This window comes from Agelaius phoeniceus, chromosome 3, assembly GCF_051311805.1.
Source record: "Agelaius phoeniceus isolate bAgePho1 chromosome 3, bAgePho1.hap1, whole genome shotgun sequence".
NCBI classification, from domain to species: Eukaryota; Metazoa; Chordata; class Aves; order Passeriformes; family Icteridae; genus Agelaius; species Agelaius phoeniceus.
The window spans coordinates 89,697,235-89,916,349 of NC_135267.1; the positions used below are offsets into that span (position 1 = coordinate 89,697,235).

Here is a 219,115-nt window from a genome sequence, read left to right on the forward strand (position 1 = left end):
AAGCTGCCAAAGCACTGAGGTAGGAAACAGAAGTATGGATTACATTCTGTATGAAACCTGAGTACAGACCATATGACCCTCAGCATGTCACTGCAACATGTCCAAGAACCAGACTGCACTCTCACAGCACAAGTAATCCAGCATCTGCCCCCAATGGCAAGTTTTTGGGAACACTGTGAAGGACTGGATTTTCTCCAGTTCTCAAGGAGGAGAGAGTGAGACCCAGCAGATTGCCCCACTGGTTCATGTCCCCTCCTGACATTTCAGGCACCATCAATTTTCCAAATCCCAGAAAAAAAGAATAAGATGCAGCTATGCTAAGTTTCTTTCCCCAATCACTGTTAGGACCCATAATCCATCACTCTACATTAAAATGACAAGTTTGACTCATTTTATGTTTAACTGTGGCTACTGTGGAAAAGACACAGGTTTCCTCACTGGTGATATAGATATGGGACAACTCAATCTTTTACCTGTCTATCAGATGTAGAAAATTGCACTCAGTAATATGACAATGCTGCTGAGAATGCAATGTGAAGGACTCAGTGGGGAAAGAGACATCAGATTTTTATTCTGCCTCCTTGTGGTTATTTTACTCCACTGGTCTCAGTTTTCTGTGGGATGTCTCCATTAATCAGTAAATATTTGCACAAAGAGCAGTATAAAGATTACACGGGGAGCTCTAAATACGGCTTTTTGCTTAGTTTTGCAGCCTAAATAATACTCTTTAAACACAGCTTAAAAAAAACATATCAGACACATATATTTGTACAATAATATTTACATTAATATATATTGGATGTGAGGTTTTACCATGGCTATACCTCAAGTGTCTTTCAAATGTCTTTTGCAAACAAGTTGATGCTTATTTTGCACAGCTTGCAGAGTGCTAGGAAGCTGAAGAGCTTGAAGCTGCAGCTCTGTTAGCAGGGCCTGTTAGTTTTGAGGTTAAGTACTTCACTAGCTCTGGCTGTACAGCTTTTGCCCAGCACAGAGCACACGTGGATCTTTTTCTTGTAGATGAACCCATACACACACCTCTTGCTGAAGCTTTTAAAGCCAAGCTTGAGAAAACATTTTATTGAGGGCAGGACTGGAATAGGCTGACACTTAAGTCCTTCTGAAACAAGAGAGGTAATCTGGGTTTAAACTTAGTCCTATGCTTTAATCTGCTTTTTGAGTAGTTTGCTATCCTGAACAGAGATAAACATAAGCACGATGCTTTCCTGAGTGGAACTCTGAAAATATTTACATGTAGCAGTTGAGACATTGATTTATTGGTGTCAAGTCTAGCCCTTATCAAAGAACAATAACGCAAAGAACAAGCCTTACCTCTAGGAAATGGGAAGCTACTTTACTTTGCAACTATATTGCATTGCATTAGAAAGTATATCCTATGCATGTGAGAGAGGAAAAGCAGTTGTATGATTCAACTAATTTTACTGAAAACTATCCAGATTAGGGAGTTTCAAATGTTTTATACTTGGACTTACATCTGGTTGGTTCTTTTGTGCTGAACTCAGAAATAATTGGGTAAATGTCTTTTTAAAGGCTTAGAGAAACGTCAGTCTTAATCTTTTGCAGCAGGGGTCACTATAAACAAATCTACAAAAACCTGCCAGCATAGAATACATATGCCAGAACAGACAGAAAAATTACTGATTATAGATAAGGAATGGTGTCACTGTAGACGAGCATGAGAAAGAAACCCAAACATTTATATATAAGTAATTTCTTTTAAATCAGTTGTACAGGCTTAGCCTATCCTTACAAGAATAGTGACCTAATTTCAAACTATTAATAGAAGAGAAGTAAAGTTGCCTGAATGATATGTACTTAGACATAGGAATTTTAATGCAGTGCATCAAAGGAGTCAGATGACACAGGCAGTATTTTTATATTCTGCACAAAGTTGCACTCTAAGTATTACAAAATTTAATCAGAACAAGTCTTTAAATATTACTTTTAAGGTATTTATAGTAGCAATCTTTTGTCCTTAGTTACATAGTGCACTGAGTTCCTATACTTATTTAAAAGTTGTTTTGGCATAAGAGTAGAATCTGATCTGAAGTAAAAAGAATCAGAACCTTTTCTATTATAAATGACAATGTTTCATCTGAAAACCTGATGATCTAATATGATTTCATGCTCCCTAGTATTACACTAAACTACCCTTTGCTCAGCTCTTAGAAGTCCAAAACTCCAGGTCAATCAGCTCTGAGGCTGGAAACACTTGCACAATTGATTACCCTTAAATATGTGAACAGTCCTCTTGAAGGTTGTGAGTCAGATCCTCAACTTGTGTAAATCACAGGCCCTATTTAAATCAACAGAGCTGTGACAGTTTATATCAGCTGAAGATTTGGCACCAAAGGTAAAACCCAACGCATAAAGACAAGTACGTGCATAAGTCTCTCTCCAGGCCTCTGAAAGCTAAGGAGGTCAGGTAAACTCCATACAAAGAGAGCAGTCACACTGCATTGAACATTATTGTGTTTAAAACCATTCCAGACTGTTAAACACACATTTATTATAAAGTCAAGATGAAAAATTATGAATTATTTAAGTTTATAGCACCTTAGTTACATTTAAGATGTTGCTGTTCCAAGGCTGGAGGACAGCTGGCTCGTAGTTATGACCACAAGTTACAAATATTTATGATACAAAGCAGAAGACCTTTTAGGGTAATGGAAGCTTGAAAGGCGGCTTTAATGTAGCAGTGTGCTTGCTCCGTGCTTCTGGTGATGGCTCCAGAAGCCAGCACCCATTAAATTTTTTACACGAAATTCGGACTTCACAGGATCCTTGCTGAACGCTAACTTAGAAGATTATGGATAATAAAGGAATAGGTAGAGACTGCAGGGGAACATAACTTCAGATGGAATTGTAAGGCAGGCACCCAACCCTTGTATACTTTTTCCAGCACTAGTGTGCAAATGCTTTTAAGCAAAAACAATGCAAATTTTAGTGGGCGTGGGTAAAGAACATGAGTATGGTATGTATATTGGGATCTATCTGCATGTTCCTATCTACTCCGGGGGCTGAAAGGGCGTGTATTTATTTCTGCGTCTTCTGCAGTCACCTTTGACACAGTATCTCAGCTTCACACAACGACGACTTCTGCTTCCCAAGACCCTCGTGAAAAACCTTGGCTAACACCTTTCGATCTCCTATTCGCCCAGAACCGAACGGGCTCATTCCTGCATTCCGCCCTTAGTCCTCGGTTTAAGTGAAAGGCAGCTGATGCTCTCGCCATGGGGAACCTCGGGGTCGCTGGCCCTCGACCCCTCACCCCTCGCAGCTCTCGGGGCCGCTCTCGTGAGGAGCGGTACGAGGGGTGGTGCGAGGGGCAGCGGGGGCGGCGTGAGGGGCGGTGTGAGGGGCAGCGGGGACGGTGTGAGGGGCAGTGCGAGGGGCGGCGTGAGGGGCAGCGGGGGCAGCGCGACGATCGGTACGAGGGGCGGTGTGAGGGTCAGCGAGGGCGGTGCCATGGGCGGTGGGGGCGGTGCGAGGGGCGGTGCGGGAGGCGGTGGGGAGGCGGTGCGGGAGGCGGTGGGAGGGGCGGTGGCGGCACCGGCCCCGCTCCGGCCCGGCCGCGCTTCCTGCGGCGCGGCGCGGCGGCCGCTTCCTGCTCCGCCCCGCGGCGCGTCGGGCGGCGAGTCCGCCATTGCCGCGCCGGCGGCCCTTTCAAACGCGGCAGCCGGCGGCAGCAGGGGGTAACGACGGGGGGAGCCGCCCGCCCCTCGCTGGGACCGGGCTGGGGGTGAAGTAGGGCGGGCAGCGGCGCCGTGTTGGCCCCAGCGCCCTGTGTGCTACGCCGCAGCGCCCGGCAAACGAAGGGTTCGCGCCTGTCTCGGTTGTTCAGGACCAAACGAGCCTATTCTTCTCCCTCCATTTCCAGCCCCTCTGCCCGGGGAGAGAACTGCCCGACCCCTGCGAGGGGGTGACCGCGGATGTGTGCGGGCACCCCTGGCTAGGCTGGGACGGGACAGCTGGAAGGGACAGGAAGGCGATTGAGAGGTGGCACATTGCCGTGGTTCTCCCACGGAGCTGATGCCCTTCCCAGGCGGCGAGGGTGGCATGTGGCTCTGTTATCCCTTGCTCTTGAACGCTGGCAGCATATCTGCAGAAATCCGTGTCGCCAGGGAGAGAATAGGGCTTCGGAGTATGTTGTAAAGTGTATTTTCATCTCGGTGGCGTTTCTGGGCCGAGAAGCAGTGATTTGGCGTGGTAGTGAGTCACCGAGCAACAAACAATGCTTTGCTCTCAAATTCCCCTTCTACCTCCAAGCCTCCAAAAGGAGTGTTCTGGTGTGATAAACTCTGCTGGGTTGTAGTCATGCAGAAGAGATGTGTGTTTTCCATATCCTTTTGGGAGTGAAGACATCCCGTTAAATGAACCAGGATGGATGTGTTTCTGTGGGGCTGGTTTGGTGGACTGGAGAAAAGGAATGATTGCACATGATGTAACCACCAGTTGCTGCATCAGAAGCAGTATTCCCTGATTTTGGATAATGCTTTCATAGGTGGTTTGAGAGCAGAGGATTGAGGAAAATGTGTGAATAGGGTTTGTGCCCTCCCTTTCTTGGGCAGACCTCTTCTGATTCATTTACAGGGTGCTGCATTACATGGGTTGTTCCTTTTCCTCAGTGGTACCATTAATTATAGGAACAGGCATGGGGTAGAATGCACCTTCTAGGGGCACAATCTTTGTGCTTGGCCTTTTTGATGGTACTTCTGTAAGTAAAAACAGAAGGTGGTGTTCTTACTGTTTCTTACACCTTTTCCTCTCTGATTAGCTTTGAGGACTGTTTTGGTATATGTGTGTACCCTGTATGTCTCTCTGTTTCTTTGTGGTTGTAATTTTCCAGTCAGTGCTGGAGGATCCTAAATTGTGTCTGCAACTCCTTCCTCAGGCAGGCCTGACTGGCTTTGTACAGGACAAGTCCTTGGAAATCTGCACTAGCTTCTCTGAGCAAAAGTGTCTGGGAGTTCTCCAAGGTTTTAACCTCAAGAGGATTACAGTAAGTTGGATTTATATTTGGAAGTACAACTCAGCTGGCTTATCTCTGCAGGATAAAAACCTGGAGAGACAGAAAGATTTCCATACAAGTCCCTACCATTGGTCTGCATAGCATCTTTTCCCATTGTTGCTGACTGTATGCTCACATTTTGATATTTCTTTTCCGTAGAATGTTATTGCAGTGAAGGTATCTTAAAATGACAAACAAAATCAACCTGTTGAGACTCTCCTTATACTTATTGAAGTGGCCATTGTGCTTAGAATGGTCCAAAATTCCCTTGTCATATGGGACTTGTATAGTGCTCTTTTTGTCCTGCTCCAGGTGCTTCATGTTATAAATGCTGATTTGGCTAGTATTGTTAGACTTAAGAAGAAGTTAAACTGAAAAATTCTATTATGCTTGCTGGTTTATTTGTGACAGAAAAGCAAAGGCTGTAGAGCAAAGTTTGAGGAGCTTTCTGCATAGAGAGATCCCTGTTTTGTAAGGAATGTGTTGCTTTGGATTAACTGGAAAATGGATTCAGAAGTTTCTGTGTGCTTTTCAGCTGGACAAGGCTTGTTGCAGTTACTGAAATGAAATGAATTTCCAAGTGTATTTATGATGGTAATGGTGTTTTGCGTTGTTTATTTGTTTGTTGGGGTTTTGATATTGTGTTTTGTTTTGATTTTTTTTAATCCTGTGCCTTCAGGTAGGAAAATCTATTAGGGCTATTTTTGAATCTGAAAATCATTGCTCCACTGATAGAGTTTTAAGAGGTGTGTGCTAGTGCAGGGATTTTTTGGGGGAGCTGGACAAATGGTGGTGGGAGTGAGAATTTTTTTAACTAATTACTTTTAAACTGTTATTAAACTTCTCTTTTGGCAAACAGTTGCTTATGCCACCTGGATTCACATAAGAAAATTATTTTTAATGGGTTGTGCCTTTGCATGAATAGGGAGATTGAGGATTAAAGACCTTATTATGTTAAGGGGCAATCTAAATCTCATTTAGAGACTGTTCTTCTCTTCAATCTACTTATATTCTGTGTGCAGCCTAGACCTATTTGGGGAGAGAGACCAGAGAAATGATTATTTCCTTGCTGTGTGTTTTGTGCATACTCATATTAAGATTCTGTACAGTAAAGGATAAGAGCTACTTGGCCAGTCTTTATTCTTTGTGTAGCCTGACCCCAAACTACAGTAGCCTTATTTTAATGAGTAGCTGACAAGCAGGGAGAAGTGCTGCAGCCATCCAAATTGTGATGTGGAGCTCTGCATTGGGTGCAAAGGATAGAAGTGGTGGGAGCAAAATAACTGGCAACAAAACTGATGCCAAACTATTTGGAGAGTGAACCTAGCAGATATATTTATCTACAGTAGCAATGATTTAAATAGTTTCAGCTCTTCTTCACTGGATAGGATAATAGCTCTGTGAATTTCTTTAATTTTTACCTGGAAAGTACTTCCAAAGAACATGCTATAACTGCTGAGTTTTGTGGAGAAGCCATGCTTTAGTGATGGAAGAGTGTGTTTCAAGCAATGATGCTTCATGCTGTCATTTGGGACATGGACAAGGAGGTGAGTTTGATTCCCTTGAACAGAGGATCAAAGGTCTAGTGTGAAGGTTCAGCATTAAGGTTTCAGCCTATCCTAAAGAAGCAAAAGATCTACAAATCTGTTCACAGATTTGAAATGAAGCAGCAGTCAGGAACTTACTTAAGTTCCTGACTGCTGCTTCATTTCAAATCTGTGTGCAAGGCCAAAGTTTCCAGGGCCTAGCTCATGTTGCTTGCTCATGGAAGTAAAAAATTGTTGATGAGATAAGAACTGTTTTTCTTAAAGAGCAGCATTGTCAGAAATTAAAAGGTCACTGACAGTGTACATAAAATAAGAAAAGGTGTGTTAGCTGATGGTTACTGGACAGAAGTTTACTAGCCTCAGGTGTGACAAGAGCTGCTAGAGCAGAGCATGTTGAAGTTGAATATGACAATTGCCAAGCTGGGGAAATACTAACCAGAGTGGCTGGATAACTTGTGCACAGTTCTGGATACTGTGTGTTTACTTCCTTCAGCTGATAAGGAAACACCAAGTACTGTGAACATCTGTGATACATCTGTGACAAGGTACAGCAAAACTGAATGCAGACACAGGAAGGGAAAATGACCTGACTGGTATAAATAGGTTACTCTTAATTTTTCAGTTTGGTAATTGGCTCTTCCACAGCTGTGGGATTCTTCTGGACTTGGAAGGGACTATAATTTCTTTACTTGGGGTAGAAACCAGCTCTCACTGGAATATGGAATACTGGAATATGGTTAACTGGAGCTGACAGAGAAGTGTTAAAGGCAGTTTTCTCACTGAGACCAGTCTATCTGGCAAATAGAATAGGAGATAAGTGGCCAACTTCTCGCTGGCTTGGTGCCAGCACGCTGTGGGAGGGTGCATAGAGCTGTTCCCAGTTCCCTGAACACTCGAGGTAGGGGATGTGGGGGACTGTATCCCCACAGAAGTGGAGCATGGAGCTGGCAGTAGCTCACTGTCAGAGCAGCAGTCAGTGTTTGTTGTAGATGCCCCATGTGGACTTAACAGTGTTCGCCTTTGCTGTTTCTTGAGTCTTCCTGCTTCACTTCAGGGACTGTCTCCAGGCTGCTTTCTGTATTCGTTATCTCTCATCATCAGTGGCATTTAAGCTTGTTTCTTTTTCATCCTCTTCCCTGCCTTCCCCTCCGCAGTGAATCACAGAAGGGCTGTTTTTCTTAGTCATTAAATGTAGGTGTCTGCACACCCCAGCACAGGCGTATCAGGAGGAAAATTTAGCAGACAGCTGTCTGGCAATTTGAAATTAAACAAGAAGTACTTTTGTGGCTTCCAATTAATTTTTTTTTTGTAAATAAAAAGTCTATATGTAGTAGCAATAAGATTCTTTTCTACAAATAGAAAGCACAGTTAGTTTGTTGTATTCATTATGAAAAGGGGAGGTGGTTATAATTTAGCCCCACCTTGAAGTGGAAATATGATTTTTTTTTTGTTTTGTTTTCCCTTGTGATACCCCATGCTTGATATTTATCTTACATATGCTTTTTTGGTGTTGGCTTTTATTTTCAGCTGTAGAACTCCATTTTGACTTCTGACCACAGCTTGGCTGATCATAGAGAATTACTGAGGAGCTCATCTCCTATTCTTCTGCAGATAAGGAGAGTTAGATAGGTCACCGGAACTGGATGTCGGGAAATGCAATTAACTTTATAAAATGAGCATTATTCTTGCCATAATCTTACTTAATGTAATGACACAAATGTTGAGATATTTTGAGACCCTCAGCCACTTGAGGTGAGGAGGGAAACACTAGCAGAAAAAAGGACCTTCTAGTTGAGGTTTTCCTTCTACCTGAGCTTCTGGGTAGGCTCCAGAACTTTCATGCTCCATGCTGAGTGTTGCAAATTGATAGAGATATTTAGGGTGGTGTTGCTCATTAGGGTCAATGCTCACCTCAAATAAGAGACCATGTATATTGGTCTTTTCCGTTTTACTTCCAGTGATTTAATGGCTACCCATGAAGAATTTGGTTAAAAACTGATCATTTTCCCAGAATACCCAGCTAGTTGTATTAGCTGAAAAGAAACATGAAGTGTCCCAGCACCTACAAAGGAGTGGATCAGGGATCCATCTGGCTTGCATGTCACAAAAAATATTAAACACCAATATTTCCAAAGTTAGGTATCTCCCATTCACACATTGAAGTATGATATAAAAATGGAAACATTCTTTTCATGCCTCTGAAGTAATGAGAGTAAATAAGTAATTAATTCAGAACTGTGGTTTTGACTGTGCAGGTATTAAGAGCGAAGGAACACAGAGAAAGCAGTGTCTGGATGAATTTGGGGGTGTCTCAGAACTGTCAGTGAAAAGGCACCTGGGAAGCTGATAAGGTGAGTAATATTTGTCATATTCTTTGGAGATTTATGTTTTTCTGTGGTAGATGTGTGTTCCAGCCAGTTACATTATGAAACAGCACAGAAATACTGGCCTGTTGTTGACCAAGATTGTAGCTCAAGAAGGTGCTTTGCAAGTGGGCCAATGGTGCTTTTTGATGTGACCCTCAATACTGCTTCTTTGACTGGAGTGCTGAAAATTGTCATCTAAATTTTTGTGCTGCTTTACAAGAGAAACTTCTGAAAGCCATTAATAACAAGTGTGTTCTAGTGCTTGAACAGAGGCCAGAATAAAGTTGGATTAAAGGGCATTTTGCCCTTGAGTTAAATGGCACTTTGGAAAATGCTTATCTGGTATGTATTGTGCAAACATGGGACTTAAAGGTTCCCATTGCAGTGGTAAGGCTGGATCAAAGGTCAAGGTATAAAAATATGAGTTACTATGAAATTGTACCAGATATAGGTAAAATATGCTTCTGAATTTTGTAGTAATTGAAATAAATTAAAAGATTTTTTTGCTATTTAAGTTTTGTAAATTTTGATTTTCTGGCAGATAAAATTTTGAGGATACTTAACATTTTTTAACTAAGACTGCTAAATATGATTATTGAAATTCATGGGCCCAATCAATTCTGTAACTGTTTAACTGAAATACAGCTATTGTAGGTATGAATCTTGGGTCAGGGGAAAGCATGTGCCTCCCCTTTTTACTTTTGGTGGTTGTTTTATGCACTTTCTATATTCCAAGGTGCAGCTCATTCAAAATGATAGCTCTTATTGTGCATACAAGCAACAGATAATCTTTAAATGTAAAAATCTAGCTGAAAATGGACAATTGCCTTGTTCTGTCCCATCAAAACCACACGTGAGCTCACTTTACTAGATTTTAATTTGAGTTGCTATGCTTTTTAAATGGATGGAGGAAAGACTGGCATACTATATGTGACACCCAATAAAATGAGAGAACAGTAACATTTTTGCTAGAACAGCTTTACATGCAAGCCAAATAATTACCTCCATGTGAAGAGAAAAGTAGTTTGAGAGGTTATGCTGCTGGTTTGTTAGCTTACTTGACAAGATTGTTGAATGTGTGCTGCTGTGGCCTAAATTCTTGGTTACTGAGAAAACCAAACTTGCTCTAGAGGAAACTTTTGTGATTGCTGAAGACATTATTAGGGCACATTTGACAGTGAGACTACAGCTTCAACCAAATGTTGTGTTTCTCTCTTGTTTCCTCTGTTTCAGATGTCATCTCTGCCAAGGAGGGTGAAATGTGTAGCCAAAGCCCCTACATCAGAAGAACTACCTTCGTTTCTTAATTCGTAAGATCATTTCTTTCCTTAGGATTTTTTTAAAGGTTTATGCTAGGCATGAGCAATTGCATAAGAACAATAATCAGTTTCTAAGAAGTTGATCAAAAAGTTTTCATGCACAAAACTTCAGTTATAAAATGCAGATTACTTAGGCTTCTTCATGCTCATAATGAAGGTAGGATGAAAGTGAATTGCCATTTGTCCAAAGAGTCATGTGTATGATGTGTGTATACATCATAAAAGTTGGTAGATTGCAGAGCTAATGGCTTAAACAGCAGTGTGGAGTCTCTTTACCTTTCTGTTAATTTTTCCTGTTCACTTTCTTTCATGCCAAAAACCACTCAAGACTAGCTCACTTTTATTCTTCTCATAAACAATATTGTTGATTCATTTGTTTTTCAGGAGCTCTGAATCGGAGGAGGAAGAGGAGGAATGGGAGCCAAAAAGCAAAGTTGCCAGGAGACCTCGTTTGCCAGTGAAAACTGAGGCAAAAACTAAAAAAGCTGCTGCTCCACGATCAACTGTGGCCAGGAAAATGGTCAAGAAGGTAGCAATAAAAGAGGAAATGGTGAGTATCTATAAGCAAGAGACATTTAATTGCTGCTCTTGGGAAGTAGCATGAGCAGATTTTCTGACTCTGGTTGAGTTGGTTGCCCGAGTCTCATCAGCTGATAAAATTCCACTGTTCCTGTGAATGTTCATTATGTCGGATAAGCATGGCTTTGTTTTGCATTGAAGTGTCCATGTTCGAAAGGTCCTCCTTGAAAACTTTGGCCAATGATAATAGGATATGGTTTTCCCTGGATCTCTTTCAACAATATAAATAAAAAAATGCCTCTGTTCTCTCTGGTTTTGGTATTGCAACTTTGTTGTCTTCTACCTTTTCACTGTTTGGGTATCACAAAAACAAGCAGCCTCTTCTTACATTTCCTTGCATGGCTGTTCAACCCAGTAAGGATTGCAGTTTTATTATTATTAATATAGAACAGAGTTATATTGAAAATTACATGCTTCTGTATCACATCATGACAGAAGCCAGAAGCCAGACAGAAGCCTTCTGACTTCTGAGTATGATCTCTGCAGAAAGTCAGTAAAGAAGGTGTGGCTTGTCCAAGGTTAAACTGTATCTTGGCAGACCAGATCCCAGTTCCCGTGCTGGGAACCTAACACCTCAGAAGTGCTTCCCTGCCCTGCTGTTTCCTGTTTTGTTGACATGAATGGAGGCAAAGATTGTAGGTCAGTGTCTTCTGAAGAAAGGTCCTATTAAATTCTTTGCAGGACAATTTTATTTGAACTTAATCAGAGGGCTGCTATGTTTGTTTTGTTTCCTCCATGCAAGATACATTTTGGGTTACTTGATTTCTGGCTTGGTGTTTTGCTGCCAGAGACATTACTTGGGAAAATGATATCTGGTAGCAAGTCTTTTTAGAGTTGAAATGAAATGTTGAAGCACTTTGTAACAGTCAGTGCTTAATATGGTTCTAATGTCTTTCTGGCAGGATGTATCCTTCCCTATTGCACCTGTAGAAGATAATAAAATGCAACTTCTAAAACCTAAGGAAGAAAATGCAGGCACCAAAGCAAAAAGTTTAAATCGAACACCAGAAGTGCCTAAGAAAATGGAAATGAATTCATTCCAAGGGAGAAACCAGAACAGTTTAGTGAATGATGAAAAACCCTCAACAAGTGTTCCTGTAGTGAAACAAGAGAAATGCGAGGAAGAGTTTGCATTTGATGAACCACCTTCTAAAAAGATTAAATTGAATGCATGTCCTGAAGGAAAGCCAGTTAAAAATCTGGGAGGCAAGAAAATAAAAGAAGAATTTGAAATGAACTGGGATATTGTACAGGTATGAGACTTTTTCCTTTTCTGAGGTACCAATGAAATTATTTCCTGCATAATTAGTACTTACAATCTTAACGTACAATTTCAGTCCTCTGAAATTGTCATTTAACCTCTGCTTAGGTTATCATAAAATGTGTATAAATATAGGTGTTGCTTGGTAACTGTTAAGACATCAAACTTTTACATCATTCTAAGATCTGTGACTTTGGGTGTCCTTAGAACAAAGCTTGCCTGTAACAGTTTGTGTGGTTCTCCTGTATGAGCACATAGGGTTTTTGGTGGATGTACACAACTGAAACTCCCATAGGAAGGGATGCTGATTGATTTGGGATGTTTGTGTGCAGTTTTTTAACTTAGTATTTAGTCAGTGTGGATCATTTAAATGCAGAGACCCATTTGAGAGTGTTTATCAATTTATGGTTCTGTCAAGGAAGGAGATTTGCATTCCTCACACAGCAGTGACAACAAGGGAGACATCATCTTTTTGTAGGGTTTTAACTTTGAAGCCATTGGGCTGGAGGCAGTTTTAGCATAGCTCTTGTGCTGGAAGCCTGGATGTGATCATGGAAGATTTTAATATGAATAGAATGGGGATAGGACGTATTGTATTCATCATCCTTAGTACAGTCTGATTAAGAAAGCTGTAAAATTTTGTGGGTTTTCTCACGTATTCCTGGAAATACATATGGAGAATTTGATCCTTATGTGTGCTCTAAAAGGAGTGAATATGATTGTGCAGGTGTTACATTTTTAGGCTTCAGAAGGAAACTTTTAAAAGGCTTTTGTATCAGCCCTCTACCTACGGTATCTGCTGTAGTGAAGTGCAAACAGATCTTGATGGTTACAATGCTACTGTGATAAGCTTCTTGCATAGGGTGTCAGTGATTCCATATTGATACCCGATAACTTTAGAAAGCTCAATTTGTACAAAATCATGTTTAACTTTGCAAGGCTTAGTTTGTCTTGACACTGGCAGTAGTATTGCTAGTTTCCTGTTACTGGTTGAGTGGGATTTGGATCAGCTCTGGCTTTGTGGGTTTTGTTTGTTTAGCTGAACCATGAGATATGTCAGTGTTGGCTTAAAAAAAAATTCCAAGTTTTCTGAGTTGCTTTGTACAGACACATAACAGCATAAACTGCTGTTTCTGCTTTGTTTTATAATATTGGTTTGATTTTTTTTTTTTGGTTGTTTTTTTTCTTTTTTTTTTCTTCTTCCCAAGACGTACTGCTTCTTGCATTTTTTACTGTGGTTACAAGTTTCTGGAATCATTGGTTGCTGTATTTTTGGTGAAATGCTTGGTGTGGTGGCTGGATGCCTGACATCCTGTCTTGGGGAGGACAGTAGTGTCTGCTGGCCAGTGCAATGTTCTGGGAGTGGTTTTGAATGCTGAATGAGAGGCTGTTTAAAGCAATCTACCATCTCTCTTAAATGAGTTTGGTTGTTGGGTTTGGGTTTTTTTCTCTCCTTTGACAGACCTTGTCAGAAATAACAAACGTTGAACCGTGGGTGTGTGCAAACTTAATTTGGCTCTTTCAAGAGGAAAACACGATTCCTTTCATTGCTCGGTACCGCAAGGAGCTCATCAATAACCTGGAGGCCGACGCCTTGCGGGAGGTGCAGCACACCTTGGAGGAGCTACGGTAAGTGAGGCAACAGCACGGGAAGGGACCTGGGTGGAGGTGAGAACCAACTGCCTGCTGCTCCTGTGTCCCTTGTTCTACCTCCTTGCACACACTTCAACTAATAAAGTAAAGGAACTAATAAAGAAAATAGTTTAAAGCTGAGGTAATTATGCTTGATACCTATCTGGGGTTTTGTTAGGTTTTTTTGGGAGATTGGATATTTGTTTTTTTGTTTTCTCTAAGCAGCAAGAAATCTAGAGTTATTAATTGCCAAAGAAAAACTAACATCTTAAGTTCTTTGCAGTTTATTAAAACCGCACAGAAAAACTTGTGCTTAAAGAGTAGTTAATAGTTGCTGGAAATATGTAGCATGATGAGATGGAAGCTCCACTCTTAGAAAAAAGATCATTAAGAACCCTTGGCACCCTGCTTGGATCAGGGAGGCTTCTAGTGAAGAGCCCTTCTTAGACTGGAGTGTAGCAGGAGATGAGGTTAAACTATCTCAGATCACAGCAGGAAAGAAATGGTCAGCAAAGCTTGTGGCAATGGATGAGACTGCTTTCCATTCCATCTTACTTTTGAGTGACCCTGTGTTCTTGAGATGGCAAGGGAACAGACTGGTCAGCTCTTCTGTCAACTTGGTGTTGTCCTCCTCGTACTCCCTGCTAACCCCTACCAAGAGATCCTTTCCAAGGAGGGAAGGTGGCCTGAGACAGTTCTTGTCTTAACAAGTAATTAAATAATAACAAAATATCTCTGTTGCTGGTGGTTGCTCCCATGTATCTTACTGACGACCTAGGAATTTAAATCTGGTAGCCTGTACTTGATGCTGCAGAACTGTTTTGATATGAATTATATCTGTAAATTGTATCTGTATCTTCTATCATCAGTGTGGTTTTATTCTAGGGCCTTTTTATTTGGCTTCCAGGCCAGTAGTATTACAGAAATGTGTGGAGCAGTAATTATTATGTGTTACTTGATGATTTTTCTTAGAACTACCACAGGATATTTTGATACAGTTTTGAACTACCTGAAAAGAGAGGAGAATGGTTAGAAACTTTTAAATTATCGACTGGGTTTGTTGAAGGTTAACATGAGAAAATTTTCAGGGGTTTCAGCCTTGTAATAGACGAGGTCACTGTGAAATGTAACTGTTAACACTAATCTCTTGCATTTTAGTACTGTTGCAAAGAAGACACATACAATGATACAGAAGTTCAAGAAAGAAGGAAAGTTATCCAGTTGCCTTTTAAAAGGATTGCTAAATTGTAAAACTCTGGAAGAATTAGACCACGTGGTCAGTACTCTAAGTCTTTTTTAGATCAACCTTAGTTTAAATGTAATCTTTATTGCATTACTGAATAGTGCATAGTATCAAGTGCATAGCATGATCGAAATACTTTGCTGTTTTTTAATAACTGGTTTTCTTTTGTTTGTTCTTTTTGTTATTAGTCTGCACCTTATAAAACTGGGAGTAAAGGCACCAAAGCCCAGAGGGCCAAGCAATTGGGATTAGAACCTGCTGCTCTCTCCCTCCTGCAGAATCCTGTGGAACTCAATCTTTTTTCCTATATTAGACCCAATACCAAAGGTAAGTGCTGTGCTTCTTTGACCAGTAATGTTCTAAATGTCTGAAAATATTTTGACAGGAAAATTACTTTAATTGTTCTGATGTTGCTGGAAGTTAGGCAACTACTTGAAATTCAGCAGTGCTTTTAGCAACATGTGATAACATGTTAACACATTTAATGTCTCCTCTTCAACCTTTCTTCTCTCTTTGTATTGCAAATAGTAATAACTGTGGTAAAGAAATGACATAAATCTGGAGACCTTCTATTGACCTTCTATTGACATTACCTTCTATTGTTAAGAGAGAGGGAACCACAGCACACACCTGAGGCCTTTCCATTGTTCTATTTGTATTCCTGAAGATTCAGTGCTGATTGTACAAGAGGTTTACGCTCATAGTCTGAGCAGAAGGAAATGTCACCCAGCAAAACATATCTTAATGGAAACTGGCCTAGGGGATTTGGAGTGAGCAGGAGAGTTTGTGTCTGAATGACAGTAGGGATTGGAGAAGATGTAATTTCTGTAATTTGAGCAAGAACTTTTAACAGCATGATTGTCATGTATAGATTGCAGAATTGTGTGTCTTTGTGAATGCAGTTATGGGTGGATCTGTAGGGGGCAATCTCTGACAATAAAATGTGAAGATTGCTGCAACCTTTTGTATGAGGTTAAAGTAGAGATGTACTACTATTCTTCCTTGCCCCAACATGTACTGTTTGAATTTCAGCAGAAAGATACTGAACCTCCTTAGTAAGGCTGGCTCTTACTTTTCCCACTTCAGTTTATTTAAGTATTACTTAGAAAATTTTGGTAATTTTGCAATGAAAATCAGTTACCAAATATTCTGGTTATTAAATTACTGCATTTCAGCATATGTCATTACTTCATACAGCAGTATTGTATGTAGTAATATTGTAGCCATATATCTGACTATTGTGGTGCAATCTAAAGAGTCAAAAAAATCTTCTGTGAAACTCCAGATAAATTATTTAGAGTATTTTCAAAAGGAAGTGCTGTTTGTTGCACCATAAACATTAGTTTTTTGAAAACAGTACACCTATTTTCAATTCTGTGCTAAAAATAATGCTGCTTAGGTTTATATAATGGTCTGCCTTTGAAAGGCATCAGAAGTTAGATACATCTATGAACTGGGTCACTTTTATCACTTTGGGAGCCAGTTTGACAGCTTATATACAACTTGAGATCAGAGTGGTTTTGTTTTTGTTTTTTTTAAGGAATGAGCCATTTGCAGTACAGAAAAGTTTTCATCAAATCCTAATATTTTGGTTCTTTTAAATTCTCTGTGTTTTTCAACTTATCCTAAAAATAAATTGAAATCAAAACAGGAGTTCATGTTTCAAGGCCTGACATAGGAAAGTTCAAGAAGCAGGCTAACCAGAAAACTTTGTTCTTCTTTTCAGTTGTATGCATGGTCAAAAATGTCTCTAATTACACAAGCATGTGCTGGTGGACATAGTAAAGTGCCTGTGTGAGTGGTGCTTGTTGAATGGGAACTTTCTGATTATTTCTCAAATTCTGACTTGTTTGGGCCTATGCTGTCTCGATCAAATAATCTACTTGAGTGCCTCAGTCTGTGTTCAGTATGATGCATGTCTTCAGATTCCCTTAGCTTTGTATTCTGACATCACTTCTACCATAAGAAATAGTAACTCATAGATGCAAGATCCAAAATTTACAACTTCTGATAAGTTTAGGCATTTAATAATGTGTTCTTATTCTCACTTTTTTTTTTTCTGGCAGGTAAGTTTAGCTTCCTCATCTTAAAAAGGGGCAAGATAAATTTTTTTATAGTGTGTAACTTTATAGCCTAATCAGAAGCAGGGTTCTGGGTTCAGTGAATAGATGAAGCTGTGCAAGCTGCTAAAATGGTGTAAATAAAGCTGTCCATTAGACAGCAGAGTGAACAGCAGCATGTGTTGCAGAGACAGAGACAGTTAATGCTGCATCTGCCTGCTCTAGGCTTCTTGCTGTTTGGTCTGAGGCATGCATTACTGACTCTTGTTAGAAGCAGACCTAGATATATCAAATTAAAATACAAGATGTCTGTTTTATTTCATCATCTCTGCTTCTGGTCCAATTCAATCCCTTTGCTAAGGAGAATGATGTCCTCCTTCTTTTGGTCGTTTGAAGGAAAGAAGGGGTTCTGTGTGTTGGGAATTAACTGAATGATTGTTACTTCTCCAGAGAGATGAAAACATTTATAGCTCCATGTCTTTGAAGACATTTTATAACTTCAGTGTTTCACAGGAAAGGTTGATGGTACCCTGACCTCAAAAGTATTGTTGCGCAAACTCCTGCTACAATACAGTGGAAATATAAAACTATTCCACAGAGAAAAGACAGGATTACCTGCAAAGACTTTTAGGCAGTTTTCATACCAGTAGCAAAATATGTAGACTTCTGCTGCAGTTGCTCATTTTATTAAAAACTACAAAATTATATTTAAATATCCAATTTTACTATTGCACTATTTACATCCCAAATGTCAAGATCTGTTAGCATCCAAGTAAGAAAAAAATTCTCTAATTTTAATATAATTTTGACGTAGAATAATGCATTGGTCACTTCAGGCTCATTAAAAATATAATTTCAGATTTGGAAAGGAAGCTTTAGTTGATAAAAATTTTAATGAATTAGGATTCCTTGAAATCTTTGCAAATCAGTCAGATACCTTTAATCAGTTTCCTTTCAGCTTGCATATATAACATTAGTTAACAATACTTGTGCAGTTGTGTGAAGTAATTTTATTAGTTTTTTCTGTAATTATTAACTGTATATTATAATGACTGCATATTCTATACTTATTTTTCTTCTTAGGGCTTGCAAATATCCAGGAAGTAGAGGCTGGAGTGCAGCATATTTTAGCAGACATATTTGCTAAAGATAAAGATACACTGGATTTCATCAGGAAGTTGTAAGTTTCGTTCTTACTTTCTAAACGTTCTTGCTTACATGGTACAATGCAGTCTCCTAGTGGCAGATACAGAACTTTTTGTTAATGATGTGAAAACAGTGTTCCTGTGAGATGGATTTAGGGCTATTCCTGTGCGTGTTCATTAGCCCTTCTGGCTGTCAGTGCAGTAGAGGTCTGCTGTGAGCATGGTGTGGTGCAAAGAATGAAAAACTCTTGCTCTGCCCTGTGAATACCAGATCTCCCTTACAATTAGTGACCCATGAGGGAGTTTTCCCTCTTTGTGCTTTCTTCAAGCTATAACTTTTTAGAAGTGAATCTGCTGAAGCTCTTGCTCCAACAGCTGACCTGACACCAGTCAGTGTAACTAGTGTGCAGTCATGGTTGATTTTGGCATTGGTAGCCAATAAGGCAAACAAATATGACTGTTTTTAAAGCAGGACTTACTGATCTTTATTTGTGCTAGCTGAATTTAAATTTTCTTACATTACCTGACTTCAGGTGTTGTCATGTCTGGGGAGTTGTTGTGACAGGCAATAGTCACTTCATTTTGTCTGCTGTGTGCAAGAGAGTTATCAGAGAACATGCACCACCTTAGGAACATGCAGAGTTGCTTTGAAACAGCAGTGTGACAATTTCAGTGAGGGGGGTAATTTTGTAAGGGCTGTGCTGTCACTACCTGACTGTCACTTTCATTATTTTGACCACTGGAAATTCCTTAGTTGAATACTCAGTGCTCTACAGATGAATCCTGTTCATCTGAACTGTGTTGTATGTATAATCACGAGGAGCATACAGGATTGACTGCCATTTTTTTTGCAACTTCCCAAAATTTGTTATGTGAAGTTTAACCCATAACTGAAGTGCAGGTGGTGGCTTTTGAGTTTGCATTCCCTTGAGGAGAAGGGCTGTGAGCAGCTTTTTCTGCTTGAATGTCTTCTCTTGGTGTATGATAGTCAGTACACATTATGTCACCTCAGCATGAAGTTATGTCACCCAGTTCTGCAGGTAATTAGAGTTAACATCACTTGTAATTGAGCAGACTCCAAGCTTAATTTTTATTTGATCTATGCAGTAATGACTTGTTAGAAGTTTCATGCGAAAACATAAATATAAATAAATGTATAAATATAAATATTTATATAATAATATATAAATATAAATATTTATATAATAATATATAAATATTTTTATAGATATAGATATAAATATCTGATTTTCTTCTATTCAGATGTCAGCAAAGGTACATTTCCATCCAGTCAACATTGGCAAAAGTGTCATCCAAAAATGGAAATGAAAAAGATATTGATAAATTCCAACTGTACCATGAGTTTTCTTGTAATATAAAGAATATTCAGCATCATCAGGTAAAACTTGAAATTTTAATGGTTTTTTCTTAGCATTTTAACTATAGTAAATGTTGCTTTGTTTTTGAATTGTGTTGCTTAAAACTAATTCTAAAGATACTTTCTTTTTCTTTGCAGCTATCAGAGGTATTAGAGGCTTGAAATGCAAAAATAAGCTCTTGATCTCTGTTTTAAGAAACAGAGCAAAGGACTACCCTTTGGTACCCCAAAAATCAGTTTGTTTTGCAAGGCATCATTTTTTTCTTTTGTGGACCATCATCGGTTTTCCTAAGCCCCAAGTTTAGCCTTATGTAACTAGATAAAGAAAGGAGGGCTGAAGCAAACAGAGAGAAGCTGATGGCTTGACAGCTAGGCTACCCCTGTTACTGAAGTTCAAAGGCAGAAGTGTGATGCACTCAATGCAACTGTCAGGACCTCTGCACTAATTCATAACTAATCACCAAGTGAATTGTCTCTTGTTTTATTTACAATCACCTAGCTTAAAAAAAAACAAAAACAAAACAAACCCAACAAAAACCAATTGAAAAAACCAAATGATAATCCCAAACCCAAATCAAACCATATATCATAGAAGACAGACCACTTAGATCCTTCTAACCAAAAATGTTCTTTTCCTTTAGAAGAAATATGCTCTCATTTTTTCTGTGTTTTCTGTTTTGAACCAGTGCATTTTGAATTAATTAGGGATTAATTTATTACCAAAAAATTTCACAACATGGATAGGTAATTTTTAAGCTGTTTTTCTCCTTTCCAATATGAAAGATATTAGGTGAAAGACTAAATAGCTACTGTTGATTTCAATAGGCTGTTCAAAGAGGTAGCTGTGGTTTTTCTCTTTGTAATAACCATGAACGTTTTCTGTACTTATATTGATAGTTATCTGGTGAAAAGTTCTTTCAAGAATGTTGGGAAAAGTTAATAGAGCAACCTATTGGCTACTGTGGTGACATTGACAAAGATTGGTGGATTCATCATGTTATGATATATGGATTCTCTTGTGTCCTTTTTTGTTGGAGGAATTCTTGAGCTGGGAAGGAGTGTTTGGTTTTACCTGCTCTCACAGTGGTGAATACCATGATGTTCACTCAATAGATGTTGCATAAGTGTTTCCTGGGCTGATGGTATGATTTAGTTCTTGTTCAAGGCATCCTTTTTTACTTAAGGAAAACTATTACTTAGCTATAGTGAGGGCTAAAAACTGTGTTTCCCAAACCTGGTCAGCACTTTGATTATTTGGCTGCACTGTTCTTTATCCAGGATGTGCCCTTAGTTTGTCTCTTTGATGTTACAATTAGCTCAATCTGCTTTGGTTTATTCTTTCCTGTGCCTGCTGCTAATCTGAATACCTCTTTCTTTACCCATTCTGGCTCTTCAGAAAAGAATAAGCACTGATTTTGCAGCTGGCAGTCCTGTAATCACAGGATAGTTTTGCACACTTACATGCTGCCTTTTATCTGTATATTTCTGCTATCAGCTATTGTAATACATTGAATATTTCTGTATTGTGAATTGTAGAAGTCTGAGTTGCTTGTGCTTCAGTGAGGTTTCAAGGTGTGACAGGGCTCTCTGTACTGGTTGAGCAAAAGATGTATTTTATGACAGTTTCTGAAGCAACATGTAAAATCTGCTGTATTGTAAATATACTGTAACTTTTCATGTCTGTTTTAGGTTCCTGAGTTCTTTCTTCTTTTCTCAGTTTCTATCTTTCTCCCTTTTGTATTTTGATAATGAAGTAAGGAGAAGGTTGGGGTTTTTTCCTCTTTATCTGCCTTTTCTTCATTAAGCTCAAACCTTGGTATTGTACTTTTGAAAGTCTTTCTCATCATCTTCATTTTCTTTGTCGCTTGACCTTATTCCCCTACTGATGCAAATTGCCATTTTTTAATGTCATTATTTTCTTGGGTTATGACCATCCTTTTCAATCTATAAGTCTCTATTTTTTCCTTCACCTAAGACTGTGAAGAGATAGTTCCTTTGTGCATTTAAAAACTGGCAAAAATATGTTCTTTAAGAATAGAGTTCAAGATGTCTTCACGAGAAGGAGTTCTCTGGTTTGGCTCAAGATTATTAAAAGAAGCTTATACCTGGAAAAGATATAGGAAAGCCTGAACCCCAGAGTGATTTATATAATTTACTAATCCCCAAGAACTTTAGGTTAAAGAGGTGTGTTTGAGGAACAGTTGTAAAACTTACTGCTTTGGAGACCTTCTCAACTGCTTTCATGGCTGCATACAGACAAGTGTTCTGAATGCCTTTAGGCAGAAGTCAGCTTTAAATCACCTCTTTTTAGAGTTGCAAACACAAGACTCCGTAAAATACTGCACTGAAACTTGTCATCACCTGAGTATGGAAGTGCAAGTGATCCTAAAGACCTGGTACAAGCCTAACTCTGCTCTAGCTTAGATGTGAGTGTAGGGGATGCACAGTAGCCTGGCATGTCACCTGTAGGAAAACAGGCTGTGCCTTTGTGACCAAAGCCCTGGCAGCTGTGAGTGTGCCTTGCAGCATGTGTTGCAGTGAGTTTAAGTGCTGTGCAGTAAGCTGTGCTGCAGCTTGGTCCTGCTGCAGGTCTGGGTGACTTCCTGTGCCACTGTCATTTTCTTTTCTGAGACATGTCATTTTGTCTTGTTTGGGTCCTGAAGTATTCAGGACTGGTGTGCAGTCAGGTTGTTTGAAAAAGTTAAAATACTAAAACTGTAATGAGGAAAGAACTTTGTTTTAGTCAGCTTTAAAAGCTGACTCCAGATTTTGACATGGTCAGATACCCTGTGGGTGTTTCCAGCTGGAACGTTTTGCTAGTGGGAGGTTCAGTCACAGCTTCTTCCTTTGGCAGCAAGGAGAACCTGACTGGACTCTCTCAGGACATGGCTGAGAAGCAATACCAACACAGTCATAACTAAGAAAAAAAAATCTTTCAAGAGTTTATTTGAGTTTTTGACTAATTGTAAACAGTTTAGTGTTTGTGTACGCCTTGGGGTTGCTTTCCTGTATTTGGAGATGACTGAAATAGTGGGAGGAAAAGAATTCATGAATTAAGTGTAACATTTGAGGCCAATGCTCTATTTTCAATCTCATACTTAAAAAGGAATTGGAATTTAAAGTCCTTGGCAAAGTATACAGAACTTATTCTGTGAGTTTAAATCAATATGCAACATATAAGAGAGTTGTGCAAAATGAAGCATGTTGTGTTTTTAGGATAAACAGAATAAGGTTTGATGAATCTTGTGACTGGATCATATTGTTGTTCTTGCATTCTCTGAAAAATGTATGTTGTTTCTTACAACCCTTGCCCTGGATCTGTTCCAATCTCATATAAAAACAGTCTTTTTCCAGAAGTGAAGACTGCTTTGTGACTAGAATAGCCAGATTTTAATCTGTTACTTTAAAAAACTAAAGAAAAATAGCTTTATTATATTAGAGGGCGAAATTAAATAATTCCATTCTTAACTGAGCATTTATTGGATGATTATTCTTCTCTGAATGTATCACTTAGAACAGGATAGGCAGATTGTTTGAGAGTATAAATATAAATAATATTAGTGACTGCATTAACAGCTGGTTTAAGTTCAAGTGACTGACACATTCTGCAGATGTAGTGCCAGGTAACAAAATGTGATGCAAATATTGACCCTGCTGACAGCATGCTGAATGATGACATTATAATTCTATCACATATATTCTCTGTTGTGACCATCACTTTGATTTCATTTTAACTTGACATTTAGCTTTCTCTCTTTTTAAAAAGTAAAGTCAGAATAAACATGAAAGCATTTGATTTGTTAAAATGTGTCTTTCTAATTTCTACGTGAAAACATTTGGTTTGGCAGTCAAGGTACCAGATGCTATAATATTTCACATGCAATCTTTATTATTAGCTTTGTTGTTCAATGATATGTCAGGCCTGGTATGTCACAGGAGCAGTAAGGCTGAGGAATATAAATTGGTACTATGTCCTGGAGTCATTTTAAACCATTGTATTTAACATATGTGACATGTCTGAGTTAGCTAGTGATTGAATTAAAGTTCATGATTGACACAGAATGCTCTGTTGTGACAGTGCTCAGGGCCTGCTACATACAGCAACATGTGAAGTCATACAGGAATGTCAGCTTTGAGTGGGTTTCTTTTTTTTTGGTATTTTTCCACTTTAAAAGACTTCAGAAGGAAAAATGAAATCTAAAGATGTGCATTTTATTTGCTTCTGAATATAATTCTGTTTCTAAAATCTGCTGGTCATTGAGTTTTCATAGTATTAAGGTGAATATTCAGTTTCCCATAGTGAGATTAGACTAGGAGTTATCCACCAAAATCCTCCAGGATCTGCCACTTGTGTTGTGGTTCTGGTTTTAAATGTAGAGTCATAGTCTTCCATTTAAAATTGAACTAACTCTGTGTAGAGGTAGCCTGTATACAACCAAACTTAGCTTTAGATCCTGACTGTGGAGTTAAGTACTCAGAAGTACATGCATATGGTTTGAGGCAGGAGTGTTAATGTAAAGAGAGTGAGTGTTTACATCCTTTTCTGCTATTTGTGAATTAAGCATGAATAACTAAATTCATCCTCTTTCAAATTAAGCTGAGCACCTTTGTGTCACAAGTTGTGATTCATAACTTATTTAAAATTTGGATTAATAATGGGCAGAAAAATGGAATCTGAAGCACAGAAACTTCTGAGGTCTAGTTCTGATTGAAATCACTCTTCAATTAATTTCTTGAGTTTTAATTTGGGTTATTAAATAAGATTATTCCACCACCAAAATTCATGCTGTCTTGCATTATAAGTGTGTTTAATCTTAAACTGGATCCTAAGATTGCAGACTCCAAGAAAAATGTATTTGTTATGCCATGGCATGATTTAATTGGTGTTTAAATTGTGGATGTTATCTGTACATTCTAGTACTTTGTGAACTGATTTACTGTACCACCATCCTGATTTGCTACAGAATGTCAAGCAAGTGCGTACACAAATGTTGATAAGTTTATCTTTTGGATATTTTGTGTGTCATCTGTCTCTGCCATTTATGTTTGCACTCAGATTCTGGCCATTAACCGAGGGGAAAATCTGAAGATCCTGACAGTGAAGGTCAACATTCCTGACGGGGTGAAGAATGAATTCTGTTGGTGGTGTGTCAATGAAAGGTCTGCATGGATACATATTCTTAGAGAAATCTCTTTTTTCTATAGACAGCTGCATACTCAAGTGTATCTCATATGTCTTGTTACATTAAGAGAACAAATTAAACAAATATTTATTAGATTGGATGAAATTAGCAAGTGGATAATTCTTACTCTGTATTTCCAACTGCTGTAGCATTATGCTGAAAAGATCATGCCTTGGGCTATATTTGCAAGTTCTGGCACCATTCTTCAAGCAGTTGAATTTTTTTAAACATATGCAAAGGCCGATGAAATGTGAATATATTTTCAAATTGTAATATGCATCACATCCAGTAGCCTTTACTGAAAGGACTTTGTAGAACCCGATAGAGTATACTCCAAACTTCAGAAAATACCTTCTTATGCCCAATTGCAATGATTAAATAGGGCTATGTAAGATTTTTAGGTCTGTGAAGTACATAACTTCAAGTTTCACAAATGTAAGGAATTACATGTTTAAAAAGAACTTAATGGATTTAACAGACAAACATAAATGTAACTGTTTTCAGTGCATAGCTCTCACATATTGTGTGAACCATCTCTTGCATTTTATACTCTTTTTAAGTTAGAAAACTGGACTGTAAAATCCAGATTCTTTTCTTTCTTACTGATTTGTTCATACAAGTTGTCTAGGATTTTTAAGCCTGTACTGAGATGTTTAGTGCTGCATAATTTTCAAGGCCTTTTGCAAAAGTTTAGGTTAACTTTGTGTATTTTGTGCAATATCTGTCAGTTTTTTTCTTGGGAACTGTACCTTGATGTCCTCTGCTGGAGAATATTATGATCCAAACGGTGCATCTTCCTTGTGTGTATAAAAAATGACTTTCTCTTTCTTACTAGTTTAAAGTATTGGGCATTGTTCTGGTGACGTCTTAGAAACTCCTTCCTTTGCATCCTAGGAATGGGTAACCAAAAGGAGGGAAGAAAAATAGGAAGAATTGCACGTTTAATGTATAAAACTGAATACAGTGATACTGCTTTAGCATGTATTTAGTTTTTACAACAGATCCAAGAAATGGATGTGGTAAAAATGTTCCTTTTCACTGTAGAAATTTAATAGGGCTGTTTCCCTCTGAAAGGGAAGAATAGTGCTCTGAAAGTATTAAAGTATTTTTTGGCCAGATACCATTGCTCTTAGATCATATTGTTCTAAGTAACCTTCTTTGTTTCCAGGAAAGTATCAGGAGTCACAAACACACCTGTTTCTTTCTACTTTTAGTACCTGTAACAGAATTTCTGTCCTCCCTTCAAGCTGTATATTCTGTAAGCAGAACATAGCTGTCAGTCTTGCTTTTACTGCATCTATGACAGAATTTGGAAGCACTGTGGACCACAGATAATGGAACAGCTTGTCACTGTTACACAAATAAAAGTGGGATGTAAATTGAGATATTTTTGGTTGGTTATCCTTTTGTGAGTCATCCTGGAATAAGAAGAATATTGACCTTGGAAGTGAATACTTATTAATATTTAGCACTCATAAGGCTATATATGCTTATGGCTTTTTACCATTTAAGGACACTTTTCCACCATTATAAAACTTCTAAAGGAATGGTTTTAATCTTTGTGCATTAACATCGAGGACAGATTCTGATCTTCCTCCTGAGATTGGCAACTGTGTTATCAAACTAACAAATAGTAAATGTGTAATCTGCCCTGCAAGCTTTGAAATGATTGTCCAGGGGTGGAATTTGCAAAATTTTCATTGCATTGATTTGCTGGTTGGACCAGAAGGTTAATAACTTATTTTTGAGTCAATGGTTTCAAAACTTTGCAAAGGTATTAACCAATTTGCTAGAAATCACACACACAATCAGTTGCAGAACCAGAAATGCCAGCTTGCTACAGAATTTGGCCAGTATTTTAGCCAGAAAACAGCATCACCTACTGCCTAGTGGATTAGTAGCAAATTTTTTAAACTGTTTGTATTCTTCTGAGACAAATTTTTTAGCATTAAGTGCTCCTGCAGTAGAAAGTGAGTTTGGAAGACTTGAGTTCCTTATTGCATTGAGCTCTGTGTAGATGCTGTCTAAGAATATTGTACATTTTTTGCAAGTTCAGAATGTTTATTAGCCTATATAAGCATCTGTTTCCTTGCAGATTGGGTTTGTGTAGAAAATTCAAGAATATCCTTATGCCTGGCCCTGTGGATTGTATTTTTCTCCAAAAAATGGCATTCATTTGACAGTGAACCTACTTCCATTAACACTAGAATTCTACTGGTCCCAAAGACTTTGTTGTGAAATTGAACAGAGAAAAATGATCAGAGAGGCAGAGAGGGGCTGGCTGGCTTTGAATGTAGAAACAAAATGGAGTTGTTCCCTAGTGAGATGGGATGAGAGTTTGTTCCCAAGTGGAATTGCAGCCTTGAAAATGAAATTTGATGTTTGATGATGTTTTTTCAGTTTCCAGTCAAATATCTCAGATCCTGTGTAAAGTCCATGGTACAGGCCTTAAAGGCTTGCTTTGTCTGCTGTTACTAACTTGGTACATGTTTTATTTAATGTCTTAGAGGAGCACAAAGATCTGCTGTTTGTCCTTCAGTTCTAAAAGCCTAGCTGGGCTCTTCCTGGAACAGTTATTAATCAGTACTGGTGGTTCTTAACATGGGCTCTGTTAATTCTGTTTATGTGTAGTTCCACCCTCTGGTGTCTCAGTAGTCTAAGCCATTTATGTTTGTTGTGGTCCCTGTTGTGAGCACTGGGACATGGAGAGCTGGTGATCAGAGTAAGATGATACTATTTGTATGGAGCTTTTTTATAATTTGGCTTCAAAAGCTAGATCTTGATTAAATAATCAAGAAAAAATCTGTTCTTAGAGGGAGGCTTAGCTAGGCTGTGATGATCTTTAAAAATATACACACATGATTTTGCTTTGCTTTTTGCAGCAAAGTGAATTTTTCTCTTCTTTCAAGAAGTATTGAAATCATTAAACTACAGTATTTGCTGCAATTGAACTTGCTGTTTGAATGTTTTCTCATTTGCAACGACTTCTAGCAGAATGTTGCCTAAATTTTTATTTATGTATAGGCAGGTAATAAAAATATCTATAGTGATAACCTATTTACAGGGTTTAACTGGCTTTAATGGATGGAAGAGAGGGGGAAACAGCTGAGAGGTTTCCAAATTCATTCTAATTTGTGCTGAGGATGTTAGTCATACTTGCACCTGCAAAACCTTCATGTTTATAGAATATGATGGCAATAAGAGGATTTAAAGCCTTTCTCAGTTTTATATAGGTGTGGAAAGAGTCTCAAATTACAAATAAGTATGATAGAGCTATTTGCAAAAACTGTTGGTGAACTGAGGTCATGTGGCTAAGCACTGATTACAACCCTGAATGTTATAAAACTGAATGGTGAGCTTAATTCTGTTCCTGTGTGTCTCTGCTCAATGCAGGGTTGACTCCATCACACATTTCTCAGCTATTATATGCACAGACACATAGAAAAGCTGTTTCAAGAAGCTGCAGATCCCCTTAAACAACTGAAAAGCTGTCTGGGTAGGAGCAATTTTGAATTCTCAGTATTTATGAGTGGCTGCCAACAAACAAGATCAAAAGTAAAATTCAGTTCTGTTTTTGCTGCAGCTGGGCACGTTATGACCATAATTCCAGCATGTTTCATTTAAGCCACCCAAACAATAAACTTAGAAAACTTGCACGGGTTTTTAAAAATATGTGTGGGTATCTCCCATCACAGTTTGGGACCCAGGCACATTAAATAATACAATAAGTGAAGAAAACTCTTGAGTGTTATCAATACTTTTAAAAGTAATAAAAAACAGGTGGACTTTAATAGAAAATGTCAGTAGTATGTTTCTGTTTGAGTACAATATATCTGGTTGCTTCTCCTTCACCTCAATCTCTTCTCACAGGGTGGACAGTCTCAATGAGTCCGTTCTGCTTGTTCAAGGACTCACACACACACCCCAACCCACACCTCCCCACACCCTCCTTCATGGAAATTTGCCCTCAACAAAAAGATCAATGGATTAAATATCTAGGAAGCTTTGAGAGTGAGGTGTATTTTACAGCAAAATTTGAAATACTTGTTGTTACAATTATATGGTTACCATGCAGTCTACCTAGAAAAGAGTTCAAGGCTTCAAAGAGTTTGGCTTAGAAGAAGCTGGAAAACAGTCTTGTTTTTGTTTGGTATTGTTTATTCATTTTTCCCTTTTCCTATATTATAATTTACACATCAAATGTATTAGTAGCAGGTAAAATAGAAAATAATTTTTAAAGATTTTTGGTTTCTGTGGTTTAAGAACTGCTGCAAAATTAGTAGGAATTCATTTAGAAGTTGAATAGAGATACTCAGTGCATTCCAAATGAAATTTGAATTGGGTTTTATTTATTGGCATTAGTTTAGCTCCTTAATCTCCATCTGTCCATAGTTGCCTTTTTTCAGTTATTCTGCAGTGACAATCACAGAGGATGTTTAGTCATTTTTTTTCTGATGTAATGAGGAATAGCAAATAATGCAACCCTAAAGGTAATATGGAACCAAGTTCTTTGTTCAGTTATAAGAAGCTTTGACTTCTCAAAGTGGAGAATGGTTTTTTTTTATGTTTTCTTTAAAACATAAACCATTATTGTGTTCTAAAACCTAAAAAAGATAAGCCTGTCCTTTGTGTGGTATTAGAACTATGAGCAACTTCTCATTCCTTTCATATTTGACTCATGATTTAGTTACCTAATTATTGTAGTAATTCTGCAGTTTATAGGATTTAACAATGTAGAAGCCTTTCTGGAAAGTTCCTTTTTTATCTAGTTGTTTGCATGTGTTCTTAAAATATTTTTTATTTTTCTTCCAATCTTTTGCAGATGGAGACCAAAGCAATTTTTAAAACCAGACTTTATGAGGATACTACGGAGTTCTGTAGAGGATGCATATAAACGCCTTATATATCCTCTTCTCTGTAGGGAATTCAGGTAAGCCTGGAATAAATCTATATTTTCATATTACTGAAATTTTTTTTAGCAATTCCCTCCCCAGTGTTTTATTAGGCTATTATTTCTCTATTTGAAAATATCAGCATGTTTCTAATCCTCTGTGTTTACAGAGGAAATGAGCTATATAGTCTTGGTTCTATAGATTTAATTTCTGACTATCAAAAATTAAATCTATAGAACCAGTTTAGGCTACAGTAGAGAAATGATCTTTCTGTGAAGACATTTTACATGTAGTAATGTAGTAACATTAAATGTAAAATGTAGTAACATTTTACATGTTTACATGCTTAGATACTTGTACATTTTTCTAATTAAGTACAATTTAGAACCATATTATCATGATAATTTTATCTTTATTCTTGTAATAGCATAAACCATGATGTCACTGAATTTTTCAAACATCTTTTCATATCACAGCAATATTACTTTCAGTGACTCTGTTCTGACTCACTCTCTTTTACCTGTCTAATAGAATTCAGCAAAGTATTGTTAAGGTTGGAAGCACTCCTCGTGTTTGCCAGCTGTATTTGTGGCCAATGAATTAGTTATAGTCTTGGTCTGATAGTATTTTGTGAGTGCTGTGATGTCTCTAGAGAAGTCAGTAAACTTATTACTGGTGATACTATAGTAATGATGTCATTGGATATCATGTCCCTTGTTAAGATCTGTAATATTATTCCACATTTAAAGGAAATTGAAAACTTAGTATCAAATTAGCATCAAATTAGCAAATAGGGTATATTATGGTGTAGTATAAGAGTTTACCATATAGTGGAAATAACTGAATATGTCCATTAACAGTATTATCTTCTAATGGCTAACAGTACTTATGGTGTGATTCTTCAGTACCGGAGAAGCTCCTCAAAACATAGCATGCTTCATTCTGGCAAGGCCATCTGATACGTGACCTAAATGTTAATGCTTTTTTTGAGCTAGTTCAAAATGAAATTTATCCAAGAGACCCTGTCTCTTGGACCAGAGATGTTGAAATGACTTGTATCAAAATGACATGCTATCTAGTACCTAAAATCAGCAACCACATTATGAAATGTTTTTTTCTGTACTTTCCTGAGTGTGCTTTTGTTTTTGAATTGGAGCTGTTTTCTTGACACCTTTTCATGAACATCATTGCAAGAATGATCTGTGTTCTACCTCCCTGAAAAGAACCATCAGCTCACGATTTTAACAGCATGTCTTTTCGGTGGTTTTTGAGCATCTTCACTACAGTATGTTATGTTTGCTTATTGCTTTGCAAGCAAGATTGCTTCTCTTCTTTTGATTAGTGAGCCTGGTCTTTTGTTACTTAGAATTTCACAGATTCTAAAAATACTGAGTTCACTCATTATTTTGTGACCACAATACATGTAGCTACTCTAGGGGAGGCACTGTGTCTATTGTGGTCAAAATGGTGAACATCTCATGGTGAAGAGTTCAGTTGTTCGCTTCTGTCACTGCAGTCTCTACATCTCTACAATCAAACTCTTTCAAAATAAACAAAAATACTTACTTTTTAGTGGGGTTTGGTTTTAAGAAATATAGGGGTGCTTCAAGGCTCTTTTCTTGTATTTTTATTCAGTGGTTTGTACCACAGGACTGTTGTGGCCTGTGTTGTGTGTAACACTTTGAGGACTGCTGGAGCAGTAGGTTGCTGAAGGTTTTCTGTTCTATTAATCAAAAGGGGAAAAAAAAGCTTCCTTCCCTTCCCTACTACTTATTAGATGTAGCTCACAAGCAATCAATGAGAAGCATACGAAGTTTGCTGCCGGTTCCTGAGGGTACGTCTGCTTAGGTTTTACTCTTTATGATAATGTTGCATGATTGGTGGAGTTTGGATAGGAAAATCTGAAACCTCTCCTATAGAGAGGAACTCAAAGCACCTGACAATATTCTGGTCCCTGATCACTTAACCCTTATCCTCCTCCTATTTTCTTTCCGGACACACCAGAGCTGTTTTTTCCAACTCTTGCAAAGGGCTGCTAAAGTATTCAGTACCTCCTTTTAGCATTATTTCCAACCCACCTCCTGCTGTTCTTTTTTCTTTTTATTATCATTAAATGTTGGAACAGAAAGTTTCCAAGAATGTCTTGAAATTGCTGGTGCTTCTAGTGATCAGAAGAAGAATGAAACTTGCCAGCAAGACGATTACCTTATTTATTGTTTAATTTCCTTTCTTCCATTCTGTCAGATGTAATTTCTTGTATCTGGTATAATAATGTCCACTGTTGCTTTTGGCTCTTTCAAATACATTTTATCTTGTTGCAGTACTGCATGGAATGATTCCGTCAGGGTTTCATGCAGGTGATGTGGCATGGGCATGTTTCTTAATGGATAATCCTTTCATAGTTTTCCATGCTTTCTTGCAGAAGTGCTTTTTCTCCCCTGTCTTCAGGGACACAAACATTTCTCCGTATATCTTGTTTCACACCTGAAGCTAGTTTGCAGATCTTTTTCCACAGAAGTGTAATTGGGAGTATGGAATTTTAAATCTCAGTTTAAAAACTGAATCTTATAACACTGAATATGAAAATTAATAGACCATTATTAGGTTATTTGCTTTTATTATGATACACCTGTTAGTGATATACAGTCTGAGTGCTTTGTAGACTTCAAGGGAGGGGCTTGGAGTCCTGACTTAATTGATATTTTTTTCATAAAGTAGGAACTGAAGAGTTTTGAGGTTTGTTTGGGGTTTTTTCCCCAAAATAGCCATTTTGCTTGTGTTTAGAGAGGACTACTCTCTGCCTTTTATCTCTGCCACATTAATGAGAACTGTTGTAAATTGGAAAAGCATGAAGCTGGACATCTTGCCATTTGGATGAAGCCAATAACACACTGAAAAAGAGAAAGGTATTATATTGTTTTGAGTAGCTTAATGGGGTTTTTTTTCCAAAAGATCAAATGATTATACCAGGCTTGAAATTAAGGGCCACTGCTTCAGACAGTAGATCATGTAATTGATACAAGTGTTGAGTAAGAGGCAGAGAAAAAAGAGATGTCTATACTTGAAATTTAAAAACACAGGATATTACATAATAGAGAGGACATTCCCCCTACACACCTGGCAATTTCAGTAACATTTCCTGTTGCTGTAAAAGTTGCTGCATATCCATGCCAATTTTAAACATGATTTCCATAAGGCTGACATAACTAATAGCATGTGTTTAGGGGCAATTTTAATTTCTACACAAGTCTCCCTTGTACTGACAGGAATTTGCAGTGTGGGAGGACTTGGCCTCGTGGCACCTGTATCCTTGGGATAAGTGGAAGGATGGAATGGCCTGTCTTTGTACAAAACCTTTGGTTCAAGGGCATTCCATTCTCTTGTCTACAAGCCACTTTTAACCTTCATTTGCATGCATGGGTGACTGGTTGATTCTCTGTTATGTGTGTATTTAGAAGATCCATACTTCTGTGAGGCTGAGGTATTTGCTTTTGTTTTCTCTGGTCTCTCATAAGTAGCATCTAATTGTTCTGTCTCTGGACTCACCCTAGAAGCAGCTTGTTCTGTGGCTTAGTTTTTTGTTTGTTTGTTTTTGGTTTTTTTAATTAGAGAAGGGGAAAATGGGAGAAGGATGCTGTAAGACTGAATGATCAAGAAATGGAATGGCAACTGAAATTCAGTGGGAAATGAATGTAAAATTATACTTTCAAGGGGAAGTAGTTATCTTTTGATAAGTAAAACTATTAGCTCTGAGCTGTCCTGCCACAGGAGAGGGGCTTTGGCACCATGGAAGGTAGCTCCACATGAATGTTAAGTGCTCAGAAGGTGAGATATTTATGTAAGGAATAAAGACAAAGAATCATTGACTTATTTGGCCTGTATTTGGAATACTGTTGTCCATTTTGGTCCACTCACATGGGGAGGGGGGTAGGAAGTAGGAAAACAATTCACTGGAACTCGAAAAGGCCCAGTGAAGGGGAATGAGGAATGAAATGATTTCTCTGGAAAGAAAAAAAATGGCTACACTATGACTTCAACTTGGAAAAGGGAGGACTTAGAGATAAATGATGTGTCAAGAGTGGAACAAGGTTTGTAGGGATAAATTTTTACTCCCCTCCAGTATAAGGCTTAGAGGGGCATAACAAAAATAATCAGTTTCCAACCAAAAGGTGGCAGCTATTTACAGTTTGTGATGGACCTGCAAAACTCACTGCCAGCAGACTCTGTGGATGAAAGAAGTTTATCTGTCTTCAGGAAGAGGTTGGATAGTTGAGCAAGAGCTCTGTTACGAGCTAGTAAAGAGACAAGTCATGTGCAGCCCAGGAAATACTCTGGAAGCAGTTGTAGGACAAGATTATGGGACAGATGCTGGAGCTGCTCTGTCAGCTGCTTAGGCAACTGCTTGGAGACAGACTTGGAGACAGAATCCTGGAATAGAGGGACAATTTAGCTGAACTGGTGCAGCCATTCACACATTTGGTGGTGATATAGAGTGTTTGGTCTTTGCTGAGGGCACATTTGAACTGCTAAGGAGCCTTGTAATGCATGTATGCCCTTCACCATCTCTCTTTGAATTGTGTCTGTGATAATCTCATCTACCTGATACCGAAACAAGGAGCACATGGAAAAAAAGGGAGCCTTTTGCTGTTGCACAATTCTCTAGGAAATGCTCCCCAGGAAATGCTCCACGTGTGAAAGAGGATCTAGACCTCTCTGTGGACTACTTTACAAATCAGAGGTGATGAGGATTTATTAGTTCTTTCTGTACCACTGTGGGATGAGACAGGGCTGAGCTGGTTGACTGGTTGGATCCTGGGCAAATTCAAGTCAAGCTGTTGAGTTCTTCCACAACCAAAAACTGCTCAGAACAGCTTCATATTCCATCATGTCAAATAGCCCTTATGAGGGTTCTCTTTGAATTATTTGTAGTTGGCACTATGTGTGCCATGCATTGATTGACCTAAACAACTTGAGCAATTTTCCCTGTCCCATTCTGATAGGGTGTGTTAACTGTAATGCAGTTTTTTTCACATTCTGTAGAAATAAACCAAGACAGCAGGTTTTTTTTCAGTGACAGGTAAAAAGAAAAGCAGAATAAGGGCCCTGGCTACCCTTAAATGAAGGCTTTACTGGATTGCTTTTGACTCCCCAATTATTGGAGTTACTGACAACATAATGCATAGGCAAGTGATAATGAGTACCTGCAGAAGTAAAAGAAATCGGAGAGGTGATGAATATTTTTGTACACATTACTCTTTCCGCTTTATTGTTTTTTTAAGTGCCATACCATGATGAAAATACTTGTCCTTGTCAGTCATGGTCTTGCTGGCCACATCTAATGAGTAAGACATTGTGAATCTTTTACATCTTCACTCAACAAGACTAATTTGTTTCTTGTGACACTCTGCAGTGTTTGTGCTTCAAGTCATCTAACTCAATCCTTACTGCACTACCTCACTTCTTTCTGTTGAAGAACATAACTTGGAAAAGAAAGGGAACACTGTGGCCCCAGCAGCTTTGCAGTTTGTTCTGAGGAATCAGAATACCCTCCTAGAAAAAGCTCAAGTCTTCACACTTCTTTGATGTCAGTTAAATGAAGCAATCCAAAGACAAAATTAAATGCCTCAGGAGTTAGCAACTAGTTGGAGGGACCCTTCCAGTTTCTTCTCTGGTTCCAGTTTCTCTCAGTGTAAACCACCATCCATTTTTTTGCTGGATTGTGATTTTTCTCTAGAACTGTGAAATTGTGATGAATTTGATCCGTGCCTCCTTCAAATCCTCTTTTCTTTACAATTAGTACAATCTTTGAAAGGAAGCTGTTCTTTGCTCAAAATTATGAGTTGATGTTTGAATGGTAGTTGGTGGGTGTATGTTCTTACAAGTGTTTCTCTTGTACTTTTTATATTGACTGGTTTTCTTAGAACAAGAATGAGATGACATATAGCTGATCTTTTGAAAAAGGTGTCAACAACTTGATTTGAATTGTAACATTTAATTGAAGATGATGGAAACATGATTGGAAAAGGCCTTACGACTTTGGAACAACTAATACGTGTATTTGAAAGTTAATTGAAAGAAAAATATTTGGGTTTTTTTTTTTCTTTTATTTCTATCCTTCTAAGATCCAAGTTGACATCTGATGCAGAGAAAGAGTCTGTGATGATGTTTGGGAGAAATCTCCGTCAGCTGCTTCTGACCAGCCCTGTGAGGGGCCGTGCTTTGATGGGAGTAGATCCTGGCTACAAACATGGCTGCAAGTTGGCAATTATTTCACCAACCAGTAAGTTTCAATTCCAAACATTTTTGGAAGGACTGATAAAAATTCATTCATTTAGAGTAAAGATAGTTTCAAAACCTACTTTTTTATCAAATTGTGGTTTTTTTTGGTAAAGCTTTTAGTGCTTTCCACACATCCTGTTGTATAATTCCTTTCTTCAGCTAGCTTAAGTTTCTGGCACCTGGATTCCAGTGACTTCTTTGACATTATTACTTCTCTCTTAAATAGAATTTAAGATGCCTTCTGCCTTCCTGAATACAGGTTGAAATGATTGTGCTCCTCAGTAGTCAGCGAAGAGAACACCTGGCATTTTTATTGTTTGACAAAGAATTTGTATTTAAATACTTTCTGTAATATTGCTTTTTTCATGGCTAGTGTCTTGGACATCTGGACACTTTTTCAACCCTTTTTGTTTAGCAGTGTGTGTTTAATGTAAGAGGTCAGAAACACTGTTTTTGCAAAACTTCTTAGTTCACATATAGAACAGAGCCTTTCCACTTCGTCCTAGTCTATTGAGGGGATGCACACCTCTTTAGGCTTATGCAAAAACTATTTGTTTTCCTTTTATTTTGTTGTTGCTTTTTGTTTGAGACTATATCCACCCCAGAAGAAGGTAAAGAAAGGTATGTTCTTTAGAAGGCAATAAAGGTGCAGTAAATGATTGAGCTTTCATTGCACCATTAGCTATCAGTAGTGGTTAATACAGTTCTTTCCAAATGTGATAGATGGGATGATGACAAGAGCTAGCGTTGGAATTCTAGAACTTATGTACTGCAAGTCCTTAGACTGTCTAATTTTCATCACTCTTTTCTGGATCTCTAAGTTGTACTACACAAGAACAATAAATATTTTATAGTAAATTGCTCTCTTTCTCTGTGATATAATGCGTTATATTTGCTGATAGTTTTAGGTGTTCATTACTTGATATGTGACTATGTCTGCAGGGAGCTACAAAATGTATTAACTTGTTTTTCTTTTGCCAAAGCATTCTTGTCTTATGCCAACCATACATTTCTTCTAAATGGATATAGAGATCAAAGGGAAAGATGGCTGATAAAGAAGCTTCCTTTGTCAACCATCAAATTAAGTTCAGTAGTTCTGCAGGATGTGGCCTTTGGACCTTTGTGGATTTAATCAAATGGCTTTGCCTTTCATTCTAGGTCAGATACTCCACACTGATGTAGTTTACTTGCATTCTGGTCAAGGATTTCGTGAAGCTGAGAAGATAAAGAGGCTTCTGCTACAGTACAAGTATGCTAAAGAAACTTTCATTTATTGCTCTTTTCTTACCAAACAAAATGAAAATCTTCACTATAGAAATACTTGATTTTGATTGCAATAAGAATTTTACTGATTTAACTGGAGGTTTATTTTCTTTAGTCTAGTTCAGAGCTTGCTTTTTCGTTTGTGTTCATGCTTTTGCAGTACATATATGTTAGAAGCACATCAAATCAAGGCTGCATGCTATGAATGTATCCCCATAAAACTGTTAATCCATTTATTTTTGGGAATAGAAATTAGCATTCAGCTAAGAAATAACTTTAGCCTTCCTCTTCCTAGCCCCTGCAACCCCCAAATCACTCATCAGTCTTTCTCTGTTCCAAAAGCCACATTAGGTTTTGGTAGAGTTTTGTCAAGCAAAGGAAATCCTGCAAAGGTAGCTCTCCAGATGGAATTACAAACAGGGACAGCATGATTAAAAGTTTGTGTCCAACTATGTCTGTGGACAGACATCTGGTCTACTGAGTCAGCTGCTGAATTACCACAGCATACAGTCCAGTTTGTCTATAAGAATTAGATTGGCTTTAAACAAGGTGATTTGGTGGCTGGCTGGCTGTGGTGTGGGCAGTCAGAGGGAATGACCTTGCAAGCTGTTGGAAACTATGATATTCCCATTAAGGAATTAAGATGCTGATTGCTTTGGCTTCTGCTCTTTTTCATGACTCATACCAGATGAGAGAAAAACGAGGTGAAAGTGTTTGAGGACTATAAATAACATTCCATTTATTAATATGAAGTATCATTTTTGGATTTTCTGCTTATATTACCACTGTACAATCCGATTACAAATAAGTGAAAATTTTTTACTCATCTCATGAACTATCACATTGAAAACCTGTTAAACACAACGTGATGCTTCTAGGAATGTTTTCTCATTACATCTGAGCCTTGTGTTATCTAAAATTAGATGCATTGATCACAGTGCTGGATTGAATACTATGTATGAAAAAGTATAAAAGAATATTTGAGAGTAATTGTTTGGTTTTTTTAACCCACACAAAGCTGCAGCACTATTGTGATTGGCAATGGCACGGCCTGCAGAGAAACAGAAGCTTACTTTGCTGACTTAATTATGAAGAAGTATTTTGCACCGCTGGATGTTGTTTACTGGTAAGATCCCTTTGCTGGGATATTATTCATTTGTTCAGCATATCTTAACAGGTAATTTAGATGTAATTTTTGAAGTATTTCTTTTGCTGCCTTGTCTGTATTTGAGTCAAGCTTGACCCAAGGTTCTAGCCAAAGAAAACTAGCTGTAGCTCTTTGAAGCATGACAGTAGTTATCCTGAGTCAGTAATAGAGATTCACTGAAGCATTTTATTTTTTCTTCCTGAGGTTCACTCTCTTGCTATTATTATTGTAACAAAGTATGAGAGAATAGCAACACTAACAGCTAAGGACCCGTTTGGCATTGTGTATTTATTTCTTGATGAATGAGGTTTTACTGCACGTGATAAAGCTTCTGGTGTCTGACTGCAGTATGGAATGCTTGGTAATCCTATGGGAATTAAATGATCTGGAAATAAATACTGTGTTAATACCAAGTGGAGAGTAGTAAATATATTTATCCTTTTCAGACTTCAGATTTTATCCATTAGTTTGTTGAATTTGAGCTAAAGTATTCTTCTGTTGGTTTGGATGGAAACTGTATTATACCACCTTCTTTTCTACCATGCAGTACTCCTCTCTTTTTTCTAATTCCCACCTTTTTTTTTTCTAAAGCATTTTTTGTGATTTACCTTGGATTATCCTTTGTGCCAGCATTTAACAGCAGTATTTAGTTTTCACTGTCTTAGCATGCTGAAATAAGTTTTCCATATTTTTAAAGAAGGTTATGGCCTTTTGCTGTTTAAACTATTCTATACATTTAAAAGTGCCTTTTTTCATAAATTAGAAAGTGGCCTTACAGAAATGTTTAACAAATATGTTATTTCTGTTGTCTTATGGTGTGTTGCACTTGTTCGTCATTTCTATGATTCCCAAGTAAATTTGTACAAGATTCCATTCTTAAATCACTCTTTTATTCCAGGAGATGTAGTAAAGGTTTTCTAATGGTAATTGTTTGCAAATTAGAGGAGGTTATTCAAGCTTCTGAAAAATTAGGCATCCTATTTACTGAGTCCAGCGCAAAAACAGTGAATGTTTTACGACTGTAGAGGGTGCAAAACACTTCATACTTTGTGGGTTTTGGCAAATGCTTCATTTCACTATTGTTCACTTCGTATAGCTTAAAAATCCATTATTATAGCAATAATAATATTATTTTGAAATAGTGGTTTTGTTTATTTATTGATCATATACTACTTTACACAGAAAAACAATGTTTATATAGTACTGTGATTGTTGTTTTTATCACTGTTTACCTCTTCTGATTTAATATTTTCTCCCTGTTTATGATTCAATGTGACAAAATTTTCAAAGTAGTACTTAAGTTACCAAGTTCTTAGAACCAAAAAAAGCTCTTGTGTAATAGGAATTAGTATAAATACTGTGTGGCAGAAGTCAGGTTAACAAGTTTGTTGCTTTCTCTAGTAGTGACTGATAATTTTTTAACCTTTCACTTTGTCCAAAACTGCTATTTGTAGCAAAGATCTATAACTGCAGTTCTTTAACTTGACATGCAATATCCTGAAAATTGACATAATTAGAAATATATTTTAATTTATACATTTATGTTGTTAATGGTTTTCTTATGTTGGGTTCATATGGCAGAGCTAGTCCATACTTCAGAATTTGTGTGCAGAGCCATGAGGTGCTTCACGTTAAAGCCAAGTGGGGTTTTTTTGGACTTCATGCTATAGTTGATATCTGGGACTCTTGAACTTTGTATATTGCTGTCTGCATGTGAACTTATATATGTGACTTTACAGACAGGCTGCATTTGCAGTGCTTGTCTCTTCACATTTTGTCAGTCTGCACTGAGTTTTTTAATAAGGATCAGGGTTCCCATATATCCCTTTCTGATCAACTAGTTTCATGTACATCTCATTACTTTATCCAGTGTTCCAAGCCATGCTGCTGAACCCTGCAAGGCAGCTACTTTTTCCTTTCCAGCTCCAGAAAGCATTAATCTCCTTGGTATTTCTTAGTAACAGAAAGGAGTGATGAGTCCAGCCATCCAACCTCCACTTGTGATAATTCAGTGAAATGCCCGGAATTTATGTCAGTCTGAGTTAAAAATGTGATACTTGCTAAGTGAGGGGCAATTACTACAGTCTTACTGTTTGAGCAATAGGTGACAGTAGGTGTACATTGGGATAACTGCTATACCTTTTGAGGGGAACTGTGGAAGGTGGCTTGGAAGAATATGCTCTGCTGATTCTCTTCGTTTTAAATAGTTAAGTCCTCTAGAGTATGTGCTTTCAGATCACAAGCAACTTTTCTGCTTCCATGTTCAAAATCTTCCTTAGATTAGGTTGTTTTATCATGATAGGCTTTTTTAAAAGTATGAGGACTTTGTTTATACATAGGCTGAATACATATCTCTCATCAGTTCTGTGGATGCTTTTGGATGAAGTGATGTTTATTCACTTAAAATCTATAAGAAATAATTTCAGCCATTGTTGGAACAGTTAATTCTTAAGGCCTGCTTCAGCAGGTTGTAGTTGTAAATAAAGAATGGATTTGCTAATCAATATAGTTTTTAAACTGTGAGGAAAACAAAGCAACAAAGAACCCCAAACAAAACAAAACAACCTAAACCCCCTAGAACAAAAAAGCCCAGTTCAAGTACTGTAACAGAATGAGTCAGTTGCATCTAACATGATACCATTTCCCAAGCTTTCAGCTTCTCACAGGATTGCACTGAGCTGCATCAAGGTGGAAATCCTTGCCCAGAAAAACAGAGCTCAGCTCATTGCTGTATGCAAGTTTTAGAGAATTACAAATTGTATGTTCTCTTGAAACTTTTTTTCCTTAAAGGAGTCCAAATGTAAAGGGGCTTGGCAGATGAGATTGGACACTCACCATAAGCTGTTGTTCAGAAATGTGAATGATGGGGAGGTACTACAGACTTCAACTTCCTCAGGAAATATTAGGAGTGAAGAATAGGATCAGGAATGATTATAAAAAAAATAAAATCTGTTCATACTTTTCTGTCCAGTTCATCATATAGAGCTTGGAATCATGCATTTCCAGGGAAGTGAGACAAGAATAGAAGGTGTAATTTCAGAAGGGTGTGTGCAGTTGGTGCATGCACAAATAATGAAGGCTAAATATGATATATGAAAAGCAAGTGATTAAAATAAAAGTATTTAGCAATGGCAAATGTAAACTGCATAGAGTTTTACTGAAGTTTCCCAAAGAGAAGATGAATCAGTGAAGACAGTAGTAGGAAATGAGGCATATGACATGATTTTTCATGTGGCTTTAAAACCTGTCTGGACTCAGTTTGACAGTTTTTGATTTAAAGCAAATATTTTTCACTATTTTTGTAACTAACGTGCCTTCAGATAGCCACATCCAACCTAAATAACTACAGGACTTTCATTTCCTTTTTTTAAAAATGTAGTTTCCCTTTTAGAGCTGTGTTTATTGACTTAGATTAGGATTGGACTAGAGCCAGGGACAATCATATCTAGTCTTTGGGTTTTTTGTTACAAATCAGTTTTTGTTACAAGGTTCAATAAATATTTTTGATTATTTATGTTAGTTCTATTGTGAATTCTTGCCAAAGATACATTGTATTATAACCAAAGCAGATGTTCTAGTTTAGACAAGTGTATTTGTTTTAACAGGACCAGAAATGTAAATGAAACAACATTGTGTTCAGCATTAACATGGCAGATGATGAACTTTCAGGATTTCATTGGCCTTTTTGGATTAAATGAAAATCTTGAAAAAATATTTCAGGAATCTGGTTTTCTTTGATTGCTGTCAGTTTGAGGCATCTTGGAAATGAAAGCTATCTGAATGACAGGTGAACTATGCTAAAGCAGGACAAAACAAACAGCTCAATCTTTGTATTTGGCAAAATCAAATAACAATTTCTCTTTCAGCCTCAATGGTTTTGTTGTCACAATACAAGCATTCTTACTGATCTGACTCTTATGTGCTTGCTGCATTAAAGCACACTCAGAGTAAAGTATTTCAGTTTGTATTTAAAAGGAAGTTTGATAAGTGTCAGGAATTGTTAATTGTTTTCAACATGCAGCGTAGAATGCAGCCAAGCAAGTGTATTTTTTGTTGCTGTTTAAATGGGTGGATGTTTAATTTCTGTCTGCTTGGTTTTAAACTTGATGCAAAATCCTTTTCTGCCACTTACAGCAAAATCTTTTCTTACCCTCAAGACTTTATAAGCAATGTAATGAATAATTTACTGCTGTTTAAGTTCAAACACTTCTGTACTGTGACGAATAGGGGAAAGTCTGTAATGTCTTGTAAAGTTCTCATTGGGTTTTCTTTAATGTTTAAATTATCTGCTTTAGAATACTAAGAAATGTTCTGCTAAGGTAGAATAGGGCTGTAATACCTTTTGAAGTTGGACCTTGGTGGCAAGAAATTGATTTAGAAATGTTTGTTCTACGGGATTTTAGGTCCTCTTGTATTTTATAGGTGTCTGCACATGCTTTAAATATCCTTTTCAATTTAAATGTGTGTTTTATGTTGTTGAATATCTACATTATGCTCTCTCAGCTTTAACAAATGCCACTTTCAAGTTCCATGCCTCTACATTTCTAATGTTACACTAGCTTAATTCCCATTACTTTTCTGCTTCATAGCACTCGCAGTTTGAAAGGGACCTAACATTTGGGTTCACATTATGATAATTAGGTTTCAAAGCAGTGTGGGGGGATTAAGATGTCTGAAGTCTAGTTGCTGAATAAAGTTCAGAACTACTTGTAAAACTTGTTTGAGTGGTTAACAGAAGTGGTTTTATTTATTCAGTGCTCATGCAGCATTAATCCGTATTTCATCAGGTACCCACAGCGCTGTAACTCTAGATATGACCTTGGGACTTAATTTACCCCATCTCAGTTTTCCTTATTAATGTGCCATGAAAGAGGTACATGAAAGATAGCCAACTTCAAAGCACCTTTTCAAATAAAGTGGTTGATATGAATCCTCTGGTATTTAACACTGTCTGTCAAACGTTTCAGCTGGTTTGCATCCTTTTACAAGCTATTGCTTGCTGCATTAGTGCAGTTGTTTCAAGTCTGTTGAGAGTATGAAGGGGGTAGGGATATGGGAAACTTTATTCCTATTTCTTTTTGATTGTGTTTCCTTTAAGCTGTTATTTTTGTCTGTTAAGCTATATAACTCTCTTGATGACACATTTATGTACACACACCTACACACCTTAGGTCATTAGTTGTCTGATCCAGAAGGTGGAAAGTAGTTTGGAAAGTTTTGGCTATAGGAATACATATTCAGCGGAAACAATGCGCACGTCTGAAGTGTGCACTGAAGAACCTTTGTTCTGCTTTCGTCTCTTTCAAGCTCTAGCGGAGTCATGAGAAGTCCTAAACAGTGAAGAACTACTTCAAGGAACAAAGAGGTTTAAAATGTGTGTGAAGAAGACATAGTCAATGAAACCATTCTAAATTATGCAGTGATTTCTAGCCAAGCTGTCCTTCCTCCCTTATTTATAAGTTATGTTCTGTTGTGATTATTTACCAGAGCTGAATGATCATGCATACTTCAACCGAACAATCATTTTGCATGTACTTATGTTTAGAGGAGACAGTCCTGTAAGCTGGAACCTCACTGTGCATAGAGATGACTTCCTCCTCCTACTCTTGGTTGTTCATAACTTGTGTAGTAATTTATATATTGTTCAGTACAACATGGACTGGAATGAGTGACTGCATTTAAAATAGGATCCAGTGCTTGTTCCTTGTGTCCATAGACTGCTATATATGTTGAGCTGGACCCATATTATATTCAAAATGGGAAATTCAGAGGTGATCTTTGCCTTTGAAGCAAGGATTCACCTCTGCCCTGACTGTAGCCACCTGTACCATCTCTAGCTGTGTTTTTTTGAGGGGAGGGAAGGAAGTGAGTAAGCAGTGAAGTTGTGGTGGGCAGGTGAAACAAGAGATGGTAATAACTTCTGGCTTGTATGCCATGAATTTAAAACTTTATGAAGCAAACTGTATAAATTATACACTTAATAATTATGGAGCAGTCCTTGATATTTCAGAGGAATAATTCATAGTTTTCAGGATGAGAACAAGGACTAATTGGAAGTATTTCGATGTAGTTAAAGAGATTCTTAATTCCTTTAAGTTCAGAAAAAGAGTAAGTTGCAGATGGTGTCTAGATTTCAGCCATGTGAAAGCAGGGGGTCAGGAAGCAAATGTTACTAGTGAAAGAGATCTAAATCTTAAGGAAAAAGTCCATTTTTCCAGAGCACTGGGACATGTCATTTGACTTGCGTCCAAGGGAATCTGTGGTAAAACAGTCTGCGGGGAGAGAGGAAAGTTTTGTGCAACTTCCCTTCTGTGTTTTCTTTCTAAGAGTTTATAAAAGTTATGCATTCTCAATATGTAAATCTCTTCAAGTCTTTAAGGGGTACTAAATAGATAGAAGAAAGGGAAGATTTTAGGATGAAAAGCCATTAAATGTGTGACAACATCACTAAGGGCAGTAATGCATTCTCTTCAGTTAGAAATGTACTGATCTCAAATATACTTTTGGAAATCAGACAATTACAGTGAGAAATTGAACATGATAATTCTTTCCCTTCTTTGTTTTCTCACAGAGAAGCCATTTATATTTAGGATTTCAAAATGAATTCTCTGTTTTCAATTTTTATGTGCCCCACTGAGCAGTAATTTGAACACAGGCTGTTTTCTTATAGATCTTTGTTATTTTCAGATTAATGAAACAACTTTTTTTTAAGATAATCAGCTTGACTTCATCTGGTATTGCAGTACAACAGAAGTTAGGTGAAAAGGGAAAACCTTCCAAAAATATTTGCAAACACAAAACAAGAAGTTGTTGGAAAGGTAAAAGGTTATTGAGAAACACCAGAGAAAGAAGGTGCAATGAGCAAGAGCTACCATTTCTGCATGGAGTGTGCCCATCAGGTCCCTGGGGGCAGTTTTGGCATGTGTGTATTGCATGATGTATGTTTGTAGAGCAGAACTAGGAGTTTTCCTAAAACTCAGTTAAGACAAGATCAGATTTAGTCTTAATTTAAATGTACAGGACAAGACTAGTAAAACTATACTGTGAGTAGGGGATTTTCTTTTGGGTGTGTTTGACTTCATTAGTAGAAGTCTTTAAAATTATTATCACTTCATGTTTTGTGGTGGTCAGTGTTTGCAATGCCATCTACTTTCTTAAGGGCTTTCTGTGTTAACAAATTCCTCTGGCCTAAATTCTCTTGTTCAAGGCTATTTCCAGAGCCCAGAAATAAAAAAAGGTTTTAATAAATTTAAGGAAAATGACTACATTTGAAGTTTCCTAGCTTGCTCCAGTCAAATGAAGGAGAGCAACAAGGATGGTGAAGGGCATTGAGGGGAAACCATACGAGAACACCTGAGATCACTTGGTCTGTTCAGCCTGGAAGAGACTGATGGGAGACCTCATTGCAGTTACAGCTTCCTCATGAGGGGAAGACGAGGGACAGGCACTGATGTCTTCACTCTCATGATCCATGACAGGACTTGAAGAAATGGCCTGAAGCTCGGCTGGGAGGTTTGGGTTGGATATGAGGAAACAGTTCTTCTCCCAGAGAGTGTGTGGGCACTGGAACAGCTCCCCAGGGAAGTGCTCACAGCACCAAGCCTGACAAGAGTTCGAGATGTCATACTCAAATACATGGTGTGACTCTTGGGGATGGTGCTGTGTAGAGCTGGGAGTAGGGCTTGATTATCCTTTCAGGTTCCTATCAACTCAGCTTATTCTGTGAAAGAAAAAGTTAATTTCTGTGTTTGGTATTTCTGAGGAGGCAAGTTACATAACAGGACAAAATTAAGCTTTTTTTTCAGACTAAAGTGATTTAAATTATTATTTAATGTACTTAGAACTTTTTAATTTTTTCTGTGCTCTTTGGTCAACACTGCAAGGTTCTTACTAGTTTAATATCATAGAAAGAAAGCTCTTATTTAGCAGAACAAACATAACATGAGATGATAATATAAAATGCCCACTTCTACCATAATTCCTGTATTTATTTGGTTCAACATCCTTTTTTCTCTCAAGAGTTACCAAACCTTACTTTATTGCTGTTGACATGCTCTTACCATGTTTGCAGTATCAGTAGAGATACCAAAGGATGGAACTTTAAAATCAACCTGAAAGGCCGTGTGCAGGTCTCAGCACTGTGTGCCATCTTGTATTTCTTGGCAGGAGAAGCTAAGGAGCCTTTTCTTAGGAGGTATCTGAGTGGTTGCCAAGGTCAAGGGATGGCTCAAGGAATGCAAGAAGCTTGAGGAAGTAGTGCAGAAAGAATGAGTGCAGTCAGGGAATAAGGGGCATGGCACCTTGAAGGTGCTTCCTCTAGACAGACATGCTGAAGTACAGCCTGTGGGAACTTTGTGCAGCTGTGTCCTCATTTGAGCTGTGTGTTCCTTGCCTGTTCAGTGCAGCAGGTTATGTCAAGAGAAATTTCCCACTCCTGTTCCCTGATCATTTGTGAGCATGAATGGGTGGTGTTCAATCCAAACTTAAAATTAAAATTTGGACTTGAGCTGAAATGCTTCTCAGACGAGCATTGGAGAAGACTCCTCTAACAGCTGCACAATGGAGTTTTTTCCCAATACTTTGTTTATTAATTCCTTTTTAAGCTGGAGTAAGCTAAATACCCTTTTTTGATGTATTTCCAGAGTGTGTTTGAAAATGCTGTCTATTCATCAGAAGGCATGGAAGGTTAGAATTTGAATCATTAGTGTGAGGTTCCACGTGAAGAAAATTAGTGAAGCTTTAATAATCCAAGACTTAATTGTTCCACACTTGGTATTGATACTGATACCAAACAGAAAAGCTTAGGCTTTCAGGTAAGCTGCTGCTGCTGCAGCTTTTTAAGAGCTTCTAAAATGAGCATGCATGGTTCTGTAGTTTCAGGTGGCTTTTTTTGCTTTGAAGTAACATGTGTGGTCAACCATAGTTTCTGTCGTAGTGGAAATGGAATGTAGTCAAATTTGGATGTTACCTGATAGAACGCATTGAGAGAAAGTGACTGAGCTGAATAATGATCATTCTTTGATGTATGGTTGATTTGCAGATCATTGAAATTTACTGATGACAGTGTAAAAACAATCACTCCAGAGACTGTAAGCCTACTTGCAGTGGGCTGTGCTCTTTCATGTCCTATTTTAAACATCTTGGAAGTAGCCTCTGAACCACAGGTTGAAAACCATTGGGTTTGCACCTGAAAATAATGGAAAGTACAAACTTTTTTAAATAGATGAAATCCTCCTTCTCATTTGTATTTGCAGAGCTTTAATTATGGGAATTTAATTATGGGAAATTGGAGTGTGGTTCTTGTTACCCATGTGTGCATTTTAAGCTGCTGGTCTTCACCCATTGCCTAGATGAAACAGATTTGCTCCACACTAGTATGGAATTGTCATGCTAACAACAAAATCTTAATTTACATTCACTTCCAGTATCAAAAATCATTAAAATGTTAATTTATGCTTTGTGTCAATATGGCCTTTCTAAAATAAATGATGCTTGTGGCATTTGGGATATTTCTCTATTGTCCTTCTTATACATAAGAGACATCAGAAACACATATGTGTCTTTTAAGTGACTGTGTCATGAAATAGCTATTGGTAATTGTCAGTTGATAAATTCTCACCAGTAAAGATTGAGAAACTTCATTTAGGCTCCATACTATGTAAAGAAGCTCCAACAGCAGTTATTTGTGAAATCCTGTCAGGAGTTAATTTAAATGGAAGCATGCAAATATAGTGTGATTAATAGTGAGAGCATCCAGATGAAAATTATATAAATACAAGATGATTTGTAATGTACTAAGACTGAGTGTTTTTGCACAGTCAGAGCTGGTTGTATATTTGGGTAGTGTTTTGTCTTCAAGTAGACATTCTGTAAGAACATAATGGAGAAGTAAGCATTTTTCCATTTGTGTGAGTTTGCCAGTAATATGTTTTTACTTAAGCTGAGATTCTGCCAAACTTCATACCTATTAATTTGTAAAACCACATTTGCTGTTCTGCATTTTAGCTCTTACTGGGCATCCTTTATTGTTGTGAGATGTGATATATGGATTTACTTATTTATTTAAACTTACTGTGCTATTAGCTTTGATGCTGACAGCAGAAGCTTAGAATAGGCACTTGGATTACATTCAGCTGCCAAACATTAGATATCTTCATTTTAGTGTCTTCTAGCTGTCAGAGGGATGAAATTTTTCATCCTAAGGCATAAATGCTCTTATTAGTGGGGAGAAGTTTCTTTACTGTTTGAAGTATCAATATTGTTGAGATCTGCTAAAACTGAAAGTTTGTGGGCAGATCCTAACTTTAGGTAAAAATCTCCCCCAAAAAATATTTTCAAGGTTTTTTTTTGTAGTAAACCTCAGGAAATCACCTCCTGTACTACTGCTAACAAGTTCCCCCAGTACTAAGAGAGCAACTGGTGCAACCTTTGCTTTAAACCCAAAAAAAGACAAAATGCATTGGATTTTAGGAAGATTTGAATATTGAACGTTTATGACATCTAAGTGTCTGATAGCCCAGAATATTCCAGGACTGAGAAACAAATGCAACCTCTCTGTCAGTAAAGCAAGAGCTCTTTCCCTCTGCATTTACCTGAAATTGCAATTTCTCATCCTGATTTCAGGCTATTGGCTCTTAGGGGCTGTTGGCAGTGCAGGAGTGAGTGCTGCCCATGTTGCACTTTCCCTAGGAGTAATTTTATGTGATGCTGAAACTGGGGGGGTTATGCTTGCTCATTAAACTTATCTACAATACATGAATACAGAATACATTTTGACTCATTAAACTTATCTACAAAGTGCATGGCAGTCTTAAGAGCTCCATGAATGACATTGAAAGATGCCACAGCAACAGGAGATACTCAGCATACTTCTGCTTTTTTCAGGGCATGAGAGGCAGAGAATATAGACATGCTGTGTGTCTCAAAGGGACTTTGAGGAGGTTATTTCAGCTTGAAAAGGGATTAGACTTAGATGACTGCGGTGTCATGTGGTTGTAACTGAAGGTGCCTATTGAGGATAATTCCTTTCTATAACTGAGTCCCAGCAGTTTTGTCAATGATGAGTAAGTGGAGAGAGGGACAAATGATCCGTTTGTCATGGTGAGTGATACGGAGGAGAGAAACTGCTCCTGAATGGAGACATCAAAATGCACAAGCTGCATGAAGCATCTTCTGCAGTACACACCCCTCCTGCAGCAACAATGAGCAAGTGCAGGGGAGAGGGCAGAGAGGAGAGAGTGACGCTGGCTTTCTTCTTCCTTTTCAGTTTTGGGGGCAGATTGGTGTTGCTTGGGTGACTCCATGCATGGTTGTAAATGTAATCACATCCACCTAGCAGTTCTGCGTGTTTAGATATTTTCCTTTCCTTATAATACCTAATGCTCCTGAAAGTGAATTTGTTGCTCACATAGAAATAACATTTTTGCTTTAATCATATTTGCAATTGCAATTAATATCAGTTTCTAATTAAATCAGATTTTTTTATGTAGCAGCAAATATTATTCAAACAGCTCAGCTGTCTGTGGATGTTTCTAAATCAAAAGCGTGGAGGTGGGAGTGATGATGTCTGTCTATAAGCAGCTATAGTTATTCCTTATAATAAATTGGATTTTTACATAAAACTTCTCTCTCAAACCTAATTAAATTTATATTTTCTAAAACTCCTTTGGCAGCTGAGGCAACATGCCTACTGCCTGTTCAGTTCTTTTATTAGGTTGAACTGGAACTAACATTTAGATAAAATACATTTTGACATTTGAATTTGATGTAAATGTTTCAGGGAAACATGCATCCTCCATGGGTGATTCTCTTGTCACCATTATGATTTTGTACTGTAAATATACTTTGTAAGTGAGCTTTCAGTAAAACCAGTGATGCATTTATTGCTTGTTCTTGGTCTATTTTTCCTCATAGTATAAAATTACAGCTCCAAGTTACTTTTTTTCTTTTTAATTAAAGTTATTTTCTAGAACTTTGTCATGTTTAAGTAAATCAAACTGGATATTCCTGTGTTACTTCTCAGTGATTGTCTCTGCAAAAGGAAATGTTAACTCTAATTTTCTGCTGTAAGACTGAATAGAAAGAGACATTGTCAATTTGAATGTTTTAAAAGGAAATAATTTTGATATCATGATATGGTATCTTTTTAATACATCCCGTTTTTCTAGCTAACAAGAACAGTAAAAAGACTTTTAAAGGAATGTTTTAACTCCTTTTAAAGGAATGCTTAAGGCTCTCCTATTGACTATTCCTCTCGTTAACCCCTGCTCCTGTAGGGAAATGGCTCTGCCATCATCTTGCCTTTTGTACCTGAGTGTCCACAGGCACTTGGTGCTGCCTTGGTTGTAGCTTTCTCCTTGGGGGAGCTGGTTGATGATCTCATGGCCTTTCTGGAGAAGACCACTCACTCACTGGAAAATCTGAGCTCATTATTAGCAGATTGAACTAGAGGAAATGATTTTTCCTCTTACTGGCTTCTCTTTGGTAAAGCAGTTATGGTAGATTGTAGGTTACTGGACTTCTTACACTAAGAGGAATAATATTTTCTGATTGAGACAAGATTTTAAGCCCTGGGTTGTTTTGGTGCTACGTGAGAAGAAAAAAGTGGTGGCACCTAATTCAAAGCAGATTCTATTCAGTTTTATGGTTTGGAGGAAATTTCTTCCAGGTTTTTATAAAGTAAAGATACAGATGAAATGTTGTTGATTTGTGTCAATATCATTTATTTAGTATGTGATGTGTAAAATGCAAAATTAATTATTTTTGATTAACTGTAAATATTAGCATTATGAAGCAAAGCTAGTCTGTGGTTCATATTAAGTTGTGATAAAATTTATAATTAGTACAGTGGACTTTGAACGAGATGCTTTCTTTATGTAAATTGAATTTGGGTCATACCAGTTCTAGCACTCAGTACAGGTTGAAATCTTAGTGATTGCAACACGTCAGAATTTTAATGGAGTATGTATGATTTGAGTTCATGTCCATTCCTTATTTATCAAATTTTTGTAGGTTAGTTTCCATTGGATTTAATAACAGAATACAAGTTTGGGGGTTCTTTAGTATGTTACATCTAATATAGTTAGATTGCATAAATCACATCTTGCATGTGGTGATGGTGATGTTGTGAGCTTTTATGAACTTCAGAGGAAGTCAAGACTTGGAGCTTGTGAAATGTTTGTTCTAGTTCTCTGTATGATTAAACTCAAATCCAGGACATACCAGTTTGTTGTATTAGTAATCTTAAAGCATTATTTATATATATTTTTAAGAAAGTATTTCAACATCTTGACAGAATTCTGAACATACCTCTCTGTGGCTAATTTTATAAAATAATTTCAAATATATAGTTTACAAATAATTACATGGCATTTCAGGATTAAATTCTCCTTTATGCAAATTTATAGTAAAGAAAAAGGATAGTGGAAATTTGATCCTTCATATTAAAATCTCCACCAGCAGTTCTTTAATGTAATGTGGATCTGAATTTAGCTGATGTTTTGTTTGTGCTTCGACTGGGAAGCCTATCCTTCCTTGTGGGGGCAGAGGGGAGTATTTCATGTTTGTGCCCTGTTCTCCTTCTCCTCTGGAGGAGGAGCCTGTTACCCCATGTGTGCAGTGGGTGCAGGAGATGCTGTCAGCCTGATCCCAGCTGCCCAGTGCAGGCCCCGGGCTGGTCCGGCGCACCCCATGTGTGCAGTGGGTGCAGGAGATGCTGTCAGCCTGATCCCAGCTGCCCAGTCCAGGCCCCGGGCTGGTCCGGCGCACCCCATGTGTGCAGTGGGTGCAGGAGATGCTGTCAGCCTGATCCCAGCTGCCCAGTGCAGGCCCCGGGCAGGTCCGGCGCACCCCATGTGTGCAGTGGGTGCAGGAGATGCTGTCAGCCTGATCCCAGCTGCCCAGTCCAGGCCCCGGGCTGGTCCGGCGCACCCCATGTGTGCAGTGGGTGCAGGAGATGCTGTCAGCCTGATCCCAGCTGCCCAGTGCAGGCCCCGGGCTGGTCCGGTGCACCCCACGTGTGCAGTGGGTGTGGAGATGCTGTCAGCCTGATCCCAGCTGCCCAGTCCAGGCCCCGGGCTGGTCCAGCGCACCCCATGTGTGCAGTGGGTGTGGAGATGCTGTCAGCCTGATCCCAGCTGCCCAGTGCAGGCCCCGGGCTGGTCCGGCGCAGCTCTGGCTGCGGTGCTGCACGTGGCGCTGCTGGTGTGTGGACACGAGCCTGGCTCAGGGCTCTGGGCACGCTGACAGCCCAGCACTGCTGGCCTGGCTTCCAGGGGCAGGCTGAGGACAAGGCTTGGCTCTGCCACTTCCTGCAGTAGCCAGCAGAGCTGAGCAGGAGCCCGGGGGCAGGAGATGCTCTGCCCTATTAAAGGGTGCTGTGTATCCCACCCTGGCATATGTTCTCCATAACCCCCTGCAGGAGCTGTCTGCATCAGCCAGAGCCCTCCAGGCCCTGCACTGCTGTGCTGCCATCGAGTCTCTCTCAGATAACCTCTGTTTCTCATCTGGACAATTATTGTTTTAATATTGTGCTGTCTCTTCCATTGCTCTGATCTCCAAATTGTTGTTTTGTTGTTAATTTTCTTTAAAGTAACAGCTGTTAATTATCAGCTGCAAGAATAGTCTTAACAGTTTAACATCAGACAGTGGAAATTAAGTGGGCCTGCTCTGTTCCTGCTGGAATCAGCAGGGCACATATTTCCATTAATTTAATTTTCAAACAATTTCATGTTTTCTTTTTGCTTACAGCATTTGAGAAAGCTGCAATTGTTTAGTGAGTTCTCAGTGCAGCACTGTTTGTGAAAGCCGAGTTTTGAATCTTAAAATCTCCATTTATTTATGCCCCACTGTTCCACAGCAAGTATGTGCTTTTCTTAAGTGCATATTTGGTGCTAAATTTTTAACCTGCCATTAAAAACAACTTGGAACCTCAGCTTAATACTATCAAAACATCACACCTTAGCTACAGAGGATCCAAATGTTCTTGTTAATATGTAGTAGGTTTTAGAGTTCCTACTCATGGAAATATTTGAAACCTGACTGGAGACAGCCCTGAGCAAGTTGCTTTGATTCTCCCTGCTTTGAGTGAGAGTGTTGGACCAGTCAGTCTCCACAGGTGATTGTGACTGTGATTCAACCATTGTGATTCTGAGTCATTCAGCAATTTCCAAAAGGTGAAAGAATCATTCCAAGACCCTCACACTTCAATGGTGGCTTGTCTTGCAGCATCTAGGCATAAGAATAACGGGCAGTCCAAAGAAGTAGATGTAGGATAGATGCTCATTGCCCACATGGCAGGGTGGAAGAACTGAGCATGAACTTCCTGGTGCAAACTTTGGCGTCTCTGAGAGAAAACAACATAGTTATATTTGAAAAGGATGAGTTGCCCATTTTAGTTTTGCTAGTGTCTTTGTTTAAAAGTCATGTAACTGACCTACAGCTTCTCAAATGTTTCTAAGAGACTTGCCCATTATGAAGTAGGATGGGAATGAAAAAGAGGGTAATAAGGTTAAAAAAAAAGCATGTTCCAAGATGTTCTTCTGCAAAATATGTATTGTTGGGCTCATGAGTAATTAGATGTACAGATGTGTTAATGCACCTTCACACTATTGTAAGGAATTATTGCTAGAATTGTAGTTGATTATTTAAGTGCTATATAGCATATCTATGACTGGAGAATCATTTTGAAAATTGTGGTGTAAAAACTGGGACATAAAATAAGATGCATTTTTGTGACTTAGTTGGTGTAAGGATCTCTTAAAAACTAGAAAGCCGTCTTAGCCTGTGCTTATATATTTGGATAACTAATAAAACAAAAAGACTATAGTTGGGATTTTCTTTTCAAATCTATAAGTAATTGGTTAGAATTGAAGCATGAGAAATTTCTGTCCAGACTTTTTTTTAAGTGTTTGTACCTGAATGAAAAATGTCTTCTAAATGAAGTGGTCTTTCAGCATATGTTTATGCCAGTTCTAGTGATATTACTCATGGAAAGTCTCCTGTGTGGATCTGTCACAACCTAAGGGAACAAATTATTCCCTTTTAAGAGAAGGGGGAAAACAAATATAGCACTACCTAACTGAAGTTTTATTTCACAAATCCCAGATACCTATTTTTATCTTTTTTTCCCCCTTTGGTTTCAATCTTATGAAAGGAGTTTGTTGTCTGTAAAAACATGCAATTCATTAATGTATTTCAAGTTTATGGGGATTTGGTCATTACTTTTATTTGTGGGGTTTTTTTCAGAGGTTGATACATCTGTTTGTAAAACAAAATGAAGGAGAGGGTGTCCACTGTTGTAAATGGTTAAAGGATAAAAATATAGCATACCTAATGTTTAGCTCACTTTCATTTGGAGATATTTTATTCAGATTTCTTACTGTAGATGCCCAGCAGTTATGTATGAGAGAAGTAAAATAATAATATTTAAAACTATGACAATGAGGAGACCAGAGAAATCATGGATGAGCTGTAGAGGCCTAAAAAGAGAAGAATGGGTAATTTAATAACAAGGCACTCAATCTGCTTCTGTTGCTCTACAGACATTTGAGTACATCTTCCTGCCTTTAAATCTGACTAAGAAAAGTAACTGAGCTATCAAAAGTGCTTGTTAAGTTAAAGTAAGCTTCAATTGATTTTTTTCTTGGGTTGTTTTAGCTTCACATGAAAAATGTTACCTTTTTTCTGAAGAATGAGTAACCTACCCTTTTTCTTAACTTTCTTGTTTGATTTTTTTTTTTTTCCTATCTGTTGCTATAATCCTTTTTATACTGTAATGCTGCAGTTCCGTCATAGGGATTAATAGATTTTGCTGGAAACACTAAACTAGTACCTCAGTTTTACAACCTTTTTTTCCAATGAAGAAAAATATTTTCCCTGATGGGCAGAATGGAACACTTCCTGCTAATTGACAGCTTTGAGTAGTTATCAACTAGATCACAGAAAAATATCAAAGGAACTGTATTGTCCTATTAAAAAACAAAAAAAAGAAAACCCCAGCAAATGAATACTTCAGAAATAGTAAGTGTACTGTCATGATTTAATTTGTAGAAGTGATTTTAGAAAAGTAGAAGCATATAATTTTGATTGGGTCTGCCTGAAACACTTTTACTTTATGTAGCATTTGTCTTGAATACGTTGAGCTGGAAAATAAACTCATTGGGTGAATGCATCTTCTGTAAACCAAAACTGTTTATTTTTTTAAATGAATTCCAAATGAAAGTAAACTAAAAAGAAACTACCTGGCTAGAAAGATGTGGAAAGAACATTTTTTCTTATTTAATACCTCAAAGAATTTTTCCTGCCAGCATTTATTCTGATGCCAGAACTCTTAATTTACTTTGAGTTTCTCTATGTGGAAAACCTGGGTACTTCAGAGTTCAGAAAACTGTGCCAAGAAGTGTCTGTAGGTTAAAAATATTTAATATGAAGTCTTTGGATGCAGCCTTTCTGTTAAGAGGGATGGGGAGGGAACAGAGTGGAGCAGCAGCAGAGGATCTGTGGTTCCTTCCCTGTATGCAAAGTCTTTCTACATTGCATTGCTTAACCCTGGTAGAAGGGGAATGATCGATTCCACCTTTCCCTCCTGGACCTGTGCTGAGGAGAGGGTTGGGCTAGCAAGGAGAGATTGTGTACCAAGATCAGTATCAGTGGTATTGTAGAAAAGCACAGAGGGGAAACAGAATAAAGCCTGTCTCTGGCCAAAGCTACAGGTCAGAATTTTGCATGCATCAGGGCTGTGGAGGCAGCACAGCAGCACTGGCCAGGCTGCCTCCCAATTGCCCAGTGAGCATTAAAGAAAATGACAGTTGCTGGAGGTGCTGTTCTCCAAGAGGCATTTTCCTCCATATGCTGTGGTCTTGTCCAGTTATGCTCCACTCTGGGGACAAAGTCTCCCTGAGAGTTCATATGACTCCAAGCTCCAGCCTTTGGTCTGGATTAACTAACTGCATTTTAGGGACACAGCAGTTGCTGCATCTGTGTTGCTTGTTCTAAGAGATAAAAATGAGTCACAAGAGCCATTATAGCATGGGAATGTCTTGTTCTTGTAGCCTTTCTAGGTAATTTTAGACTGACTATTCACATGTGATGCTTCTTAATGCTGTTATTTGATTAAATCTGAATGCTCTGTGAAGTTCACTGACAAATCAATTGGTTGAGAGATCTTTATACTCAAGAACCTGATGGACTCTCCTTGGTGGATCATTTGTTTTCTTGAGTGTCCTGTGTCCCACAGAAGGGTGACGTGGCTATGACAGTGCATGCAATAGGGAAATATTTTAGCTTAAAAATTAAATGGCTTTAGTTAGATATTTTCCCCCTATTTTATAAATTGTCAGTGACAGTGTCAAATGCAGGTGGTACTAGTAAGGTCTAGGTATTTCTTTATAGGCAGGAATCTTGTTTTTTTACAAAGTCTTGTATGTTTCCACAACCTTGATATTTGGTAATGCTTCAACTTGAGTTACTATACATGAACATGAGCTACCTGGTTTCAGGGTTTTACCCTTTGCCTCTGCTGTTTCTAAGAACAGCCAGGGTAGATCTTACCTCTTGTAAGATCTTGCATGGCTGGAAATGGACTGGGTTAAACACCAGCTTTTGCCATGTGCTATCACTGCAGGGGTTTCTGCTTGGCTGAGCTGAGAAGCTGCTGGCAGGACAGTGTTGGTGACAGCCTTCTGCTCTGGAACTTGCAGATTCCTTTGGTCTGCTGTGTTTCATGGTGTTGAGTCAAGCTTGCCATCTTCACCAGGTGCTTGAGAACCGTGAGGAACAGGGGCTAAAAACGGCTGCTTACTGAGCCCTTCAGTAGGGAACAGTTTTCATAGGCTTTTTGGGGAGCATCATCATCTTTTTGGACTGTTCCATGTTTCTAATGTGCTTCTAGGTGATTTCATTTCAAGATTGTCTATAAAGGTATGAAATGTGAGTGTTTAACATCACCTAGTGTTTCTCTTCTTTTTGAAGCCTGACTGCCAAAATTGTTGTGTTTCTTAGTCTCCCTGTGCTTTCCTCCTGGGTAAAAACAGGTTGGGTAAAATCCTGTCAGTGTTGGGCCACATTTTTTCAATGCTGTATGTACAGTTTGTTCCCTTGAATTCACTGGGATAATTTAGTTATGCAAAACTGCTGAGCACTGTCACAATTGGTCTTGAAATTATAAAGTATATTTATAAAGAGTATACCCATTTCTATGCCTATTATATTTTAGAAGTGGTCTCTAGGGTTTTCATTTCCTATGTCAGTCCTAAAGCCTTTTTTACTTTCCTTTCTTCTAATGGTAATTGATGATTGATAGGTAACTTTTGAACATATTTGAGTACAACCATTTTTCATTTATACTGCTTAGAATTGCATGGTAGTCACATAAAATGTGCTTCTTTTGAGTTAAACTTGTCCTCTTACATTAAGGTAATGTTGATTATACATCATCCATATTGTCACAATTTCTTTTCCTTGGCATCGCTGCAGCAAGGTGATGAGCAGTAGCTAAATTTTCTCTGAAGTTCCTACTGTACTGCATTTTTTTTAAGTAAAAAAAAAAAATTACTTGACTGCTTTTTAGTTGGATAGTTAACTTGGAAGTAGATTTTGGACCTGAAGCTCAGATTTTAAAGCTCTGTGCAAGGGCAGAAAGGAGCTTCAGTTCCAGCTGCTTTATGAGCAATGACAGCACTTGTTTTCTGAAACTGTCAATGAAAGTGGTGGGGGCAGTCACAGGTGACTGTCACCTTCAGTCTTGAGACATGCCACCCTAGGTCTTTCACTTTTCACTGCAGACATGGGACATGTATTTCTTCTGGGGATGAATCCACAGCACCAGTTTTGTTCTGATAACAGCATCTGGCACTAGATTGATTTAACAGGCTCTGAGGTTTGCTCTTTTCAGATATGCGCCTGTACGGCAGCTTCTGTGCAGCTCTGACATGGCCACACGCTGCTGTTGTTTTTCTGCCTCCTAGCACCACGTGTGAAGCTAAAGCTCTTTGACACCTGCCATTTGGACCCTTTTCTTACTGAAAAATGTCATCGTTTTCAGACAAGATGAAGACAGATATCTGATCATTCTTCCCTTTGCAGGGATGTGCTGAGGGCATGGTTCATACACAGCTGAATAAAGGATTCCCGACCGGAGCTATACAGTTGGATTTATTAGTTTAGTATGGTAACTAGTTCTTGATTTGGGAGTTCATAGAGTTTTCTTGTGAACAGACAATGAGGAAGTGTCACATTTTATCTGTTATTGAAAGACTATAATCTGGTATTTCAAATTATTAAATTTTGCATGTTGTTCTTCATCTGAAAGACTGTACTTCGATTCTGTAGGGCAGTTTAGTTTTGCATAAGCATACTAGAAAAATTGGGAAACACAGTATAATTGTAAGATTAAGTGTTATTTTAAGATAAGTCATTTTTAATGATCTGAAGCAACAATACCAACACTGATTAGAGTATCTTGCTAAAGATGGGTTGAAACAGGCCTAATTCTTTCCTCTTGAGTAGGTTCTAAAGCTCTATACTGTCTGCCAGGAAAACCATCAGCTTAACTGATGCTAAATATCATTTGTGGCTGAACAAGAGAGAAATAATTCCTAATGAAAGGATGATTACCTTGAACTTCTGTCACTTCAGCAGCTGCTTGATAAGGTGCTTATTTATTGTCCCTGCTGTGGGGTCAGCAAGCTGTTTCAAATGTAGGGCTTGTAACTGGAAGAGGTGATGCTATTCTCTGTTGTAATCTGCTGTAAAACAGAGTCTCTGGTATGAAATAATGTAGTAGTTTTTACTTCACAAAGTGGATTGAGCTGGTCAAAACCAAATTCCTTTCTTTGCATGGCATAGTTTCTAGTAAACTTCGTAAATTAGAGAACAAATTCATATGTGGCTAGGAACACTGACTTTTTTTTGTTGTTCTGACTTCAAAATGCTAGTTGCAAGCAGAATTTCACCTAATATTTTCTATGGAAACTTACAGAATGCATCTGAGCAACTATGTGGGGTCTGTTTCACTGCTCATCATTTGGTGTGCTCTCTGAAGACTCTTTGTGGGGTTAAATTTTTGTATGTGTGTGAGCTCTGAAGCAGGAGCTGTCCTTTAAGGCTTATGGTGTCCCTCCTTCATCTAATTGAATAGCTGCAACTGTGAGTCACTGTGAGCTTTTTTCTAATACTTTTGCTAAAGATGGCTTTAACAGCTTTTGTCTAGTTTGACTGATTTTGAAAGATGGACTGTCATGTAAGCAACACTTTTATGGAGTGTAGTAACTGAAGGTTTTGAGTGAAGCAATGGAAATTTAAGGAACATTCCTTTCTCATCTAACAGTGTTTTTAGTATTAAATATATTTTGCAATGAAAATATCTCCCTATATATTGTTCACATTTAAAACTAATTATTTATATTATTTTAAAAACACAGATTAATTGGATGCTTTTTGCCTTGATTCTATCGAATAATGATGGCTTTTTAGTAGAATGCTTTTTCATCATCCAAACATCTTCCTTTGCTATACCACTACTTTATTGGTGATGAGGAAACACCATATTATGAATCTTATCTCATCTACCAGAATGAACAGGCTTTTTAAAATCTCTTTGACCTTTTTATTCTATGAATGCAATATTCAGTATATACCAAAACCTTTTAATCTTGAACTTCCATGATTTATGTTTCTCATATGAAGAAAAGCAATGGCATAGCTGTGTCAGAGCCAGGGTCTGTCAATCCTGGTGTCCTGTTGTTCCTGTGGCAAAGCGCCTGTGGCTGCACAAATCCCAGCCCAGCCTGTGCTGTGCTGCAGGCTCCAGGTGGCCACAGTCACCACCAGAGGTGGTGGAGCACTCGTGTGCCCAAACGTGAGTTGCAGGGAGGGGCAGGTAGCTCTGCCTTGGGTCATGGTGAGGAGCTGAAGGGGCTGCTCAAGGTGCTTCTGCCATTTGCAATGTCCTGCTTGACAGGAGCAGGAGGAGCAAGACAAGGCAAAATGCAAATGAGGGGTTATTGCTGTTTCCTGTGAAGAGCTTTTTCAACCTGCCCTAGCTGGTTCTCATTAGTCAGCAAATATGGGTGTGTAGGGGAGACATGTAACAGCAGATGCAGGCATCCTATTTCTGTAGTGTAACTCTCAACCCTTTTGGGTGTTAGGCTGTTCAGGAACTATTTGTGACATCTGTGTTTCCAGTAAGGCCCAGTGGATTTCTCATTCATGAAGTAGCCCAATCTTCTTTTGAGTATGTGCTTAATTAAGTCTTCTTTGCCCCCTTCTTAGTTGGTTTTAATCATGACATCTGTCAACATAATTGAAGCTTGATACATTCCAACTGAGTGTCTAAATGCAGTGTTCTTTCCTAGAGAATATTCTGTCATTTTATTTGTCATTATATTATTTTATTTTATTTTTCTGTCCCAGGTGATTCAAACCCCAATTATTTTAGTAAATAGCACTGAATAAACCTTTGACTTTTTTTTGCTGTTGTACTTCGTGGGAACCTCTGGCTTTTGTAGCCACAAGTTTATGAACACATATTTATCAATAAATATGTAAAAAGTTGGATTAGAGGAATTAGCCACAATTACTAAATGATGATTGTGAAGGGAGGTCTTGTGGCAGATCATAATTTTATGGCCAATTACAAAAATCTTGACCCATTCTGAGGTTGACATACCCTTTGCTTTTAGAGTGACCAGGATTTTCGTCCAAGTAATAAGCACCAGACTCTTCTTTGTACTGGTATTTTAATGGATGGAAGTTGCAGATCAGGAGTTGGAAGTGTAGGAGCAGCAAGTTATGTAAGGTTGGATAAAGTTGCCTTTTGCTTCTCTGTAGGTTATTAATCCAGTGTTGCATTTGATTGTAGGGAAATAACCTCAATGTAATATAGAAGTCTGAAATGTTGGTAAGGTTCTTGAAAATGTCAGGAAGATGCATTCGTCTTTAAACCCACAAATGTCTAGCCTGATACATCTTTTCTTTATTATACGTACATTAGATGTTTTATATAGCTTTGAAAATGTTTACAGTGAAAACTTACTACCTAAGAAACCTATGTGTTTTAAAAATTGTAATTTAATTAAACCACTGTTGTTACTTAGCTGCTTACTTGTAATCTTTATGCATTTTGTAGGGATGTAATAGCTTTGTATTTTTAAAAGAGTAAATTGTAAGTGTTCTTATTTTTTTTTTTTTTACCTTTTACGAGAAAGGCTCTTTTTCCTCCAAAAAATGGAAGATGGAAAATCTGAATAATCTTTTCAGATCAAATAGGCGATGCTTATTTAAGCTGAGTAAGAAAACAACGTACTAATGTTCAAAGGCTCCCTAAAGTATTGAGTATAGGTGGCATGGTCTGTAGCATAAAGCTGAGGGCCCACCAGGTGGCGCTGGTGGAATACATTTAATGTTGCCTCGGCTACTTAAAACGTGTCTTTAACAACTGTGAGTGAGATGGGTGCAGTACAGGAAAACTTAGTTCATATGCAACAAGCCAGTTTGTACAATTGAAAAGAATACACTGTGATATTGTGTCCTGGCTTAGTGATTTGGCCACTTTTAATTTTTATAAATTGGATATAAATGCTGAGGAAAAACCCCTTACCTATAGGATGGCTATGTGGGAAGTGCAGTATGGGACTGTAGTTCCAGATCCTTTACCTACTTGTTTATTAATTCAAAGAGAAGTTTATGAAACTTGTTCATTCATGTCCTAGAAGCTCATTGTATCTTATCATAACCATGTGCTTATTTACCTACTACATACTGACTTTAAAAAGCAAATTAATTTTTCACTAAAGCTGTTTCAGATGTTTTGATTTGGTCAGAATCTTTCCTCCTAAGGATTGCACAGTAATGGGGGTCTCATTATGGGGCCAATTCTTTTGATTTTGTCTGCTAAGTGACTTAAAAAGTTAAAATAGAAACAAATTCTGAAGATGCACAAGATCTTAATACAATTTCTCCAGCTCTTATGAAGTTGGGGTTTTTATGACTCTTTTGAGAATTGTATCCATTATAGAAATGGGAAGAGGAGATTGAAGAACAGTGTGGACCACAGTAGTTTGTAGTAAATTTCTGTTTCCTACTCATTTGAGCATGTTTGGTTTTCTCTTAATATGCCCTGACATAAAATATATATACACATTTAAAAGACATGATTTAGAGCATTTAGCAACGTTTAATTAACTTAAATTGTCTATAAAGCCATTCCCTTTTTCAAGAGAATGATGAGAATGTGGAAAACATACGAAATGTCAGTGAACCAAAGTGACTGTCTTCTGTCTAGTCAAAAAGTAAAAGCCAGAACATCTGCTGACAATCCCTAAAGCTCGTAATCTTAGTATGTCGACCAAGCTAAATGTTTTAGCATTCTGTGTGCCATTGTCACATTAGTAGCCACCTCCCTGTAGCCGTATCAAACCATGTGATAGCTGCTAATAGTTCTGTAAAAGTTTGGTTGGCTGTTGTTAAATGAACCAGAGGATGGTTTCTTGGGAGTGTGTGTCCTTAACGTCTTTAATCTGGGTTAAAGATTTATTTAACGTCTGGGTTTTGCTGTCTTGGGCAGAGCAGTGTGAGGTTCTGTGTGAGTGGAAATTCTTGCTCCCCTTTTCCATGTCTGCTCCACCAAAAAGAATAACTGCATAGAATAACTGCATGTGTATGCTAAACCATCTCAGAGTGGATCTCTGGTATCCAGTGTATGCTGCTTCTTAAAGTGCTTTTTATATATCTTTTTTTCTTTCTTGAGATAATTTTTCACTTGGCTTCTCTCTTTCTCCTCACTGAGTGTATAAATGTTTTTGCTCTTGAGGAAAGGAAATACGCTTTTTTCAAATGTTTCTGTCTCCTATCCTGAGTGTTAATTTTATCTACTCATTTTAGCAAGGAGTTTTTGTACTGCCTACCTAAAATTTGGCACAAGTCATATATTACCATAGAATGGCAGTGTTGGTGCAATCCTTCTGCTTCTGCAAATCATCCGTGTAGTATCAATGAGAAACAGTAAAGTATCGAGTGTGTTAAAATTCCCATCAAGTTCACATCAGTTTGTTCACTGTAGAAAATGCCAGGAGAGGATCAAGCAATAGGCTCTGTTCAGTAGTTCAGTTTATAGTACAGCATTGTGAAAATGCCTGCAAAACACTGATTAAAGAAAAATAAATCTAAAATTCTATTGCTTAATATATTACTATATAATATATATAATTAATTATATTATCAATGTATTAAATTTAAAAATTGTATGTGGGCTAAGGTTTGGGATCTGTTGGAATACGAAGATTGAAGAGAGATTAGTGAAAAGCTGTTCAAAGTGTGTGCTTATGTGTGGTTTTTTGGAAGCAATATCCAGAAAGGGAATGCTTGCCAGATGCAGCCTTTATAAGGTGTGAACAGGTTAAGAAATACGTTCTGCTGCATTGTTCTTTAAATTACTTGTTCATCAGAGAAATCAGTTTTATGAGTCTTCTGTCAACATCTTTATGTTCAGCAGTTAGGTTTTTGTGATACGATCTTACTTCTGAGCCCTGTGATGGGAATGTTTTATGAATGTCATTTATAGTGAAGGAGTGCTCATAATACTGAATCTTTTTGAAAGATCATGAAATAGTTTCATTTTCACTTGCCCTATTCACCTGGTCTGAGGATTTTTTTTTCTCCATTTGAATGGGTCTGGAGCTACATTAATCTTAAAGATAGCAGTATTTTATTCTCTGTATTTATTGAAAGATCCAGTCTGTTTGTACTACTGTTCTTTAGAGTTTTGGGTACCTTTAAAATCTGACTTGTGTGTACAGCACTCCACCAAATTCCAGTTTTGACTGGGGAAGAGGGGAATCTGTAAAAAAACCAGTAAGAAATTCTTACCTTTTTTGTTTGCATTTTAGACTATTTACTGTTACTGTGCTTGGAACATTGAATGGGAATATATTTAACCTCTGAGCTGTTCTCCAGCTTTTTCTAAAGGGAGTGGTTTCTAGGTATCAGTTTCTTTATGTAAAAATTTGACCTAATAAATGTTCCTAAAAGGAAAATTTATAGTCCAATTTTAAAACAATATAAAGCAAAGTTATGGATTTTTGCTGAAAGGTCTGTTTCTTAAGGACTGTGGTTTCTCTCCTTATGGCAAAGATTAGGTTATTTTAAAAGTGGAATAGTAAAAGTAAAAATAGTTCTGAAACTGATAGTATTAATCTCCAGAGCAGTAGCTGTATGATGCCATAATTATCAACCTGAAATTCCAGTTCTGTTGAAGTTATTTGAAAAAATATACTGTTGATTCAGTGGTGTCAGAATTTCACAGCTGAAAATAAACTTAGACTGTGAATACTTGATTGCAGTTTTCTCTTGAGTGGAACTAGAGCACTTGAAGGGTTTTTAATTATGTGTTTGATTTGAATTGCTGAGTTTATCATCATTACTGAATGAGTTTGAGGTGTATGGTATATAAATGAAGTTTAAGTTCCTGAAGACAAGCAATCTATTTTTCTTTGGCGATGGCAGAGAGAGCTGGGAGAAGACGGTACGGAATGCTGCTGAGAAGGGAGCCGCAGCTCAGTGGCTCAATCTGTATCAAGCTGGGGCTTTTTGAGTGTTTTAGGGCAGCTGGCTTGAGGCAATGTGTGTGAATGCTCATGGCTTGGATTCAAGTGATACCTTGGACTTTAGAATGTAGGTATTTTAATGAAATTGTCAGGTAGGTTTAATTTTGTTTATGGAAGCTGGTTTGCTTATTTACTTCTGTAACACTTGTTTCTTGTATTCATTTTCTTTCCTCTTGTAAAGATTGAGACAGGGACTGAGATTCGGCACAGTGTGTGTTTATAATAAGGCCAGAATTGATAAAGAATGAATGTTGCAGGTCAGGGAGGGGTGGTTTTGCTTAAATGGGGATATTTTCCTTTGTACCGACTTACTTTTGTAAGCATTTGGTTTATTCAAAACCTGATGCTTTAAAAAAAAAAATCTGTATATTCAGTTAAGTCACTTGCAAGGTCTTTCATGTGTGTTTTTCAGCTGTGTGCTGTTTTACATATTTGCTGTTTTATTTTTCAGCATTGTCAGTGAAGCGGGAGCGTCGATCTACAGTGTCAGTCCAGAGGCGTCCAAGGAAATGCCAGACCTAGACCCTAACCTAAGAAGTGCAGGTATGAAGAGTATTTCATTTTATCACATTTCAACATGGAGCTCAAGTCTCAATTCTCAGCCTGTTTTGTTTATATTCTTAAATCAAATAATAGCCAAAAGTAGAAAAAAGTTTTGGATATTTTGTTTCTAAACCTTTAATTATTCTGTCATTTCACATTTGAAGTTCTAGACGTGCAAGTGAATGACATCACCTTCTCCTAATGCCTGTAATGTAAAGATCCTTGTGGATGTATTCCTTCAACAGGCTGGTGCAGGAGAATTTATAGCAATGAATAGAACCAATGAATTGCATGAACGTTCACAGTTGCACATGTCCTTGCTCACAGGGGCTTGACCTTCCCTCTTCTCTGTGTGTACATAAATATCTCTAGCAATATTTAAACCATTCAAGGGCTGGGAAAACAATATAAAACTAGAGCAGATAATTTAAAGTTGTGCATTTGTTGTGATGACTGGAGTCTTAATGTAGCTGAATAGTTTTCAGGAAATATTGTTTAGGTTTTGTGTTTAAAAAGTTATCAACTTCAGCATAAATGTCACTGAGGTCCAACATAGCAATTGGAAATGTGCAAGTGTTGCCACTTTATAATTTTAAGTTTTTGGTTAAAGAGTAGTCTTTAGAGATCAAATTCCTAGCAGCTCTGTCCGTGACCAGATTCTACTCACGGATTTGTTTTATTCAGATACAGCTGTCTCTGAATTTGTTTTATTCAGAGTCAGGTTTGAAGTTATTTTTCTATTACTTCACTTATGTATTTTTAATTGTGTGTCTTTTTGTATTTTTTTTTCATCTACCTTATGGGTTTTTTTGTTCTTAATTTTTCTCCAGTTTGCTGTCATACTCAATCAAATATAGCGTACGGGAAAATGCAGCAGCACTTGTGTATAAAACTTTTCCAGTCAAAATTATAGTGTTCTTAGATTTAATGTTTTTCTAGCAGGTTACTGGCCTGGAAATCCTTTGGAGGGTATAGATCAGCAGAAAAGAATTCTGACATGGTATACAGGGGTAAAAATTTATAGAATTCCCCATGTTTCCCTTTCCTCTTATTTCCACAAAAGGGAAAGTGTTAACTTGATGTTTGAAGTGAATGTTTTTACAGGAATGTTCTTGGAATGTCTGTATCAGCCCTTTCATTTGCAGGAGAGGTCTCTAGCTTCTTTTTGCTTGACTCCCTTTTCCCTGCCTGTGAACAGACTCCGTTGTGACTATTTCTTCCCTGGGCCACAGAGGTTTTAAATGTGTCATGGTATGGCCAGAGCAAATATTAGGCATGTGACATTTCTGTATTTGTGACAGATAGCACTAGCTTTCCCTTGGGTCACAGTTTTTATGGTGCTGATGTATTAAATATAGTTTTAAAGTTGATGCAAATGAAGAAAAAACACTGAAAAGGAGGAAATCTAATTATTAACATTGTCTTTCCAGGTGTACATGTTTCTCATTTTCTTCAAAATTATTTTTCAACATTCCAGACACTTTTTAGTGTTGTGCATCAAATGCAGTGAAGTGAAATCAAATTTTTAATATATGATCAATTCAAATATTAATTACCTCGAGTTCATAATTGCTCCATTATTACTAGGATTTTCTTCAGCCTTAATTTAAGTGCTCTTGCATCTGGTTTTAAAAGCATCAGCAATTTTACCATGCTGCAGCAGTCCCACAGAGTGGATAGAAATTGAAAAAGGGGAGGATAGAAATTGAAAAATAATTGCATAGTACGATGGCCATTACGAAACTGACAGCTAGAACTATCAAGGTATTCTAGAATTTTCAGGCTTTCTTCCTAACATCTTTTGGTGTCAATTTGTAATTAGCTGTGCTAAAGCTATGGATGTTTTCTTGAAGTTGAGTGTAGAAATGGTACATAACATTAGAGGGAAACATTAACTGATGTTTGAGGCTTTTTCAGACTTTTTTCTTGACTAGCTTACTTGTATAGTTTCAATTTTCCTTTAATTTGCAGCATACAGAAAAGTGACATTGTGTCAAAGCTGACTTGCTTTTTATTTTAATTGTTGTCTTACATCATGTCAGATTCTGTGCTTACATGATAGCATTTAGTACATTAAAGGAAGCTGACAGCTGCATGATGAAGTGTGACATTTATAGTTAAAATAAAAGGTACAGCTGACGCGAGGTATCTGTGATCTTAACACTATTTGCCACTTTAACATTTTTCTCAACAAAACTTTATAGAAGGTTTTTTGAATGACACAGATAGGCCTATGTTTGTCCATTGAGTACATAAAAATAAAATACTAAATAATACATGTTATATGAGGACTTTCTCATATCTGGAATATTTACAGTGGTGTTTAGCAACTGTTTGTAGTCAGTTTTTGCTTTATTCAAAGAAATAGAAGTTATCAATCCTGATGGAAAAATTAACTTAATAGTTTCTCCTTGGCTGAGTGCCCTATATAGGGGGAAAACCAGCAACCTTCATAATTTCTTGGGGGTGCTAATTAAAGATATTAGTTAATCCAAGGTCTCAACTGTTTTTTTTTCCCCCTTTGAGCTGTCTTTGAAGGTCATGGATGACAAGAGTTTGTAATAAATGATTGAGAAAGATCTCTTTTTAAACCAATGCTGTATATACTGTCTGTAGAGGAAAGTCTTTATACAGCACTTTTAGCCAAAATTGCACTTGCTTAAAAAAGAAAAAAAGCTTTTCTTAAAACAATTTTCTGTTAGCTACAGTACAGGGAATTAAATAGGGTCTTTCCAACTTTACAAGTGTTCTGAATATTTTATGAAAGTGCAGAAGCTTCTGTACTGCTACTGCAATTCCTATAAAATCTTGTGGAGTGGGACTCAGCTAAGTAGATAGTAAAGAGCTTGATGAAACCTAGTTACTTGTGTCTGAGTAGAGTGAGAAGGTATATATCCCCGTCCGACTGTCATTGTAGGATTAATGAGCAGAACAGCTATTTCTCAGCCTCACAGAATTAGGAGATAAGAGGCTTACAGGCCAGAGCAATAAAAGGATTTCCTACTTGAAGATTTGGAAAGCTAACAGGGCAAGCATGTGTCATGGTGCATGCACAGGTACGATCTAGTATGGAAACTGTGTTGTTTCTAAGGGATGTTTTCTGAGGATAAGGAAGAATCTGAGAGAGCCAAAGGTCACACAGCACAGCTTGCCTTAGCATTGTCAAATCCCATCTGCTTGTCTCCTCTCCACAGGGCAGAACACATTGCATTATTGTACACTCAAAGTTCAGCACACCACTTGCACTTTTCCTTGCAAAAGAAAGCCTCGTAGGCTTTGAGGGCTTGTTAGGACTTTCAGACTGTTATGCTACAGGGTTTCATTCCCTGGGGTCCTGTTAGAGACACAGAGTTCAGAGCTGTCATACTGGCCAGCAAGTAGAAGGTAAAGATTGGAAAAAATGTAATTTCTTTTGACTTTATCTTAAGGAAAGTAAAACAATTTGATGATTAGATGTGTGGGACATAGTGCCTGGATGTCTACTTGAGCTAATTTCTTCATCTTCTTGAAAGAGCACTGCTCCCCTTTGGCTACTCAGGAGAGAAGGTCATTTTTCAAAAACTTTATTGTTTTATTGAGTCCTATGGTTAAAACATTCACACTGCTGTCGAAGTGGGAGCTTTCTTCTACAGCTAGTTAGAGAGAATTGGTGAAAGTTCTACAAGCTTTCAGAAGGGAAAGTAAGCACTGAATTCTCATGCATCAAAACATTTTGTCAGCCCAATGTTAAATTATGTGGCGTGCAATTAGAGCAGTGTGAAATGAAATCCTATTTCATCTCTCATCTGTTGTGTTCTATAGCATTTAAAATGAGTTTAATTATACTTTTGAAGGGATGGAGAACAGAGAACCACACTGTGGTGATGAACAAGCAGTGGTTAGAAGCAAAAAGGGTGGTGAACAGCAGTAAGATGTTAAAGATAGAACGTGTTAATGATAGTAATATTAATAAACTAAAATAACAGTAATAGCAATAATTAATTCTTAATTTATAATAATAATATAAGTAATTAGTAATAGGAACAAGAGGATCTTGTTACTTGTCTCTCCATAGGACCCAGTTCCTACTATTGAGCAGAAGCTCATCTCAAGGTGTGGGCTAGGCTCTACAATTTAAACAGAAATTATAGGGAATCTGTGGGTTCTATTGAAAATCAAAAACCCGTCCCTAACTGCAGATAGTCTGGAAATTACTAACTCTCTCACAGCTGGGCATGAACATGTGCCTATTGAGAAATAGAAAAATGGGCTTGAATTACCTCAAACCAGTAGCACAATCCTGAATGGGTCTTTACATAGATGTTAGAGATGTTTGTAGTCTCGTAGTTTTCTTGTTGTTCTAGACAAGAATTGAATGTTTTCTAACCTGTGTAAACCTCAGGGTATGTGGGAGAGGTGGTGTATTATCATTAACACCCTGCTTACTGGCACTGTATTTCCTGCTTACTGGCACCTATTTCCTCTGGAGCTGTAGAGCTCAGGAGTGGGCTGGAGTTTGATCTTCTGCTACCTGCAAGTTTTACATGCTCTGGTCAAGATGCTTTCCCTTAGCATAGAAGAGCTATGAGAATCATTCACTTCCCCCCTTCGGGTGTAACTCTGTGCATGTGTTGTCTGTGTATTTCCTTTTGGAGGCTTTGTTGCTTCCTTGAAGTGTGGAGCTAGAGGAACGAGCAGTACTAGGATGCTCTTCAATTCAAGGAGTTTTGGTTTCCTTTTAATACTGGGATTTGATGTGTTATTTGCCAAAGCTGCTTTTCTTACTACAGGCATAGGAAAGAACATTCTGGTCCCTTACAAAAGGTTAATATTTGTTCTTGATACCAATGACTAATTCTTCTAACGTACAGATGACGAGCTCTTGTAAGATTAGAACTTCAAGTAATTTTTTACTTTTAGCAGTAACAGTAACCAATGGCAGTGTAATGCAGTTAGTATCAGCAGTGTGAATATGAAAAGGATATTGATGATACCTACCTTTTAAGCTGAACAGATGGGGAAAAGTTTTTTTGGAGTTTTTATCATCTTCTGAGACTAACTCATTTCTGTGACAGAAAAATCACATGAGGCTTTAGTTAAATGCTTACATGTCCCCTGTCTCATCCTAGATAAAATGGATACTATTCTGTGATACAGAAGTTACTAATGCTTTAGAAAAGTGTTTTGAGTGTGTTTCTAAGAAAAAATATTGACTTTAAAAAGCTGCATTGTAATATTCACTTGTCAAAGTTTTTCTCTTTAAACATATTTCTAACTTTCTTGTATTCAACCCACCTCTTTTAAAGATTTTTTTTCTTGGTAATAAATAGGCAGAATATTGTCATTCATTATTTCATTAATCTTAGGCAAATAACAGATTATCAGTTTTATGGAGTTAAAAGTAAACTAAAATGTAACCTTTTTAAAACAAAAACCTGCTCACTTGCTACAGAAAAGCTTTGGATGAAATGCAGCTGTTGAACAGTTGCTTAAAATAAATTGCATACTTTAAACCCACCAAGAAGATATATGAGGATTCAAAACTGTGTCACAAATCCTGACCTACTGAGAAAGAATGCTTAATGAAAAGACTACTGTACGTTTCACTGTATCCTTTGCAAGGAGGGTGAAATTCAGGTCAACAGGATAGAAGGCTTCCAGGACTCAGGAAACCTGAACAATCGATCACTGAGTAAACATTATTGCAGATACTTATGGAGAGTAATTGATCTTGAACACAATAATAGGCTTTATAAAAGGATTTAAGAAGTTGTAATGTTTCCATATCTACTCTGGTATGATATATTGACAGTAATTACTTATGCATTTGTGAGTCCCTGATTACCTAAAGATATTTTTTTTATTTCATTGACATTGAAGTTTCAACCCAGACTTTTGAGTTGGGAAGGTTATTTAAAATAGGAGGGTGGATGAGTTACTTGGATGTTATAGTAGCATGTCTCAGCAAGAGTGAAATACTGAGGTTTCATAATAAAGATACAGAATGTTCTCATTTATGACAAAATTGAAGTTGAACTCATCATAGCTTAATAGCTTGCGGTTGCCATATATTTATTTGTAAAGCATTTATAAAACTATCTACTGCCTTCACATCTGGAAGCTTCACATCTTTTCAAAGCCCAAAACAAATTCTCCCACTCATGTGGAGTAGCTAAGCTGTCACAGTTATTGACTCAGACATATTTTTATACTTATGTGAAGATGTGCATAAAAGGAGGAATGCCATCATCCTGGACCTTTGGCCAAAAATCTTTTTCTGCTTATGGTGTTAAGCAACATTTGAATGCCACTGTAACTGAAAGAAATTGAAACTTTTTTGTTTTTCTACTCTATAAGCATTCTTCCTTTTCATGCTTTCCTTATCTAAGCCTTAAAGCTTTAGCTTTATGGTGTGGCTCTTACATAAAGCAATGCAAAAAGAGAATATTTCAATATGTAGTTGTCTAAATACAGAATTTGGCAGCCTGCCCCTAAAATGGGCACAATACTTGAAACCATAATAAATTTCATCCAGTCGACAAGATTTCCAGCTGCCCTTGCACCCTAAATAGTCTGCATGTCTGATTTGGGTCTTAATGATTGCTTTAGACCTGTTCTGATACTGAAGGGAGGCAGGTAGCCAAAGAAGTTAGCACTAATTCTAGTTTTTTTAGGGCTGGCAGCTGACATGGCCCTTGTATAGATACCATGCAGAGAAATAGTAAGGCTTCAGTGTTGTTTTGGCCCTTCACTGTTGAGTCTGGCAAGTCTTTTCTGTCTTTAGTCTGAAAACTATTGTCAGTATTCCTGAGTGAAAACTCTCCTGTGATTTGTGTGAAAAATGTAGAAATTGCTTGCTGTAGAAATTACTAGAGAAACAAAGTTATGTGATGTATGTTTGAAGAAGATAGTCTTAATTTTAAATTTGTCCATTTGAAATTAGGGATTTGATCTTTAAGACAGGACTAGCCACATAATTAGCACGTTTGTTAGTTCATGAGGACATATTTGCTTATTAGCCATTAGGAAACAAAACATTTTCGTCTAATTCCTCACTTTCTGTGAAGATCAGACACAGAGATTGGCATGAGCTGTGCAAGCAGCTCTTATGGATGTTTTCTTCCACCACAATGGCATCTTCATCACTGACACACCGCTGTCTGCTGGGTTTGTCTTGTCAAATAACCAAAGTGTGGAGTGAATTGAGACTTCCAAGCAGTTAAACTGCTTTTTTAATGAAATGGCAGAATGTCCTATCTAATGACAGGACAGGATTACAGTTTATATGCTTGCTGTAATCTTCTTTATTTCTCATTGCACTTCAATGTGAAATACATTTACATTGAAGTCAGAGGACCACCTTGACCCTTCTGGCCCTTTAAGTGTTAAAATTTTATATAAATTTATTGAAAGGCAGCACAGTATGTTACTTCCAAGTGTTGCAATAATATTTTCATCCAAATTCACAACTCCAAGCTTTGCATTTATGGGGTGTACAAGTCTTCTGGTTATTTTCTAATAGAGGGTCATGTCATCCTGAGTTTAATACCCTCTTTAATATTGATTAGGGTTTTTTTTTCACATTTTACATAGACTAGCATATTTTAATAAAAGCATCTCTCAAACTTCTCATGGGTGGCCGTGCTGATAACTTTTGAGAAATCTCATTTTCTCCTTTTGCCCTGCATGTCATAATATCATGTAATCTTTTTTTGCTTCAGCAAAAGTGAAGAATACCTTAATATCTACAGAAGTAAAAATGCATTACCTGTTTCTTTGTTAGTCTTCTAAAAACGCATGGTTTCTAAAACCCAGTGTAAGATAGTTGAAAATGAAAAATAAATTTTATAAATTTTAGTCTGGATATAGTTTCTAAGAAGGAAATGTCAGACCATCAGGTTTTACTGTCTCTGCTCCATGGTAGTAGATCTGACACTTCTGCAGAGCCCTCATGATTTCAGTAGTACTGTACCTGTTTTGTGAGAGTCCAGCCACTTGGACCAAATGGCCAGAGTGGAGCCTCATTGCCCCCAGAAAAGATCTATCTATTGCAGTGTGCAACTACTCCAGCAAACAATAAACAGGTTTTTCTGAACAAGAGGCAGTAGATGCTAATCTTGACTGAATTTCTGCCTAGAGAGAATGTGGACAACTCTTTGATTTTGCCTACTGTGCTCTCTTTTATTTATTTATTAGAAAAGTTCTGGAGTGAAATTGTGGTTTTAGTGGGAGTTAGGCAGGTCAGCTCTCCTGCTGGTATTGACCATAGGAGCTGCATCCTTAATTGTGGAAATGGCTGTTAGCTGATCTTCCTGCTTCAATATTGTAACTATGAGGCCTGATCCAGGAAAGCACTTAAATGTCTCTGTAACTTTAGGCGTGTGAATAGTTCTGCTCGTTCCGGTGGGAATTCTGGCATGCATCTGTGCTGAAGTGCTTTGCTGGATCAGGTCCTATGCCTCCACTCCTAGGAAAGTCTCCTAGGAATATGACAGCATTGTCAACCAAGCTAATATGACAAAAAGAGTCTAAATTTTACTTTTTAATTGAAGGTTCCCAAGAGAAAGCTATGCTTGGAAAATTCCTGTATCAACCTATCCGTATAGTTGTCTGTTTTTAAAAGATATAATGGAAGGAGATGTGGACAGTGAGAGGTACTTGCTCTCAGCTTATCTAAAATGTAACTTTTGCCATTAGGTAGAACTATAAAAAAAGTTCTCTAAAACACTGTATAGGTATTAAAGAAGCTGAGTTTAATGATGGTTGCTGAAGGACAAATATAGTCTCTGTGCATAAGCATCAGTGCATTCAGAAGAAATACATCGTTGTAAGTGTTTCCTGGTTTGGATCAATACTACTTTCATTGGTGTTTTGTTTCACTTTTTTCTGTCAGGTGGTGGGTTACTATTATTTCAAAGTAATTAATATGAATTATGGTTATAGGAAAGCATTTTGGCAGTGAGCTGTACTGGTGTAAGTTATAACTAGTGTGCTTACACTGATTAACTTTGTGGGGGTTTTTTTGAAGAAGGCATACGTGATTGTCTTTGAATTCAGAACTTCCCTATCAGAGAAGCAGGCATATCAGATGTCACCAGCACAGTGCTTTCTGAGCCTAGCTAGCAAACTGCCTTTGTCAGCATGTTAAAATGGATATTAAAGGATATGAAAACTCCTGCATGACCGAGCAGTGAACTTCATGTTAACTGTACATTTAGCAGTGCAAATCTTTAAAAGTGAAGTCTCTAGTGCAACATTTAATTGATAAACTTTGCAGTTGTGGTTTGAGGAGCCTGCATATCTCTGGCTACTGTTTTGGCTTCAAGTACAAATGTTTAGTCAAGTCCTTTTCTGAAATGCTGTGAAGCCTTTAACACCCTGCAGTAGTGATGGTTGCTAATTAAATTAAGCTGTAAGGATGTTTAAGGACTGGGGCACCTTTCATACAAGGAAAAACAAAACAAAAAAAACTGGAAATGCTCTGCCTAGAGGAGGCTCAGGGGAATCTTGAAAAGGGTTTTAAGTACCTGATGAGAGGGAAGGAAGGAGAGCAGCAGACCCTTCTCAGTAGAGCCCACTGTTAAGACAAGAGGCAATGGCCACAGATTGGAACACAGCAAATTCAGTCTGGACACAAGAACACATTTGTCTATTGTTAGGGTGGCCCAACACTGGAATGGATTGACCAGACGGGTTGTCAAGTCTCCACCCAGCAGGACATGATCTGGGACAACCTGCTGTAGCAAACCCTGTTTCAGCAGGGCTGTTAGAGAAGGCAGCCTGTGTTCTCCAGAAGTGTGTCCAACCTAAACACCTCTGTGAATGAATACATTACTGCTGTGATGCAGCAAAGGGGCCTATAGGTTATTTTATATATATGATAATTATATAATAATTAAAACCATGTTAATGTTTTCATACACATACGTGTATGTTGAAATCAGCTGGTGAACACCAGATATACTTTAAGTATTCCTTTTATAGCATTATGTGTGTTGTTGACCAAACCACTGTGCATATATATATTTACTCCTGACTCCTGTCTGTTCTTCCTCTAAATCTCTCCTGATTTGCTTAAAAATGTATTTAAATGTAAAACACTCTTGAAATGACAGATGTGCTGTAGGGTTGATTGTGGACATAGCTTTTAAAGGCCCTTAGCTTTCTTTGGTCCCACTTTTGTTATTGCACTTATCTCACAAGTGCATGTGGTAGAAAAAAGAGCCTTGGCAATAAGGTTGGGCATTGTTATGTTTGAGTTTTTTTATTTTTGGAGAGGTTTGTTTTGTTTTGAATTTTTGAGTTGGCATGTTTTTGTTTTGTTGGGTATTTTTTCTTTTGGGTTTTGTTCTTTGTGGGATTCTTGGAGTTTAGTGTTTTACTTGTTTGTTTGGGTTTTTTTAGAATCTTTTGTCCTTATTTGGAATGATTTTTTGAATACCTCTAAACACTTCTGTTTTCCATTAGCGTTTACTTCACTTAGTAGAATGAACATTAAGAGCCAGCTAACCTGTTTCGTCTTAAGTCAGGAGGAAAAAAGTTTATAAATGTAATACTGGTAGATAGAACTCCACTAGTTTTATAACTGTGGGAAGAAGCACAGTTTCAAATACTGAATACAACACAATATCTGCAGAATCAGACCAAGTTTATGAATTGATGTTTGGAAGTATGTTTTTGCTTCTGAGATTTTTGGTAAGCAATTGGTTTCTCAATAAATACTGCCTTCAAAAATGCAGTCTTGATTCAACATTTGGATTTAGAAGACCAAAGGTTCTTCCTATATGCTCTTAATGGCATCAGAAACGTTGGAAATTGCTTTTGTTTTTCTTAATGGGGTTATAAGGGTGACAGATTGCAAATTGATGTGGTTTGGTGTGCAGATTAGATTAGTAAAATCCAAAAACCATTTTTGAAGTGAGCACTGAATTTTATGGTTGAATTAGATAAATATATAAATATCTGATACATACCTGAGGAAATACTTTAAGTATTCAGTAAGTCTGTGAACAGATACTGTTATTTTTTTAAAGTGTTTGTTTCTTCATATCTGTGATTTCAGGTTAAAGGTTCTTACAGAGTTTAATGTTAAATGTTACATGTGCATTTAGTATGGATACAAAGGGAAAAATAGAGTGTAGACAGTTTTATTTATTAACTCTGTGGCTCAGAAAAACTTTTTAAATGTCATGATTGCAGTTTAAAATGTCCCTAAGTCTTTGCTGGAATTACTCAAATAAAAAATTTGATTAATGTACATGTGATGTCCTTGTCTAGCAATGAAAAAGTCAATACTACAGCAGAATCCTATTTCCAGGTTAAAAAAAAATTAAATGCATAGAAGATGTAAAAAGACCCAAAACACCTTAGCAAAAGCAATTACATGATTCAGGTTTTTCAGAGAAAAGTGATAGCTATTTTCTAATTCTGTTTTTCAGTTTCGATAGCTAGACGTGTCCAGGACCCATTAGCTGAGCTAGTGAAAATCGAGCCCAAACACATAGGAGTTGGAATGTATCAGGTAAGATAATACCTGTATCATTTAATCTAAGTCAATCTGTCATGATATAGAGCAACACCAAAATGCTGCTTTAAAATTGTCAACTGGTTATGTCTCCTTTAAAAGATGTTTTCAGTTTTGATGGAATGGTAGTAAATGCTTAGAAGTCATAAACTGCCTTTTTTTTAATCTCTACTTTTAATGATTGTGATTGAGACTCTGAAATGGCTGTAGCCAGATGTATAGTCTATTAAAAACATCAAATCAGACAGGTAACCTGATCTGTAAACCTTTCTCTTTTTCTCTATTGTTACAGCAATGGGGTTTTAGCTCTTTGTGTAAAATACAATGAGATATTGATCCTCCATTTAGAAGCCATTAATTTGTACTATTAGGTGCATTCCTTTTTAGAAGTTTGTAATAAAAGGGTTTGTTTTGAAGCCTTTCATTTAGTAAAGCTGAATTGGAAAATGTTTGACAATTGTGATTTTTATACATTTTTGTAGGTTATTTCTGAGAAGAAACTTTTACTTTCCAAGTTTCTTTACAAAGAGCATGATGTTAGGAAGTGGTACATAAGTTATTGTCATTTTACAGCATATTGGCATAGATTCAGGAAAGTATTTATGCATGTGCTAATGTCCTACCAAATAAAGAAACAAACAAAAAAAACCCCCAGAAAATATGGCAGATGCTTTTCTCTGTATTTTTGAAACTATAGAATGAGAGTAAATTTGTGTGACTACAGCAGAATTCAGGACAGAAAGCATAGAACTGTCTGGACCTGTTCTTTCAGGTCAGCTTGTGAGCATTAATGGGATAGAATGCAATTAGCAGCCTAGAACCCCTTACTGCCACTGCTCAAGGTGGTGTAACAAAGAGAAGATGTTAAGAAAATCTTCCAACAAATGTATGCCCTGTTTTGTTTTTACAGAACTGAGGGTCAGCATTTTAGTTGGTTAAAGTAGAATTCAGAACTGCTTTTTTAAGTCCTTCTTGTTTTACCGCCGATGATAGAACATATTAATGTTGCTTGCTAACTGCAAACTTATTGGTAAACCTAACTTAAATAATCTTTTGGTATCAATTATACCATACTCTTTGAGGGAAATTGTATTGAAGGGCTGAAACATTGTAGATTTCTTTAACATATGTATCCAGATTTCAGTAAAAATGTACTTTAATGGTGGCAGCTATAAATATGGGTGTGGTCATCTGGCAAAAAGATGAGCTTCAGTCTGAAGTGTAGTTGATTCCCCTACTTGTGGAGACCCAGGGCTTTAATTTATAACAGTAGCAGTGATATGTTGAAACAAAAATAATGGGAAGTGATACAGATTTTTATTCATCCTTGCTTTAAGTAACGAAGTATTAAAAAAATAACCTTGAAATGCTGGGTTAGCATTTAGAGAAGTTGATTGATTTTTTTAAACAATAGTTCCAAGATGGAATATTTTACTGTTTGCAGTATACTGTGAATTCTTAAGTATTAGTAGCTTGCATTGGTGTGTCTAGGAGATACTGATTGAAATGCATACCATCTCCTGTGGCCCATGTGGACATTGTACAAGCATCCATCTAAAGCAAAAAGACATGGAATTGGTGGTGGTCATATGGTTTTGGGATCATTATACTATGAGATGAATGTTGCAGCGAACAATATTGTGGCAGCGCACTGCAGTCTCAGGGACTGAAGCGGGTGTCATTTACCTTTCATTCATTGAGAGCAGGGTAAGAGCCATGTTCCTGGCCCTTCCAGAGAAGCTTCTTGATCCACTACAGGTGTGTCGTGAGTAAATGCCCAACTGTGTTATTTTTTATTGTCCAAATTGGTTAGATAAAAAGTTTCAGCAAAATAAATCCGAGAAGCCTAGGATAATAGAGGTAAACCTCAAATACTGGTCGTTCCCAGCTATATGCATTTTCAATTTTTGTCATGGTTTGAATAAACCTCTGAGGTAGATACGCATCCTGTTGGAATTCATAAGAATCACCACAGCAGCTAGAGTGTGCTTGTTCAAAGATACATAAATTTCTCAAGCGCTGGATCTTAGCGGCATTACTGAAAGCAAATTTGCACTCTTGAAAACAAAGTCAGAAGGTTTGCTGCCCTCTGGGCGTGACAGCTCTCTTGTGGCACGGGAAGGGAATGGGAGGAGAAGAGGAATTAAGCTTTTCTGTTTTGTCTTTTAGAGAGACAGCCACTTGCTGGTGTCTCAGAGGACAGGCATGGAAAAAGCTGTTTTGTTGTAGAGGGAATCCCAGAGTAATGGCTGATAGAATCCCTCAGATAAAGAGTATTTCAGGTACAGAATTTTATAATATCCAAGGAAACTTGAAAGGTTTTATTACATTTTAATTTATAATCAAAATGCTGGCTGCAGCTTTTTATTAATTTCTGTGATGAAATGTGCAGTGCACAGTCTAGATCAGAAATACAGCAGTCTTTTCATAGAGGTGGTTGCTTTCTTAGGCTGCTGTAACTTTAAACCTAGCATTTAAATATGACCTTTCCTTTCTTAAACACCCTGAAATTGATATCTAAAATCTGACAAATACAGGTTTTGGCATTCTTGTCCTGAAAGAGGGATAGTGATTAGTGTGTCAGCAATTAGGCAGAAGCAGGCTGAGACTGTGCTGCTGCCCATGACCATGAAAGCGGTATAGCACAAGCAACTGATGGTTTCTCCAGGGATGGTTGCACACTCACTGTGTGTTGATCAAAGAGTAAACTCCCTGAGGGGATGGTCCTGCCTTTTCTGGTACACCTGCCCAAATGCCCAAATTTTTTTGTGGTGTTTGTAATGGCTACATGATGCCCTGACTTGGCATAACAGAGGGGCAGCAGTGCACAGCTTGCAGGGGAGTGGAACTGGGGCAGCTGCCTTCACAGCGGCCTCACTGACTTGGGACAGGGCCTCTGTCAGTTTAGGATAGCCAGAGGTCCCAAACTACTCTGCTTGAAAGGCAGTGGCAGAGACAATAATTTGTCTTTTCTCAGAGGTTGAAGTGAAAGACTGGTGAAGCAGACTGCCTGATGAAGGCTGTAGCTTTTGTAATGGGACTGTGATACAGACTGTGATACAGTGTGTGTTCAGCTGAGTGACCCCTTTGGGCAGGAGGTGCTCTGCTGCTGTCAGCAGCGATAGCAGTGCTACAGGAAAGTGAAGTGCTCATGTGCTAAATCCTCTGCTAACAATGTGAACTTGCCCAAAGTCTGTGGAGTGTGTGCCACACAAAGAGAACTGAGTCAAGGGGCTGCATCTTCTCCAATTGCTACTTCCATGGGATTTTCGATCCCTCCTGGTCTCTTGGTATTTAGTGTGCACATTTGTGAGAGTATTGGTGTTCTCTTGTTTTTCTAATGCAACTTTTCCAAGCAAATCTGCTCATTTGGGTGTGGATACATTGGATATGGAATTGCAAGTTTCCAAGTAGTAGGAGATCTGTGTAAATTGAGTCCCATCAGCTGGGATTTGTTTACTTATTTTAGATGAAAAAAAGAATTGAAACTTGGCCACCTGCTTTTATTCTCATTTTAATTTATGATTCTGAGTTTGCGCACTGCCAAGAAAATCAAGTTTGTCAGAGAAAAATAAACAGGCCCCAGATCTCCTAACAGGTATTTCCTTAAACAAAGAGAAGCACAACCTGATTTATTAGAGCCTCTCTCAGACTAAATTCCAATTGCCTAAAGGTCCTTGTCTTGCTTCATCTTTATCTCATTAGGAAAATTGTTCTTTCCTCCCAGACAGGAACCGAGCCAAAATTAATTTATCACCTTCAGGGCATATTAGTATGATTTCTTCTGTAGTTGAACATGAAGATGATGCCCAGATTCTGCCTGATACAGAATATATTTGCCTTGTCACCTCCCCATGCCAGTTCAAAGCTAAATTTCTATTCTGGGAGAAGCAGTTAGTGGCTCAAGACTTTATTATGCTGTACACTGAATTTTGGCGATGAATTACCATTGCAGTTGCAATGATCTTGGAAGATAGAGAAAAGAGCTGAGAACAAAGCTGCTTCACAAACATTGTGGTTAGGGAATTGAATTTCAGAGCAAAGAAAATGAATAAGACAAAAAAACTTTACTCTCAAATAAAACCCCAACTTTTCAGAGATGAGCAAAGAAGCACTAGGCTAAATTTTCATCATAGTAAAGAGGGGAATTAAATTAATATACTTCTTAAATGTCAAAACCTGAATCTGTGTTAAAAGGCAGAGAAATGATAAATAGAGCTAAGGAATATGTTAAGTTTGGTTGGTCTTTTGATGTTCATTTGATGTACAAAATCCCTGGATCCTAAAAAAACCAGTAACCTCGAGAGAAAGAGATAGATGGAGGTCAAACTCGTCTGTAGTCTATGAACAAAATATGTGATCTGTGTTGTAGAATTCGAATTTTTGACAAGATCTGTGTAATATTAAAAAATGTGCACTATGACTGATCTTGAAAAAGCAGCATCCTATTTGGTCTTTATAATTTTGGGAGTCCAAAAATCTGTTCATAATCTATTTTTGGGTGTGTTAACATCTTTACTCTTGAACATGTTTGGAAAATTAGCATCCTCAAAGGATGTAAGGGATAATATATGTAGTTCTGTGACCTCTGAAGTGGGAGAATACTTGATTACAGATGTACCTGGAACATTTTGCATCAAATAAATGAAATTGTAAACAATATTCTTCAGTAGCATTTCCTCAAGAAAAAAAAAAGTTGAGCTAATTCTTGGTTTGTTTTCTATAAATGCTGGAAGGTCCTGATCAAAGAGCGTTTCATAAAGCCTAATCAGTGTGTCTGATTGTAACTGAATCTGGAAATGTCCTTTTTGTCCCTCCTATCCATCTTCCTTTCCATGGTCTTCTAGTTATTGGAGTGCATTGCTTTTGCATTTGATTATTACCTGCAGGAAGTTTTATTGTTTCAGTTGCAATTTGATTTTAGTTCTAGGCTTGAGTTTTTCCCCCAGAGAAGATGAGTATGTTTTGGTAAATGACACTGCAAATTTAGAGAATGCTTTCAATCAGATACACTTTCTCTTTAGTTAGACCAGATATTAGCCACTTTAAAATCCACAGCTGGAGAAGAAGGAGCTTTTTTCTTTCTCCTAGAATTCTGTGTAGAATGCTGACTAATATTGCAGGCCATCCTTGCCTGGGTCCTTCCTTCCTTATCTCAGGGCCAGTGAGGGGCAACTGATAGACAGTGGTGGAGAGATCTTAGTGGCCTCTCCTGTATGTGGCTGAAATTGCACGTAGCCCTTGTTTGTTGTTTGTTCTTCTTGTTTGTTGCATTCTTTAGTTGTCTTCCTCCCTCAAAAGATGTCTGTGGATGGCATCATCACTGCTGAGATTTTTTTTTTACCTCCAGGTGGTCCCCCTGCAACAGGAGGGCTGTTAACCCTCCTGTTGTGAGGGACATTATTAACCTCCCTTTAAACAGTAGTACTACTTAAAATTTTATTTTTCTGGTGAACACCCATCATGCATATTATTTGCTGGAGACAATCTGACTGCATATTTGATGCAATGGAGATATCTGAGAGCTGAACTATAGCAACATTTTAGAAATACAGGGATCAAAAGGGGGGACCTCAGGGATACTTCTAAGTGCAGGAGTATGACCAGGTGTAGTTGGTTCAGCCTGATTCAGCTGTGGGCTGAAAAACTCTCTGCATTATTTCTGTTGTCTTTATTGCAACAGAATCTGGCTTGTCCCTTGCACTGCAGGTATTTATTTGTTTGCCTCTTCTTACAAAATCCCAGCAAACAGAACTCAGTAGCTTTCTTTGGGTAAAGCATATCTTGTATTGTTTCTCTAGTGATGAAAACTTGAAAATTTGTGTTTAAGTAGAAAGCTTCTAATAAAAAAAAAGCTGTGAGGTAACTACTACTAATGATTGCAAATGAGTTGTCAGAATCCAAACACTGGTTATCACAAAAAATCAGTGTTTGGTTTGACAAAACCTTTATCTTCTTTTTTCCTTAGAATAGATACACAATTTTAAATGGTGAAATATATGAGACTTTGTATCCTTCTTGGTATCTGATTTTGGGTATATCTTCTTCATGTAGTACACTTTTATTTAATAGCGTGAAGCAAAGTACTGGAACTGATTGTTTTTCAGAAGAGTGTGTTTTTCACTGAATATTTAAGGAGTTTATTCCACTTCTTTCTTTATTTTGGGGGATTTTCTTGATTGACCCATAGAGTATATGAGTAGATGTGTTACTGGGATAGCATAGGAGAATCACTCATGTATGATGACATGATGAGCAAGAGTTTCTTTTTTTAAACCTCTGAGGTGGAATTGTCACAACAGCCTCAGACTTGAGCTTGCTGTATTAAGCTTACTAAAACAAGTTTGTGTGGATTCTCAACTTACATTTTTTGATTTAAAAAATGGGACGTCTTATTAGGTGAGCAGTGCTTTATTTTGTGTGATTCACATAGCTCCTGTGGAAACACAGTTCAGCAGGAATGTTGTTTGCTGGTCAGAATTGTAGGTTGCAGGTTTCAACACCCAGCTGAACAGCCTGCCTACAAAAGGCTTCAGCATTCCTTCTGTATTACTACACTGAATATACACATACAGTTCAGCAAAGAACTGAACCTCCTTGGATAACATTGGAATTTCATGAGCTTGTTTATGGTTTTCCATACTTAAATTGAAGTGGTTGCCTACAGAGAATCTTTGCTTAAATAAAGCAAAGTCTAAGGGTGAGAATACCAACATTAAGTTGTGTATCTTTCAGTAATCAAACAACTTAGTAATAAATGTAAATCATTCCTTTTTGGCACTGTATGGCAGCTGGCTGGTTATGGATCTACCTTAAGTTGAAAAACCTAATAAAAGGAGATATGCTAGTGGATTGGAATCTGAAATGAAAGAAATTAGCTATACTTATATAAATTTTAAAAATAGGCTAAAGTATATGTTGCCATTATTGTAAATTAAAAAAAAAAAAAGAAGTAACTGGACAAATTCTGGGCTGCTTCTGTATTGAATCTCATCTCTGAATAAACTCACTGGGGCTTTAAAGACAGGGACATGCAGGATAGTATTTCATTGTGCTCTTAGCTCTGCTCTTCAATAAAGGAAACTTAAACCTCTCCTGTGAACCTGTAGTCTCCTGCAAAGAGATTATTGTCGCTGAATGTTTTTGCTGCATACTGCAAGTGATTGCTTGCCTTGAAATTTGTGGAAGAGGGAGAGAAGTACTCAAGACTTTAAGATTTACAAAAACCTTTTGAGGAATAGGGTGTGGTGGCTGTACCTATAAAATATTTAGAGCAGTCCAAAAATCCAGTGTCTTGTCAGTAAGGAAAAAGGTGTATTTATTTCTTGACTTAAATGGATATATAGGCTGGTGAATAGGTTTGTGCTTAATACAGGATTTTTAGCACTGCATAGGTTATGGAATCCTTAATTTTCCTGTAGTAGTGATGAAATATTAGCTCTGTGAGGAAAGCAAGCAAAAAAATCACATGTGCTCTTTGCCCAACATAATTTTTAGGGTAAGTTATGAGCTTTTCATTTTGTAAAGTAAAGCTCTGTGAACCAAGCCATCTGATATCCAATGGGAGCAAAGTCTTTGCAGACAGCTTTGCCAGGGAGAGGTAATAACCCCATAATGTTTTGGATGTTTCCCCACCCTACTGAAGTAGGTGCACAAAACTTAGGAATGCTTTCCAAGTAAGTTGCACCTCTGGCAAGTTTGTGTAATTTAATCTTCAGCAGCAGTTCTGCTGACTGCCAGGAGTGGTTTATGTATCCTGTAACTTGGCAGTCTCGCTGGTTGCATCTACCTATTCTCTGGCTGGCAAAGAGAAATCAAATGTTCTGCCAGCAAAGCACAATAAACTTTTGCTAGTCTATTACAGCCATTTGCAACAAAACAAAGGGATATAGAAAGAAATTACTGTTGTGTTCTTAGTTATTTTAGCTAGCACACTGTATTTACTGGCATCTCCAGGAAAACATGCCAGCTCAATGAAGTGAGATGCTGCCCCTTTAAGGAAATGAAGCAAAATGTGTGCATGTGTATTTACAAAGAGTGCAAGAGCACAGTGGTATCACTCCATCTGCACATGTCACTCATGGAGCTGCCCATGGACTGCATCTCCTTTTGCTGCTGTCACCAAAAATGCACTGTGGACAGCATTTGAACACTTGTCAGAGATGTGCCTTTATAAGCAACTTGAACTGCAGGTAAATTTTAGACATTACTGCTAATAATCCCCCTCTCACACTGCTGCTGTTCGTTGTTAGAGAGTTTGTACCTGCATATGTGGGCTTTTACAGAGCTGCTGAGTTTGTAGGAAAAGTGGGGAAGCTCCAGAAGTGTTAGTGTACTGAGGTGGGATGATCTAAGGGTGTTGATAGGAAACAGCTGCTGGACAGATTTGCCCTCCCTGTCAGTTTGTTTCTGATTGCTTAATTACCAGTTCTCTTGGCAGAAGTTTGTTAGGAAGTTTTTTGTCACCATATGACAACAGACTTGTGATTCATGCTGTAATAGGGTTAAAGTGAGATGTGTTATTGTTCATGGAAAATAGGTGTAAAGGTTGTTTACTTCCAGACCTCTATAGAAGCAGCACATTGAGAATTGTGAGCAGAATTGCCCAGATGTAGGGTATCCTGGCTGCAAGCCTGCTTAATATTTCAGTTTGATTTTTTTCTCCCAGTTTTGTAAATGTATTTGGGCAGAGCTAATTCAAACATAGGCTGACCACCTGACTGAAGATCCACCAGGCATATTAAACTTTTTGAAAGACTGTTCTGATGGGGGAGCCAAGTGACAAGAGGGGCCAAATGGGAATTGTGAGGCTGGTATCCTGCAGCTCAGCTTGATATGGCTTCTCTGTGCATTGGATTGCAAAAACTTGTTTTGACTTGGTTGACTAAAAGCTGAAACAGAAAAGATGATGATGAAGTAAAAGTATTGTAAAAGTATTTTGATTGAACAGCTTCTGTAATGTATGAGATGCTGTTGGGTTTCCTGTTTACATTTCAAGTGTTTAATAACTTTAAGTCAAAATATACAAGTTTAGCACTGAAGAATTGTTCAGTTCCTTTCATCTGGGTTTCTGTTAAATTTTCATAACTAAAGTTCTTCACATTTTTGAGACAGTGTTTAAAATACTACCATAAAAAACAGAGCTGCAGATTACTTATGGCATTACCTGTACCCATTATGAGCTGTTTGTGTTTGTGAATTTGTGTTTCAGGGTCAGTTATCTTTTATCTGAAGTAAATTAATTTCTAAGGTGTTTTATTACTAATTGTATTCCGATTTTAATATAAATATTATAATGATCAAATTGTTCAAACTATTACAATAATAAAAAAAATCTCTTTAGTGTCTGAAGTCAGGTAGAAGTGTCAGTAGGGATGTGAATCACTTGCTTTGAGTATGTGGGGGGGCCAGTTTAAACAGTGCAAATGTAAATATTATTTGTTGCTGGAATTCCATAGTCACTGCTTGCTGTGCAGTGGTCATCTGTTGTTTTGATTTCATGAATTAACAGTATATTCATTTGACTCATAAGGAAAAATACTAATACTATCCTGTTTTTGAGTGATTCCATGTGAGTTTGTAGCACAGCAGCTGTTGATTTGATACCCAAAAGTCTGAAATGAGCAATAAATTTGTGCTCTCTTTCAGTAGGAGAACAGAAGTGGCAGTTAAAATTCTTATGATATTTTAAAACCATAAATGATTTGCTAATATATATGGTTTCATTGGTTGGTATTAAATAAAGTAAGAACATGATGTTTTGCAACAAAATTAATAAAATAATTATTTTTATGTAGTTTTAACAAATACCAAATTATGGAATGCTGAAAGATTTCTTTCATATGTTTACTTAGGCTATGAATTAATTTTTCTCATTAGCTGTTTACTATAAAATGTTAGTAACTGATAAATACTGATTCATGCAATATGTTAATGTACATATTTGTTTTAATATTGGACCCGTGATAAAACCTTTCTCCCTCTTGAATAGCAAGAAGTAAGATGAACTTAAATTAATGCAGGAGGAATTTAAGTTAGTGTTGCTGTTCCTCATGATAATTTTGTGACATCACTGAAAGCTGTAGTCTTTTTTCACTGAGACAATGTAGCATGCCAGATTTCTCTGATGTTTTGTAATTTGTTGCTTTTTAGATTTTTATCTTGCTAATAACACTTATCCTAACAAACAGTTTTGAAAAAATCATTTTAGAAACTAAAATCGTGTTTCGCTAGACAGTGATTAATATCTGTGACCTTTATTTTTGTATCAGGAACATAAATATACACTTTTTTCTGTGTCAGTCATTGTCTAAGATTTCATCTTTGTTCTGCTTTCCATTACATACCATGAATTATATGAAATTAATTTAATCGCTACTCCAAACAGAAATTAATGTGCCCTAATCCAGAGTTACGTTGTTTGCTTTTACAACTGTAAGTCATAAGTAATTAATTTTCCTTGGAAAATTAATTCACTTACCATTCCCAGTAGCATCATATGTTGACACAGGGTTATAGATAGTTTAATATTTTTGTTCAGCATGTTGGCTTCAACTTTGGAAGACCTTAAAGCAAAACAAATTCTAATTTACTCAACTGTATATAATTCAGGGTTATTTAAAGTGAATGTTGTCTTTATTGCTGTCAACCAGCTGATGGTGATGATTCTAAAATTATATTCAGTCTTCCAGAAAACTGATGTCTGTGGACATATGTGATTTATTTCTCCAAAAGCAAAAAAACCTGTTTCATAGCATACATTAGGATAACAGGGCCACTGGAATCTCATCAGTAGTAGAAAAATTTAGCTCCATGGAGAACATAACTATATATTACAAAGCCTTGGGCTAAGAAGCTCTGTTTTTCCACCTGCCTTGTGTTGCTTGAGATGTTTGTAGGATTCATTACTCGTCTTGCACTCAGAAATTTCCTTAGTTGCCTTACTTTGGAATGTTGTTTTGTTTTCTATATAGTCATGGACAGAAGGGCATCTCTTTACAGTTCCAAAGGGCATAATGAGCACTTGTGTGGGTGGCCCTGTTGCCCACAGCTGACTGCCCTTCATAAATGACTTTGAGTAGAGGGGGCCAGAAGTCTTCCGGAATGAGAGAGGCAGCTTTTCAGTCTAATATTTCAAGTTTGCTAGGAGGACCTCTTTTCTTTTTTCTTTTTTTTTCTTTCTTTCTTTTTTTTTTTTTTTTAATTCTGTGCAGCTCCATAAAACATGGTGTTTATTACTTTGGTTTATTTTTATTTATTTAAGTCTCCCATCTGAAACTCCAGTGATGGCAGTGTTGCAGTTCAAACAAGCAAGGCTTATTTTATAAATGTCCCTTTGTGAGTTGGTGGCTGCATTTTGCCTGAATGCAAGGGGTTGATATCAGTGACATTTAATTTAAAATTTTGGAGGTGGAAAGTAGAAATTGACATTTAATTCCAGTGTAAAGTTACTGTTAGAACAGGCATAAAAATATTATTGCATTAGCAATCACAGGAAGAAAATAAACTATGAGTACATTAACAATATACAGTCATATGACAGACTTGTATAAAATAGAGCAGTAGATAGATTAATTTTTTTCTGATGCTTTTTTTACAACAATATATTTTATTAAGTAGATAGTGTACAGAAAAAGTATTCAGCTTTATATAAACATATATGTACTATTATATATTATATATATATATATATATATATATATATATATATAAACAGTGCCTACTAATAATGCCTAAAGGTAAATTTCTCTGTACACAGTAAAGTTGTGCATAGATAAATTTTATCACACATCTTTTATACATACATGTGTGTAAATGTAGCATTGCTGAATGTCTTGACAGAAATCTCCACTAAATCTCCACTTCTCTATCTGTTGCTTTCAAATTCAATTTTCTTGAGCTTCCCTAGCCTATATGAGATATTTAATGCTGCATTGCGTATCTATTAATGTAACAGGTCTCAGTAACTACTGCTAGCTGTTTCATTATTATGGCTAAACTATTTAAAACATGCTTCACTATGATGCTTAAAAATGCTTAAAAGTGCCCTGCAAAAAAACCATCTGGTGAATTGAGTTTGGCCACATACTTCTTGACAGTCAGGTCTAAAAGTGAAGCTGTGTCCTACCCACCACAGCAAGCTGTTCTTGTGCTCCTTACCTGGGCTGCCAGCTTGAATAAAGTGCAACTCATGCCAAGCCTGCAGTTGCTGTGCATTTCTTCACTTTCACCTACCCTGTGCTTGGGTGTACTTCCCATCTCAGGAAAGTGAGAAGCAAGAACCGGCTCTATCCTTTTCTTGTCCTTCTTGCTGGAGCATTTGCTGATTACAGGTCTGAGAGCAGGAGGCTCAGGACACCCGCCCCTCTGTATCAGCATTCTCTTTAGTTACCCCTCTGTCCTACTCTTATCTCTAGGTACTGCATGCAACAATGTGCTGCCTATGAAAAATCTTGGGCGCCAACCAAAAACTGTTGCTGTTCTTACAAATTTCTTGGCAGCGAGAGTTTGTGTTTTTGTTGGGAATATCCTCATTCATTTTATGATGATAGTGATTGTCTAAATTTGTAAGAAAAATGATGATAAAACAATTATTGTTTAGAAAGAATCTGCAGAAACTATTCCTTCAGGCAAAATTTATACTTTGAACTCAACTGTAGTTTTGGATTAGATAATTCAGAGTTGGCACTAATTCTGAAGAAAACATTGAGCTATGGAGTACAACAGCAAAAATCCCAAGAAGCTTGAACAAACGTGCACAGTGTCTCCTAGCATGAGTGCCTGGCTCTTCAGAGGCCACCAAGAAGCCTGCAGTGATTGACGTGCATTCTGGCAAAGCACTTTTTTCTCTTCCTCACACCCCCCCTCAACAGTGTTGCAGTCAGTCAAAGTGTATAGACAAAGCTGAGTGAATACCAGTTTCCCTAGTACAGGGGCTATTTTTTCAGGAAGTCTAACTCAAACCAGATGTTTTGCTTAGACCTAGAGTTTGTTGCTGCCAAGCATCTCATCAGAGGTCAGAGTTCTGGGCTCAGGGCCCTGCTAGAATTCTTTCACAAATTGCTATTCGGTGAGGTTTTAATCCTAATGGAAAGAATAATGTGCTTGTAAAATCTGCAGTTATTACAAACACAGTATACATATTGTGGACTTCAAATGACTACATATTTCATTCCCATAAACAGGGAATGCAGATGAATGCAGTGTGTAATAGTTTTAGACATTCAAACTTAAACCAAGTATATAGTTTATACTACTGTTAACCATTTGCATTCTTAACACTCCTGTTAAATGAATAGTAATCTTGACTAACAATTGGCAGCTCGAAGCAAAACAAAATGAAAAAATCTCCAGCGTGTTTTGACTTGTAAGCTGTTTCCTGAAGTAAATAGTAAATGCTTTTAAGAATGTTCAAACACACTCTGCTTGCTGAAGCACTAGGTTTGGCACAGTTTGTTTCTTTCATTCTTTTATTTTTTCTGTCTCAATTTTTAAATGGCATGGTAGCAGCATTTTATAATCAAGTTAACCTTGCTTCAGCTATTTTTTCATACTGCAAATTATTCACCCCAAAACCTCAGAGTTGAGCATATATGCTCCAGCTTACTTAAAAACAAATGTTGGTGATACCAAGTGATAAGAGCAAGATTTAGTGATAAAAAAATCTTGCTGTATTTTTTGTCTTCGTGTTGGGAGCAGTATTGATAAATTTCTGTTGTGATTCTACTGAAGTGAACTTTGAGTGTAAGGAAAAGTTCTAAGCTAGTGTCCTGCAGCCTGCAGCTAGAGAAATGCTTATTACTGTGAAATATGTATCTATTCAGGGCAATATGAAGATTAAGATCTGAGATATCAGAAATTAATATATTCTATAGAAAACAGTACTGTAGTGTGAAATTGGATGGTGTAACTGATATTGCAGTACAGTGAGGTTATAAGAGACAAGTTGTTTCAGTTTATATTGTGTAGCATCTTATTTTTCAGTGAATGCTGCTGAGGAATTATATGTTATTTCCAGCTCTTTAAAGTCTTACAGCTTAAGTGTGTTCAATTACATTTAATATAACTATGCTGTTTCATCAGATCCTCATTTTTGATTTTTATGTAAATGTGTTTTCAGTTTGGTGGAAAGCATAACTTAAGATCAAGGTGTAGTCATTCAAAAGAGTTAACATTTTCTCATTTCTGTGATGATCATAGTGATAGTCATGCTGGAAGGAGATAAATGTGTAGGGCACTATGTCTATGTTAATACTTTATGTTCTGAGACATGATGAGATGTTCATCCACTGTGCAAATTACTTTTATTATTCGTTAATAATAAGCAAAATAGATAATGATACTACAGAGCAGGTGTTACCTTTTAGAGGGGGGAATCTTATATACTGGTTTTAACTCTTCACTAAATCTCCCTGTTGACTACATTTGTTTCATGACATTGAATGTGGAAATTTGTCCAACAAAACACTGCTATATCAGTCCAGTTGTTGAATAAGAAATTGATGAAGCTTATATTTGGACAGCAAATTCATTTTCAGTTATGCTATGCATCTTTCAGATGGTAGAGAAAATGGCTTTGTTCATGCCATATTCTTTAGAAAGGAGAATGTGACCAAAGTGATTTTGATAAGCTGCTTTTCCATTATGTAGACTTGTATAAATATTTTTTTTCCCTTGGTTAATTGAATAAATATGACTTATTTATGTTTGTATATCCAGAACTGAATTGGAAAACTTGTGTTCTCTATGGGTAGACCATAAGTTTTACATTCTCTGATAGAATCTGCATTTTTAATACCTGAAAGTAGTTCAATTGTTTAGTAAACACATAGACCCCCAAAAGACTTACGCTGCAAATCGGATGATCTTAGTGCAAGCTGCTGCTTCAAGGTGAGAAAGCCAATACTAAACACGCAATGAAATTAATACAACCTAATCATTCAGATACAATGAGAGAAAGTGGAGACAGACTGCACTCTTATAAGAGAAGCTTTTTCATATTAATGAGTTTCCATTTGCCAATAATTCTGTCATTTGTAACTTTAGTCATTCATCACCCCTGCAAATGGTTCTTTCAAGACATTATTTGCAATTTTGTCTTGTGTTTTTGTCCTTGATGTTGTGAAAATGACCGTCTACTGTTACAGGAATGAAAAGAGATCTCATTCAAACATCTTTTGTGTTTCCACTTTCAGTGAAAAATGTTTTTCAAACCTGCAGCTGGTTATTTCTGCAGGAGTTCCCACTTATATTCAGGTTTGATTGACATTTTGAAATGGCAGCTTTTCATGAAAAGCTGTTAACTTGTAGAATTTGGTTATGGTACTAAGACAGACTGACTTTGTTCTACTGTTGGGGCCTGTCCAACCTAAACACAACCCTGCATCTGAATTTAATAGTGCTACTCAGCACAGGGAGTGTGAGCTTTTTTCTTTTTTCATTTTTCTTTTCTGTTTTTTTAACAGTGTTGCTTCTGATGTGTTTTTGAACCTGACCTGATAAGTACTCATCCTGATAGCTTCTCTGTCAGTAATTGGATTAATTGGCATTCCCCTTTCTCGCTCTCCTGGGCTAGCTAGCAGAAGCTAGGTTGTGTTATAATTTCAGTGATGGAATATATTTTCATTTTACATGATGAAAATAAGTGGAAATGTTTTTTAATGACTGTACAAATACTACAGTGTCTGTCTTAAAATAAAAATTACTAACTGCCGCCTTAATTATTTTGTTTTGAAATTTTGGGTATGACGAAAAGCTTATAGTAGAAAACAATTTTTCTGAGCATTGATTACTGATGTAATTTCTAGTCAAAAACTGAGAAAGCAGTGCATAACACAAATATTCTGCTGTCAACTTTACTGAGTTGATCTTTAATATTATGCCAGGATGTTGAAAGCAGGAAAGAGAGAGACATTATGCAAAATTAGTTTCCCTATGTGTTTCTTGCCAAGCTTCTAAATAAGGATATAAAGTACCCATATACATTAGCTGGGAAGGAAAAGGGGTATTTTTAACTTTGAAAGAGATTACTATTTATGTAAGGGAATTGAAAAAAATTAGAGCTGCAAGCATCCCAGCATCTGTCACTGGATGGATAGCTTTACTTGAGTGTTAGAAGTAAAAGATGGGAAGATATCTGGGGTTTTCAACAGGTTATTGTTACAGTCCTGTAGGAGTAAATTTGTGTGATTTTATTCGGGAGCATTTAAATCTTGTTTTCTAAAGATGTGAGTAAGAGTGCCATTGATTACAAGTAATTGTAAGCTACTGAGCTATATACCACAGTTAGAATTTCTGATCAACTGTTCTTTTAACTGCTTAATTGCTTGTATAAAACTTTCTGTATAGATTTGCACCTGCCCATGGTGATACACAAGTTGATACATTCATCTGACCCTATGCTACTGTAGTTTGTTCAGGGTGCTGAGGTGGTAATGTGAAATATATCCTGCTTATGTCTCTTGGGATGTTTGTGATCTGGCACTGGTACAGCCACATTTTAGTTAATATTAAAAACCATGGGACTTCTTGTGGTGTAATAAAATATGACTTGCTTCATCCTTTTCTGTGAAATTATCTAGACTAAGTGAAAGTGAATGTTTTCTCAGGTGTCTGTTCTGTAGTTTCTAAATTTTAAAATGAATTTTTGATCCCCAACCAGAAGGTAAACTTTGTTGATGAAACAATGTTTACAGTTCTGTTCTGTAACTTTTTGTGAATGCTTGTGAGCTTCATGTGAATGTTCAAAGTAAAAGCATTCTAGTTGCAACCAGCCATTACTGTTAAGAGCTAGTGCATGCCATCACATTTTCCTGCAAGCAAAGGCAGAATACATGGGTACAAGCTTTTTGGTGTACCCTTAAGGTCACTGTAAAATAGTAGACGAATTGAATTAAATGGTGAACTGCCCACTGACTTCAAATGGAGCCAGGATTTTGCCCTTTAACTCAATCAAGCCCTAAAGGCAAGCAGATTTCATTCTTAAACAGCCCTGATATGGCAGTGCTTCAAAGGAAAGTTGAGCTGTTGTGAAGTTGGACCTAAACAATGCAAAATGCAGACGAAAGTACTGGGACCTTGAACTCTGCTTGGAAGTACTGGGGCTACAGGTAAATGGCTACTGTCCAATTGGATGGAGTGGAACATGATTACCCTTTGGGAATGCTGTCTGCCATGTCATTTGCTATAGAAATACATTCTCTTCATGTATTACTGATTGCAAATAGACATTTTGCGTGTAAAAATAATTAGAATACAAAGAACAGGTGAGACTAACCAACATGCTATTGCTTCACACTTATTCCCATGCATAGTAGCACAGGCTGGATTTTTTTAGTAACTCCTCAGCAATAGTACTTAACATTTAAAATTGGTTGGGGTTTTTTTTAAATTAAAAATTTAATGGTAACTTTCTCTGATATTCCTTCTGTAGCAGTCTGTGGTAAAATTTCAGTAATGTGTATGGTCATTTCATGTGGCATCTTGTTTTTTTAGGAAAGATATGTTAAGACAGAGTGTTTATCAAATTAAGGACTGAAAAACTAGTGATTTGCAGTCACAGAAATCTTGGCTTGCAAGTTAAAATTGTAATGAAAAACATTAGTTTCAGCCAGGTAAGTCTGCATTTAGGGTCTTTAAACTCATTTGTTTTACAAGAGCAAGTGTTGTTCTTATTTGTAGTGGTTTAAGTACTGTATGTTATTATTACAGAGCAAAATAAAAATTCTTCAGTGAATCTGGACTTTTTCCAGGGTTGACATGTATGTCTGGACAGAGGAATTAAGTAGCCTTCTTGCTTTTTTGTTGCTTTTCCTCTCATTTGTTGTTTTAAGTGATGGTACTTCATTTCAATTTTACTTCCTCAGCTTGTATAGAAGCATACTGTGAGTGAAAATTTTAATACCTGTTTGCTCCCTTAAGATTAGCATAAATTTAGACATTACAGGACCTCAGAGTAGGTGGGTTGATCATCTGGACAGTCTTTGTAAATATTAAACCACTCCCCCTCTGTTTGAGTATTTTTTTCTCCAGCCTTTATTCCTGCTGTATGTTGTCTATCATTTTGCTTTAATTTGTCTGTTGGATATAATGAGCTGGAGGGTGGAAGTAAAGGAAATGTTATTTTTATGTCCTCTTAAATTTCTGTCTCTTTGGTGAAAGTCAGTGACAAAACCATTTATTCCTAAATTATAGATAAAGGCTACTTTTAATCCTAATTAAGGCTGTTCTAAAGGAATGTTCCTGATCATGCTCTCAGTCTTGTCTTTTTAGAAAGTGTAAATTGTCAGGGGCCTCTTCCTCTGTGTCTGCTTCGCTCTACGGTGTTGTAGTAAAGCTGTGCTGATGTATGTTATGTATATATGTTATGATGAATGAATATCTGAGGGATATCTCAGGTAAATCTGGTCCTGCCATAGCTTTTCCTTGCTTACCTGAGGGCCATTGTAGTTAATTCTTAATTAATTAAGTAATTCTTAATTAAGTACTTCATTCTGAGTAGTGCTGTTACAGAACCCATGCGTTTTGCTGGAAGATCTTACAAGTGTGGATAAGAAGGGTAATGGTGCAGTTATTGGATTGAGCTGTGTGCAAAATGGAATGTCCATGCTCTTTATTTTCATAGCATTCCTTCCCCTCTGTGTGCGTGTCATTAGATGTCTTTGCCTTTTATCACATCCTGAGATCTGACCCAGCATTGCTATTACTAGGTACCATATAATTTCCCAGCTCTATTTAAGAAGGCATTATGCTTCTTCCACAATCTTTTCTAAAAGCTAGTGTCTCAAGTAAATGGTATATCTTAATGTGTTGTTGGGATTAGTTTTTCAGGGCTTTGGGAAAAAGTTTGCTAAGTCTTCTGTTTCTTGGAGTGTCTGCATCCTGAGTGGGATACATTTCACAATGTTTTTTTCCCATGAGTGTGTTTTTTGCTTGTTTTTCTTGTCCCTTAACTAGGACAAATAGAAAATAGATTAATATATAAATTCTTTAAATGCTTTCTGAAACCAATGAACCAGTTGAAAATAAGATTAAATTCTAGGCAAATGCAATAGTCTTCTGAAAGTGGCAGCATGAATTTATATGTCTGGCATCTGAAGAGACTGTAGGCTGGAACTGGACTGTATTGCAACACTTTTGTATGTGACAAGGGAATTTTGTTGCTGAAATTTCAGTTTGCTGTGTAGTAAGTTTTTCATAGCAAACTTTTTTGTGCTTGTTTTGTGTTAGTAGTTATTGAAAATGTTCTAAAGCTGCAGCTCTCCAAGAGAACTCTTTCACTGACTGTGACTTAAAGATAAGATTCCAGATGAAGAAAATGCATATTTTAGCACAATGAGGTGCAGCATGTGCAAATGGAAAAGGAAGAAATTAAACTGTCTTGAAAACCTGGTGAGATATCCATTTCTTTTCTGAAGCTTTAGAATTGAATGATGGAGAAGACTGAGAGTACTTAAAGAACATATCTGTGCATAAGGCATTATAAAGAGCAACAGTTGTAGCTTCTTGTTTGTTCCGAGTATAAATTTCAAAATGGCTGCTGGAGCTAGAAGCATTTGGTCTTCTGTTGAGAAACATTTTCAAGAGGGAGTAATTATTTCTCTCATTTGATCTGCCATCATCTACGTGCAATTCTCTTTCATTTTCCTAACTTACCTGTTTTTCAATATACTTTGACCAGTTTTCCATCCCTCACACTTAGAGGTCTTTGCTATGTGTATAACTTGAACCACTTGGATGTTTGTTTCCAGTTCTCTTTTAGATGTATAAATGAAATAATAAAAATGTGTTCCTCATAAATCCTACCTAACTTAAAAGGGAAGAAAGAAACCAAAAACAAAACAGCAGAAACAGACAAAGAAACCAAAAACCCCACCAACCCCCAAATCAAAGTACAAGCCATTTCTAATCTTTTCACATACCTTGTTTTACAATTACAGTATCTTAGGAATATACTTGACTGAGACAATACTTGACTGAAACAATGTTGGAGGCATTTGTCCTATTTGGTTATACATGTGTGGTGGTCTGGTTGATGTTGCTACAAGTTAAGAGCAACTGGAGAACTTGGGAATGAGTTTTTGAAGACACTTTTGCCACTGTTAGGATTTGACTGAGCATTAAATAGTTTCATTTTCCAACTTCTTGTCTAGACCTTAAATCTGTTAGTCTGAGGGAACAGCCTTGTTGCATCCAAATCTTGATTCCTACTTGAAAAAAACTTATGAAAGACGGCAGACTAATTTTTATCAATGAACTGATGTCATCACTTCCTCTGGAAGAGGATATAATGGGTTCAGTTACAGCACTTTTTTCACTACTGCTGTAATAAGACAATGGTTCAATGAGAAATGGTTATTAGCTCAAAATATCCTTTCCTTTAAAAGCTGTGTTTTAATTATTTTGTACTGATATGTGGACAACCAAAAGCAAAGATACAAAAACATTTGTAAGCTGTCCCTGGTCCAAGCAATCAGCAAACACAGTGATCAATGCATGAATATCATAAAATATTGGAGAAGCAAAAAGTGTCCTGTTTGCTTCTGGGTAATGATGCTTGGATTGTAGTCAGGAAATGAAGAATTGTGATCCTTTCTGGTTCATTTACTTCTTTTTTAGTTAAGGAGAAATCACTAAGTTCTTGTGGGTTTGATTTGTTGTCTGTGAGACTGGGACTGTTTTCAGGTACCTATACTGAAGTAGTGTGAAGTTTAAAGGTTCTGCAATATGTGTGTGACTGTAGCAGGGGAGGTTATTACTATTCTAATTTTAGAATAGCCTAGCAAAACCAAAACTGTTTCTGTAAGCATATATCTCCCAGAAGTTCTGTCACCTACAGGTCAAAGTAGTCTGAGTAAAGTACACCAAAACCAAAAGTCACCACTTTGTATCTCTGCAGTACCAGCTATGCCTTTTCTGCCACTGAAAGTCTGGAAGAAGTTGAGTACTTCTGATGTTTTATTAAGTGACTTCAGAGTTTTTGAGAATGCACTACTCTAACTTACAGATTTTCTAGACTCTTAGGAGCTACATTTTCCTCTTCACCTTCTTGACTGCCTATGTTTTTAAAGAGTGAAAAATAGAGTGGTTTTCTTAAACTTTTCCTCTAATGGACGTTCATATTTTTGTTTACCTCAAACTTTTCTTTGGTTTTGCAATCATATAAAAAGCTAATTACTATTCTAAGTTTACTGGTGTATCTACCATAGAAATGTGTATTTGTGGGATTGCCTTTGAATGCAAGAATTGCCTTTGTACCTTGGGTGGTACACGCCATATCTTTGTGTGGCCAAGATTTGCATCTTCTGTTATATCTTGGTCTTGAGATAAATCTGTGGTTTGGGAACGGCATTAGCTGTCCATGTAACCTCCTTTTGCAGGGGAGGGTGATGTTGCTTGGGCCAGTTAATGATGACAAGTCTCCAGACTAGCTGTCTTTTCATTCACAACAGTATTTGAATTAGCTCCACTCTTTGCATCAGCCTACCCAGCCACGTGCTTTAGAAATCACTACAAGACTTGCACTTGAGCTTCTTTGCCAATCTTTGTGTGTTCCAGAAGAGAAAGATTGACCATAGCTGATCTAAAGTGTCTCAGTTATCTAATTTCCTATCGTAGCCATTGCTAACTTGTGTGAGGATTCATCGAAAGCTTGATGCCCTAGTCTAGGTTATTTAGAACAACTGTCGTTTGCTGTTCTTAAAATACAAATTCTCTACCAAAAAAAGAACATCCAATAACAATTTATTTTTTCATATTTAAAAATTCTGGATTATTTTAGTGTAACTAATAATTTGCTGAAGCTGACACACATTGAACAATCCTGTCTAATATTTGATTGATCTATCTGCTACCTCATCTCTTAACTCCCAGTGCTACAAAGCATAGATAAAGCTGCTACTGGACTTCTGCCCTTAATTAATGCCAAAGGACATCAGCCAGTGATTTCAAGGGAGCCTTGATTCTGGAAGTTGTAAGTCATCTGCAAGTGGTGAGAGGCAGACATAAGTGCTACAAAATCAGAGATGATTTTAGTTCCTCTCTTGCTCAGTGATATACCGGCTTGGAGCTGTAAATGTTTGTACAAATAGAGAACTCTATTCCCCTTACTACTTACAAGTATTATTAAAACTGAACCAGTAGTTGCTTTTTCGACAAAAAGTTTTTATAATTAGAATTCATAGTGATACCTGATTTTAAAATTGTTTTTTGGAGTTTCTAAAGTATTAGGTCTTAATTTTTCAAGTACTTAATTTCTAACTCTATTCTTATGTTTTGCCAAGCTTGCCTAAAAGTTTAAGCTTTAGATTAATTATACAATAAAAGATTTTTCAAGGGAAATAGAGGTCAGTTTTTAAAATGAATGATGCTGTGATCAGATTACAGATTTGCAATGAATATATTCATATATACAATGGTTTAAAGCTCTGACTTGGTAAGTATCTTGTAAACTTTATAAGTTTTTAATAGTACTGCGATTATTATTTACAGATTTTACATTAGGGTAAACCTAAAAAAACTTTATTCCAAACATTGTTTCTAAATTAGTTGCAGCACAGAATTATGTATTATTTTACATATTTGGAAATACTGGGGTTTTTTTTTTTAATGTTTTAAAGAAGGCTGCTGAAGGAATTTCCAGATCCTGAATATAAGTAAGGACTATGTTATAAGGGCACAAATTACAGTTTCTGTTAGGGGTGCTGGTAAAATAAGTGTTCTTTGATTTGCGGTTTTTTTCTCTCTACCTGCTGAGATCTTACTTATTTGAATAAAAATGTGTCTATTGCAAGAGTACTCAATTGCTATTTTTGTGTAGGGGGTAATACATGTAGTGTTCTTGTTTGTGCCATTTTACTGGTTCATTTTGATTCCTCAATTTTTTTATTATGCTAATTGCATTAGCAGTAACAATCATACAGTGTCAATGGTGATGGTGGTTCTGAAATGTTTCTTGGTTTTGAGAACGACAGAAATGTTTGTGTTCTTGTTCACTTGTTAAAATTGTCATTAAGCACATTTTAGTGCTGACACGTTAGCACAACTAATTTAATATTGACACCTGTCAACTTTTCAACCTCCTATGTGCAAACACTTTGTTAGTGCTATATATGTAATACAACAAGTGCTAAATACATGTTTTAATGCAAATACATGTTTTAATGCAAATTTTTCTGCACTAAGCTTAGTGCAGAACACATTTCTGAAAAGTCATAAGCTTACTATATCATAGTGATTTTTTGCCAGTTGCTTACTTATTCTTTTTCTTTAAACATAACTTGCTGTTATATGTAATGAGTGGTGCTGAAATTGCTTTCATTTATCAAAGATGTGAATGACACAATGGATGCTTATGTACTCTGCCTGTCAAATCCATAACTGCTGCTAACTGAGCTAACTTCTGTTTTTCCACATGTTTCCTGGTTTTCTGTCAGCTTTCAGTCTTCCACGGGTCATTCAGTAAACACTACTCTGAGTGACTTTTTTGAGTTGCCATATGTCAATCACACTTATTTTCTCTGCTTTTTAGTAAGCAGAGAAAATAAGCTTGCTTTATTTGGGTTTGGCTGTCTTCTGCAGGGCAGTGTCTTGCATTCTGTTTCATTCCTAGCTCATTTTTTCTTTTAGCTAGGCTGTGGAAGGGCATGAGAATCAAGGGGGAAGGAGTGTCTGATCAAAGTAAAGGAGGAGCCAAACAGAAGATAAAGAGATAGCAGCAGGATTTGCAAGAGTTCTTTAAGCATATTCAATTTGGGCTACTTAAAAAGATGGGGACCTGGGTGAGAGGTTGAAAAAAGTTGAATTACCTTCAAGCTTTTTTCAGCAAGCATTTCCAGAAGGTAGTGTCACCTTAAATAAAACCTTTTTTTTTCCCTTCTTAATTGTATCTTGACTGTTTCTAAACAGTCACTAATTCTGTGGGATGTGGGACTAAAAAAACTATTAAATGTCATTTTTTGGCATCTACATTTTTTCCTAATGAGGGAACGGATGTGTCATTGTATTAAATACATTCTCAGTGCATTGCTGGAATGAGTAACCTGATGTAGCAGTTGCTAAGTATACATACTAAATTAGAGAAAAGCATTTAGAAGTTTCTTATATGAGACATCTATGAGTTTCTTATATGAGACAATAAAATGTGCATCAGCTGTATTAATCTTCCCTTTATAGAAAATACCCTTAAATTAATTTATGGGTTTTTTGTAGTTTTTAATAATATTTCAAGTACCACATTCCTCATTAGAGATGGTGGAGAGGAACCCCAGCATGTCTTCAGCAGAGCTGGAAGAAGAATGTGTATTTGTGTAGCCAAGCTCCTCACATCCTCTGGGCACTTGCTTTGCCCTGAGTAGGGCTGGTGGGAGCTATACCCAGGAGCTGCTGTTCCTCACCCATCTGCTGCAGGACTGAAGTCATGGTCACTGACTTCAGACGAAACAAAGTTCCCACACATGACCACACTCACCTGGGCTTTGTAACTTTTATCATCTTCCTCTGTAATGCAAGCTTTCTTTTTTTCCTTCTCTTATCCTTCAGCAATCTTCAGGAAAATCTTCAACTGAATTCAACCATGTGATCCAAGCTCCACTCCTAATGGTCCTTGCTTTATCTTTCTCTAGTTTTGCAGGATATCCCCTATATTTGTAGACCTTTAAGAGCCCCAAAATACATATTTGGATTTAAAATGAAATGCAAGGATTTGCACCTGTAGTAATTTGGATTTTTGCCTTTGCTATTCATTGGCAAAAATGTCCCTCTGAAATCTCCAGGAATGATGTAGTTGATTATGATTGAAATTTGTATTGCTGCTCTTTAGTCACATAATAATAAGCATTGGAGAAAACTTGTACATGCTCTGGAAAGGGGAAGATGTTTTTGGGTATACATAATTTTCTGCTAACTTGTTCATGTCACAGAAGCTAATTTAGAAATAAGATGTGTCAGCAATGGGACTGAATTTGTCTAACAAGCTTGGCAGTATTACTGCTTCTTTTAGGACACAAGCACAAGTAAATATAAGATTAATTCCAGCAATTTGCAAGTGACTCAAAGCATTTACATGATAAACTGGTGCATTTTTGTTTTCTTACTTTTTTTAAATGTTAGAGCTGAAAGACTTTGGTTTTGTTTTTAATATTTTCTTTGAAAATCTAAATCCATTTCTTTCTCCTGGGATATTTCAGTAATAGCAATATGCTGTTAAAATAAACAGAATTTGGAGTTTTGAAACAAGAAATGAATCAGAGTTAAGTACATAGGATAACAATTTATCCTATAACAATATAACATTTGGAGAAACCACAAATGATCTCCAAAAGAAATTCAAAAGAAGTTAGATCCTTTTATCAAACATCAGATGGATAAGCTTGTTTTCTTAGACTCTAACTGGAAGGGATTTTCCAGAGGATGTAGAGATGAAAACCCCAATTCTGAACTTTCCAACTTTATCACCTGATGTGTAAGGTATATTTTATTTTTTTTTCTGTTTCTGGACATGAAAAGGTGCTTCTCCTTAGACTATTTCAGTTACTTAGTCCTGCTGTACTTAAGGGTTTGTCATGAATGCATTTTACTTTTGTTGCTTAACAAGCATTTGAAATGAAGCTGATTGTAAATAGGTTACAGCACTAGTAATGTTTTTCCATTTTTTAAATTTTGAAACACATTACCATGGATTGAATCTCTGTAAAATAATAAATTTTTGAACTTTGCTTAGTATGTGTTGTCCCACCTAATTTCTCTTTCAGTAAAAGTAATTCAGTTTGCACAGCTATACCACTCTTTAAAGAAAAAAATAGTAGTTTTCAAGAGGCATGTTGACCGGTTGCACATGCCAATATTAAAATTCATGGATACAGAAGTTAATAGTAGGTACCAACAAAATAGTGTTTTATGAAGTGTTAGAAGTCTTTCAGGACTCAATCTGACAGAAAAAAAAAAAAGATTAAATTGTATTTACTTAATTGAAGGCTGACTTTTGGATTCAAAGGACAAGTGAGGTATAACTTGATCAAAACCCAGAATAGTTTGTCTGGCACACAGCTCAGTCTTATTTAAACTGAATATTGATCTTGTTATAGTACTGTAATTCTGAGCCTGGGTCAACAACCTGCAGGTTGCTGCTCAGACTTGAGAACTCATCCCCTCCCCACTGCTTTCTAACCAGCATCATTAGGTCATGTCTGCACTGCATTTGTAGGCTCTGCAGGGTACAAATAATTCCTGCTTGACTGTGTTGGAAGGTGCCTTGCTTGGCTCTTGGGTGTTTTAAAGTAATAATGAGGCACGGGCTGATTGTGTCGATTTCTACTAATGTTTGTAAATGGAAAACAATTATTTCAGAATTGCTGTGTGTTGCAGTAGGATTTTTAGCTCTTGGAATTTGTCTTTCAGATACATATGCAATCATACCATCCTTTGTGAAATTATGATTTTATAAATGCTATCAAATGCATTTTAATTATGTGTATTATTTTTAGTGTTCTGTGGAGGTTTAGTATTGTGGGGTTTTTTGGAGTTGCCAAAGGTAAAGAACTTGGAGTTGTAATTTTCTTGCAAGCAAAAGCTGCCCATTCTAGTCTAGCACTGGTAACCAGTGTTGAGGCAAAGTTAGTGTGCTGACCCACCATCCATGCTCATGCACATTGGCCAAGTACAGCCTCCAGGCTTCGTGTGAGCGCTGGCTCTTTGACGTGATAAATTTGCTGTGCTGATGACAAATGTATTTTTACAGTGTCTGTACTGGTGCACTGCTAGAAATAACTGACTTGAGAGGCTGTTTAAAATACTGCCTTCCTTTTGTGTACATCAACAGGTTTTTGAAACTGCAAAAGGGATTTCAGTTACAGTTGAGGGAGTACCATCTTAAGGAACAGATAGGTTTTTAGTAATGTTAATTTTTTCCAGTGGGTGTTTGTAACTCTTGAAACTGAGTGAAACAAGAATCCTTGCTCTCTGCTGCATACTATATGGCAAGAAAAGATAGCTGAAGTATTGGGACATAATGACAGAACTACTGTCATGTGCATAATGGACAGGTGTTCTTAAACACTATTCTTCAGGAGTAAACATTTTGTGCCATGATTGATGAAATTATATACAATGAAGTTATATTGATTGTTAGGGTTTTTAGTATAGGTTTGCCTAATCGTTGTTTTGAAATGTGTGATTTTTTTTTTTCTGGTAATTTTGACAAGTTTGCCATGGACTAATCTGAGCAGTAATTGTAATCAGAGATCTAAATAGCTGCCCTTGATTTTCTTCCATGTTCATGAATGTAAGTTATCTTTGGGATACTCTTTATAAAAATATTAGAGAAATGTAATGTTTGAATTTCATTTACTGACTGACAGTTCTTTACTGTAGTGGTTTCAATTACGCAAGTAATTTTTTGCATCTTCTTCCATGATTCACTTGGTAACTCCTTAGAAAACAAATACTGAAATATGGTTACAGTTCCTGACACTTCTTAGGACAGATTAATTTCTATAGTCCTCCACACAAAAAGCTCAAACCAAAAAAATGTGTAAGTTCTTCCTAATACTATTTGTGAAGCAAGGTGGCTTTGTTTATCATCACTCTCCAGAAAACAAAAGTTAGCAGTTTTGCATTGGACATCCCACAGATTGTGGCAAGCCCTTTACTTCTGCTGGCCTTAGTTTCCATAAATTGGGAGTATCAGTCCTTTTGGACATCATCATATAAAATCAAGTCTTCTGCTTCAGATCTGCTATTACACTGAATATTTTAGTGGCAACCATTTCTGAGTATCCTTTTAGTAAAACTAAAACTATATTTGGCCAGTAATTTCAAGATGATGTTTGAAAGTCACACCAAAGGAAGTGTTGTTAGACATAGCTGGGATAGCATTTTGTGTGCTTGGCTCTGAGCTTAAAGGCTACACTGAACACTTTTAGCAGGGACACCCTCATTGATTGTATTCAGAGTCAGTGCTATTATGAAAGTGTTTTATTTAGAAGGATTTGCAGGTGATCAACTGATGCAATGATCAGTGGTGTGTGGAGGGGTTGTCAGAGAGTGTGCAACATAAAGTTCTGCATTACCTCACTTTGAAAGCAGCCTGGCATTTTAGACTTATGCTTTACTTGTTCAGGTTTTATTCTGATGCATTTAATGCAACAGTTTAGCATTCCTGTCTTTACAAACCTGCTGTAGGGAGTGAGGAGCGGGGTATGCGTGTGCTTCTAGTGTCTGACTCATTTGATACCACCCCAGTGCATATAAATAGTGCACAGAAGTGTATAGCATCATCTAACCTCTGATATTTGAGAAGATCAGTGAAACTATTGGAAGAGTGGAAAACACACTCTTTACTTACTTTAAACTGTACTTTAAACCTTTCTGAAATGTAACCTTTGGGTAGTAGGAAGTCTTGGCAGTGGTATTGAGATAATAATATTTTTAACTACTTTTAGAAACTAAATGTGTAACACTTCTCTGTGCCTCCTTTTAGTGTAAAGAGGGGTGTAAAAATTCCTTCGTTATAGCCAAAGAAAGCCCTGATGGTCAGGAGCTGCATCTTGGGAGGCAGGTTTGCCATCTGGAAAGTTTTCCTGACTTTTACAACTTAACATCATTCACTTGCTAAATGTACCTTACTTCAGTGAGGTACTGGTAGCTTAGGGATTGTTTTATGCTTATCCTGTTCTGTCATGTCTGCCTGTTCACTTTATCTGTGCCTTCACATATGTGCTGTCATGTCCATTCCAAGACACGTGACTCTTACGTGTTGGAGCAATGAAGAACAACTGGTGAATGTCTTGTTTTGGGTTTTTTAATGATGAGTGTCAAACAGAAATAAAGTTAAGATGCAAGTCATCTTTGAGAGACCTGAGAACGTTTTGTCTTCTTGGCAAGAGAAAGAGACAGTTAAGTACTATAGTTTTTTTCAAGATGTGTGTTTTGTATTTCATGAATTTTACAGAAACTATTGGAATCACAAACTCAGGTCTTTAGATAAATACCAATGGTGCATTTGAAAATGAGGTTGTGTGAGCACTGGCGTTTCTTCCATTAGCAGAGATATTTTAAAATGCTTAGCTTTTGATTGTGACAGATCCTTTCCTTGATTTTCAGGGAATATAGTAGACTGAATTCCTATCAAGGTTCACTTTCTGTAGGCTGGAAATAAAGCTTCTGCTGAATCAAGTCTTTTCCAAAGAGCTCCTTAGAAAGCTTCAACCAGATTAATGGATTTCCTTCTTTACTACATCCTATGCTAGAAGGCATTGTGGAGGCAGTGACTGTTTGAATCCTGTTGTTCCTACTGAAGAATCATCATCATTATCTTAAGGAATGAATCTGAAACTTGAGGAAGCAGCAACTTGACAACATGGCAACTTCCCTTTGCCATGGACTCTATATTCAGAACAGTTGTCTAGAACAAGATGGTTTTTTCCAAGGAGGCCAGGAACTGCTGCAGTTAATAGCATTTGTTAAAGTAACTTGTGAAACTGTATCATAATCAACTTGCAAGTACTTTTGATTCAGTAGCCTTCCCTAAGAGCAGAAGGAAGTTGTCTTCTGCATCTTTATTCTCCTTATGCCTTCCTTCATCATAATGAAAAAAAAATTTAAATTAGAATCTTTATCATCCAGTGAACCTCAAATAAAGTATTTAGTGAAAAACCTAGCCCGTATTTGGCAGCTGTACTTGGCAAAGAGGAGAAGATGCGGGTGTTGTTTCTGGACATTTAATTTTTGTTCTTGTGCTGTGTTATATAAATGCATTTCTTGCATGAGTGTGCATGTGAGCTGGAAGCCTTTAGCTCTAGTATATTATGTGGCTGATGCCAGGAGGAGGGGGGAATATATTCCTCATTAAGAGAAGTTACATCTTCAGTAAGTCAGAAAAATGCAACGTAAGGAAACATAAGACTTCTTTTGATGGTGTGGGATTTTTTGTTTGTCTTTTTATTCAAAAAGAAGCTATTATGTTGCAGTAGCAATGCATTAGTAAGTAGAAACTGATGTTTGATCTGCCGAGTGTACAAGCAAGCTTTGTGGTTATGAGACAGGAAGGATGTGTGCAAATGCCAGTTCTTGTGCATGTATGTGGTGTTTTGCATGCAAAATTAATATAGGAAGAGTCATATTGGCAAAATACGAGCTTTGTGTTTGCAAGTTACTTTATTCTATATCACATCATGAAAATGCATCCCATTACCATCACCTGAAATAGGGAGCTATGAAATGAATTGCCTGAAGTTTTACAACTGCCCCAGTTATTAACCACTGCTTAACGAACTACCAGCGTTAGTAGATTTGGATTGATGCTATTGGCATGTTAAATTTAACCGTGAAATCTTTAAAAGATCTGAATGGCTTAGAACGTAAAACAAAGTAATGGATGAAGTGTTTGGTGCCTTGGCTTGGATCCAGCTTGATGTCCTAAATGAATGCATAGTGAAACCACAACAGATCAACCCAGATTTACATGAGTGATGCAGAAGAGCCCTGAAGCTAAGCCAACATAGTGATTGAATTAGCTCCTGCATTTAGAGAGGCTTCTCCCTCCAGGTCAGACTTCTAAGCACTGATGGGCTTGTGTGGGGAACTCGTAGTTACAGGCTGAAGTATGCCTGCATTTGGGAGGAAAAGAAATCTTAGAGCTTGAGAACTTTTAACTTTGACAAGTGTGACTGATTTTTGTTTTAGGGGGAAAAGGGGGAAACACTGTGAACATTTCCATTAGTGGTGCTTTGGTCAAGGACCTGCCAATCTTCCCAGAAATATCTGTTCAAAATTTGAAACATTTTGTTGCCATGGGGTTGATAAGTACCTTATGTATTGCCCACCTTCATACAGTGCATGGCCTTTTCATTTAGTAAATAATAACTCTGCTGTAGTGTCATGCACATAAATGGGACTATTTTGCAAATATCTGTGTGTACTGATGCAAAAGTACAGCATTTGTGATCTCTTCTCTACTTTATTTTTAATAAACTGATTTTATAGGTATGTCAGATTAAAGACAACACCTGGATGGACCAGAAGCATTACTCCTTTTGAGTTTTAAATAAAGTTTTGTTTTTACAAGATGCAGGGAAATGGTTATTAAAGAGCAATACCGGGATGTGAAGTGTGTCCTTATTATAGAGATTTGTATTACAGCTAAGATGTTTCAAAGAGATTTTGGGGGCATTTAAAAAAATATGTTCTACAATTCATATTTTTAACTGCTACCTTCACAAAAGATATTATTAAGTTCCAGCAGCTATTTTATTGATGTTAGTGCTATATGCAGTTCCTGTTTATGTACACTTCAATACTTCAGTAACCAGATATCTCTATTTTTGTTTCTTAGCATGATGTATCACAGACTTTGCTCAAAGCAACTCTGGACAGTGTGGTTGAAGAGTGTGTCAGCTTTGTAGGAGTTGATATTAACATCTGCTCAGAAATACTATTAAGGTGAGTGAAACATTTTCCTATTCCAGTAATTACATGGCTCTGGATCACAGAGTCTCTGTTTAGTCTGCCATCTGACTCAAGCTCAGCTGGAGCAAATGGCTCTTGTGTTAAACTTCCAATTACATAAAAATGACACAGTAAGACAGTATTTCACTGAATCATTAAGAGTCAGGTTTTAAGGATATGTGTGATTCTCCAGGGTAAAACTATGCTTCAGAGAAAAACAGATATTTAAAAATTTTTAGCCAACACTGCAATTTTAGAAAAATGTGATATATGTAATACGTATTTTTACATGGAGAAAGGTATTTTCAAATGTACTTTGTCTCTTAGAAGGTATTTTTATAGGTACTTCTAAGTGGAACAGGTTGTAAAACTTGGGCAAGGAAAGGAGACAAGGAAAGATTTAAGGGGAAACTTGAAAAATGTATCCCTTTTTGGTGTTTGTTTTTTTATTAAGTAGTTATGCTGTGTTTACTTGAAGAATGTTCTGGACTTTATTTTTCAGGGTTAGAAACTAAAAGCTCATTCTCTCTTGAGTGTGTAGAATTCAGTATTGTTTAGACTCTCAGAAGAGTAAAAGTGCTGCTTTCATCCTCCATAGTAGGAGGGGAAGGAAAAGAATGTTCATAATGTTCTGTCCATATTCTTCTTCCCTAATATTACTATCCATAATCAGTAATGAAAATTAGGTGTGAAAGTTAGGAAAAATGCATTCCTGATATCACTATATTTTAGTTTTTTAGCCCCTTAGAATCTTTCTCAAAAACATATTTCTGTATTTTGTAAGAGACTCTCTTTCTATTCTTTTTGGTTTTCCACTTCCATGTTCTTTCTCTGCATGTCCAGCCCCCCTGCCCAGTGCCTGATTTCTTCTGTCTTACATGCTTTTGGATTTAGATCAGATTTTAGGAAGAAAGCAAGTGGAAAGCAAGGTACCTAAATGACAAATTAAGCTTTCATTCATAGAATCAACAGAATAGAATCATAGGATAAGCTGAGTCTGAAGGAACAGTTGTATTGTCCACTTCAGCAGGAAGCATCAGCCTGAGATGCTACTGTGCCTCCACAAAACTGAATGTAGGGTAACACTGTACAGAAAGGGCTGCAGGTGGTAACCACATTGTGTAAGCATTTTGTGTGGTCTAATTGGCCTGGCTTAGAATTGTTCAAGTCTGCTGTTCTTTGTAGATGCAGTCTTAAGTTTTCCTTTAGACATCCAGTTTATCAGATTGTCACCCTTGCTAGATTGCAGCTGGAACAGAGCTTTCTGTTTGTGGTTTCTGATGCATCAAATACACTTCTTGACACATAGTACACAGGGAGGGGATGACAGTGCTGCAGTATTTGCAATTATCTGCTGAGTATTGTGCTTGAAAGACTTGAGATCGTCAGTGGAAAATTCTGTCAATTCTGTCAATACTGTGTAATGTTCCTTTGTCAGTATAAACAAGCTGGATTTCTCAATGTTTCTAAGAAATTTTAGAAGAAAATTCCATTCCTAATGATTAATATTCTGTCTGTGGGTAAAGGTGTGTCCCTCTAATTTCATTCTTAGCTTTCATCAACTTTGGACTATTTTTTTAACTTTTGCTTAAGCATGAGAATAATGGAAATATTTTTTTTTTTCCCCCTGACATTTTATGACTCTTGCTGCTTTTGCTGGTAGTGTTTTTTTAGAATCAGTTCATGCCATTCCACAAACAGGTCACTGCTGCTGCTGACTTGAAGCAATGGCATCAGATAGATAAAGCCTAGTGGGTGACATTTCCTTCACTAGTGCCATGAGTAACTCCCCACAAGAGCTCTTCTCTCTTTTTACGGTTAACATACTCCACACACAGAAAGTTTTACTCACATGTACATAAAGAAAATGTGCTGCAAACCCACAACTTCCTGAAGGAGCCTGCCTAACCACTGTTGCAGTTCACAGGTAAGCTCTTGGCCAGGTCCAAGTTGCCCTCAGAATAAGTCATGCAGCCTGTTCCCAGCTGCTTTTTATTTTAGGAAGAGCTCAGAGAAAAGAAACAAGCTTTGTGGATCAGTTCATCTGCTTGAGGAAGGCAAGCTGCTCCCAGCCACTCTCCTTCTGGGTAGCAGATCTGAGCCCTTCATGTGCAAGGCAAGGTGTTTCAGTACCATTGGAAGGGCTGAGAGGGGGCTGTTCTTACAGGAACAATTTATCTGTTCTGAACCCTCCTCCCACACTGTTTCCTGAAGAGGGCAGCTGGGGGCAGGCCATAAGACATGACAAATTGAACTGGCATTACGGAAATAGCCAACAGATCATAAATTACACGTCCCTGGCTTACTAGTTAGGCATGTACAGAACTGGATTGCTGTACTGAGTTTTCTTGACTTGAGTGGATTCCTTCCACAGAGTTAAGATCCTTTTCAGACAATGCCTTTGGTCTGGGAGTCTATTTGCTAATTTCTTAGCAGTTTTGAAGTTTTATAAACCAGATTTTCTATAGGAATGTGTATCCTTGTAATGTGTAGCACTTGTAATAGTGACTGTTCAATTGTAATAAAAATATTTTGTAAATTTTCTCTTAGACACATTGCAGGACTGAATACTAACAGGGCTAAAAATATAATTGAATGGCGAGAGAAGAACGGACCATTTATAAACCGAGAACAGCTCAAAGAAGTTAAAGGTTTGGGTCCCAAAACCTTCCAACAATGTGCTGGCTTCATCAGATTCAATCAAGAATATATAAAGACTTTTTGCAGGTAATAGAGATTTTAACTGTTCTGAATAAATTGTCTAAAATAGAATGAGAAGACTTCCCCATTTTCTGCTTTGTATTCATGCTTGAGACTCAAGGAATCCTGCACCACTAGGTGCTCTGTGCTCTGAAAGACAACAAATTAACTTGTTAAAGTCCATGGTTGAAGATAGTTTTTCCCCTGAATAGTCATGGCTTGTTAGCCTAGTCCTCTAAGTCAGGTTTTGATAAATATCTAAGTTGAAATAAAAATTTTGCCTCTGAATTGCTAAAAAAAATTTGTCGTGCAGCAATGTTGTGATGTGAGATATTAAAACTTTAGGCTTGTTTTTCAGACATAATACAGAGATCTGTAAATTAACTAATTTAATATGATAAAGATTATTCTGCAGAACTTAATGGTAGTAAACTAGCGCAGATTTTTGGAGTTTCAATTTCATTACCTGGAGAGAGGAAGTTGAGTATCTGCCTAGATTAAACTGTGTCTATATTATACTCCCGTTCCTAGCAAGTGTGATGTGACTGTCTTCTGTCTGAAATACAGAACCTTTGGAAAGGTTCCTGTGAGGCCTTTTCCCAAGTCCAGTTTGTCAACAGTGCATCATCCTCTTCTGTCATCTCATTCCCTGATTCTGTACCATGTCTTCTACTCTTTCAGCCATTCATAGCGCTCCTCTTGACCTTTCTACAACTGGAAATGCCCTTTCTAGCACAATGTCTCTTCTGCCTTTTCTCATTTCTCCTTCCAAAATAAAGAACTAAGAAAGGGCATGGCAGTAGCTCCATCCCCACACTTTTGCCATTGGCTTTTCTCAAAAAAAAATATTTTCCTGGGAAGCAGACACTATGTTTTAGCCAGGGGCAGTGCTCAGAAGCAATGCTGTATTCCCAGTTGCTGCTGGCTGAACAGCACATGCGTAACTTCCAGGCAGGATGTGGGCACATGGGGACTGGCTTTCTGCCCAGGTGGAAGGTGTACAGATTGCTTGCCCATCTGGCAGGGAGGCATAGGCTGCAGGCCAAATGGTGCTGGCTGTAAGCACCAGAAGACCAAAGAAATTGCTTCCAAAGCTCTCTATGATTGATAGGTCTTACCTTGTACAGATCTGTTCTAGGTTCTCTAGTTTGCAATGCAACCAATGAAAAAAAGGTTGGTGGCTTTTTCCCCCCTCCAAATGTTCATTGGTGAAATGTGAACATTGTTTTGGGGGTCTTTTAACCTTCCTGGAACACAATTCTGATGTTAGTCAGATTCTGTAAAACTTGGGAACAGTGTATAACCTGAGTAATGGGCTTTAAGGCCAAAGTAAAGCTCTAACAGCACTGCCTCTACAACACTTCTTGTGGGTCCAGGTGACATAACCAGAAGCTTTTGAAAATAACTTTGATGTTTCATTTTTATCCTTTCTAATCACTTTGACTTTAGATTGCTATATGAAATAATTTTGGTGCTTTTTATGTGAAATTTAACAAATAGTGGTTATTTTAAAAATTGATATGGAAAGAGGAAAATATGTTTGCATTTCTGCCAGCAGGTGATGAGTGGAGCCCAAAATGCCACTGCTAGTTTCAGGTCCTTCAATGCATTCTCTTTTGTCCTCCAAAAGCAGGAGCCACTTGTGATTTAGGAAAAAAAACAAAGAGGCATGAAAGGAGCATTTACAGTAGGAGTAATTTTGATGCCTTTAATGTGTCCTGATAAATTTTTTTGTTTGAGGACTTCAGGGAAAAAAATATATTGGTTTTGTGTGTGGACACTGGACCAGGATCATCTTCATTGAAAGTGACATGTCCATTTTTGATTTCTGGCAGTAATAAGAAAAATGAAGTTGGAAGTCATGCACTTTTGACTAAAGCAGGTGCACTGAGTAAAAAGAAGAGTAAACTAACATCATGTGCCTCACAGCAGCCCAATCCTTTGGACCAAACTTGCATTCATCCAGAGTCTTACAACATTGCAATGAGGTAAGTGATGGGAAAGCTTTTGAACCATTGGCACCATCAATTTTTAAAATGAAAGTTCTGATTTTTCTGACGACAGCCTGCTCAGTCTTTTGAGACAGGAATATTTATATTGTTTTGAAGCTTTCACCCCTGTCTTCAAGAAGAAGGTATGGTTCAGATATATGTGAGCATGTGTCATTACTTTGGGCCTTTAAAATTAAATGTTGATATTGCAAGATCTAATTAAGATGTATATAAAAGTTCCCAAATACACGAATAGTATGATTGTTTTACTAAGTGGCTAAAAGAAGAGAATGATTTTTGTGTATGTCAGAAAAAAAATAATTAGGAATCCATGTGTGCCTCTGAAATACTGCTGTAAGCTGTGATCTTTTCTATCAGCAGCCCTGGCTGAAATTGGACTCCGCTTTTCAGAAAACATCTCCTACCATAAATAGGCACATATTTATTTTTCAACTGAATTTTACTGAACAGGTTCTTTTCTTAAAAAGTACTGAAGCTAATTTCACTAGTAGCCAGTTGCTTTAAGGTTCTTATGATCTCTGTTGAGAATATTATGCCTGGACAAACAAACTTGTGCTTCCTGTTTTATAACCAAAACCATCTTTAAACCTCAAAGAGAATGCAGAACTTCTGACTTCACAAAGCTTGATTTTCTTACCTAAAAAGTCATACAGGATATTGCATTTTTAGGACACCTTCCCTTCAGGGTGTACTCTGTTTTCTCCTCCTATCCATAGGTCTCCATGTTTTCCTTCTGCTAGGCATGCAGTGAACTTTTGTTTCCATCCTCTCCCTGCCACAGTTGATCCTTCTTTGTGCTTGATTCTAGGACCCACTGTTCAATTTCCTGGTAGAGTCTATTGCAGTTGTGCAGTGTGTAGATAACTTTGGTCTCTCCTTTTCCATGACCATTCCCCTTTTTTCCTTACACATCAACATTTCTTGCAAAGTCCCTTCCCTGTGTAGCTGTGGGAAAAAAAACATCATTCAAGATCCTCCTCTTAAAGATCTCTTGTTTGGTAGGTGGATTTTAGGGTGTACAGCTTGATCACCCTAACTGAAAATGATTCCATGTAAGTCAGTCAATGTGAAAAACAAAAATGAATTGATTATTCAAAAATAATTTTGATTTTCAATATTGAATTTCATTCAATTTAGATTTCAAGTACTCAGATTTTTGTCTTTATCTTTCCAGCCCTGGTACACTAATAACATTGTTAGTAAAGTGTCACAATGCTACCTACCAGCCTTGCTTAAAGCCTGATGTGGACAGATTGCTTTAGAAAGCAGAGAAGTACATACAGTTAATGGTGGAATACTACAGTAATTTCCCTATGTACAATATTTTCACAAGGGCTGGTCAGAAAATAAAGAATTGTAACTTGGTTTCCAAAGCAGCACAGGTGACTTTTATATATGAAGTGGTGAGTGGGATTATTACTACATAGGGTAGAACAGATATTCATGTACAGCTGAAATTGTATCATTTTGGTAGGTAGCACATATCATATAATTGTGGTTTGAAATTCGACTGAGAACCCATCACTAGCACTATTTAACAAAAAACAGAATGAAAAAATTAATGAGCATGATTTTTACATCTCAGCCAAGGCAGTGGTTTGAGTCCTAGGCTTGTGCATGTTTCAGTGAGGGGGTTGGCACCTATTGCACAGCCAGCACTGCTTAGAAGGTGCCTTGCTGAGTCTTAAAATGTGCACAGCTTCAGACTCAGACTTAGATTGCTTCTAAGCCAGTGCAGGAGTGTTACATGGCTGAAGACCAGTATTAATCTATCTCATCATCTCTCTTTATCATGCAAGTATTTTACAGCAGATTTCCTGCAGTGCCATTTTCTATTCTCTGTTTCTCACCAAACACTTTGTCGCCCTAGATAGAATTTTCAGATGAGGTATTTAGTTTGACATCCATCTATGACATCCAATTGCATGTCATAGATGTTGCACCAAACAGGATTTTGTTGTGGGGCTTTGGTTTTTTTTTAATGCAAAAGAATATAAGTTGATTACAAAGCAATTATAAAACAACAATTACAATATCTGCTAATGAAACACCAGAACTAATAAGTATAGTATCTCTCTCTGTACTAATTCTATCAGTCTTTTCTTCATCCTTTTGGCTTTCTCTGTTTTACTTTTTACATTTACTGTACCTCTACACATAGTATGATGGGGATAAAAAAATCTCCAAGTGCTTTCTGTGAATGTACTTTATGGACAACAGTATCTGTATTTTTCTCTTGTTTCCTTGAAAGCGTATTAAATATGTAGGTGATAACTTTCATGGTATAGATTGTATGACTGTGCAGCAACTTGATATCACAAAATGGTGTGGGAAAGAGGGCAAATATCTTTGTTTTTTCATTATGGCAAATAGCTGTTTTGAGAAAAGAAAATACAGCTCTGCAGCAAACTGACAAAAGCCAAGATGTGTAGTAATAAAAATTGACACTGGTGACATTAAGGGCTAAATATAAACCAGACATCCTCCCCTCAAGCAACTAATGCTATAATTTAGCAATGATTATATATTTAAAATGACTTTTCAAAAAAAGCATATGAGCTGCTAAGTTTCTCAGAACTTATGAAAACAGCTTTCCAAACCTTTTTTCCCCTCTGAGTATGAATTAGGAAAAAATTTACTAGGAATTTGGACTGCCTGGAGGATTCAGTCCAAAGTTTATCAGGGCTGTTGGTGAGTTTTGCTGATAGGCAGTGGATGGGATTGGGCTTGTAATTCTTTTTTTGCTGAGCCTACGTTCATGAGAAAGCTTTTGAGAGCCTGAAGAAAGCTTTTGAGAGCATCATGTTCGTGGTGTTGGTTGGAGGTGTCTTATGGAAATTGGTCAATATCTGAAAGTCTTTCTAGAATGCTAGAATTAAACTAGTTTCAAACCTAATTGATAATTCTTATAACTTAAAATGCATGAGAAAATTTAAAACTGTTAGATGTAGGTTAGAATTGATATTTCATAATAAAGTTTTTAAAATAATACATCTTAAAGAGTTCTGTGGCTCTAGTGCTATCAGAGTATTTATTCTTTTTCTGTGCTTACACTGACCTGTTAGGGAGTGTGTCAAGTTCACAGGTGGATCTGTCTTGCCAAAGGGCAGAATTGTCCTGAATATGAACAGATTTGATCAAAAATCCAGTATTACATACCCCTTACCATGAAAATTAAAATGTATGGAATAGCTGCTACGTAATTTAATCCTAAAGGCTTCCTCATGCAATGCCTACCACATCTTGCTATAGAAAGTAGTTTCTGAAAGTTTTACTGGACTAAAAGTTTTCATGGAAAATTGCATTTATTTTTAAATTAAATAAGATGGTGATTTTTATCCACTGCTTATAGCCAAATTACCCAAAGGCAGCAGTCTACATTGCAGATTTATGACATGCAAAATTATCAGGTTTTAAAACAGTGTTTTTGAGGGATAGAAATTTACCAAAATTTGAAACCACTAATTTTCTTTTTCAGGACTATTTTGTAGCTTGAAAAGCCAATCCATTAAAGAAAAATATGGTTAAAAGAATTAGTCCCAAGTGGTGACTTCGGTTGCCAAACTTCAGGCTGGAGCCAATTTTTAGGGCTGATTTAGAAAAATAGGGTTTTTATAATGGAAACACTGATGTAATCTTTACTACAGTGGCACAAATGGTGCTGGTATGATTGATTTATGACATTTAAGCATCTTAACTTAAAATCTGTACAATTTCTGTAAAATAATTGGAAAATATCCTACTAGTGATTTAACACGCTCTGCAGAAGACCCCAAAGCATTTTTCTTCATGGTTTCCACACTGACAAAGCTTGGCTTTGTTGTGTGCAGTGATCAAGCTTACAAACACCTCTAAATATTATGATTTGGAATTTCCAAAAAGCTAAATAAAAACCTGAAAACTTTATAGACAGCCCATTTTCCTGCAAAGCAGAGCCATGTTTTATGTTTTTGAAAAGTCTGTATGTGAAAACCAGTTAATAGTGGCAGAATCTTCTACATACAATTAATACAATATGTAGAGCATATCCAATTTCTTGGTATGTGTTGTTAAAGGATTGGTAGGAAAACCAAGGAAATATTTAGGAAGTCCCCAGAAGTTATGCTTATAGACCAAAACAGCCAGGTTATGCTTATAAACCAAAATGTTGGAAAGAAAATGCAGTGTTTTTTCTTTGTTCTATCAGTCTGCTGGGTGCAGTTGGTTTCATGTGACTGAATTTTAACATTTGCTGACTTTTTTATTTAAATCTCATTAAAATGCTTTTTGCAAAAGGTTGGCACTCAGAATGTGTATTTGCTGCTCACAGATTGCAGCATCTGGCTGACAGGTTGTATTTTAGCCTGACCTAGAAATAAAAATTTTTGCCAATATAAAAGATCTAAAGCTGTGGCTTTGAATAGCAGAGGTAAGGATCTTCCTTGGCTAATTCCCCAGGTTTTGGATCTTGCCTGGTAGAGGCCAGTCCTGCTTACTGTGGTTGGTTGTCCCTTAAGATAAGTTTTTGACATGCTAGGCAGCATCACTTGGAGTGAAGATTCACATCTTGCCATTCTCTGTGTATTGATAATGGTGCTTGATATCTTCAGCAGGAATTCAAAGTCCCAAGGGAATTCAGCAAGCACTCATTCATGGGCTTTTTCTTCACTGAAACAAAACACTTCAGTTTGGTGCTGATTTCAGCAAGGTGTTTGTGTCAATAACAGTTTATATTCCATTGCAGGCCAATCAGTCATATTTCAAATATCGCTGGTGTTTCTTGTACTCTGCATGGGTGGATGTAACAGCTGACCCAAAGTATCTCATTTGCTTTGCTGGTAAGCTGCATTTGCTGGCTTTGGAGGCAAGTACTGGCACATAAGAAAATGCAGAAGAAAAACTGTCGATGGCGCCACCAAAAGAAAGAGATTTTCCTCTTCTGCCCTTTATGCAACTGGAATTTTGTCCTTTGATAGCATTTCCAGCTCGCTGGCAGGCTGGCTTGCCTCTGTCCAGATCCCCTAGTTGTCCTGGAACAACTGAGGCAATGCTTAAGGGGAGTAGAAATCAGGGAGGGAATTATTACTTAGTATGGTATTTGAGCATTGAAAACTAGTTATTGTGTTCTATTTAATAATGCAGTCTACATGTGACTATTTTTACAGAGGATAGGAATTGTTACTGTGGTAGGAGGCCTTTCTTTACAAAGACATCAGAAATATCTTTTGTCCACTTGAATGAGACTGTACTGACATGTACACACACATGTGTGGGTATTTATTTAATGTGCAGACTAATACTTTAAGAAGTATTACATTTGGGGGCTTTTTAGAAGAAACTTTAAAGAGTTAAACTCAGTCAATTAATGAAACTTTATGACTATTTCCAATAGCCAATGTACAGCCCTAATTACAGAGAACACTCACAGAATCGTGGCCATTAAGTACTATAAATAACTGTTCATATTAATCACTTTAAAAGGCCGATTCATTCACAGGTTTTACTACTAACTTAGCTGGGTTTTTAGAGGCCATATTTTTGTAAGCTATCTTGTCAGTAAACAGAAGACCAGAAAAAGCTTTCACTGCCAATTGCCATCCAATAAAGACATTTTAAAACTTTAATGTGTTATAAAATACAGTTAACAAGAATGATTAGAAGAACTTGGAAATAATGGAGAAATATGCTCCATTTACACTGTAAATACTAGACCCATAAATCAAATGTATTTTTAATTTGTTGGAATTTTTGGGACTTACATAACTTCCCACTAGTTGCATTTAGAAAAAAATATTGGGCAAAACCCTCACAAGACCTTTTTAATGGAATTTTCTCCTTTAAGTGTAGTATACTAGTTCTTTGTGGATAACTAATCATGTTTCACTATTTTGTATCTCGGGTTGCACTCCAGTTACGTGATATATCAGTAGTCATGAGAGCAGCCAACAGCAGCGTGACTAATGGTATGGGGGTAAAGTGGCTATGCTGCAGTGGAACTGTGTCTGAATTTATTTTCTCATTTAGAAACTCTTTGTTTCTTAAAATTTGTAAGTTGAAAATGTCATAGACTGAGTGCTTTCTGCATGCTGTCAAATAATCTACATTATTAATAATTTATGCATTTGAAGAAAAACATACTGGTTCAACAGCTTTGTCTAGCTGAACCACATAAGTAGTTTTAGATATATTTGAATCTTTAGCTCTCTGTGTCCAGCAATGAATTACAGAAAATAATGCAGTAATACTGTTTGATACCTAGTCTTCATCAGTAATCAAAAATTGAGGATCCGTATCACTGGTGGGAACAAGAGCAGTCAACATCTGCGTTAGACAAATACTGCTTTTGCACTTCCAAACATTACTAAAACATAAATGTCTGCATAAGTTAAGTTTGTTACTGTCATAAATGTACGTTTTACCTAACAAAGTGCATGCTAATGCAGAGTTGTTTTGTTTTCAGAGCGATTATGCTGCTTTGCCATTAATTCATGTGTGTACTGTGACAAGATGTAATGGCGTATCATGTTGCTTTAATGTAATGAATCCAGTACTCCCAGCTCTTAAGTCGTGTTGCTGGAAATGATTACATAAAACAGAAATGACTGTGACTAAAGCCCTTGCAAAGCTTTAGAACTCCTGCATGTTATAAGAAGCTTTTCAGGGGATGGTTAGAGTAACTTCTTAAAAATTTACTGTAAGCTTCCCTTGGTAAAATTTTTACTCTTTTCTGACTATTTTTTGCTTTCCAGTGAAATTTACATTATCTTTTAAGCATTGCAAAGGTTGTGCTATAATTTTGTGCAGATGTGTATGTTAAGTGAACATGATGTGCTTATTTGTTACATTTATGCTACTTTTCTTTCTTTCTTTATCTGAATAAGATGGATGAAATTATGTATTAAATAAAAACATCAGTCATTTATCCATGACCATTCTCTGCAGGTCCTGTAAGACTGCGAAGAGATTACTTTTAAAATAAAGGTGATTGCAAAGGTTTCTGAGTATTCTCTAAATCTCAAAACCATAAAACTCAAAATTCTAAACTATTTAAATTTCACCCTGTTCTTCCTAAGACTCTGGCAACTCTTGATCTGAGTTGATGTACCTTGAGCAGGAAGTTCACCATTCATTCACATACTCAGCATTTGAAGAAGCAAGGATAATATGTCTTAGAAGAATGAACTCACTTCAGAAAAAAAATCTCATCTTCCCCATTTCTGTTAACTTGTCTTTAGGTTTTGTCTTTCTAGTAGACAAACATAGCACTTGAGCTACTGCTATGTATTATTTATGTCACATATGTAGCCAGGCAAATACTTTAAGGACTTTCATTTCTGCACAGATCATTCATGTTCTTATGTTCTGCAGCTGGAGCTGTTGTTTACAAATTGTGTGAGTGAGATATTTCAAGGATTGTAGTGAGATTGTTTAACATTAAGATCAAAATATTTAAATTAAGGGAAACCTCTTCTTCCCCCTCATAGTTATATCTGAGTGTTACAACCAACTGCATTTTTTTTTCCTGATTTAGAAATACCTTGTGGAGGAAGTTGTTGTGTTGCGTTTTTAATAAGGAGAAAATTAAATTTTTTCTTAGCGATGACATTTTAAAATAGAAATTATCAATATAATGTACCACTGTCAGTCAGAGTTGTGCTCTTTTTTTTTTATTGTTGTTTGTTTTTTTTTTTTAGTCCAAGCTCCCTCAGGCTATATTCATTTGAATAAAAATGGTACATTGAATATGTAATAAGATTGAACAGTATTTCTAAAACTAACTGCATCTGCAATCACTAAGAAGTTATTTTAATTTGGAAATACTTTAATACATGGATTTTACCAAAGCCTATTCTAAAATGGTGAGAATTTCCAAAATACAAATAGTACTGTTTCTTATCGAGAGTATTTCTTCTCTGCACATGTGCATGCTGGGCTTTGTTACGGTGCTCTGTTTTGCCTGTGATATATAACCATAATTCTGAAATATTCTTAACAAAATTCCTGATTTTTAGAGCATTAAAATTCTGTAGAAGTTGGTGGGACTTCTCATGTACTTAGACTTGGGCACATGTATAAGCATCATGTTCAGGTGGAGCCAAAATTTTCCTGCGAGCAGTAACCACAATAATAAGTTATTTACGCAATTGTAATTGATAACATAGGACCCAAACCTACCACCCTTGCCTAGACAAGGAATCCTTTTTCATTTCAGATAAATGCTTTGGGATGTCCAGAGGGAGGTGAGGAAGGAGCAGAGGGCAAAACACTTTTAGTGAATTGTGCTTGAGGGCTCAGGCACTTGGATTGTGCCCTGTTTGGTTTTCTTTCCAGCCATGTGCATATAACACTGTTCATTCTGATTGCATTATTCACACATGTGACATCTTTGTATGTAACAGGGCTTTTTTTAATATGCACTGGTGGCTGTTTTGTGTGGTTGCACTTCTGAGTGGTGAAACCCACCCCGTGATCAATTTACGAAGTCAATGTCATTTTGTGAAATCCTAATGGTGAGAAAATGCTACTTAGACATACTCAAGCTGAGTTTCCATTTGAAGTGAAATAAAGCCAAGTACGTGAATGTCAGCAAACTTGTTTATAGGGGTGGGTGGTAAAGCATACATTATTTAGAAAGTTGAGTCATGAGTCTGGTCGGGTTTGTCATGTTACATCTGGCACGTCAGTCAAAGCTGGGACAGCTGCCGCCTGTCACTAGTGCTCTGGTGGGGCATTGTCCAGTGTTAGCAGCCAGCAGCCCCCAGCAGTCTGGGGAGGAACACTTCACCTGGGCCTATTTTCAGCATTATCATGGCAACCACTTTTGGGGCTCCTTTGCAAAAGAGGGTGGTTTCGTTTCACAGAACATCTGATATTTTTCATATCTGTTATTAGACAAAATATTCGAATAGTAGTGGTAAGATTTGTTAGTTTACAGGAAAAAAAATTGCACTTGATATTAGAGAACATTTTGCATCTGTTTTGCTGTATACTTTGCTTCCAAACCACCTTAAACTACTTTAAAAAGTGATGTCAAAAGTTGATATGCAGTCAAAGCAAAAGTCTGTAAATATGGAGAACACCAACATCCACGGTGTTGTTACTAATTTTTATCATACTTTGCTACATGAAAGATGTGTATGCACTAAAAGAATTAGTGAACATTATATTTATCACTACCAAGTCCAAATCTCTTTGTTTGAGCTACCTGTACACTTAAGTCACTATGCTTGTACTTGAATTCAGTAAAGTGGAAGTTGTAACAGATGTCCTCCTTTAGCAAAATTAATGGACATTTTTAAGTGAAGTTTTGCCTTTATGCTCAAAGGTGAATTTTGTGATTAACTGAAAGTCAGATATGCCTTTCATTATGTCTCTTCCATTTATATTTTGTCAAAAATAAATGCAGTTTTTTGTTTCAATCCATATAACTTCCTATTGCTCACCACCTGAAATAATCTCAGTTGGTTCCATGGGTTAAAAAGAGGAAAAACAATAAAACAAAAAATACTCCGGGTCTCCTGACAAAAGAAATACTAGCCTCAGATTTTTGATAAAAATGCCTCCCCTGCATGTATTTTGGCAGGGGAAAGGAGGTTGAGTACCAGGGGCTTTTGATTTCCTATAGAGCTGGAATGTCTTCCAACAAGTTCAGGGCATGAACCTGCTGGTCAGCTCTTCTTTTGAGACTTGTAGTTTGCACTTGTTGCGAAGCAGGAAAAAAGAATCTCTTTCAGGAATTTGGAAGGAATGTTTCATCAGACTCTGGAGGACAGGACCAATAATTCTACCTGCCTGCTGTGGTGGTGAACATGCAAAAGAATATTGTTCTTCCTGCCAATGATAAGGGCCCTGATAAAGCAGAGTAGATGAGGCTCATTCATGATGAGATGCAGGTCGTGGCTGAGATCACATGTCAGGAAAAATTAATTGTTCTTAATCATGAAGTTCACAGACAAGATAAGTGTTTCATGTAAAGTTTTTTTTTAAGTTGGGTTTAAAGATTCTTAAATTAATATTTTGAGTATTCAGTGTTGCTTTACTAAATTGCCATTCATTCTAATTTGAACACAAGTGACAATTACAACAACATTGTTCTAGAACTCTTACTGATTTCTAGGAACTTTCAGGGTAAAAGACATCTTTTGGTAATAGGTTTTTATTGTGAGATGAAGTAATAGGTCTGAGAAGAGATTTTAATTGCATTTTATTATTTTGCATCTTGTTTTGCAATCTGTTCCAGAAGATACATATATACAGATAGACTCTAAATTTCCACTTATGTGTCAGATCAGTGATGAGTTGAGAGGACATGCACTTGAGAAACTGTTCATATAGTTTATCAGAAGTTTTGTTCATGCATCAATGAAAAAATAATAGAGCAAAGGTTCAGTTCTCACTAAAGGATGTTACAAATGTTTCTGTCTTTGTTTGAACTTCCTAGGTTTTTATCTCTCATTGGAGGAAATGCAGCTGACATAGGAAAATCAGATATGCAGCAAAAAGTAAATGTAGTAATTCAAAAGGAAGGACTGGAAGGCACAGCCAAAAGGCTCAATACCACTGTGCACACACTGCAGCTGATCATTGATGGACTCACTCAGCCTGAAGGCTATGACATCCGAACAGGTAAACCTTGGTTTGGAAGGTTGTAATCTCAGTTTGTTTGTTCTACATAACAGTTTTAAAACAGAACATTTTCTTCTTCTAAAATCAGTAGCAGATTTTCACGGACATGTAACTCCATTTTGTTTCTCAGTCAAGGTAAAGGCTATATCATAGTCAGATGTTTCTTTTCAGTTTTGTAGGTAAGTGTGAATCCTGTCTTAAATCATGGCATTTTCAGCCATAGGAAGGGGAGTTGTATGGCTGTTAACAAATGAAATAATTTCAACATGTTGACTTTCTACTGATTGAATCTGTGTTGGCTCTCCATCACAAAGGGGAATGCTGAGACCAAGGTGAAACAGTAGCAATAAAGTTCTGTGGAGCAGTAGTGTGTAGTTCCGCACTTTTATTGCCCTGGTTTCTGGGGGACCAGTGTAAATGAAGCACGTGGCTCATGACCTACCCTGGTTAAAACCTGCAGTGGTACTGAACAGTTTGAGGTAGAGGAAAAGAAAGATGAAGTTAAACATCTGGGGACGCTGTTGTGTAATGAAAATTACAGCTGGATTCTCTTACAACAGCGGGAGATAAAGGTAGACAGCAAAGATGAAGGTTTGTAATAACAAATAATAAACCCATGCTTAAAAACCAGCCAAGCTAACATTTCTGTCCCCCTTTTTTAGTTCATGAATGGTTTCCATGCTTATTTTTTAAATATTCCTCACTAGTGATCTTGAAAATATGTATTTTCTATGTCTCAATTTCTTCTGGTGATCTCACATCTAAATTACAGTAGGATAGACTAATAACGTAGGAAGACATAAAAGCAGAAAAGAGAATCTTCAATGGAAATATTCATATTATGCTGATCTAGAACATTCAATATTACTTTAGACAGACTGTGGTTGGAGAACAGCCTAGTAGACTTATATAGCTGTATGGATTTCTCCATCATGAGTTCTTCCCATGAGTCCCTTGCAGTTCTTCATGAACTGCTCTGGCATAGGTCCCTTCCATGGAATGAAGTCCTTTAGAAACAGGCTTTCATTGTTCCCTAATGAGGTCACAATTCCTGACAGAAAACCTGCTCTAGTGTGGGCTTCCCACAGGATCACAGCCTTCTTTCAGGCACCCATCTGTTCTGGTGTAGGGCCCTCCATGAGCTGTAGGGGAATCTCAGGTCTGGCATCTGGAGCTCTTCCTCCTCCTTCCCTTGTCTGCAGAGCTGTTTCTGTCACATATGCTCACTTCTCCCTCCTGGGCTGCAATTGCTGTTGCACGGGGAATTTTTTTTTATTTTTACAGTATTTTATCCCAGAGGCACTTACCACAATTATTAATGGGCTTGACCTTGGACAGGAGTGGATCTATTGGATACAGGCAAAGCCACCACTCACAGTAGCCCACACACACACACACCCCTACTGAAAAATTGCCATGCAAAGCCAATGCAGATCCAGAGACTGATTAAATTCCATTGCATTTTAGCTGTAAACTTGTTCAGGCTGAATTTTATTTCTCAAAAGCAAGCAGAGAAAAATTATTGCAATTCTGTTTTGCTGATGTTCCTTGTGGAAAATCTCAATCCTTACTATATCTTGAAAAGGTCAAACTATGGTAGGAAAAGATTGAAAGAGGAGCTATTGAGATGACTCAGAAGGATTTTCTACAGAAGCAGAAAATGGTAGGGAAATAAAAGAGTTTAAAAAATCTATCTGTGCTCTTAAATACAGAACTTGAACATTAATATCCCCATATAATCCCTGCTTCTGATCATGCCTGTGTGATTTTTCAAGTTGTTGGTGCAAGGCAGCACTGTGATGAAGCTCATGTGATGTCATAGTACAGATGAGCAGCAAGCCTAAGAACAATGCCTTGCTGACTTTTCTTTTAGTATGTGATGAATCTGAATATTCATCTTCCTGTGAATTTGTAGCAATTTCTATAGGAATAGAATTTCATGTATAGTTGATGTAGCTCAAGTCACCTCAAGTGTTTTCTCCCTAGATCTGAGAAAATTCAAAGAATCTTTCAGTCACTGCTTACTATACAACATGCTTCTGATCCCCTTATGATAGTTTACACAAATTACACAAAATTCAGTATACTTACTCAATAATCTAAGTCTTTTCAAGTGATTCACAAAATAAAAGAAACAAGTTATCACAGATGGGTCTTTATTTTAAAATGTACAGAAAGCAGTATTTGGGACCTAAGATCTACCTTGGGATGACTTATTAATTAGAAATCATCTGGAAACAACTCTTAGAAACCCTTTTTCTCCAGAGTCTTATTCGTGTTTCTTGTTTCCTGTAACAGATTTTGATAAACCTGACTTCAAGAGAAGCATAGTCTGCTTTGAAGACTTAAGTGTTGGTGCTGTTTTGACTGGAAAAGTTGAAAATGCAACGCCATTTGGAGTTTTTGTTGATATTGGTGTGGGAAAAGCAGGTTTGATTCCAGTGCGAAACATAACAGAAGCAAAACTCTCTAAAGTGAAGAAGAGAAGAAGCCTGGGCCTAGGTCCTGGAGAAAGAGTGGAAGTTAAAGTGCTTAATGTTGATATTCCTCGCCTGAGGATAACATTGGATCTTATTCGTGTTTTATGAGAGGGGTTTCAGTAACTGAGCCTTGACTTTAAAGGATAAGTAATGTCAGCAAGGTTATGGAGAGTCGGGCATTTAATGAATGTTGAACACATTTTGAAACCTTCAGCGCCTTGCTTTTTTTTTTTTTTAATTTTAGTTTAACAGTTTTACCACATTTCTTGTATCCTTTCTGTTAATAATTGTTGGAACAGTTTTTTGGATTACCTCCAAGCAACCTTGTTATTTTGTCTGCAGAGCAAATGAAGCTCCAGTGGGCTGTCAGACAGATCTCTTATCTGTTGTCTGTGCAAGATTTGCTGTCTTAATCTTCAGTTAGTACTGCACGAACAGATACATCTGTAGCTCCCCTCCCAAAAAACAGTCATTCAGTTTGCTTGTTTTCTGGTTGACAGTCTAAAGGAGGGCTCCTAGTGGCAGGAAAAAATGATCTTTTGAAGTTAAGTGGTAATGATGTTGCATCAAAAGTAGACTGAGGAAAAAGCATCTACTAAAACTATTGATGGTTTAGAAATAGTTATCTTTAATTTATTTGACGTCTGTTTACCTGCATTATTTTTGTTTGTTCAGTTATCATGGATTAACACATTTGGATGTACCTTGCAGTTTAAGGAACTTTACTCAAAGGTGTCAAAAGACATTTGTGTTGTTCTCTACTTCTGCAAAATAAAAACATTTCTGTCCATCTTTTCTCGGTGTACTGGTTCTACAAGTAGTTTAACAGTCCTAGTTGTCTTTCATTCCAACATGTGCTTGATCACCAAGACTTTGATTGCTCACTGTTTCCTGCTAGGAGTGCCTAGCACAGGAGGTTTGCTTCTTCTAATTAGAGACTTCTTGGTTTTGTGGTATTTTGGTGGTGTTTCAAATGGAAGACAACAGCAGATAGATAGATAGATAGATATACACACACATATGTATGTAGAGGGAGTTTACAAGTGTATATTACAGGGAGTTTTGGTGTGTTGGACATTTATTCCTTTGCAGTCATCCTGTTTGCCTGTAAGTTGGCAGAAGCTCTGGTCTGCAACAGATGAGCCCAAATACACTATAGCAAGTGTCAAAGATCTTCAATGATAAGGTTTCTAACTACAAATGTCCAAGTAGCTGCTGGCACAGGGTCTATGCATGAGTTAGGAAAAGATTGGCATGGTTTGAGCTCCCAGCTCTGTGCTTTAGTTTTCAAAATGATGAGCCAGCTGTAGACAGTGTATTTTGGAGATTAAATAATCATTTAACAGATGAAAAAAAGATCTTACTAGGTTCAATGGATTTGTCCACTGAAGAAAAGACAACCATTTTCTCTTATGTTAAAGTCAGCACAGCTTGGAAATATGTTTTGCGGGCCTTTTGAAATTTTCCTGTAATAATTCTGCAAGGTAGATTTTGTTGTTATGAAATTAGAAACTGTAATACCATGTTACTGTCTTGGAAAACAGAGATGGAAAACAAAGAAGTTGAAATTATTTTTTTTCCTGCAGGTGATACATTCACTTACAGCAGTATGTCCATCAGTAGAATGATCTAAGCACTTAGCAAATTAACTAGATTTTCTTGGCCTTCTCTAAGGAGAAGATAAACTTGATATCCTGAAGCTCAATTTAGTGAATAATATAAAGAGTGTTTTCTCTTTCTCTGGTATTTTATTTGTTACTGAAATTAATTTTCTTAATCCATAATATTGTGAAGACCGTAGCATCTTTTGCATTTTTGTGTATGTCTCTTGGATTGTCATGAAATTCTCTAAATGCAAGACATCTTGAGACTGTTTCTCTCCTGTTAATTCACAGGAGGCATTTTACCTATTCAGAAGACTGACCCACAATTCATTGTACGTACTTATAAACAGTTTGCTTTCTCCATAGAGTAACTCAGCAGCTTATCCTGTGTCATCACAGGGACTGTAGGGGAGCATCATGTCTATCTCTTCAAATGCTACCACACCAAAATGGGAAGTTTATGACTTCATGTAATATGTCTTACATGTCTGCAGCTTTGCAAATATAATCCCATTATTTGTCAACTAGTGCTGTGCCTTAACTACCTCCCACAAAAGTATTTTTCCTTTGCAATTTCTTTTTTTCTTTGCCAGAACACAGCAGCTAAAACAGCCCAGTGAGAGTCTGACAAGGATGAATATGCACAATGTGAACTTCTCAGGTTTTGTCAGATCTTTGGAGATTAAAAAATTATTTCTTCTTAATGTAATTCTCAGTTTTCATCTTGAATTCTTGTGATGTTCAGATTTTTGACATCAAAGCATCAAAACTTTTTTCTGTAATTCATCTTCGCCTTTAGTTTCTGAACCAAGACATGATTTTTTTTTTTCCTGAATGGATGCTTTTTCCCATTTGAAATGTTGTCCAATCTTTGGACAAGTTCAATACTGCTTACTGGTGCAGCCTTCAAAATTTTCAACAAACGCCTGCTTCCTCCTGGTCTTAGTTAATTGCTTTAAAGTACAGTTTCTCTCAAGAATTAAATACAAGTCTTTAAGTCTCACTAAAATTTCTGCTTTTGCCTTAAGCTGTAGATTCCAAGGCATCTACACACCTTGTAGTGTAGTTCCACCTCTCCCCAGAGAGAAAATCCAGCTCATTGATCTTGGATGACAGTCTGCCTTTTTAGTCCCACCCTCACTCACATAGTCTGGTATTTTGCAATCACCTTCCCCTGATATGCAGACACATAAGAAGAGCTTCTAAAGATTTCCTGTGCTTCAGATATTACACAAAGGAGAAGAATTTTTCTACTAAGCAAGATGGCACTTGTATGCCTGGCTGTAGTAATGCAAAACAAGAGTTTTAAAGAAGCCATTTGTTTTGGTTTTATTCTTGCCTCAGGCAGTTTTAGACAGCATATATCAATTTTCCAGAAACTTGTCAACCTCAGGAATGATTTAGTATGCTGTTAAACATAATAAAATCAATAGGAAAACAAATAGAATTTCCATGAGGAGCAGACGTTTGGAGAAGCTGGTCCATATGGCATATAGACATGCTGGAATTTGGGCTTTGTGGGGTACTTGTGTTAGAAAAACTGCATACCACGGGAAAGTAATGCATAATTCAGGAGAACAAATAATCTAACAGCTTTGTGGTAGTGTGTCTTGAACTTGGTGTCTGTATTTATTTAACAACAAATACACTTGGAAACTCTATGCCTGGAAGCTAGAAACCAAACATGAATCATATTTGTCTAATTTCAGAGCTTTCTATAAGGAGCCTTACCCACTGTGAAGTGAGTGCTGAGTGAGTTCTTGAATAGCACCTTTTTTTTCTAGACTTCCTGAGGGTCATTCATGTACCTACTTAGCTCTGCTTAAGGACATCCAGCTTCAAGACTATCAATCCTGTGAGACAGTGGAAGGAACAAGCTGGTAATGCCAGTCCATGTTACTCTCTGTCTCCCTTTTTTTCAAGGTTTCAGAAAGAGCTGAGAGGGAGTTCATGTGTCTCCAGGGCTATGTAAAGGTTGGGCCAGTCAGTAATTCCATATTCCTTCCTGTTAGAGACCACCTAAAGGTTTGAGAGCACCTCTGTTTACTGGTCCCAAAGTTTCCTCACCTGCCTCATGGGCATGTAGAAACTGTAACTGTTTAGAAGTGTTTCATTTTGAGAAATCCCTTTGAATCCATACTCTATAAAGCTTCACAAGCAAATGATGTGTCTGTGTTTCTCACAGCAAACCTCAGTGACTAGTTTATAGAGAACTTCAATTGCCTGTTTCCACTTGAGCCTCTAAACGGTCCCTCTGGTGGATGTTGTAACTCTGTGCTGGCTGCAGGTACCTGCTGCCAGGAAGCTGTTGGAGATCACTGCTTATTGACAGGTATTTCTAGGAGCTGACCATCTAGAATTATGGTTGGGTATTTTATCAGATATAAGTCACTCATAACAGCAAGTGATGACAATTTGTAGACCCCTGGAGATGAACAGCAAATCATCAGAAGTGTATGTATTGCACCACAGGCTTTACTACAGCTTCTGCAAGTGGGAAATAACAAATTCTGTAACTTGGAATAACAAAATTCTTCAATCTGGGAGGGACCTGTGCAAGAGTATTGCTTCTGTGTTAGCTTCCACAATGGGGACTGCTGCTTTTATTCAAGTCTGTTGGGCTTCATGCTGTTTCTATAACTGTTAGGTCTCCTGTGAGCATGTTCTAGCTGCATCAAGAATCCTAAGAGATTCTCCATGTTTGAAAGTGAGAGAGACCTGATGGCCACGTCCAGATCAAGGTGAGTCATCCCACTGAGCATTTTAAATCTGAACAAAAGTTCGGGGTAAAGCACTGAAATATCATCTTTCATACTTTCTGTCCCTGACTAGGAGCTGACACATGTTTGAAATTGATCACCTTGCCCCTTGTTTCACTAAATAGAGCTTTTACCTTATTTGACTTCTAGAATTGAAAAACACTAAGGCATGTTCAACACAGCAGCCCAATTGTTATTATGAGAAATTTTTGGTTTGTCTCCCTCTCTTTTTCTCCAGAAGAAACAACAAAGAAAGGAGCATTTAGTAAACTGAATGACTTTTTTAGCTTTATTAAATCTGGTTGAGTTCAGGCTTTTAATTTTTGAGACATTGTGTTTAAGCAACAATCAGGAGACCAGCACCTCAGAAAAGTTAATCAGAGTGTTGGTTTTTTTTCTTATCTTACAGATCTATTTATCCTGCTACTCTTGTATGTTACTAAATAAAAAGTGTTTTCAGTATACAATCAGCTAAGCTGGAGTTTTGAATTATCATATCTCAATGATAGTCATATTTCTAGGAAAGACTGCCTTTATTTGTGGTCAAGCAGAGAATTTTTTGCATCTGAGTCACAATGAGGTATGTGGAAATAATGTCATGAGAGGAACTGTTATGCTTGAGGGTCATTTACAAAGACCAAATAGAAGTGAAATCTTAGGAAAGTACTTTCACCTCAGAATTAAATGTGTGGAATATCTTGGCAGAGAGTGGAAACTGCTACATACCAGAGGCTATATGGCACCATGATTGCTTTTTTGTGTGATGAGAAGAGGGAGGGGCAGGAAATGGAGGGATGTGGGGAAGAACGTCCTGCAAGATGTAAATGGTCTTATGGGAATGAAGTTAAAATGATGAAATGCAAATGGCAGTAATGTAGTGATAATGCAGTAGTTGTGGAATCTGAACCTGGTTGTCTCTTGCTTCCTGTACCTCCCATGAAGGTGAAAAATAAGCATAACTATTTGTTATAGCTAATGGAAATTGCGTATCTCATATCAGTGCATATTGTAACTAAAGAGTAGTGTGGAACTAACTGGCTTCAAGAGGGAAAAACACAAAATATGTGCTCTTAATGGATTTGCTTCTCATTTGCCAGTGTTGCTGTTTCTAGCTAGTTTATTAGTAGATCAGTCCTTGCTCATCAGCACTTCTGGGTGAGAGAGTGCAGCTGTCATGTGTGACGTATGCATTGTCCGTCATCATATAACAGGCAACCAACAGAATTTTTATCATTTTTACCCAGCAGGAAGAGTCCTTGAAAGACTGTTTTGTCATACCTTTTTTCAATCCCTTGAAATTACTGTGTGGCTATATTTAGTGCATGGTGTGGGTAGATGCAGAGCCAGTTAAAAGCTGAAAATAGCAGAAAATCCTGCTATTTGTATACTGGCTAGAATTTTTTTCCAAGAACACACAGCCTCAGTGATTTCAGATCTATATTGATGATTAACTTCTTATGTAAGCATATGCTTGTTAGCTAGCCTCTTTGCTTGCCTGAAATACAATCTTTCCTGGAGTGCTCTATGTGTGAGATAGTTACTCAGTTTTAAATTTAAGCCTGTTCTCAAGGTGTTGTCTCTTATGGACTGTCCAGTTTAGAATTGGTCCAAAGTAGCCCAGACATGTTAATCTTCAGTGTGTTTTATGAGGCCTTGTGTTTTCTGAGACACAGAATAAGTCATAATGTAAGAGCTGAAAGAAAAGAAACATTGTCCAATGTTTGCTGTTGATGAAGTTTTAGTTTTTTGTGTCTGATGATACATGGTCACTCTTCATGGAAAAGAAGGAGAGTTGGCAAAGCTTATGAAGTGAATTTCAAATTTTGTCATTCATTAAACTTATAAGAAGATTTTGTGTCATTCAAAATGACAGGAAAGGAAAATGTCTGCTTTGGTGGTTTGAAGTCCTTGACAGTCTTTGGCACAGTTGTTTCCAATATTTCAGAGTATTAAGCTTCTCACTTGGATCAATTTGCAGTAGTGTGTTTTTTTGGGAACCAGTGTCACTTGTGTGACAATCTGGCCCTTTTTAGAGACCAGCAAAACAACAGTAAGAGAATTCCCACCTATGGGAGTGGAGGTTCAGGTCTTGTCCAAAACCAACCATATGGGTTGCCCATATGGGCAGTTTTTCAGTTAAAGCCTTCTGAAGCAGTTTTTCAGTTGAGAGAGGAGTGGCTTCCTCAAGTCTTCCCTCTTGTCTTTGTTGAACCAGAATATCACTGGTTTATTGAAATTTGTCTTTGCCAGTCTTTTTTTTATTGTCTTTTTTTTTCACTAATGCTGATCTGCAGTGAGTTATTCACAATGAGGGAAACCAGAGTGCTGCAGAGCTTTGTTTTCAAATGTAAGTACAATTTCATTATTTCAGCACGTGTTCTATGTCCTTTTAAGTCATATCCTTACAAGTCCTTTTAAGTTGTATCTGGGTATGTTGTGAGAAATATTAGAACACTTCCCATATAATAGGGGTGACAGTTACAGTATTAACTGATTTAGTGGCTATTGGATCATAACTGTGTGGGAAGGCATAGTGCTCCACAGACTGTCTATTCAAGGAGAACTTTGAGATACCGTATGATTTGATTTTCAAATGTGGAAAAAGTTAATAAATGATCAGAGGAGTGCCCATCCTCTGTATGAAACAAGGCATGGATTCTGCAGGGGAAGTGTTATGTGACCTCATCTGAGGCAAGGCAATGGCTTAGTGCCTATCCATAGCATAACCAGAAGTCAAGGTTAAGGATAAATTGTATTTTTCTCTATCTCCCTTGCAGCATGAAGGAAAGTCTTTTTCCAGAGATTTCTTATGTCTGCCCTTTCCTGCACTGTTCTTTAAAAAAGAGACTAGAGCCTGTGTAAGAGCAGAAGGTAGGACAGCAGTCCTGAGCCCATCCAGTTCCAGTGGGCTCCATCTGATTCCATCCCAGGCATCTCAGTACAGGATCCCTTTTGTAAGATTTATTGAGCCCCTTTGAAATGGGGGAAGCCCCCAACCAGCCATAGGCCTACTGGCAGTGAACTGGGATTTCAGTTGGACCCAAAGAGGACTGTGACTGTTCAAAGGTGGTGAGTCTCTGTGCAGGTGATGCTGTGTTTTGGGAGTATCAGCTCCCTTGTCAAATCCACAGAAGCTACTGATATGGGCTGTAAATTAGTGTTGATTACAACATTAGTGTTGTTGATCTGCATTTCAAACTGAAGCTTTGCTGGTCATAATAAAAGGGAGGGAGACTTTGTTTTGCATGTAAGCAATTACAGCGTTCCAGAAGCTCTTTTTTATGACTTCAAAAACATACAAGGATAGCTAAAAATTAACATCTAATGCATTTATTGCATAGCAAAAATATAAATATATGTGCCATCTTTATTCCCTTATTTTATTTCTGTTTGTAAACTATGCTCATTGATGAATCTATTTTGTGTATTTCTGGCTAAATGTTGGCAGGACAGACAGAGATATATCTAGGAATGGACATGCAAGAAACAAGCTATACAGAGCTTTAAAAATATGTATGTTTGTGATCTTAGAAATAGGATGGTTTTGGTCAGAAAAACTTCACTCTGCAGACCATCAGGCCAAATAATATTTTTTCATGTTTCATTTTGTTGAGGGTAACATGTTCATAGTTTTCTACTGGTGCAGAAAAGAGAGACAATTTTTTAGGTTGTGTTTCGCTTAGAAAGATTTATGGAAATTACTTATTTAAAGAATTGTTTAAATGAAGGTGCACCTTAGCAAGATGGACTTTGGATTCTCTGTATGATTTTATAAATTTTTCTTTTATCCATGCAGTGGCTTTAGCATTTGCAAAATGCCAGTGTTGCATACTTCCATACTTTTCTAATAGCATCCTAAGGGAGCAAAGATCATCTCAGCAGCAAAAATTTTTAAAAAGGAGTGGAGGAAGGCATGAGGCCCAAGTTTGCTGTGTAATTTAGGTGTGTGCAACGTTCTTGCTGTATCCTGCAGAAACACCTTTGGTATTATTTCACTCAAACAGTACTTTGTGAAAATAATTCTTGAAGGAGCTTATAGCAATGAGCAAGTAGAATGTTCTCAATGGCACAGAGATTGACTGTTCATCATGCCTGATATATATTGCTTTGTCTAACAACTTGCCCCAGCAGACTTACAATTGTGTTCTCTCTGAAGACCCTCCCAGCTGCAAGGCCTGATTGACGGAATCTGTGGGCAGATGCACTTGCCAGACTCCAATAAAGATGGGGCCTTGGGAACATCTAAGGCAATTATTGACGGGCAGCAATCCACTAATCAGACAATTTCAAAATTAATCCCACAGTCCCTTACTGTATTAGCTTTCCTTCTTGTTTGTATTTATACAGCAAATTCATGACTTCAGTGAATACTCTCCCTTCCAGCCCAATTATGTATCTCTGAGGGTATTAAATTAAAAACAGAAGAAATATTGAAAGTGGCTTGCAATTAGTTTCTTTAAAAAGTGGTATGGCACTCACAGGCTGGGGTTCTTAATATGTTGCTTGATAATAAAAGTAAACAGGTTTTTTTTTTCTCATACAAGTAAAGTAAGTATTCCTAATATGCCTTGTTATAAAGCAGCCTGTATATAATGAGAGGGGGAAAAGGGTGATTTGATTTTGGAGTTTAATTATATCTTCGTGAAATTCTTCTACAGTAACTGACAAATCCACAGCGTCTCCAAATAACATAAATAGATTTTGGGTTGTGCATTTTGATTTATCTTTCCCTTGTTTTATTCTGATCACTTTATAATACAAAATTGCATTGCATGTGATTGTCATCTGCCTTTTAAATGAAGACTGATCCAAACAGAACATTTCTTTCTTGGGGAAATGGAGAACCATCTTCATGATGTAACTGTTCAAATGTGAGTCACTGCCTAGAGTCCTTAGTTGTGTACTGTGTATCTCATTCTTTTAAAATTTGGAAATTTTAAAATTTGAACCTGAATGTAGAATTTCCTATTTTTATTGAAAATGGGTGACCAAAGAGAGACATCACTTTAAAGGCATTATTTTGCATCTTTGCATTGCTGATTACTATTGGATTGAACAGTAGCAGCACTGTGCATTTCTGGGTTTCCCAAATGCAGCAGAAATTGTACAATATTTTGTTTTTTTCGTGATCAGTTTGCTTTCAAGTACAGAGGAATGAAAAAGAAACAGAATTAATCCATTGGAAGTCAGTGGGTGAACTCAGTGAACACGTGGGTTGGAGAGTTGGTGCTGCAGTGCTAACTGTAAAAAGAGTAGAAAGTATTTCCAAGTTGAGGAAGTCATGAGGCAGAGATTCTACTGAAGAGACTTAGGCTCAAACTCCTTCCTGGGTAACTTTGGTGGGTTCGGCCACTTTCTGTGTATCTCAAATTTCCATCTGTATGGAAATCTTCAAGATTTCCATCCTTGAATGAGTGCTGGGGAAAAAAAAAAGTTATGTGCAAGCTTTATTAAAATTATAGAATTAGTATAATTTTCAAGTAAAAATGATAAATCTTTAAGGGAAAGCAGCACTGGTTATCTTTGATCTTTTTGGTAATTTTATGTGGAGCTGATGAACATAAAGTTGCGAAGGTATAAGATCATCATCTACTTTGAACGATAATTTGAATGAACAGTATCCATTTTGGCCTGTTGTAATCAGTCACAAGTTTGAGTCGATTCATAGACATGGAGGACATGTGTGGCTAGAGTCATACCGCAGGTGAACTATTTTTGGATTACCTGAGTGATTTCTTGAACTCTCTTTCCAGAGCTATGCAGCTTTTTGTCATGGAAAATGGCTAAATTAAACAGCTTGTTTGGTTTCAAAGATTTAGACAAGAAGGCAAGGCTCAGGAGGCACACGGGTAAAAGTTTCTGTGCTTCTTTAATGCTTCAGTATTTAGCAATGTGCCTGTGATGATGCCAAGCTGCCTTTCCTTGTGCAGGCAAAACCGAGGATGGAGCTACTGGTAGGCCTTGTTTTATATTACTTTTATTTGATTTATTGCAGAAGTTGTTAACACCCCATAGTTCTTTGAATAAAATAAAACAAGAAAACCTATAAGGCTCAGCAGCAACATAAACCAGGGAGTCTTTCACCTTCATTATGAACTAATTCAGCTTTTGATTATCTGGGAATTAACACCTCCATATGTAACAAAAGATACATTCTGTGAGTAAGAAGTTCCATAAGGTAACAGCTCATGCAATTTGACATATTTCAATCTAACTCAAGAGGACAAAATGAAAAGTGGGAAACTAGCAAACAGAAAAAATTATCCAGGTTTCCACCCATTCTTCTGAAGACATTTCTTAAAATCTATCAATTCATCAAGTAGATTTCATATGAAATTATTAAAAAGTGCTTTAAAATTCACAGATCCTCTTAAGGAAGTAGTACTTGATGAATTCAGGTCGCCACTCAGTGATATTGGTGAAGCTTTGACCTTTAGTAAGGGGCTGAGTTTGGAGGTTTCTGAAATGCTTTCCCAACTAAATAATATTTTAGTGAATGAGGGCAGCTCTTAAATCCCTATCTGCCTACAGGGATCCTCCTTAGACATGGGTACAGTTCAATTTCTCTGCTTATGCTGCAGTTCAGCCAACTGATCATGCTCCTCTTTCTGGGCACTCCTTTGTCTTCATTTTATATGTGCAGGTGGATTCAGATCACGGGCTATACATACACCACCAGCTGGTGACAGCTTTTGGCCATGGTTGACCTGGGTTAAGTTAGAACTGATGACCAAAAAGTGAAACTTGACGTTACCCAAGCCTGAGGTTATTTGTTGCCCTTTAGGGATTGCTGGCTCTAAAGCAGCAGCAATTAGGTTTGTGTGGCACAATAAACAAAAATAGAAAGTGCATTCATATGGATAATGTAAAGATTAAAGCCCTTGCACTCTCAGCTGCATGCTGAATAGCTTGGGTTTTTATATGCTTTTAAACGGGAGGGCTGCGTAACATGACCCTCCAGTTGAAAGGATGCAGAATAGCTATACTCCCATCTGGATTATTACATTCAATTTAGGCCACATGAACTCCTGTGCTGAAGGTGTACATCTAAGAAAATGGTTGTGTATTGAGCGTGACTTGCATAAAAGAGCAAGTTGCACCTATTCGTTCTTGAAAACCATCTGCTTTTAGTTAAAATCACAGTTGGCTTGCCAGCCAGCTATGGGGGCCCCATCTTCTTCTCTGTATCACCCCACATTCACATGCTTAATATACTAGTAATTTTATTATGAAGCTGTGGTCAAGACTGTGGCTAAGGTTGCAACCAGGTTCTTTTATAAGCTCTGTTTTTTGTCTGCCCCACTAGAGCTTTCTCTAGGAAAATTGACTTGAAAATTGGCAACATTCACTCTGCACTTCATATCCATATATTTATATTCTCAGGCATGTTTAATTGTCATGCTCCCTGCTTTACTACTCTTTCAACTTCAATGTTAATTATTAGGCCCCACTTAAAATTAAGCCTTTCTTGGTGTCTTTTAATTATAATCAAACCCTAGGCAGTCAGGTTACTATGACCACTGTGTATAACACAATTCTCGGTTGTGGCCCTCAGTTGCCTTGTTATGGCTTATTTGTAGATTGGAAGCTCTTTGACTTTTTGTTGAATTTGTTTGAGTATGTTGAGGGTCCTTGTCTACAACTCAAGCCTTTTCCTACTACTGCCATTAAAATAAGTGGTAATATACATCCAAACAATTTATAGATGCAACCTGACTCCAGCTGAAGCTGGTGGCAGAATTTCCACCAACATCAGCAGGAATGGTGCAGCTGTGACTCTCCTGGAGATTGTGATTGTGGGTACTAACTAGCTCTACTATCTAAGCTAAACTAGTGAGGTTTTCCAAGTACTGTTTTCTTATAATTTTAAAAATTGCAATCACCATTTTTGGCAAGATATTGAAAGTCTACGCACTTGAGTGTCAGGAATATGTGTGTATCAGCATTGATCACTTATAATTGACAAAACTTTTTTTGGAAACAGTACTGAATCTGAAGTGTAATTTGAGTAGTTCCTTGTTTTCTGTTTTAATATACTTTTCTCATCGCGTTTAATATGAAAATCCAGCCTTGCTCAAAGGAGCTAAGTAGTGTTAAAGGATTTGCAAGCAGTTGACTTTGGCACCTTAGTGTGTGTTCCAAAGTGGATACAGGTTAAAGCAGGGTGACCAAGTCTCAATTTAAAATGCAGTACCTGTTGTTATTCCAGAGGAGGAGATTTTTCCTATTCAGTCTGGTCCAGTTTCATGCAATTCCTGAGTAATTATTTCTGATTACATATAGGAAAGCTGTTGAGAATCCTATATACAAAAGTGACTTAACATCCAGACCTCTAAATAAGTGACATGTTCACACAATACCCTCCATGTATGATTAATTATTTAAATTGAATCACGATCTTCTAAGTCCTCTACCTTTTTTTTTTTTCAAAGTTGTACCTAGATTCTATAAGTACTTAAACTCTGCAGTCAGAGAGGTTTAAAACTGATGGAAGAGCCAGAATTTTCTGCAGGAAACAAGTCATTTGATATTTTCAAAAGAGATTTGATGAAGCTCAAACATTGAAAACCAAAGGAAAAAAAAGTCTGCTGCTAGAAGAGACCCCATTAAAAATAGGACTAAGAGGGTGATGGTCACAGTGGTAAGGAGATATAAGTCTAAAAGCAAACGTGGAGTGTGGAGTGGGATTTGTTTTCATGCAAAGGCAGAATGGATAGACATGGATAGTCCTATGAATGTTAGTTGGTCTATAAACCTTATTTTGAAAAATAAGCAATTTTTTTTTAAAGCATGCAGAATTTTTGTCCTTTTCACTGACATATTTGATGTATTTGTTCTCCCTTTTGTGCAAATTTCTCAGACTTGCAGCGCATGAATAATTTGTGGAGTATCCTTGCCCCTAAAGTATAAATTCACATCCACTTGGGGAAAACATTGGCCCTTCTTCTAACAGAAAGAATGCAGTTCTACCATATGATAAAGAAGTTGTGTCTGAGAAGTCTTTGCAAAGTCAATTGTCTGGAAAACATAGCACTTGATCTGCCATTAGGACCTGTCAAAGCAGGATCTATCTTAGAGATTTTGGTGTCAGAGGAACCTACTGCAGACCTGAGACCACAGTAACTGCAGCTTCTAGATTTAAAAAGGTCATGGGATTATTAGTGATGCAGTGACAAACTGCACTTACCAGAGAAGTTTTGGAAGTGCTTGTGCTGCAGATGTAGCTGGATGATTCCAGAAATCTCTGTTGACCAAGGAATTGGAGGACTACATAGAAATGGTCTGTTCCAGCTAGAATTAGTACAGCCAAATAGCCAAAATCTCTGGAAATGCCTTTTTCAGGTATGGCGTCGTTCACTCTTCTAGTTTGAGAGAGAACATGAAGTAATACTGTATTGTTAGTAGCCTAGTGATTGAGCTGGTATACTTCCTGTCAAATTTTGCTTTGTTTTATTGAATGTGGGAAATCTTAACATGTTTTTTGACAGCAAAAGTCTCTGAAAACCAAGAATGTGGGATATCTTTATTGTATACCTACCACAGAGAGTTGTCACTACTCTATACACTGCAGAGAAGATTTGAGATAGACAAATCTCTTCAAAGATCAGGCTTTTTAGGAACCTGCACAGTGATATCTGCCTTGTTGGTTTATTTGTGTATATTGCAGTTGTAAACCTAGTGGTACATACATAAAAATTCATGTAACTTAGTATGGTGTTGTTTACTAACTTCATCCAATATATATCACTTTAAAAAATCACTCATATTATGTTTAAATGCTAATAAAATGAAATCCCTTAGCAGTCAAAGGAATTAGCCCATATATGAGTGAAATACCAAGGCAGGTCTTGTTATTTTTATGAAACTCTGAATAATATAAGTATCCAATTGATAAAATTTTATTAAAGCTGACAGCCCTTAAGTGATCTAAGTGGTAAATATTGAAATGAAGTTTCAACAACGCTGCAGTATCAAGGGAGGCCTAAGGCAGTAATAAGGATTAAACAATGATTTAATGTTGTTCCTTGGGGGTAGGGATTGTTGTTTTAATGGAGAGCAAAAGCTCACTTCCTTCTAAATAATTAAACTGTGATTTGAGAAATTGATCTAAGGTAGTTGTAGTGGTTTGTTAAGTCCGAAAGAGATAAATGAAGGCAAAGTGTCCTGGGGCAAGGGGAAGTCAGGGGAGAGTAGTGAAGAGATAGTTTTGCAGGATAGATTCATGACAAGTGTCCCTCGGGAAGGGGAAAGCTGGCAATGAGCATATTTTATCTTTTATTTGTAATGTAAACAGACTTGTGCTGCCTGAGGGTGGGTAATAGCTAATGAGCAGGGGGTTTCCGTGGGGTGCAGATTTTATTAGCACAGCTTATAAAAAATGGAGCTAAATTAAAAATGCAATGTCTTCTAGATAATCCGATAATCAGTGGTGCTACAGGGAGCACCTCCACCTAAGCAGAGCAAGTGTATTTGCATATGCATGTAACATTTCCAAACATTTTGTTCAGCAGTTTCTGCAAGCTGAATGGCTTTCTCATCTTCACAGCAGAAAACAGATTTCACATAATAGGGCTGAGTATTTTGGGCTATCTTAGGAATGTAGGAATGAAGGAATTTTGTAATGTGTTTCAAATCTGTCATTTGTATATAACCAGTGGGAGACTTGGCCAGAGACCTTCTCATCGTATATGCCTCTTGGGTGATGGTTACAAATGAGATGACAGCTAGGATGGTGGTAGAGAAGGGATAGAAGGGGGAAAAGGGAGAGAGAAAACTCTACCTAATTAGATAATTGCTTGAGGTAATTTCCTAGGGATTAATATGATACTCAACCCTGAATTGTTCTAGACAACTGATGCAGAGCTTCCAAAACTGTGGGATGTTTTCCAACCAACCACCCCTCTCAGTCTGTATGCACATAACACTTTAGACACACAAATACATTGAGTTAACACCCTAGAAAACATTGAAATTACCTCTCCTTACTGGAAAAGACTGTCTATGTTCAATCCAGGCCTTCAGGTGTAGATGCAGGAGGGGGGTATTGGGCAGGGTATGTCAGAATAATGTATTTAGGTATGTAGAAGGAGGAACAAGTTAATCATCAAGAGCCCCTGAGAACACATGCCACTGTCAAACTCTTGTGACTACCACTGCCAATGCCTCAATTTTTCTCAGCACCCAAGGCAAAGCTCAGAAGCCAAGTTGAGTACAGAACATGAATGGCAAAACTCTTCAGAACTTCAGTATTAAGATATCTATAGTTTTCAGTAGCAAGAAAGGATACTCCAAACACTTGCGGCTATCAGGAGCTTTGGGACATACTGAGTAAGGTCCACTGAAACAGGAAGAATTAATTAGAAATGTCCCTGCATATCTCACTCCAAACTGTAAGATCTGGGGCTAGTAGTGTTAAAGCTGAGGTTGCACAGTCAGAAATATGTCTTTGACCCACCTGCTCCTCTCTGTGCAATAAATTGAAGAATTGGAAGTGAAGTCAAACTATAAAAGCAGATAAGTGTGTACAAAACAATTTTTTCCAAGCGTGTTTTATGTTGTTCTATTTTGTATACACATTACTATAATAATAGGAAAGCTTCAGGACCACCTGGTGTACAATTGACTTCATTGTTCCCAGCTCCTCAGGCTAGGAGAGAGAAGAGATTGTACCATGATCAAACAATTCTTGTTTTTATTTACTGATGGCTCTCCATAAGTGCCAGGCAGGTTGCAGGTTCTGGTATACATAATTCCTTAGAGCACACCCCCCGATGCACTGCAGGGTGTGCTCCAGCTGTCTCAGTTTGGGTGCTTACCAATAGCTCTGACGACTGGAATCCACCATGTGTCTGTACTCACCCTCTGTCAGAAGGAAAGAAAATAGGATAGGAATGAAGATAGGATATTATGTTTTGGTACATTCATTTGTCAGATTGGATTTGGTTTTGCGTGTTGCTTTTTATTTCTGCTGGAGAACACAAGGCAGAAGAAATGTTTTGCACTTGGAGCCAGAAGATGGTAGAACTAAGTCAGGAAATAGGTTTATCTTTCCCATGGGAGTTCATTCCATTGGCTCAACCCATCACTAAGAAGACTTCTGTCTCCTGAGGAGGCAAACTGCCTTATGGAGACCTCCATTGTATGAGAGGAGGGATACACACCTGAGGTTTTTAGGAAATCCTTTGAGGAGATGAACAGGAAATCCCAAACACAATTCAAGTTCTGTGGAAGGCCAGGGCAGGGAGCTGGGGCAGGGCTGACATGCCCTGTAACTGATCTTAGTGAGGAGGTGTCATCATAGCATCAATGAGGTTGGAAGGCACCACTGGAGAATGTCTAGTGCAGTCTCCCTGCTCAGAGAAGTGACCTGTTGAGGCCATGTATTTTAGAGCATCAGCTGGAGTGTCCAGCTGCCTAAGTACTCCCTGTATAGGTATCTAGTCCATCCTTGAGGGAAGGATGGTGTAGTTCAATGGCATTTATCACCTGCTAGGATAAACTAACATGTTAATGATAAAAGCACTACTTCTTTGTTATTACATTTTGCTAGTATGTGAAATACCAGAGTATTTCCAAGGCATGGGACTAACTAAAATAAAATACTTTGAACTAGCTTCCTCTGCCCCCCATGGGTGAACACCTGTGACCAGATATTCACCACTGAGCTTATCCTAAGTATTGGGATTGTCAATGGTAGTGAATGGTAATAGTGCTTGAATAATAAACAAGACATGGTGGCTTGCTGTCTTGTAAGTTTGTGTTGTAGTTCAGCTGATTTTGAACAGGTAGAATTGGTCAAAAATGAATAAAAAAGGCATTTTACAATTAAAAAACTATATTCTGATCCTCTAGAGAGCCAAGACATCCATCTATTTCAGTTGACCAGATCTGTGCTGGGGTTAAATTTAGAAGTGTGTCTAAGGTGAAGCCCGAGATATCTTCTCTATGAAGACAATATTTTACATTTGATCTTCTGTAAGAATGCAATTCAAAATTTGGATATCACAAAATGGCATTCCACAATGTTTATTCAGGGAGAATATTGCTTTTAGATTATCAGGTGGTGCATATCAGTAATAGAAACATAAATTTTGGCTGATTATTTGCATACCAGAGTGTCCGTAGAGAGTTCCATTCCTGCCTTTGCCTTATGCTTCCTGAAGAACTATCATGCAAGTCACACATCTTTCCAGGCTTCCATTTGCCACATCTGCACCAGCAGTGCAGTTTCTTACTGCTTTTTTAATCTGACTACTTTCTTTAGATGATCTTCAGTGCAGCAAGTGCCCTGTTCTCTGCATCTGCAGTGGAGCCAGACTGAGACCTTGGAAAGGAATGTGAAGAGCTTTGTCACTGTTGGCTTAGAACACATTTTTGCCATGGTCAGATTTCTTACAGCAGTTTATTTTTGTGGCAAAAATTGCTATGTTTTGACTTCAATATAGCAAAATCTTCAACATGATGAAATGGCAAAAAATGTCACAGTTCATCATGCTACAAAGTATAAACAATCATCAAACAGGTGAAAAATACATTAAAGAAGAATAAAACTTCAAACAGGTTTTAAGTAGTTCACTTTTATGTTTTAATAGCTCTTTAGGAGCCTATAAATAAAAAGTCAATTGGATTTCAGACTTGTTTCCATAGTTATATTACACACAGGGAGTATTCAATAAAACAAATCTTTTATTTAGTTCCTGACAGGTAATTAAAATGTGCCTCTGCATTTTCTTGTCTGTTTCTGTAGGAACTAATATCAAAGATTTCTAGAGTTTACAAGTATTCACAAATATATTGCAACTTAATTTTATCTTTTGGTCTGAAAACCTGGTGCTAACTGGAAGTCTATAGTTAGTGGAAAGTTTGAATCCTGTTTGGCATTCTAAGTCTAACATTTCTTTTTTACTACAAAAATTTACTCGCAGCTTCAAAGATCCTGAGTCCTGTTTGCACATTTTTCAAAGTAATAGATGGTGGGCAAAGCCAAATATGTTGGAAAACAGCTACTAGAAGCAGAAAAAATTTGGAGCAAAAGAAGGAAGAAAAAAAAAGATTGTTAACATACCTGAAAATATTTGGGGGATGGGGAGAAGGTGCTCCCGAGGGCTAAAGTACTTTGAATTTTTTTTTAATTCTTAGTTGTCCATTAAATTGCTTTTATTTCAAGTGTCTGAGATTTTTCTAGGGACTGTTTCATAAAGAACCATTCAGTTCTTCAGTCTCTTCAATACACATACATACATATGCAACTGATAGAAGTTTTAGAAGACAGCACCTGAGAATGTCAAAAAAAAAAAAAAAAAAGCAGGAGAAAGACTTCTCTTTGCTGCTGACATGCTACCTGGATCAGTATGGCTAAATCAGAAACTTTCAGTCTTTGTGGTTTTACGGGATTGTATATGGTGGCACCATGGGGTTGGATTTCACAGCTGGGGATCATATAAAGAATAAGCTGCATTTTACCAGACTTACTTTTTTTCTTCTTTTTCTTTTTCTGTGTATCATTGTAGTCTCTTGGCCCTGCAATATTATAGTACCCACTATAGAATATGGTGACCAGTAGATCTACCAGAATCTGTATCAAAATGCCAAAATCACTCACACAGAAAACTACCTCTGTGCTATTGTGTATCTCCCAGACATGGAGGAAAATTGCATTGGGAAAGGCTTTATCAATTAAACTGATTAAGAATTAAGTTAATAATAATGATTTGCCATAGCCTGCCATGTGGTAACTTTGTGATGTATTTCTCACACCTGCCTTGTCCTTTTGGCTACAATTGCCTGACTACATGGATAACCAAATACCTTGCTCTTTGTGGATGCCAAACATTGGTTGTCCTCTCTACATTTATCTAAAACCATTGTAACTTTTCTTTGGTTAGGCATACTTAAGGAAATACACAAATCTGCATGTGTGTTGGATGGCTCTTCCTGTTAGCACCACTTGCATAAGGCTGTGCTATATCCCACAGTTCTGGTCCAGTTCAGTGCTGTTGGGGGATGTTTGATGGGCACAGAGGCTGGGGGCACTGGGGTCTTAAGATGTACTGCTGGATAAAATGGAGCTGGGAGAAATAGAGTTTCCTAACACACTATGGGAATGCTGTATGAAGAGGCTTTTGCCTTCCAGATGGCCATGTCTAAATGGAGGCAGCAGTATCCAAAGGGAGAGGATATCAACTTCTCAAGTGTTGCCAGCTTGGGCTGTTGACTGTTGCGGGTCTGTTGAGTAACATGACGAGCTATAGCGATCACTTTACACACAAATGCATCTCAGTCCCTTGCTGGGGCTTGACATAAGGCAACAGGCTTATGTTTTATGAGTATTAAAATGTCATAGCTTTAGTACTAACTTGTACAATTTCTGCTATAACTCCCCCACCCTCGCTTCTTCTTTTATGTTAGAGTTAGAAGAATGGTTACAATCTTTATTGTCCCTTAAAAATGAGCTCGGAGATGTTATTATAGAAGTGGGGTAATCTCAACAGAATGATAAGATTTGCAGTATTACTGATGGGCTCAGCTAAGCCAATAAAATTCTAGAAAAAAGGCCTAAGCTCCAGGAATTTGCAGGGATTTATGAGTTCTTGGCACAATTGGGAGTAACTGTTTCCATGAATGGCCATTTTATCAAAAATAAAAAATTAGAATTATGTAGCACAAAATGTTTGCTACAGTGGAAAAAGTCCTACTTTCTGGATTACTCTTGGCTCTATCTGTTGTCAGAGCTAATCACACTGAGCAGTTCATCTGTTTTACCATAATATTGTATTTACAGCATGCATAAATACAGCTCTTTTCATATTAAGCCTGATAGCTGCTTTAAACCTGTCTTTTATCTATCACTCTTACATTTCTAACCCACTTATTGCATTTGCAGATTCTGCAACAAATTTATGTGTTTTATAAACCTTACAGAATGCCTCGTGTACTGATTGATGGAAAATCAGTCGCTCAGTTGCCAGGAAATGATTGATTTTCCAACACAACTGCTCCAGCTGTGCTACAGATGCTATTTTTTCTCAGATATCATAAATGGTGTTGTAAGCTATTGAATATGATCCTTAATTGTAAGGATCTCTGAGAAATCAGTCATTTCAGTACTAAATGGCCATTTGGTCATTATCTTCAGCTATGTTTTGTGGTTTTGTCTAGTAAACCTGAAATTAGCTGTGCTGCTTGGAGGTTGCTTTGGTCTGCTTTGCAAGAAGCTGGTTTGAGATCTGTGACATAAGTAAATGCTTGTCACTAAAAATTACAGTTCATTACAAAATACTGTAGCCAATAGCATGTGCTGATGACAGCAAGCCTTTTTCCTGGAATGCATTTCAGATTCCAGTCTTTTATTTCAAACCTTACTCAGCTGTGTATGACTAATAAATAATAGAGGAAAGAATAACTCAACAGAAAATTTGCAGACCTTCTTTTGATCTGGGGAAGCAGACTTTGGTTGCTCAGCATTCTTTTAGATGACCTTCATAATCTAGTTGTAGGCCGTGATTTGGGTCTGCTATCCATTTCCACAGCAGCATAAAGTATTAAAGTCAAGCAATATCAATAATTCATACTCTTATGGCATCAGGGATATCAATGAGAGGGAACATTTGGATTTGCTAAAATTAAAAGTGCAATTCTGCTTAAGGTACCAGTGCAACCTTAAGGCTTTTAATGCTCATTATGAGAGAGGAAATTAAGCCAAGTTTCATGTTTCATGGAAAGAGGAGCTGTAGTTTGTAGGTGTCCTGTAATTTGTACATTAGCCTCCTATTCACAACAGGGTAATGTGTCTCCTTGCTAAAATAGACTTGTTGGCAGACTGGGTTCTTTTCCCTACTTTCCTCAAGAAAAGCACTTCTCGGTGCTTTCTCCCTGGTATGAAATCTGATTCTTCTTAAAAAGCCAGTTGCTGATATTGACAGCCTGGCTGGTTGCAAAACAGAGAGAACTGAAGCATGGCCTGGCTTCTACACCTGGTTTTGCCACTGCCTTGTGGGCAAACCCCTTTGGTGTTCTGCATTTAATTAAAAGTTTCTCAGAGGTGCTGTTCAGTGTCTAGTCCCAAGAGGCTCTGATTTCAGTGGGTCAAAGCATGGAAACAATATCAGTAGGAATCTAAAATGCAATTCATTCCATCTCCAGCTTCTAGAACATGATATTTTCCTTGGGGTTTTCCCTTTAGACAGTAATTTGATGTCTACTTTGTCTAGTCTTGTCTTCTAATAAATATATGTCTAAATGGTATAAAATGATAGATGATTTAATAGTCTGGTGGACTTCCATGCAATAACTTTTGGAATAGTCATTTATACTTGCCTTCTGTGTTAAGGCAATATCCTCATGCACACCCATTTCTTCAAAGCTGATATTCTTCCAAAACAGCAATAAAAAGCCTCCCCACTTTTTACTTGTAACTGATACCTTTCAAAGCCAGTCTACTAGAGACATTTTAGGATAAATTTACGCTTTCGTAATGTAAGCTTTCTTTTTCTACTGCCTTCTCCTTCAAGAGAAAAGGGTCACCTCTACTTTTCCTTTGGTAGCTTGCTCAGCTTTTCATCATCTTGCAATTTTAGATGCAGCTATAGGAGGAGTCCCAAACCAAATTCCCAGTGGAATTGCTAGTTTTTACTTAAGCAAGAATGTCCTTCTAACTTAAATATTTCCCTTTCTATATAGCTGGTACTGAGTGGCTCTGTCATTTTAGGTTTCTATTACCATCAAGTAGGCTGCAAGCTACTTGATGATAACAGAAGAAGTACTCACTGCACAGAAATTAGAAAAGATTGTTTACAGTTGCAGTTGTGTGATGATATCTGGGCAAACACTGAAAATAAAGATGAAGTGTGGCCTGGGTTGCTCTCATGTAAGTTTGTGCATGCTCATGTCAGGCATTCAACAGTAAGATTCACATTTTAAATTCAGGTTTGTTTCAGAAACATGGGTAAGCTGTAGGATAAGGCTATGAGCAGATGGCTTTGGCAGTTGAGTGTGAACAAACAGCCTGGTTCTTCTGGTGTGGAGGAGAACCCAGACAGAAGGGATGGCAGGACTTCCATTTAGTATTTAGTATTGATATTGCAAGGCAATAAGGTAAAGTGAGATCCTTTTCATTTCTGCATGTCCTGTTGGTACATGAAAGAAATTGCAAACAGCAGATGAGAATATCTCAGGGCTACTTTGATGTCTTCAGTGAATGCTGTGGATTAGCTTTGGTTACTTAGGGAAAAGGAGGTTTTCAAAAGAAGAACTTTGTTTTCCTGAGGCTGTGATTCATTTTTGCCCCCATTGTTACACTTCCCTGAACCTCTCTGTGTTTTGCTGTGAGTGAGGACTTGGAGAACTGACCCTTAGGTTGTTTTGGTTTGCTCTTGGTAGAAGTGCTGCTTTTGCTTTTTGGAGGAGGTTGCAAAGAGCTGTTTCCTGGCAATAGAAATAGTTTTCACTGTGATCTCCTGATCCACAGGTATGTGTGAGAGACAGGTCATCCTACAACTTGACTTCAACTCCCATATCAAGTCTGGAATTTTATTATGCCAATGTCTGGTAAGTGACATAGCGTTCTACTTTCAATGGAGCTCCATCAGCCTTTGGCTCTGGGGTGCATGTGGCATTCTTAATACTTCTGAGATATGTCTCATCTTCTTTTAAAATTTTATGTATTACAACATTCTTGGATTTTTTTTTGTAATCTTTTTGTATTCTTTGCTATCTATTTCCAGCTGCCAAGTAATGAGGCTATCATAATGGTAAGGATATCCCAGTACAGCTTTTGCTATAAACTGTGGAAAGGAAGCCCTTGCTATTCCTCCTGAATGCTGCTTACTAGACCAAGACTTGCTTTGATACCTTGCTTAGCTATGTAAGTCATTACTCAGTACTCTTTGTCCTCTGCTTAGAAATTTCCAAATTGCCATCTTCCTTTTCTTGATCATATATAATGCATCTAGTTCCTTACCTGAGTTAAATTGTTAAAAAGACTTTGTTTTCCCCCATTTCTTTAGACAATTCAGATCACATTGTGTGAAAGACCTACAACTACCCTCATTTACCACCACACTAACTTTGTGTTGAACTTTTTAAGCATCAAAGTGATTCTGAAAATAAATGTCCCATACCTCATGAAAGAACTTAAACTTCGACTGTGTTCCTTTTATTTAAAAAAGGGTTTCACTTTCTTCTTTTAAATTAAACTGCAAATTACAGACATGTCATAGTGTTCTCCCTTTTCCCCCACACCAGACTAAGCAGAGGATTCAAGCTACCTCCAGCTCCCACCCCCCTCCTACTCCTTTTGGGATTTGTGACATTGGAGATATGTGGTGACTGCTGAGGAAATTGCCCTAAGTGATATTGGAGTAATTCCCCTTCATTTTAGTAATAAAGGTTGCATATGTTTTATGAGAATAGCACCCCTGCAGTACAGAGAGCTACTGTGATCCATCACTTTAAATCAAGAAATCATTTGACACGTTTATTTCCTGAACAGGAAGTGTTCTGTCAGATCAGCTGGAAACCCTGAAATTTGTACATGTTAAGATGAAAGTCAAAATAGCAGATGCTGTTATTTTACTGGTCTGGTTCCGTTTTCCTAGGAAGGCCACTCTACCATTGGGATGCTGAAGAAGTATCTATTTCTTTCCTTTCAGAATGTATATGTCTGAAGAAATTTATTAAAATAGGCATAGGGATTGCAGTTAGTAATTTTTAGAGGACTGCTTATCTGATCATTATGTGGTAAAATCTGATCCAAAATAGAAATATACTTCGAATGTGTCATATATAAAAGTGGTCTTGTCAGAAAAAAAAAGAAGTGAGAAAATTTCCCATGTTATTTTAAGGAGATAGTTATAAAGTATATTTTGCAAATTTAATGCAGATTGTAGTTGACTCATAACTGTATACTCAGCAAGACCAAAACTGGACACCTTGAAAAGCACTGGTAAGCAGGGAGATGGCAAGGATGGCCAATTGCACTTATCTTGAAGGCATCAATTGCTCAAGAACCTTTCTGTTTAGATTGTGGGCATCAAAGGGGCTTCCAGCCTGACTGTTAGTTGTGTATGTGTAAGAACTGACTGAGTATTCTCTGGTTAGTCAACTGCAGCTTAAACATTACTGATATAAAACCTACGCTGGAGATGTGTGAGCCTTGCATGCCAGCTGTGTTTTTATTGGCCGTCTGCAACTTCAAAGGCTTTCCTGCTCTAAAGCCCAGGCAGGTACCCTGGGCTGCCCTCAGACCTGCGTTTCTTGGCTTATTGATTCTCAACATGGCTTTACCTATAAGCCAAGCTATTTGTTTTCAGAGAGCAATATCCTGAAAATATGTTCTTATTAAGCTGCTTAAAATTTTAAAAATTTTTATGTCATTAATAAATATGTGTTGCTGTTTTCCCCCCTCTTTGACTTCTGTTATGTCACCTGTCAGAGAGATCTGTGTAAGTAACAGATGCCTGAAGTATTTTGACAGGGTGTTTGTTTCTGTTTCCAGCATAAAACTCATGTGATGACAAGCAGACAGTAAAAGAGATTTGCCCCAAATGTGCTAGAGCCCACTTTTCCTCTTCCCTCTCCCAGCTGAAAATTAGCTTTACTGTTATTACTTTGGCACGTGCCTTGCTTAAAAAAAATCCCCGCCCTGGCTAGGTGAAGGGGATCCTGGTCTTCCCTCTTTTTGAACAGGTGTTCTTTGGGAAGATTCTTTGTGTGGTCAGGAGGAAATGTAAGTATCTCTAGGAGTATTGTTGAATGCATGAAGTCCGTCAGTCATCTTGAACACACAACTGTCAAACCTCCTGAACAGCTGAGAAGAAAGCCCTGAAATATCTGTGATGCTCCTTAAAGTCAAGTACAGCAGGTATGTCTTGAAATGAATTTGAAAAGTTCACCTTCAGTTTTCTGTGCGTATCAAAAGCAAAGATATTGAAGCATAACAGTGCCTAAATTTGCCCTAGCTTGTTTTTGGTGTCAGATATTCAATAGAATGAGCCAGTTATTTCAGACAACAGCACTGAATTTTAGTACTTAAGTTATCTGATAATTAGATAAATCTAACATTCTGCTGGTATGGTTTGTGAAGTAAGCCAGGTTGAATACCATGTAAGAGGAACTCACTGATTTTTTTCATTTAGAAATATGTGTCATTTATCTTTATAGTATCTTTGCCTGCAGTACCAACATTTCAGCGAATCTCCCTATGGTCAGCAGTACCTCACAATCAGGCTTTATAAATTCAGTCATACCTGTCTGTGTATCTGCAGCACTTTGGAGCCTTGTAACTTGTTCATACCATACAGTGGAACAGGGTTTAGAGATGTTCCAAAGAACATCTCTCATCAGGAACCAGATGGAAAATTACCCCATGTGTCTCAATTAAATAATCCATCCATTTTCATGCAGAAAGATGGCTGTTGTCATATGGTATTAGTCCCAGCATTTTCCTACAGTCCTGTGGATGTGCCCATATGGGCAGGTGGTATCTGAAACATTCCACTGAATAGTTCTGCCCCTCAGACTACAACTCTCTGTACTAAGGCCTGTCCCTTTTTACACCAAAGCAGCAGCTAGTCAGATGGGGTCCTGAGCTGGGGTGAGGGCTTTGGATACTCTTATAAAATGGGGTAGTAAAGATCTGGTTGTTGAAACTGAAAAATACATTAAGCATCCAACTGAATTTCCTCATTGTTCCTTATTCTTACTAATAAAAACTTGGCAAAGCAGCAGTGTATCTGCTTTTCTGAAGTTTTTGTCCTAAAGTCTGGGGATTAAAGTATAAGCAATGAAGGTTTGTATGAGTACAAAGAACATCTTTGCTCCATGTTTTCAGATGAACTGTCCCCTGCCTGATTAAGTGTCAGGACTGTAGCTGGACTGCAAGATGCTGAAATTCATTTCTGCCCCAATATGTTTAATGTTCATTTTCAGCCATAAGCCTGCAGATAAAATCAGTTCAAAATCTGTAAGTCAACATGGCAGAGAGATTTCAGGGCAGCCTACCTGTCTGGACATTAGTGGAGGAAAAGCCCTTTGAAGTCACAGACGGCCAATAAAAATGCAGCTGGCATTCAAATCTTAAACGACTCCAGCACTGAGCTTTTACATTGCTGGTGCTTCAGTGAAGGCTGAAAACTTTCAGAAAGTGCCTTTGGACACTGGTCCACAGTAAGCTTGTGTACCCTCCAGTATGACCAAACTTCATCACCTGTGTTTTCTTGCCAATAAAAACAATTTGTGGAAAGCTCTATGCTGCTGCTTGCCCAGGGACAAGCATGGCAATATCCTGCATGTCCTGCATGGTCTCCTGTCTGCAGGACAGGACACCAGATGAAGAGCTCCAGAAGGTCTGTTTGTGCCAAGGCTGGGCAGTCACCCAGGAAGGGAAGAGTGAAATTTCTGCTGATGTCTCAGAAGTGGGGTCAAGCATTTCACAGGCTGATACAAGTGAGTATTTTAGAATCACAGAACCTTAGAATAATTTAGGTTGCAAAAGACCTCAAAGATCACAAAGTCCAGCCATTAACCTGGCACTGCTAAATCCACCCCTGAACAGTGTTCCTAGGTGCCACACCTACACAGCTTTTTCTTTCTTTCCCATTTGCAAATTTCCTGACCTTTCCCCCTCTGCAGGGTGGCTCTGTGGAGGCTGCTTGGCACAAAAAGTCAGGAGGGAGCTGAGCTCCACTTCCCTTGGCCTGCAGGGGGAACTGGAAGAGCTGGTATGCTGATGTCTCTGTTTTGACCCCTTGGTGGATGCAAATTCTTTCCAGAGCCTTGTACAGCTTCTATCAAAACAATGCAGGGGTTTCTGAGCTTTCTGGCACAACTGGAATGCAAAGACGGATGAATTAAGCTGGTATGGCTGGCTGTCAAACAAAATTCAGAATAGTCCGCCAGGTTTCTGAGTTATCCATGTTTATTGGTTCTTGAAAGTGATAGAATTAACACAGACACATTAGATACCTGTAAGAACTTTAGTAATTTTACCTCTCTATTTGATAGTATGTAAAGTGTCTTTTCCTAACCCTGGATGGACTTTAAATACTGTGTTTCTGTCTTATGAAGATATTTCAGGAAATCCCAAGTAGCCTTCTTTTTCCTGTGGACAGGTTTAAGGGTGGAAGATGAGGGCAGTGGGGAAGAGTGGGGACATAAAGCTGTTCTTTTGTTGTAACAGGATCATGGTATGGAAATGGTTGACAACCGCTGCAATTGGATTTTACAGGGAAATTCAAACTATCACACTGAAAAAACCCCAGTTTTGCATTTACAAGTCCTGAAATAGCATGTCATGAGTGTAAGCACTGAGCATTGCCTGTGCTTGGCCTTAGGTTAAGCTAATTTGGAGGAATGATAGATAGAATTTTATTGCTGACATTTGGTTTGTTTGGGGTTTTTTTTTTTGATGACAGCTGTTAGCAGCTGCTTCATGGTTTGGAGGGTTAGAAGCAGCCTGAGCAGAGCTAGACCTGTGAGCAGAGTTCAGGTAGAGCAGGAGTCAAAGATGGACGAGGCTGTACCATTTTCTCTCTGAGGAGCCCCATATGTGGGTGAGTGAGCAGTGTAGTCAGTTTACTTGAGCAACCCTGCCCATGCCAGGGGGTTTGGAATGAGATGATCTCTAAGATCCCTTCCAACACAAACCATTCTATGACTTCCAGTTAATTTATGCTTTTATCCAACTATAGAGCACATAATAAAAAAAAAAAACCACCCAAAAAAAACCTCCTTAAAAATGTTTGCAGATGTTCTCCTCTGGCTTTTTTTCTTTCCAATTGCAAACTTCCTGTGTTTCCCATGTAGTTCAGAGTTCTTTCTTTGAGAAAGGAAGTAGATTTGAAATGTTTTAGCTACTTCTGCACCTCACAAATAAATTCAGCTTCAGCTGAGCACAGTTCTTGTGGGGAAAATCTCTTCACACTATGTTAAAACCTCACCTGATACTATTCTAGTTTTGAGTAGTCTGAAGAAATTATAGAAGAAAAATTGAGCATTGCTAATTAGAAATGGTATGTTTTGCTAGCCTGGTAAAACCTTGCTATTCTAAATAAATGCATCAAGCATTGGATTAGGAGTGTAGAAAAGCATACATGTTCAAATCTTAAACACATCATAATTTTAAGTGTCCGCAAGTGTTTAAAAAGTGTTGGTAGGAATGAGCGCATGTATCCATTCACTAGTTAAATATCATAACCTGTTTCTTTTCTAAACACTTGCACAAGGGAACAGAACACATTTGAGATGTTAAACACATTGACATGTTTACAATGTGTTGCAGGAGAGTGTTTAACTTCTTGTGCTCCAAAGCTAAACACTTCGGAATTAGAGGGTTTGCTAATTCTGCTTTTATTCAATGTGACTATCGCTTACTGACACTTATTGGATAAAGTTTGAATGGATTCAGAGGAGATTAAAAAAGTTAATCGAGAAGGAGGAGAGTTTTGGCTTTGGAACCATAAGATAAAAATATGTGATGAATAGTTTGCAGTGTTGTGTGGTTCATGCATATGTTCCAGTGAGCAAATAATTTTAAAAAAAATTGACCTGAGATTTATGCACTGTCCCATATCTGGTTCATGTAAATACTAGGACTGATCATTAGTTCAAATTAGAGGTCAAATTAGAATTCATTTACAAGGTGCATTAAAAATAAGCCTTAGAAAATAAGGTCAAATCTTAAGTAAAACACTATCTCATTGGCCTCTGAGATCATGAAACTAACTGTAGGATTCCTGGGTCACTAGAGTTGTCACAACTGTGAGGGCAGGGTGGGGAAGGGGACACTCCTAACCTCTTCAGGTGGCACCTCAAAGTACACTATTCTGACCTGTTTTCCTGTTTTGTTGACCCAGATGTGAGACTTTATGTTGTGTAACTTCCAGTTACAGTGGAATCAAAGAGAGGTGAATCTGATTTGCATGGAAGTTGCTGGGAGACACCAGATGAAGCCCTTTTGGTGATGAAGATGCTCTCTGCCCTTCCTGATGTGAGCTTTCTGGAGCTCAGTGTGATGCTGGGCAGGAGCAGCAGCTGCAGATTGGTGACTTGTCAGACATCACACACAGGCCAGGGTGTTCAGTAACACTGCAGGGCATGGCATGGTTACCTGCACTGAATCCAGGTGTAAAATGAACTAAAAAAAAACCTGAGTGAAAGCATGGAGTTCTTTAAATGAATCAGAAATGGGACCTCTCCAGAAATGCAGAGTGTAGCTGAAGCAGCTTAAACAGCAGTTTGCTGGAGCTTTAGGCAACAGGAGCCCTGGTGAGGGAAAGCAATTAGAAGATAACCTTACTGCTGACTTCCTTTCTCATCCTCTTCATGGATTTAATGTAGCTTGGGCAGGGAGGGCTAACTACTGCTCTGTATAGCACACATTTGGGAAGTGCTGCATTCCACAGGACCCCTCCTCCCAATTGGAATGATGTATTTGAAATGGAGATTATGAAAACGAAAGTGAAAAATCTGTGTAACTGATGTAAGGTTAAAAGCTACATTTGGGAATCTAAGCCTACATTTAAACTGATGATGGATGCTCTCACATGAGGGGTCCATCCAGCTGTAATGCCTGGTTTTCTTCCTATAGATGTAGTGTGAATTCTTGGTAAGACACAAGGTAACTCATGGTCTAATAGAAAAAGTCAGGATTATATAGGATATCTGAGGTTAAAAGCTGGATTCAAAGGCAACAGAAAACAATGGATATCGGAATAAGCATAGCATGGTGAGTGGTTGATGACCAAATACTTAAAATTCCAAATGTCCTTCTCATAGGAGCTGCAAGCAGTGTTGCAGCAAGAAAAGGACTTTCATCTGAGAGTAAACGAACATTTAAAATTCTGAGTTGGATACAGGTGCATGAGGTAATACCACACTTGTGTAAGACCAGAAAAAAGCAGCATAACTTTGGGTTAAGAGGAAAGCTAATCTCAATGGCAGTCTTCAGAAAATGAAAACTAGAAGTAAGTAATAACTTGGAAAACAGCAATTTGTAAAAAGAGAGGCAGGGAAATACATTAGTTATTGCAAGTGTGTCTCAGCTTTTGTATCATGGAGGGAATGCCATCAGTGCAATGGTCAGGAATATAATTTTCTCTAATAAAATTGGAGACTAGGTGTATATGAGCCACTAAATAAAACAAAGCATTGGTCAAAGTAGTCAAAGTGCTCATGTAGCTGATGCTTGCACACACAAATTTCTGTCATTTCTCTCCTTCATGGAAATGTGGGGGTTCTTTTGAGCCACACAGGTATTATTTGCACACTGAATAATAAATCAGGGAGAGTTTTTGTGTTACAGAAGACTTGTACTAAATGATTCACATGTATATATGTGAGTATCTGCCATTTCTAGTTCAACTTCAAGTTAAATTAGGACTGATATTGCACCTGCAGAAGATGGGACTTAGAGCCTGAAGGTAAGAATTTTGTTACAGGAAAATATGTAGGAAAAAAACAAATGAAGGTAATTTAAGGATTGGGAAACCTCAGAGAAAGGCCAAAAATGTCTTTTACTCGCCTCAAATAAGAGTCACTGAGGAAGTCATTGAGGCCTATCTCTGGTGTTAGAAATATAAACCAACTGGAGTGGCCTGTGTTGATGGTGTAGGGAAAACTGGCTCCTGAAGAAAAGTAGGTGGTTTTGTTTGCCTTTGCTAAGAGAAGCTACATGTGTTCTAGAATATAACTCTGATGTGATGGCTTTACTACTGGCTGTACCTGAGCTGTGTGCTTTGATTGCATTTTCATTACATACAGAAGGTATAACACGACCTGACTGATCCCTAAAGCACGAGTGCTCCACATTATCATGGACCAGTCTCCAGACTGGTACAAATAAGTGCTAGCACAGTGAAGCTCCTACTGAAAAGGATTCCAGGGTCAGACTCTGGCAGGTCCTTAGCAGAGCAGAAGGGCAGAGTGGTGCTTGTGAAGGATGGGTTGCCTACACTGACATAGGACAGTTGCCTTCACTGACATGAAGTATCAGAAGCAAGTGATGGTGCCACCAGATGTTTGCCAGATGTATGGAGAGTCAATGTGACAAAGCAAAAACTAGTGATCCAAGACCCCTGAATCAACACGTCTCTTTTGAACAGAGATTCCCACTATATTCACCGTAGTGACAGTAGGCAGTGGTGCTGCTTTCAGTTGACACATTTAGCAGCAGGGAATAAGCTAACGCACTTCCTAGCGCCAAGGAGGAGAAAAGCAAGGACAAGTGGAAAAGGATGAGGCAGCCTGACCCAGGCAGCTGATGCACACCAATTTTACAAGGAGGATGGTGTATATGTTGTTTGGGTGCGTTGTGTGTTTGCCCTGTGACCAGCAACAGGAATTCAACCATGGGATGGAAAAAACCTTGCGCAGACTCCTGGGCTCACACTGTTTACTGAGCAGCTTGATGTTTATGTTTTGGGGAAAGCAGTGAAAACAAAAACCTCACACTTACCTGGCACAGCCTGCTACTGCTTCTTGCATCTTGTGACTTTCAGAGGCTCGTTCTGTTTTCTCCTTTTCTGAGAACTCTTTCTGCAGAAGGCAGATCAGGAGGGATTCATATTTGGTGAGCCTTGGGTCATTGAGTTTTAGGTCAATTCAATATTTAACTACAGTGTCCTTTGGTTAGTGGCAGTGCCCAGCTAGCCCTACTCTCTCTGGAGCCAGTCTGATCTGAATATTTTCTTTCTCAAGAGAAAGACTGGAACAGTGTTGGTCAGGCTTCACCTATTTAGCCTGTAAGAGGTTGCCTTGGGTTTGTGAGAGGATGCTGAAACCTGTCCCTGGGTGGTTGGCAGCTCGTAGTAACTGTGACATGCTGTCAAAGGTTTTGGTATTACCAGAAACCCTACATTTTTTCTTCATGCTCTTTTTAGGTATTTCTGCTGGCACAGAATTGATAACAGGTGCAAATCAATGTAAAGAAGCATATGGGAAATTCTTGGTTCAGTGGAAGATTTTCTGGTATGAAATGTGTAAGTGACACTGCTAATTAAGATGTTACTTTCATCTCCTGTACTGTTTGCCTGTATAATGAGTTTGAAGGAAACTTTAGCATCTAAGCATATGGGTGTAAGCTTGGGAAGCAAAAGGTTATGTGTAGCAATACAGAACAATGTGGATGATGTTTAAAGCCAGTGGGGATGACAGACTTGCTAGTAGTCAGCAGGATTCACTTCCGAGGAAGCAAAGGAGTTGTGATATTTTTTTCTTTGCCTCAGCAAAATTAAAGCAGTAGAAATGCATTACAAGAATCATTAACTTCCTGAGTTTCATGATTTTCCTGAACCTGCATGTGATCTTTCTATGGAGAAGGGCATTTGTGTGAGTGAAGAAGGGAATGGAAAGGAGTAAGACAACTCGAAGTTAATTCCTTACAGCTATGTGAGGAGTCAGCCAAAAGATTGTATTTCCCCTCAAGACCATAAGGCTAGATCTACAGGGAGTCATAAGACAGGTCCTGTTTATCTAATTTTTCATTTTATAAATGTGAGTTATTACCAGTTACTATCTATTCGTCTTTAACATAATTTGTTTTCTATATATTTTTACTTATTTACCTCTGATTTACTGTTCACTTGATGGTAAGGTTTGGGGTCTTTTTGGTTGAAGTTGTTCCCTCTCTAAAATGAATCATGGCTCTTAGGACTCTTAGTAAGCTCTGCTAAAGCAGTCTCAAGTTCCTTTAGTCTTGGATTTAAATGGAACTGAGACTGGACTCACCTATGGCTCTCTCTGTTTGCCCTCATGATTGTTGGATTTCTGAGCACAGAAGTGGCAGGATTTCCAATCATTGCCCATTCACAAGGGATGAGAGAGAAGTAGAAAAGGATGAAGCAGGATATGAAGGGGAGACATAGGAAACCTGAGCTCACTTCCTTGCTCTGCATCAGGCATCCTATGATGTGTGGGCAAGTAACATTTTCCCTCTCTGTCTTCCTTCCTGCAGGATGGAAGGATAACACTGCTGTGTTGCCTCCAGAGAAGTACTGGAAGAATAAACTTTGAACAGCCATGAAATGCTTTGAAGACACTATGGTGGAGAACAGGTAAATAAAACATCTACAGGAGACATTTCTATGCTCTTTGTGCTTCTGTGCACAAAAATCAGAAGTCCTTTGACCCTGGGGGCTGTGCATGGAGGCAACAGATGTGAGTTTCATTATCTCCTTCATTCTGTGGTCTCTGCAGGTACCTTGTCTTTGGAGGCTGTCCTTTGTGGCTGGTTACCATTTTCCCCTGAAAGTTTCTGACTTGTGTCTTCATGATGGCTGCAAGCTGTTTGCTTTTCCCCTCCCTGTATAGTTCTGTGTTCCATTTCTGTTTTCCTAAAGCCACCTTTTTCAGGCTCTTTATTTTCTTCATGTCTCTGGCATAATTGTTTTTCACCCAGCTGCTGATCCTCTCCCATGTGTTGCTTTTGAAAGGGACAGAGCATGGTCTGTTTATGCACTGGCTACCACTTGCTGCCTGGAGGAACAGCTCTGCTGCAGTTCTGGGGCTGTTTCACAGCAGAGCTGTCCCTGGTGTGAGATGCTGCCTCTCCTGACTCGTGTGTGTGCAGACAGGCACTGCTTCCAGAGCTGCACACAAGCCAAGAGTTAACCATGTTGGCTCTCTGGGCCAGAGACACTGAATGTTAGCAGCATCTTCTCCACAGGTAGAGTGTGATGGACTGATCTTGGGCCAGAAAAACTTTCTGGTGTAACAGGGGGAACAGTTAAGTTGAGGTAAGTTCATAGCTCCCATTCACTGTGCAGTTCCCCAAATATGTCTCAGCACAGCTGTGGCTGTGCATTACAGCCCTGTGCAGATAAAGCCTGGTTATGAAACCCCAGAGCATTAGAGGATAGATAGCCACCTTCACTTTTGTCACCTCCTTGATCACTTTTTACCCATGCACATTACTTGGGCATTTTTTAGCTTTAAACCATTTATGGATCTCTCTGGACTAAGTGCCTTTCCACTCCATTTATGTCACAGCAGGACACTTAATAATCTCAAGTTACATATTTTTCTCTGCTCCACCAGTGGCATGGGTGTCATTTACACTCATCCAGCAATTTACAGCCATTCTCTTATTGGCATGAGTTCAGCTCTCAGCTAATCAGTGCATGGGATTCAAGCACAATTCCAAAGAATTTGCATAGAGCTAAGGAAGGCAGTGATGGGTTGTTATTTCAGTAGCCTGTTACTGTGAATGTAACATCCTGTATCATATAAGAAAATGTGTGATGTCTTTTAACAGAGAATAAAAGACATAAATTGTATATGAAATACTCACAACATAAATTCCTTTTGAACTGCTCATTTCACTCTTACACAACCTCGGGTAACTTGACCTTCTTAATTGCTGTATTTACAGTAGAAATTTGACACTGGACTGATTACAAATGTATTTCTAATGGATTTTCCCCAGAGATATTTAAGCAAAATCTGGTGAGAACCTTTTCATTGCTTTTTCCATTACTTGTAAAAATGCTCTTTTAAGTAGCAGTCAATTTTAACAAAATATTGTTTGCCTTTTCTTTCCTTTTGTTTCCTTGCTGGACTTAGTGGTTTTGGAATTTATTGTTATAATAATGGTATAAGCAACTTGTTCAGGAGACTCCTCTAAATTTTGAAAAAGTGACTTATAGTAAATGGGGCCTTCAACTCAATGCCTTTCAGGTGACAGTCAATCAGTCTAAATAAATAAGTAAAATAAAATTGACTAAATAATGGAACGACCTGAAGGTGAGGGATTGCAGCATTAGGGGATTATCCTGTCCCCTTTGCAGATAGAAGGCTGAGTTTGTCCCCATCAGCCTGAGTGAAAAAGCCTTCTGCTGGGAGCTCTGGGGGACCCTTGTGGTGTGACACTGAAGGATGTCAAAAACATAGAGGCAGAGGAGGGTGGATGTGGGTACCAGCAGCAGCAACGCACTTGGGTAGACTCTAGCTGTTATACACCAAACCTGTGTGGGGCCAAATTCTGCTCTCAGCTTGCCTTTTAAAACCAGAAAATTTAGCATTTTCCCCATAAAATTCCCATAGGCTTACACAAACCATGTAGCCATGTTGCTAAGACCAGAGTTTGGCTCCAGTGCCAGAAGTGAGGAGCTCATACTGAACTTTAATTGTTTTTGCTGCTGTTGCTATAGTTCCCAAAAAGGTTATAAGAAAGAGTGAAAATTACAAAATTACATAAAACACAAAATATATCTGGCTATGAATAGGAATGTGTTTTTAGGTAAGATTTTTTTTCCAGAATGTTTTTACTGATATGTGTGAATCCCCTTATCTATATTAATTTATTCTTTATTATCTCTCCTGGAAAGACCCACAACCCCTTTTTGTTTAAATTCCTATTAGATGTCTAATCCTCCTGGTTTTTTTAATCTCAGTCCACATCATTCATGTCAATCCCAAAGAAGTCTTAACTGACACCGTGTTGTGAGGTTAAACATTGGGAGAACTTCAGACAACTAAAAATCATTACATTTGGAAACATTAAACCATAGAAAATGGTATTCTGACTAATATAGTTATTAAAATATTTGAAAGGTAAATATTTAAACAACTTTTCTTGCTCTGATATTAAGATTAATAAATATTCTTAATTTTACAATTTAAAGCTAAATAAAATCCAACATGCATTTCTTGAAAGAAATATATTTTTTCTTCAGTGCAGTTCAGGGAAGTATGTTCTATGAAACATTTATACACTACGTCACCTTTCAGAGTTTCTGCAGAAGAAATGGTTATTTAACATTGAGCATAATCACACATTGATCATAAGATAAATGTCTTCCATCAAATGGGACCATCCTGTAATGAAACACTCTTCAAAATTTTCAAGACAGCTAGAGGGATTCCTCTTACAGTATCCTGGAATGAAGCCCACAGCTCAATTCTATGTATGAATGATATTTCCCTAACTTCCAATTTTCTAAAAATTGTTCAAATATAAGAGCCCAACCCTAAAAAGTAGGAATTGTTTGCTGGAAACATGCAAAGCATCTCCAATCCAATCTGGTTCAGCTGCCCATAAGCTCAGTCTGGATTCAGTAGATGCCATTTCAATAACAAAAGCCTGTTGTTGAAAAACTGTACTGATTCTTTAATCTTAATAATGCATTAAGACTTCCTTTTCAGGTCTGAAAATTAAAATTATTAACATCTTAGTAAAACTTGAAGATAGATAGATATATGACCCCTTGGATTTTATAAATTTTAATATTAATTTTAGCATAATAAATGGAGAAGATTCCAGGATGATGGAAGAATTGTTGGGATATTTTTTAAGTGAAAGGAAGTGAAATATGTTCATAAAGGTCTGTATCTGGTAATCAGGTTTCTGACTGCTTGAGATCTAATTTACTGCTGTTTCACTGCAGTGTTTACTGAAATACCACTAAGAAATCCACCCAATGCCTTTGATTAAGGGCAGTCAAACAGACACCAGCAGCAAACTTTCTTATTTTTTCAATGATTTAAGTGAAGAAATAAAGGTTCGCTGAACAGGGTGGAATTACCAGAGTTCAGGATTTTTGCCCTCCTTTCAAGTTGGGGTTGTGATCATATTTTCTGTTTTCCACAATCTTAGATGAATGGATAATCTTGGCTCACCAAGGACTATACTCTGGGTATTTCCTTCCCTGCTGACCGTGTCATCTGGTGTGTTTGTGCAGTCCTGCTGTGACTTGCTCACATGCTGGATAAACAAAACCTTTTTTTCTTGTTTTCTTTCTCCACTCTCCTTGTTTTTGAAAGGTGCCTTTAACTTGAGTGGAGCCATGGAATGGATCTACAGATACTGTTGTAGAGCTTGGTGCTGGATCAAAAGTTTGCCTTCCGTGCCTTGTACTGGTGATACAACCTTTTCCCACCCCCATTTGTAACAAATTTAGCAGGCAAGAAAATGGTTCATGACAGTGAATCTTGTTCACAAGCATCTTTTATCTGAGAATCTCTAACAGTTTGGTGGTAAGCTTAAGAGAAATTAGCTCCTAAACTCAAGACTGAACCAGACCCCAAAACTGTAGGAGTGGAAAAGTCTTTGGACTGTTGCCATTTTTGAAAGGAAGAATATGGGTCACTGTTCATGCTTCAGGATAGATTGGACAGATACTGTGTGCTAGGAGGAAGCATGCTTATAAAGGATTTTCCATAGTTATAAGCTAAGCATAAAACATGAAGTTATTCTACCCTACAGCATTATAAATTCAGCTGCTTGGAGAAACTCTAAACCGGTGACACTGGTCATGCAAGTTGCCTCGTCATGTTCTGTACTTCTGAATTATTAAAAAATGCCAAAGAAGGAAAGATTGTCAGGTTATTTAGAGTAAAACAATTATCTTAGCAATTTTCCCCCCTTGCTCCTGAGGCTCCTTCCTGTCTCTGAGTTAATAATGTTTTTAAGTTTAAGAAACTGATTGTGATGGCCCCCATGCACAGTTGTGCCTGTGGATGTGTGTGCACACACTCATGGACCTCTGAAGCATGCAAGGAAATGTGATTTTTGCATCACATGCTTTACTTGGGTAAGGAATACCAAACCAGGGCAGTGTCAGTTGGACATTATTTTTACAGCTATTATTGTATCACTGGTGAATGTGATTAGCAGCAAAGGTGTTAGTTCAGGAACTGAAGGCTATAAATTTTCTGTGCAGCAAAGACAGTATAAGGAGCAGAAAACAGAGCTGTCCCTCACTGACTCATTGCTTGTTTTAACTTTCTTTAGGTACTTAGAAGAGCCTGACAGCAAGGAATGGAGTAAATATAATGCTAAAAGATTGCTGCATGGGGCTGTTTGCTAATTTGTTAAAGATTTTGGTCACAGCTGGACAAGGGAATCAGATTTTGTTATTGTAACTGGGAAGCAAGAGATTCACTCTCCAGACCATTCTGTTCCTTGGTGATGGTGGGGCTTCTTGTTTTGAGCCTAACAGTGAAGTGAGGGAACAAGACTTTTTATTAATTACAGAGAAAAAGAATAACCTCTAGCCTTGCCTGGGAGCTGTAGCCTTTCAGCAATTTGGTGGATACAGGGGTGATTTCCTTAAACTTCAGGGCTGAATTTTCAGCTGTGTTTCAGGTTTTAGAAAAATAGTATTTTTAATTTGGAAATCATGTCACAGAGTTGTCCCAGCTCTCTCAGTGCCTCTCCCTTTCCTCAAGAGCCTCTTTTCCCCTAGGATAATTTCACCAATTAAAATTTAATTTAAATTTAGGATCTGATCTTCCTCTGGTAGTCAAGGGAAGCTTAGCAGTGACATGCAGCCAGAAACCCTCTGTTTTGCTGCAGTAGATCTTATAAATATTTGCATGTAATAAATAGTTATTTATGTCTCTTTAATTAATGTGCAATGTGCCTTTATTTAATTTATTAATTAGAATTGTAATTTCTGGATATAAACTCTGTTCCCAAGATTTGTGTTACCCTTTTAATCCCTCTATGTAAAACAGGTGCCTGTGCTTAAGTCCAGGGTGTTCCCAGGAGATATATTTGATTTTACATCATCATGAGTTAAACAGATCTCAATTTTCAGGTTATTTCCCATGTTTCCTTTATTGAATACTATTGTTGCTATTACCCACTGCATCAAGTTTGGCTGAGTTCATTCTGGTAATAACGTTGTGAAAGACACACAGAAATAGGGCCAGCAAGTTCTGTCAAGCCTGCACAGATTGGTTTGTGCTCCTATTCCAGTTTTATCAAATGCAAATGTGGGAAATCTCAGTCTGAAGCAGGAGCAACACACCCAGTGCACATGACAAAGTCCTTGACAATGATGGGAGTTACTTGCTGCTCATATTTACTGTTGTCTTATCAAAATATTGTTCAATACTTGGTAGAAACATTTTCTGAGTGGGATGAGGACATGCAATTACATTTATTTGAAGCTTTAAAAAACCCCATCCTTCATGAAATAAAACTCATATTAAAAAATAATAATGAAGAAAGGGGTTTTTAGATTTGCAATTTTTTTCACAAGCTACTTTCTTCATGAGTCCTAGAAAATCACTTTCTACTCAAGATTTTTTCTCTTAAAAATAACCCTCTGACTTCATTCTGACAGAAACATCCTCTGGCATGAACCAGCCTTCTTCAGGAAGGAAAGGAGTGTGTTGAGGGGAAAAAAATGCTTCCTGGAAAAAGCTAATCAGTATAAAAGGGAAATGGTCAGCAGCGTCTGCATTAATTTTGAGGAGAAACGGAAGTAATCCAAATGTGTAAGATATTTTTCAGCAACAGGAAAGGACATTATTTTCTTCATCATGTACCCTGTACTTTGTTCTCCCCTGGGGGAGCTGCTTTGCTTTTTATTTTCCTTTTGAAACTTAAAAGGTTTGAGAAGGAAAAAAAACTTGAGTGAGTCATAAATTGAAAATACATGTATATGACAACATCCTTTGTCATTGCTCTTCAGTTAACTGTACTGACCTTAATCAGCACGTTAAGCATGTCTGTGTCTGCATCCCTGCACTCCCTCAGCATTTTGGTAACCTGGCAGCTTTGCATTCCCTGTTCCTCAGGACCTGTGAGGTGGTTGGTGACAGTGGAGGTGGCACCTGCAGGTTTGCTGTGCACACAGCAGCCAGGTCTCAGGCTGGAGTTGCTGCCTTAGGAGGTCTCTCCTTGATCCCGTCTCCAGGGAGGAGAAAGAGAGGCAGAAGGGCTGGGCAATGGGGCCAAGCCCAGAGGGGGTGATGGAGATCTTAGCTGCACCCCAGGGGCTGGGAGCACCTTCACCTTCACCTGCTGTGAAATGTCAGATGTACAGAACAGGGGGAAGGCAGGGGAAGGGAAAGGAAGAAGGAAAAAGAAGACTGAGAGTCTGAGCAGCACTGACATTGCTTTTGGCCATGAACTCTGGAAAAGCTAGAGTATAAAAACTCCACTATGGTGATGTGATTTCCTTTGAGCTCTGGCCTGGTGTGCACTCAGGAAAGTCACTTTAGCTGCAGACCTTGGCTTCTTCTTCCCACTGCTCTCCTTTTCTGCTGCCTCTGCTCCAATTGCAGACCCTGTGGGAGCCAGGCAGTCACTCCCTGCATACCTACAACACGTTGCAAGGGTGGTTTTGGCTCCTGCCAAACCTGTAAACAAAACTGTGCTTAAAGAAGTGCTTCAAAAGATGCATTTTAGAAATCTGAAGGGAGTAGCCAATGTTCTCTCTGAGTGCTTCTGAGTTTGTGCCCAAAAAGGCTTGGTATTTGACTCTGCTGCTCTGGTTGTGGTTTAGCTTTTATCGTCTAATCCTACTCTTTTCATACAGGAACTGAAAATTGCCCAAAGACATACTTTTGAAAGCACACCATAATCATGCAATTCTGGTTTCTATCACACCCTTGAAGGGACATGTTCTGATCTCACTCACACCCTGGCAGGCAGGCAGAGTTTGCTGCGGCTTTGTGTGCTGGAGCAGAGAGACCAGGAGAGAGATGAAAACCACAACTGTTTGTTATGCAGAACATGGGTATTCTGGTGTCTTACCAGTCAGGCAAGAGTATCAACAGATGTTGTATTTGTGATTAGAGCCTTTGCAGGTAAACAGAAGGAAACTATGAGGGTTATGACATGGCTGCCGTCTCTAGTTTTTAGTTAAATTGCTAGAACCATAAATACAACCCACTCACCAGAAAATATCTTGCATTTGCTGTTTTCTTGGGTTTAAAAGAGTTTCCTGAGGGAGGTGCTTTTAACTTTGGTAGAAGGAGCCTGATTATTTATTTTTCTAAAATAGTTCAAAGAAAATATTATAATTTTTCAGGAAGAGCAACAGTTACTGGTAGAAACATGCTATTGCTGGCTTACAGACTTGGAAAGCCAGGCATATTGTACATCATTTCTGATGGCAGTATGTTATCCTTGACTATAAAAAGGCAGGGCTAAGCTTAGGTAGTAGCAGTGACTGGCTTTGGAGGGCAGAGCTGAGCCTGGGGAGACAGAGGAGCCTGGATTGTGAGGCTGGACTGCTTTTCTAGCATTGTGTTTCCCTGATAAGATTACTGCCCACTTCTCTGGTGTGGGCAAAATGTGCAAAGTGCCATGGTTTATCAGGCTACTTCAGCAAGGTACAAGTGGCATACTCTGCTCCCAGATCAGAAAGTGCTGCATCCAACACCACCAAGGGGGCATAAGGCAGGGCTCTGTGACAGGGGAGCACTGGCTATGACAAGACTTCCCTGCTCCCTCTGCAGCTGTGCATCCTCTCTGCACTGCAAGCCTCAGATTCAGGAGATTTTCAGGGTTACTGTTAATTCCAGTGGGAAGTGGCACAAATGTTATATAGAAAATTACATGGTGGGGAACTGCTGAATTTTACACATTGATTTCAATGGAGCCTTTCATACAGCTGGAAGACCAGAATGTGATTCTGTTCCTCACTTTCTCTTGGATGTAACCTAAGAGGAAAAGTGGGAGACTGAACGTTGCCTTTTAGGAATCTGGCCCTTCGTCTTTGATTTAATTCCAGAGCGGAAGTAGCAATGTTTGCAGCTCCCACGTTGCCGGTGTGTATATCATTCTAGACAGCAACTTCTTTGTTCAAAGATGCTTTTAGATGTAGGATTGAGTGCATTGAGTGCACTGATGTTTAGCCTTGTGTTTTTACCCATATACCTGCAGGTCTGTCATGGCTGTAATCTTCTGTTGATGCATATGTTTCTGGTCTACAGGCAGTCTTCCACATCATTAACAGCAGTGTGCTCTTTCACAGAGGGCCATGGAAAACACCTGCCTTCTACAGCTGCCAAGTTTTTTTTGGGTGTAGTCTTCATTGCATTGTGCTTATCTTTTATACATACATACATACATGCATATATACATCAATACGTGCATATATAGACATATGAATATTTTATACAGGAATATTCTCTCAGCTGTCATGAATTAGTAAGAGTGACTAAATACAGAAATGTGAGATAACAATGAATACCTTCAATGTCCCTAGTTTCAGTAATTTCATACTGTGAATTTATATAAATGCATTTTTTCAATGATAAATTTTTTTTAACTCATGACGCATTTTAATAAACAGCAAGAGATTAATGAACAAGTGCCTAAATTACTCTATAGTCTATGTGCAGTTGTGGGGGTTTTAGGTATAATTTTAAAGAATTTTTTTTTTTTGTTAAAGTGCAAGAGCTTTTGTTTCTGTGATGCAGAATTTGACTACGTATTTATGGGAATAAGAGAAAAGGAAAATTAATGCATAACCCTGAACAAGCTAATTATTTTTATCTTGGAACATAAAAGGCTAGTATGTCAATATGTAAATATTCTAGTGTATTTTGGCCATGGTAAAATTGGAGATAAGGATGGAAAAATGCAAAATTAGGCATGATAAGGCCTCTGCAGGAGTAAGGTCTGGTGAACATCTCATAGGCCAAGAAAATCTGGTTTTGTGAATTGATCTTTGAAGGAAATAATCTGAATGAAGTTGGAGAATAGGTTATCTTGGAAGGGATAGTTTTTCCACTGGCATACAAGCTATCAGTTTTCTAGCGCTAGTGTGAGAAATAGAAAAGCTGAACCTGGTCAGGAAGGGAGCTGTAAAGCCACCAATCCTCTGTTCCACCAAAGGTGATGCCCAACAGCTCTGCCAAGGGGTAATGGGTGTTACAAAGGTGCTGCTGTGGGAGACCATACCCACACCGTGTCTGAAGGCAGAAAGTTACACTAGGAAAGGAAGAGAAATTTAATATTTAAGTTTTTAAATGTTACTTCTCTGAGCTGCAATAGACAAGTCATGCTGAAAAGAGGGAGCAGTGTGGAAGAACTCATGAACACAAGGGTGGGAAGTATTGCATGCCACAGAAAATTGCCATGGTGCATAGGAACAATAGCAAATACAGGCTTCCTTTTATTTTCTCACGTATTACGGTTTTTCAGACAACACCAACATCATCCTGCTAGGAAAGGCTGGTGTGGTGACCCCAGAGAGCAGCTCCTCCTGCAGGTGACTGCATTTGCTGGTGAGATGTTTTCCATCCAACTGTTCTGAGATGTTTTAATACACCCCCAAATCAGCCATTTAGAAGGAGCTGTAGCTGAACAAACACACACTGAGAACAAGCACAAACCTGTAAAGTTTCTGTCCATCTTGTGAAAGCCTTTCAAATGCCTCAAAAATGAGGAGAAGAAATAGCATCCTCTGAGGCCTCAGGGGTGGGGCTGTTGAGGTTCCCAAATACATCTCTTGCTGCCAAACCCTGGATGCATTGAGACATGGCATGGAAATAATGTCCCTGAGTTAAGGCTGAGCAACATCATGGAAAGGCTATTGCTGGGGATAAGATATTGATAAAACAGGAGTTTATCAACCAGTGTGTTGTGAGCTATGATTACAAGGCTGTTAAAAGCCAGTGATGAAGGTCCTGTGGAAGCAGCCCTTGGGTAAGCAGAGACATCTCGCTGAAGAAACAATGAGCTGTCAGCAGGAATAGTTAATGGAAGGGCTTGTGAGGGTGCAGCCTCCCTCTCCACTCCCACAGATCAGGTGTTGACATTTCAGAGCCATTTCATCAGGGAAGGGGAGTGAGATGTACAAGGCAATGATCTTAGAGCATTGTGATAGCATTCCCTAAAGGGGGAAGGAAAAATAAATTAGATCAGTGATCTCCCTAAGCAGAGCTGCCAGTTGTTAACATCTCTGAAGGGAGTGTACAAACCAAGATGACACTGCTGAAGAAAAAGGAGGAACTCATTTGTCTAGATGTACTAATGCATTATTTTGATTGTACCTGTGCTGGTGGGCCCCTGTTGCAGGAGGTTAGGGCTTGACAAATACTGATTAAACAGCCCCTTTCTGAGGATGAGCTGTTGCAGAGCAGAGCAGATAGGCAGGACTGAAAGTGTTGCTTTCCTCTTGGTAGTATGTGTGGAAATGTCAGAGCCCTTTTGGCCTCTGATGCTGCCCAGGGTTGACAAGAAGAGCCCTCAAAGTTTTCAAAGGTGCTATTAGAATGTAAAATACAATTGCAGTCTGGTGTCCCTTGTTTACCCTGCAGATGCAGTGTCTCACAAATGTAATCTGAACTCATGCTTTTTAATGGAGTGTATAATTCTAATCACTCAAAAATCAGTGTTATTTTTTTCCTTTATAATGAGACTGAGCTTTTTATTTGTATGTGGATGGAGTTTTGCCAGGAAGGCTTATGTCAAGTGGTTTCATTCAGCAATGTGAAAACTCCTGTGCTTGTCTCAGCAGGTAGAGAGAAGTGGAAATCATACACTTGCAAAGAATGTAACTAATGACTCCACTTCTGTATGGTTTTTTCCAGGGAGAAAGCTGGTGCAAGTCTTCAAAATGTGACTCAAAATGAGACAAAATTTTCCTAGCCCAAATGTTTAAGTCTGTGTTAAAACATAAATATTGCTTTGTGGGACCACCATGCATTGCTGTATAAAACTTTATGTGCAATAATCAATAATTAATTGGGAAAGCTGTGCTAGGAATTTTAGTGAACTGTTCATTACTTTAAGCTATCTTGATTAGGAAATCAGAAACCAGTTTGCATTTAGCTTGCAGCTGCAGTACCCCTTGCCTTCAGTGTTCTCTAGAGCAGCCCCAGGGTGATGGGACATTCATGTAGTGCCAAGGCTGGGGTCTCACCTGAGCAATGTCAATGTTTCCTTGCAGCCACCACCTGCCAGCATGACTTTGCCTTCTCAGGCAACTGTTTAGGCTCTGTCAGGAGCAGGAAAGGCTCAGCTGATCTTTTATAGAGGTTTTTCTTGGCAGGCTGGTTCTCTCTTGTCTCCAGTCTTCTGCTAGCCAAAATGAGTGTGAGCACTGTCCACCCCCGCCCAAGACAAAGTTCAGAACCACAGGAAAGATGTCTTGGATCATCTCATCTAAGTGTGATGACAATGACAAGGAAAGGACTGATATCAAATGACTTTAACATTTGGATTTTTGTGCTGCAGCTTGCAGTGGGGATGATCTGAAATGTGTAATAGTGTAGGGTGCAGTTCAGGGTTGTTGCTAAAGGGGAAGAGTGTCATGGCTTAGGAAATTTACTTCATCAGACCTGGCTCCAAGGTGGGAATACAATTGCCTCTCTGGGCTTGGGTCATCTCCTCAGCAGCAACTCTTGCCTTTTCCTTAGCAAGTTAATAGTTTGTTGCAAGAAGGAAGCAAGGTATGGCAGGGCTTTTCTTCTTTACAACACGTTTGGTGCAGTTCTGAATTTTCTCATGCCTAATAATTGAGCTGATTCGGCCTTTCAGCAGGATAGCAGTGGTCTGAAACAAGGAATTGGTTTAATACCTTATGACAGAACTAATGTTAACACTTTAATTTTCCCACTGGCAACAAGGAGCCTTCACTTGGCTTTGCCACTGCCAACAGCTTTTCCAGCTCATGGGTGACAACCTCCCTTCTCTGTGTGCAAAAAATGCAAAATCTTTCCCTTCCTTACAGGGAAATGAAAGAATTAATTCCTAGTTACAATATGAAGCCAGCAAAGATCAGCAACAATGAGAGATAAAGACTTCAATATTTTAGTAAAATGTTTCTTTGAAGAGATGTTTCTAAAGGAGATTGATGACAACTAGGAAGCTGAAAGACAATCTGTTAAAAGAAGATCTAACATGACTCCAGATAGAAGCCAATTATTAAAAAAAAATGCTTTTTAGTTTTGATTAATGACTTGGCATCAGAAATTGGACATTTAACAGGACTGGGTTCACTGTGGAAATGAACATCACTGGGAGTCACTGATACAAAACTACAAGTTTAGAGTAGTGACCAGGCAAGCCCATTATTTTTACCTTTTTTTGTATTTCTATGTGTATGCAGAAGAATGGGTGATATTGTCTATCTGACAGCTACTATGTCAGAGGCTTTTGTGCTCAGAACACTACAAAAGTGTGAGTTCCAGCATAAGATCAAATCTAGATACAAACAGAAATATATCATTTTTATTCACGACATGAATTTCAATAGGAAGCAGGTTCTGCACGCAGTAGAAGATTTTTTTAAATCAGTTGGCATCAGCAGAAAGTAAATGAGATTGACAGTGTTTTTTCTGTTTTATAAGCAAAGTACACATCAGGTTATAAGCCCAGTTCAGTGCAGAATTTCATTTAACCATCTTATTCTTTGTAGAGGCTAGCTCTGCTAATTTTCCTGAAGAACTGATAGTCAGAAACCTTAGATCTGAATGCAGAAGAGGAAAAAAGCAGTTTAGGAAGTGTTATAAACCTATACAGAGCTAACCATGTACAAAAAGACATTTTGGGATTGAATTGCATGAAGAGAGTATGGCTTTAGTGGTTAAAGTGGGTAAAAAAAACAACTTTTTCTCTCCTGGCTGGGTCAGACAGGGAATCCAGTGTCAGGATGCATCCCTGCTTGCAGCCATTTTACTCTCTCCCCACATTTTGCTCTAATAATCTCACAAGTGTTCCCATACCTCGGCACCTGCACAAGATGCGTGTGAGTTAAATGTGTGTTAAATCAAGTAATGGCTGCCTGGGCCTTGTTGTGATTAGAGCTGCTGTGAGCTGTTCTCCAGAGACTTGGGCTCCAGTGAAAAATCTCCTCCAGGTAGATTAGGAATAGCAGCTTGCTTCCCTCTTCCCATCGAGTTTTCGATGAAAGGGCGAGTCTGAAAGCTGCCAGTACTTATATTTTTACGTTCAGCTGCACTATCTGAGGGTGATATCAGTTATCAACACCAAAAGAGAGAGAGTGAGAAACTTTGTGCTCACAGTAAAACATGGATATTTTGAGCTCATTCCTTAAGTGTGGGAGGGAAGGAGTTAGGAATTAGCTGGGGAGAGGGGGGTGTTTAATGGAAGTATTTCTCTATTGACTTCAGCCAAGATCTCTCAAGGCTCATAAATTTGACTAGCAGCGCTTTTGTTTCTCTCATTGCTGAATGATATGGATCACTGGGTAACTCTTTTCCTTTTTTCCTTTTTTTTCCCCCTTTTGTTTTATTATTTTCAAACTCTCTCATCTCAGATAAAAAGACATTGCCAGAATAAAGAAACCAAAATAGCCAGGCTTATTTTGTTTCATTTCTTATGTCTCACCACCCATGCTATTCTTGATGGGTGTTCTTCCTCCTGAAATAGCAAGATTTCTCCTTCATTATGAAAAAGGTCTTGACAGTTTTGTTCTGGAGTATATGATTTCTGCCAAGACAGTTTATTAACTACAGTAAGGTTCCAAGGCCCAAGATAAGATTGATTCTACACATCCCACAGCCCACACTGCTTTTAAGTGAATGGGCTGCAGCCCCTCCTGGCTGGGTCTGCTGAGGAGTTGAACATTCAGTAACTACAGATTCTGAATTGATGAAGTTGAACAGTAGCAGGGAGAGAATCTGCAGCTTCCTTTTCTTTCAGTAGAGAAATCTGTATCTGCCTCCAGAGCCTTTTTAAAGACCTTGCAAATAAAGTTCAGGAGAGTGAAGTGCCCTTAATTAATCACAACCCAAGTTCCCAGAGCTGCTTTTGGGACTAATGTTTGAAATCCCAGACCTCATTTGCAGAAGCACCTGTCTCTTGTGTCTTGGGGTTAAATTTTGTCTGTTTTCTTTTTTTTCCCTGTGTTTTCTGATCATGATTCACCCGTTTGTTTGCATTTTTCTGGCATTATTATTCACTGGAGGGAATATTTGTAAAGGAGATGAGATTTACTTAGAATAAAGAGCTTGTCTGCTTTTCACAGCTCTAAGGATACATTCAAAACAGAATCTCCTTTTAAATTAACATTGTGGCAGACTGAATTACCTCTTTTAGGAAATTACTCTCCTATTACAGACTTTTTTTTTATTTTAAGAGAAGTATTTAAGTTTAGTAAACAAAAGCAACTATTCATTCCACAGATCCGTTTCAAGAAGATTTGGGTATTTGGGGCTTTTTAGTTAGTTGGGGGGTTTTCCCTCATTTTTCTTCACTCTCCTAACTGATTTGTTCAAATTTAAAGTGTATTTTAGATGTTCCGTTATACCTGCATTTCTCTATGCTTCATGCTTTTGGTAGGAATCTCTCTTTAATAGATAAATGATGTAATTTTTCTCAACTGCACCAATAACCGTTTTCTCCAGGTCAATTTCTCATTGTTCTGTTGTTGTGTAAAAACTCTCAGGCTTCTAAAAACCCTTTTTTAAACATTTTTTGTTTGGACTCAAATTTAATGAGTGAATTAAATAAGTGAAATAGAATATGAAGCATTTTTAATCAATTATTATGTAAAATGTAAGAAGTGCTACTATGAATTATTTCTTTATATGACCAGACATATGACACTAGGACAGGAAGGTCATAGCTTCAGACAGAGAGACACAGGACAGCGGGAGATTTCCACAGCTCATTTAAAATAAGTTCATACTTTTCTGGCATCTTTTGAATTTTGAGTCTGGTTGCTAAGGAAAAAACACCCAAACATTAAGGACAAGAGAGATTTAATAGTTGTTGTAGCTTTCTGAGCTCTTTTAATAATTCCAGCTTTCCTGTGTGAGCTTCAGTTTTCTTAACAGTTCACTATTAAATTGTTAACTATCGCTCCACTGAAGAATCAAGGTTTATTTACATGTGCAGCCTTTTTCAGTGTTGACATTTGGAAATATTTTAGGTATTACTTAAATTTTAGTGCCACCTTCCTGTTCAACCTGTATATTCAGAGTTCAGTGACAGCAGCTGCTGCACAGTTTCTTCACTGGCAGTCAGGGTGAGTCTTATTAATAGCAATCATTTAAAATTCTCCCATGGTCCCTGCTGGATGTGCAGTGCAGCCGTGGTTGGTGATGGCACAGCAGCTGCAAGTCACCAGCCAGGCTTGAGCTGTTTTGCAGCAAGGGTTTGAAGTGCAGCTAGTTGCAATAGTCACTTAAGATGACAGAAGATGGTTGCTTAACTGCAGGCTCTCTGTTTTCCCTTTTTTCCTCAGTGACTGGAATTTTCAGAGAGAATTTGGGCATACCAGCTGTGACAGCCAAGTCCATGAAAGGAAGCAAAGGAAAAAGAGCTTTTTTTTTTAAATTTATTTGGGTACCCTCTTGGTGATGAACCACATCCATTTGTTTGCCACAGAATCAGTAGTGGTCTGCTGTTTACAAAAATCAGTAAACCTGGATGGCATGGAGGTAGTTGCTGAGGTGCAGGATGAGGAGAAGAGTGTGAGCAATCCAACAAAAATACTGCTCCTAGAGATTTCCATGCCATGTGCATGGGAGCTGCCTTATTAAAAGCAAAGAAAAAATGCCATTGGAAAGAAACACTGCTTCATGGGCATCTTGCATGCAAATACATCTGTGCTCACATCTGTGCTGGAATGCAGACATAGATACAGATCATTAACATCTATTTTCTGAAGGTGATCCAAGGTATCAATCACCTGAATTACTGCAGTAAAACTTGTCTTCTAATGAAACAAAAGTGAGACGTGAAAATAAAAGGTAACCTACTTTTAAATGTTTATAGAAGATAAAGGTTTAACCACAAGTCTTTCATCAAATGGAAGACAGTAGGAAAAAAAAGTTTAGAAAATGCCCTTTGGCTGCTCTTTACTGTGTGGTGAAACCTCACAGTATCTCACCTCATATACTATATGGGCCCTAAAGGCAGCTGGAAATGTTTAGAAATACGTCTATTTTGGTACATGGCTGCCTCTCTATCTGTTATATCCAGCAGTGTTTCAAGGAAGGGAGATATTTGCTTAAATGAAAAGCCCAGACCAAAGTGTGAGATGGTAAATGGTGCTCGAGGGTATACAGCAGTCTAAACGGTGCCCTCTGTTAAAAGAATCAGCCACCTGACTGCTCATTAGTTAGCAGTAAATAATGAGGAATAGCTTGAGGAAGGAGCTCAGAAGTGCAGATGTCCCAACATATTCACCCAGTTTGTGGTGTCGTGAGATCTGTAGTGTCGTAAGGTAAAATACACATAATCCCTCTTCTGAGCAAAGTAAAGCATTTTACAGTCTTTGGGCAGTCTAGTAATTTTGTGTAATCTTTTCAGTGAGGATATCAGAAAAGTAAAAGCAAGGTTCATGAGATAAGGGAGTGACTGCATAATTTCCCTGTCCCTGTCATGTTGTGTGCCCAAAAGGCATTGAACAATATGTGGACAACCCTGGAAATTCCCCCATGTGGATGCTGTGCCCTCCTCACTCTCAAAAGGCAGTAGGTGATGAATCTTGAATTAGACCAGTAACAAATCGCAATTTCTCAGATGGCTCCTGTTGTTTTAATGGGAAGACCAGCATCTCAAACCAGAATTACCCTGAAAAGAGAGGGAGTCTGGGTGAGGAGGGTGACCAGTGACAAGGCTATGGGAAAAGCCCCTTTGTATTTAACAGTAATGGTGCCATTGCAAAGAACTGCAGAGATATGTTAGGTTTGAGTAGAAATTAATTGAAAAATCTATGGAGAGTTTTAAAAAAGGTTGTGTATCTTTTCTGTTAAGGTATTTTTATACTCTAGAGACTTCTTCTCTTAGATCTATAGCAAGTCTGGTTTTCTTTGCTAAATTTTAGGTTGCTTTGGATTTTGAATGCTCTCTAAGGTCAGAAGATACCTATGGTAAAGTTGTTGTAAGCATTTCAGTCACAAAGAATCTTCAGCCCCATTAAATTTTAATGAAACTTGGGCTCCTAAGTGCCTACATTTTCCCTTTTCTGAATGTTTATTCTCTTTTTTCTGTTTTTGACAGTTTGGGTTCAGCTCCCCAGTTGTCTGAGGCCATATGAAGCAACAATCTTGGAAGAGATGAGAAGGAAGAGCAAAGTCAAGGTCTGCTCTTCACAGCTGTCCTGATGCAGCCCCTCCTGCACTGGTGAGTAGGTGATACATCTTGTCTGCTCCGTCTGGCTTCTCTCTGTCCCCCTGACCCTCTGGCAGAGCATCAGAGCTCAGCCTCAGGCCCCAGTAGGTCTCATCTCCTCTTGAATCAGGTGTCATCTTATGTCATCCTCTCCCTCCAGCTCCCAGCTCTACCTGCCTTGATGTTTCTTTGATGTGTCCAGCCTAATCTCATACCAGACAGCCCCTGCAAAGGTACCTGCCCAGGAAGGTAGTCTGGGCAGACTCAGATGCCACGGCTGTTACACGCTTTTCAGTCACTGCTGCCGTAATCACTGCCTGGGGAGAGACTGATTGAGGTCCCTGCTCTGTTCACAGTAGGTTTCTTACCTCCTCCTTGCCACAATCTGCCTCTACTTGTGGCCTATTTGCTGTGCTTTGCGCGTTCGTTATCTGAGCTGAGATGCTGAGCTGAGCCCCCCTTTCCTCTGACTTCTTACCTTTCAGCACTGTGTCAAATCCTGTTTGCTGAAAACCTGAAACATTTTTTATCTGGTCTGAAAAATCAAACAAACACTTCTCAGGAACTATCTAAATCCCATAACCAGGGGGTTTAAATTAGAAAGTGTTTAGTGTTTGGGAAGAACTTTAAAAATGCAGACCTGGGCTGCAAGTCCGGGTTCTTTCTTTTGTTCCTATGTGTCTCTCATTGATCTCAGCATATATGGCCAAGGCAGAAGGGATGTTTGCCAAGAGATGGGGAGCTGAGCCATAGTGAGAAAGCATGGGGAGGGGAGGATGGATGCTGCTGCTGAGTGTGCTCTACCAAAAAAGGGGTAAACCCAGCTGTGTCCCAGTCTGTGCCAGGCTGGGCCCACCCTAATTCTTGATCTTCTCTTCCCTGCTGATGATGGGTACAATTCCCATCTTGGGTCCTGCATATGGTCAAAAAATTTTGTTTTTCCTGAGGGACCAAATTCAAAGGTAGACAGGATCTCCACCAAATGGTCACTGAGCCCAGGAAAGGCTGCTGTGGGACTGCTCTGGGAGCTTTATTCTGTGAGACAAACTACCTGTCATTTTTTGTGACTGTTAAACTTTCATATTCTCTCTTTCTCCCTCTGTCATGCATTTACACAAATTGAAATTTGAAAAGAAAGAACAAGTGGGAAGAGAACTGGGAAATCCAGCCTCAATAAACTCTCCATAAAATCCACAAATTAAGGGCAAGTACATCATGAAAGCATATTAGTCAGAGAGCTATAAATTCTAGCAAATTGATTGTCATATATAATCAAAAACATACTATAATATATAATAAGTTGAAATAAATACCGCAAACCAACCTCAGGCTGTAAATGTTTAAGATTAGTCCTTCATACCACATGTACCTGAGGTATAAATAAAGAAAGCAGGAAAGCTTAAAGAAAAAGGAAAAAAAGAAAAAGGAAAAAAGGTGTGTGTCTTAAAAATAGGAATTGGAATGAAAATGCAACCATTTGAATTACCTTCAGAAATGGACCTCAAGGGTTTTCACAGCATAGATGCATTTTCATGCACAACTCAGCTGTGGCCAGTCTCCCCTTCTTGAGCTGAAAACCCATAGAAAAGCCTCTAGTGATGGTCCTCAAAGAGTGTCCTTCTTGCTCTGTGTGGAGGTGACAAATGCAGTGGGTGGCTTTGAGCAGCCAGTGTGGCAGTGCCTTGACTTGATTGAGAATGGTTGGACACCACCAGCTGGGACTGCAGGAGCTCTGCCATGTCCCAGATCTACCTGTGCTTCTTGGGTGCTCCTTTTCACCCACAGCAAGCTGCACCTCACCCACAGCTGCCTGGGGCACCTCAGTTACAAACAACCCCATTCACAGTGGTGACACACCTTCAGGAGCTACCTCCTGGTTTGTGATGCTCACCAGGACGTGCTAGTTGATGATGGGTTGATGGATTTCAAATCACTTGTCAAGTTGCTGTCTACACTCTTTTAAAACAAAATACTTTAACTTTCAAAGTTAGCATATGAATCTAACAGACCAGAGTTAACAAGAGCCTGTGTTTCATATGAACATGAGCAATTGTTTCTATGTGTAATCTGAAATTATGTGACCAGGATGGCCCAGAAACTGTCTGAGGACAGTTTCTTCTTTATTTAGCATATATACTAAATAAGTAGTTGCCTAAGGTGCCTTCCTGCCTGCATTATTAATATGGTATAGGCCTATGGTTTCCAGTATCATATATATGCAATTTCACTTTTCAAATCCTGAGCAATTTGCATCTAATTCTCCAGCACGAAAGATGTTCAAAAATCATGGCACTGGGCCTTCTGTTTGAAACCATTTAACTCAGAACAAGGAATGTATGATGAGCACCCTACTGCCAGAGTAGCATCCATGTTATTAAAGATACAGTTATACCAAATGAGATAGGCAATGAGTGAAATCATGCTGAGAAACCAGCTGGGATGGCTGGCAGCAGGACAGGGCAGCGTGCATGGTGGCTGCGCTGAAGAAGCCAGACCTAGTTCCACAGGAAGATCTCCCAGACCTTCTGGCTGTATCCACACCAGGGCAAACATGGCTGGAAAGCAGGAATCTGCTGTCAGCTGGTGCTGCAGTATGGCTGGTGTGAGGCAAAAGAAATCTCTTGGGTAACAGCTGGTAAAAGGAAGAGCAGCCTCACCTGAGCTGGCTGTGCCATGATCCTGAGCACAGATCCTGGACCTGAACTGTGAGGCAGTTTTCATTCACGTGGAGCCCGAATTGCACCATTCTGTCAGTAACTATTGTCAAAGCCCTTCAGGTGAAGATAGACTTGAGAAGTGTCCCCAAGCTGCCTGAAACCTGATACTTCCTTCCTGGTGGGGTTCGAGTCTCACTGTCAATAGCGTGTCAGTGCAAAACGGAAGCAGCAGTGTTTACAAAATTAACAAATGGACCTCAAGTTAAACACTGAGCAATTTGTGAGACCACTTTTTTTCTTCAAGCCTTGACCAGTCTCCTGAGATTACTTGCAGGTGAATGTTCTGTTATTCTTTCTGGACTGACTTATTCTAACATCATGTCATTTTTAATTGCTTTTCTTGAGAAAATATGCTTGCAACTCCATCCTGTTAGCCTCCTTAGGGTGCTCTTGATGTTAACCTTTTCCCAGGGCTGCTTTTGCCATTCCTAAATCACACATATAGCTTTACTGGCTTCTAATTAATTACTACAGTTGGAAATGCAAAACTGTACTCTGTCTATGGTATGTGCCCTGTGGTATTAAGCTCTGGGATTGCATACAGTACAAAACTAAATGGCACAGGCTAGTTTGTACTGGGCCCTAGTCCTGCAAAGATATATAGGCTGTACAGATTTTGAGCTGTCTTACTGACTTTCCTGGGAACTGCAGACAGGAAGAAAAAGTTCAGCACGTGCCTAAAGACTCAGAATCAGGACTTCAAATGTTAACTCCCACAGCAAGAAGGAGAAGCTTTTATCACAAGACACCCTCAGGAAGATGCAAAGCAGAAGGCAGTCTCCTATCTGCCGGTGTGGGATCTGGCTGCCTTGTTTTGCTGGACCCTGATCCTCCATCCAGCCTCTGCAAAAATGGAGGATCTCAGTGGTCACACCCCCAGACACATCTCAGGGAGTTCCTGAGTGGGCGCAAAGCCTTGGCAGGTGTGGGCTTCCTCTGCTTTATCATCACCACTAACCATTTGGCATGAAGTGCAGGAACCGTGTGATATTTTTAGCAAACTCAGTTATAGCCTTTGGACTGAAAGAATATCACTTGTTTCAACAAGTAGCAAATATGAAGCTGGAGGAGAGGGGAGGAAAGTATCCAGAACTGAAATGAATATTATTACTTTTCACCAAGCAAGCAGGACTCCTTGCAACAGGATCAAAATAGCTCTTTGTCAAAAGTAAAAGGGTTTGCTGCCAAGGTTTATGAGGAGGAAGCTACACTAATGCATTAATTAGGTTACACAATGTTTATCTCCTTTTTCCTTTTGGTTTGCACCATTAAATGTAAAAAGCAGATCCATCAACATCTAATGTTTCTTCAAAATACCATGTAGTGTCTAGAAAACTGAACTGTCAGACATGCTTGTCATGTACACATATTTTGTTATTAAATGTGTTTGGGCATGAGTTTTGGCAGGATTTCTTCACAACTCTCCTGAACTTTTCTTGACACCATTTATGGCACGTAATACATCTGCAACTCAGGGCGGGTAAGCCCTTAACTCTTTAATTATGAGCCTAGAAACTCCCTTCCTAATTATTGTCCTATAAGCAACATGATCTGATTCTCATGCCAAAGCCCAGAAATTCATGCTGCAGGTGCTTTGCTTTGTGTGGTTGCCTTTTGCTAATTTTGCAGTGTCAGGAAGCAGTGAGTGCTCTGCATTCCTGTCTCAGTGTAATCCTGGAGCAGTTTGCAGTCTCTTGCTAGCTGACCTGACTGAAGCCCAGCGTTTGCCACTTTTTCTTGCAACTTTTCCCCCATCTAAGGTCACCGCTCAGCTCTCACGCAGTGAATGCTGCTTGGAGCAGGTTTCATTGCAGGAGCAGTTTCCTCCTGTGAAGGGTTAAGGTTTAGTATTGGTGACTGTGTAGTACCAAGTGGTGCCAGAAACCTCTTTCAAAGTGAGTGGGACTCATTTAAGTACTGTAGGAAACAAAGGAACAAGGCTCTCGTAGCTGACGTGTCTAAGGCTACAAAAATCCTTTTTTTCCTCCAGGGAGACTGAAGTGGAAAGTGGCTGGGTGCCTTGCCAAAGGCCACAGAGGATATCAGGGCTGGAGAGCAAACGGACCCTGCCAGTCCCCACTCTGCAGCCTCCATGCAATCCCTTTGAAAATTTCATTTCCTTCTGTTGGACTGATTTAAAAGAGAATAATGAAACAGGGAATTTTGCTCTTTTTCTTGTGACTTGAGGGAGGAAGTCAGAAAAGGTTTGATGATTTAATTAATTTAATAAAAGAGGAATTACCTACAAAGCTGATTTTTGTGAAATTTCTACAGAAAATATAAGTCATGAATGTATCATATTAACTATTGAATCAGAAAAGAAAGATACAGCAATCTAAAAAGCTAGACAACACTTCTATCTTTCCAAAGTATTAGGAAGTCGTATGTACTTGTGCCATACTTGTGTGACACAATTTTATGTAAGCCTAAATATAAATAAGGAAATATATTTTGCTTTCTTGCATTCTAAACAAAAAATATGTATTTCATTGCAAAATGAATTGGTTTCTTTTGATATTCATTCAGCATTTATGCATCAAGCTGATCATTTTACTAAAAAAATGATTTCTGTTCTTCCTTAAATCTGGAGTTGCTAGTGCAGCCCCATCAGCCAACAGCATCCTTCCACAGCCTTTCAGAGCGCATACAAATGGCACAAGGTGTTAAGAGATGCAGGCCACGAGGCCAAGAAGTTTAATGATGGATTTATTATTGAAAAGTGTATGCACTTTCCCGAAATACTCGTTGAACTTCAGGCTCCTCTTAAAGTCACTTAAAGAACAGAGTTCAGTACTGAAATAGTCTCTGCAATTTCCAGGGAGGAGCCCAAAGGACCCCTCCTGGATGACAAATCATGGAAATTTCCAAATCAAGTTGTAAACTTTCTTTCTGGGTAAATAGCAATTGTCAAAACTGTCACTGTTCTCTAGGTTTATACACTGAAAGAGAGAGTGCTTGAACTTATCAAAATTTCAGACTCAAACAAATTCAAACTTTTGCACTAGTTCATACTTGGATTTGAATTTAATAATTTGGACTGACTTCGATAATCATATTGGTTTTGCAATAGCAGCTTTCCTATGGCTGTATTTTTCCAGGCTGATAATTTTTGATAAAGCTTTCTGAGGTTCAAGATCAGCACCACCTGGAATCTTGTTTAAGAAAAGCAAAGTATTTTCCTACCTCTTCCCGTGCAGCTGAGTAATTACTTTCAGTTTGATGTTTTTGTGTTAAATGGCATTGCTTCAAACTCTGTGCACGTCAAACAGCAGAAAGCTAGGGGAGTTTGAAAGGTTATCACTGTTTCTCTTCGAATTCCTGTGTACAGAGACCCTTTGGAGGTGGCTGCCTACTGCAAATCATTGTTTGACAGCTTCACTCAACTTCAAGACTTGTCAACTGAGGGGCCAATCTGACAGCTCTCAGGCAATAAAGTAAACAAGGGATTTGGAGCGTCAGGGAAGGAATGCTTAAAATCATTCCTAATATTTCTCCTATTCATAACATGTCACCAAGCCAGTGAAGTTATGAAGGCAGCAAGTCTCAGCTTCTTACGCATCCCAGGTGGTGTTTGCAGGTTAAGGGAGAGCTTGGGGGAACCCTGGCAACAGACTTCCACCAGGTATCATACAGATTTTTTCCCCTGATAGTGTTCCTGATAATAATGAAAACTCTAGGCAGTTTTCTTCAGATGGATGGATTTTCAGACAATTTATGCTCTAGTCTGAGCTAAAAGGCAATTCAGTATCGGTGGTAACAGAACATCATGTAATAGTTGTTCTTGAAAACAAAAAAAATTGACAACATTATATGTGTTCTGTGAAAAATTGTAGTAAAGAGAGACTTCTTTCCCAGCATCCAGGAAACCTGCAGACACTGGCTGTAAAAATGGTGCTGGAATCTGCTGAGGGTTGATGACTATGTGGATGTCACCACTCACATACCCATCTGTGGATTTACAACACATGAGCACATGAACTAACAGGTACATTTTCTGAAACAGTCACTTTTACAGGGTTCTGCCTTGGTGGAAATTATCCAAGACACCTCAAATAGCCTTTGTGGTTGTTGTTGTTTGAGAAGCTGAGCCCAAATCTGATAATCTGACTATGTTAATTCATTGGCAATTGAATGCTCTCAATTTTTAGCATTTTCGAGAATTTAACCTGACTCTTTGGATATTTTTCATTGTAAGTTTCATTATTTCTATCATGGAATAATTTAATTCAAAACAAAATGTAGAAAATCTGACCTAATTTTTAGATTAGTGTGACTGTTCCTTGCACATCTATTTTGAGAACTCCTGCTGCTAACACACCTAGAGCTGACCCCTTTGTTAACTGCGTGGCATGTGCATGATAATAAATTACCTGTTGTCATTATTGAAAATGACTAATGACCTGCTAGCTTTTTAGGATGTTATTTAAAAGTCATTTTTCTAAAAGAAGAACTCTATTCCCTCTTGAGGTAATGCTTGCCTTTTTTTTAAAAAAAATTACTCCATTAACTCTTGCTGCTCTGTACTATTATAGGAGGTCTTCTAATTGCAGTAACTACTATGAAGTAGTTATAGCTAAATTGTCTTATTGTTCTGATAAGGACACCTTACTAGACACCCAACTAGAATAAATATGTGTAGCTGGGTTTTCAATGGATTTAATCTACTGTAGACTAGCTGTAATGTTCAGGGATAATGTTAAACATCTTCATTTATGGCAGTATTACAACTCTGTTGATTCATATTTTAAACTGAGCCCTGAACAAATGCACTTCAGCAGCCACTTGTGCTTGCTAAGAGATTAAAGGCTCTGGACCATGAGAAGAAAGGAAATCTCTATAGGTTGCTAGCTAATGGTTGTTTTCTTTACTGTTGGAGTCAGTGAACTGAATTGTAATGGACTGGATTGAAGCCACATATGGAAATTACAGAGAACAGGATCATTTTCTTTCCAGATGAAAATTTCAGTTATTCTGAAAGTCAGCTATGCACTTCAAAATGCTGAACTACAAGACATTATTTGAAACTCTGATAGGTATTTTTAGCATAATATTGCTTGCTTGTATATGTGTCGTGTACTCTGCATTAGCAGCTTAGTAGTTGCTCTAAAGGCAGTTGGTTTGACATCAGAGCTGGAGGTGCAGGTAGCATCTTGCAAAAGCCACATCCATGGTGCTGTGACAGTGGGGAATACTGGGTGTCAAGGATGCACATGAATTTCATTGCTACCAGTGTGCAAGTGAAAATTGATGAGAGGAGTAGATCTGTGGGTCCGTGCTCTCTTGCAGTGTTCCTGAGGCTTTTCTAGCCTAAGCTGTACTCCCAGATTTGTCTCTTGCTGATGCTGTCATGACAGACTCAGACACATCATAGCCGCTCTGACTAAGTAGCAGAAGGGCAAAGTTTCCACCTCTGAAACTGCTCTTACTGCACATAGCTAGACAGAGTGATGGGAGTTAATCACTGAAACACGAACAGACAGGACTAGCTTGTCATAATACGAAGCTATCAAATCACAGCTCTGTAAAACTCTTCAATGTTTTGTCATGAACAGCTGTCAAACTCTTATAATTTCATGATTAATGCATTGCAGAGTGGTTTCCGCCCTTACGCTGTTGCCTGTAGCAATTTTTTAATGGAACTGCTCTTGGTCATATTTATTGAAAATGAGCAACAATTCTGCATGTGCATGTGTATAAATGTGCAAAAAAGCACAAAAAAGATGAAATAATTCTCAGACCTAGCTCCATGCATGGGAGGAGACTGCTCCACATGGCCTGCCTTCCATCCCTTGGATGGCAAAGAAGGAGGGCTGTGAGCATTGTTAGAAATCTGTGTTAAGCTCCATAGGCATAATTCCTTTTCTCCCCATGGTAATATCTGTGAATAATGCAACTAGGAATGGCTTCAACATCACCTACTCCCGAGGAAAAACATAAAAAAAGGAGCAATTTCTGACTTGTACACAGACAAGTTTGGGGAGAATTTAAATAATAATTGTCTCTTTCATAGTGCTTCCACATGAAGAAAAAGTTGTGGGTCTTCTGCTTATTCAGGGAATGTCTGAGGCTGCCCTTGCAGTGCTACAAAGGTCATGTTGGATTTGAACCAAACTCAGTGAACAGCTCTGGCCACCAAGAACCTTGTAGGCTGGGCCTGAGAGTCTACCATTGTCCCTCTCGGGGCAGTCGGGCAGCCAGTGACTCAAGGTGTGTGGAAAGTCCCTGGACATTTCATTTGAACTGAAATGAATTCCCTTGAAAATTACTGCTAAACAACTGATATTACAGGCTGTAATAACCACTGAGCTGCTCTTCGCCTTAGTGGATTCCTGCCAGGACAGGATTTCCATCTCTTGTGAGATATTTCACATCAGTCATGAGGTCTGGGACTCTTTGGACTCGCAGCTCTATGGATTTGCTTGTTTAAGACTATTGGTGTTTTCTTTAAGTTTTTAAGAGATAATAATAATTGTAAAAACCTTTGAAGAAAAGAAAACTACTGCTAGAGTGTGTTTCTTTTGGATTTTCTAAGGAGGGTTCTGAGGAGGGCACCTTCATGACAATATAATTAAGCAATGAGACATGACAGCTAGTCATTTCAGGGTTATTATTGTATGCCTAAGGTGGCATTGCAGACATGAGGCTGAAGGGCAAGTGGCTTTAATCACCCACTAAGTGCAATAATCCCTTTGATACGCACTGTCTGGAGAGCCTTACCAAAAAGGAATTTAAACAATATTAAGAGGAATAGACAAACCGGTGAATGCACTAGGTGTGAATATTAATGTGGTTATAACATCACTGACAGACATTCAAAGAGCCTTATTTGTGTCATGTTTTCCTCGTTAAAGACACCCCAAAGGAGTTACTTTTAATAAGCAAAACATTGCAAGGACTTCTTTGTGGTTTTGCTTTTTACCTCCTTATATATTTGTTTTCTATACTTTAAGCATAGATCAAATACTTAATCATAGATGATGGATAAGTTCATCCCTGCAGTACCGATGGATAAAAAGGCTCATGGCATGTGATAACACAGTGCCTGTCCATAGCAGGCAAGTCTTCCTTAGTTCCCATTATTTGGGGATTCACAAGCCTAGCTCATTTCAGTACCCTCACCTGGCACTCTGCTCTCGAGGAATGCAGTTCTTCTGAAGGAGATAGTTCCTTCCTACAGCATGTGAAGATCAGTGGTGTGGTTTCCACATCTGTTCCAGCTCGTAGAGCTGGGAATTGAGCTCTATTCCTCAATGGCCATGCAGCATAGATGCCAAATTGCCAAGCTACTTCATCAACCTAGTAAAATATTTTGATTGGTTTTAAAGGAAGGGCATAAAACGTGGATATTTTCATATGAAATGGGTTATGGAAAGATATAATTTTTTAGAAAAACATAATTGTGTGAATTTTTTAAATGCAAAGCTTTGTGTTAATGTGTCACTAAGTGGAGAAATCTGGTGCCAACATAAATGTTGGAAGTACGTTCATCATATTTACAGGTCTGGAAATGTTTGCTTTTCCTTGGCCTCCTTTATGTATATTAATACATTAAAATAGTCATCAAGATGTAAATATGAGAGTTAAAATATCTTCCTCATACCAAAATTGCTCTAAGCTGTATAGAAAAGAGTATTTTGCTGAATTGGCCCTTGTTTGAACTTAGGTTTGCATATTTTGTGCTGTATAGAAAAAGCTTTGCCCTTTATTTGAAGTCAGTTCTGAGTGTGTAATTACCATGCTCCAATTTCCATTTGAACAATCAGGGTTCTCCTGTCAGTCTTGTTTGAGTACACATGGGTTGAACAATTAAAAACTTCCTGTTGTGGGTGCAGAGGAGAGATTGTGAGGATTTTGTTTCATTAAAGAAGAAGGTTAAAAATTATAAACCTAAAAATGAAAATTGATGAGAGTTGGACTTGTATTTTATTTTGTTTTTCCGGAAGATTTATGGAACTGCAGCAGAGCAGAGCTGTTGACAGTGGTTCCCTAAAAAGGAAGAAATTATTAGTACTAAACAAAATGTATTCTTTGAAAAATATTTGAGGAATTAGTCTTTAAAAATTGCCACAATTCCTCTAAAGAAAGGGTTAAAAAAATATGCTAAAATATCCCTAGGGAGAGGATAGTCCAGTTTTGAAAAAAGTAATTGTTATCCTAGTAATAGGATATGCCTTAAGCTTGTTCTTAAGTCTTATTTTCTTTACTGCAGGTTGAGAATGTTTCTCTCCATCGTGTTCCATGCAGTTGTTCTAGAAAGGAATGGCAAAGCTGTGCAGGGATTTGCAACAAAAAAAACCCTCTTCCTGTAAAGGCAAGACCCTGCCAAAATAAATAGGGACATCAGCAAATTTTACAGATGGTAATTTCTTTTAAACACGTGTGTATGTACTATATATAATATGTATACAAATATATAGTGCGTATGGATGTGTGTATTTTCATGCATTTGCATATGTATCAGTGTTTTCAATAATATAGGTTCTGGAGTCTAAATTAATCAGTGCAAGCTTTCCTGGAAACTGAGCTCTCAGCACAGCCCAGCCTGCTCACAAGTTCAGCTTGCAGAATCCTGAGCTGGGGGTCACTGTGCTGGGATGCAAAAGCTAATTTCTTAATCATGATTAGGTTACCAAAAGCAATGCAAGCTCTCGGTGCCTGGAACAGCCAGATGAAAATGGCATGGTCTGGTGATTAGAAGGTTTTAGTAGGAAATAATACTTTTCTTGTCACTGGGCTGTGCTGGCAGAATGAGTGCAGCAGCTGGAACACATATGCAGAGTGTTTACTGGAGCGACTCTTACACTTTCAGACAGAAGGAAATCCTGTGCAGGATTGGAAAGCGCAGAGAGCCGTCACCAGGGAATAGGCTGTCTGTGTGTCTCCATGAAATAAAAGCTGTGTGGACCACAGACCCTGCAGTGGGCACTTCCTGCCCCCTTCACTGCAGCTTTTTCTTTCTGCCTTTTTTTCTTCTTTTTTTTCAATTTTGCTGGAAGATATCAAATCTACCAGTATTATCAGCAGAAACGGTGATGAAGCTCAGGATTTACTTTGTATCAAATTTCAAAAATCTGTTTAAGGGTGAGGGTTTTGTTGGCTTTTGTTGTTGCTATTTGGCAAAAGGAGAACCTGCAAATTTGGCCATTGCTCAGGTTGCATAGCTTAGGCTAATAAGACATCTGATATTACTTGAGGTGTTTTTTTCTTTTTTTTTTTCTTTTTCTTGAAGCTGTGTAGGTTTCTAACTAGTATGAATGTGTTTGAAGCAGTAGCAAACCCTGGCACCCAAGGGCTGCTAACACAAGGAATATTTCAGATTGTTTGCTCCTCTTATAGCAATGACCACTATCTGCTAATGAATAAGAAAATTAATTCATTATCCAAATAATTTTAAAGATCCTAAATTAATGGTGTGTTTATGTGACAGATTTGTGGGAGTCAAATATAGCCACCATCAATCTGGCTACAGCCAAAATAAATTTTATGAAAAGTAAAACAAACTGTTGCACAGAAAAAGTAAGCCTTTAGGGGCTCACACAAAAACCAGTGTTTTCTCATTTAGCTGTGTATAATATTTCTGTTCATATCTTGTCCAGATAGAATCTCAATATATATAACATTGCTGTTAAAGCTTAGGAGAGTCAACATATGCCATTACCCAAAGGGGAGGAGAGAAAACAATGAAAGACAGAAATACATACTTGAAATGATTCTTTCAAAAGAGCAAGCCATGCCCAGGTACCTGTGTCAGACATGGTGCTATTGTAAAGGAGAGCATTAAACATAAAGTTTTAGTTCAAGGATGGTGGCTTTTTGCAGAAATAGGTGACTATGTTGGGGTGTATGCTCTGGAAAACCCAGATGCTGCTGTCATCACTAATTAAATCGTTGCAAGGTTTAAACTTTTGGTGAAATTCCTGCGTTTGTTCTTTTACTGAACGGAAACATCAGATGCAATCAGATGGAGAGGAGAGGTGGGGCCCCACTTTGGGAGCATGGGAGCAGCACTGATCCAGGAGCAGTGCCCTGTACCCCCAGCCTGTGCCATCTGCTCCAGCCCCACTTTGGGAAGCACGGGAGCAGTGCTGGTCCAGGAGCAGTGCCCTGTACCCCCAGCCTGTGCCATCTGCTCTGGCCCCACTTTGGGAAGCACGGGAGCAGTGCTGGTCCAGGAGCAGTGCCCTGTACCCCCAGCCTGTGCCATCTGCTCTGGCCCCACTTTGGGAAGCACGGGAGCAGTGCTGGTCCAGGAGCAGTGCCCTGTACCCCCAGCCTGTGCCATCTGCTCCAGCCTGGGCTCAGTGACGTGCAAGGCTGGAGGAAGCAGTGCTGGTGTCTGGGGGATGGGCATCCAGCTTGGAAATGCTGCTTTGGGCTGGGCTGCTGAAGGCTACCGAGCACAGCAGCTGACTCCTCATGGACATGCTCCATTAAACAGTATCATTGACAAGGAAAGGCTTAAATTCCTATTTGCACCTTCCAGTAAAAATGCATCAATAATTTTAAATTGTTTTAACACTGTTCTGCAAATATGTTTTAAGGATATTTTTGCCTGATAAAGGGCTTTTGGGTTGCTGGAGGCATGTCACCATCTTTCATTCACAAGTCCAAATGTATTACAGACAGCTGCCAAAAATATCTGCTTTTGCATCCTTGTCCAGCTTCCCTGGTCTTGTTATTGGTTTAAGTCAGTGTAATGGGAGTATGTGGCTGTCATTCAAACAGATGAAAACCTTTGGCATTGAAAAGATATCAAGGGGTCTCTGTTTTTTAAAGGAAATATACCCCTTTCTATTATTGCATGATTTCTTGATCAGATAAATCCCATCTTGTGCTAACGTTTAAATTAAATGCACTACTTTCTGACCCAACAACAACAAAAGCAAACCCATTCCTTGCCAAGTATCATAAGCTCTCAAAATACATTCAGACAGTGTGATGATATTAGTAGGGAAGCAGATATCAGGTTTTGTCTGACAAAGCAAACCACACAATGGAATATGAGAAGTACTGCACTTACTGACTTCAGGATAAAATGAAAGACAGAAGCCCTATCAAAAATTATACTAATAATCTAATACTGTGCATTTGTATGGAGACTTGGCCTGGAATATCTCAAAGATGCTTTGCAGAGAAAGGCATTTTAATCTTATCTCTCCATCTAGGTGACCGAGTAAAGAGGTTAAACAATTTGAACTCCTATTTCAGAAAAAGCATTTTCCAAGGTGTGTTTGGCAAAGACTCTTTAAGAAACTAGGTTGTATTGCAGCAAAAAAAAAAAAAAAATACACAAGAAGACTTCGCTAAACTTCACCAGAATTTAGTAAATTGGACAAAGCTTCATTGTGTTCTTGCCTGTGTTTTGAACTCTCCTGTTAAGCGTCTCTACTAGCTGCATTTAAGGGTATGAGGAGGTACTGGGATGGACTTTTGGGCTTGCCTACTGTGGCTGTTCATAGCAGAATTGGGCACAAAGTCTGACTTGCACTTTTCTTTCTTCAAGCCTGTAGTCATCATGTATAAACATGCATCCACAATCCATAATCTGCCAACATATTGATAATTCTTACTTTTCAAAGCTAGTGGAAAAATTGTTCAGACATTATAATACAATTGATAGGAAGACTGAGTTTCCTGACTTGTGTGATACTATTCATAGATAGATAGACAGATAAATAGATAGATCATACCTGCTCTGAGAGGGAAGATAACTGAGCTCTATGTTTTAACCAAAAGAATGAACTGTGGAAACAAGATTATTCCAGCTCTGATAGATGCATGGTGATCTCCAACAGCCGAGTTCAGCTGCATCAGCAGTTTCTCTGCCCATATCTATTGTCTTGAAGGGTGTTCTGCACCAGAGGAGCACCTGGTTCTTTCTGGATAGTATCTCAATAAGAAAGATATATCTAGAAAAAACATAATCTAATTTCTTTTATAATAATAAGATAGAAATAGGAAAAGTAATATAGATAGTGAGTAAATCTTCCATCCCTTTGGATGTCAGGAATCCTGCTTCTGTCCTGTATCAGATGAATCCCACTTGTTTTCTCTTTGCATGCTGATGTTGATAGTAATTTGTGATGATTTGTAATAATCATCTTTATTTACATGGAGACTACACAGGGGCTGATTGAGTGATGGCCCCTTTTTTTATCCTGGGCAGATTTTGATCTTCTTTTATTTTTAAAAATCTGGTGTATCACCAGACCTTAGCACATGGCCGGAGAGCCTTCTAATGGAAGACAAGCTAGTCTTGACTTCTGTGTTAAACTTGCAAGGTAATGCAGCACTGAGTATTTTGGACATCCATAACTCTCTGCTTCCTTCTGTCTTTGTTGTAGGCTTATCGATAATAATTATTTTATAATCCAACCTGAAAAAAAAATAAAAAGCTTGAGTATTGGTTCATTCTCTGTAATTGCATGCTCATGATAGGTCTTGAACCAAACTTCTGGAAATAATGGAAGAATCACAGACATCTTAAACACCATGGAATGGTTGGTTCAGCTTTCATTGGTAGTGTGAAGGACACTGGTAAAGAGATTAAGCTTATTTGTATACTAGAAGGCCATCTAGCACAGGAGGTTTATTCCTTACTGAGGAGTTAAAGAATTCTTTGTAGAAAAGCCAATCTCTTTCTCAAAGAGTTGAGCTCATCTGTCTGATATCTTCCATGCATCATCAAGCTGTTGTCTTCAACTGTTTTGATGAAAAACTGCAAAAAGGATGCTTCTGGCAGCAAGGATTCAGTCAAGACAATAAAATCTGGATGCCCAGGTATTTATCATGGAAACAGACTCTAGAACAAATTTCATTCTTGGTGCAACTGCAACTGTGATGTGATAAAGGAAATAGAAATCTTTGTGGGAAATTTGTCCTTGTGCCTTGTCTGAGTTCTTTCTGTTAATGAGCAAGCTTAAAGGCTACGGCTATTGTGTAAACAGGAATTAAAACACAGGTTGTGTAAATATGATGCATTTAAAAATTTGCTGTCAGTGATTAAATGGCCTCATTGCTTGATGTCCACCAACTGTGCCCAGAACCAGCCAAGGGTTTGCTTTTGAGTTATACCCAGTTAAAGTGTAAAATATTATTTGATAGTGCAGAAATTCGATATTTGTGTACATCCTCTTTTTGAAATAGGATAGAATACAGTAGGTGCTGCTGATGGAGTGTGACCCTGCCTCCACAACAGGGTGCTGTGCTGCAGAGGCAAAGCAGAAGTCAGATACAGTGAGATAGTGCTCTGGACAGGAGACTTCAGTGCACACAGATTATGGGGACATCATCTGCTTGACAGTCTTTGCACACCCTAGGGAGTAACTTGTGGCATCCCTGAGCTTTGCTCTTAGGATTGACAGTCTTTGGCCAAGGTGTAAATCCCAGCCACTTGCTATCTGCCACTGGTTGAGGTTTACCAAATATCAATCTGCTTGCATTTCAAATACAAGTGTCAGCTTCTGTGTCAGATCCTTTATTCTTCCGTGCATCTCTGGTCAGGGATAGGTTGTTCTCAATAATACAAGAGAACTATTTCCATCACTCTAACTTTTGCAAGCAATGCATCTTCAGCATCCTCTTTATTGTTAAATTCAACCATGGAAGGGATTCTCCTGCCCCTGTGGCTCAATTCATGCCTATTCTGTGAGTTAAAGGAAAGCATTTACCTTCTCAAAGGAGCATTTGTGTTGATAAATACTTTCATGGAGTAGATGGCACTTTTGGAGGATCACGGGGGAAGGTTCTGCCTAAAGATGCTCCAGCATTTTTTCCAGATCATAATCGGAGCTCTTCTTCAAACATCCATAAGGTGGGTAAGAGAAAATAGGAAGAGGAATACACAGCACTAATTAACAGGAGGGAGATACACTTGCTTCATATTTGATTTTGTTGAGCTGAGATACAGACAAGGATTGCTGACCTTTTACATGCTTACTTTGAAATAATAATTTCTTTTTAGCTATGCCTAATGAGTAAGGAGACAAACATTTTAAGGTGGCTGTAAATCAGAATCTAAACAGAAACTAATTTTATAGAGTGAATAATACACTAATCAATATGAAGTTTCAATTTCAAATTAATTTATAATTAATGAGCTCTGCCTTTTTTTCTTGGCAGATATTTAAGGCCTGCCAACGAGTTAAATTGCAAAAGTAATTTCTTTTTTATCAACTCAGTTACTTCTTTTTTTAGCCATTTACAATATCCAGCTTATTTTGGTGGAAATACTAGTAGTTCTTTCATTAAATTTGTGAGGAAAAAATTGCAGAACATTTTTTCATAGCCATGATTTTTGATGTATGATTCCAGATGTAAAGAAGCTGTATTGTGTGTTCTGAGGTTTTCCTATTGAGCATTTCTGAAATTTCAGAAATGAACACTAAGTAGGTCTAAAAGATACAGTATGGGGTGCATGAGAGATGTTTTTGACACAATAGGGTCAGAGAAGTTAAAGACACGTTCTTTGTTGGCAATTTTGGCAGAAATACTGAAACACAATGTGGGAACTGCAAACCTTATGACATTCGGTAAAATGTGAAAAGCTTCATGTCTGTAATATACGACTTGATGTCATGTATATGAGTTGGTAGCTTTTGCACTATATATAATGAATCTCACTTTTTTTTTTCTGTCTGAAATTTGAAAAGATTTTCCCAGTTTAAATAACTCATGCTTGAAGTGCAGTGTGAATTTAAAACTCCCTATTGTCCCAGTGTAAAAAAGTTCATTTCATGATGTGGCAAATAATTTAGTCTGTGTTCTTACCTCAATGGGTCCTTATAAAATTATAAAACATTCTGAGAAACCTTTGCTGTCTAAAGAAGGTTATATAAAAAGAAGCATGCATAAAAGCAGGGAACCAATTTCCCAGCTATGGCCCTGGAAGTTGAAGTTCTGTTATAGTCCCCCATTACTTTGCTGTGTCTATTATTTGCTGCTCTTGTGTGGCCTGCAATAAATATAACACAACTAGACCTTTCTGCTTTTGTCAGCTGAGCTCCCCTGGTTTCCTCTTGTGGAATGTAGCATTGTGTTTTGGGAGGCAGCGCCAGCTTTTTAGAGCCATTTCAGAGAAAGGTCTGTAAGCATTTTCTTTGTAAATTTGTTCATACTGTATTCAACTATATTTGCACTGAGGGAAGTGGGAAGCTCCAGCACACTGGGTACATTGTACTGGAGATGCCCATTTGACTGGGAGAGGGACTATCTGCATGACAGCAGGGAAGGAAGACAGGCAGGGCAGTGAAGACACCTAAAACCAACTTCATTAACTGAATCCAGCCAAAGGCCAGATCTGAGTTCTGAATAAGGCAAATCCAGAGATGATTCACCTGAGACACGTACTGAACTGCCATTGCAGGAACATGACAGCAAATCTTAGTGTGAAACCTGGTCAGAGGAGAGGCCATTAGTGCCACAATGCCAACTGGAGCACCAGACATTTGATGAGAGGCTGAAGGAGCTGGAACTGTTCAGCCTGGAGAAGGCTCAGGGGCTCTTATCAATGTGTGTGTGTGGGGAAGTTAAAAAGGTGGAACCAGACTCTTCTCAGAAGTGCCCACTGAGGATAAGAAGCAATGGGCACAAGCTGAAACACAGAAAAATCTGTTTAAATGTAAGGAACACTCTTGTCCTGTGACAGTGATCAAACACTGGACTCTGGAATGGCTCACTCAGAGAGGTTGTGGAATCTTCATCCTTGGAAGCATGCAAAACTCAGCTGGCTGTAGCCTTGTTTAGAGCAGGGGGCTGCACTAGATCATCTCCTGAGATGCCTTCCTGCCTCAACTGTCATGGAAAACTGCATGTAGATGTGCCAGGAATTTGAGCATATGCTGGTTTGGGTGCCACCAGTGCCTACAATTCATAGCTTCCTTTTTCTGCTCTTCTTTCTGGTGCTTCCAGGCACAGAGACACCTCTTCATTTTCCATTCATGCAATCTTAGTATTTCTACTGAAAATTTCCACACCCCAGCAGTCTTTACAGTACTCCCACAGACCTTCATGACTAAAGTCTGTATCCATGGATTTAATAACTCTGGGTGAACTTCTATTTTTTATTATTAACTTGTCAAAAATTTTGGTGAATATATTTATAGTTGGAGGCTTCTTCCTTCCACACCATTGGATGGCAATTTATGTACTATAAATCCCATGGGGGATAAGTTCTTCCTTTTATTTGCTTTATAGCTGCTGCCTGGGAGTTTGCTTTGGCATCCCCTGGATCTTGTGTCAGGAGGAATAACAAATAATGGGCCTGTATAACCTTTGTATTCCACTCATGGTTTGAAGACTTTAGCATATCTTCCATCAGTCATTTCTGTTCCAAACTGAGGAAGCACAGTTCATTTTCTCTCTTCTCTTCCAGAAGTCACTCCAGACTGCTGAAGATCCTTCTTGCTTTTCTCTGCTCTTTTTCTGCTCAGCCACATGATCTTTGAGATGCAGGAACTAAAGGTGTGCATAACACAGGTGGGCTGAGGTGCTGAACCATGGCATAATATTGTGTTTGTATTTATGTATTTTGTTTGTATTTTTTTCTCTATTCCATACCTAATAACGCCTAAAATGTCATTTTCTTCATGTGCCTTTACTGAGCACCACAGTTTTGAGCTCATTTACTCTTTCAAAGAATCTGAACAGATCTGTTCAGCATTTCATTCTTATGCTGAAGGGACCTAGATTGACATCCTGGATTAGCCTTATATATATGTAACTGGAATCCCAAACTGCTTCCTGCCAAGTTGCCCAATAGGCAGTCAGGGCTCCTGATTTGTACTTTCTCAGATGCCTAGTCTGTAAAGCAGTGTCATGTTTGCCATCTTCCCTTGCTATGGTACTGAGAGATGTTCAGACTGCAAATTGTATCAGCTAGTAGCTTGAGAGTTTTGTACATGAATTTCCTTAGGACTCCTGGGCAAATGTCACCTTCTCCTATTAAAACAGTAAATCTTTCCTCCTGACTTTTTAATTTAAGACTGTTCTTCCAACTCATTCTGCTGAAAAAAAAGAATCCTCTGTAAGTTTCTCCATAATGAACCACAGGTAAGTTGTTCTTTTGACTAACTGCCCTTCTGCAAGTGCTCCTATTAGTCTGTGATTATCTATCAATCCTAAAGGCTCTCTTGTGATGTTTTAGAAGTAGATTCTTACTGTTACTTTTTACTGCTTTAGTAAGTTCTTTCTCAAAGTTGCATTTGTCCTTTCTTACTCTGGCTTTACTTTTGACATGTCTTAATTTAACTATTTAATGGTTTTCTCCATTGTGTACAAACTGTGTGTTTTGGAGCATGCCTTCTTGTTTCTAATATTCCTCTTTACTCTGGTGCGTAGCTCTACTATTTTTCAATCTCACAATCTTCAAAATCTTCAGACAGCCCTGTATTTTTACCAAAACACCACTTGTTAGTAATTTGTTGGTTCTTTTTACTTCTTTCTGTTTAACTTACCAATTAATTGTTCCTGGCTAAGGGTTTCAGGTTTGGTATCTTAAGCCCCACAGGTTGATAGATTGTGAATACATCATGATCAAGGTTTTCAAAGGTAACATTTTGAATCTCTTCTGGCTTGAGAAATTAATCAACCAACACTTTGGTTTTGGTTTTTTCTTTGAAGTTCTCTAACCAGTTGCTTCAAGAATTCAGTCACTGCAGGAAACAGCACTTGTCCAGCACTTGGTTCTTGTTAGCCACACGAGTGGTGGAGCATGGCAACGTGGAGTGCAGCGCAGGCAGGGCAAGCAGCCAGGGCTGCAGGTTTCCTCCTGCTTGTGAGGTTTTTCTTCTCTTGTTTCTGCTGGTTGGCTTCTGTGGGGTTTGTTTGTTTGTTTGTTTTGTTGTTGTTGTTAGTAATGGTTTCCACCCAATCAAAATCAGCAGTTAGTAAAAGCGTATGTAGCCAAATAGAACCCTCCAAAAAGGATGTGGCAGAGTGTTTGAGCTTATCAGTGGTTCTAGGGAGCATTGCAGAGGAAGCCTGCCTGCAGTGTGAACTGGTGAACAATCTCCTTTCGCTGGTGGCCAAGCTTAGGGAGGAGGTTAAAAGACTAAGGAGTATCAGGGAAAGTGAAAGGGAAATAGACTGGTAGAGTTCTGCCCTTCTTCACAAAAAGGGTGGAAAGGAGGATCCTGGTGTAGGCTGGTTAGCCTGACCTCAGTACCCAGTAAGGTAATGGAACAGTTTATATTGAGTGTCATCACACAGCACTTACAGGATGGCCAGGGTATCAGACCCAGCCAGCATGAGTTTAGGAGGGGTTGGTTGTGTTTGACCAACCTGATCTCCTTTTATGGCCACGTGACCCAGCTAGTGCATGCAGAAAAGGCAGTGAATGTGTCTATTTGGAGTTCAGCAAGGCCTATTGCAATGTCTCCTGTTGCAGTGTGAAGCAATATCCTGTTTCACCTTTCCCAGCCCCTCAGGTGTGCCAACCTCTCCCTTCCCCTCCCCCTTGCCCCCTTGCTAAGTGCTGTCCATCAATCTTAACATTCCAGCAAGGGCATCGTCTGGTTGGTGCAGTTCCAAAGATGCCCCTCAGCCCTGGGGTCATTGGCCAGTCTGGGTGTCATTGTCCCCTGAGACTGCCCCCCTCCCACCTGGTTGATGGCACACCTGTCCCTTCCTCTCCCCCTTTCCCTGGGCTTGAAAAGACACGGGACCATGTGGTCGGGATTCTGTTGGAGCTGTTACCAAGATTCGGAGATCTGTGACCATGGAATAAAACTCTGGATTAACCCTCCGGCAGAATCCGTCTCCTCTTCCTCTTCACCTCGCCTAAAGCCTTTCCATTGGAGGTAAAAACTGAGTTCCTGCTTGCCTGGACTTGTTCCAAGTGCCAGCTGCAGCATCCAGCCAGCCAGGGGTGTCTCTGAGGTGAAAACACCACAGTTGCCGCCTCTGGTCAAGCAGCAAGGGCCAGAAGAGCCCAGGCATGTTCCACCCACTAATATTGGGATCTTATTCCAATAGTCTCCCACAGCATGCTCCTGGAAAAGCTGGCAGACAGCTCTTTTGAGACCATCAGATTGCCTCACTCCTTTGTGCTCTCTGTACTCCAGTTGGCTCTGATCTCACTCAGCATGTCTCCACTGACAGATTGATATTGTTGTCATCCTGTCTTTTCTCAAATACCAAGAGACCCTAAACCCCGTAGTGTCAGTGTTTAAACCCAGACAGCCTAGGTCAGTTCTTGCACTGTTAGACTTCTACCATTTGCATGGAAAGAAGTATTTGCTTGTGGTCTTCTTGTCTATTTTGCATAAATAGGTCTTTATTACTGAAATTATATTGAAAAGTAATTGTTTCCTATTAGAATTTTATTGATATCAGACATAAATTATGTTTTTCAAAGGATAGAGAGCTTTTATTGCTTTCCCAGGAGAGGATGAGTCATTCCAATCTTTGTGCTCTTTCCACAGCCTTTCATTTTAAAACTCCCCTGACACTCTTCTAAGTTTAAGTGCCTACAGTGTGACTTTTTAAATGTAGACAAGAAATTCTTTTCTCTGTAGGCCGATTTCAAAAGTGTCCTTGGCTACTAATTGTTCCTCTTTCCTAATTAGTCTCTGTTCCCTGATCAGAGAGAATGCAGTTAAACAAAGTGGTAATTTATAGAGTATTTGAATAATTATGTACCAGTTGCCAAGGTTAATGTACATCCTCTGTTAAACAAACATCTGTTGCAGCAGTGATGTGGAATCTGGTCTCTCCTGGAGTGGAAAAGGTTGTACCAGAGCTGGAATTAAAGCTATCAGACTGAATTAGTCATGTTGCTTGCAGCACAACTGGTTTGTTCAGAGATGTCTCTGTTCTCTCCATAGGACAATGCACTGGTTTATGTAATCACATAATGAATTCCTTGGGGAGTACATGAGTAATGATGGATATCCAAAAGGGGTTCACAACCACCAGTGGTTCCTGGTTCTGACTACTCTCCAAGCAGGAAGGAATTTAAGTCCAACAACAGGGAATACAGAGAAGATACTGAGGTTAGAAAATATCTTTCTCAGTAAGGAATGTATATTTAATTTAAAGCTGGTAGAGAATGCTTCTGTGGGACCAGGATTCACAATTCAGAAAATTCCTCTGGGATTTGTTACCCAAGACCATGTGTGGAATGTCTTAGGTGTAGCAAAAACACTTGACATGAGATCAGGGATTTAGAAATTGAATGGCCATTTTGATTATAGATATACTTGCAGGATATCACAAAGGCTTACATAATAAATTATTATTACACAGCACTACAAGAACTTCATACATACACTGACTTCTTTTTGATGTTGACTAGTTTCCTGTGTGATGAGAAATTTGACTGATATCAGAGGTGAATCTGGACCTAGGAATTTTCAGAGAAGGTATCCCAGGCCCATGAATGAAGACAGAATTATAGACATATTTTTCACTATTTGTGTAAGTATCAATTGCAGTCAGCATAGATGTGAGGATTTGGCCTGTTCTTTCAAACTCTGAAGTATCTAACTCAATTTTCCATTAGTAGAAAAGACTGAAAATTATATATGAAACCTATCTGCAAAATTTTGATCCATTTGAAACTGTTGATGAAGACAAAAGACACTTTTTTGGCTGAAAATGAGTCTGAATATCTTCACCATAGGTCCTCTTTCTGGAGGCAGATGCAATTCCTTAAACTTGGTATCTCACTGACTGTTCCGTTAAGTAATGAAGACTGAACAAGATGAAAAGATTTGGGAATATAATTCATTATTCTAGGGCCTACATATCCAGTAAATGTCCAAAACCATCTGTGAAATATTTTTGGAGCGAATGAGTAAAATGTCACTGAATGTTGCAGTGAAGGAGAAAATGAGAGTTCATTTCCAGGCTCAACCTGGCTTGCTGCTTCCTTGTAATAAGAGACCATTTCAACACAGGCAGCTTATAAATAAAGTCTTCTCATTGAATGTGGAAAATATTGCACACGTTGTGTAATGTATATGTTAAATAAAAAAGTCTTCCTTGTTGGATTGGCAGCTTGAGACTGCTCCATTAGCTCAACAGCAGAGTTGTGGGCCCCTTGGCCCCATCCCATCAACCCTAGCTTGGCTTGGGAAGTTAATTTTGAATTTGGCATGGGCACAAATTTATTTAAGGCAATGTTTGTTAGGTTCTAGCTGGTGGATGGAAAATATTGTATTTGATGCCTAAATTTTGACCTCCTGTGTAGAACTTCAGCAATGACTTCAAACTAAGAATAGAAGAATGTATAAAGTGTAGACATAGATGTACTTCAGCATTTCCAGCTACTATGGCTTCAGCCAGCTCAAAAGCTCAACAGCAGAGCCCCCTAGATAAAATCCTTGTCCTAGTTCCTGTCAGATTAGGCCCTAAACTCCTTTATCAGGAAAAGTACTTTGAAGGGAATTTACTAAGCAAAAGGGGTTAACAGAATAAGATTTTGCTGGATCTAAATTGCTCCAAATTAATTTTTATTTCCCCTTCAGTCAGAGTTGGCTGTCAGGTACTTTCAAGGACTTTTCTTTGAGCATGTGCAATTTTCCCTTCCCTTTTCTTACAAAGAAATTGATGGTGTTTCTGCACTACTAGCTCTATCTACCCTTCAGCAATTTTACCCTCTTGCCTAGCTCTTTATTTTGTAGATGACTAGTATTGTCTCTCCTCATCTTTCTCATCCTCATCTTGCTTCCAGCTCTCATAAACACTGTCATTGCCTTGGTTCTGTGGCCCACATAGCCTTTGACCAGACTAACAGTGTTACGGAACCACGATACCCTTGCTGGGGAAGCAAAGGAACTCTAATAACAAGATCCTTTTATGAGAGAAGGTAATCTTTCTGGGAAAGAACAAATAAACTTATTATTAAATAAGTTTAATAATAAGCTAAGCTCTTTGTTTTGAAATTTCTTCTGTTTATTTCCAGCTAAACCCCACATTTTTCCCATGTTGTTAATGTTTTCAGGTGCCTTTCTTATTTTTTATGGTTGCTATGACCTTAACATTCATCAGAGCTGAGCAGCTAAAATTGATTCGGTTTAGACATAGCAATAGAATGAGTCATGTCAGTAAACTTGTTCAACCATTTACTGAAGTCTGGAGCCTCATGTGTGTTTGCAGTACACACGTGCTTGAGAGGAGCCTTGCTTAATGGCTGCCCTAAGAAAGACATCCTTTTTTTTTGGTCCCCTTCCACTTATGACTTTCTCTTGCTGCTGCTGAGCACTTGTGGCTTTGCTCTGACTTGTGACGTTTTGGCATCTACAACCACTTGGTGAAAGAGCCCAGGGGTAGAGCTTAGTTTGGGAAGGAGGAAATAAGAGCAACATCCCCAAGTCACCCTTTGTGCCCTTGAAGCAGGAGCTGGGTTGGAGAAAAATATGGGTAGCATTCTGGCAGGTAGCTCAGACAAATTAATATATTGGCACTTTCTCTAAAGAAATACAAGTCATATGTGCTGTATGGGTTTCCCATGAGAAGACACATTTATTTGTTATGATGTCAGAGTGAAAGATACCAAATTTGGGTTGTGTCATGCATTAATCCAGCGTGTGAGCCCTGGTTTGTTTAGAAAATTAAGAAAAAGATATGCTTAGAAATCATATTTATTTAGCTAAAATCCTATTAACTTTTTTCTAGGTGAAATCAACTATAGTTCTTTGCCTTCAAACAAACAGAAGACAACCTGGATCATATGAATATTATATGGCTGAAACTTTCAAAGGCTATTTATGTCTATGCTATGGTTGCTACAAATGACTCTTGCTCAGATACACTGTCAAAATACTCAAGAACATAGAGAGTATTTTTGAGTACTGCAGAGGCACAGATGGGGTAGTTATAGTTGTTCTGGAAAGTATGTATCTGAATTTCATTAGTCTTGTTCATTCAACCATACTTTTCTAGGAAAAATACACACTGCCCTGAGTGCCCAGTTTTTCTGAGCTCAGTTATCCTGACTACATGTACAAAGAACTGCAAACAGACTACAAGTCAGCTCTAGCAATATCTTTCATTTGGTGGTCAGCAAATTATAGGAAATGCTCTTCCACTAATCTTGTCAATACATTTCCACAAACTTTCTCCCAGTAACCACATTATTTCTGCTACCCAAATCACTGTAGTTCCTTGAGCTGCATTTCCAAGTGGCTGACTGGTGGCTGTTGAAGAATGTCTTGAATGTAGATGGGTGGGTGTCAACAATGTGACTGATTCTCCGTGGCAGAAAGTCTGTGTGCAGTGCTTGAACTTAACAATGTGCACAAACAGGCCACGGCAAACACCAGGATGTTGGTTTTTTCTGGTGAGACTGCTATAATAAGAGCACATGGAAAAGGTGGCCTGCATCTTTCTGTTGAATGATAAAAACAGTTATTGTTGCTGCTTTTGAATTAAGGTGTACCTGTAAAATTGTATTCACTGGTGCTTCCAGGGAGCAGGACAGTTTTAAGTGGTTTGAAGAGATGCAATTTCATGCTGATATCATGAAAAACGAGGAGCCTTATGAATCTTACACATGGTAAGTAACCTTGTACATGAGGAGCCTTATAAACCTTACACATGGTAAGTAACTTACACAAGTAAGTAACCTTGAATTCCTGTAGTCCTTTTAGCAGAACTGGAATACAACAATATATATAATCTGAAGCAAATTATTTTCTTGTAATGTGTCTGTCACAAAGACAGCATAGCTGAGCTTCTGAACACAAATAGTAAATAGCTAGACTGCAGGGAATTTCTGCTGATTTGTTTAGGCTATCAGCTCAGGATCTCAAGCTTGAAGGAGTGCAATCTAATGCAAAGTGAAACAGCTGAGTTTTGCACACTATAACCCAAGTATCTGTGGGGACTCACTGAAGTAAAGCTGACTGTAGTAAAAAACTTTTAAAAGCAGCCTTGAGCTAGTCTAGCTACTTTTCAGTGTGTGGTACATGTAAAAAAAAAAACATCTTTGTACGACTTCAGTAGTATTCTTTGGCACACTGACATATTTGTAAATTATGAGTTTTGCATTTAGTATTTATGTGGAATCTGTTTGTATGTTAGTGTTTATGATGGGATAGCTTCAAAAGGTTTGGAATTCCAGATTGAGCTAAGCATTTAAAAGGTCAGAGGCTTGTCCAAGGCTTATCCAACCTCTCAAGTATGAAAACTCAGAGTGGAAACAGTTTGATGGGAATAACATATTGCCCTCAAATGGAGCCTGTCTTCCAACCTCTTTTGTTCCTTTTTTTTTCTCACCTCCATTTCCTTGTTTCTGTGGCATTCCTGAAGTAGGATCATCTCTTAGACTAGGCCTTAATGCCCTCTTAAGTCATACATTTCCTAAGGACTGATTGCTTCTACAAATCCCACAGATGCTGAATCAGGTCTGCTTTACTTGAGTTTTTACCCTGCTACCTGGGACTGTTTTATATCTGCTGCATTATGTGATTTTTGTGCTGTTTTATTATTTTTTACATAAACTTTTGATTGAAGGAATACGTCTTATTCCTGGAGTGGAAAGCCAATAAGGCTGGTGGCTCCTGCATCCAGCAGAGCGTTTTTGTAGTTCTGTAGAGGCTGCAAAGGAAATTGTGTCTCTTGTCCAAGAAAGTTTGCCCTTACTGTAGGCAACTCAATCATCCCTCTGGGAAAGCACTCTTCACTCTCCAGCATTATTTTGATGTGGATGTGAGCAAGAGCAAAAGAACAAAATTAAATTAAAATTTTTAAATATTTTTTTCTATGCTATGTAGTTTAAATATTTTTTCTAGGCTATGTCGTTAGGTTTTTCTGCTATTTTCTGCTTATAGTTAAGGTGGAAGTAATGACAAGAGAAATTCCTTGGTGACAATTTGGTGCTTTCATCTGAAGCCAACTGTTACAGAGGAGAAGACAACTCTTTAAAGTCTCAGTTAAGTTCAATGCAGGAATTATAGAAGCTTTGGATTATTTTGGAATCCAGATAATCCAGATCTGAAAACACTCAGTCTTTGCTGAATTTGAATTTTTTCTTTGGAATCCAAGTTAGTGGCAATTCTTTCTCCTGATTAAAAAAAAAAAAAGGCTAACATGAAGTATTTCCGAATGACAAAGCACTTAAAACCTGATTTGGGCATTTTATCATGTGAAATTGTGTCCCAGAAGATAGTGGTGCCATGTGGGATGGGAATGCTCTGTCTGTTCTTCTGTCTGATAGGGCCAAATCAACCTCTTACCTGCTTTCCTCTTGCTTGCTCTGCTTTGCTTCTCCTTCTTCAATGGGTAGATTTTTAATGCTGATTATTTACTAGTTGATTTTATTTTGTTGTAATTGTTCTTTTTGTCACCTCAAAACCCCATGACATGCAGGGTTAGCAAAGGAGGCAGAGGGAGATTCTTTGTCTCTGGAACCATGGGCACAATGGGAAAACAGTACCCAACTGGAAACAGCTTCCACGTCTGCTTTCTTTACTGAAATGCTTTATTCTGTGAGAGCATATGAAAAAGTAGAGTGCCACAAGTTTCATGAATAAGTTCTCACAGAAAGTGTAAACAATTAGGAAAATTGCTCCTCCACTCATATTTGTTTTCTCTTTCTGTCTGAGTGGTAGCCTATGTGAATTACCGTGACAGGGAGGGCCTGCCAAGCTCTCTTTCTGAATTGTACTAAAATGTCTCTGGAATCTGCTCTGTGTGAGGAAAGCACAGACACTACCTTTCCTCCAGCTCTTACAAATTAGTTTGGTAAATAAAATGTATGATCACAAAACAGGGGGGAAAATAGGAAAAAGGATGCAGCCATCAGTCAGACTAATTTAAAGAATGGACACACACCAAAGAGTCCATGGTCATCCACAAATTATATAATATTTTAAAAAGTTTGCTTCACTAAATATTTGTGACAGAACATAATATTGTGGTATGCTGCCCAAAGAATGCATGTGTTGAAAAAATGTACCAAGTAATAGGAAATTTCTGGCCATTTATCTCATAAATCTGTTTTCTGTTTTAGACTCAGTGGGTCAGAAACTCACTGCTGTAAACTACACATATCCATTGACTTCTGATTTATAATAACTGAAAGGAGGGTCTAGGAAGAGTCTAAGCAGGGTTTGAAAGCCTTAATTCTGTTTACAGTGGTTTTCATCTTTCCATACAGGGCAAATAAAAAACTGTATCTGAAAAAGGGAATGACCTGTGCTAGTGGGCATGAGGTTGTCCTAAGCCAATTTACCCCCTTACACATATATGCCCTGGAAAGGCTATTTTTAAAGGGTTTGGGGTTTTTTTGTTGGAAGGTTTTTTTCTGAGGCAGAGGTGAGAAATTGTTTTGTAGATTATAGTGTTGTTTCCAGATACAACAGTCCCTGCTTTAGCCTTAGGTGGGGGAGTTTTCCATTTCCCTTTCAGCTAATATTAAATTACTTTGCTTTCTTGTCATAGGCATAATCCTTTGATGAGGGAACCTTGATGGCATTTCAGAAGAGGAAGAAAGGCCGCCTCTGCAGAGCAACCAGAAACTGGCTATTGCTAATTGATTCTGCACGGAGAGCCCACAGTGGTGACAGCCATCACTCTAAAACTGTGGGACAAAGAGTTTTTCACCTTCTTTGAAGTGCTGTGTGCAGGAGCTCTTGGAAATGTAAAAGGTTTCTCTTTGCCTGCTGTGGTCTTCTGTGCCACAGGTCGTGTCAGGGTGATTTGTTCTGTGTGGGTGGGAAGGATAAGGACAGAGGGATGACCTGGGGGGGACAACCTTCGAGTGTAGCACTAAAATCACTCCTGAGGTGGAGAGGAGCTCGTGAGGCCTCTCTATCCTAAGATTTTTCTCAGTTTTAGAGCAGTCCATGCAATGGCCTTGAGATGCCCGAATGGCTTTGATTTCACTTAGAAATCTGTCCAGTGGAACAATTAGCTGCAAGTGCAAAGTCATCATTTGCCTTGCCTGCTGCTGATAGGTGAGATTCCCAATGGGAGTGGAGCTATGCTCTTGCTAATTCAGCCTGTGTCCCAGGCATGGGCAGTGAAGGGGTGGTGGGAGAAGAGCAATTTCTGGCACAGTGAACAGCACAGGTATGGAGGAGGTGAGCACACCAGCATGGCTCCTGGGGAAGGTGCTCCCCAGAGCCAGCAGCCTCCAAGCAGCCAGTGCACTGCAGAGGTTGCCCCAGGTATCAGTAGATGTAACCCAGGCTCCATCCTGCTCTCCCAAACCAACTCCAACTCTCTCTGCTGGCACTTGTGAGTGAGTTCTCAGTTGTCCTCTTCTTCAGCTGTGACAGGAAAGGTTTCCCCAGCCTGGTACAAAGTATACAGGGTCCTTTTCATCCGCTCCTGTGCTCTTTGTGTTGTAAAGTGGAAGGAAGAAAATTTCAATTTTTTTTACAAGGCAATGAAATCATCCTTCTCTGGGAAAAATATTGCCAGCCTACCTGCTGTCTGCTGCAGTATAGTGCAGTACAGCAGCAGTTTATGGGCAGGATGGGCGCTGTCCATGGCAGCAAATGAAGCCCACACAAAGTTGAATTCCACCTTTCCTACTCCTCCCTGGGTGACCCAGCCATGCACCCCCAGTGCTGCCCACACAGGGTGCAGAATGCTGGGGAGGGACGAGCATCTTGCTGCTCCAGTGGGTCTGTTTGCTGGTGTAATCCAATGTGCTGTGGCAGCCCTTTGCTGGGCTAGCAAAGAAAATAAATACTTTTCAGAAATTGCTGCTGATCCAAGAGATGAAACTGAGAAGCTGATAATAGCGAGCGGTTATGAAAGGTGCACGATGGTAACGCGGTACCTTGGCAGCCTCCTCTCAAAGGAAAACAGGACATTCCTGGCACACCAGGTAACACTTTACTTTAGGGTTACTGCCACAAAAGGCTGATTATCTTCTAAAACACACACAGAACCCCCGGCCCACATTGTGAGGACCAGATAGCAAAAAATTCAGCTATCCTGTACAAGTTAACAGGGGCTCCTGTAAGTATGAAGAGTGACATGTTTAATGGGGTCTGACCTTCAGCTTTGGGGCTGCATTTGTTCATTATACATTAATTATTTCACATGGTTAATCTTGAATGGACCTATAAATGCCATAGTTGTCTTCATACGACCTAAACATATATTTGGAGGGAAATGTCGTTGAATGTTGGGAGACTTTTATAAAATGGGAATGAAATTATGCTTGAAAATGGAGTTTGTGAGGAAGAAATAACTGATTGGACTTAACAGTCTTGCATGATTTCAAAATCTAGATTTGAGCCTGTATATAAAAAACATTTGTCTTGGACTCATTTCAAGTGGATTTTTTTTTCCTATGAATGGCATGATTTAGAAGTTCTTTCCCAATCAGTAAACTTGAAATTAACCACAGCACTCACATCTCAGAGTTTCAGAGTTCAACTGAAAGGTGTTTTCAACAGCAGTATTTAAAATTATCCTGGTTTGGTGATTGCCTCTGCTGAGCTTTATTAAGAAAAGCACAGGCTGTGGTAGCTGTGTCATGGATGGAGCAGGTCAACACCCAAGGCTTTCAATGAATTTTTATGTTTTGTGGTTTGATCTTCTGAAAATAAGTGTGACAAGTGGGTTAGTAAATAAACTTAGCAGGACTGAAAATTAATTGTTATTTTTATTCCTATTAGTATTTTCATTCAACAACACCAAAAGATCCAATCATTTACGCAGCTCTAATTCTGATGATGTGAGATTTCTTTTACAGAAGTATTTGCTTTTTATTTATTTATGTTTGTAAAAAAACTAACATGCCTTGCCTGAAAGGGAAAATATTTGGATTAGAATTGAACTTCTCTGCTGCTCAGTAGGCATGACAGTTGCCTCTGTGGGTAGGCTTTGCAGCCAGATGGCATTCAATGCACTCTAATGCCAGAGTTTTCCAGAGAGCCCCTCTGAAAAAGGGGAAGCTGTTGTACAACTTATCAGCTGAAGTTCCACAAGTATTAAGGAATTGTATTTTCACTGTGTGTTAGACTTCACTTGGCTATTGAAACTTGACTATTGAAACTTGACTATAGTTTACTTGACTATTTTAGTTTCTGAAATATTTAGGATTTTTTCTAAAACAGCAGTTTTGGAAAGGTAGCATTTTTTTCTTACAAGCTGCAGGGAAATCTTCCAACATTCTGTTTGAATTATTTGCAGTTAAGTAGGATAAGACAACATGATGTTTTTAATAAACCAATAAAATATGTTACTAGTAAAGATGGATATCTCAGGAGTAAAATGTAAAAGTTGGCAAGTGTAAAGATCTGTCTCACCTAATCAAGTGTAATTTTAGACAATACATTTCGCTTCCTTAATTTTTCCACTATGGAAAGCAATTACTTTCTAATGTAAATGAAGATGCATTTTATATTGCTACCTCCATCTAGTCAAGTGTGTTTGACTTACATTTCTGAAAAGAACCCTACTTCAAAATTTCAGTAGTAATTTTTGAGAGCGGCCTAAAGCTCCACAGTCTTTTCAGAGCACTTGCAACCAGTAAACTAGGTTTGCCTTTTGAGGTTCATCTATTATAGCAGTTATGCATGATGCTACATCATTACACCTGGTTTCTCCATGGTGTCAGGAAAAGAAGACTCTCTGACTCTCTGACAAAGGGAGCCTTTGCCTTTTGGAGCTTGCAGACTCCCAGGAATTGGTTACCTTTCCATAGTGGATGGGTGAGTGAACAGCACCATGCTCCAGGAAGGTAGCATTCAACCTCCAGTCTTGTGCTAAGCTTCCTGGTCCAGCCTGTCCCATGCAAACACAGCAAATGAGATCCCACCAAATCCTCTGATGTTTTTGGATGTGTGCTTCAGGCAGGCTGGGGAGCAATGAGGAACCCACCACCTCACCTGGGAAGGTGGGAGCTGTCATGGAGCAGAGGGCTGGGATGGCCAATACCTTGGAGATCTGCCTTTTTCTCCTCAGCTCCATTCATTCCCACTCATTCTACGTCTTTGTGCTTTTTTTTTTTTTTTTTTTTAATCTCCTGGGAAAATAGGCAGAGAGAAGAAGGCTTGATAAAACACCCCCTTAAAAACTCCCTGTATTTCATGCTGGTTTTATTGCAGTTGGGGGCTTTGACATAAGGGACACGTCATTCTCTGTCTTTTTCTGCAGGAGATATGAACAAACCATTGACAAAACTTTTTAAAATATTATTATTGGCCTAATTTTATGAAGGATTATATTGCTGTGGCATGCTTCCTTGTGCTCCCTCTGGAAAATTAGAAAGAAATCAGTATTTTTGAGTGTTTTAGCTAGAAATAGTGAATAAGATACCACCTGTGACATGAAAATTGTCCTTCTTGGGACTCAAGACACCTTTGCCTTTACTTGAATCTATAAAGCATGGCAAAGCCTGGAAAACCACTGACGTAGCTCCTGGTTTGGGAAACAGGGGTGGCTGGTAGTTGTTTTTTTAGAATGGGGAAACTGCTATTTTCACCCCTAGCAGCTGAGTCCCTTAGTATATCCACCTGCAGCAGCCCATAAAGGGATTACAGAGGGGAAGATACTGAAGCTGGGGCTCTGGCCTTCATTCCTTTGACTGAAACATACTCTGTTGCCTCCTGAAGTCCAGCCTGTGCCTGGCTCCATCTTCTTCCACTTCTGACTCACTGATTTAATTCACACAGGCTTTTGGCTCCCCAACAAATGCCTGCTGATATTAATAAAAATCACCCACTTGATTCAAAGGGACTTTGTGTCAGTCTCCTGAGATACATGGACTAAAATGATTCCTGATGCCTTTAGGAGAAAGTGTGTTGGAGGGAAAGATTTTCCCATCCCACTTGCCTAGCCTTGGCAGCTTGATTTTCTGTGGTGCTCAAAAAAAGAGCCTTTGGACATATTTTTTTGTCTCCATTAGAAGCATTTTTGCCATCTTGGAGACATCACCTTTTCTATATCCTAGTGGCATGCACAGAGAACTTCTGTCAAGTCATGTGTTATAATTTGTGTTTGATTATGAACAGCAGTTTGAAAATGGAACCCAATCTTATAGTGCAGAAGTTTTCACTAAGCAATTATCAAACCCCAAAGTTGTAGATAATTTCACAGTATGTAAGCTTTCCTGAACATTCATTGTCAAGATGATACCATAGTAATATTTAAATGATACTGGCTGGACTGTAGCATATGTTTTCTCTCCTAAGATATTAATCACCAATACACCACGGGAAAAAAATCTGGCGTATTTTTGTGCTGTATCAACTAATTTAAACTGACTTTCTTAACACTGTTTGTTATTAAGGATTTCTAAATGGTCAGTACCTGCTCTCTCATTCTTTGCACATATTTTTGAAACCATTTGAAAAAAACCCTGGAGGTGTGTGCCCAAAGCCTCATTTGTGCATGTAATTGATGGTGAAATAACCCAGAATGGCAAGTTTCACTCTAGATTTTTTGGTAAAGCAAGAAAAGTACAAAGACCAGGCTAATTTGCAGACCTGAGTGCTTAAACCTCCTTAATGCTGTACAAGTCTTACTTTACCCAAATCTCAACTGACATGCTTTTGATTTCTACCTGTAGGCTACCAACAGTTTCTTAGGGTAAAAAGTAGCAAGTCAGTTCTGTTCTAGTCACTTCCACAAAGCCAGAGGCATTTGTACCTGTGAATGGATGGGAAAGACTGAACTAGAGTTAAGAATCTGGGAATGGAGTCAACTGCACTGACAATGAATTTAAAGTTCTGTAGTGAGCTTCAGTAATTACACTGGCTCATTGCTCCCTTGTAAAATCCCAAAGAGCAGAACTCCCCAGCTCTGTCACTCTCACTCCCACATCTCTTCTGCACAGAGCAATAATCCTTTTGCAGAACTGATTTTAGGAGGATGACCTTTCTCCTCCTCTTCCTGCTATCTGACACAGGCACTTGGGGTCTTTTTCTGCAATAAATTGTGGGAAATTGCTCCTGTCAGACCCCAGCTGACATCTCTGGGGAGTGGCTTTCTATCCTGCCCCATCTCTCCCTGAGATTTGTTTTATTTGGGGATCCCCAACAGACACTCAGTGGTGTCTAAGAGGATTTACCTCTGTTACCTCTGAGCTGTGACTGCTAGGTGATGGGTTCAATGGGACTCTGTATGGCACTGCTGGAGCTCCCTCCAGGAGCCCCTCAGAGCAGCCACCCATGTTTTCTGGCCCTGTGTTGGGTCTGCCCCTTTCTGGGGACAATCTCCAGGTGGGAACAGGAGGGAAGTGGAAGTACACTGGGACCACATCCTCTCCTTTGGCTCGGAATGGTGTTTTGTAATCTCAGTTCTCCAGCTGCTCCTGAGCTCCCTTCCAGATGCCCCTTGTGGCCTATAGGGAGGGATGATCTGGTGACAGCAGCCACAATGAACCAGCACACACCCTGAGCCCCAGCCCAGCCTCACACTGCCTGTGCCCAGTGGGCTGGTATTGCTTCCACTGATCTCAGCTACTGAGAGTCCTCATTTTCTTTTAGCAGCCACCAAAAAAAATGCTGAAAGCATTCACAAATTGCCCATCTCTTGCCCATTATCATGCCTGTGTTTTTGCAAAGCACAAAGCCAAACCAAGGCTGTTGAAACTTCTCATTAGATCCGTCTGTGCCACACTGCAAGGCAGCTGCAGTGCTCGTGGTGAAGTGATTAAGTGGCTTTTGGAGCTTGGTAATGGAATGCAGAGACTTGGACCTCCAGGTTATTTGTTCAAGTAGTCTTGGTCAGTGGTAACCAGAAGTTAGTGATTAACAGACATTATTGTCCACTTAAAAAAAATAGGCAGTCACAGCTCCATTCCCAATTATTCAGCTGTCTCATCTAAGAAGCTCACTTATTCAAGCAAGTGGTACTTTTGTGCCTCTGTCAGTAGAGCCTTAAGATATCTAGGGCTGTGTGTTATTTATTTGTTTGTTTACTATTTTGGTTGTGCCATGGAGTACAACCATATGTTCAAACATATTTCTGAGGGGTATTCCCCAGAAATATGTATGAACTCTAAAAGACTACACAGAATAGAGCTGAGTTTTGTTTTTAAATGAATGCAACAAATCACATCCAAAATGTCTATTGTTTGGTTTTAGGGCCCATTTATTATTACAGTTTTCACCAAGGCGTGTCCTCAAGCAGTCTGTGGCAAGCAAAGCTGCTGAAGTGGGGAATGGGCTGTTGATCTGCCTTTCCAGGTTTGGCCCACAGAAACCTTTCAGGAGGTAAAGAAGAGATGAGTCCTAAATTGGGAAAAGGGATTTTGTGGGACTGGTAGTAAAGTGCTTCCAGTGCTTGGACGTCCCGCACCACAGTGGGAGGAGAGGATACAGAAGCAGGGGTGGGTTTGGCCTCAGCACAGGGACCACACCAAGGTCTTGGGCTGATGTGGGCTTAGGGCTGGGAGTCAGGGTAAGAGGCTTGCTGTAGAAACAAGTGGTGGGTTTGTGATTTGGAGAGACCTTAAGGTCAGTCCTTGCTCCAAATGGGCCCCATGTCTTACAGTACCTAAGTATTTTTTGAAAAATCTGAGCACTATTAATTTCCTCACTGAGTTTGCTATGCAAAGGATTGGTAGATGCTTGAGAGTTATCAAAAGGCACCAGTGCTAAGGGGTCCATTTCTAGGCTGACTTCACTCAAATGCAAGTCTTTCAGCCACAGATAAAGTCCCTGTGGACTGACCTAGGCTGATAGAGCAATGCTGAGCTTTACTCTTTATGCAGATAAACAGAGACTGGCAGGTTTAAAGCTGTCAGTGCAACTCTTTTAATTGATACAAAATTTATTCAAAAGCTTTAGAATGAGGAAAATAATAAAATAAGCGTTAACATTTTTATTCTAGGTGGTTAAGATGCCATCCTCTTTCAATCAGCTATGTCTGGGATATTGTGTTTGGTTGTAGGACCCACTCCACCTGAAATATATTGAAATGCTAGCCAGAGCTCGGAAAACAGTATTGCAATTAATCACAAGGAGAAGAGATAAGACAACTATAGACAGAGAAGGGAAATTAATAAAAAAGGACAAACTTTATGGACAGAGGAGAAGGATTTAATCTGTGAGAAGTGGAATTAAAAAGCAAACATTTTTGGCTGAGCAGCAGAATATCACAGAAAGAACTTCAGGAGCAAAAGTGTTGTAAGGAATAAAGTTGGACTCAAACAAAACTGCAGATCTTTTGTGGCCCTTTCTCCTGTTTATTCATTGATTTGCATCAAACATCCAACACAGTAATAACAGTATCTTCTTATCTTGAAAGTCATAGATGAAATAGGGATGGATTTTCAAACTGCAAGACATTGAAGCCTGTCAAACAGACTAGTGGAATGTGCCTTTATACAATCTGAAGAGAATTTCATGGCCCTCTAATAAACAGGAGCATAGGTACAAATCTGAGACAAGGTAAATCTTGCACTGGAAAACCACACATCAATGTGTTTCAACAGCTGATGAATACAAAATGTAACAATCTGGAATCCAGGTGTTAGAAGCAAGATGAGAGGGATAAGTGATTGGCTCTGTGCATTTGGTTGTTTGGGGATCTCAGTCTATATTCACCAGAGATGGTCCTGGGGCTGAGATCAGCAATCTAATTTCACTTGTCTTGGCATCAGTGAGGAAGGAAGTACGGTCCCTAATGGAAAGACCACTGCTTTATTTAGTAAGCCGTGTAATCCTCTTGTGTAACATGAGCAATAAGATCACATTACATACACTGTAACTAACAAATTACCAAGATTGATACTGTAAATCCATAGAGAGAAGGACAATTTACTACTCCCCTGTAAAGCATTTGTATAATCCAAGCTACAATTCCTAGCACAGAAGCAGAAAATAACATCATTAGGCAATTATTGCAAACATTGTTTTCATTTCTTCAGAGGTTATTCTTTTTTAACCCAGTTTTTCTGTCACAATTTAGCCAAAGACCACTAATAAATGCAGACAGTCTCTCAGAAAAACTGAAGTGTTAACTTGCTATACAGCTGCTAGGAAGAAAAAAAAACTTTGTGATTTCCAATATATGATTTAATCTTAGAAGAGTGATGAAAAAAACCAAATATATTTTCTGTTCTGTATTAAAAAAGGATGTATCTCTGACTCATAGGGTAGAAAGATGATTGAAGTTTTATGTTTGTCCTATTTGTAGGGTAGGAACTGATGTTACTACAACAGTGGTTGGGAAGATACGCTCAAGCAGGTGTTTGAATTCCCAGCTGGGCCCAAAATCAAGATCAAACCAGAATACACTGTGGGTAAGAGAAGAAACATTAGCACCAAAACCAAATCTTTTAAACAGAGATATGTGCAAGTGTGTGGGCAGTTTCACAGCCCTTTCACAGCCCCTTGGGCTGCCACAACTCAGCCCTCAACTGTGTCACCTACCAGCAGTGTTTGCAACAAGAACCAACCCAAGCCATCACATTGCTGCTTTTGACTCTTCAATTCCTTTCTTTCTCCTCACTCACAGGCATCAAAGTAGGTCTCTGTACATTCAGAGCCAAAACATCCCAGAGCTGAGCACTGAAAAAATAGATTAGGGTGTTGGACAGTTAAAGGTATACATGGGTTAACAGGACCACAAGAGCCTTGACTGGATTGTCCCTTCTGTTTTGGACAAACCTACACTGACGTTACTGTCTATGCCCACTCCTTGTCCAGCAGCCCTGGGTTTTGTCAGGTGATAGGAAAAACAACAGTCCCTTCATTTCTGCAGGAGAAGACACCCTTGTCTTCAGGACAAAAATGTTCAAATTTAATTAAAAGTCTTTTCTTATGAAAAACAGTGTCCCATCTTGATTTTTTTCTTAGCAATAACTTTGCAGGTACACTGGTAAGGATAAACTCAGGTGCTATTTAAATTGAAATAAAAGTTTTATATTATGTTTTTATAGTAGATTAAAACAGCTTAAATCAGTAATTTTGTCCATGGTTAAATTCTAATTTTTTTCCTTTATCTCTGGCTAAGGGACAGCTCCTCAGCACAGTTCAGTGATAGCCCTCAAACAGGCCTCTATGGGAGAATGACCTATTTCAGAAGAATGAATGCTGGAGAATAAAAATGTGGTTTTTGTTTCTGACCACTGAACTCAAGCTAATTAACTTACCTCTGTGTGTCTTGTTTCTTTCCCCATGCTTTTTCTTTTAAAATTTTCAATCATTATGTTATGGGATTCTGTCTTGCTATGCATTAATATGGCACTCAGTGCAATAGTTTCTTACATCTGACAATAATATGCAGGTAGGAAATCCCAATGCTATTTCAGCCAAATTCCCAGTGGCATAGGAGGCCTCTGTCTTTGCCCTTCACCCCCTCCTCTTTGATTTTCAGCTGCTATAAACATCTCTCCTGTACCTACATCTCAGCATGGAGGCGGCAAGTGGTTTCTGTTTTTCTTGCAAGACACATTGTATTTTCTAATCCTCTGCTTGCTCTTCTGGAATTACTGAAATAAGTAAAAGTTTACAAACCTCAAGTGAGGCATGTTTAGTATGAAAAAAAAAAAAAACTGTGTAAAAGTTCAGGCAGAAAGTACTGACTTGACAAGTCAGATCTGTGTGTGAATGTGCTGTCTAACACCATCCTAGCAACACTGTCACTCCTGTCACTGATGATATAACCAGGGACAAGATCTGCAGAGGTAAGGCACACATTTCCTGGGTCTCTCAGCTTAGGTGGTTTGTCAGCAGCTGTGTGATCCTGTTAAACTGAGAAGCAAAGTACAGTTGTTTTCAAAATTTATTGCCAGTGGCGGTGACAGATGCTTTTTGGAATGACACCCACTGAGTTGTGAAACTCATATAGTCAAGTACTTGTCCACTTGTCCCTACTTCATGTGCTATGAGAATATGTTTACACTCATCCTGTCTCCACTTTTAATTTTTTTTACCCATCTAGATGAGGTATTTTACAGATGCAGCATTTCATGCATTGCAGAAGGTGGGAGCTCTCCCTTGTTTTGTCTGGGGAATTCTCCAAGGTTTGTAGGGCACAGTGGATTTAGGTATTAAATTTATTTTGTCAGATACTGAAGAGATAAACATAATGGAGCTGGCATGTCTGTCCTGGATGTTGAGGCAGGCCAAAGTGATCATTTTAACCACACACAAGCTGAAGCTGAGGATGCAGATACTTCTCCATGGTTTGGTGTTTCTTCCACATCCTCTGTTGGTGGGACATCCACCTCTTCTGGCTGAAGTCTGTGCCCTGAAATGGTTCTGGCTATGTTCACACCTCTTGTGAGACTGGGCAGCTGCTCTTATGTATACCTGGGGTTTGTGTGAAGGCACAGGCAGTTGTGGGTGGTGACTGCAGTGGATCAGCACCCCAATACTCCACCTTTTCAGTAGCATTTTCTCTGAATACTGACAGAGGAAATGTTTTTTCTATCATGGTAATCCTTCCCATTTTTCTACTCTACATTCAGAATTGTTATGATTATTGTGTCTTACTCCTTAATGCATTAAGAGAAAACAGATTATTTTTCTTTGGACTGAAGAATTATATCCTGAGGTGTCCCATTACTGTAGACACGTGTGTGTTGCATATTTGCTTGTGCTCAGTATCATTTTATTTTACCATGTTTCCTTTGAGGCTCTGAAAAACTCTTTGCAACTTTTCTTCTCTGTTTTTTTCTCATTCTATATTGCTTCTCACATTACATTAAAAAGAAACAAATAACATCATAGGGCAGAGGTAAGTGGAGTTGTAGAACAGGGAATGTCAGTAAATGAAAAGGTGTGCTCTACTTCAGTGTACTTTGAGTTACTGTAATGACTCTCAATACAGGGCTTACTTTTCACTTGTGTGACTTGAATAAGGATTGAACTCAGGGACCGTAAACCACAGGGAGAACCCAAATTTAGGATAACAGAGGCTGCTTTTCCTGTAAATCTCAGATAACTCCTATTCCAAATCCCTTTTGAGCTGACAGAGATAAAAGATAGTCCAGGAGCCTAGTGCAGTCTCAGACCTTTCTGTAGACTTCAAGATCTGGGAAAAACATAGAATCTCATTTTACCTTCTTTTTCTCTTCTGTAAAATGGAAATGAGATTTCACTACTTCAGATGTGTACCATAAGTTTTTTTGAGAAGTTCAGATACTAGTAATAGAAAATTTGTAAATCCCTAAAACAGGCAGATATTTGTGCCTAAGAATATTAGGAGAGAAATACATGTAGGAAAGAAATACAAAAGGAAAGCTCCTTTTCATTGGAGAGATGACTAACAAAATGTTTGTCAAGACAGGAGTTTATTTGGAATAGTTCAGAAAAAGTTAAGACAGAGAGGTCCTAAGAAGTCAGGGAATGGACTAAATTGCTCCATTCCAGAAAAATTATTTTGTGTTAGTGATACATCTGTCTTTCATCTCACACTTTCAGGAGACCATTTTGTAAGTTTAAAGACCCCAAATAGTCCACAAAGATGAAACTTCTGCAGGTGATTATTCCCCACAGAAGGGGCATTTGTTTTGATTCTGAGTTTCTATTTTGCAGCTCTCCCTTGCAGCATCCTGTGCTACAGTTCCCTTTTCAACAGCCTTTCAAGTTAATATTCAAGCAGCTCTTGGAAACCTTTTATGTCAAAGTACAAAAAAAAACAAAAAACAAAAAAACCAAAACAAATCCAAAAACCGGCCAGACCCAAGACAATTGTCACCACAGGATGCACTCAGGGACTACAAATGGGACAGCTGAGCCCATCAGCTTTTCCCTGATTCAGGACCCAAGGAAAGGAGGAGGGTAGTGCTGGCAGGCAGTTTTATGGAGTGAGATGGGATGCTTCAAAAGAGCTCCAACACACAGCACATTTCCTGACCTCCAGGGAGCATCCCCTGTGGTAACCTGGCAGTGGCTTTCCCTCAAGCCTCATCCTCTGCGTATCTTTTGACAGTTTGTTTCCTCCATTGGCCCCCTTGGCAAATAGATTTCAACCCAGACACTAAACTCAGCAATGGGTTATTTCCTACTTTTTTGTGGTTTTTTTTTTCTTCCACTCTGATATATGCATTTTTGATAACCAGGCAGAAATGCAAGTCTAGGATTTCCTAGGTTTTGAGACTATGTTTTGTGCCAGTTCTCTAGGAGAACTGGAGAGAGAAGACTTATCTGATTAACAAATGTAAAATCCAGGTGCAAATAATACCCCAATTCAG

The 219,115-nt window shown here is 38.3% G+C and overlaps 1 protein-coding gene and 2 long non-coding RNA genes across 4 annotated transcripts; all 3 read left to right on the forward strand.

Annotated features, from left to right (window-relative positions):
- The first annotated feature begins 3,561 nt into the window (after positions 1-3,561).
- SRBD1 (S1 RNA binding domain 1) lies at positions 3,562-127,004 on the forward strand. 2 transcript variants are annotated; one of them, XM_054630032.2, is made up of 23 exons: positions 3,562-3,716; positions 4,916-5,023; positions 8,835-8,930; positions 10,179-10,255; positions 10,649-10,814; positions 11,746-12,096; positions 13,567-13,733; positions 14,895-15,012; positions 15,168-15,306; positions 18,123-18,219; positions 19,448-19,583; positions 24,619-24,722; positions 29,568-29,675; positions 35,760-35,917; positions 37,075-37,165; positions 38,198-38,305; positions 65,378-65,469; positions 76,887-76,969; positions 108,300-108,406; positions 110,963-111,139; positions 112,948-113,100; positions 123,545-123,729; positions 126,028-127,004. In XM_054630032.2, exons 4-23 carry the CDS (start codon positions 10,179-10,181, stop codon positions 126,315-126,317), a joined length of 2,907 nt encoding a protein of 968 aa, XP_054486007.2. In that variant the 5' UTR covers positions 3,562-3,716; positions 4,916-5,023; positions 8,835-8,930; the 3' UTR covers positions 126,318-127,004. The 2 variants fall into 2 exon arrangements, with proteins under 2 accessions (XP_054486007.2, XP_077031948.1); XM_077175833.1 differs by having other exon boundaries at positions 3,702-3,840.
- A 5,859-nt stretch (positions 127,005-132,863) lies between these two features.
- On the forward strand, positions 132,864-163,455 carry LOC143693733 (uncharacterized). The gene is made up of 6 exons (XR_013181675.1): positions 132,864-132,919; positions 149,039-149,118; positions 149,295-149,434; positions 152,886-153,015; positions 159,521-159,620; positions 163,327-163,455. It is a non-coding gene; the product is annotated as an uncharacterized LOC143693733 (long non-coding RNA).
- A 36,426-nt stretch (positions 163,456-199,881) lies between these two features.
- On the forward strand, positions 199,882-208,372 carry LOC143693599 (uncharacterized). The gene is made up of 4 exons (XR_013181458.1): positions 199,882-200,048; positions 201,731-201,865; positions 202,675-203,554; positions 206,443-208,372. It is a non-coding gene; the product is annotated as an uncharacterized LOC143693599 (long non-coding RNA).
- The last annotated feature ends 10,743 nt before the right edge of the window (positions 208,373-219,115 follow it).

Excerpts from the sequence above, each read along its gene's own strand:
- SRBD1 (XM_054630032.2), top strand. The coding sequence starts at position 10,179 with ATGTCATCTCTGCCAAGGAGGGTGAAATGTGTAGCCAAAGCCCCTACA. Across the intron at positions 10,815-11,745 it reads TAGCAATAAAAGAGGAAATG|GATGTATCCTTCCCTATTGC; the intron begins GTGAGTATCTAT and ends TCTTTCTGGCAG. Across the intron at positions 12,097-13,566 it reads TGAACTGGGATATTGTACAG|ACCTTGTCAGAAATAACAAA; the intron begins GTATGAGACTTT and ends CTCCTTTGACAG.